A 225,154-nucleotide genomic window follows, 5' to 3' on the forward strand; every position below is an offset into this window, starting at 1 on the left:
AAAACTTAACAGTGATAAGTTGCACAACCGATTTTAATATATTTAAAAATCTTTCTGAACATATCTAACATAGAAAAACAATTCTAGAACAATTGTAGAACCTCTTGAAATTTCAATAAGTTACATTTGCTACTTGGGCGTAGTACTAACTAATGATTTTTTACGCTATGAAGCGGCTGTTGAAGTCTGTTGAAACAGAAATGCAAAATTCCACAAAAGGATTGTAATACCAAGACTTTGATTTCGTTGTGTGTTAACACAATTTGAAACCCATAATGCTTCTTTCATATTTTACAATCTGTCCCAGATAACTTCGTTTCTACCAAAATTCATATTTGGATTTGAATATTACAATCAGTTTCTGAGTATTTCGACAATAATCAGTGTGCATAGGTACCGATAATTTCGGTAATTTTCCCATCCAAAAACGACGGCAATCTCAGTAATTCATCATTCACACGGAACCAAAAATCTCGGCAAATGCAAATTATCTGTCAGATTTCAAGTGCCGAGAATTTCAGTTGCTACAAACTTTGCCTTTTGCTGTTCAGTTTCTGCTTTGAAAAACTCATCGACTTAACACCAAATTGGTAATAGATGGCAAATAGATGGAAAGAAAATAAGCTATGGCGTACTTTTATATTCAATTTCGTGCTCTAAGTATGTTCATAAAACGTAAATGCATATTAAAAAACGTGCATAATCCACCTAGTGGGGCAATGATGCCTTTCTCATATTACTTATATTTTTAAATAATCACTAGAAGATTCTGTCAAGTTTTTTTTTAGAAACTTGAATAAAATCAAAAACTTTCTTTGGGTATAAACTCCCATAAGCTTTTCAATTTGTAAACAGTTATGTTAAGTTAATATAGAATTAAATGTGGCAATTCTGCACGTTATACAAAATTGAACAAAGCACGCTGTGTGCTAGGCGGGTGCGTTTTCTTCTTCTTCCGTACCAGCACGTACCGATGCTTACCGACTTTGCATCATTTTGTATGACAGTTTGAAAGTTTTGATACTTATTGCCCAATAATTTCCGAAAAAAATGAGCGCTAATTTTCTCACATTTTACCTTGTAATTCCGGAACCGGAAGTCGCATCGGGATAAAATTCAATAGCGATCTATGGTACCGTAAGACCTTTCACTTGAATCTGAGTTTGTGAAAATCGGTTCAGCCATCTCTGAGAGAATCGAGTGACATTATTTGTCACATACACACACAGACATTTGCTCAATTCGTCGAGCTGAGTCGAATGGTATGTGACATTCGGCCCTCCGGGCCTCGGTTCAAAAGTCGATTTTCACAGTGATTGTATAACTTTTCTATAAGAGAAAGCAAAACGTGCTTAATCCACCTAACAGTAAGATGATACCTTTTTTATCAATCCGCCTGTGTTTCTTGCGTGAATACTTCTCGATGTTTTTAGATTTCATGAAATTATTTTCATGACCATGTGATTTTGGAGCTGCAAAACGAATCGAAGATAGAAATTGTATGAAACCTAAAAATTATTCCTTCAAATCTAAACGTGTGACAATCGGTTACGCATTCCATGAGATGTAGAAGTTTCGGTTCCTCTTCAAAGTTTGCGTCATTATTTATGGTACTTCCAGAGACGGTATTTAGAGACCAACATAACACAAAATGGTACGTATGTCCATGAATTAGTATGACGAATAAATTGAAATAGTTTTGAGCCCAACTTTGAAGATTTTTTGGATTCGCTTCTATGACGATTTGAATTTTAAAAACTCATTACCCTGTAATTTCAAAATTGGAAGTCGGAATCGAATAAAAATCACCAATTTTGTGTTGGTCCATAAGTTTATTTTAATTTGAATTTTTAATTATTTATATTCGTTTTGGCCTTCTTTTAGCTTCTCCATTCCCGATACTTTTAAAAACGGAATTCGGAAATCGATGTAGACGAAGTCAGTTAGATTCACCTAATGGATTGTAAAACATTTTATTAGATTTCAATTTCTTTTTTTTTTGAAAATCAGTGTAGCCATCTTAGAGAAAAAGTAGTGCGTTCCAAATAAAATAAAATAAAACTGAAATAAACTTGGTCATCTGTAAACCCGATAAATTTATGTAAAATTTTCACTCTTATCACCCTGTATCTCCTGGGTGATACGGAAGTCGGGTCTGATTAAAAAAAACCAAGCAATGGGGGACATTAAGGCCTTTCATTTGAACATTAGATGGATGAAATCGGTTCTGCCATATACGAGCAAAATGAGTGATATTACTTTAATTTCATTGCATATATTATCCTGTAGTTTCAGAACCAGAAGTACAAATGAATTTTAGAAACCTAATATGGAAACATAGGACTGTTCATATGAGTATAGGTTTGTAGAAATCAGTTAAACCATCTGCGAGAAAAATTAACGAAATTATTTTTCACAAACAAAGGTGGTACAAAGGTGTAAGAAGTTGTGTTCTTCCAGCATTTATCGTTGCAAGCAGTATACTGCCCATACTTGTATATCAGTCCCATATGGAAAATTGGCATCGGTATAATTTTTTTTAGTTATTGTGTTTGAATTTAAAAATACTGTCATCTATCTAATACACATTTAATGTTCGAGCGATTATGTTGCCAAAAAACGAAGCATGGTAAAATCGAAACGTCATGAAAAAGTGTGTTGTTCATTATCTTTTAGGTGCTAAGAAACAATTGCATAAAACAGTATTGAAAATAGGGCTTTAACTTTGCTCCGAAACATCGCGTAGAACTTCTAATACTGGAATAAGGCGAAACGTCACTTACACAAAAATATCGATATCATCATTAAAAATGGACGGATTTCATAATCTAGGCAAAGTTTGAATAGCTATTACCGTGTGAAATTTAAGTCTGAAAATATCCAAGAGTAAAAATTTTTTAAAAAAATCATACATTATGTGCTATCTCCCAAAACATTAAATAAGGTGAGCCTTATTGTCAAACTCCACACTGTTCGTCATTAGAAACGTTTCATTTTTCACTTATAAATGATCCCACAGCAAGTTGATGACAATAGAGGAACACTTGAATTGATCGAGACGCAGGGAGAGAAAAAGAAATGCGTCAGGATATGATTATCCCCAGGCGGTCAAACTTGTTGCAGATGCAGATACCAGAACGGCAACCGATTCCCAGAAAACCTTTCCCATGTTTCGTTTGATCGCGGATTACTCATTCGAAATCATCACCCCGTACGAAAACGGCTGACATTTCAATACAATACAATACACATGCCAAGCGAACGACCTGCCAATAATACATATCTCGAAAGAAAGAGGAAATTCGAACGACGCCTCTGGTGACGTAAGCTAGAATGTCATAAGTTGCTACGACGTAGCTAGCTCAGGTAGCTGAACAAAATCACAGTCGGTGAAATTGGGCCCCGAGCGATGACGATGTTTCATGCTACGTTGACATTTTTGCACAACTGAGAATATCGGTCCGGTTCTGTAGTAAACAACCTGATCGCGCACTTGCCGCCCGTCGTTTTGGAGTCAAATATCGGCGTCAATAGTGCCTGAGTCAGTGCGACCAAGCGGTGCCCAACAAAAAAAATAACTTTCCTTATTCACAATGAAGATATGTTAGTATTTGTTACATTGTAACGATGATCATCGTCGAACATAAAAAAACATCGCCACGCGTTGGCGCAGCTGAGAGGCTCCGGCGAGATTCGAACTCACGATCTCCTGTTTACTAGACAGGCGCTTTAACCAACTAAGCCACGGCGCCGCCGTGAAATGCTGCGATGCGTGAGATTATTATCACTCACTTCGATGAAGTGTCCTCGGGACTATCTCGCTTCATCTTTGCGACGCTGTGAGACGTTCCGTCATTGCCGAAGGGAGGACAAACCACACGAAATAAAAGTTTATTCTTTCGTTGCTACTGTCTTTGCGCTCGGCCCGTTTGCGGTTCACTTCGCTGTCTCTCGGACACGGTTTTACTTCACCTCAGCTGGGAGAATGTGTGTAGAATCCGACAGCTCAACAGCGAGCAGTAGGGGGAACACAAAAAAAACCTCCGATAAACGAGAGAGCAAAACGGTGGAAAATAAATTAAAATGTTGCGCCGTGTCTGGCAGCCGATGAATTGATACGGATCGAGAAATGAAAAACAAAAGAAAAAACAAATAATAATATCATCGTGTGTGCAACTCGAGACGATTCTGTATTCTGTCACATACTTACGCGGAGGCCATGCCATGCTACCAGAGGCAGACGGTAGTGATGTGTGATATTTCGTATTAATCGATTATTAGGCTATCGAATAATAAAAGCGGAGTCGATTAGTGTAATCGATTATTCTTAAGCACTAATCGATCAATGCAATTAAACGACCAAATAAATAAAGCGTGCAAAAATATGAGAAAATGTGGTTTAAATGTCTTAAAAATTGTCAGTTCCTCGGAATATTCAATAAAATCGAAAACTGGATTTTCAGACTGAATTCTAACCATATGCATTATATCACTGCACACAGGGCCGGTGAAACATGTTAAACTCAGGTGGGTAATTTTTCATACTGCGAAGAACGACCCACTATTTCAAAGTATTTCTCTATTCTAATGGAAATGATATTTATCCCTAAAAAGTGCAGTTGTTTTTCAAAATAAAATATTGATTCTATAAAACTTTTCATGAAACGCGTAAATTAGAAGTTTGAAGAGTTTTCGGTACTAAGTTTTAAAACAAAATTTCGCATCTAAGGTTTAACCTGGTTTCAAAATCACTGCCAATATTTGTTTTCAATTCAAAGTACCAACCTTCGAAGAACATTTAACATCAATAGCACCACGAACACTGAATATATCGACATATAAGTGACGTTACTAATTCATTTATGAAAAATGGAAATAAATTTTTAAAGGGAAAAAACGCGCAAGCCCAGCTATAGCTTGAAAAGTGTTTCCCCCACTAGGATCCATTAAAAATGAAGGTTTGTGGTATTCAGATTTTGAACGTGGCTAAATGAAGCAGTCAACCTTGAAAAATTAAGCAAGTTTTGATAATCGTGATGTATGAACGCAAAAGCAAAGTTCGTGAGATTAGATATGCTGAGATCGCTAGCACATGAACTGGAAGTTCTTTTACAATCTTGTACGAGCATAAAAATCGTCACCAAACGGATCTCGAACACGGCCGCTCATAATCAACAAAAGTCTGCCGTAATAAAATGGAATGCGTTGGTATGGAACAATGGACGAAACATGGATCCACTATTTTTATCCGGAGTCATACCAACATTCAGACTGGGAAAGCCATCTGAAAACGTAACAGGTAGCTGGAACAATCATGACATAAGTTTTTCAGATGTTCGAGGTATAATTAACATCGACTATCTTGAACAGGAGAGTACCATCAAAATTCACCGTTAACCAAGACAATGCACCGTGCCATAAGTCAATGAAAACAATGAAAAAATTAAACGAATTGGGCTGCGATCTGTTTTCTCATCCACCTTGTTCACAATTACCTTGTCCTTTGCGGATCAGAAAAAGACACGCCGGGGAAAAATATTTGGCTCGAATAAGACAGTCATCGCCGCAAAGGAAGCCGATGTTTAGACCAGTGACAAACCATTCTATAAGGATGGTATTGAAAAATTATGAAAAGTGCTAGAACGATTGTTTGTCATTTGAAGATGATAATGTTGATGAATAAAAAATATGCCTGCACACGAAATTATGTTTTTCTGGTTAGTTCCTGGACTGTTTGAACGACGTGTTAGCAACTTTTACTTCTTTTCTGAACCACACAGAGTTCAACTTTATTCGATACAGAATCTTGGTTTGTATGAGTGATTTTCTTAAAAACGAACACACTCTTTGAAACGCAGAAATTTAATGGAAACCGTGAACTTGTATGTATTTGTTAGAAGAAACCATGACCAAGATTTTCTTTACAAACTGAAGTTTCGATCACCAATTATCTGAAATATGATTTTATAGATATAGATTCATCTACTTCAATGAAAGTGTAGAAATATTTTTAATGCAGTTCATGTAATGATATGGAAAACTGATTAAAAATGATTCAGATATAGATGTTCAAAACCTGAGCACTGTTTGTACTGTTCTTAGTATTTTGAATTTGCAAACCGGTATAGAAAGCAAAAACGTAGTCATCCGCTCGATTCTTTCGATCCCCGTCCCTGTCTACCATCTTTATTGGAACTAACAAGATCCTTTTTATTGTCACTAACATTTTCGCTCTCCTTTCCCCCGTCTTTTCACCATCTCGATGGCAACTAATTAGATCTCTGTCGTATTTAGACATGCTGTTCCCACATCCCCTTTTTACCTCGTTTGCCACAATATTTACTTCTCTTTCATTCTCTTCAGTAACATCACCATCATCGACAACGGAGAACCGCTCCAGTCGATGACCAGGCTGCGGGCCACCCGCCGAGTCTTCGTAGCCTGATGATTTTTCCCACGGACCCACACGGACTGAATGATGCGGCCAACATAGATATTTACCAACGCCATCTGGAAGACTCTCATGCTATATTCAATTCACCGGCCACTGCTGATCGCCACCAGAAAGTTGAATTTTCGAGAATCCGCGACCCCGATACGACATTACCTAATGATACTATTCTAGTTCGCAGTTAGTCGTTAATTAAGATTAGAATATACCCTTGGCATCTTAGAGCTTAAACAGTGTGCCTTAAAATTATATTGTATTATTGAATATAAAAAACGTAGTCCTACGTCAAAAGATTTTGAGTGATTTTCTTCATGTGAAGGTGAGATGTGACAAGGTTCATTTCATCATGCAGAAATCTTTTAGTAACTCAACTTTCACTTTTTACAAGAGGAGTCGACCTTAAGCATCTGCCGGAAAATTCCGATAAATGTCTTCTACTATGTACTATTCCGGCAAAGCTACCAAAAGTTGTTACTTTCTACTTGTTACTGCATTCTTCTTTTGCCGGTTCGGAATGTAAAGAGTAAAAGACCTTTATCGGCATTTTCCGGTATCTCAGAGACCCGAGTGATTCGCATTGATGAGAGGCTTAAGCTCGGCTCATTTGCTGGAAGGGAAAAGTTAGGTTACTAAAAGATATCTGCCTGCTCAAATGACCCTTGTCACGTCTCACATTTCTGCCGTATATCTTCACATCCTTGATCTACCTTAAGAACTAGCATTCTATAATTTTGATTTTATTTACTATTCCGAATTACAATAAAACTATTCTTATTATTTTGAATAATGCTAATATTTCCATTGTTTTTTGTTCGAAATTTCAGGTGGGTAATTATCCACCTTTGGAATTTTCGGGTGGGTAGTGCTACCCACCGTACCCACCTCTTCTACCGGCCCTGACTGCACATTTACAACTCTATTTATACATTGTTAATGTATAATTACACTAATCCTACATACTTTAAAGCAATGTGCGTTAAATTTGCATTCAAAACGTATGTGAGCATTATTTTACAACAACCTTCCGCCGTGCTATATATCGACATTCAATGCCATATTTTGGAGCAGCAAAACTTTAATAATAACTATAAGAGTAATAATCCTATAAGATTCTAATAATCGCCTTCTTTAGCTTTATAATAGCATTGTAAAAACATGTGTTACTCTGCTGCATTTTACGCTACTTTTGAAAGCTGAATTAATGTAAAGTTTGAGTTTGAGAACTGAATATATTTCCTTAATTTATGTTTGGAATTCTGATTTAGGATTTCACTTCAATAATTCTATTTTCAGAATTTATATTCAGAATTCAAAATATTATTTGAAACTTAATATTTACTTCATTTACAGATCATTGCAAACAGTAATCAACTAAAAAAATTATCTTCTCTCACATTAAGAACAAAACAAACCAATGACGGTGATCCATTTTTATTCCACACTACAGTAACATGTATCAAAAGTATTGGCAATACACCATATATTCACAATAGTACTGTCTCGTGTCTAGTTCCGCATTGAAATGTACTTCTTTTTGCGTTTAGCATTGTGTCACCTAAACCAAACCAAATATGGGACCTATACTTGATCAAAATCGCGCTTCTAAAGTTAGTTATGTGAATTGATCATTGAAACGACATTGACTTTTTTTCTACTAATCCGTCTGCTAGTGATATATTTTTATGTTGTTTACACTCTTCTCTAACCACTTGTGCAGTTGTTTATTCGTTTTCATTAGTTTGTTTCGAAATGCGTGGACTTTCAGCAGAACAACGTCGAAAAATTGTGTACAAATGGTGCACAGAACGCGGACTGTCACTGAGAAAGATAGGAGAAATGGAAGGAGTAAGTGAAAAAACCGTGCGAAACGCAATTGGGAAGCTCGGTGAGGATAACACCTTTGAGGATAAACCGAAAACGGGTCGAAAAAAGGTCCTGCTAACCCTCAGTTGGATAAACGTATACTGAAGGCGTTCGAGAAAAAGAAAGAGGTTTCAGTTCGGGATGTGACCAAAAAAGTGGACACTTCGAAGTCAAATGTTCTTCATGTTAAAGAACGTTTGAATCTTCGAACCTATAAGAAGCAGAATCAACCAAAACGTAGTCCGAAACAAGTAGCATCAGGCCGAGGGTTCGAAAGCTGTACAATACGATTCTTGCTGGAAATTTGAACTAGATAATCATGGACGACAAAACCTACGTGAAACTCGATTACAAATCGTTGCCGGGACCACAATATTATACGGTGCGAGAAGGGCAAGTATTAAACCAGCCCGAGAAATCGATTGAAGTCGAAAAATTTGGTAAGAAAGCTATAGTCTGGCAAGCAATTTGTAGCTGCGGTAAGATTTCGAAACCCTTCATCGCCACTGTTTCAATGAACAGCGAAATATACCTCAAGGAATGTTTACAAAATCGACTTCCACCCATGATTCGAAGCCACAAAGATCCTGTTGTCTTCTGGCAGATCTTGCTTCTTGCCACTACTCGAAATCAAGGGTAGAATGGTATACTACCAATTTTGTCACTTTCGTCCCAAAAAACATGAATCCACCAAATTGCCCACAACTTCGACCAATTGAGGAATTTTGAGCATTAATGAAGGCACATCTTAGGAAACATGTCTCGGCAGCCGAAACCATTCAACAGTTCGAAAAAGATTGGAAAAAAGTGTAAAAACTGGTCGCCAAGAAGTCTGTTTAATCAACATAATTGAAACTCATTGCATTTACCTATAAATAGTGACGTTTAGTGGCGATCAAAAATAAGACGGATGGGTAATACCAGAGAAGAAATCGGATTGACGTGAATACGAATAAAATTTGCCCGCTCTACTAATCTCATATTTTTCGGATTTTGAAACGGTGTCCTTATAAATAAAACATAAAATAATTAAAATATCAGCCTTCTATACACTTTCACTTTGTAGCAACCACAAAACTGACTCCTTTAATATTTCATTTGCGATTTTATTGTTTTTTAGTTTTGAAGGATTAATTCGCTGATTCTTTTATGAGCTCTTCGCTCAACACCCGATTTGCAAGGAGTCTGCAGAATAGTAACACATGGATCAATAAGTCCCGAGACTAACAATGGAAACAACATTTTTTTTGCCATATTTTTTTATTCATCAACATAATCACCTTTTAGGGTGATACAATGGTTCCAACGTTTTTCCAATTTTTCAATACCATGTTTATAAAAAAATTTATCTTTCGCTTCAAAATAAGCTTCAGTTTCAGCGATGACCTCCTCATTTGAGCCAAATCTTTTTCCCTGGAGCATTTTTTTAAGATCAGCAAAGAGCCAGTAGTCACTGGGGGCTAAATCTGGCGAGTATGGGGGGTAGCTTCACTTTACGATCTTTCATTATAATTTTTGTCACTTCACTCACATTTTCCGGTGTAACGGCTTCCACAGGTCTACCCGAGCGTTCCGCGTCATTTGTGTCGGTACGACCACGTTTAAACTCGGCGAACCACCGACAAATCGTTGCTTTTGATGGACAAGAGTCCGGATAACATTTTTCAATCCATTGTTTAGCTTGCACGGTGTTTTTACCCATTAAAAAACAATGTTTTATCAAAACACGAAACTCGGTTTTTTCCATTTTTTAAACAAACTACAAAACGACTTTACTCCAACCTCGATAACTCAGCTGTTTCTGGTCGGATCGACTTAAAATTTTGACCCGTTTCAAGCAAAGGTTAGTACTCTAGAAAGACGTGGTTACTGGTTTACTACGAGCGCCATCTCTGCTTTAGTCTCGGAACATCTTGATCCATGTGTTATTATGAAAAATTTCCTCGTGTATGAAGCTTATCGGCAAAATTCGGATTCACCAATTAGGCGTCATCGAAAAACTACGGCACGCTTTAAGAGAAAGGAATTTAAAATATTGTGATAAATTGAGACAAGGGGAGAGTTTTTCTAAAATATAACGTCACTCAAGTTTAAGTCGATGCCTTTCATGCAGCCCACCTGAATTCGATTCCCAACCCCGACCATAGGGTCAGAAAGTTTTTTTTTGTAGCCCGCAGAGGCGAATGACCTTCAGGTCAAGATCTCTATAATCAAAACAAAAATAAATTATCCAATGTTTTCTTTTATCGAAATCTAAACCAAACTGAAAGTCTTAATCATTCAAGATTCCGATGAATTGCTAGTTTGCCCGATATTTGCAGAAAACATCCGTGCTGGATAAGACAAAGATTTTTATAGAAAAACTTTTTTTCTTAAAAGTGTCTACCTGGCAATGTATGAACGATTGAAAAGGAACACTTTCATCTAACTTGAAACAAAATTTTATCAAAATAAAAAATGGAGTTTTTCTGTAAATCGATTTCATATTTTTAAAGTCAATTTTTTAAGTGAAGAATTTGATAAAGAATTTTTTCAATATTTTTATTCGAAAATTTAATTGATTCTGTGAAGATCATTATTTTTCGAAGAAGATGGTCAAAAAGTTTGGCCCTTTTCAAAAGACAGTCTAGATCAATTTTGAAAAATGAAAAACAAAATATGTAAAATTATATTTTGGAAGAAAGTGTACATGTCCAGAAAGTTTCAATCAAATCTGCGAGCGGGCTGTCAACTGCGAAAACGATCTAGCGAGAAATTCGTCTGAAATGAATTTTAAATAAAGAACCATAGAAAAAAGATGTTTAGAATGAAATAATTCTAGCTGTCAAAATGGACTTGAAAAAGCTTATGAACTCAAAAGGGTTTCACTGTCTTTGCTAATCAAATTCTTAAGTAATCCAAATCATTTCTTATGTATATTTCGTACTTCTAAAAATTTATCATATGAGCACTGATATGTCCTCTCATCCAAGTAGAGAATGTTATAGCACTACGTATAATTTCTGATTTAAGTCCGCCGTGTTGTCGATTTCTGATTTGAGACCACATCATTCTCACAAAGAAAACATTTCTCAACATTATTATCTTTTTGCAATCGCGTTGAACTGCTTACTAGCAATGGTGATGTTTTGTTTGTTGTATTTTTTTCACATACCTGTAACTCGCGCACAATCTTCACGATATCGCAATCTTCTCGCATTTGAATTTGATGAATTTTAAAATAACAGAATGATAAGTAGAAAGAAAAGAAATGTGAGTTTCGAAATAATAAATATTCATTATTACGCGACGTATGAATTGCAAAAGTGGGCAGAAAAGAGAATGCCTCCAACAAAGAACCATCATGGCGAAGCTTAACCGCGAGGAATCGAAACGTCAGGAAGATGCCGATTTCTGCTCCCACGCTATTCTGCTAATCCCAAGACCGAACGACCGATCAAAACACAATCAAATTATTGCGTTACTGCAACGCCGGTGAAAGGGTTTACAGCCTAATGGAGAGAACCTTTCATTCAAGTCTTCCTGTTTATGTGATGCAAAATTACAAGTTGCTGTAGGTGAAAGAGAATGTAAATAAAAAAACGAATCGCTGCATATGTACGCGATTGTTCACTGAGTCGACAATTGACGCAACAGGAAATGATATCGGTGAGAGGGAAAGGTCCAAAGTACTCTCACTTTTACTTCGGTGCTTTCACGGTTACAGCATATACATATCTGCGAGCACCAATCCCGCAGGGGAAGTGCTGCCAGTCATTTCTCGCGTAGTAAAATTACCTCATCGGGTTAAGATACTTCCGTGTAAAAACATTCGCGAGAGAGACAGAGGTCTCCAGTGAGTAACGGGTCGCGGACCGAGACGGAATTAAATGAACAACCATCTGTTGAATGAGTTACACCGGGAGGTTTCGTTTCTGCTTCGTTCTATGCTCACATAGAAAAAGCTTGCGTTTCATTTTTGCATTTTCGTTTTTTCCCACTCTTACTCACAACAGTTTGCTACTATCTTTTTTCAAACCATCGACTTGTTTTACGGTGGACTCTTTTCGTCACAAGTCACCCTCATTCTCACTTTTTAACCGATGCTCACAATAGCACTCAGACGTCGGCGTCATGATTCTCATTTTCATGGCTAGTGGTGAGTGCTGCTAAAGTCACAACGAGTTCCTTGAGTCAGAATATTCGAATTCATTCGATATTTGGTAAGCTCACGTGCTGATCGGTTATAATAGGCAGGAAAAGAATTGATGATCTATCAGCGTTGCCAGTATTTTAATTAGGATAACGTATAAGTGATTTTAATAAGAGCACGTTTTATCATATTGATTTTTATGCTGTTGATACCACCGCATATATTAGGCATTCAGACGTATCTAAATACCAGAGCGATTTCAGAAATGATGAAACTTTGCGCACGTTGTTAGATACATTAATTTTGCACCGGTGCAGAGACCAATTCGACTAGGGATTGATTTTTAAAACAGGCGTATGTAGGGGAAGATGGGGTAGAACGTACCCTCGAGGCATGATGCACCTTTTGCTTTGCTCAAAAGGTACCAATTTTTTACACTGAAATTTTAATCAAACTGAAAGTCCACCATAACAACAGATTATTATAACAATTTTTGGTAGCGATGGTTCAATCACATATCGAAAAATTAAAAAAAAAAAAACGATTATGTCTCTGTTATAAGTAATTTTTGATGTTCGTTCCATAGTAATTTTCTAGAGTGAGGAAGACGATTTTAATTATGTAACCAGTAAACTTCGGGTTTCTAAAATTAGTTCTAATACAGACGATGTGTTTGCAATTTTATAGAAAAATCGTCAAATATATCGTCTTATATTTTTGGAGGCAAAACGACCCGAATTGTGTGAGGCAAAATGCTCAACAATTCGCTTCCAAAATTTATCCAAGTTATCAATTTAATGAATAATAGTGAACAATCTTCCACCTGGCAAATATTTTGTCAAAGAAAAGTCTAAAGCTTTCTTTAAATAAGAAGAAGCTTTATGAGGGTGCATATTGCCCCGTGGTTGTCATAAGCTTTAATCCGTTGTTTTGATGGATGTTTACCCGATGTTTAAGATCGTCCTGCCTCTATGTTCAGATAATCGTCACTTCGCATAATTTAAAATGTATATTTTTCATGTTTTCCGCGATCGGGCGTCATGCCACGCATATACTTCAATAGACAATTTTTAAGGGTTTTGGAAAATAAGATATTTCATGTATTTTTCAATGCATTCAGCAAGTATTTGTACGTAATTTTGAGAAGTAATGATTAGAGAAGATAGTCATGCATGAAACTCTTTCGTGTTATTCTCTATAGTTAAGATACAGCTACATTTTCTTAGGGGGTACGTTTTACCCCATCTACCCCTATTTTTGTATGCACTTTCTTCAAATCGTGATAACTCGGAAACTGTAAATTGTAGAAACATTGAGTCCAAAAAGAAAATGTAGGAAATTGATTGGGCATTCTTGCAAAAATATACACTGTGAATAAAATTGCATACTATTTCAAAACGTAGAATACCAACCGAAAAACTAAAATCAAAACATGAAACGTCTCTTTTTGCCTTTCTCAAATAGAAAGGTTATGCAATCACTGTGAAAACCGACTTTTGAACCAAGGCCCGGAGGGCCGAGTGTCATATACCATTCGACTCAGTTCGTCGAGTACGCAAAATGGCTGTGTGTATGTGCGTATGTGTGTATGTAACGTTTTTGTGCACTAACTTTTCTCGGAGATGGCTGAACCGATTTTCACAAACTTAGATACAAATGAAAAGTCTTGTGGTCTCATACAAATTTTCTGAATATAACATGGATCCGACTTTCGGTTCCGGAGTTATGGGATAAAATGTGCAAAAAAATGAAAATATGTTTTCTAACTTTTCGATTTTCACAAATCGACTTCCGGATCTGGAAATATAGGGTAAAGTATGTAAAACATTTCATACCATCACTGAAAAGAGCGAAAAACCGTAAAAAGTTTTCTAAATCGACCTCAAATCTTCTCCAATTGATAGTTTTTATCAGTAGACGGTCAAACAAACCGATTTCGGTTATCCTTTTAAGAATCGAAGAAAGTTATTTTGAAGAATGCACAGTATTATATATGATAGTATGATTGATATGAGAAAGGCATCATTACACCACTAGGTGGATTAAAACAGGTTTTATATTTTTAAAAATATTTATTTTGAGCCTCAAGAGGCGGGTTGGGTCTAACACTTTTGAAAAATCATTTACTTTTTTCTTTATATTTTCCTATATTAAAACATTTATAGAATATTCTGTAAAATTTTCAAACCTATCGGAACAAAACTCTGGAAGTTATGGAAAGTTATCTTTGATTATCAAGAGTTCTGCTTCGATTAACTTGAAAATTCATCAAAATATTCTTGAAATGTTTTATTATGACAAAATACAAAGAAAACAATACGCGCTCCACAGAAAAATGAATTGATTCCTTTGATTTTATAGACAAAAAAGACAATTAAACGCTACGATCCTACTGACACCATGAATCCTTCCCGGTCGGGGCTTGAACAAATGACAACTGGTTTGTAAGACCAGTGCCACATGCATTGAACCGCCAACCCAAAAACATCCACCAAAAATTTAAAAAATCAAACAGAAACGTTTGGGTTAGAAAAAAAATCTACTAAAACAATACTGCTTTGATTTGTTGACTTCTGATTAGTCTTCGCTGAGATACAGTGGACACCGCAAATCATGATATCTAAAAAGTGTCCTTAAAAATCGTCCTTCACCGGCTTATGTTCAATATTTTGCCATGAAAAACTTACGGAATGTTGTTCGAATGATGCTTTATATTATGCAAATCAAACCAAACCAAACAAATTTTGTTGAACGATAGCTCTAAAAAAATTTCGAAAAAATAGTATTTATTTTTAACCGTATCTTGTACAAGAGTGGGTAGAACCTAATCGTGAATAGGTTGTATTTAAGACAGCAACAATCTAAAATATGTTCAGGAATTTAGGATATAATTTTTACTAGTATGAGATATCAAATAATAACTCAAATTGAATTTTCTAAAATGTTTGGTATGAACGAGCATTATGGTGAAATCCACTATCAAAATAAGGCGCGCAATATTAAAAACACATGAAATGAACGAATTAGTATACGTCTAACCATATACGTCAAACCCATATACGGCATTCGGCAGGTCTCTTTCGGTCTTTAATTGCTTCACATTAGTAGCACAACGGACTTCTTTTGCGAGATCTAATCGGCATTCATGAGATTGCGATATTCCGCGAAAAATTCTCTGCACAACATCAAATTGAAATAAGTCGATTCTAGAATTTCTGGAATTGCTCTGTGGTGAATTGAAAAAAAAACTATTTTTATAACAACGCTTGATTATGTCATAGAATGCTTTCAGAATCCTAATTAGTTTATTTGAGTTCATTTTGTACCCACTCTTTGGCATGATCATTGGGATTCTTTAAACTCGATATCGGAATATGTCTTTGACAAATCTTTTTTGAGTGATTTGGTTATGGTTATGGAAAGTTGCGTACGAAAGTAATAATTGATGTTGCATGATTACGCACAGTTTAGAATTATCAGGAAATTTGAAAAATGAAACTGAATCCCTTAGTTGGCTTTTTCAACCGTTAAAAAAATAACTGCGACTCATGTATTGTTGTTTCAATTTATAATTAGGTTTATTTGTAACTAATAAATGACGGATCAATCAATATATATTCTGAAACAGTTCATCGGGTCAAGAACCGTGACTCAAAATGCTGTTTGCGAAAATTTTTTATGTTACCTTTTTTATGTAACTCTTTTGATGAACCAAATCCCAAATATCGTAATCTTATTTTACGAACCAAATCCCAAATAACATAAATTTTTTGCTTAAAATGAAAATGATTTCCAGCGCATTTCTATTCAATGAAAAATATTACAATACAAGTACTTCTGGAACGGGTGCGGGAGTAGAATCCGGAAAATTATGTTTGAGCTATTTTGGAATATTCAAAATGGAGACTTCCGGTTTATTGATGTTCCTTGGAAATTCTTACAATAGGGGTATTTTTGGAAAAGGATTGATTAGTAGATATCATAACACGATGTTCGAGGTGGTTCTGAATTCCAATATGACATAGCCATCTGTTCCAGCTCTTTATATCCAGAATTTCGTTTTATTTATGGCACTGTTTTATGTTTCAAATTTGAAATTTGCATTGCCTGACAATTTGCACTCACCCTTTGTCTAGTTTAAAATGTCTTGGAAATTTGAAACTGATTTGATTGATATTTTAGTATTTTTCACCAATTTTGACTACAATTTAGATCTGCCGCAGATATTCTACTACTGTTTCAAAAACGTAAAAACGAAATTAACCGGAACCTGTCATTTTGGTTTTAGGGACGACCTCAACCATCGTTTTCCTACATCTACTCATCAAACTCGTTCCGAAAATCCCTATATAATAATGACATTCAAGAACTATAAATAAACCGGACGCCGCCATATTGGAATTCAGAACCCCTTCAATCATCGATATTTGACATCTACTCATCAAACCTGTTCGAAAATATCCATATTGTAAGGGTTTTAAGGAATATTTATAGACCGGAAGCCGACATCTTTGAATTCAGAACCACCTTATACATCGTTTTCCGACATCTACTCATCAAACCCGTTCGGAAAATACAAAAATTCAACAAAGAGGTCGAGATCTCAAAGATGGCTGGACCGATTTTGATCGAACTAGTCGCAAATAAAAGGTCTCCCCGTCACCCAGAATGCTATTGAATGGTTTTGAGATCGGATGTTTACTTTTTATACAAAGTTTTATGTCGAAATTTTCAGTTTTTTGACAATATCTGTCACAACTAACCTTGAAAACAGATTATGTTTTCAGACTTAGATTCCGCACGGTAATAGCTATCCAACAAGCCATAGATTGTCAAAATCCGACTTTTCGCCTTATTCCAGTAGTAGGAGTTTTTCGCGTTTGATGATAAAGCGCTGTTTCGGAGCCAAATTAAACATGATTTTTATACTGTAACATACAATTGTTTCTAAGTACCAAAAAGACTGTGCACAGCAACTTTTTTCATGGAATTTTGCCTCGGACCGATTTTAGCACGGTTCGTTTTTGGTAATACAATCGTTCGATTATGACATGTAAACTAGATGACGGCAGCATTTTCAGGTTGAACGTAATATCATAATTATTTTGATTTAAACTACTTACTGTAATAAATGTTAGAAGTTATGTTCCATATTTACCCATATAGCATTCGAATCAGTTCGTCGAGGTCAGCAAATGCGTGTGTGACAAAAAATTTCACTCAATTTTCTCGGAGATGGCTAAACCGTTTTCTGCAAGCTCAGATTCATATGAAAAGTAGTATACTCCTAAATAAGGTTCCTGAATTACGTTTGAATCCGATTACTGATTGCGGAACCACAGGATGATATGTGAAACGAAATTAGAAGAATGCAACTCATTTTTCTCGTAGATGGCTGATCCGATCTACCGATCTCACTTTTTAGTCAGATCCGATTTCCGGTTTAGGAGATACAGGGTGATAAGTATAAAAATGTCCATTTAACATAAATTAATCAGGTTTATCGGATTGGCAGATTTGGATAGTCGGTTACCAAATGAATTTATTTCAGTTTAAGCGTTATTCAGTTTTCGATTCGGAAGATACCGAAAAATTTAATTCGCACTACAATTTCTCAAAAATATCTGCACACTTCTCAGGTGAATTTAACTGATTTCGGCTACACCGATTTTAGAATCGGTTACAGTATCGAATCGTTTCTCAAAGCTCAATCATATTCTTAAAAAAAACCCAAATCGAACTTCAAAAACAAAAATTCAAATTAAAGGACTTGGTTAATTTTCTCTGGAAGTACCATCAACAATGACGAAAAACTGTAAAGTGGAACTTACTTCGACATCTCATGGAATGTTCAATCGATTGTCACACGTTAAGATTGAAATTCGATACGATTTGCAGTTTCGACATTACAGGGTAATGAGTGATTAAAATCTCAATTTGCCGCTTAAAACGACGATAATTAAAATAATGTCATAAGAACTAAGATGCCAAAGAATACCCATGCAAAAAACACATGGGGATTGATAAAAAAGGTACCATATCACTGCTCTGTGGATTAATCACGATTTTTACTTAATGATTCGATATACGAATCACGGCGAATCTGCGTGACACCATTTCCTGAAAATATCGGCGGCGCGATTCGGCGTAATCAGTTGAATCGGGATAAACATATTATTAATTTTACTATTGATTCACACGAGACATTTTTTCTATATTATTATTTCTCGACCTACAATCAACGATCCTAATATTTATGGATATTAAAGCCAACGTAGTGAATAGAGATGGTAAACGGTTTCGAATGCAGTGAATTAGAGGAGAAATTGAGATTAATATGAGTGTGATTATTTGGAGATCAGTAATAAATAGTATTGACTGTTTCAATGAATTTTTATGAAAACTAAACAATTTTCCACATTGATAATATTATTTTTTCGGCTGATGTAATGTGATAACCGGCGCGCTGATCATCTTTTTCTTAAATTGGCGGCGTGTCGAAATTATCGGCGGCGGCCCACAGGTCTACGCCGGACCAAAATGTATTAGAGTGAGAGTATTTCCTCCGTTACCCTATTTCAAGCGGTAGACTTGGATTTTTTTTGATTGCAAAGTAAAAAGATATGAATTTAAAATACTTAGGTCTGAAACAACCTGCCTTTTGAAGGTTATATTGTCTGAGTGTACAGTAAAACAGAATTTAACCCAAAACTAAATCGCTACACCTAGAATCTATCGGCGATTTCGGCAACACTACCTGGTCAATTAACATATTAATAAATTCAGTCAAGCCGTGGGGAACTCACTATCTTCACTCGCAAGACGCGCAGTAGTTCTCGCGATCCCACCCACCACCACAGCGTGCTGTGCAATTTAATGCTTGCGCGTGAACACATTCTTCATCAGTCGCTGTGGTTACCGAGGAAACAGCGAGCGAATGAAAGCTCATAAAATGAACAGCCAGAGAGAGAGAGAAAGAGAACGGGAGAGAAAATGCGAAAGAGGAAGCAAACAACCAAACAAAATTTGCTCGCGAAAGCCGAAAGCTGTTGTTGCTACTCACTAAACCGTACTACTGCTGACTTGCTTCCATGCATGCGCATGTATGTATAGAAGAGAAGGTAAAGCAAGCAGCAAAAAACACAACAGCAGTAATAAAAAAAAAAATAAAACTACGGCCAACAACAAAATCATCAACAGCGCAGCTTTTGTAATTTCCATTCGCTCTCGCTTCTCTTTCTGTTTCTGTTTCGCTTCGCTTTGCGCGTTCGTCCGTCGGGTTTTGGATTGGATTGGATTGGACCGACCGAACGCGCATCGACCGACCGATGACTGGCTTCTCTACCTCAACTACGGAAATTCAGCAAAAGCAAAAGTAGTCGAGAGTAGACAGCCGTTAGGTGATCACACACGGCGCGCGGGCTCTGAACAGTGCTGGGTACTGGTACCTTAACCAAACAGCTAAAACGACGACGACGACGACGTTCTTGGTTGAAAATTTTTTGTCTCTCATTTGCGCTTGCTGGCGGCCGTGCGGGTACTTCCCCCCATTTCCCGAGAACCGTTGATTCTAAACGAGTGAAAGTGTCCGACCATCTCGCATAGGGTCCATTTCTCCGGACGCGGGATCCACTTCGACGATCTGATTCCGGTAGTTGTGATAATTCTGAATGACAAGTGACATGATACTTAGCCGATACTGCTTTCTAACTTGGAAGTGAAGTGTTATTGTTCGGAGGCTAGTGATCTAAGTAGGCGAAAGATTCCTACTCCCATTCGCAAACAGGTGTCACAACTCTGTGTGGAAAAGGAGAAGTTTTCTGCATTGGGATTACTGCTGTTTCTGTGCAATAGTAGGAGCTGTGCGTGCGTGCAACCGTCCTGAATGCAGAATGACGTTTCGAAACGAGCGTAGTCTTCCCGAAGGTGTAGCTACCGTCGAAGCGAACGGGTGACGGCTCGAACGGTGCGAGATATTACGATAGCAAAAAAAAAAGTGTAGGAATATTTAATGGAAAACGTATTGCGGAAAAAAAGTGTTCAGTGGAAAAGAAATACAATTCAACTAGTTGAGCTTGTTTGGTACTGGTTTTTGGTGGTGAAGAAATCTGTGAATCTGTGCGGAAGTAAGCGGAACCGTAAACAGAACCAGTAGCAGTGATCGTGGAAATCGGTAGGTGTGTGGTAGCTGGATTCTTTTGGGGTCTTCAGAACCAGTTGTGCGTCAAACAGTTACGATTTGCGTGTCTGGGAACCAGTTTCAACTAAAAGGAAAAGTGAAGTCATTTCAGGAAATATTTGGTGTGTGTTTGTTGCACATTTAAGGTGGAAAAGTATGCTATGATACGCGAAAGAAGCGGAAAGTGGAATTTTGGTTACGGAATTGAAAGAGGATGCGACATGAAACGACCGTGCGGGTGTGCGGGTTTGTTGGAGGAAGAAGTGCACGGTAAAGAGAGTGTTGAAGCATAACTACACGACGGACCGGACGGAGAAGCCCACAGAAGAAGAGCCCAAAAGGAAAAACCAAAAAAAAAAGTTTTGTATTCCTACTTACGGCACATAAAAGTGCTCGGTCGGATCACGGGTTTTCGTTGAAGCAACTACGGAGATTCGCGAACGATCGCCATAACACCGGCTGGTTGGCTGGCTGGCACTGGTGAACGTCAGGAACGTCGTCCCATCGAATGCCACGGCGAACTCGGACTCCAGCAAGCATAAACTTTTACTTTCGTTTGGCGTTCCAAGTTGCGATCGCGCTCGGTACTCGGAGGAGGTTGCCTACGGATCGCCCGCCCGTTTCGTGTACGCGCGTGGCTGGCTCAGAAATCGATGGTGTAACCTTCGAGCCGCCGCCGCATTATTATTTTTATTACGAAATGTTATATAATATCGTTTACCACGTTTGTTCGGTTTGGTTGACCGAGCGCTTTTCCCGCGTTGATGCCAGCCGGTGAATGGCATGGAAAATGATTCGTTTTCTTTTTCTTCTCGTCGAAAGTGAATGGAACCGTTTTGCACTTCCACGGGCACCGGAAGTGACTGTAGTAGGCTGGGGATTGTTGGTGTATTCTACCTACTTCCGGAAACAGGTCTACGCTAGGTGAGATACTCCGGCGAGAAATGTTTCGTGTGTGATTAGAGAATTCTAGAATGGCATAATCTACATAATCACAATAATGTTCGGAAACTTCCGAACAACACTTCACAAAACGTCAGAATATCGCTTCTGATTCCTCTTGTTCTTCCCAGTACGGCAAGAAGCACAGGTGATAATTTCTGCACCTTCTCCGTCGCATGTCGGTAGACCGTGAAATTCTCCGAGCTGTGCACTTCTGCCTCCAGCAGCATCAGTAAAAGCGCGCGTGCAGTCTAGGCAGTTCCGAATTCCGAGCCCCCCCCCCCCTTCAACGTCCGTCCTACCCCGCACATGAACACACACACGGACATTGAAAATATTAATTCCAAACCCCATTCACCACAGAACTGCTGCTGCTGCTGCTGCTGCTGACGATCGACATCATCGTGTCCTCGAAGAACGCTACTGCCTCACAATCTCCCGAAGGGGATCTCCGTTTGATCTTCGTCGATCCGTCGTCGATCCTAGAAAAGGTAAGTTTTGGTATGACACAAAAACATCGAACACGACCAATCGCAGTTACACTACCGTCATCGACGCGATACGCGGAACAACGATACAGAAGTGAAGGGAAACTGAGGACCGAGGTTCGATGGGTTGATTTTGAAACCCTCGGGCACAGTGTCATTGGCTTATTGAAAGTGCAAACGAGCAGTTTTGTATTTAATATTTCTGTTTGGTACCATAGCACAATGGCAACAGACTGCTTTTTTTTGCAATCTGTATGTGTGTTTGTGTTGTTCGATGGTGCCTCTACCGATGCCCCAGTCGATTGACAGAGTAGTTCGCCTGATGTTGTACTGTGCAGAAATGTTGAAACATTTTTCATCAGACCTGAAAGTAGACCCCCGTAAGTAAGTTGACTTACTGACGAGGTTGATTGCATTCTGAATGATGAGAATTTGCAATCTTCTTGGGGTTTGTTACTAGTAGCATCAACATTGAGTAAAGTTGAGAAAAAACAACGTTTATAAAACCCTTTTCCATTGGAGAAACCTGGAACTGATCCAGGAAAGTTTCTTGAGACAAACAATGCCCATGAAACTGCGTTGCGTTCGCACTGAAAAATCCGAGTCCGAGTGAGCGTATCCGATATTAGAATCAGGTTCGAAACTGACACGAATCTCAGTTCAATGGAGTTACAACTACGATCAAAACTAGCTTCAATAAAAATAGTTTGACAGCAGTTAGGGTGAACACTGGGTTAGGTTAGGCATCAAGCGAAAAACGGCTTCAAATAAATCGGACGTCTCGCAAGGTAGTAATTTAGGATCCTTGATATTCGTATTGTTCTTCAACGAAGTTGCTCTGCGGGATGTAAATTAGCCTAGGCAATGTTGGTATCCGATTGTTCGTAGGTTGGTACACGAATAACGAGAACTCTACATTAAGGTAGCCAAATGCCAAGTAAATACATTGCCTCCTGTGATTTTATCTCCTGTCATGTTCGACGGTAACATTGATGGCACAATCTTCTCAAGAACGGATAAATTCTGTGATCTTGGAGATCGTCGGTCCTAAATCATCTCTTAGATTGTCACCGAATTCAATAATTTGCTTTCCTTCGAAGGCTTTGTTTTGCTCACTCGCTTAAAAGCGTCTGGAGTCTTCATTACACGAATTTAGAAATTAGATTCAACAAATGAGCGAAACAAGTCATGATTTCGGAAAAGAAGTGCATTTTCATGTTATGATATTATGATAATACACCATGATTAAATACTCTCGGGTAATGAGCAATTTGAACTTTCTTAAAATATGGAAAGATTTCAAATGTGAATGAAATGTAATGGTATGACCAACGAATTTCTGTGTAACAAGTGTTTCAAAAGTCATTTCTGTGAATAGCCAAAAAGTGAATTTTCTGATTCCTTATTAATAATTACAAAAAATAGCGTTTTGCAGAACGACACCCAAAATAACGTGTTCCTTAAACAGTTTTGTGTTCATTGCTCTGGGTTTGGATTTACTCAAAGTGCGTAAGTGTCTGACGCAAACGCCATTGTAACAAATTTCATATTTTTGCTATGGTCGGTATGAGTTCTCTGTTTTTTTTTTCATTTTTTTCATCGTTGAAAAGTCGTTTTGTTTGAGTCAAAGCGATATTCTAAATGGATTACATTTATTACTATGAAACGTTAGCTCTCGGATTGTTCTTCTAACAGAACTAAGAATACATACATAAGTCATTTAGGGGTTAACCGAGTTTAGCATTAAGCAGTTCAATTTGAACTGCTCTGCACTGATGAGTCAAAGACGAAACGTAAAAAAGTACGGGTGTGTAATGTCAGAGACATGACTGGATGTCGTGAATACGAATAAAACTGACACTCTTTCTTTATACTTCCGAATATCAATTAATTGATCGATTGTGTGAATTGTGCAAGCTTTCCTCTTTTTCACTACTAGAACTTGAAACGATACTCCTAAACTAAAGTACAGATTAGTTACATTAAAAATTCTGACAAACATTTAAATATTACAAAATAACCAGTATAGTTCTTTATGATAAAATAATGGTGGTTCTGAAAGGAACCTTTCATTAATGGCTTCTAAGTCGGTGCTAAGCATTTTATATAACAAATCAGCTTCAAGTGGTTGAAAAATGGGCCGTATACAGTATAGTGAAGAAAATTTCCCATAATTCTTTGGGTATACACTTATTGTTCTAAATAGAAATATACAGAATTTTGATGTCAATTGTTTCGTTTCGGATTTAAATATTTCAGTGAAAAAAATTATCAAAATGCCGTACGAGATAAATTTGTGGTATTCAGGAGGGCCAAATTGTATAATTCTCTAAGATATTAAACACTGTTGCGAATTTTGCACTACGAAAATTGCACAAAGCTAATCAAATTATCCTGAAAACTGGGGCTCTGTGACCTGAGCGTTTGAGGCTTTACACCACGCAAAAGGTTTACTTTCATTGCCGACTGCTCCTCCTGACGACCGAAGTCCAAATGAGAGGACAACCTGACTGATGTTGGTGGGAGAACCTCACCTCGACATCCAGTTTTGTCTGTAGCAATAACAGAAATGAACAGTTTTTATTCAAAGATTACCTTTTCTATTTGTTCAGTAGATTCTGATATGTGCCTGACTACCTCAAAACCGTCGTCCGGATGCGAAAAAGGCAAGCAAGCGTGATGAATTTTTCTCATTATTTCCAAAAGTTTTAGAAAACGTTGTTTTTCAATTATTTTTAGGGATTTTTCACGCTGTTGAAAATTTAATCACGAACTCCTGATCATATTACCGATAGCTTGTAGAAAAAAAATATGTTGTTGAGTTAAGTACATCAAAAGATATTCGTGGTAAAGTTCTGCCCATTCTTGTACAGGGTAACTTTTGAAATGGCGCCCCATAGTAAAGTAAGTCGTATTCAGGACAAAAGAACCGATTTGAAGAATTCTGGAGTTAGGAACTGGACCTGAGCTCAACAACTATATATAGAACTTGGAACAGACTCAGAATTCAGTTGGATTTTAGTAGACTACAATTTCGAAACTGAAATCAGTTCCGGATTCCATTTTCAGAATCCACTTCATCACGCAGGCTCTGAATTCTAAACCCATATTCCGGAACTAAGCGCTGAAGCTTGAAGACGATTTCTCGCCACGACTACAAAAAGGGTTGCATAGAGTACAGTAAAATGTCGCATAATTATTTGAGAGTATTATTATGATTCTAAAAAGAATCAAACAGAAGAATTCTGGAATAAAGAACTGGGCCTGAGTTCAAGAACTAAGTTTAGAATTAAGAGGAAACTCAGAGTTCAGTTGAAATTCTAGAACTACAGTTTCGAAACTGAAATCAGTTCCGGATCCAGAATCCAGTTTCAGAATGCGAATGAGAGTTGCTACCTGAGCGTTTGAAGTTTTAATCACGCAGAAGGTGCACTCTCCGTCGCTGCTGGTTGATGATATCGCCCCTCATTCTTACGATGTCTGCTTCCATCCAACACACATGAATAAATGATCGATTTTCGACCACGGTTCCCCTTTTATACGCCTTCAGATGAAGCTATGTGCCTGACTACCTCAAAATCGTCGTCCTTGCGCGAAAAAGCCTAGCAAAAGTACAGAGTTTTCCGCGTTGTTTTCAGAGTTTTAGAATTGTTCAGTTGTTTGTGGTTATCTCACACTGTTCAAAATAATATCCTAAATTCCTGATCATATTTTTGATGAAATGGCGAAAGAATTATGTTGCTACCCTTAATACAAGTCGAGATATTCACGATTAAGTTCTGACCATTCTTCTATATGGCAAATTTTGAAAAGGCACCCCATAGTAAAGTAAGTCGTATTCACGACAAAAATATCATTCAGATGTATTTACACAAAACATTCCTTCAATGTTTCCGAACTAAAAGGCCTAGTCGTGATTAGCCCATTCTTGATCTTCCATGGTGTCGCTTCTCAGTCAGTCTGCGACTAAAATATTAATAACAATTTATCAAATGAACTTGTAATGGTTGTATTCCGTTGTCTGCTTTTCGTCGTTCCATTAATCTATTACACAATCTGTCACATTGTCACTTGATTCACGAGGTTAAAAGTGAAAGAAAATTTGGAGTTACGAGTTTTGAATAAAATACGCTCCGCAAGTAACGCGTTTTCAGACCACGATATAATTTCTTGGAATAGGATTTATCGCGCCATGATTTGAATTATTTAGATAATAAAATCATGAATAATTATCATGACTTCATAAAAGTCTTAAAATGATTTGTTTCATGATCGATTAATCAGATTTCATTTCGTGTGGGGTCGCATTAAGAAATCAAATTAAATTGACTGTTTCGTACAAGCATTTGTACCAAAAAAAACCTTCCATTTTGTACTCCATACTGTGCCCCCTGATGTTCGCCCTGAAGCAACGTGAAGTGTTAAAATTAAACGGGTATAGAATCGTTTTGTTCGCATGACATTAAGAAATCTACCATGCTAATTGTTGGAAATCGGAACGTTACAGTGCCGAAGTAAAACTTAACAATTAAACTAGTGACGATGGCATTGATACTCTCTTTTGTTACAGTGACAGACGAAAATGCGATTATTTACGAATAAGGTAGTTAAAAAACGACAACAAGGCTGTTGGATGGGATTCTTTCGTTGAAAATACGTTGCTTATTTAGCTATCAAAATGGTAACTATAATTATTACGGCCCCGATAGCGATAGTAGAGAAGGCTGCTTTTTCGTTTTACAACAATGGCCGTTGTCCTAAGTTTATACGTGAAACCGTGTAATGTACACAGTTCGAATAAATCTTGTGATTTCACAGCTCATAAGAGGCACATAAATGGAGCGTCTTATTTCACACAAATTTATTTTCATGAACATGCAAAATTGTGTGATTTGAAAATTACATGGCTTGAAATCGAAAGAAATAAAAACCAAAAGATCAACAGCAACTGCGCCCGATTTGAACTGAGAAACATTAGATCACAAAGCACGTCAGTTAATCGACTGAGCCACAGAAGCACATACCTGTTTGATGAATAACTGATGTAATTTTCAACGTAAAAAAAGTTTTCCATATGTATGTATATTATTGGATATGTATAATATAATGGAAAACTATGGAACAAAAATTATTAGTATTTGCAGGAAAAAGATGTTCTAGGTTGCATAAATTTCCAAGATGGCGACTTCCGGTTAAACGATATTCGTGACAAACCATCAGAATATGGGTATTTTTGGAACGGGTTTGATGAGTACATGTCAGCAAACGATAGTTGAGGTGGTTCTGAATTCCAAGATGGCGACTTCCGGTTTATTAATATTCCTTGAAAACCCTTATACTCATCAAACCCGTTCCAAAAATACCTATATTATAAGTGTTTTCACGAAATATAAATAAACCGGAAGTCGCCATCTTGGAATTTCGAACCACCTCAACTATCGTTTGCTGACATGTTCTCATCAAACCCGTTCCAAAAATACCCATATTATAAGGGTTTTCAAGAAATATCAATAAACCGGAAGTCGCCATCTTGGAATTCAGAACCACCTCAACTATCGTTTGCTGACATGTACTCATCATACCCGTTTCGAAAATACCCATATTGTAGTAATTTCCATGGAATATAAATGAGCGGGAAATAATTAGCATTGTATGCAAAAACCTCTTTTTACGAAGTAGGTTCGTAAAAAAAGTTCACGTTATTTGGGATTTTGTTCGTAAAAAGAGTTACGTAAAAAGAGGTAACGTAAAAAAAGTTTACGTAAACGGAGGTTTGGGTGTACATATAAACCCATACAGCGTACGAATGGAATGTTGCATCATTTGACAAGTTAAGTAGTACCGGATTGTATCGTGCATTATGTGCTCTTTCTTTCATTAACACTTGAAGTCATTTTTGGTTTCCAGTAAAAATCGTTTACTGAGAAGTGTCGATGTTCAACCGAAACATCACAAATCGGCTAACAATTATTTTTACCCGGTGGTTGGAGCAATTAGATACTGTGATTTGTCATTTTTTAGCCACTCTTTCTAGCCAATTTTTTCTCACATATTTTCATTATATTGAAGTAAGAAGGTTATTTTGGTTTCATCTTGTCGTAGGGGAACGAGTGATGTCGGCATTGGTACAAACTTTTGTTCACAGTGAGAGACGAAAATGCTTCGTCTCTCTTCGTTTGTTTCAGATGCGATCATTTACGAATGAGGCAGTGAAAGAAAACGACTATGAGGCTGTTGGATGGGATTCTTTTGTTGAAAATACGTGACAATTATATTCTTCTCTGGTCTACGGGCTTATGAGTGAAGTATTTCGAGTATCGTTACCGTTGATTCAATATGAACAGTACCCACGGAAAATTGCACACATTTGAAACAGTAAAACATTAAGGGCAGTACCGTAAACTGGTAGGTTTTTTGCTATTTTCCCGTTTCAAATTAAATTTTCTTAAAAACGATGAATATATAAAAACCCACCTGACAATGTCTTCGAAATTCAGTTGAGAATATTCTGTGGAATTTTCAGAAAGATTCATTGAGTTTAGCAATCGTATTTTATTTTTTCTGACTGAAGAACTGCTGAGAATTGGAACGCTCGAAAATGCATACCTCTACTTGTTCATCGAATATTTCGGCTTTGAAGGCTTGTATCATAAATCTACCGTGACAAAGTCTAGATAATTCAGTTTAGATGCGATTAGGACATAAAAACAGTTTCAATGCATGCGCCATTTTTATCGCTTTGGTTTCCTGATAGTATTCTGGAAAAGGAGAAAGAAATAAAATTGGCTCAACAAGGCTGCCAAACACACAGACGTTTCATTGTGTATAAACTCATTTTTTGTTTCATTCAATCTTTGTGAAAGTTGAATATTTTTTCATTGTGTTTTGTAATCCATGTAATGTCCAATCCATACAATAGATTTATGTGATAAAACTTCTCAGTTTGCTCATATACGAGAGAGTACAAGAGAAATACGATGCGCAAAGGGAATTGAGCGAGCCACGTGGTCGATTTAAAACTCAACACGCGACCCTCTGTCCTCAGACCTTAATTGTACACGTACATACATTACGTTTCCTACAGTCATTACTTTACTGAGAATTTGTTTCCGAAATACCAATTCTCTCTTGTTAACTCAAGGAATTTGAGAAAATTGTGAAATTCCTAGATCCCATTCTAAAAAGTGTTTAAACCAAAAAGGCGGGAGGATAATGTCAGAGATATAACTGGATGACGTGAATACGAAGGGAAAGAGTGCTTTCCCACACTTTCAAATATCGAAAATCACACATACTAGTTGATTGATTGTGTGAATTTTGCAAAACTTTCAATGCGTCACTTGCATCATTGTAGCGGTACAATTATAAGGTGGAACACCCGAGAGCAAAAAAATTACGAGGTTGTTTAGACCAATTAAATCCAAAATGCAATGTTCAAATTAATTCATTAACTGAAAAATCCTCGACAAATCGTTTTCAACCATCTAGGAATCCTAAGTTGAGAATTATTATGAATTTGATTCCAAAAACTTACTTGTCGTTTGCTGACTCTTTTACTTAGGTTGCGTAATAAACTTTGCACATGGCTTTGCGGTTTAAGTGGATTTGCTAATTGGCAAGAGCAGTTCAATGTGAACCACCATGCACTGATGCTGTGAAGGCGGAAAGGGCTGAAATACTGTGAAGAATAGTGTATAATCTTTATAAGAATTGTGTATATGTTTCAGAATCATGCTCTGAAAATTATTCTATTTAGAATGATTGAATTTTTTTTTGAGTTTTTCATTGTCTTCTATGAAATTTTCCAGACTACCATGGTTGAAGGTGGAAAAACGCTTCGGCACAATCGTCTGAACGATCCACTTAAGTGGAGTAAACTTTTCGACTGCTTAGCAGTTCAAGTTGCACTGCTAAGTGAGAATAGCTGTTCAATTTGAACTGCTAGTTCAGCACCGATGATTAGAAGAATTAGGAGTATTCTACAGAAAATGGCTGCACTGCAAACAAAATCACTAAACAAATCAATGATATGAAAATCATTCTTTAATAAAGAAAATTAGTAATTTTTTTGGAGTTTATTGCTGACGGTAATAATTTTTTTCCGAATACCATTGTTAGAGATGGAAAAAATACTGATAAATCGGACGCTTCGGTGTGCAATCGTCTGAATGTTTTACCTAAACAGTAGAGTAAACCTTGGGACTGTTCAGTGGTTCAAACAGAACTGCTAAAAAGGCAAGAGTAGTTCAATTTAAACTGCTAGGCACGGATGTTTCGAAGACGATCGGTGTTGAAAAACTGTGCAAAACGGCAGGGTTGTTACGGTCGGGCGGATTTCGCAGTTTTCGCGGTTTCGCGACTTTCGCGGATTTAGCGCGGTTTCTGCTCAGATTTTGATGCGATGGCGCGGATTTCAAGGAACAACATTTCACATTTGTGAATCATTTGTTCGAAGAAAAAAACAGTTCTTTATAAATTTTTGAAGCTTGTGAGTTTTAAGAAACCCAACAAAATTGAAGATGAGCGAACGTTTCAGCAATTGGTCGAGCTGGCCGAATTGGTAAATTTTCACCTCGATAAAATTGAAATTTACGGGAAGGCGGTTCTAGAAAATGTTTTCTTCAGAGGACAAAATTTTGAAATTATAGTTCTGAATTTTACAACTCTGACTACATGTCTGAGAGTCAGCATGGATTCAAGCCAAATCGTTCAACTTCCACAAATTAAGTAACCTACACTTCGTTCATCATACCTTCTTCATAAGTATGACTACAAGTAGATTCTACATACCCTGATTTCGCTGCTGCGTTCGACAAAATCATTCATCACATAACGATCTCCAAGTTAAGTAGACTGGGATTTAACGGATCATTTTTGAATTGGCTTCGACCATATATAACTAGTCATGAAATGATAGTGGAATTATAAGACTGTAGAACCTCATCATTTGCTGTTACCTCTGGAGTTCCTCATGGAAGTCACCTTGGACCGTTTATAATTTTATTGTATGTCAACGATCTAAATTTTTCGATCAAGTGTATGAAACTATCGTTCGTTCTTGATTTTAAATAATTTCATACAATCACATCTGCAGCTGACTCAGAGCTTCTACAATAACAGTTTAACTAATTGGTGTAACATCAACAAAATGGAAACAATCTAAATGCCACTAAATTCTCTGTCATTTTATTTTGTCGCAAAAAGTCTGTATTCAAGTTCGACTATAATATTTCACAAACTGTTCTCGAACGCACATAGTCTGTTAAGGACCTGGGTGTTCTTCTGGATTCCAAGTTAAATTTTAAGGAGCGCATAGAATTTACTGTCACCAAATCCTCTAAACTATTCGGATTTATTTTCCGCGTTACTAAAATATTCTCTGTTGTACATGCTTGAAAGCTCCGTAGTTTACTTTAGTTCGCTCAACTCTTAAATATGCTGCTATTATCTGCTCACCTTATTACCAAAAGGATATCCAACACATTGAAGCGACTCAAAATCGTTCCTCATGTTGTTGTCTCATCAGATTTAGTTACTATAGAAGAACTAGATTTAATGGAATGTATCATTTGGATGATTGAAATCTGTTAATGCAAAAGATGAGGAGGTTTTATGCCTGCTGGAGAGCAACGCTGAACAATCATAGCAAAGTGACGTGTTGTATGCGGACTTATTTATTGTGTTTATATGAGAAAATTATGCAGATTTTTAAATTATATGTAAGTGGATTTTAAAGTTCTGCGAAAAGACTCAACTGCATTAAAAATAGTAGTGTAATACTTCGCACGAATATCGCGCGTATTAGCCTTCCACTTTGCGCGGATTTCGCGCGTTTTAGCTTTCAACTTCACGCGAATTTCGCGCGTTTTGGCTTTGAAATTTTTCGTAACAACCCTGAAACGGCTGCTCCGTAATTAAATTCTAATAACGTATCATGTTTCTTGTACTAATTAAAAAAAACAATCCATGAGCACCGAATACATTTTCTAAGACATAATTCCTCATGAAAATGGAATGCAAATTAATATATAAAACATTCACACAATTAATTACTATAATTAGTGCTAGTGCTGTTAGTCGAACAGAACAGGTATTCAGTATTTCGATTAGCCTCAAGCCGTTCACAAATATTGTTTGTTCGTTTGTTTGGATATCAGTTAAGATTTACCGACGGCATGAGAAATTCGTTCTGTGAGTTGGTGCCCGAATTATCATCGCAATCAATGTGAAACATTACAGCAATCGTAAAATTTTGACGTGAACTAACAACTTCACAATTTCACTGTTTTAGTGAATGCGTCTAGGAAATGGCGCTAAAATTTGTATTGCGAAAAATTGAGGCCTAGTCGATAGACAGACACCAGCAAATTCCTTCATTGCTTCAGAACAACTGCTTTAAATCGTGCCATGATTTTCACGTGAGTTGAATCTTCATAATCTTCCGAAGAATTCCGATCATCATTGGACTCTCGAGATGATTAAATAAATTTAATTAAATTTTTCGAGAATTTCCCGAAAATTTTAATTTTTTCTCAAAAAAAAAACGAGAAAGGGAATTGAAATATTTTCGCAAATCTTTATTTCTGCTGTTTCTCTCTAATAAAAGCTAAACTAAGTTCACAACGACTCAAACGAGTTAAAAGAACAAAATGAAGATTTCGTCAAATACAACGCGAATTTATTTGTTCTTACGTTTCGTCTTCGACTCACCAGCACGCACAGCAGTTTATGTCAACCTAAACCACTGAGCAAATGAAAAGATTATGTTATGTTTATGTTTTCCGAGTTATGTTCTACGTTCAGGGTTATTGATTCGGCATAACAATTATCTCTAATAGAAACTGTCTCATCATTGTCTCAAAATTTTGATTAGACATTTCAGGAATAGGGAACAGCCCTACTGGAGCTGCAATTTTGTAATTTCTGTTTCCTCGGGCATGAAACCTCCTCATTTATACCAACAAAGCCAATTGGTACATTGAAGGCTTATAACATAATCACAATAAAAAATCCGAGAAATTACTTCTTTTGTTTACAGGATACAAGAATCCCGTGCAAATCACTTGTTACCTATGACAATCAGTTGGCCACATGTCAATATTGCCAAAAAGCTGTTCACTACGGTAAGCCATGTGATAAACTGGACAAGGATTCAACTACACCAAATGACAACGGTGCTTCCTTCATACCAACCCCAAGCAACCCCAGTACACCTGTGACAGTCACAGTTTGTTTTTGTTTCTCTCTACAACCAGTTAGATAAACAAAAAGCATCCAAACCAGTTTAGCATGTATTGAAGTCAAGTCTGTCGAGTTTAGTAATTGTAATTCGATGGTCTATTCAATCGAATGCCACCAGGATACCTGTGTGGATGAAGTCAACCTGCAGACGCGATAAATAGATGTATATCGAACGACGAAGGAGGGAGGGGAGGGGAGGGGTGTCAGCTATTTTTGGTGCATTGGATTTATGTTTCGTCTTCGACTCGTCAGTGCATGACAGTTTCTGTGCAACGGTGAAATTTCAGCGGAATAAATCCAAAAGCCGCAAAAAAATTTTTGATCTTAGAACTGCATGAAACGTCCAGATCTGGTGTAAACTAAAAAAATTGTTTAAATCGACCTTAGGACCTCGAAATTGAAATTTCGGAAATAGAAAAAAAAATTTATGCGGAATGTCTTCGAAATGCATGAAACGTTTTTTTGCCTTTCTCTATAGAAAGGTATTAGAATTGCTGGAAAAACCGACTTTCGAACGGAGCCTTGGAGACCCATAGTGTTATATACCATTCGACTCAGTTCGACGAGATCGGAAAATGTGTGTGTGTGTGCACTTTTCGAAGATATTTGAACGCGCTTAATTTCTTCAGAGATGGCTGAACCGATTTTAACAAACTTGGGCTCGTTTAAAAGCTACTGTCAGGCCGTTGATCAAGATCAAAGATCAAATGGCTGTGACTTTTGGTTCCGAAGATATGATTGTATAAGTGACGTAACCGACAAAAAGCGTTGTATTTTTACGCGCTCAATTTTCTCAGAGATGACTGAACCGATTTTAACAAACTTATGCTCGTTTAAAAGCTATAATCGAGCCATTGATCAAGTTCAAAGATCAAATGGCTGTGACTTTTGGTTCCGGAGATATGATTGTATAAGTGACGTAGCCGACAAAAAGCGTTATATTTTTACGCGCTCAATTTTCTCAAAGATGGCTGAACCGATTTTAACAAACTTAGGCTCGTTTGAAAGCTACTGTCGGGCCATTGATCTAGTTCAAAGATTAAATAGCTGTGACTTTTGGTTCCGGAGATATGATTGTATAAGTGACGTAATCGACAAAACACGTTGATTTTAACCGCTCTTATGTATATAAGTGTGCCAATGTTTTGGAATCACCTTTATTTTCATAAAGCGCCAGTGCTCAAAAGTTTAAGCACCTCGAAAAATGTCCTCAGGCAAAATTTGAGCTGAATCGGACATGCGTAAGGGGTGCTGCCCGGCGGTTAAGGTTTTAAAATTTTCGATCTTGAAAAAGCACCAAATGAAATGTTTCAAAATCGAAATTTTTTTTTGATGCCGAAACTCTTAAAACTGCATGAAACGTCGAGATTTTGTGTCATCTCAGAAAATTTTTTTTGAAAAAATCAACTTTCTGTAATTTTTTTGCTATAGTCCCAAAAAGTCGATTTTTCAACAATTTTTTTTTTCGAGATGACACTAAATCTCGACGTTTCATGCAATTCTAAGCCTTTTGGCATCAGAGATTTGCATTCTTTGGCACATTAGTTCCACTTAATAAACTGCGTTTTTCGGCCATAGTGGTTTTAGGGTGGTCCTAAAACAAACTATAGAGAAATACATCCTTCCACAATAATTTAGAATAATCAATTTAAGGCAACTTTGTCGAAGATATTGGTTGTGTATCTTTAACCGTTTTTATATTAGAACTGTTAACATATCCTTAGTTAGGGTGCTTCTTAAAAAAACAGTTTTTATTCAGTAACTCTTTCATTTGAATTTTCTCAATAAAGTAATGTTCTAAGAAATTCAGGAGCCTACAAAGACGCAACTTTTAGTGGAAGAAGATTTTTTTTATACTACCTGGCTCAATAGTTATGTAAGATTTTAACAATAAAATACGCCTTTTTTAAATAACGGTTTCTAAAAATGGGGCAATAAGAAAAAAAATTTTTTATTGCATTTGATAGTTTGTACTTTTTTATATAATATTAGAAAAAATTGGATAACAGTTATTTTTCTATCTCATTTAAATCAAAATTTCTTACAAGTATTTTTGTACGTTGTCATATAACATCTAGTTTAGTAATATACTAAGGAGTGTTAGAAAAAGGAATTGAGAGTGTATTTTCATAACAAATATTTAAAATCTATTCTTTGGACATTTATGTTACGTATAGTAAGATGTACCTTTTAAACTTTTTATCTTTCTCATAAAGAAAGGTTTTACAATCACTGTGAAAACTGATTTCTGAACAGAGGTCCTTAAAGCCGAATATCATATACCAATCAAATGTGTTTGTATTTGTCACATTTTTGCGCACGAATTTTTTTTCGGAGATGGTTTAACTGATGTTTACAAACACAGTTTTAATGGGGATCTCAGAGAAATCTCCTAATTTTCATTTCATTTATATGCAAGTACATGGTGAAAAGCGTCAACAAATCAATTTCCTAGTGTTTCTTATAAGTGGCCATGCAAAGGAAGGGGATTTTCCTAAACTACTTAGTAAAATTAATTGGAACAATAAGTATATTAACAAGTATCATATTACAACATTAGATGCCGGGTATTTGCGGGAAGGAAAACTTTGTTAGTATTTTGGTTTGTTTTGTTTTTCAGAGAAATGATGGGATCGGAAGTCATTAGAAGCCTTAAGAAAAGATCTTCTAAATTGACCTGTCTGTTGAATTTTCTTGTCTTTTTTTTCTAAATCTTCGAATGCATTTCTTTCTCGTTTCTGCTGCTTCTTCTGAGAACATTCCAATTGGAAGAATTGCATATTGTACAATAACCACTCCATGCACGAGTAATTTGTGTACAGTTGGTGACAAAGCGTTCCAACCATACATATTCTGAAAGACACCACATCGATCTGCATATGCTGTTAATTATGTTAGTGATAGTATAACATAAAATCTTTCCAATAAATCTTGATCCAGTCCTGTAATTTTAGCAACTATCTCTCTTCTTTCAAAAAAAAACCGCCTCGCAACATTACTGCTGTTTCCTCCCCCTGGCCGAGGTTCGCTGATGCGTAGACCCAATTGCTCTTGATTATTTTTCTTTGAAATTTTCTACGTTGGTTTCTCCAAGCACAAACGATAAGAAATCTGAAGAAGCAACTCCATAGTACGAATATACGCATGAAGCGGAGAGAGTCCGAATTGGTACTGAATTGCCAAAACTGATGAAACTGACATGAAGACAAAACGCAAAACTAACCTGACGCCACACTTGCTCAGTTCAATTAATCGTGTAGTTTTTTATTCAGAGTAAGGTTCATCTGAACTATTCGGAAAACTGAACGTGTATGGGCCGCTTTAGGTTTCACACGAACCTAACATAATCACACACACTACGTTGAATGAACATAATTTGAAAGATAACGGTGTTATTGTAAATTTAAGCATCGGTATATGTTAAACAAAAACTTGATTCATCATGAAGTTGTGATGTGATCTTGTAAAACTTACTTCGTTTTTTTTTCACCGCAGTCAATCTCAAACGAATGAACACGCTTTAACAATTCAGTAGTCCTGTCACGTGTTTTTCTCGCGCAAAATGGAACTTTTAACGACTTTTTCGTAGTTGAGCCCATGGTATGAAAGCAGGGTTGATAACCTTGTTCAAATTCATTTTTTTTACGTTTCGTCTTAGACTCGTCAGTGCAGAGCAGTTCAAATTGAACTGCTTAATGCAAACTTAAACACCTTGAACCGCTAAGCAGACATAAAGTTAATGCTCTTTGCAAAACACTTATTAATTGGCACCGAATGACAATTTTTTTATTGAAGGAAAAATTGTTTTTTTTTTCGTGAATTGATTCTAAATTTTTAATGTCAATTCGATAAGGAAGTTTCTCAGTATTTTTATTGGAAAATTTGACTGATTTTGTTACAATCACAGGTATAATACTTTTTTGTGGGCTTATTAGTCATTTTCGTTAATTATTCGAAAAAAAAACGTTTGAAAAAGTTTAACTGTTTTTAAATGACAGTCTAGATAAATTTTGAAAAAAAAACGAAGTATGCAATGTGACATTTTAGGACAAAGTCTACATATCCAGAAAGCTTCATTCAAATCTGAGAAAATTCTGCTAACTGCGTATATGATTTAGTGCTGAATTCGTCATATTTAAGTCAATTTTCAAGTAATTATTTACACTTTTCCATGCGTATGGAAATCCTTCTCTTGCTACCGAAACTATGATCAGCAATTTATGATGAAATTTTCAGAAGTATAAAATAACCACAAATATATCTAAATTATAAGTTTTCTAAATGTCATCCAGTTATGTCTCTGAGATCACCCTCCCACTCTTTAGATTCCAAAGTGGCGTATTCACCCGAGTTTCGATTCCGTTAACACAATATACGAGCTTGTGAGATTTCCTCTACTCTTCTAAGCAAAGTTTTGTTTCTGTTGATTGACGTACTCTTCTCGGAGCAGTACCGGGTTCATAGTATTATTTTTAGTACATTGATTTCTACAACAGAACCGAGCAAATTACAGACATTGTCCAACCAATCGCAACCAATCAAAAGAATCACCCTGTTTTTCCCAACCAAGAAAAAAAAACGTTGATTCTGAGTCACATTACCATCGAAGAAAGACAACAATTTCCCCGTTGACAGCGTTGCGCCTTGCCTTGAGCCTCGAAATGAGGTCACCTTTTCGGATTCCGTCAGTTCAGTCGAAATTAGCACGTCTGCGGTGCCATCGGGAACATGTGCATGTGCATGCTTTGTTCTTAGCACAAAATGCACCCATCAATTCCGATTAAAGTTGCTAATCAAATACTTGGTGCCGCAGGATCGCGCTGCTACTCGAAAGTTCGCTGCACCACCGGACCTCAGCGGAATGTGATAATTACTTGTTGGTTAAATCTTCATTTTAGTACTAAAAATATGTAAAGGGATCAACAACAAGCTAACATAAATTACCAATCCGAAATTTCGAAACCTTATCGGATTAAGTTTTGCGAACCCAAACCTCCCCCCCCAAAGTGCTCCAAGGTAACGCGAATCCTTGAGTTTTTTTTTTCGGAAATCTCAGCCCCAACCCCAAATCGAACTCAAAACCGAAGCCGATGTGCTTTCGAAAGCGTGACCAACCGTGAACCGGCAGGCAGCGCCATTCCTCGCGTTTCGCAAGCCATTTCCGCTTCCTTCGGCATCGGTGCTCTAGACACGGCCGCCTGTGCCACCACGCTGTGTGTCACAGTTCGATTGATTTCTAGTTCAAGGAGTTGTTATTTCACCGATCGGTAACATGTCTTAGCCAAGCTGGGTTAAGGCGTTTGCGAAGAGGCGTGAAGAAAAAGAATTAAGAAAAAAAACTACCAGATTTTATTGCATTTCCCCTCCGGTTATTGGTCCTTTCTCTCCCACCCTGGTTCCGAAAGCGTAGATCCGATAAGACCGATGGAACGAACGACGGACGGTGGAAAGGGACGGCCAGTGCAAATATGGGTGTCACACACTGCATGCACTGCATTCCCGTTGGTAAGTCGAGCGCGGAGGGAATGTCGGACGAAGGAAGCCCTCATTAGGCAGAACAGAAAGAGAGAGTGTTTTCGGTTGCACTTTTCCCCTATTCGGTTGCAATTTGTTGTTGTTTTGTTTTCTTGCGCGTCTTGTTTGCTCGCTGCTTCTACGATTGCCAGCAGAGCCGTTAGCCTGAACCAAGTGTCCTTGTCCAATAGGTTTATTTACTCGGGTTCGGGTTCTTGCTGGAGCAGGAGAAGGAGGAGCAAGGACGGATCAGTACGGAAGGAAAGTGATGATAACTAGTGACTAGAAAGTGAGTGACTGAGATGGAAAGAGAAAGAAGGTCCATTAGACCGGAAGGAGAATGAGTGGACGGGGATTGTGGCTGCTGCTGTTAGTGTGAAACAATATTCTGGATGAAGGGTGTTATTTTTCGGGATGACGCAATCCCGGTGGGATATGCTAAGATGAGAAAAGGATGCGAAAAATAATGCTATAGGGCAAGGGTGCATTTTGCTCGAGGTAAATTTGAATATTGCGTGTTAAATTTCGTGGCAACGCACGATTCACGAGGGTGTGCCAAGTTGATTGCTTTCAAACGAGCACAGGGAGCATGCTTCCTCGATTATGGCCCTGTGTGTGTCATCTAACTGCTGAAGTTTCTTACCAAAAAGAAAATTCAAATATTGAACCATTTGTGACAAAATAATTTAACAAATTTACGTTATGAGTGCAGAGTTCATTTTTTAACTAGGAGCAGCTGAAACTGCTCAGAGAATCGCCAGAGAAGATCTGAAAACGATCCGTTTCTGTATTTCGGGACACACGAAACAAATTCGAAAAGTTTATCAAAGCATCAAATTATAACAAGGTGATATGCAAAATGCTAATTTCTGAATTGCAATAAATGCTGCAAACGATGTCCATGGAATCAAGTTGAAAATTTAAAATCACTTCAACAATCAGATGTCAAGGCGAAATACTTGAACTAGTTGAAGAATTTTCAATAATTTCAAATGAATTATTACCTACAAATCATTTTGCACCCTCTCATTCTGCTACTAACGCAGAAGGCGATAGCACCCAGTCGACGCCGTTCTACTGGAGGGCATGAGATTGGAACTTGTGAGCGCTTAGTTATCTCACCATTTGACTCAAACTCAAACTCACCTTTATACTTAAACTCAGACCCAGGATCCACAGATAGACAATAACAGGTCCGAGGCAAAGCAAAAGAACGAGGAAAAAAACGCGTTACTGCGGAAATCCGTTAAAAAAACTTCAGAGTAACTGATCCTCTTTTATGTATCTAGTCCTAAATCTTTAATAGCTTTAATTTCTTGAAAGCAGGAGTACATATCATTTGATAATTTAATTTTCGAATTTTAATAGAAAGTGATTAGGATTTTTACCTTTTACCTTTTTTGCGATATCGAGAATGCGTATTTATATCAGGTGTACAACTTTGCTTCCGCCGTTTTCCGATAGGTGGCTGTACCGGCTGGGGCTGGTCAAAATACATAGATGATAATGCCTTTAAAGTGAGTGTGTACCAGGGCCGGTGAAACATGTTATGCCAAGGTGGGTAATTTTTCGTACCGGGGAGAACGATATTATTGAAATAATATTTATCCCTTAAAAGTGTAAGGTCGATTTCTAATAATGTTTTGTTTAGACATAACTTTACGCGTAAATCGCGTAAATTAGAAGTTTGAAGCGTTTTCCGTACTTTGTTTTGAAACAAAATTGCGTATTTAAGGGCTAATACGACATAAAACTATTGTGGGGTTGTTCGAACTGTTGACGTAGGACTACCCAGCTAGTTTCAAAATCACTACCAGTATTTGTTTTGAATATTAAGGCAGAAGTCTTTGTATTCCGCAAAAACTCATTTGTGTCTGCGAATTTTCGAAAATTATTCTTTGAGAATTTTCGATCAAAATGTGTCTCGCGAGAATCGAACGGCGCACAAAACATGTCTACAAACAACCGCTGATATTTATAACACTATCTATCTATGTTCAAAAAGTCCCGGGACTGAGCCAGAGATGACGTTTGTAATGTCAAACTAGCCTCATTTTTCGAAAGTACCAACCTTCAGATGACATATGTCAAATTTGCTCGTCAATTGCACCTACCGACATATGAGCGACGTTACATATTCATGTTTGAAAAAAAAATTGTAATAACGAATATAGTGTGTTGATAAAACATTGCTATCTAAAATGAGAAAACCGTGCCAGCTCAGAAATGGTTTGAGAAATGTTACCATGATCGACTAAAAATAAAGATTTGTGGTATTCTGATTTGGAACATGGCGAAATAAACCATTCATCTGGAAAAAATTTAGCAAGTTTTGAAAATCGTCATAAATCATCGCAAAATCAAAGTTTGTGAGATAAGATGTGCTGAGATAAATAGACTCACGCGAAAATCTGGGTATGACAATGGTCTTTTCCAAATTGGTGCCTCGTTCGCTCACAATCGAATAAAAGCAACAACGCATCGAGGATCCAGAGAGCTGATCGGCACTGTTTAGTCGCAATGAAAAAGAATCTCGTGCGTTGGTATGAAACATTGGACGAAACATGGATCCATCATTTTTGGAGTCATATCAGCATTCAGAAAAAGGCAGCCGAAAATGTATCATGTAGCTAGAACAATCATGATGTCAGTTTTTAGATGCTCGAGGTATAATTAACATCGATTATCTGGAAAAGGAAAGCACCATCAAAATATTTTGAAGCCATGGGCAAATCATTCTATAAGTATGGTATCGAAAAAATACAAGATCAATTCAATTGCATTTTGCTCAAAAAATGATGTTTATCTGGACTGTTTTTATCGATGCGGCAGTATCGAACCACACAGAGTGTAAGTCGTTTCGATACTGAATCTGAAAATGCAAATTGAATTGAAGTTTTATTAACCAATTACCTAAAATATATGGATTTATCTACTCGAATCGATGCGTAGTAATATTTCCAAGTAAAATATATTGCAAATCAGTTAAGTAATGGTTGAGATGTAGATATTCGAAGCCTGACCACTGGTTGTACGGTTTTATTTCCTATATTTTGAATTTCCACTCCGGTATCGAAAACAAAAGTGTGGGCCTACGTCAAAAGATGTTGAGTGATTTTATTTATGCCAAGATATAGAACGAAAAGGTGAGACGTTACAAGGTTCACTTTAGCAAGCAGAAATATTTTAGTAACTTAACTTTCGCTGGTAGAATGTGAAAGTTAAGTTACTAAAAGATTTCTGCTTGCTAAAATGAACCTTGTAACCTTGGGTAATGGTTTTTTTAATATTTCAACCTTGGGTAATGATTTTTTTAATATTTCACGAGAATGTATCCTAATTCAATCTTTATTGTTATTGATTACAATGGCACTGGAACTATCCTGAGTGAGTGGTAATAATTGACTAACGTGAGGCTATACGAGGTCTGCTCAAAAAGTTCCCGGAATTTTTTAATTGCGCGCGTCTGGAGAGTCCGGTGGTCAAAAATATTTTTTATTGTGTTGGTACATATGTCCCTAATGTATCGTGAAATTTTCAGCTGTATTCATTGTTTACATTCTGTCTTGTAGCGGCTAGTGTAGATTTTTGTTAGTTTAAACAATGGAAGAATTGAAGAATTTGTATTAAATTTTGCGTGAAAAATGAAATAAAGTGTAACCAAGGGTGCGAAATGTTACAGAGAGCCTACGGTGAGTCTGCTATGAAAAAAACAAGTGTTTACGAGTGGTATAAGCGTTTCCAAGATGGCCGCGAAGACGTTGAAGACGACGAACGCTCCGGTCGACCCAGCACGTCAATAATCGATGAAAATGTGGGAAAAGTGGAAAAAATGATTATGGATGATCGCCGAATCACTATTAGAGAAGTTGCTGATGAAGTTGGCATATCAGTTGGCTCATGCCATCATATTTTTTCAAATGTTTTGGGCATGAAACGAGTGGCAGCAAAATTCGTTCCAAAACTGCTGAATTTTGATCAAAAAAACAAACGCATTACCATCGCTCAGGAGCTGTTAAACGACGTCAACGACGATCCAAATTTACTTGAAAGGGTCATAACTGGTGATGAAACATGGGTGTACGGTTATGATGTCGAAACAAAAGCACAATCGTCCAGGTGGAAGCACCCAACGTCACCAAGACAAAAATCGCCGAGCTCAAAAAACACGTCTACACCAGCCGCTACAAGACAGAATGTAAACAATGAATACAGCTGAAAATTTCACCATACATTAGGGACATATGTACCAACACAATAAAAAAAATTTTGACCACCGGACTCTCCAGACGTGCGCAATTAAAAAATTCCGGGAACTTTTTGAACAGACCTCGTATGTAAACATGCTGACAATTTGTATGCCCGAGTTTAGTACCAAGCATAGGATCTTCTTCAAAAAAGCGTTTGTAAACAAGAAAACATTCAAATATTTTCGGTATCTTTATCAGTACCAAATAGTAATTCATTCAATCAGAATTTTATTATCGATTGAAAAATTGTTGAAATAAGAAATTACTGGGTATTCACTAGACAACAAAAATGTACCAAGTAAATACATTTTCCATAAACGTATATATTTTTGAATTGATATGTTCTAAATCGTTCTAAACATTAACAGATTTGGACATTACCAGCTTTATAAACGTCAGTCGTCTTAGAAAATGAACGATATCTTATAATACCCGTTTTATTGTACTCAAGTCGTTGTTATTTAACACAAAACACAATGCATAATTTCGTGTCATTTTTTTAAAAAATACTGTCTCAGAAAGTATGGACGCACTTTGATTTCGCTGTAAATAATTCAAGTGTTAGATATTCAAATTTTATTCGATATACTGATAATATTAGACTACAACAACAGAATATTATTCTCAACATTTGCTACTTAGCCATTGTAGACTAGCTGGCGCACCTTCTTTCGAACGTTCCTCAATAAATTCCGTACAGACTACTTGGTGACAAGTTTTGACACTTTTTTCCAATCTTATTCGAACTGTTGAATGGTTTCGGCTGCCGAGACATGTTTCCTAAGATGTGCCTTCGTTAATGCCCAAAATTCCTCAATTGGTCGAAGTTGTGGGCAATTTGATGGATTCATGTCTTTTGGGACGAAAGTGACATTTTTTGTAGTATACCATCCTACCGTTGATTTCGAGTAGTGGCAAGAAGCAAGATCTGGCCAGAAGACATCAGGATCCTTGTGGCTTCGAATCATGGGTAGAAGTCGATTTTAAAAACATTCTTTGATGTATATTTCGCTGTTCATTGAAGCAGTGGTGGTGAAGGGTTTCGAAATCTTACCGCAGCTACAAATTGCTTGCCAGACTATAGCTTTTCTACCAAATTTTTCGACTTCAATCGATATCTCGGACTGGTTTAACACTTGCCCTTCTCGCACCGTATAATATTGTGGTCCCGGCAAGGATTTGTAATCGAGTTTCACGTAGGTTTCGTCGTCCATGATTATGCAGTTCAAATTTCCAGCATCAATCGTATTGTACAGCTTTCGAAACCTCGGCCTGATCGATGCTTCTTGTTTCGGACTACGTTTTGGTTGATTCTGCTTCTTATAGGTTCGAAGATTCAAACGTTCTTTAGCACGAAGAACATTTGACTTCGAAGTGCCCACTTTTTTTGCCACATCCCGAACTGAAACCTCCTTCTTTTGCTCGAACGCCTTCAGTATACCTTTATCCAACTGAGGGTTAGCAGGACCTTTTTATCGACCCGTTTTCGGATTACCCTCAAAGGTGTTGTCCTCACCGAACTCCCTGATTGCATTTCGCACATTTGCATTTTCGTGAATTTTCATCTTCTTACTTTCGGTTTCTTTCTCACAATTCTCACGGAAATTGAATAATCGCATCATTTTTGCAACTGATAGATTGGATTGGAATTGATTTTTGCAATTATATATTACCCAATGATATAAACTTGTCATGAATTCATTTTACTCAGAGCTTTTCTCGGAAATATTTTATAAGTATTGAAGTCCACTATTTACGTCTTATTGTCCACCTGTTAACGATTTTGAGTTTATTAATACCCACTGAAAATTAGCTAATGCCCACCAGTGGGCTGGGCATTTGCATTTTTTGAGTAGAAATAATTTTCACGCAAAATTAAAAATAGTCCGATCACAAAATATCTGAATTTTTGTTTTACCAGCGCACAGTGATGCCAAGGTGGCAGAAATCCAAAAAAAAAATTATTGTTTTCCTACACTGTATTAATTTTTTTGAATTCTCAGATAAGTGAAGGATTACAGTTTAAAGTATAAAAATTTTTGAATAAGAAATAATCTATCCATATCCTGTCAAAGATAGGGTATTGTAAACTTTCTTTTCATCCTGCCATACAAAATATATGGCGCAATGACGATGTTTTGCGATTAGAGTTCTATATAGGTAGGAAAGGGCTGCCACTGTTCAATAGTATTTGATTTTATAGCATTTTTTCTCTACTTTTCAGAAACCACAATCCGATTCTGCACACTTCTGCACCTTGAAGGTTATTTTCAATAGTTTGCGGGGTCGACAATAAAAGTCACAGATACAAGGGCTTTTGTAACTGAAGTCGGTGTCAGGTTAATTTAAATTAACGGCTTTATGATAAGTGAAATCAGAACAATTATTTATAACATACATAACATAAAACACCTATATAAATGTCGGTATATGAATCTACATATAATATATCAGGCGTTGGAATAAATTATTAAAGTTTCATGATTTTTAGTAAGAGTATCATTGCAGTACCTTTTTTCAAAGCATAGTCCATCGTTTTTCAAAGTATAGTCCATCGTTATATACCACCACTAAGACTCGGATACCACGTTTGAAAAATTCCTTTTCCTCAGATTCGACAAACGAATCGATCCAATTTTCGGTGGTGCCGTAGTTTTTGACACTGACCTGACAAGTTATGCGCCATGGATTGGAGCAAATGGCAACCGTATGGAACAATGTTTGATAAAAAATGGCGGCTGGGGCAGAACTTTTCATTGCAGCGATTATAAAAAAAAGCTTTTACAACTTTCATGCATGCAGTCTTGATTTGTCATGAAGAATAAATACTATGCCATGAAGATCTTCATATTGCGTCCGCTTTTCATGCAATGCTCTGTCCAAACGCATTTGAGTAGCTCATAATAAATAGCGCCCAGTTGATCCCACCACATGCACTCTTTTCTGTTCTCTGGAACTTTCTTGTAGTCCATATAAAAATTCCCAAATTTGAACCACGAAAGCCACTTTATTTTTTTCGTCATTTATCATTTTACATAATTTAATAATACTTCAACATAATAAAAATCCCCTATTATTAGTAAAGCGGTAGTATTCAATTAAATTTTATTTTGTTCTTGTGTTTGTGTTCTTTCATATAGTCGAAAAACTTAAAAAATGCAAAATGCAGAGCATCTTCCAAAAATTAGAATTTTTGTTAAAAACAAAAAAAACACTATTTTGATTGTTACTCTCCCATCTTCAATCATAGTGCAATAAAGTACATCAGTTGTATGTTACAGCATATCAGAAAATAAAAATATTAAGATAAGCCCTTCTGGAGAAAATTGATGTTTTCAAGATATAAGGAAGTTTTTTTCTCTGTGTATAAATTTTCCACACAGGTTTAATCATTATTTGAAACATTAGTTAAAGCTCCTAATCAATTACGAAATAAATAAAAATACAGAAGTTAATTTATTAAAAAAAGTCGTCATTTTACAGTCCATAGCAAACGGTGCATCATGTCACTTTTAGATGGATCGAATATTTTTTCATACGTTATCAAGATGGAAATATATTCAAAGATCTCAAATTATTAATAAAAAATCATCCAGCTGACGTATTTAAGGTTTTTGCCAACTTTTGTATGGAGAGGCATCACTGTGCGGCGGTTCATTGTTTCAGCCAATGATTAATGACGACTGCACGGAATGTCTCACTACCCGAAGCTCACCACACTGCTAGGGCAAAACAAACCACTGAATTTCATACGTCAAACGGGTCCGATCCCACGCAAATCAAAGTATGCGATGAAGTGTTGGCTGGTGGCGTACCGAGTGTACGATCCCCAGAGCCAAGAGTGTGGTTGAAGTTGGTGGGTCAAGAAGTTTGTGAAAAGAAGCCAAGAGAGTGAGAGCAACCGCAACAACAACAACAACAACAAAATAATGAAAACTTGTCTTTCGTTATGATGAGAAAAACTATTGCGCCACCTTTCGTGGGTTCTGTTTCGCATTAATACGGACTTTTTTTTCATTCGTGCTCTCCCTCTCTGACTCGTGCTCGCTCGTGTTGTCTTTCTCTTGGAGTAGAAGTTTTTTTTAACTCATTTAAATTTTTCTTACGAATATTGCAGTAACCTAATCCAAGTTTAGTCATGGTACCAGCACAGCTGTTGATTGCAATACACATTTCTATCCAGTGAACGTTCAAGCTTCTCACGATCCTACGCTTTCGTCGTCCAGTTAGATTGCAAGATGAACGGTTGGTGAATGAAAAGTAGGGAAGGGGGGCTAATTTATATTGCTTTTTTTTTCTTAATCCAAACAAATTTATGGCGGCCTTTTTCTCTAACGACAATGCTGTCTGTCGCAATCGGAAGCTGTCTAAGAAGGACAATCCACCGAACCTTAGAAAACCAATCAAACTCGAAACTAAATCAACTAAACAATCCGAACCTTCGCACCCACTTGGGTCATCATTCGCCTGTCACGTAGGATTGAAAATTAGTGCCGCTCTATTCGAAAGATTCCGTATTCCTTCGGTTCCAACCGCCGCTCTGTGTGATCCGATCGATCGTCGACCAGGGTTGCCACATTTAAATCTGCATTTTTCAAAAGAAAAATCTGTAAATCTGTATCGGGAGCTCAAAAACCTGTATTGAAAATCTGTATATAGAAGTGATAAGAAATCGAAGCATAACGGAATGAAAAAGTCTTTAGAGTCCAAATTTAAAGAAACCAAAATTTTTCTTAGTCTGAATTTTATGATTTTGTAGTTGAAAAAACGCTGGAAGTTGTTTTTGCGTTGGAGCCTCTCGAAATAATGATTTGACGAAAAACTTTTGAAATCCAATCTGAAAGTGAAACTTAATCTGATTGATCAATTGGCAATCTTTCTTCTTTACTACCTTACGTTATGGCCGAGGCAATCATCTTTTCATCTTATCAGAAGCAATTTTTGAAAGCATAAGCAATTACGCTACACTAGTTGTAAATAAAAGTACGCATAAACAAATCTTTATTAACAGATAGAACATCTGTGTTTACTGTCCTTAACATTGTCCTTAACATACTCTTTTATATTTAGTTTTATCCTCTTTGTAGAATTAACACACAATCATGATAATGTTTTCACTTTAAAAAAATAATCAATACCATTATTTAATATATTTTAACTTGATATTTATTGAATTTTTAATCCACACTATCAAAAATCTGTACAAATCTGTATTGTTTGTCAAAAATCTGTAATCTGCATATACAGAATCTTGCTCACAAATGTATCTGAAAAATCTGTAAAATGCAGATTAATCTGTATATGTGGCAACGCTGTCGTCGACCACCGTCATCTCGTAGCTCGTGATGCTCCCGCATTCAATCAGCTCCAGCGTAATAATTCGTCCGGCTCCTCCTCCACCTCTGCTTCCTCTTCTTCTCCTGCTGTAACGATGCTGCTGTCTGTCTATTAACCATAGAGCCATAGATGATGTAATATGAGCCGCCTCCGAGTGAAAGGGACGCCCGCAAATGTCCTCCTCACTTTTACCCACGCCACGATCCGCCGATAGTTGCGCTCTCACGTTTCGGAGCAACATGTTTTGTTGCAAAACTTGCACTCTCGATCTTAACCACCGTCAACATTTTTCCTACTGGCGGCTACGTTCTCTTTGGTATTGGTGCCAGCGGCTTACCATTGAGTGGCTCAATAACTGGTTAAGTCACATTTTGTGTACCTTTCTTCTTTTGCATTTTCCCGAGCGTTCGACTTCGGTCTTTTCACTACGAACATGGCAACTGTGAAGTACTGCATAAAGTACGCAACACCTGGTTTTGCTTGTGCTCTCTCTCTCTTTCTCTCCGCTTCGATGACTTGGCTAACTTCGTACTGCAATCGTCATCAATTCGTTGAAGCACACGTTACGGAACGACGTGGAGAATGAAAGCAGAAATTGCGCATGGAAGAAGAGTGAAAGAGCACCAGTATAAACGAAGAGAGTGTTTTGGTCTGCAAAAGAGAGAAATGGCCTCTATTATTCGGTGCTAGTAAACCATGCGTGACCGGTTTACTAAATTCACCAACATGAACTGAACTGAACTGGAGCGTCATTTACGTCGATGATGGTAGCCACTACTTCTTTCACCTCAAGGTATTTTTTGGATCAAGAATAAACAGCTCACAATTCGATGTCAACATTTCATAAGGGCACAGAAACCAATGAGAGTTTCTCTTTGGTGAATATCTCCTTAATTTTCACGTGTACCTACAAAGTATTCGTGTAGAATGAAATACAATATCCCCATGTCGTTTGTATAATAACGCAGATATAGTCGAAAGAGAAAGTAAACAAAGAGAATCTGTCAATTGTTTTTAGGCCCTTTTGAAATGTTGACGTCGAATTCATCATTCGACTAAATCACATGTAATTGATGGTCTATATACAATGTTGAGGGGAAAAAGAGAGCTGAATTTATGAATATTTTATTTGAAAAACCGGGAGACAATTCGTTTGTACACCCAAACCTTCGTTTACGAACATTTTTTTTTTATGTTACCTCTTTTTACGAACCAAATCCCAAATAACGTAAAGTTTTATACGAATCTGCTTCGTACAAAAAAAGGTTTTTGTATAAAACGAAAACGATTTCCGGCCGTAATTGATATTTTATGGAAACCACTACAATGTGGGAATTTTTGAAACGGGTTTGAAGAGTAGATTCGATGTTTGGTGTCATTCCAATATCCATGGTTAATTATATATTTTGAAAGCCCTTACAATATGCGGGTAATTTCGGAACGGATTCAATGAAAAGGTGCCGGAAAACAATGTTTAGAGTCGTTGCAAAATGGCGACTTCCGGTTTATTGATATTCCTTTAAATCCTTCACAACATGGGTATTTTCGGAAAGGAAAGGATTTAATGAAAATCTTCCGTTTTTTATATTCATAGAAAACCCTCAATATATGGGTATTTTCGGAACGATTCGGATATTTTTGGTACGGATATGATGAATAGATATCAGAAAACGATATTTGAGTTCCTTCCAAAATTCCAATTTGGATACTTTCGGTACATCGAAATTTCTTGAGAACTCTTAAAATATGAGTATTCTCGGAAAGGATTTCATGCAAATATTCCGTTTTTTATATTCATAGAAAACCCTCAAAATATGAGTATTATCGGAACGATTTGGGTATTTTTGGAACGGATATGATGAATAGATGTCAGAAAACCATATTTGAGTTCCTTCCAAAATTCAATTTGGCTACTTTCGGTAAATCGAAATTTCTTGCAAACCCTTAAAATATGAGTATTCTCGGAACGGATTTGATTAGTAGGAGCCGTAAATGACTCTTCACATCTGCTCCGAATATACCCATATTATGGGGGTATAAACATTCATTACACAAAGCATTTTGACGAAGCAAATCTCAAATAACGTAAACTTGTTTTACCAGCCGAAGGCGAAACGCGAAGAAAATTTTTTTCAACAAAACTCTCACAATAACAGCCTTCATACAAAATTAGCGTTCAGGTTAACCATCTCTCTATCACTATCAGTGTTATTAGCAGAACAACCGGTTGTTCCAAATTGTATTGCTACTGATCGAATTTCGTATTGTTTCTCTAGGCAGCCGGTTGCCTAGAGTTTCAACAACAAAACTGAAAACTCTTCAAAACTGAACTCCTAACACATATGGAATTCAATCAGCAAGTGCACACAAAAAATCATAGCAAAAAACCGTTTTCGTAATAAACTATGATATGCGTCTGGTCTCGTCGTCATTAGTTGAAATAAAGAAAGAAAAAACAACTCTGTTATGACCTGCTGATAGCAAAAGATACGATTTTTGATAGTTTTATATGGGTTTTCATGAAACGTACCTGGAAACAGTACCGACAGTCAGTTCTTTCAGTGTTCAATCAAACATTCGGTAGCAGTTTATGTCCGGTGATACTACTCATACGTGGTGATTTGGATATCTATGTTAGAGCTTTTGCTAAAACAAAGTCTTTGCATTACATTCTTTTTGTGGAATTTGACCTTTCTGTTTCAACAGACTTCGTAGCTTATTGCATGGCTAGCACTACGATTCTACTGACAACTATGAATCCTTCCAGATCGGGACTCGAACAACTGGCTTGTGAGACCAGCGCCGTATGCATTGAACCGCCACCCCGTTTAGCTTTTGCTGTGGAAGGTGAATGCAAAATATATGCTCAAAACTAATCAACGAAACTTTCTCATATAGAAAGATTATGCAATCACTGTGAAACTCGACTTTTGAACTGAGTGTCATTTACCATTCAACTCAGTTAGTCTGTGTGTGTATGAGTGTATGTTTTTGCACTTACTTCTCTCGGAGATGGCTGAAAGAATTCTCACAAGCTTAGATTCAAATGAAAGGTCTTGTGGTCCCATACAAAATTCCTGAATGTTATTTGGATCCGATTTCCGGTTCCGGAGTTACGATTTTCACAAACGTAGATTCAAATGAAAGTTCTTAAGGTCCTGTACAAAATTCGTGAGTTTTGTTTGGATCTGACCTAAAATTCCGGAGTTACGGGATAAAATGTTCTAAATATTGAAAATATGTGTTCTGACCTTTCTCAGACATGACGTGACCGATTTTTACAAACTTAAATTCAAATGAATCGTCTAATAGTCCTTTACAAAACTTCTGAATTTCACTGGGATCCGACTTCCGGTTCTTGAATTATAGAGAGATTAATATAAAAATTGCAATTTCAAATTACTTACTCACTTTTCTCAGAGATGGCATGACCGATTTTTACAAACATAGATTCAAACGAATGGTCTTGTGATTTATTTATTGGTCTTCTTGATTTACAAAACTTCTGAATTTCATTTGGATCCGACTTACGGTTCCGGAGCTATAGGGTAAAGTGTGTGAAAAATTTTATTCTATCACTTAAAGGAGCGAAATAAATAACGTAAACAATATTATAAATCGGCCTCGAAACTACTTTAATCGGTAGTAATTATCAATAAACAAACCGATTCCGATTATTCTTTCAAGAATCGAAGAAAAATATTTTGAAGAATACACACTTCGAAAAAACCTTGTTATTTTACATCTTATATGCACATAAATGGAGCGTCACAGTCCACGCAAGTTTACCTGCGTTCAAAAACATGTAACGTTTTGTGATTGAAAAGTTGCTTAACATGAAGTCTTTGAAATTAAAAAAAACTGATGGCGACGGCGGCGACTTGAACCAAGAATCATTAGATCACAAAGTACGTCCGTTAATCGATTGAGCCACAGAAGCAGATTTTTGCTTGGCTGGTAAATGGTTAATATAAATTCATACAGTCGCACTTGCAAATTACAGTGGAAACCAGTTAATTAGCATTCATACTAATTTAACATTGAGTCTTCACGAATGGAATGTTTTGTCATTTGACAAATTAGTTCTTCATAAATTGCAGGCAGGCGATACCCAAGTTGGGCGTTTGAGCGAGAAGTTCAGTCAAAATTTTGAGACAACTTATTGTCCCACACAGGTTCTATGCTGAACAATTCATTGCCAACTCCCCATGTTTCATTCAACAATTTTTAAGGGATTAACATCAGCTGTAAACCTAACAAAAAGCCTCGGAGCTTTTCTGGTTGTTATGATATAATGAAAAATAATGATAATTTGGAAGCTTCTTTAGGATTTTTAAAAAAACTTCAGAATAAGAATGTCAATTTTTTGACAAAATAACATCGAGAAGATGTTTAATAAAAATAAAAGAATTCTTCGTAGTCTTCTTCGAGAGCAGCATTTGGTTTCTGAGGGTTTGCAACGAAGGTTTGTTTTCCGAATCTATTTGCTGGATGCAACTACACTTTTAAAATCGTGGAACTGAGTTTTGAAACCAAATCCAAAACTAACATTGCATTCTGAATCTGAATTCTGGAATGCAATATAACTGAATTGTGGAACTGAATTCTGGTCTGAAACTAAATTTCAGTTCCAGATTTCAGATTCATGTCCAGAATTCATTTCCGAAGTTAAGTTCCAAAGTCCAGGTCAAGATCTTGATCTTAATTTCCGCAACTAAATTCTGGCCCTAAACTCGAGACGAGGAACTGAATTTTAGATCTGGATTCTGATAATAAGAAAACATATGGCCTTGGATTCTGAAACTGAATCGCAGCACTGGACTCTATAATCGGATTCTGACCCTGGATTAATGGTCTGAACTGTAGGTACATGAAAATTGTGATGCCAAAAGTCATAGAATTGCATGAAACGTCGAGATTTAGTGTCATCTCGAAAAAAAATTTCAAAAAAGTTTTTTTTTAAATAACACTAAATCTCGACGTTTCATGCAATTTTAAGATTTTTGGCATAAAAAAATTTTTCGATTTCGGAGTTTGTTAAAATCGGTTCAACCATTTCTGAGAAAATTGTGCGCGTATAAATACAACGCGTTTTGTCGGTTACGTCACTTATACAATCATATCTCCGGAACCAAAAGTCACAGCCATTTGAGCCATTAAGCGCGTGAAAATAAAACGCGTTTTGTCGGTTACGTCACTTATACAATCATATCTCCTGAACCAAAAGTCACAGCCATTTGATCTTTGAACTTGATCAATGGCCCGACAGTAGCTTTCAAACTAGCATAAGATTGTTAAAATCAGCTCAGCCATTTCTGATAAAATTGAGCGCGTAAAAATACAATGCGTTTTGTCGGTTACGTCACTTATACCATTACATTTCCGGAACCAAAAGTCACAGCCATTTGATTTTTGAACTTGATCAATGGCTCGACAGTAGCTTCCAAACGAGCATAAGTTTGTTAAGATCGGTTCAGCCACCTCTGAGAAAATTGAGCGCGTAAAAATACAACGCGTTTTGTCGGTTACGTCACTTATACCATTTTATTTCCGGAACCAAAAGTCACAGCCATTTGGTCTTCGAACTTGATCAATGGTCCGATAGTAGCTTTCAAACGAGCATAAGTTTGTTAAAGTCAGTTCAGCCACCTCTGAGAAAATTGAGCGCGTAAAAATACAACGCGTTTTGTCGGTTACGTCACTTATACAATCATATTTCCGGAACGAAAAGTCACAGCTATTTATCTTTGAACTTGACTAATGGCCCGACAGTAGCTTTCAAACGAGCATAAGTTTGTTAAAGTCAGTTCAGCCATCTCTGAGAAAATTGAGCGCGTAAAAATACAACGCGTTTTGTCGGTTACGTCACTTATAAAATCATATCTCCGGAACCAAAAGTCACAGCCATTTGATCTCTGAACTTGATCAATGGCCCGACAGTAGCTTTCAAACGAGCCTAAGATTGTTAAAATCGGTTCAGCCATCTCTGAGAAAATTGAGCGCGTAAAAATATAACGCGTACTGTCGGTTACGTCACTTATACAATCATATCTCCGGAACCAACAGTCACAGCCATTTGATCTTTGAACTTGATCAATGTTCCATTAGTAGCTTTCAAACGAGCATAAGTTTGTTAAAGTCAGTTCAGCCATCTCTGAGAAAATTGAGCGCGTAAAAATACAACGCGTTTTGTCGGTTACGTCACTTATAAAATCATATCTCCGGAACCAAAAGTCACAGCCATTTGATCTCTGAACTTGATCAATGGCCCGACAGTAGCTTTCAAACGAGCCTAAGATTGTTAAAATCGGTTCAGCCATATCTGAGAAAATTGAGCGCGTAAAAATATAACGCGTACTGTCGGTTACGTCACTTATACAATCATATCTCCGGAACCAACAGTCACAGCCATTTGATCTTTGAACTTGATCAATGTTCCATTAGTAGCTTTCAAACGAGCATAAGTTTGTTAAAGTCAGTTCAGCCATCTCTGAGAAAATCGAGCGCGTAAAAATACAACGCGTTTTGTCGGTTACGTCACTTATACAAACATATTTCCGGAACCAAAAGTCACAGCTATTTATCTGTGAACTTGATTAATGGCCCGACAGTAGCTTTCAAACGAGCCTAAGATTGTTAAAGACGGTTCAGTCATCTCTGAGAAAATTGAGCGCGTAAAAATACAACGCGTTTTGTCGGTTACGTCACTTATACAATAATATCTCCGGAACCAAAAGTCACAGCCATTTGATCTTCGAACTTGATCAATAGCCCGACAGTACCTTTCAAACGAGCATAGGTTTGTTAAAATCGGTTTAGCCATCTCTGAGAAAATTGAGCGCGTAAAAATATCTCTCTCACACACATACATTTTCCGATCTCGTCGAACTGAGTCGAATGGTATATAACACTATGGGGTCTCCGAGGCTCCGTTCAAAAGTCGGTTTTTCCAGCAATTCTAATACCTTTCTATAGAGAAAGGCAAAACAGGTAAATGCGGATTTTGCGAATATAACCAAGCTAGATGAACCATTCAGTTTGAATCCGATTGGCTAAACGCCTGCATTCCGAAAGTCCACCGACCAAACGGCAGTTCAAAGGCCATGCATGCGATCCAATTTCACACCTCGGCTGATTCCGTCGCACAGTCCAGCTACGTTTGTAAATGCCACGTGTTGCGTTGTGCAGATATTGCGCATAAATCATCTCGCGTACGTCGACGTCGTCCAGCCGCGTTTGTTCCTCCGTGTCCTGGCGGTTGGATACTCTCGCGCACATACGGTAGATGTATATGGATGACGATATGCCAGAGTACTCTCACTCTCGCTCAGTACCAAGTTTTCAACAACCGGCGCCGACGGTGATTCACATCACATTTTTTTGTTCACTCTAGCCACGACACCGGGAGTACCCCAGGCCCAGAAACTATGCCACCCCAAAACGAATGGAAAGATCAGTTCATCTCTTTCCGCAATCCACGGACACGAACAGACTGCTCGATTTACAACATACAAACGTTTATTACGCTGAATGAAAAAATAATAACATGGAGCAGCAGTCAGGAAAAAAAAGCCAACAGCATAATGGGCGTCCCTCCCGATCTCGTCGGCCCCGTCCAAGCGCCTACCCCCGCGGTGCGATGCGGTACTTACTATAGTTTTATGATTTTTCCTCGGCCTGCGTTCGTTCAATCTCTCACATTGTTCCAGCATCTAGGTCTACCTACGACGAACACCCTTTTCAAGAAGCGGTGGTCAACCAGCAGACGCGGTGGTTGATTAGCGAAGCTCTTCCCGCTAACCAGCCTCCCACCCCCCGTCCGGTGAAGAGTTACGCTCCAACGACTTGGAAGTGAACGAAAGCGAAATGAGCGAAACAAGATTATGCAACAAGCATAAATTTCATACCACCACACAACTACCACCAACATCACCATCATCGTCATCATCATCATCGTTCCTCATCGAAACTAACTCCCAGTAGATCTACTTCACGGTTCGACTTCATAATAAATGCCATTTACGCGAGACCAACTACCGGCCATCGGCCAGAAAGCAGTAGCGAGATAGAAGAGTAGTCGACGTTGAATAGTTTGGAGCACCTCTCCGACTTCCTCCTTTCACCATCATCTCATCTGCTGGTGTACTACCGAGGGGGCTAGCTGTGGTGCGCGCGTACGATCCACGGTCGCAGTAACGCGATGGATTACGATCGAATACCGGGCGAATCTCCACCGATCGCAGTACACTTTTCGCACCCGACCACTTCTGGATCAATGCGAGCAACAGAGCGGGCGGGTGGGAAATTTTGTGGGGTGTGCTAGTGGTGCGTTGTGTTTGTAAATACTGCAGCCATCCAACCAATCGACACGACACTCGGCGGCAGATGACGACGGCGCTTCTGAATGACGGACAAACGCAGTTGACTCTATCGGTGGCAGATCGCTTAGGTTTAAGTGGCTGGAGAAGAAGCTTCTACACCGCACACGGTCGCATCTGGTCTTCGGTAATTGCCTCATTAAGTAGTCGTAGTAGTAGTAGTAGTAGTAGTAGTAGTAGTAGTAGCAGGACTAATATGTGAATGGGGGGCATGGGGTTCACCTCATTCTTCAAGTGATCGCAACTCGGGTCGCGCTCCATTTCACACGGTTGACGACGCGTTTGTTTTCGATTTCGTTCGACAGGGCCTATTTTTTATTGTTAAAATACAAAGATGAGGAACGTTCCATTTGAGCCAACATGTTCAAAGAAGCATTTACGTAGACTAACGTGTTGGTATCTTGCACATCAATTAAAATATATAAATAAAAAAAAAACGCGAGAAATAAAACGTCTCGAAAGTAAAATGTATAGTAATCGAAACAGAAAACCATAACTTTCCGTTCTAATGTCATGAAATTTTCGGCATTCAAGTGAAGTTAACTTTGCGTAGATTTAGCGATTCAAGTTCAACTGTGTACTGGCAGTTCAATTTGAATTGATTATGCTCTGATGAATCGAAATTGACGAAACGGAAAGAAAGTTGTGTGCAAATATGCCGAGATAGAAAGATTCTTTTTTATTCATTTCGAAAACCTGGCTGACGTAAAATGTTAGGAAACTAATATATGAAGGATGCGCCGGTTTCGCGCGTTTTCTGTTCAGGTTTTGGTGAGGTAGTGCGGATTCCAAGACTTGTTAAAATCGGCTAAGGCATCTCTGTGAAAATTAAGCGGTAAACAAAACAATACGTTTTGTCGCTTACGTCACTTATATCATTATATCTCTTGAACCTTGATCAATGGTACAATAGTAGCTTTTAAATGAACCTAACCTTGCTGCGGAATTGACTCAACCATCTCCGAGGAAATTGTGCAGTAAAAAAATAACGCGTTTTGTCACTTACGTCACTTATATCATTAAAGACTGTCCCAGAAAGTATGGACGCAATTTGATTTTGCTGTAAATAATTCACAAGTGTTAGATATTCAAATTTTATTCGATATACAAATAATATTAGACTACAACAACAGAATATAATTCTCAACATTTGCTACTTAGCCATTGTAGACTAGCTGGTGCACCTTCTTGCGAACGTTCCTCATTAAATTCCGTACAGGCTGCTTGGCGACAAGTTTTGACACTTTTTTTCAATCTTTTTCGAACTGTTGAATCGTTTCGGCTGCCGAGACATTTTTTCTTAAGATGTGCCTTCGTTAATGCCCAAAATTCCTCAATTGGTCGAAGTTGTGGGCAATTTGGTGGATTCATGTCTTTTGGGACGAAATTGACATTTTTGGTAGTATACCATTCTACCATTGATTTCGAGTAGTGGCAAGAAGCAAGATCTGGCCAGAAGACAACAGGATCCTTGTGGCTTCGAATCATGGGTTGAAGTCGTTTTTGTAAACATTCCTTGACGTATATTTCGCTGTTCATTGAAGTAGCTTTCGTACCAAAATTTTCGATTTCAATCGATGTCTCGGACTGGTTTAACACTTGCCCTTCTCGCACCGTGGTTTGTGGTCCCGGCGAGGATATGTAATCGAGTTTCACGTAGGTTTCGTCGTCCATGATTGTGCAATTCAAATTTCCAGCAAGAATCGTATTGTACAGCTTTCGAACCCTCGGCCTGATCGATGCTTCTTGTTTCGGACTACGTTCTAGTTGTTTCTGATTCTTATAGGTTCGAAGATTCAAACGTTCTTTAGCACGAAGAACATTTAACTTCGAAGGGCCCACTTTTATGGCCACACCCCGAACTGAAACCTCCTTCTTTTGCTCGAACGCCTTCAGTATACATTTATCCAACTTTTTTTCGACCCGTTTTCGGTTTATCTTCAAAGGTGTTATCCTCACCGAACTTCCTGATTGCATTTCGCACGGCTTTTCCACTTACTCCTTCCATTTTTGCTATCTTTCTCAGTGTCAGTTCGCGTTCTGTGCACCATTTGTACACAATTTTTAGACGTTGTTCTACTGAAAGTCCACGCATTTCGAAAAAACTAGTGAAAACGAATAAACAACTGCACAAGTGGTTAGAGAAGAGTGTAAACAACAGGACGCAGCCATAAAAATTGACAGATTCTGAACCATTGCGAAATGGCAGCGGTTTTTGGTTGCGTCCATGCTTTCTGGAACAGTTTTAGTAGCTTTCAAATGAACCTAAGCTTGCTGGAATTGACTCAACCACCTCCGAGGAAATTGTGCAGTAAAAAAATAACGCTTATTGTCACTTACGTCAATTATATCATTATATCTCCGGAACCGGCCATGTGAACTTGAGCCACAATTCAATGATAGCTTTTGAGTCAGCCTAGACGTGTTAAAATAGGCTCAGTTATCTCTGAGAAAATTGAACGATACAAAATAAAGGGCTCTGTGGATTACGTCACTTACACCATTATATCTCCGGAACCGGAAGAGCCCGCCGTGTGATCTTCGAACTTGATCCACCATTCAATTGTAGCTTTTAAACCAGCGTAGACGTGTTAAAATCGGCTCAGTTATCTCTGAGAAAATTGAGCAGTAAAAAAATAATACGTTTTGTCGCTTACGTCTCTTATGCCATTATATCTCCGGAACCGGAAGAGCCCGCCATGTGATCTTCGAATTTGATCCACAATTCATTAGTAGCTTTTAAACCAGTCTAGAAATGTTAAAATCGGTGAAATTATTTCTTAGAAAATTGAGCAGTAAAAGAAATAACGTTTATTGTCGCTTATGTCATTTATATCATTATATCTCTTGAATCAGAGGTGACAGTCTTGATCAATGGTACGATAGTAGCTTTAAAATGGACCAAGGCTTGTTGGAATTGATTCAACCATCTCCGAGGAAATTGAGCGGTGATCAAATAACGCGTTTTGTCGCCTACGTTTTATATCCCATTATATCTCCGGAACTGGAAAAACAGCCATTTGAGCTTTAAACTTGATCAATGGTGTTACAATAGTAGTTTTCAAATGAACTGAAGCCTGTTAAAATCGGCTGTCATCTCTGGGAAAATTGAGCGGTAAAAAATAACGCGTTATGTCGCTTACGTCACTTATCCCATTATATTTGAGCTGATCGTTCCAAAGTGATAATTGATAGTGATAGTGATAGCTATTCCTAAACATTTTGAATATTACTAAACAATGTTTCTATGAGAAATAATCTTTTATAAAAAATCATATAGTCACATTTGTTTGAAAATAGGCTTCTTTATAATTTTCTTCTCACTTTCAATCCATTCGAAAACAAACAAATAAGAAAAAGACTAACTTTCCAGCAAAAAGTCGGTCATGCAGAACAATAAAATCTGAATTTGAACGGTTAAAAAAAATTTCTTGTTTGAGCAGATCTTCATTTTGTCGAGTTTTCTGTTTCAGATAGGCTTGAAAGCTGTGCAATAATTTCCGATCGATTTTTTCTTAAATGAGAAATAAATTCAATAAAAATACAACTAAACAATAAAAAAAACATTTTTTCTAACCGATACCGTTTTCGATGTACAATGATTTCAATTGTCATACGTTTGCGAAGAACTTGGAAGTAAATTATCCGGAAGGAAAAGATTTTTTTTACTTCTCAATTTTCCGAATTGGTTCAAATTGTGAACAGGGTATCCTGCAAATGTTCTCTTCAGTCTTCCGACCACAGTTCAAGGTCCTTCCAGGGGCAACAATGTAAATTTCGAACATTTGCGTAGCATTTAAATGTTTCGTGTAAAGCTTTTAGCAATCTCACCCCCCTGGAAGAAGCATTTTCAACCGTCCACCCAGTTCGTTAACAGTGTGCTAAACAAATTCGTTTCTGTTTCCCAACCAGGCAAATCGTGTTTGATCAATTGTGATGTTTATGATTTTTTCAGGTGGGTTGCGCCAAAAAGAGATTTTAAGCTAATAGAACGCTATTTTAGCTTGAAAAACGTCTCCTAAAGACTGTCCCAGAAAGTACAGAGGCACTTTGATTTCGCTGTAAATAATTCACAAGTGTTAGATATTCAAATTTTATTCGATATACTGATAATATTAGACTACAACAACAGAATATTATTCTCAACATTTGCTACTTAGCCATTGTAGACTAGCTGGCGCACCTTCTTGCGAACATTCTTCATTAAATTCCGTACAGACTTCTTGGCGACAAGTTTTGACACTTTTTTCTAATTTTTTTCGAACTGTTGAATCGTTTCGGCTGCCGAGACATGTTTCCTAAGCCTTCGTTAAGGCCAAAAAATTCCTCAATTGGTCGAAGCTGTGGGCAATTTGGTGGATTCATGTCTTTTGGAACGAAAGTGACATTTTTGGTAGTATACCATTCTACCGTTGATTTCGAGTAGTGGCAAGAAGCAAGATCTGGTCAGAAGACAACAGGATCCTTGTGGCTTCGAATCATGGGTAGAAGACGTTTTTGTAAACATTCCTTGATGTATATTTCGCTGTTCATTGAAGCAGTGGTAATGAAGGGTTCCGAAACCATACCGCAGCTACAAATTACTTGCCAGACCATAGCTTTCTTACCAAATTTTTCGACTTCAATCGATGTCTCGGACTAGTTTAACACTTGCTCTTCTCGCACCGTATAATATTGTGGTAGCGGGGATTTGTAATCGAGTTTCACGTAGGTTTCGTCGTCCATGCAGCTCAAATTTCCAGCAAGAATCGTATTGTACAGCTTTCGAACCCTCGGTCTGATCGATGCTTCTTGTTTCGGACTACGATTTGGTTGTTTCTGCTTCTTATAGGTTCGAAGATTCAAACGTTCTTTAGCATGAAGAACATTTGACTTCGAAGTGCCCACTTTTGTGACCCCATCCCGAACTGAAACCTTCTTCTTTTACTCGAACGCCTTCAGTATACGTTTATCCAACTGAGGGTTAGCAGGACTATTTTTTCTACCCGTTTTCGATTTATCTTCAAAGGTATCATCCGCACCGAACTTCCTGATTGCATTTCGCACGGCTTTTTCACTTACTTGCTGCATTATTTCTGAATATACCTGGGATATTTGGTCAATACTCTTTTGTCGAACTAACATTGATTTATCTTTTTTCCTTGATGAAACAAAATTGTGTACAAGCCTAGCAATGGCTTCAAAAGTATTATCCGAATTTTGCTCCATCAAAAAGAACCATTCGTTATTGGTTGGCTAAATTAAAATGAGAGTTCGCGGTAAAAATTCCAGACAACGTGAAAAAAGTTCACAAATGTATCAAATCGAAAATTGAAATTGTGTTCGCTAGGCAGTGTGTTGTTTACAATTATGCATGAACATTTGACCATGAGAAAGCTCTATTCAAAGTGGGAGCCGCGTTTACTCGAAGTCAAAAGAAAAAAAAAACAACGTGTTGAAAATCCCGATCAGTGTTTAACCGTATTTACAAAGTAATGAATCAGATTCTTTCCGTCTATATGTGACAATGGATGAAACATGGATCCATCACTTCATTGGTGGAATGGAATTGAAACGATCATCATTTGAGTGGACTGGATCCGATGAACCACATCCGATGCATCCACATGGTAGAATCTCCATCGGCTATCTTGAGAAAGAAACAACAATCAATAGCGAATACTACATAGCGTTTTTGGATCGACGATAAGAAATTTAACTATTTTCAGGCAAAAACCAAATCCTTCTTCAACCACGGCATTGACAAGTTAGAGAAGCATTGGAATGATTGTACTGCTCTTTAAGGAGATTACGTTGGTGAATAAAATAAATAGTTGAGTTAACCTTTGCCTAGCTGTTTCAATTGCTGCTAGTTTATGAAGGAAAAAGATGCTCATGCAATAGTTAATTTAAATCCTGATACCAACTGAATTTAAAGAAACATATTTTACTCTATGTTATAAAAAATGTAATTTCTGGGTATTTTCGAAAAATTATACAATTTCTTTAGCAAACCACTGATAAATGTGTCATCTCGTTATACTCATAGATAGATTTGAGATCAACACTTTTCTATGTCCCAGCCACGTTTAAAATTACGAAAGTCTGATATTTCAAAGTGCGGGAAAATTACATCGTGCTTAATTTTCGGCTCCACTCGATAACCTACGTAATTTGGAATTCTCATGAATCGATCATTTTCCCGGCATTTTTTGGATTACAAATCACATGGCGCTCAATAGAGCAGTAAGCCGCTCCACCATCAGCAGAGCCAGCAGCAGCAAAACAAAAAACGAGAACTACTTTCACTTGGCCTAATTTCGATCATGTAATCACTTTCCATTTCAGCGTTTACGCTTCGCACCAGCGACTAGCGAGCGTGCGCTGACACGTGAAGTACGGAGCGAGCAGCTGATGTAAGCGGACTCCTCGCACACACGAAACCGACCAGCGCGGCCGACCGCTGAGTTGGTCCGCTCAACTCCGAACTTTTGCCTTTCGTTGTGGCCGCTGCTACTGCCGATTGCCAATTTACTCAACATTGTCGGGTCTACCGACGCTAGAGCATCGGTCATAAAACTGTCACTTTCGAGCCAACAGCAGCCAGCCTACTTTCCAAAAACCAAACGTCAACCTTTAGGAAGCCTTAATGGTCGGTCGTCGGGTGCGTTTCAACATCTCTCCGGTTTTGTGCAGTGAATCCCGTATTTGGTTTGCACGGAGAGGAAATTCTGCTCGTCGATCACCGGCCCTGCTCTTGCCCCGCCGTCACTGCACGCAGATGAGTCGGTCGTCTTACCACACTTTCGAACGACGAACGGAGGCAATTGCATAACCTAGACGGACCAAAACTGGAAAGCGAAACGGAAGGGAAAATCAACTCGTAGATCGCGGCCACTTAAACTATGACCCAACCGGTACTCGTCGCAGGCAAGCTATGTGTGCTGGCCGCGTGTCGTAGCGCAATGCCGCCAACCGCCAAGCGGAAATGTTATTCAATATCAATATCAAAAACTAATAATAAACTGTTTCACCTAAAGTCGTACGAGGCGGACCAAGGTGTTCAACGGGAGCGCGGGTAACGGAGGGTGTGCAGCATACGAACAGGCAGAGAACGTGATCGGCGACCGAACCACTCTCTAATTTGTGATCCAATGTGTGATGGCGGCAGCGACCTTGAAAGCTCAAAGTCGCAACAGTCAGCGACAATAGCGTCAAAACCAGTGTATAGAGGATCGATACAGGCGAGAAACATCGGAGACCAATCGAGACCGATGGTGACGAGTGTTACGTATAGTTACTAGTTTTATAGTAGGTTTGACAACTACTACCACCACCACCAGCAGTAGCAGCACCATCATCGTTGTCATGGAACCCGACACGCACTGTATTCGAATGGAATGACGGACCGACGACTACTGCGGTTAATGCGGGAGTATTTGTGTGAGATCTATGCTTTATGTAGAATTTCCTTCCTAAGATGGCCACACACCATTCGATAGTACTGTCATCTATCGCGGCAATAGATCAAGTGATGGTCGTCAACTTCCAACTGACAGCAGTGCTGCAAGCTGTGGAATGCTGGTTAGCAAAAGATGATATCTATATATTTGGTGCTGTTCAAATATCGAATTAGCATGTATTGTATTATTCGATAGTTGATATAAATTGAAAATTTTAGAAATTATCAAGCAAGATACTATGGAGGCAATTAAAAAACCTTTTTTAATCCACCTAGTGGTGTGAAGATGCCTTTCTCTTTTTCATTTTCTCCTGTATATTACAGCCGAAATTCCCCGAAATACTACAATTTGAAAAAGTTTAGAAAATAGTTTTGAAGATTCCTGTTGCATAATACTGCTACATATAATATATTACATTTGAATTTAAGTTAGTGAAAATCTATTCAGTCATGTGTGAGAAAGTGAAGTGAGCTACATTTTATTACATTCAATTACTATTGTTGGTACTTCCGCAACCAAAAGCTGGATATCGGCATAGTGATATTCGGTTCAATCAACCATACACTAATATGACCTACAAATTTATTTACGATTTACGACTTGAATAAAATTCAGCAGATCTTTTATGGGATTATCAATGGTTGGTTTATTTGGTTACAAACTCTCATGGTCGGCAAACTAGAGAAATTAACTAGCGAGTATGAAGAGGTAGCTATGAAAAACAAAATTCTTAAAACTGCCATTTTTACACTAAGCACCCTGCCTCCGGAAGCAGGGGTTTAAGCCGAATGAAAATGGGAAGTTTGTGGAAAACGGTTCAGCCATCTCCGAGAAAAGTGAGTGATATTTTATTTACATTTTTAATGCATTATTTTCACATTTTTGGTGCATTTCACCCTGTAATTTCGGAACCAGAAGTTGGATCCAAATGCAATTGTGGAACTTTGTATGGAATGCGAGGACCTTTCATTTGAATCTAAGTTTGTGAAAATCGGTACTGCCATCTGCGAGAAAAGTGAGTGACATTATCTTCACAAATTTGGTGAATATCACCCTGTAGTTCCGGAACCGGAAGTCAGATCCAAACAAAACTCAGGAGCTTTTTATGGGGAAATGAGACCTTTCATTTGAATCTAAGATTGTGAAAATCGGTTTGGCCATCTCCGAGCCATCATTTTTAATACATTATTTCCACATTTTTGGTGCATGTAACCCTGTGATTTCGGAAGCGGTAGTTGGATCCAAATGAAATTGTGGAACTTTGTATGGAATCATGAGATCTTTCATTTGAATCTAAGTTTGTGAAAATCGGTTCTGCCATCTCCGAGAAAAGTGAGTGACAATATTTGTCACATACATACATACATACATGCATACACACACAGACATTTGCTCAGTTCGTCGAGCTGAGTCGAATAGTATATAACATTAAGCCCTCCGGGTCTTGGTTCAAAAGTCGGTTTTTGCAGTGATCGTATAGCCTTTCTATATGAGAAAGGCAAAATGATACAATCGGCAACACTTCTGTGACACAGATGTTTTATGTCAAGATCCTTTGACAAAACAGAGATTTGATTATAATTTATTGTGTTCGGACTTGTTTTTGAAGAATTTAAACAGTTTTCAACTATTTATATTCTTATATTCAAGTATACTGAACAATTTGTAAAAAAACACAAAAATGGATAGAAGTTTAATAGCTTGCATTGGAATCAAGTAGAAATATTGCTTCGAAGTTCTTTCTAAAGCATCTATGTAAAGTTGGATCAAATCAAATTAATGAAGCTTGTTTAAACTAACGAAACTGTTAGTAGATTTTTAAATTTGATTTATGATGATTTCTAACTAGAATATTATTGCTTTGAACGAATTCTTCCCTTCAACATCAACAATTCTCTGTTTGATTTGAATCAAAAATTCTGTCTAGTCAAATGAAAAAAATATTTTTTTTTTGCTGATTTTCGTGTTGAAATAAACTAATTATTTATTACATGTCAACCACAGTTAAGTTGATGTTATCGGTAAAGTCTATGTTGATTCAATCCTGTCATACCTTTATATCAAGACAAAAATTTGTTTTATGATCTTTTTTGTGTTATGATACAACAAAGTTTACTATTTGAATTTATTTCCTATAAACAAGAGCAGTTTTTTTTCCGCGCAAATGAACAACTTTTTTTTCTTGCGAATAAAGTTTGTGCGCGTTTTGAATGTAAAATTTGATATACTTCTTTCATTCCATAGGGGGATTTAAACAATTCAAGCGTATGTATTGATAATTTGTAAGATTCTTGAAAATTGCATAACATTAAATAACACATTTTTTTTGCAAAACAATCATTTGATGCAGATATCTTAACCGGACTAATGAAGCACCAAAACATTAGATACTAATCAAAATTCCCGGGCTTCAATGTGAATAATTTTTAAGAATTTGAATACGAGCATAAATCGAAATAAAATCATTTCATTCTTAAAACCACACCAAAATATGTGCTTATAACAAATAAAAGCGTTAGTAGAAATAGCTAAATTTAAATTCATTTTTTTTTTCAACTTAAAAGTTTGTAAATTCAAAGCACTAAAAAGAACTAACTTAAACTGGAGTTCATTAATTTAAAACTGTTTTTTTTTAAATTGAATGTACTGTGAAATTGTTTGACACGAAATTGACAGGAACGCACAAGTAGAATACTTCTGTATAAAATGTTCTAAACGACGAATGTAACAATGAGAGATTCTCTTTGTTTACTTTCTTTTTCGATTATTACGGTATTCTTAGCAATTCTTCTCTCCAATTATTTACCGATAAAAATAACCAAAGCTATCATCTTTTAATCTGCACTGAAGAAATTACCGAAAAATGCAGGAATATTTTGTAATAATCGAAAGAGAAAGTAAACAAAGAGAATCTCTCATTGTTACATTCATCGTTTTGAACATTTTATACAGATTTGTTATTTCTATCAAAATATTGATTGAAGCAAACTAATCCACTGAGAAAAATCAATCAGTTTGTAGTTTTGTAGTTTCAAGTAGCAATATTTGCAATATCAACCCAGATTTTCTTAGTTCACTATTTCTATTAAAAAAATCGTTGTATAAAACCCAAATTTAGTTATTTTTATACAATATTTTTCTCTGCGTGAAGTACTGAATCATCCTTCGTGATCGAGATTTTTTGATCTCGCACGTACTTATTTAGGACTAAAAAGACGAACGCAAGCGCACTTCGAATGCACGTTTGGTTGGATCCATTATTATATACCATAGAAAAGGATGATTACCCGACAATGGATTTAAGTCGGCTGATTCGTCTTAAATTATCACGTTACGAGAATCGTTGTGCCCTCATGAACCAACCGACTCTGCGAACACCGTTTACTGTTTAAGATGTTGAGTACTCTAAATTTTGTATTGCTGGAACCAGAATCTCAGGTTGCGTTCTGTTTTAGAATTTATGGCCGCTACTTCCGGGACCGAAAACCGGAAACCGATAAATTCAAGTTTGTTTAAAAACCAACTAGCAAGACAATTTGAAATTGAAATTGACGAACTGACAATTTTCAACCAAATAGAAAAGATTTCTCTGCTTTCGTTTCATCGTTACTCCTAATGACGATTTGAATTCTTTTCTCCCTGTATTTCCGGACCTAGAAGTTGGATCTCGAATAAATTAAATGTCATACGGGATAATAACACCTTCCATTTAAATATAAGTTCCTGATATAGGCTATCCCGGGTAGGTGTAAATAGCAAACAAAGGTCAAAATAATAATAAATTTTACCATCATATCTTGGCTTGATGTTTCTGTGTTGTCAGAGCGATACTTGATATTTTCGTGATATTTCATCAAGGGATCAAGACATTGTACAATATCTGTTCAACATCAAAATTAGTTATAATATCTTATTTCGTTATTGATGAGCTATTTCAATTTCATCAAGTAAATTGATCCAAAAGTTTTATCTTCAAATAAAATACCATTGAATAAACTGCATCAGAATCAGATAAGAGAAATACTTAAGATATTACTCTATTCTAAATGCTAGATTATAAAATAATTAACAAATTCATCTTCCATAAATATTTTGTTCTTGGTTTGATATTACAATGACAGAATTTTTTCTTTTGTTGCTATTTTCTCATGCAAGCTTTGATATGATTTTTGATATTTTACTTCTTATTTCAAACAAAATAATGTTAATTTATACCATTGAGATGTTTGATTTTAATGACAGAATTTTGTATTGGTTTGCAAATCACTTCTACCCGGGTAAGCAATATCTGCTGAAAAATCGGTGTGAGTTCCATTTCGATGTTTTTGATCACTTTTCCGGTACTTCAGTAACTGGTGAAGTCAACTGGCCCCATCCGGAAAGAAATCCTGGGTACGAGCTTGCCAGAAACAGATCATAATTTGAACGTTAGAATGAATATTTTCATTTCACGGATTCTTTTGAAGTTGGATTTAGCAAAGAACTGACTACAAAAGTGTTGTTTCTTGAGTATATTTCGAATATGTAAGTTGATTGGCCCATATGCATCTACCTGACTACATTGACTACATATCATAAATAGATCTGTTGGGAAATCAAAAATGTAATATAGATATACGATATGCTTAATCCATTCCAAACTTTGCTTCACGAAGAGATCATTGCTTCACGAAGAGATCAGTTCTCAATTAAGTTGTTTATACCAAGGCCTGACAACTTCATTCCGATACATCCTTCTCGTCATCTTCGCCCTGTTGAATAAATACCAACTACCTGTTTACGTATCGGCTGCAGTGTTGCCATATGTACAGATTTTTAATAACTTTTCATACTGATTTGGAACAAACGTGAAAAATGTTTAAATGAATGCATGTTTGTCTATTAATTATTAACGTTTAAAGTCAATTCATTGAGCATACTTCTGCTGCATACTTTTTTTACGTTGTTTTTTATCCTTCCCTGCCTTCAAACGAAAAGCTGCACAGTTGAAAAAATCTTGTGATTTTACATGTTATAAGATGCACATAAATGAAGCGTCGTAGTTTCTCACAAATCTATATTCAAGGACATGTAAAATTGTGTGATTTGAAAATTACATGGCTTGAAATCGAATAAAATAAAAAAACAAAATATCGATAGCAACAGCGTGACTTGAACCATGAACCATTAGCTCACTAAGCACGTCAGTTATTCGATGGAACCACAGAAGCCCATATCTGCTTGATGAAGTATTGATACATATTAATCCATACAGCGGCACTTGATAGCCGAGTGCGAATTACACTTTTATCTATGGAAGAAATAGTTACTTTAAAAAAAATAGTTATTATATTTTATAAATATTCCTACAGTTTGACTTATGCCACAAATTCTCATTCCTGCTTTGATGACAAAACACGAAATATCTCTTTCATGTTGAATGTGAAATCGAACCCCATTGTTGACGAGCTTTAATTCAATTCAAGATTTGTGAAAATCGGTTAAAGCATCGCAGAGAAATCGAAGTGAGTTCCATTTTTGGAGTTTTTCTTCACCACTTTCGGTGCTTCCGGAACAGGAAAAGGGGGACCAGTAGTGGCGGATTAAGTTTTTATACCCATAAACTTATAAGCTCTACAAGCTAGAAGAATTCATCAGACAGTTTTATGGAATTTGTACCTGTTTTTGACCATCGTTCGTGAAAAAATACTAATGAAATTGGTAATTCTCCACTTATCAAGCATTAGTTCCGGAAATTGGATCCGGATAAAATGTTCTACAATTTTTTTGGAAACCATAATACCTTTCTTTTGAATCTTAATTTGTGAAAATCGGTTGAGCCGTTTTAGAGAAAATTGAAACTTTTTCTCTAATTTTCACATATTACCATGTAAATCCGGAACCGAAAGTCGGATCCAAATGAAATTCGATAACAGGCTATGGCACCATTAGATCTTTCATTTGAATCTAAGTTTGTGAAAATCGGTTCAGCCATCTCCGAGAAAAGTGAGTGCATATTTTTGTTACATACATACACACACGCACACACACACAGCTGAGTCGAATGGTTAAAAATCGGTTTTCACCCTCCGGGTCTCGGTTAAATAGTCGGTTTTCACAGTCATTGCATAGCCTTTCTATATGAGAAAGGCAAAAAGATGGAAAGAGTAAAAATAACGTCACGACAACGGACTGGCTCTCACAATTTACAGATGGCAACCCGACTGAAAATTCGTGAGAATTCATGACATCTCAGCTCTCGGGAGTTACTATGACTGGGAATCAAGGAAACATTACCAAAATGTTCCGAGACGTAGCATACTCTGTATCAAAAATTGGACCGATTTTTCTCAAGTGTCACGCTCCCTAGTTGTTTGGAGTTTTTACTATGTATAACTTGCACGGAATAAGTGCTTTTGGCCCATTGCAACATTTGAGTTTCACTGAAACTTCCTTTTTATCAAATCCGTATTGCTTTTTTTTTAACTCCTTGCAACAAAATTTCGCACAAGCTTCGTAGTCACTTTTCAAACCGTAGAACACCAATTTTTCTTGAACTGCATCTTTTCCGTAATGATCAGATCTCACTAGAAGAAAAAAACAGAAAAATTGTCTTCCTTGAGAAAAACCAACTAACACATTAATGTCCTGGTTTATGGTTTCGTTCGTGATCTTCCATCCACAGAAACAAATGGATTTCTGTTTTCGAAATTCAATAGCGTCATGTGCTCTCAATAGCTTAATACGTCATCGTTCCCAGTCTCTTTGCCACATTTCGGACGGAGACGGTTCATCATTTTATCTCCGGATTTCGGATTTCTTCTTGATCTAGTTTTTCTGGCCGGCGAGAAGCGTTCTCCGCACACTTTTATAAAGTTGATGACATTTCATTGCAACATAAATATTCAAAAGTTTCTCCAACTTGATGTGCGAGTAGTTCGGGTTTTCGAGACACGCGAGCAAAATTTTGACTTCGATGCCATATTCATAAATGGTAAACAAATTACGAAATCATCATTATCATATTATGAACGATAATTTCTCCCCGGTTTTAACCTGTCTATTAGACAGAAGGCATGACACATACTTATTTTGAAAGCAATAAGGCATTGTTTTAAATTGCAGTAAGATTTTTACAAACGCTCGACTTTCTTGACAAATTTCTGTTTCAACTATTGGAAGTTTTCTTTGTAAAAATGTAACAGTGGATCTGTAAGTAAGTTATCAGTGTTTAATCGCAGAATCGAATGTTCGTTATGCCAAAATAGTTACATAAAGACTGTCCCAGAAAGTATGGACGCACTTTGATTTCGTTGTAAATAATTCACAAGTGGTAGATATTCAAATTTTTTTTCGATATACTGATTATATTAGACTAAAACAACAGAAAATTATTCTCAACATTTGCTACTTAGCCATTGTAGACTAGCTGGCGCACCTTCTTGCGAACGTTCCTCATTAAATTCCGTACAGACTTCTTGGCGACAAGTTTTGACACTTTTTTCCAATCTTTTTCGAACTGTTGAATGGTTTCGGATGCCGAGACATGTTTCCTAAGATGTGCCTTCGTTAATGCCCAAAATTCCTCAATTGGTCGAAGTTGTGGGCAATTTGGTGGATTCATGTCTTTTGAGACGAAAGTGACAGTTTTGGTAGTATACCATTCTACCGTTGATTTCGAGTAGTGACAAGAAGCAAGATCTGGCCAGAAGAGAACAGGATCCTTATGGCTTCGAATCATGGGTAGAAGTCGTTTTTGTAAACATTCCTTGACGTATATTTCGCTGTTCATTGAAGCAGTGGTGATGAAGGGTTTCGAAATCTTACCGCAGCTACAAATTGCTTGCCAGACCATAGCTTTCTTACCAAATTTTTCGACAGCTACAAATTGCTTACCAGACCATAGCTTTTTTACCAAATTTTTCGCTTTCAATCGATGTCTCGGACTGGTTTAACACTTGCCCTTCTCGCACCGTATAATATTGTGGTCCCGGCAAGGATTTGTAATCGAGTTTCACGTAGATTTCGTCGTCCATGATTATGCAGTTCAAATTTCCAGCAAGAATCGTATTGTACAGCTTTCGAAACCTCGGCCTGATCGATGCTTCTTGTTTCGGACTACGTTTTGGTTGTTTCTGCTTCTTATAGGTTCGAAGATTCAAACGTGCTTTAGCACGAAGAACATTTGACTTCGAAGTGCCCACTTTTTTGTCACATCCCGAACTGAAACCTCCTTCTTTTGCTTGAACGCTTTCAGTATACGTGTATCCAACTGAGAGTTAGCAGGACCTTTTTTCGACCCGTTTTCGGTTTATCCTCAAAGGTGTTATCCTCACCGAACTTCCTGATTGCATTTCGCACGGCTTTTTACTTACTCCTTCCATTTTTGCTATCTTTCTCAGTGACAGTCCGCGATCTGTGCACCATTTGTACACAATTTTCGACGTTGTTCTGCTGAAAGTCCACGCATTTCGAAACAAACTAATGAAAACGAATAAACAACTGCACAAGTGGTTAGAGAAGAGTGTAAACAACAGGACGCAGGCATAAAAATGGACAGATTCTGAACCATTGCGGTTTTTGGTTGCGTCCATACTTTCTGGGACAGTCTTTATATTTATTTGAATATATTTGACCCATTGTACATTTCTTGCACCTAGTAATTTCATTTTCCAGAACACTCAAAGTTATCGTATGTTCGAGCCCTGATTTGGAATAGTTCAAGTGTGGCAGAAGGCTCGTACCAATGCTCTGCTAAAACTCCTAACCCCTTTTCTCTTATATCTCGCCTTTTGATACAGCTGCTCTGTAATGCTTGGTGTCACCAACTAGTTATAGGGTTAGTGGTTTAATCTTACTTTCTTGTTTTAATTGTTAGTTTTAAACCAAAGTGTATCTGTTGATTTCATCTCCATCAATAAATAAATGTTTGAACACTCAAAGTTGATCACCTTTTATGCCCAAGAACGAATCTAGCCAACAGTTGATTCATTTGACTGAAACTAAGCGTACACTCGCAAAAGCGCTCTGGATCAATCAAATCAAGTGATAGTCGGATGGAACCAAATCTGGGCTAGATGCAGGGTGAGCAGGAGTCTCGCTTCCACCGTTATCCGAATAGTTTTCATTTAAATCTCGCTTCAAATGAATTAGTTGGGCTGATACTTTGATAGTTTAATTACCATGACAAGTTCGTAGCACCTGTCTGCCCTCGCCTGTATAACTATGACAAGTATAACTATGAAAAATTTAAAATTACAATGAAAGCTCAGCTGTCGGTAGCAGGAATTCTTCCGGTAAATTTTCTACTTTAAATAAACGAACTAATTACGTTTCGGAAATTTACTGTAGTAACATTGAAAAATGTCACCAAACCCACCACGTTTGACATAACCCTGGAAGTGTCAGTGTTAGACAGGCAGGAGGAGCATTTCTCATTCCCAAACACGGCAAACTTGACGCCCGCCAGCGCAGTATCAGTAAACGATTAATTAACGCCACCGGTAGCTACGGTTGCACCGGCAGTCGTATAGCTGGCAACAGGTTGACCCTCTCCTTGACGGCACTTTCAAGTTCACCCCAATCAGTGGAGCTTATTTCCTCAACCAATTATCGGCTTGTATGGCACCACCTTTCGAGCTCGCAACCGGCTCCACCATCATCTCGTCGTGACACTTGTTGTGTTGCCTAATCGTGCGTTCCACGATAAAAAAAAACACACGCACCCGCGGAATTATGCTCTACTAATGAGGGCTGCTCAATTAGGTTAGGTGAACGGCAATCGGGGAGAGTTACTATGGTACACCCGTACAGTAGCATTCCGTTGTTCTGCGATGGTAGTAGTGGGGTACCACCGGCCCTATAGAGAGCGACTTTGACAATCCGTGAAAACGAAGCATGCGGAGACGGGTCTAGCTAATTGTTGTGTTGATTTCGTCGCCTGCTGGTCCACCTTGATGCGATACCAGCCTAGCTTCTAATGGCTGATACATATGATGGATCTAGCGCAGGGGGCCGTTCGTAAACTACGTAACCTGGAAATTGGTACTTTTTAGCAACAAATTTCAATCCCCGTGATATCTGTCCTCTAACTTTGAATGCAGACTTCTCATTTCTACTCAATTCAGTAATTCCAATGCCGAATTAAATTTAATCCTGTACATCATTCATACAAGTCTGACTTCACAATCCTAAAATATTATTAAGCGTAATCTATTCCTCAATCTAGACAAATCGAAATTTGATTCTAGATTAAAATTCTCGAAAAAAAAGTAATAAAACTACGTAGACCGCCCGATTGATTCGTACACAAACGTGACCGGTGACTGTGACTTCCTCCAATTAATCCGTGGTTTACGGGTGCCCCCCCAAAAATTGCTTCGTTTCCACAATCATTTGTACCGTGTGGGGCGTACAATTCAAGTCTCGAAACCTTCTTCGCAGAGCCAGCCTAAATAAGCACGCTGTCATCTGGTGGTGGTTGGTTATCGTTGGAGAAACAATAAATACTGAAGCTTATCTAAGAGTAAGTCCAATCGGAGATGGATTTCGAATGTTGATTTTTTTTCGTGAAACTCACTTCACATTTCAACAAGGTCTGGTTATCGTCGGCTTGATTCGGGTTTTCGGGGAATTAGATAAGAAGATGAACAAACATAGTGCACACAGTGCGGATGACCCAGTTTACTTTAACAACTCTGAAGCATCGTTGTGTGACGCTTTTTGATCATTGGACTATATGAGTAGTTGTCCTAAGTTTTTGGCTGATGCATCATATTTGTTCTTCCTTATTTACACTGTATAGTAAAATTAGATCCATTTTGTTTTGAAAATCCAAAATTACCTGTATTAAATATGTGCTAAAGAAACTTAGTTCTATTGCTACGCGTAGCCAAACGGAATTGCCGAATACTTCTGTACGAAGAAAAAGTCGAAAATCTCAAAACTTACTTCGTTTGGCAGGTTATTCACAGCTGTGGTAAGAAAAGTCGAAGGAATATTAAACCAAAAAAATATGTTTTGAAAAGTGTTTAAAAAAATATCGTACGTCTAAATTCTAGTCTCACAAATTTTCACCACTTTTTGGCTAGAATCAGTATTGTGCCATTGAACTAAATAAACTTCATATTGGCGTGAAGAAAATTACATATTACGTAATCTTCGTCTGGCATCGCTCTAAAGTTAAAAAAAAAGTACCACACCGACCGTTCCAAGTGAACATGTACATTAGGGTGCCAAATAAATGGCCATATCTTTGTTTTGCAAATAATTTAACACCTCTAAAAAATTCTTATGTATAATTTGAGCCATCTCGAACATGGGTAAATTTTGGAGTAGATGGAGGTTTGGGATTCTTTGAGAAATCTCGGAAATCATTTTTTGTCACACCTGATGGAACGGAAGATTTGGTGTTATCTTGCAAAAATTTGCAAGAATTGAAAAATTGAGGAATTTTAAATGGACATAATTTTATTTAAAGAAATTCGTTCCGAATCATTTTCTAGAAAACTTAACTTAAGCTTGAGGTTGACTGTTTATGCCCTCGTCCGTTGTCACAGCAGCGCTATTATAGGTGGATACATCGAACATATGTCAATGTTGTTATTTGTCCAGGCACTGGGTTCGTTGTTAGCTGGAGTTAGTTGATGAGAGTGTTTGATTATTGTTGTTGAGCTGAGTCTCAGAAACATACCGGTTATGTGAGGTGAATTAAATAGCTTTATGGCAATTATGATTTTCGTATGTGACTGGCGTATAACATAGACGGGTTCTGGCCGAAGACCACATAAGAAGGTGCAGTTTTCTTTAAACGTGTGTGTGTGTGTGTGTTACAAACGTGATGGGGAATATATTCTTCCGTGCTTACTTACTGGAGTTCGAAATACCAAATGTACATCATGATTTGAGTTGTTTTAAAAATCATTTGAATATTATTGGGGACAACTATTCCCCAATTGCTTTACAAGCTGTTACTTCATGTTCCAGTCTCATCTCAATTCTAATTTTTTTCTCAGTGTCAGAGAGTTAATTTTATTAAAAGAAATTTTTTCCAATATACAACCAGATTACTGCGTTTCATACCTTATAAAACTCCCCTTTCTTCTTGTAAACTAAAACTCTTGATAAAAAAAACACATTTAACTGTTGGCGTAGCCCGCTGAAGTCGGAAGAAACTCAAAACTCCAAATTCGGATGGTAAATTGATTGCGTACAAATTCTTACGACGTCAAAATACGACCGAATGTAGTGTGCTGGACATGTAACACGAATGCCGAAATCAAGATCAAACGTAACCACGCTCAGCGGATAATGTATAAGAGTGGTAATAATCGATTTTCTTAATGCCTTGGTAAATGTTAATATTTACTGATTCGTCAAAAGTCGTCTGACGGAATGGGTCTGTTTTTCCTATGAAGCCGTTGAGTCTTACCATTAAAAAGCGAGTCTCCGTTACAACAAAGTATTTTAGTATAGCTTGCGGTTTAAACGTACCTTACTGAGAAAATCCACTATAGAGAATTGTGGACAAGGTCGTTATATCTCCGGAACCAGAACTAACTGCCAATCAGTCTTCGAACTGGATTCAAACGAGCCTGAGTTCGTTAAAATTGGTTCAGCCAGCTCCGAGACAATTGTGCGGACGGTCTCCGATTGAAAGTTGTTTTTTTCTCAGTAATTATGTTACCTTTCTTTAGAGAAGGGCAAAATATATTTATAATAGTATGACACATTTACCTTAGGAAACCTTATCTCCGGCACCGTCGATTCAGGTTTTTATCTTATCTCCGCTAGAGCTACGAGTTGAAAAGAAGCAAAAAATCGGACATATCATATAACTTTTAGCATAAGTTTAAACTGGTTAAAAGCTAAATCTTTATTTTATTTCGAAAATATACATGGACTGTCCTTTGAAAAGGGCTAAAATGATTCTTACTGATCTTTCCAATCGACATAATATAAAAAATGACAAATCCGACAAGAAAAATGTTCACATGGAATCGGTCAATTTTTTGTATAAAAATATAAATAACTTTGGTTTCAATTCCGTGATGCCTTTTTTATATTAGTTAGATAATTCTTTAAAGTGCTGCAGTATTCTTCTAATGACATGACTCTTCAAGGGCAAACAAAAAAGTTTGTTCTTGCATCAGCTAACACATCATTCAATAAGTCATGTAACTGACACACAGATGGTGCTATCATTGTTAAATCCATATTACGTTTATGAAGTAGCCACTTTCAAAAGAGTATGTGTAAAATGTCATAACATTTTGAATTGTTAGAAAAATGTGACAGCCATTTAAGTGAAAAGGCTTTTGTCACTTTCAAGACAATTTCGTATGTTAATTTATCATTACTTCTCGATAAAAAAAATCCTGTACAAACTCAGCAATGGCTTCAAAAGTGTTATCCGGGCTCTGCCCTATTGAAAAGAACCATTCGCTATTGGTTTACTGAATTTAATCGTGGTCGTGCAAACGTCGACGATGGTGGTTTCGCCAGAAAACACCAATAAAGTCTCCACGAATTGTTTATATCTAATCGTAAATTTGAATTACATCAGATAGATTGGATCTTTTCAAAGCGGGTGCCGCGTTTACTCATAGTCGAACGAAAACAACAACGTATTGAGGACTCAGAGTAGTGTATGGCCATATTTACAAGTAATAAATCAAATTTTTTCGCGTCGACAATGGTCGCGTCTGACAATGGATGAAACATGGATCTACTACTTCACTACAAAAGGTTCAACAGTCAGTCGGAAAGGTTGTGGCTCCAGTACTTCGGGATGCACACGGTATATCCTTCGTCAAATATCTAGAGAAAGGAAAACAATCAATAATACATAGCGTTTTAACATCGTTTGAATGTAACAATTAAGGAAAAACTACTGTCGAAGAAAATAACACTATTTCATCGAGGCAATGCATCGACTCGCAAGTCGATGGCAACGATGATTAAATTAAAAATTCGTTGATTCAAAACACAAAAATGCTCACCGGTTAGAATCTCAACTCAAATGAAGAAGCCTATTTCGAGGTTAAATTAAAATCTTTCTACAAGCACGACAATGAGTTCAATTTAGGCAAGCGTTGGAATGATTGCATTGCTCTTGAAGGAAATCACACTGATGAGTAAAATCAATCTTCCATATATGCTAAAAACTGAGTCATATCCAAAATTATGACTCTCAATATACGTTTATATTTCAATTTATGTTGAGCTGTTAATGCCACCTCACGGTTTATCAAAAGCCGCTAAGTAGACATAAATTAAATGCTGTTTGCAGAAAACTTTTCTGACGCCACGGACGAAAAAAACTTATCTGGCCGTCATCAGATAGTAATCATTTAGAGGTTTTTAATAAACTGCATATTCACTTGCATCAACTATCGAATGAGCAGTTCGCTTTCACATCTCATCCAAGTCAGTCGATAAAACAAAACCGCTTACGTTCGGGACAGAAGAAACCAAGTACAGTATTGTGTAGTGAACAATAGAACGACCTCAAAATGAGTGAACCAAACGAACAAAAGCTACTGCCGACACGAAAGAATACAATTGTTGTATACTTCAGGCAGTGAAAAATTCGACCTTCGATACGAGAACTTGAATGTTTGCTTAAGGAGCAAATGCATCTTGACATTAAACGTGTGCATTTACTTCAATGCAATAAGACAAATAATGTTATTTACGTCCAGTTTTATAAAGAGTTGGATGCAATTCAATTCGCAAAAGACAATAACAATGTACACTATGTGGAGCACGAGAACATTAAGTACAACATTCCAGTATATATGGAATATAGTGCTATAGAAGTGCGTGTGCATGATCTTCCCTCAAGCGTCACCGATTCATATATTCGCAAAACTATGTCCCAATACGAAGAGATTCTCTCTATTGAAAAAGAAAAGTGGAAGATTTTTTCCCCGGTATTCTAAATGGCGTACGTTTATTACGCATACACTTGAAGAAGGCTATACCTTCTTATGTGATTTTCGGTCAAGATACAAGAATTTCGTGCAAATCACTTGTTACCTATGACAATCAGATGGCCACATGTCAATATTGCCAAAAAGCCGTTCTCTACGGTAAGCCATGTGATAAACAGGACAAGGAGACAACTACACCAAAGGACAACGGTGCTTCCTTCACACCAACCCCAAGCGGGGCTATCACGTTTGGCATAAAGCCGTTTGGCATAATACCGTTTGACATAACGACATTTCGCATAATGGTCATTTGGCCTAACAGTCATTTGGCATAACAGATGAACATGCTGCTTAATATAAATTGTTCTAATTTACTGCAATTTTTAAAAATCTAATGCGGCTACGCCTCATCGTTTTTAATGACCTGCTGTCTTAACTAAGGGATAGCTCCTAGCTTCGGGTAATCCGGACAAACGCCCGCAATTAGACAGAGGTGATTTCTGCGGGGGCGCTAGTACACCTGTGATAGCCACCAACAACAATGAATTCCATCAGCCACCAACAACAATCGAATTCCATCTCGAAAAAATGTCTCGTATTTTGAGGTTATCCAATTTTGAAGCCAATTTTCGATTTCAGCGAAAGAAATATAGCGATTACCGGCCAGATTGTGCTGTATCCATCGGAACAACCCGTAATCAGAAGGAGCAATGTCAGGAAAATACGGCGGGTACGGAAAAATGTCCCACTTGAGCGTTTCCATATTTTTTTACGACTTTTACGACATGAGGCCAGGCAGGAGAATAACATTATCATGTCTTTGTTTGTATTCCGGTCATTCTCTTCGTAATGCACAGCTAAAACGCATCAATTGTAGCCAATACCAATGGTTATGGTTAGTTCATAGTACACAACACCCCATTGGTCCCACCAGATGGACCACCCTTTTGACCACACCAGATGCAGGTTTTGGTGTTTAGGTCGCCAGTAACAATTCCATGTAAAAAACCCTTCTTTGTTGCCTTTAAATCAGCTGCTCGCAAGTGAAAAATCCCCTTTTAGTGTTTCTCGATTTTAGATCATAAGGCACCCAACTGCCTTGCTTTTGAAGCATTCCCATAGAAATTAATTGTACAAAAACTAATTTTTGAGTCAGTTTCAGTGATTCTGCAATTTACCTCCAACTGGTTGTTCTAGAATTTTTTTGTTGTTGTCTAAAGCAATGCCTGTCAAAACCATTCCCTACATCATGTTAGTTGGAGCATTACCACCACACGAAAAGACCGAAATCAGCATTTTGACGAAAAAATTAATTGATTCTCTGATTTCAGTTAGTTAATTGTTGAGACAACTAAAAAAATCTTACTTTTGCTAATTCAAATTTTTTAATTCTCATTCCCTTACTAATAATAAAATATTTGTTGAAATGGCTTTTTTTTAGTTGAATTCACCAGTTAAACGTGCTGTCATTTCTTAGCTAAGGCACACTGCATTTCCATTCAACTAATTTTTTAGTTGAACTAGAGAAATAAAACGTTGTTTTCAACCAACATAAATGGTTGAATTGTCTTCTGCTATTTGCAGCTATATGGCGCACTGTCACCCAAAAAAACGTTAACACCGTAATGACTACTAGTCACTAGATGGCACACTACCACCGAAAAAAATTTCAGTCGCGGTTGTATTTTCTATATTGGCAGGTATAAATACGATGTTGTATTGGAGAAAAGGATATAAACGAAACATAAACTTCTTTTTGAAAATTTTTCTTCTAAATCGATGTTTTCTTCATTAGACTGTTCCGCGCAAAAACATTATTATGCACAATCGCTTCAAATGCGCACAAATTCTGAATAAATACATATTCCACTAAGAGTTTACGTCATTTTTACATCGGTTTAGAAATTTTTATATGGATATATCGTAACACATGCGAAAAACATCAAAACAATTTGCAAACAGTTTCAACAAGACTGTCCTTTTAAGCTTTTTAATGGATTGTTTTGCTTTGACACTTTTCATGAGTTTTTGGCTAAAAAACTTGTGAATAAAACCAATTTCTTTGTGCTGTCCTTCAGCAATGATGGTGATAGATAAATAGAAACAAATTTTCTGATTTTAATAACAAAATTAGTAGTCAATGAGAATTTCATGTTGGATTGAAATATTGCTGGTTTGTGTCCAGAATATTCGCCAGATAAACATATTCTCTAAAAAAAAGAGTTTTTTTGAGCAAAATAAATTCTCAGTTTTAATAAATTTCATAGTTATTTTGGAAATTTTGGTGTTATAATCAACTAATTCAACAACAGTAATACGAATTAGGCGCAGAGCTAATTTCGGTCGTTCCGTGCATAAACGTCCACAAGTATTTGATACGCTTCAGTTGAACTGTTTTTTCAATTAAAACAAAAATCTAAAATTTCCCGTAAATGCTGCTTAGTCAACACAAAATTGCTCATAATTAAGTCTTTGGCGACATCTAGTGAATGAGGCTCATATATCTGGTAGATTGCAATATTTGGGTAAATTAGCTCTAAAGATTAAACGTAGACTGATTTGATTTCTCTGTAAGATATGATCATGACATTATTAGTAGTGTAGCTAACAGAAACCATCCCTACCGAAACTAATCACGAAACAGAGGCATCAAAACCGAATATACTTGACCCTGAGTAAGGCTCTCGAAGCACAATGCATTGTCGATCGTCAACGGCCGCAAGTTGTGAAACAACCCATTGGGGCTTACAACAACCAAACTATAACTGATAAAGCCAATCCAACAACTCTTCTTTTTCTGTCTCATTCACTCGCTCGTTGGTATACTATTTCGATTCCCTCGAAACGGATTACTTTCCACTTACTGTAGCATATTTTTGAAGGTTTGGTGTTTTGCATCACTGTTCGGCTTCTTCTTATCAATCGGTGACAGACAGACTGCTGAAGGTGCGGCCCTGAACGGTGAGGGTTTTCTTCCTATCAGGGTTGGCTTTTGTGTTTTTGTGTGGCTTTTTTCGGTTTTCGAAATTTCAAGTTTATCATCCGACGAATGCGATCATGCGAAGGTTAGCCAGATAATGGCGCACCGTTCCCACGTGGGCTTGCTTGGTTACGAACTTGATGTAATGTTACTATCGGATTCAATTATGATTGATTAATTGGTGTTTTTTTCTCCCTCTCTCTTTTCCAGGTAACTATCGAACGCAATAGTCGTCCTTGAAATAGAAGTAATACGTAATCAGCTCTACCAGCATAGACTCTACCAATCATCTCTAATCTAGCAGTTAAACACTGCATAAAGAAAGCAAGTATTGACGATAACATTGGGTTTTACCATTTCCAAACAAATTCTACACGTTTAGATTACCAAATCTCATCCGATATCAAAACAATGCCAACTTGCAGAAAGTACCGAAAAAATAATACAAAACCTCGCAACGATAACGTAAATTTCTACGTTGTTTACCGCGTGCTTTGTAGCCGACATCACCACCACCACCTGGCTGGGCGAGGGGTGGTATCAATTGAAAGAAAGGCGCCTTCCGGTGCTATAGCCTCTTAGGTTCACCAAACTGTGCAATACAGCTTTACGCTTGTCTTATCGCGCCCGCCCAAGATTGTCGAAATTTCTTCACTAATTTCACCCCGCCTGCGACCCAACGATGATGATTTCGAAAAATGATTGCCCAACCCTGTCCACCTGGCCAGAGGGTCGCCTAGTAGAAATAGTAGTAAAGATAACGCAGTTCTTCATGTGTTCGCGGATGGCGCGAGTGTGTTGTGGGGGAGGGCAGAAACGCCACCGTTCCGACACGTGATTGCATCGCGGATAGACTGCGATTGAGACCATAGACGATATGTGGTACGGTTCATTTATTTTTGCCTCCATTTTTTTTTTATCAGCTGGACACGCGCCTAGGATTGCAGACAAAAACAACCGAATTCAGGAGTAAAGCGAAGTTTCGAACAAAATTTATCATGGCTAACACGATTGATATGACGAAATACTGATTGTTAGAGGCAGCGCAATTTTTTTTCTTCTGCAAACAAACAACGTGTTGGTCTCGATATCAACAACAAAATAACAATACACTGGTGACGTTTCTAGATTGACCAGGACCGACCGAATCCGAAGAGGCGGGGTAGCATTGAGGCTTGCTCGAAAGCGGAATCAATCCCACAGCTTCGAAATTGTGCAATCCTCCATCAGAAAAGGGCACTTGCGACCTACCAATCAGCAGTTATTACTAAACCATGCCGCTTTTCTACCCACGTATCTCCGTCTCCGTCTCTCATCGGGACGCTCGTAGCGGTAACGTAGCGGCGAAGCAACGAAGCAAACACACAAACACTCAGTCGATTGCGCAGTGTCAATTGTGTTTCGAACTTTCATGGTCAAACCGCTTTCTATGAAGTGTGCTGTTGTTGCTGCTGCCCTAAAGTACACCACGGGTTTGCCTAGGCCACGGTGACACATATTACGTGAAGCGCCGCTGGCAAGACTACTACGGCACTTGTATGTGCTGTTGTAATAGCTCTATCTTCGGCAGTCGGCTACTATCTAATGGGACGTCCGGAAGGTGAGGTGAAAAGGGAAGAAAAGCTGCGGAGAGCTGCAAGGCCATCGTCGCCAGCAAGGGAACGATAGTGCGTGGTGGATTTCACACTTTACAACACACAGCACACACGATCCGGTGACATGGGACGTGGGACGTTGGTTTGCCGAGACGCAAAGGGAGTGCAGCAAAGGTGGTGGGCCGAATTTTGAAAACAAACAAATTTTTACTACTATCTTTTCGCTTTTCAAGGCGTTCGAAGGAGATAGCACACAACGGTAAGCTCCATGTGGTGCCATTTTGTGATCGCGATCACGCCGACAACTGAAAACGCTGGCAAAAGTATCGAAATCCGTCTACCAGAGAAAAGATCGTTTCCCTACCATCGAGAAATAGAAGAAGGAAAAGCCTACTGCTATTTTCTCATTGGCGCCTGAGTTCCGACAAAGGCGACTTAGGTTGCTGTCAGAGTGAAAGCGAAGCGTCTATTGGTACGCGTGCGAGCTAGTTGCATTTGATCTAAGACAAGACCTGACAACTGGCGGTTTTTGATTTGAAATAAACATGAAAAATGTTTTGGTGAATGCATTTTTTTTATTATATATTAATGCTTAAAAACAATTATTTGAGCTTTGATGACAAAACACGAAATATTTCATGCTGGGCGCAAAATCGAATCCTTTGTTAACGTATTACCGGATTTTTGGAAACCGGAGAAAGTCAAGTTAGGATAGAAATGCTTAGTGCGACCATATTGTGGAACACAGCAGTTCATTCTTCTCGTAAAACTAAACACACTTTCGAGTTTACACTAATTTAACAAATCTTTTTTGGTTACACATTAATTCACTAAAGAGAGAAACGGTTTCATTCTGATTTTAATTACACAGTGCTGCCACTATAAACATTTATTACAAATGAGATTGAAAAAAAGTGAAACGTTCTCTGAAAATTTTCATTTTCATTGGTGAGCTAAAATTATACATCTTAATAAACTTGTTTTCTGATTTTCTTCATACTTGGCATCATTGCTCGCGTACCCTGCAAAAGTTTTTTCTTTTCACAATGTGCGGGTAGGAACATCAAAATCAGCCAATCAGAAACCGGTCCATTTTGGAACAAAAGCAGCTCAATAACTAGACCGATTTTCGAAAAACTAAAAACACTACTTGTAAGTTTTGGCAATTAAATTTATTACAACTAAGTATTCTTAGAATTTTAAAATTTTGTCTTGCCGAGGCGTAATTGGTTTTTGAAATGTATAAACGGTTACTGTTCCGTTCCTCGGGTATGGTTTTAGAACTTAAAAAGTAGTGTTTCTAACAGAATTTCACAAAGAATCTGAAAATGCAACTCAAAATTATAAAACTTTAGCCAAAACAACCTAAATTTTAGAAAAAAATGCATAAACTTTCCCGCTTCTTTTTTTATTACTTGCGCACTGCTGTACTTCGCATTGAGATGGTGTGAGAAATGCTCGGTGGGCACAGTGGCATTATATCGTGAGCGAAAATTACATAGGGTAAGGGCTCCCTACTTCATCTGAGCTCCTATTTCCATCTCATCCCTTCACCTCATTACTTTGAACATGAATAATATCTTACAACGTTCCTGAACCAAACTGTGAAAATGTTTAAAAATGAATATTTGAGCTATTGTCACACTTTTCCATTGGAAGAAATGGTTTGAAATTCTTCGGTGATAGTTTTTTTTCGATTTAATACACATTTTCGTCTCAATATTTACAGTTCGTCATGTTTCGGAATATTTACTAAACGATTCGTTTCAAAACTTGATCACTGTTTCGCTCAATTACACTACTATTGTATGCTGGATGACTTCATAATTAATAATGTTCACTTGCCACTTGTTCAATTACGATTAAAAACTTCAAAAACTACCAGACAAGCAATAAAAATCTTCAAAAATATGAGATAAAAGTTTTTCACTTAGTTCAATTGATTGCGCTTTGTTTTCATCTCACTTGCTTTCGCAGATTTTCCAGGTTTTCTCATAATGTTACAAAACAAAATTGTTTTTCTTTTTCAAATTATCATCAAGTTTTTTTTTTGTATCCGTGACATTAGTTTAATTATATTATTGATATTTATATTTCAATAAAACTATTTCGGCTTCGAATATTACCAAACGAGGGTGTTAAATACTAATGAAATAACCATTGTGGCAAATCTAGTAGCACTGGTTTCTTTCCGCTATATGTCAACATAACGCTGTTAAGTGTGTGTGTTTCATCGACTATGCACAGAGATGCCAGATATTCTCATAGAAAATATGTATTGCTTTACAGAAAAAGTCTATATCTGCTCTACCTGTTTTCACTAATAAAGTGATGTTAAAAGATAATTCCTCATATCTGCGAAGATTTCCATTTTAACATGCGATTTGTCTGTTGATTAATAAACTTTCAAAGAATTACTTGAACTTACACTAGATTTACGGAAATCTGCTTAACGTCTGTACTCTGATTTAAATCAGTATGCGAACACAAAGATCTATACAATACAGAAAAATCTGTATAAATGGCATCTCTGGTTCTGCCTTTTGTTTTTAGAAGGGATGGTTCTGAGCGCTCTGAATTTTGCTGCGAAGTCTGTTTAAAAAAAAGGTTGAGTTCCACAAAATTTTCGTTTTTCCAAATCATCCATGTAAAGTTGGATTTAATTTTTTTTTGTAATTTTATAACTTTTCTAGGTTCGTGGTTGAACATATAAATCAATTGCTGTTAGTACTGAAAAGTTTTTGCTGTATATTCGTGCGTGCTTTCGATGCTTAAAAAAATGCGGAAACGATTTTCTCAGTCATCATCTGAGTTGACTGCAATCGAAGCGTCCAAAAAGCACAACAGTCAACTGAGAAGGTTAATGCTTCAATATTTTGGGATGACCATGGTACAATATTCTAATCGACAATCTTGAGAAAGGAAAAACATTCCATAGCGATTACGACATTGCGTTGGCAGATTGTTTGAATGCAAAAATCAAGAAAAAACAACCTCATATGTCGAAGAAAAAATCACTGTTTCGATGGGATCACGCGATACGAAGTACTATTGATATTTACTTCCTACCCCAATAAGGTAAATACCAAATGGATCCTTCTCGCAGTCTAAACTATATTTACATACGTCCTAGTTAGGCACGGGCGCAAGGTATATGTGAACGGTTATGAACTTCACGCGCGTCCTAAACTTAGCCTTTAAGCTGAAGAAAAATAGATCCATTGATCAAACTTTCCCCGAATAATGGATTTTAGCCTGATTTTTAGAAAGGAGAAATATAATAAGACATTGTAAATAAAAAGAAACCTGCAATATCTCTAAGAAACGAACAACACACACTTGCCACAGCTGCACTATCACTCAAAATAACTGTTTCGAACAGTTACTTTACTATAAGTTGTTTGATACACATTGAAATTAGACTTTTTCGAGAGCAACACTTAGGCACCGCATTGTCCTCCCAGTGATACCAACTCACCTCTTCCTCTATCGCTCGTTGACCGATATTTGCACAAAGTATCAGTAATGGACAAGAAAAAGTTTAAGTTAGAAAAATGATTCCCTGAAAGAGCTCATCTTACAATATATAAAAGGTTGGCAAGGAACATAATTATCTGTGTTGGGACGAAATTTCATTTCAAATGCTGGCAACGTTTGTTCGAGTTGGCGCGCGAAATTCGTTATATTGAAAGTGAAGAGATTTCATAATATAATTTTTGCCTTTCTCTATAGAAAAGTATTAGAATTGCTGAAAAAACAAACTTTCGATCGGAGCCTCGGAGACCCATAGTGTGTGTGCACTTTTCGAAGATATTTTTACCGCACAATTTTCTCAGAGATGACTGGACCGATTTTAACAAACTTACGCTCGTTTGAAAGCTACTGTCGGGCCATTAATCAAGTTCGAACATCAAAAGGCCGTGACTTCTGGTTCCGGAGATATAATGGAATAAGTGACGTAACCGACAAAATGTGTTGTTTTTTTACCGCCCATGTTTTTTGGAGATGGCTTAACCGATTTTAACAAGTCTAGGCCCGTTTGAAAGCTATTGTTAGGCCATTGATCAAGTTCGAAGATCAAATGGCTGTGACTACTGGTTCCGGAGATATAATGGAATAAGTGACGTAACCGACAAAACGCGTTGTCTGATCACCGCGCAATTTTCTCGGATATGACTGAACCGATTTTAACAAACGTAGGCTCGTTTGAAAGCTTCTATTGAGCCATTGATCAAGTTCGAATATCAAATGTCTGTGACGTTTGGTTCCGGAGATATAATGGTATAAGTGACGTAACCGACAAAACACGTTGGTTTTTACCGCTCCAATGTATATAAGGGTGCCAATATTATGGGATCACCTCTAATTTCGTAAAGCGCGGGTGTTCAGAAGTTTGAGCATCTCGGAAAAAGTCCTCATGCAAAATTTGAGCAAAATCGGACAATTTTCGATCTTGAAAAAGCACCATAGGAGGGAGTACATGAAATTTCCGAAATCGAACATTTTTTTAGATGCCATAAATCTTAAAATTGCATGAAACGTCGAGATTAAGTGTTATCTTTTGATATTTTTTCTAAGTCCCAGAAAGTTGATCAACAAAAAAAAATTTTTTTTTCGAGGTGACACTAAATTTCGACGTTTCATGCAATTCTAAGACTTTTGGCATCAATTTTTCTTTTCGATTTCGGAATTTTACCACCCCCTCCCCCTATGCTGATTTTTCAAGATCCATGAAAATACCACTAAGTGGACTTTTTTTAGATTAGCATCACTCTTCTCATACAAATAGGCAACGCAATTGTCAAGCGCTTGGTTGGAAAAATGATGCTTACTATGTGATATAAACACTGAAGAATGCTTTTGTGAACTACTCGATTCAATCTGAATTAATTGGTGTCAAAAATGAGCCCAAATTAGTGTCACAAATTATTTAATAAAAAGATAAAAAATGATTTTATGAGACTGTTTTGAAGAAAGAGAAAGGTATTATCACACCACTAGGTGGATTAAGAAGGGTTCATTTTATAGTTTCGGGAGCGGTTTGTATACGCGCCTGCTGTAGGTACTTTTTATGGATAAATGTGATACATTAAAGAAACAGTGGAAACCGAAATTCGATTGAATCCAGTTCTTCAGCAGACATTTCAAGTTCGTCTCGTCGTCGGTTATCGACTGATGGTGGCATTGACTGTTGGGGAGATCTGCTAATTAAATTTGCGGAACAATTCACAATTCGGCATACAACTTAAAAAAAACTGACTTTTTGTAAAATTTGTTATCGTTTATGATTTTGTTGCATTTTTATTCCTGGATTGAAGACGACATGCGTTCTTCTAAGTAAATAAAAATGACATTGATAAACAATCAGAATAATGACAGACTCAAAGAGCCACTTGATGATTCATCGCAAAAATGTTGTCAATGTATCTTTATAGTAATGATCTCAAACGGGGTAAATGAAATAAAAATGTACTTTTTAATAATGCATTACTTAAGCCAACTTTTGCAATAACAAGCATCACAGTGCGATGCAGAGATATAGTCCATAACTTGCGCATTATGTGATCGTAGGCCATGATCTCTATTCTGCCAACTAATTGCAGTAAACAACCGAACCACCCACCGTGATATTCCAATCAAGGACAGTTTTGGAAAGGCGGCAATAAGCTAGCGTTCTTAGTTTTATGAATTGAACGTGTGCGTTCGAAAATTGCAACGCTTCGTGTGTTTTAGCCATGCTCACTACTTGGATCACCCGCATCCTAGCATATCGATCATATCTCGACCCCAGTGTGTGTTTTCTGTTCCTAGTGCCAATCAAAGTTGTTCATCAGCGATCAAGCCTCGATCGTGCCCGAGTGCAGCGTTCGAAAAAAAGGATTGTTGCGCACCGTGGCATTTGCTGCATTCATCGATTCTCTGGTAATGTGATGTGAAACCTCGAAAGGCACACATTTTCCGTTGATAGTTTGTCAAGATATCAGCACTAATGACGGACGCCGAACTAGAATGTGGCTTATTGTTCAACAGATCATAGCGTTTCCTAGCAACGTCAGTAAACTTTCAACTAGATTCAACTGTGGCTTCCAAGTCTCATCATCAATTTCGACACTTTTGATTGCGACAATCGCTATAATCACATCCCACATCCATGCAAGCAAAGGGCACAAACCGTCATCGAACTGAGTGTGGGAGTTGAGCAAAGCAAACGCCATTACCCATTGGATTAGAGAGGTCCTCCTCTGACGGAGTTCGGTCTCAGTCGACATGGATTTCTACGTGATTTGCCAACTGCTACCAACAAAGTCCCTGCTAACGAATGCTGCCACAGTTAGATCTGACATCAGGATCAGATTGGTGGTAATCAACCGTGGCGGAAAAGTATTGCCCTCGACTTGCAACCAATCACGACTACGTCGATGGTGATTAGGTACGAAAGGGAGAGTCTCCGACTAGAATAAAACAAATCTCACGCATTCGCTTTGCTAATAGCTACGGGCACTGCTAGATAACATTGAGAGGCATTTCTGTATGTATATATCGATGACACGGGGTTGCGATTTCCGACATTATCTGTCGGAGCACCTGCGAGGAGATAATTGCCGCTCAGCGGACGCATGAGGTTAGGCACGGTTTCGACGATATGGCGATTGTTTTGGTTATTACCGGCAGAACGTTTTTACCGAGAATAGAAAATGATTTGTCATGTATGAAACGGTGCAGTTTGTGAGGCACGACAATCGGAAAACAGTAATGGAAAAGGAATGCAATTGTCGGTTTTCAATATTTAGTACACGTTGCCTAGCGTAGGGCTGTTTTTTTCTAGTGCATTTGGCAACAAATTGCAGATTTTTAACTGATTCCGAACACCGGATTTCATGGCAGCCATTTGAAACCTTTCTTTGTTTTGCTCTTTTCGAACGATTTCAACTTTTTTAATCTAAAATGTCTACAACTATCGTTTTCCGACAACCAAAAATTTTTACCTTTGATTCAAAAACCCAAAAAACACTTGTAAGACTTCTTACAACACACAGTTGGATGATGTATTCGCAAAGTGATGCCATACGAACGGGATTATCTTGGATACAGCAATTGACTCCGTGATATCATTCGCAAACGCAAACGTTTATTAATCTCATATGATTACAATCTATCTGCGAATAGTTCTGCGATTATAATCTTTCGTTAAAGTCTTAGAGGTTATTTCAGATGTCAATTTTAAGAGCTCAATTTAAAAAATCACACAAAATGTACTATTTTTGAGTTCTCGAATATTCTTGGCTCCATCTTTCGTGTCTTGCTCTACGCTAGAATATACTTTAGGACAGGCCTGAGGTGACCAAGTCGACATCAATCGCATCAAAGTCATCCAACAGAAATTTGTTTGCATTACGTTTGCAATCTTGCTTGTCATCAAGATCGTTTGAAAGCTACTATTGGGTTGTTCGAAGATCAAATGACCGCCACTTCTGGTAGATATAATGGTATAAATGACGTAACCTACAAAACGCGTTGTTTTTTAATCGTTGATTTTTTCTCGGAGATGGCTGAGTCGATTTTAACATATCCAGGCTCGTTTGAAAGTTACCAAAGACTGTCCCAGAAAGTATGGACGCACTTTGATTTCGCTGTAAATAATTCACAAGTGTTAGATATTCAAATTTTATTCGATATACTGATAATATTAGACAACAACAACAGAATATTATTCTCAACATATGCTACTTAGCCATTGTAGACTAGCTGGCGCACCTTCTTGCGAATATTCCTCATTAAATTCCGTACAGACTTTTGGCGACAAGTTTTGACACTTTTTTCCAATCTTTTTCGAACTGTGGAATGGTTTCGGCTGCCGAGACATGTTTCCTAAGATGTGTCTTCGTTAATGCCCAAAATTCCTCAATTGGTCGAAGTTGTGGGCAATTTGGTGGATTCATGTCTTTTGAGACGAAAGTGACATTTGTGGTAGTATACCATTCTACCGTTGATTTCGAGTAGTGGCAAGAAGCAAGATCTGGCCAGAAGACAACAGGATCCTTGCGGCTTCGAATCATGAGTAGAAATCGTTTTTGTAAACATTCCTTGATGTATATTTCGCTGTTCATTGAAGCAGTGGTGATGAAGGGTTTCGAAATCTTACCGCAGCTACAAATTGCTTGCCAGACCATAGCTTTCTTACCAAATTTTTCGACTTCCATCGATGTCTCGGACTGGTTTAACACTTGCCCTTCTCGCACCGTATAATATTGTGGTCCCGGCAAGGATTTGTAATCGAGTTTCACGTAGGTTTCGTCGTTCATGATTATGCAGTTCAAATTTCCAGCAAGAATCGTGTTGTACAGCTTTCGAACCCTCGGCCTAATCGGTGCTTCTTGTTTCGGACTATATTTTGGTTGTTTCTGCCTCTTATAGGTTCGAAGATTCAAACGTTCTTTAGCACGAAAAACATTTGACTTCGAAGTGCCCACTGTTTTGGCCACATCCCGAACTGAAACCTCCTTCTTTTGCTCGAACGCCTTCAGTATACGTTTATTCAACTGAGGGTTAGCAGGACTTTTTTTTACCCGTTTTCGGTTTATCCTCAAAGGTGTTATCCTCACCGAACTTCCTGATTGCATTTCGCACGACTTTTTCACTTACTCCTTTCATTTTTGCTATCTTTCTCAGTGACAGTCCGCGTTCTGTGCCCCATTTGTACACAATATTTCGGGGTTGTTCTGCTGAAAGTCCACGCATTTCGAAACAAACTAATGAAAACGAATAAACAACTGCACAAGTGGTTAGAGAAGAGTGTAAACAACAGGACGCAGCCATAAAAATTGACAGATTCTGAACCATTTTTTTTATTTGAAAGATATTTTATACAGGCCTATTTGCGTACAAGCTTTACGTGGCCGATTTAGCTGAGTTTTTAGATATTTTTTTTTGTATTGGATCTCTTTTTCTAGGGGGAGAGGAGCTTTCATTTTCCTCCTGCGAGGATTGAGGGGCAGTTTGTTCGTGGTTCGTCTCGTCATCCATTGCCGTGGTATTGTTGTTGATTTCGTTGCTAGTTGCTGTAGATGCGCCTCGTTGTACATTGTTTGCAGTTGCTGGTTGGTTGGATGGTAAACTGTTAACTGCAGCTGGTGTACTTTGTTCTATAGGGGTTACGTTGGATGGTTTCGTTGAAGGGGATACTTCCCTGTTGTTGGTGACTGTCACAGGTGTACTGGTTTTGCTTGGGGTTGATGTGAAGGAAGAACCGTTGTCCGTTGGTATAGTTGTCTCCTTGTCCGCTTTATCACATGGCTTACCGTAGTGAACAGCTTTTTGGCAATATTGACATGTGGCCATCTGATTGTCATAGGTAACAAATGATTTGCACGGTATTCTTGTATTCTGGCCGAATGTCACATAAGAAGGTATAGGCCTCCTCAAGCGCATGCGTAACAAACGTACGCCATTTAGAATACCGGGGAAAAAATTCTTCCACTTTTCTTTTTCGATAGAGAGAATCTCTCCGTATTGGGACATATAGGGATCGATGACGCTTGAGAGAAGATCATGCACACGCACTTCTATAGCACTATCTTCCATATATACTGGAATGTTGTACTTAATGTTCTCGTGCTCCACATAGTACATTGTCTTTTGCGGATTGAATTGCATCTAACTCTTTATAAAACTGGATGTAAACAACATAATTCGTAAATGCACACGTTTAATGTCAAGATGCATTTGCTCCTTAAGCAATCCTTCAAGTTCTCGTATCGAAGGTCGAATTTTGCACTGTCTGAAGTCAACAACAATTGTATTCTTTCGTGTCGGCGGTAGCTTTTGTTCGTTTGGTTCACTCATTTTCGAGGTCTATTGTTCCCTACACAATACTGTACTTGGTTTCTTCTGTCCCGAACGTAAGCGGTTTTGTTTTATCGACTGGCTTGGATGAGATGAGAAAGCGAACTGATCGGCCAATCGTTCTTTGTTTTTACATTCAGCTCCAAACATTGCCAAAGTTTAATGGGCAAAAAAATATGATTTTTCGAAAGTGTGGGACCTACTCGCCGTCCCCTAGAAAAATAAGTTGTTTCCTTCGATTTCATACACAGTAAACTGTTCATCAATTGTTTTCTAATTTTTTACACACTTCCTACATGTAAACAACAACATTTGCCATTCAGTTAGTACAAGAATTACAGCAAATAATCAAACTAGAAAAAAAAGTTATAACGAAATCAAATCTGAAGTTATTTCATTACACTCTTGCTTTGCGAAATTTGTGAAGGAGCATTCCGGTTAGTATTGTGAAGTAAAACGCCTCAGATGAAGCGTAAGTTCGATTGAGGTGTGTCTGGTTGAGAAACAGTACCGATTTCATTCGGTGCATTGTCAAACTTTCCAGATAGGTGATGTCTAAAAGTGCTTGAGTGGCAATTCGATAGCTTGAAGGTTTTTGAATGCAAGAAAATGTTCACAAATTTTCAAATGAACGAATTTTAAAAATTGGCTTCTAACGATCCGAAAGCATCGATGGCACCTCGGGTGAGCCTCGAAAGAGGCAAACTGCTTCACCACCTTAGACTGGTGCTCGCAATTCCCTGACCCCCCCAACCCTATCTGGATCATGATTTGAAAACAAACCTGCAGGAGAGCCTCGGAAAATCAGGAATATTTAGCGTTCTCTTCCATCAATCTACGATGAAAGTTTTGTCGAAATCATTAATTATTCGTCCTCAATCAACCGATAACTTATCAATACTGATAACATTCTTTCCCGATTGATGTGAGTTTTACATCTCATGCAAGTAGCACTTAAATCATTTAACAACCCAAACCCTTCAGAGAAATTAGCTCATAAATCCTAGAATATCTACGTCACTCAGAGAAACACCGACTCGAGGTTTCCCATTCCTTAGTCTACCGCCACAATTTACCACGATTCCCTAGAATCCTCCTACCAGTGAAAAGTAGATTGGCAATGATTCGAAGGGAGTGCCGCATGGTTGGCCGCGTAAAAATTGAACGGAGGCGAGACGTACTTCACTATTATAACTAAAGTGACGACGACGACGACGCTCTCTCGATCTAAAAGATTTAGGTCGAAACCGAGTCCACTACTTTTCAAACAGCCTGTTGTCTGTAAGTTGCCGTTTACTTACTTCTATCTCCCATAGATTGTAGCTGCTGAGAATAGCTGCTCCAACCAAAAAAAAAACACACACACACACGATATCGGAACGCCGTTTTCAAGAGGGTGCTCTTCCTGCTGCTTTTCTTCAAAACTCCCACACTTCCCAGTGTTATTTGCTAGGTCGGTTTCACACCCACTCCGATTCGCTGACTGTCTTGCATAAACTATCTTTTTCATTCTTAGTGTTTCTTGCCCCTCCCCTATCGATTTCCCCATCACTTTGAACGCGAATGTCAGTCAGTCAGTCAGTCGTCGTCATCCAGCAAAAACCGTCATAAATTGTACGATTTCTGATGGGACCGTTTTGGCGTTTTTTTTTCACTATGGCGATTCACTGATTCTTTTGTTGTTGTTGTTGTTGTTTGGAAAGCATCCGTACTTTAGTAAAATCAATAGACACTACTTGTCGACTAATAACATCAATCCTTTGCCGTTCACACTTCTGTTGCGAAAGTTTCTGACGCGCGATGCACTCGTTCGACTTTTGCAAACGACTACTACAATCGCACCGCTCGGCAATCAATTAGAGGAAAATGTCTCAGCCAATTGAGTAATTCTTTCTGCTACTGCCACGAAAAGTGACTGGTCGATGAGGCTCCGGCGGGCCGAATGAGCTGATGAGACGGGGGTAGGTAAGGTGGAAAAATATTTTCCCGCGCTTTCGGTTTTTAAACGCCACTTCACCGGAATACCACCGCGTTGCAGTCGGTGTTGCCGCATCTGTGAATGCAGTCAACAGTCCGTTGTTGTGCCAAATGAGGTAATATTTTGCGCCAAGTCGTGATTGGTTCGACTGCCTGCCTACCTGGCCTGCCCGATGATAGAGCTTCAGGACCGTATCCACCTTCTCACGTTTGGCGTATTGTTTACCAATTTCCCCAACGTCTACTGCCAGTGCCTGCAGTAGGCGTGTGGTTTCTTGCTTGTTTTGTTGAATAACTTTGTGAAATAACGTTGAAAATTAGTGCAGTTTATCTGCACTCTTGGATCTTGTCGGTGTTATCAAATTCGTGAAATGATCTGATTGGTAATTTTAAAATCATAACAGACGGATCTGCTTGAGTTATTTTCATTGCAAAAACTGAATCCCATTATAAAATACGCGCACACACACACTCCGACGGTCTTAGATTTGCTTCATACGTCAGGGGATAGATTCAATATTTCCTAAACCCCTTCACCAAGAACGGCAGTACTTTTATTTGATTTCAGTTTCATCTAACGCTCCATAAACAAGCTGACAACCGATCCACTGGAGCTCTCCCCCACAGTTTAGCCCACTTTTTACGAATCATTGCACAAACAAAACTGCCCTGCCGACACGGTCGGGGAAAACAAAGAAAGAAACACTCCACAGTTTGCCACAGTGAGTGCATCAGAGACGGAACGAACGAGGAGCCCCGGAGAGTGCAAACCAGTAAAGGAAAACAAAGGCCTTAATTATTACAAAATTCACACCAAGCGCTGACATAATCGCTACTGCTGCTGCTGCTGCTGCTGCTGGGGTTAATCTTTCATTCCTCCCGTCGTCACCCAGTCCATTTATTTCCCGATCTCCAGCTCCAACAGCAGCCGCAGCAGCAGCAGCAGCAGCATCAGTACTGAATGATGCAGCATCACATTATGGAACTCTCGCACGTTTCGTTTTGGCAAAGGCGGAAAAAAGTAAAGCCACGTTTGTTTGTCGAAGCGATTGGCTGGCCACCGATGTTGCACTACTGCACCGGTGCACCCGTCAGTTGCGAGAGGTAAGTGCAACGCGATACAATTCCGTCCCTGGAACAAATATACCGCACCGCATCTGCCCTGCGCGCGTTCTTCGGTCACAAGTGGGGTCCAGTTGCCTCGCTGCCTGTAGAGAAACGGTGGCGAAGCTAGCGAGTGTGCCTGGGAAACTTTAAAAAAATATCAGCGCAAAGATTTTCTTCCGTAGAGTAAGGGAGGCCTTTAAGATGATTGATTCCTTCGTGAATTGCACTCGACCGTGCATCCGGTGGGAAACAGTGGTGATCTACGAGCAGCAAATTACTAAGTTGTCAATTTTACTATGCCGCGTAATGTTGTTTTGCTGTTTGGTATTGAATTGTTAGTGCGTATCGAATCGTGTCATGTTTTGAACAAAGTTCCTGTGATGCAAAATGTTTCTGGAGATTTATCGTTCCCTCCTTGTAGGAGGTTAGTATGAAAGTTTTCTGTTTGCCTCGTTCTATATTTGCTCCAGTATTCAAGTGTTGGGTCCAAAACTCGTTTCCAGTTTTCTTCCAATGTAAACTTTTCCGTTATCTGTTCGGGATTATGTACACCACGTTTGTCTGTTTCCCTGATGGAACTGGCTTCTAAATTGTATCCTTTGGTTTAAATGCAGGGTTGGGGAGTGTATTTTTTTTTAATTCTTCCCAATTTTTCGCGAAATTCAGGAATGTACGGGACTGCAACATACGACGACACTAGGTTTTTTTTCTCCTGGAGACGAATAAAATGTTTATGAACACGCTCCTTCAGGATTTTACTTACAAACCTTTATTTTGCTCGATCTATGAGTGCGATCGGTGTGTTGCATTTGAAAATAAGGATTTTCGGAACTATTTTTAGTTTTTGAAATCGATTAGTTTTCTAATTCTTGAAAAATATTTGAACTTTATATTTCAGTAGGTATATGAACATTTAAGGGTTTTGTTGGTTTGTGCAAAAAGTACATATTTTGTTTCTATTTCTTCGCGTTTCGCCTTCGGCTCGTCAGCGCTTAAAGCAGTTCAAACTTAACTACCATCTCGTGCCAGTTCAATTTAAGCCGCTAAGCAGACGCAAAGTTTTCACTATTTATGCAACCCTCAAATAGCACAAGTGCTATATTATTTCTGACGTCTCAGGCGTAAACGAGTTATGGCTTATTACTGGCCGTCGCAGAATGTGAACATTTAGGGGTTTTGTTGGTTTGTGCAAAAAGCAAAAAGAAATAGAAACAAAATATGTGTACTTTTTAAATGGTCGTAACTTCGTTTATCTTCTCTTCTGTTGAATACGAAGCCGTTCCTAAGTTTACAGGATCGGAATAACGGTTTCTTTTATTCAAATTGATTTCGCAAATTTCCAATGGCTGCCTCGTGACTGAATCGTCATTGCATTTGCATATGCAATAGGAGTTTTCAACTCGAATGTTAAATCGTTTTAGAACACCAGCAGAAAAATTCTTTTTTACTTCTCACCGCTAGTCTAATACCATAACAAAGTCGTAGTGAATCGATGTTACGCATCATGTCAGATCAATGTTTTATTAGAAATATAGCAATAGAATGATAAATTGCTGGACGTTAAAATATTCAAATGACAGTGGCATTCAATATACTATTCTTTAACTTGATAATGAACAATGAATTCATTTAAATATACTCATACACACAAATTTTGAATTCTACAAGTGATCTAATCCCACATATGATGCAATTCATTAAGACTGAATTTGTCAAATGACGGAAAATTTGTAATGACTTAATGCAGGATAAGCCTTAATTTTACTGCTTCCGAATGTTATTTCTATTCGGCTAGCAAGTGCAACTGCTTGAATTTATGTGTAAGAAAAGCTGATGCGTGCTTCCATGGCTCAGTCGATTAATGGACGTACTTTGCGATCCAATGATTCTCGAATCAAGTCGCCGCTCTCACTGTCAGTATTTTTCTTTTATTTCAATGAATTTCATGCACCTACACGTTCTTGAACGTATATTTACGTGAAATACGACGCTCTACTTATGTACATCTTATAAGATGTAAAATCACAAGGTTTTGTCGGGAATACGATTTACTTTACTATGGGGCGCCTTTTCAAAATTTACCCCGCACAAGAATGGGTAGAACTTAATCGTGAATATCTCTTGTTGTATTGAACCTAATAACATAAATTTTTCTACAAGCTATTAGAAATATGATCAGGAATTTGTGATTAAATTTTCAACAGTGTGAGATAACCATAAATAACTCAAAAACAATTTTTTTTAACTTTTGTAAACATTGAGGAAAACTCATTACGTTTGCTTGCCTTTTTCGCACAGGGACGACAGTTTTGAGGTAGTCTCAGGCGAAATGAGTAGTACTCAGCAGTCAAAACTTTTGTGCCTTCTCTTTGGTATAAAGCCTCAAACGGTTAGCTTGCGCTATCATTCGCTTGAAAAGCCTGTATTTTGGAACTGATTTTTGGATCCAAATCCACCTGAATGTTTAATTTAATCATCCACTTAAAGAATTTTGCATTCTTTATTCCGTTCGACTAGTATGATTCGATCTACTCTCGTTCAGGAACACTTGAAATTTCGAACTTCAAAGCTGTCAACACTACTTATACATTCTATATTATTTGTATTATTCAATTCTTAGTAAACGAAACCGTCACACTTGTATAAAAAAATTAGAACGATTCTAAACCGAACAGAAGTAATACGCACGTGAGTCGATCGAGTAATGTTCGAAAATTGAATAACTCGAACGAATGATATTCGAGTTCATATCCAACTCTAACGGAATGCAGAATGGAAATTGCACATTCGATCGGAATATTTCGTATCGATCGACGTACAGAATAGGGGTGAATATTTGTTTTAGAATGCAGTTTTGGAATTCAGTTTCAGAATTATTTCCATAAGGGTTCAAAAGTTGAAACTATAGATTCTGGAGCTAGATTTTTGGAACTGGTTTGTTGACTAGAACTAACTGTTGACTTTGGAACTAAATTTTGTACCCTCATGTAAGTTCAGAACTCAAATCCAGAATTCTCAATCTGGAAGTAAAATTCAATATTCCGAAACAAAATAATGATATGAGTTCTAAATCTGAATCTTGGAACCAGAATTTTGAAACTGACTTTAAAACCAGAATTTAATGCCTGATTGCAGTCATTACCCTTATTTAGATTAAGCATGCTGGAATTGAATTCAGGAACTTGGCTTCTGGAACAAGATTTTGGAACTGGATTCAGAACTTCAAGTCAGGTTCGGAATTCAAGTTTAGTATTCAGTTCTAGAATGGAATTTGGATCCTGAATTATGAAAATGAGTTCAGTGTCAGAATTCTAAAACTAAAATATTGAACTGAATTATTGATCTGAATTCCGAACCAGAATATTGCAACTGAATTCGGAGCTAGTCCCATGTTTCGAATTCAGTTCCAGTCCTACTTCAGCAAAGATGCTCCGTTATAATTTTAGAAGCGAAGCAATAAAAGTTGTGCAATTCAAACAATCAATTAAATAATATGAACGAATATTGATATTTGGAGGTGTGAAAGAAGCATGTTTGTTTTGTCCGTATTCACGTCCTCCAGTAATGTCTCTGACATTACCCTCCCACCTTTTTTCGAATCGCGAAGAGAGACCAGAGAATCAATGTGCGATGAGTGCAATACTTCTGTTACAGTCAAGCGAAAATAAGAAGTCAATCTACCAGTGCTCGTATTATCATTTGAGCCAATGTATGGAACAGGAACAACAGATTTCATAAAAAATGGTTTCAAGGTATTAGTATACAGACTCCCCTCGGTAGATTCGTAGCAATGGAATAAGGTTTAAGTCATAGAACGAATCTTAAGTTAAACTCAAAAACAGTTCTGACTGTCTGCTTTTGAATGTTCGGTAATTGCGCTAAAACATCCAACTTTTTTTTACACATTGCATGTGACCGAATTGACCTGGTAGCTTGTGGGTAATATAAATTGTTACTAATATTCACTACCTGCTACTCCGGCTATTGAAAAGATAAGCCCGAGTTTCTTATTGGAAAAATTAACACAATGTTTAAGAGGAATATATTTACCACATGCACTTATGGTTATGAGACTCTGCATCTGCACTCATGGCAATGAAGTCCCGCATTGATTTTAGTTTCATCCTGATCTGTCAAATTTTGATGTTCTTCACAAACATCAAAAAGTCTCATTCCAATCGTATTTTACAGTAGTATCTAATTAGCACTCATAATACGCGCCTTAATAAATTTATTCATGTGAAAGATGAATTCTTTATTTTTACGTTAAAACTTGCACAGTACAGTCCATTCGTCGATTTGTTCCACAATTTGCTGATTTGTTGACTGGTATACGATATTAGATTTTTTTTCTCCTACCGACAATGGTTTATGTCAAACCACAAGTTATGTCATTTGTACAATTATTTTGATACACCTTTAAGCACGTGGTTCGAAATGACGAATCACATCGATCAAGTACGCATGTGAAATCTCCACAGAAAACAACGCGTTGCGCGCCAAAAGATGTTCTAATGATCCAGTATTTTTTTCTTCGACTGCCAAACACTTATGCAATTCGTAGTGTGCCGAACACCTAACGTTGATCTAGCAAGCATAACAGATCGACTGAAAAGTTCGTATCGTTTCTATGAGAGGGCGCCACTAGAATTAAATCCATACCATTTTCAGTTAGTACCAACCTTCAAAAGATACGTGTATAAATTTGATAGCTGTCTGATTATTAGTTTGTGAGATATTGCATTTTGAGTGAAGCTACTTTTGTTATTGTGAAAAAAATGGAAAAAAGGAATGAGCACCGAAGACGATGAACGCAGTGGACGTCCAAAAGAGGCTGTTACCGATGAAAACGTGAAAAAAATCCACAAAATGATTTCCAATGACCGTAAAGTAAAGTTGATCGAGATAGCTGACACCCTAAAGATATCAAAGGAACGTGTTGGACATATTATTCACGAATATTTTGATATGAGAAAGCTTTGTGCAAAATGGGTGCCGCGTGAGCTCACAATCGATCAAAAACAACAACGAATTGATGATTCTGAGCAGTGTTTGGAGCTGTTATATCGAAATAAAACCGATTTTTTTCGTCGATATATAACAATGGACGAAACATGGCTCCATCACTTCACTCCGGAGTCCAATCGACAGTCAGCTAAGTGGACTGCACGCGATGAACCGAACCCAAAGCGTGGAAAGACTCAACAATCGGCCGGTAAGGTTATGGCGTCTGTATTTTGGGATTCGCATGGTATAATTTTCATCGACTACCTTGAAAAGGGAAAAACCATCAACAGTTACTATTATATAGCGTTATTAGAGCGTTTGAAGGACGAAATTTCAAAAAACGGCCTCATTTGAAGAAGAAAAAAGTTTTATTTCATCAAGACAATGCACCGTGTCACAAGTCGATGAAAACCATGCTGAAATTGAACGAATTGGGCTTCGAATTGCTCCCTCATCCACCGTATTCTCCAGATTTGGCCCCCAGTGACTTTTTCCTGTTCTCAGACCTCAAGAGAATGCTCGCTGGTAAAGAAATTTAGAAGCAATGAAGAGGTAATCGCTGAAACTGAGGCCTATTTTGAGGCAAAGGACAAATCGTACTACAAAAATGGTATCGAAAAGTTGGAAGATCGCTATAATCGCTGTATCGCCTCTGATGGCAATTATGTTGAATAATAAAAACGAATTTTGGTTAAAAAATGTGTGTTTCTATTAAACGATAGGAACTTTTCAGCCGAACTGCTAGGTGACTTTTTCAGCGGAAAATTCCATTGTCCATACAAAACAACTTTATGGATTATCCCACTTTTCCGGCAAATTTTTCTAATTTTTTTAATGTACGAACCCGGTGGGGGTATAAACTAATCAAACAAAAAAAAATCATGTAAATCCGTCCATCCGTTCTTAAGTGATGCGATTACAAAGAATGACCTCTGCATTTATATATATATATATATATATATATATATATATATATATATATATATATATATATATATATATATATATATATATATATATATATATATATATATATATATATATATATATATATATATATATATATATATATATATATATATATATATAGATAGATAGATAGATAGATAGATAGACTAGCTGACCCATCGAACTTCATCTCGCACAAAAATTATTTGTTGGAATTAATGTTTTCGGCTACCAGAATTGTCAAACGACTAAGTGATTAACGTTTCTCTAAATTATTTTTCTGATTACTTAACCTACAATCAACGGAATTCAATACACATTTGCTTTAACCCAGAAAAGAAATATTCTCAAAAATCAGTGTGAAATGTTAAATACTTCTATTAAGCAAAAATTGAGCAAGTTTACAGATTATCATCTCATCCTTTGAATCAAAATACTGAACAGAGATTCCTCTCTAATGACTTCGACATAAAAGATATAAGGTGCCCCGTTTCCTTTCCCAGATGCGATTCTTGGTTTCGGTAATCGATAAAAAAGCTCACTAACCATAATTTTGTATTGATAACACAATGTTGAAAAGTTTCTCTTCTAGAGTTGTTCATTCGGTAGAGTAGGATATATTTACAATTTATATTAAGCCCAAGAAACTAAAAGTTCGTAAAAAGAGACTTGGTTTAAGCTCCTGAACAATCAGTTTTTAAGGAATTATTCATACTTGAATGTTTACCCGATGTAACAGAACAAACTTTGTAGTGCGAAAGTTTTCTCAGAACTCGTTTTGTACGTTCAAGTTGCCAAAAAGTTCCACGTGTACTTTAGAGCTCTAATAAAGTGGATATTTTTCAGGTACTGTGGAACTTTTGGTTGCTTGCAGAGACGACGCTTATATTTTAATTTGATATTAATCTTACCAATTTGAACATTCTTCACAGAATATGAAATATAAAAATGGCAGTCCTAATCCATTATGGTAATCATCTTGAACATTGATCTAATTGCCACTTATTATGTGCGTTTAGTGTAATCTGAATCATAAGAAAGCATAATGCAAGGAAAATCTCTTAGTTTGACCTTAGTGCTTCTACAGAACAATTTTTTCATTGATTTATTCAAAAATATTCTGATTAGTTAAACTCGCGTCCGCGATGTCCAATACTATTCATCTGACTCCAATGAACACAATTCATCAACTGGTAAACGATATCAGAACTTTTTCTCTTCCATTCACGAATGACGAATCACTACTCGTTGCGCGCCGAACGATTTTTTCAATCATCTAGTATTCCTTTCTTAGGCGGTCAAAAACTTATGCAACTCGTTGCCCGCCAAACATCAATCGTAGATCTAGCAATCATTGACGACATTTTCAACGGAAAATTCCATTGGATTTTCTCACTTTCCCGGTGAATTTTCTTAATTTTTTTATGTACGGTGGGGATAGAAACTGATAAAAAAAATAATAATCATGTAAATCCGTCCATCCGTTCTTACGTGATGCGATTACAAAGAATGATCTTTGCATTTATATATATATATATATATATATATATATATATATATATATATATATATATATATATATATATATACATATATATATATATATATATATATATATATATATATATATATATATATATATATATATATATATATATATATATATATATATATATATATATATATATATATATATATAGATAGAGATAGATAGATTCATCTGTTTCTGTACCTGTAAGGGTGAGTCGCCTAACACAAACGGTTTTGTATCTGCAAAAAGCGGAATGATAAACTGTGCTCTTGGTTGTGCCATCGACGCAGATATTGGGCCGCATGAAAAAAATGTAGTAAAGTCTGTTGTTTGTAGTATCTTTTCAAAAACATATTCATACGGCCCATTGTGTCCAGAAGTGCTCCGTATTAGGAAGCTCAGAATGGAAACGGATATGTTCAAGTGTGTCATTTATGAAGAATAAGTGTCTGATTGGTGCCGGAGCATTACTGACAAGTGAATTGATATGATGTCTCAAAGTTAGAAATCAATTGTAAACGGAATAATACATTAACATAGTAGGGTTATTTTAAGTAAATTAGGTGAGTAAGTGAAATAAAATTTCACTCTAAAATTTGAGTAATAATTACTCAACTTTTGGCTCATGTACAAATAAAGGAGTGAATTTTACCCAAACACCGTTTCCAGTGGAAGGAATCTAATTTGAGTAACCAAGAAGTTTCGCCAAGTGAGAGTAGGTCCACTTTCCTGTAGATGAGTGAGAACTTACTCTTTTTTTAGTAACTATTTTAAGCGTGTAGGCGCAGCAATAAAAGGAACACTGAGTCCAGATATTATATGACTCAAGCTTAAGTACCGCCAGCACATTTCCACTACAAAATTGCTCAGCCCTCACCGACTACGACACCGGCTAGAAAGCGTGCGCTCCACTGAGAGTGAAATGAAAAATTAAACATCTTTTTCATGCCCTCCCACACGTATTCTGTCAACATGGTCAACAGATAAGGGTAGGTTCCATACCGAGGCCGAGATTTGGCTCCATTCCTCGTCGCCAACTCCAGAGAGAGTAAACATCATCATCATCATCAACAACTACCGGGTGTGTGAGTATGTGAATGTGTGTGTGTATCTGTGGCTTTGCACCTTACCCTCGACAGATATTGCGAAATTGTGACATTCGGTAACCGACGACCAGCAGGATGGATTCGAAAATAAAGCAAGCGTCGTCTTATTATTAATTAGAATTAAAAACATAAATTGTCCACGCAAAACCCCAACCCGTCATGTCGGTAGTAGTTCGTGCAGTAGCACCAGCAGCAGTAGCAACACCACGATAATTCTCAGCCCAAACCCAGACAGGAGAAAACGATGTGATTTGGCATGATTTATCCGTCTCAACCCCGCGGACCGCGAAACTGAGGGTGAACCAGCAGGACAGATTATAACGGCAAACGTAAATGATTTAATTATAAATTATTATTTCTGATGATTTTCACACGGGGAATGTGCAATACGCTTGTTCGTCAAACTGGCCACCGACAACGTCTGGTTAGTGGCTTTCCACTGTTGCATTTCGCTTCTGGCTGTCGCCCTGGTCTGTCTCCCCCTTACTCGTTCCAACCGATGCTGACGTACTGCTTTGTGAATTATTATTTGAGTAATTACACTGAACATATTTAACCTGAATAATGTTTTCTTTTCCTGGTTCCCTCTCACTTCAAAGGCCGCCACAGTGCGGCGGAGAAAATGCATCGCACCCGAGATCGTCACGTAATGCATATTGTTTTTCTACAGCTTTCGGCAAATGCCGAACTGTCATCGTTCGGTTGAAAAATTGTAGAAAATATTATAGAATCGACCGTGGGATTCCACACAGCAAGTAAATAGAAAAGAAGAAAAAAACACCTCAGCCGCTTTACGTCGGTCGGACAGCTGGGCGACGTTTGATTTGAATACACAAATGGTAATGGTGCGTGACATGCGAGCTGATGTCCTTACATTTCAGCTAATTGGTTGATTGCGGTAGCAACATCAGTCAACACTCCAAGGCACCTGATTGATTGCGAAGAACTATTGCTTCCCGCGAAACTCACGCATGCCTTGATTACACACGCGCATGCGTTCTATCAGAACAAAAAAAACCGTCCGACCGTGATGTTCCGGAAGAGAAAAGTTGATCAGCAGGAAAGGATCCTGCGTGCTGGCACGTGCCTGCACCGTTAGACGCTTATCAATGACTTGTGCAAACAGTAGACGAACACTTTTTTTCCGCTTATTTTGCGCCTAGGTTTTGTGAGTTTTGTCGCTTCGCACACACTTCGGCACTTTTCTAGATAAGAGAAAGGTGAGATTTTACGCCAATGCAGACCAATTAGGGGTTTTTTTAGATTTCATTCGGATCGGCACGATTGTCGATGGCGAGGTACGTCGGAGTTTGTTGAACTGTAAAGAATTCCCTGCACAACAAACGATATAGTTAATTTGAAGATTGCGAGTCAAATAAGATTTTTATCCGTTCAATTGGCCAATGAAAAATTGATTCAGCTGTAACTTCATCGTTTTACCTTACGTTTCGTCTTCGACTCGTCAATGCATGACAGTTCATGTTCAACGGTCTTTATGACGCCTAGCAGTATTCAACATAAGCCGTTAGGCAGACCTTCAACTCCAACGCTAGTTGAGTAGCCACTTTTTAGAAATCGTCCTCACTGAACGTGAACTGATTTCAACTTACCGGCCTGTGATTCTGGTTGTGTTCATTCAGGGGTTAGCCTATGTTGGCGCCTTTGGCATATAACCGAATATTTGTTTCTTTGTTTTTAAGCTACCAATCGCATCGACGACATCAAGCTTTTCAACAAGTTTAAACCAAAATTAGTAATTTCAGAGACATAACTGCAGGACGTGAATACGAAATAAACTGTCACGCTTTTTTCACACTCACCGAACATCGATACTCGTTCTCATTAGTTGAATGATTGTATGCAACGTAAAAGCTTCCATTTTTTTTCGCTTACAGATTTGTAACGGTACCCATCAGAGTTACCATATTCACAGATTTTTCTGTAAAACAACAGATATTTTTGTCTATTTTGCCACACAGAACACAGATTTTATCAAAATTCACAGATTTCTACAGATTTTTATGAATATGTCATAAATAACAGATTTTCAAAATGGCGACAAGGTTTGACACTTTTTTCCAATCTTTTTCGAACTGTTGAATGGTTTCGGCCGAAACATGTTTCCTAAGATGTGCCTTCGTTAATGCCCAAAATTCCTCAATTGGTCGAAGTTGTGGGCAATTTGGTGGATTCATGTCTTTTGGGACGAAAGTGACATTTTTGGTAGTACACCAATCTACCGTTGATTTCGAGTAGTGGCAGGAAGCAAGATCAGGCCAGGAGACAACAGGATCCTTGTGGCTTCGAATCATAGGTAGAAGTCGTTTTTGTAAACATTCCTTGATGTATATTTCGCTGTTCATTGAAGCAGTGGTGATGAAGGGTTTCGAAATCTTACCGCAGCTACCAATTGCTTGCCAGTCCATAGCTTTCTTACCAAATTTTTCGACTTCAATCGATGTATCGGACTAGTTTCACACTTGCCCTTCTCGCACCGTATAAAATTGTGGTCCCGGCAAGGATATGTAATCGAGTTTCACGTAGGTTCCGTCGTCCATAATTATGCAGTTCGAATTTCCAGCAAGAATCGTATTGTACAGCTTTCGAACCCTCGGCCTGATCGATGCTTCTTGTTTCGGACTACGTTTTGGTTGTTTGTGCTTTTTATAGGTTCAAAGATTCAAACGTTCTTTAGCACAAAGAACATTTGACTTCGAAGTGTCCACTTTTTTGGCCACATCCCGAACTGAAACCTCCTTCTTTTGCTCGAACGCCTTCAGTATACGTTTATCCAACTGAGGGTTAGCAGGACCTTTTTTTCGACCCGTTTTCGGTTTATCCTCAAAGGTGTTATCCTCACCGAACTTCGTGATTGCGTTTTGCACGGATTTTTCACTTACTCCTTCCATTTTTGCTATCTTTCTCAGTGACAGTCCGCGTTCTGTGCACCATTTGCACACAATTTTTCGACGTTGTTCTGCTGAAAGTCCACGCATTACGAAGCAAACTAATGAAAACGAATAAACAACTGCACAAGTGGTTAGAGAAGAGTGTAAACAACAGGACGCAGCCATAAAAATTGACAGATTCTGAACCATTGCGAAATGGCAGCTGTTTTTGGTTGCGTCCATTCTTTCTGGGACAGTCTTTATGTCACTTATACCATTATATTTCCATTATTTTTCATTTACACGGATCTCTCGGCAGCCTTCGATAAAATAACGCCATTGCTAAACTAGACAAACTCGGTTTTGGCTCGAACGTACTCCGCTGGATTGAGTCATACCTAAGCGACCGACGTCTTGCCGTAAGAATCGCTGATTGTGTATCTGATGAGTTTTGTGCTTCTTCCGGAATTCCACAAGACAGTCATCTAGGACCACTGATATTATTGCTCTACTTTAACGATGTGAATTTTGTCCTAGAAGGGCCGCGGCTTTCTTTTGCTGATGATATGAAAATGTATAATATAATCCGTAAAATAGATGATGCCGTATTCCTGCAACGCCAACTGTTAATTTTTGCTGACTGGTTTGAGATCAATCGATTTATTCTAAATCCCCAGAAATGTTCGATCATAACATTCACACGAACGAAAAATCCTGTTCGATTTGACTACTGCATTGGTGACACTTCAATTGAAAGGACGACATGTGTGAAAGATCTTGGCATTTTCCTCGATGAGCAACTGACATTTAAGCAACATGTTAGCTACATAGTTGCAAAAGCTCCCCGATACCTGGGATTTCATCGCACTAATTATGAAACTAACGGTGCTATTACAGGACTGCAGCGGATCTTCAACAGAGTTTCATCGGGATTTAACTTCCATTTGCCACGCCGTGCCATGCGATCTAATTTATTAAATATACTAGGAAATAATCATTTGGACTAAATTATGTCTGTTGATCAGTGTAGATATCTTTGAGAAATCGTAGTGCGAATTAAATTTTTGGGTACCTTCCGAATCGAAAACTGAACAAACTGAAATAAGTTTATTTGGTTAACGACTATCCAAATCTACAAACCCGATAAACCTGCTAAATTTTAGTGAAACGAACATTTTTATACTAATCACCATGTATCCCCTAAACTGGAAGTTGGATCCGACTAAAAAGCGAGATGTTTTATAAGATCTTAAGACTTTTAATTTTAATCTTTTATGGTTCTTAGATTTCATTTGAATCTTAGATCAGCTTAGCCATCTACGAGGAAAATGAGTAACACTATTTTAATTTCGTTTCACATATCATCCAAAACCAGAAATCGGATCCAAACGTAATTCAGGAACCTTGTTTGGGAGCATACGTCTTTTCATATGAATCTGAGTTTGTAGAAAACGGTTGAGTCATCTCCGAGAAAATTGAGTGAAATTATTTGTCACACACGCATTTGCTGGTCTCTGAGTCGAATGGTATATGGGAGTAATGTTCTTCCAGCATTTATTACTGTAAATAGTTTAAATCCAAATAATTATGATATTACTTTCAACTTGAAAATTCTGCCATCATCTGGTTTACATGTCATACTCGAACGATTATGTTGCCAAAAACGAACCGTGCTAAATTCGGTCCGAGGCAAAGTGCCGTGAAAAAAGATGCTGTACAGTCTTTTTGGTACATAGAAACAATTGTATGTAACAGTATAAAAAATCGTGTTCCGATTGGTATATGACATTCAGACCTCGGAAATTTTTTCTAAAGTTCGAGCGAGTTCTATACCTATAGAACTACCTATATATATATATATATATATATATATATATATATATATATATATATATATATATATATATATATATATATATATATATATATATATATATATATATATATATATATATATATATATATATATATATATATATATATATATATATATATATATATATATATATATATATATATATATATATATATATATATATATATATATATATATATATATATATATATATATATATATATATATATATATATATATATATATATATATATATATATATATATATATATATATATATATATATATATATATATATATATATATATATATATATATATATATATATATATATATATATATATATATATATATATATATATATATATATATATATATATATATATATATATATATATATATATATATATATATATATATATATATTTATTTATATATATATATACATATATATATATATATATATATATATATATATATATATATATATAAGGTAAAAATTCAAGGTTAGAGAAGTTCGAATTTTCGTAATGAGACAAAACAGATTTGAAATTAGAAAACAAACATTTAAGCGTTCAGGTTTTTCATAGCTTTTCTCAATTTTCAGAAGCCCTTACCAAACTTCAAATGAATGCATGATGAAACTACATTTCAATCGCCGACTGGCCTATTCTCCATTGTCGTAGTGGCGCGGAGAGTTACAACAAAATGCTAGCTGTACTGACGCGAAGATTAACTTGCTATTGCTAACAAATAAGCGCGCGAAACTCGTTTGCGTCGCGAGATTACATAACATGGCTCTCTTTTTCTCTCTTCCTCGAGTGTGCTAGTCCGACGACGAGGGCACCCCGTTCATGATCCAATTGTTAATTCTTCTGAGCCACGTTACCAGCAGCAGCTCCATGCGCCAACAGAACGAATAGTGGTCACACGCGGAGCACTGCACTGCGCTCTAGCGGAGACTGCTGCTACTTTGACTGGCGATGCTGCGCGGCGAATCTCTGCATGCGATTCATTCACTCACCTTCCCACCCGCTCGAGAGAGACAGAGAGAGAGAGAGAGAGAGAGATATTGTCATCTCGTGGAACACAATAAGACAAAAGATTTTACTATTAGTATTATTGTGATTTTTATTATTATTATTATTGGTGTTTAGAAGCTCTGGTCGGAGGTTAGCAACTTGAGAGATCACATTCACTTTTCTGCTATTGGATGAGACACGGGAGAAGGAGATTGGATGGATGGCATCGCCGAGAACAACGGTTGGGAGATGGGAACTATCACCACACCTTGTTACGGTCCAATAGGCACGAATAATCGAAATTTTCCGCCTAACTATAAGTGGAAAACGGGGGAGGTGAAGTGGATCACGGCGCGGGAAGGTCGATGCAATCGTTTTGTTGGAATGTGAGATTAGTTTTATTTTCCTAGGTTCGGAATTGGCACTACACCTATGTTGCGAATGGATGTTTGCGTAATTCAGGTGGGATTGATGTTATTATGTTATATTAGTTTCCCCCACCGGAGAGAAGAGGTGATCGTGATTGCCTTTTTCAAATATAATTCTTTCGTTTGACATGATTCGTTGAATTTCGCTTGCAGAAAATAGATTCGATCGAGGAGCTAGTAGATTCAATATTATCTTCGTCAGCTACAATGTTACAACTTGATTTTAACTTGGACTGAAATGCACGTTCACAGAGTAATCGAGTTAATCTTCACGTATACTATTGGTGGAGGTAAATAGATTTAGTAGTCACCTACTAAATAAACATACACTACTCATGTACTAATGAGTCGAAGACGAAACGTTTAAATTTTAAAATAGTTATGTGCACTGAGCACAATCCGTTTCGTTTTTTCGGCAGCTCAGTAAAAATATTAGCGTGTTAAGTTGATCCGTTAGGTGGCATTAGCAGTTCAACATAGACTGTTAATGCCCTGATGAGTCAAAGACGAAACGTAAAACGTAAAATACTTACCTAGTGGTGTTACTTCCGGAACCGGAAGTACGATCCGTAACAAACTCTGGAATTCCGTATGAAACCGTAAGACTTTATTTGAATCCATGTTTTTGAAAATCGGATGAAAGTGAGAGAGATCATTTTTACAGTGTTTGACCACTATTTCCGGTACTTCTGGAACCGAAATAGCCGAAGTTGATTCGTTTTACTAGCAACAAATTTGGCCAACAAATTGGAACAGCCATGAGTCTAATTAAAATGTTTTTTTCCCTGTATTAAATCATCGCTCTTAACAATGACCTGACATTCCCGATCCGGAAGTCGGATCAGAGAACAACCAGTAATTCCATACAGGACAGTAAGACCTTCCATTTGAACCTAAGGTTGTGAAAATCGGACAAGCCATCTCTGGGAAAAGTGAGGAAAAGTAAGCAACTTGTTTGAACGGTGCAAATATACAAAAACAAAAGGATTTAATTTTCAAAATAAACACAAAAAACTTAAGAAAATTGATGAAATCATTATTGGAATGGATAGAACGGTCAATATAATTTAATGTTCGAAGATGACTTCATGCAAATGTTAACCGCGGCTCCGCTTTAGATGGCCTATGCGAAAGGTCCAATTTTGGCACATTTTCTTCAACATATCGACCGGTATTTCACGAATAATGCCACCGGCCCATAATCCACATCAATCAGTGGCTTTTTTTGGGATGCATCGGTAGCTCTTGCAATGCTTCTGGCTGGTCTTTACTCCAGATTCGGCCATTTTACTTAGTTGACGTATCCGTTTAATCCGAAATGAGTTTCGTCGTTGAACACAATATTTTGATTAAAACGTGGATCTTCCTGCAACTTTATCAGCGCCCTTTCATGATTCAATTACAGACCAAACTATGATACACGATTAAATTATAGAGCAAACAGTACAAGTTTGACAATGACACAAGACACGTTGTCATATGTTCGAGTCCCGACCTGGAAAGATTCATAGTGTCAGTAGGATCGTTTTGGTTGGGTTCGCAATGGTTCAGAATCTGTCAATTTTTATGGCTGCGCCCTGTTGTTTACACTCTTCTCTAACCACTTGTGCAGTTGTTTATTCGTTTTCATTAGTTTGTTTCGAAATGCGTAGACTTTCAGCAGAACAACGTCGAAAAATTGTGTACAAATAGGGCACAGAACGCGGACTGTCACTGAGAAAGATAGCGAAAATGGAAGGAGTAAGTGAAAAAGTCGTGCGAAATGCAATCAAGAAGTTCGGTGAGGATAACACCTTTGAGGATAAACCGAAAACGGGTCGAAAAAAAGATCCTGCTAACCCTCAGTTGGATAAACGTTTACTGAAGGCGTTCGAGCAAAAGAAGGAGGTTTCAGTTCGGGATGTGGCCAAAAAAGTGGGCACTTCGAAGTCAAATGTTCTTCGTGCTAAAGAACGTTTGAATCTACGAACCTATAAGAAGCAGAAACAACCAAAACGTAGTCCGAAACAAGAAGCATCGATCAGGTCGAGGGTTCGAAAGCTGTACAATACGATTCTTGCTGGAAATTTGAACTGCATAATCATGGACGACGAAACCTACGTGAAACTCGATTGCATATCCTTGCCGGGACCACAATATTATACGGTGCGAGAAGGGTAAGTGTCGAACCAGTCCGATACATCGATTGAAGTCGAAAAATTTGGTAAGAAAGCTATGGTCTGGCAAGCAATTTGTAGCTGCGGTAAGATTTCGAAACCCTTCATCACCACTGCTTCAATGAACAGCGAAATATACATCAAGGAATGTTTACAAAAACGATTTCTACTCATGATTCGAAGCCGCAAGGATCCTGTTGTCTTCTGGTCAGATCTTGCTTCTTGCCTCTACTCGAAATCAACGGTAGAATGGTATACTACCAAAAATGTCACTTTCGTCCCAAAAGACATGAATCCACCAAATTGCCCACAACTTCGACCAATTGAGGAATTTTGGGCATTAACGGAGGCACATCTTAGGAGACATGTCTCGGCAGCAGAAACCATTCAACAGTTCGAAAAAGATTTGAAAATAGTGTTGAAACTTGTCGCCACGGAATTTAATGAGGAACGTTCGCAAGAAGGCGCTAGCTAGTCTACAATGGCTAAGTATATCATACGCTAAGAATCGGCTGCGAATTCTGTTGAAACAGAAAGGCCAAATTTCTCAAAAGAAATGTATTGCCAAGGCTTTGCTTTTACAAGACACGATTCACGCGTGATCTTTCCGAAACAGTGTTGCCAAAAAGATATCAGCAAAAAAAAATCACCCTTTTTTTCGAGAGCGGCTGCTTCTAGGAGAATGGTCGTTATGAGCAAATTTATTTCATTCAATCTGTAGAGTGAGGTTGTAGTGTCCAAATGACTATTTTCTATCAAAAAATTGGAGTTTTGTGAATATTGGTAAATTGTTTTAACTGTAACTTTGTCATTTTCCAATTTACATTAAGGGGTTACACCACTGTAGAAAAAAAGTACGGGTGTGTAATGTCAGAGACATAACTGGATGTCGTGAATACGAATATGACACGCTTTATTTATGCTTCCGAATTCGAATTGGTAGTTGATCGATTGTTTGAATTGTGCAACTTTCCCCTCTTTCATTACTAAACTATTTATGAAAGCGTTCGTGATGAAAAGTGACGAGTTGAGTTAGTTGAGCACGCAGACTCTGAATTCTAAACCCATATTCCAGAACTAAGCTCTAAAACTTGAAGACGATTTTTCGTCATGACTACCAGAATGGGTTGTATAGAGTACAGTAAAGTAAATTTCCGCATAATTCTTTAGGAGTATTATCATGGTTCTAAAAAGAACCGAATAGAAGAAGTCTGGAATAAAGAACTGGATCCTGAGTTCAAGAACTAAATTTAGAACCAATAACAGACTCAGAATCCAGTTTCAATTCTAGAACTGCAATTTCGAAACTCAAATTAGTTCCGGAATACAGTTCCAGAATCCAGCTTCAGCACGCAGGCTCTGATTTCCAAACCTCGTTACGACTACCGAAAAGCAAATGATAGTTGCGACCACAGCGTTTGAGGTTTTAACCACGCAGAAGGTGCACTTTCCGTCGCTGCTGGTTGAAGGTTTAACTCCCACGACGTCTGCTACCATCGAACGCACGAAAAGAAATGATCGATTTTCACCACGGTTCCCCTTTTATACGCATTCAGTTGAAGATATGTGCCTGACTACCTCAAAATCGTCGTCCTTGTGCGAAAAACCGAAGCGAAAGTAAAGAGTTTTCCGCATTATTTAAAAATTTTGAGAAAACTTAATTTTTGAGTTGTTTATGGTTATCTCTCACTGTTCAAAATATTATCCTAAATTCCTGATAATATTTTTGATGAAATAGTGAAAGAATTATGTTGCTACCATTAATACAAGTCGAGATAATCACGATTAAGTTCTGCCCATTCTTCCATATGGCTAATTTTGAAAAGGCACCCCATAGTAAAGTAAGTCGTATTCACGACAAAAAGAGAAGAACTTTTTTGGGGATTTATTTTGGGATCCAAAAAATGGAGTAATCCGAATTTTGTATAAAACACTTTTTAATATGTATTTAAGTACAAAAAAATGATGAGTTTAAAAATTGAACAGCAAAATGGCGGCTTGGCGGCATTTCCGCGAAAGTGCTGCATTTTGACGGCCGGAAACATAAGTCAAGTAAATCTTGACCAATTGATTCAAAAATTTTACAGAATATTCTCGATAGTTATCTCCACAGAGGTACGCGTGGGTGGTTTTAGGAAAATTTCGATGGAAAATTTGAAGAACTTGCCAAAACCCATAACATACAGACCTTAGAAAAACAATTTTACAACGATGTGGATTTGCATCAGTTCTTTGAAAAATTGATCTTATTCCGTGGAATGCTTCACGAAACTAACATTATTTCGTTTATAAATTGAATTAACATTGTTGTAAAATAAGTCGCGAGGCGAATGTCATATACCATTCGATTCAGTTCATCGAGTACGCATAATGTATGTGTGTATGTAACGTTATTTTGCACTAACTTTTCTCCGAGATGGCTGAACCGATTTTCACAAACTAAGATTCAAATTAAAGGGTTTGTTTTTGATCCGACTTACGGTCCCGAGAATATGGGATAAAATGTGCAACAAATTGTTAAAATAAGGGCACCAACTAATCTCGGAGATGGATGGCGATTTTCACAAACTTAGATTCAAATGAAATGTTTTGTTTGGATCTGACTTTCGGTTCCGGAGTTAATGGGGTGTTAATGTGCAAAAACATGAAAATGTGCCTGCTAATTTTTCTCAGAGATGGCGTGGTCGATTTTCACAAACTTAGATTACTATTAATGGTCTCAAAGTCCTCTACAAAACTTCCATTTCAGGTTCAACAAAACTTCAATTTCAGCTGAATCCGATTTCTGGTTCCGTAATTATAGGCAGTGGCGTCTCGTGACAAAATTTTCGAGCTGTGCACTGATTATGTGGTATGAAATCAGATGTAACAGTTCAGTTAGTTAAAACTAAAGATTGAGTAATGTATATTCGCTTGGGTTTTTCAATACAATAAAGTAACGATATACCCAGTTCTCACAGAGCCAAACGTGACTAAGAGAATAATAAATCTCAGAGCTGAGCTAAGTAATTCCTTTTCTTTTTGAATCTGTGCAGTAATTCATGTGCACGGAAAAGCCACTAACACAACGACAAGAGATACTTAAAACTTTGAGTTGGATTTATATGAGATGTGTGTAAATACATGAAATTTTGGTGCACAAGGCAAAGTGCTCGGGTTCAAAGCGCCATGTATTAGCTACGGTAATGCGTTATGAAAAGATTATTTAACTTTAATTGATCAGCAACCGCAAGCAGCTTAGGATGAATTTTTGCATACTGTGCTGTAAACAGAATCGCTCAATGTTTTATAGTCGGTGCCTAAAATCTAAAAAAATGGAAGACAGGTGGGGATGCAGTTAATTCGCTCAATTTTACCGGTTGTGCAGTGCCCGAGATGCACATAAGGACAAGACGCCACTGATTATAGGGTTTTTAGTGTAAAACCTCCAATTTCATACTACTAACTCGCTTTTCTCAGAGATGGCGTGACCGATTTGCACAAACTTAAATTGAAATGAACAAACTTATAGCCCCATACAAAACTTCTAAATTTTATCCAGATCCAACAACCGTTTCCGGAATTATAGGGTAAAGTGTGTTACAAATATTATACCATCACTTAAAGGGGCGAAACAAAATTCGTAAAAAATATTCTGAACCGACCACAAAACTACTCCACTACTCCAACTTCGTTTTGGCTAATGGCACGTCCTTCGTTTTAATTTTCCTTTAACTCGTTGACCGTTGGATATCAAGGTGTTCATCTCATCCGACCCTTTGACCGGGGGCGTTTCTTCTTTTTTTTTGTCCACTTCGTAGAAGTTCCGCAATGAAATACTCTTCCACGGATTTCCAGATACATGATCATAGCAAGCGCAAGAGATTTCCACTGTTTTTCTGACGCCTCTCGGGTTATCATTTTGACCGGTAAACCGTTCAAGAACTCATCAGATACCTGTAGCATTCCGCTCATTCCACGTGCCAGTTTGCCGGCCCCAAAACTGATTAGCAGACACTGGTTTGCATAAACAACCACAACACGCACGTGTGCATTCACCACCTAGCCCAACTTTCGGAAGTTACAGAAATCAACGCCGCAGAAGTGTGCCAATTCGTCGGTTCTGGACATTACAGTGCGTACCGTTGATCGAGGTTCTTTATCTGAACCCGGCTGTAGGTACGAAGCACACACCGCACCACTCGAAAGACACGTGTGCCGTTCGAGTTATCCGAGAGCCTTTTGTGGCCGTTTGATGATAAGACATGCGTGAATGCGTGTAAAAATTGCGACATTTGCAGCCATGAGTTGATTTCCTGCTTGTCGCGGCACCACCCGCCCTTCAGCACCTTCGTTTGGGTGCGGCATCCGTGGGCAGTAGTAACCTAACGAGCCCACGAGCAATGAGAACGATGGAGACTACTACGACCACCGGCGGCGCATTTGAATATCTTCGCAACTGTTGCAACTCATTGTTTGCCTACCGAGATAAAATCCGTTCCAAATTGCGTAAGACGCTCAACTGTTTGCTTTGGGAATGAGATGCAACAAACAATTGGTGGTGGTTTACATTTCGGTACCAGCTATTGCACATGTTGAGAAAACATTTGTATCTCGAGTGAAAGTGATATTTACATGTCGGGGCCCCGCGGAAGGCGGCTGTGAGAACAAGTGTTATTGGGTTGTTGTGAAGAGTTACTGTCATTTATTACGGTGCCGCAATCAACCATTTTTTCTAATTTGTTCAGCTTATCATTTCATTTACGCTTATACGAAAAGAATTTCATGATATACTTCTATCGATACTACCACGATATAACACTACTAAAAAATTCCTACGTGATGTCGGTGTATGTAGAATACAGAACCGCCATTCAACGACGATCTTAGATCTACCAATGATCTAATTCTCAGAGAACAAACCGGCGAACTTCTCAAAGAGCAAAAATTAGATGTTCGGAAAGCCATTGAGAAGGTTCCCCTTTCTCCCTGAAAAGGATTACCATTCCCAATAATTGGCTTTTGGGAGATCCAAATTTATTAAAATGTGCAACAAGAAACAAGAAAAAAAACATCGGCCTTTGCGGAATCGTCTTCGCTGTGCCCTCATCAACCTACCGACTCTCCAAAAAAGACGAGTATTTCTTCTACTCCAATAAAGCTATGTCCATTTAGAATCCGGAATCACTTAAGTTTGTTGCAGCGGCGCGGAATGTGACCACTGCAAGAATTCTTCCACAGCGGTTTGTTTACCTAGGCGCCCACTTTCTGCGGCATAAATTTCACGGTGTTTCGTGAAGTGAGTCCAAAGTTATTCCAGATGGAAGCCGAGAGGAGAGACAAAATTCTGCACACCCGCTTTGATAATCCAACGTGGTCCGCAATAAAAATCGCAAAAAAAATGTAAAATTGTCAAATCTACCGTGTATGATGTGTGCTTAAACGTTTCAGGGATCAAAATAGTGTGGATCGAGTGCCTCAATGTAAGCGTCGTAGTGGGATATATGACCACAATTCGTTTGCGAGCAGGATATCGGTCTTATCGAGCCAACAAACAGAACGTTGAAGCAATTTTTCGTCACCAAAACTCGAGCTCGGAAATTGTACTAGCAGGTTTTGATGAAGTACCAAGGATTCCTCCTCGTCGAAGATGAAACCTACGTCAAAATGGATTTCGGACAGCTTCCTGGCCAAAACATCTACATGGCGACGGCACGAGGAGATGTTCAGTAGCCGTTTGATCCGAGCGGCGTGCGGGGGAGGATTGGATAGGCGTTTCTTTTATAGTAAAAAAATGAAGGCTTTTGTTTCACACTTCACATATATAACAGTTCGAACACACACACATAGAAACACACATTTTGTTGCCAAAATTCGTTTTTATTATTCAACATAATTGCCATCAGAGGCGATACAGCGATTATAGCGATCTTCCAACTTTTCGATACCATTTTTGTAGTACGATTTGTCCTTTGCCTCAAAATAGGCCTCAGTTTCAGCGATTACCTCTTCATTGCTTCTAAATTTTTTACCAGCGGGCATTCTCTTGAGGTCTGAGAACAGGAAAGAGTCACTGGGGGCCAAATCTGGAGAATACAGTGGATGAGGGAGCAATTCGAAGCCCAATTCGTTCAATTTCAGCATGGTTTTTCGTTGTTGTTTTTGATCGATTGTGAGCTCACGCGGCACCCATTTTGCACAAAGCTTTCTCATATCCAAATATTCGTGAACAATATGTCCAACACGTTCCTTTGATATCTTTAGAGTGTCAGCTATCTCGATCAACTTCACTTTACGGTCATTGAAAATCATTTTGTGGATTTTTTTCACGTTTTCATCGGTAACAGCCTCTTTTGGACGTCCACTGCGTTTATCGTCTTCGGTGCTCATATGACCAGTACGAAATTTTGCAAACCACTTACGAATTGTTGCTTCGCCCGGTGCAGAGTCTGGATAACACTCATCAAGCCATTTTTTGGTATCGGCGGCACCTTTTTTCATCAAAAAGTAGTGTTTCATCAACACACGAAACTCCTTTTTTCCATTTTTTTCACAATAACAAGAGTAGCTTCACTCAAAATGCAATATCTCATCAAGCCATTTTTTGGTATCGGCGGCACCTTTTTTCATCAAAAAGTAGTGTTTCATCAACACACGAAACTCCTTTTTTCCATTTTTTTCACAATAACAAGAGTAGCTTCACTCAAAATGCAATATCTCACAAACTAATAATCAGACAGCTGTCAAATTTATACACGTATCTTTTGAAGGTTGGTACTAACTGAAAATGGTATGGATTTAATTCTAGTGGCGCCCTCTCATAGAAACGATACGAACTTTTCAGTCGATCTGTTATTTCTACTTATCACCACCGTGTACAATTGATTTCTTTTTCTTCTTGTGACAATTTTCGTATATAGGAAGGGCTTCTGCTATGCACTAAACTGCAAGGGTTCGGGATTCGAGGTTATCCTTTAATCAACCTTTCTCAAAACTGCACGGAAAGACCGTAATCAGCATTTTGGCGAAAAAATTAGTTTATTTCCTGGTTTTAGTTAGTTATTTTTTGAGACAACTAAAAAAATCTTACTTTTGCTTATTTAGATTTTTTAATTCTCATTCCCTTAATAATAATGAAATATTTGTTGAAATAATCTATTTTTTTAGTTGAATTCACCAATTAAACGTGCTGTCATGTCTTAGCTAAGGCACACTTCATTTCCATTCAACTATTTTTGTAGTTGAATTAGAGAAATAAAACGTTGTTTTCAACCAATATAGTAAATGGTTGAATTGGCTTCTGTAATTTGCAGCTATATGGCGCACTGTCACCGAAAAAACGTTAATACCGTAATGACTACTAGCCACTAGACGGCACACTACTACCGAAAAAAATTTCAGTCGCGGTTGTTTTTTCTATATTGGAAGGTATAAATACGATGTTGTATTGGAGAAGAAGACATAAACGAAACATAAACTTCTTTTTGAAAATTTTTCTTCTAAATCGCTGTTTTCATCATTCGATTTCGCGAAATCGACTCTCTCACTGAAAACTTTGAGTGCCTCGCTTCAAATGCGCACAAATTCTGAATAAATACACTTTCCACTAAGAGTTTAAGTGATTTTTAAATATCGGTTTAAAAATTTATATATGGATATATCGTAACAAATGCGAAAAACATCACAACAATTTGCAAGCAGTTTCAACAAGACTGTCCTTTTTAGCTTTTCAATGGATTGTTTTGCTTTGACACTTCTCATGAGTTTTTGGCTAATAAACTTGTTAATAAAACCAATTTCATTTTTGTTTTCTTTCTGCTGTCCTTCAGTAATGATGGTGATAGATGAATATAAACAAATTTTCTGATTTTAGTAACAAAATTAGAGAATTTCATGTTGGATTGAAATATTGCTGGTTTTTGTCCAGGATATTCGCCAACTAAACTCATTCTCTAAAAATAAGATTTTTTTTTCAGCAAAGTAAATTCTCAATTTTAACTAATTTTATAGTTATTTTAGAAATTTTGTTGTTGAAATCAACTAATTCGAAAACAGTAATACGAATTAGGCGCAGAGCTAATTTCGGTCGTTCCGTGTCGCAATGATCTTCCCGGAACGTTAAAATTAATTCTTTCCAGTAGCATTGGGCAATCGATGTTATCATTTAGTAGGTCGAACACGAAGACTTGTTGAAGGAGTACTCGTCTGTTTTGTAAAGTAGCTCAGTTGATGAGAGCACAGAGATATCCAAGGTAGTCTTCGAAGTGCGAATCGTACGAAGCACTTCTGCACCCTTCCGATCCGATGTGAACACTGTGATACGGAGCCCAATTTGTAACTCCATGTTCCAGAGTACTGCGTACTAGTGCGATGTAAACTGTCTTAAGGAAATATACGTCGTTGAAGTTTTGGGTGTTCCGTTTGATTAGTCCCAAAGCTGCATAGACCTTCGCAGTAACGAATGAAAACTGTTCGATAAAACGAAGCTTGCTATCGAGAATGTCGCCAAAGTCTTTAATAGACGAAATTCGCTCAACTGAAGCCATAATTACTGAGTTTTCGAATATAATTGTCATACCGTTTCTGTCACACCAATCCAGGGTTCGGTCAATATCCATTTGTAGATCAAAGAAATTCATAAGGGTTGTAATGATGCGATAAACTCTGAGATCGTCAGCATACATTACTTTAAATGACGACAATTCACTGCGAAGGTCGTTCACGAATAACACGAAAAGAAGTGGTCCGAAATGGCTCCCTTGGGGCACACCCGAAGTAACATGAAATGTATCCGAGAGTACAGATCCGATTCGCACGGAGGCACTTCCAGTTTTGTGAACCGGATGTTATGCAAGCTTCTTTCCACTTTGCTGTAGAATAGTGCTTAGCAAGCGAGCGATTGAAAAGCAGAGATGCAGGTAAAGCCAAAGCAGAAGAAGATTGCTTCACGAACGACGGAGGTACGGAGGTCTGAAAGAGCGTAGTTCAACATTTTTTATAGGCGATATTTACTTTCGTAAAAAAAAACACATTGAAATATGAAAATGTTCACACCTCTATGTGGGCATCATGCTCAATTAGTTTTGACACTTCTGGGTGCACGCTAAACGCAAACTATTAAACATAACTGAACTAATAGCCTTTTCCGTCACGAGATGGTGTTACTGTGATGTCTTTTTCGATTTGTATTGAATTTGTTAAAGTGAGCCATATTGATATATAATATATTTGGGCCATCTCTAATTTCGTGAAGCGGTAGTGCTCAAAAGTGAAAGCGAAAAAATCCGTATGCAAAATTTGATCCAGATCCCGACGTCTTATGCCAATTCAAAGACATGTGGCATCAGAAACAGTTTTCAAAGTTCCAGAGACGATTTTTTTCAAAAAATTTTTTTTTGAGATGACAATAGATCTCGAAGTTTCATGCAATTCTTTTACATTTGACATAAAAATATTTTTTTCGATTTCGGAATACTCAAACCACTCTTAATTGAAATTTTAGATCTGGATTTATAAAAAAAAACATTTTTTGGAAATCATAGATCCCGTAGTTTCAAATTCTAAGACATTCGGCATAAAAAAAAGTTCGTTTCGGAATCTATAAAATTTTCTATGTTCCAGAGTCGATTTAAATTTCGTTTCACTGTGGCATTTATTGACATTAAATAAATTTCAGAATACGAAAAAGGAGAAAATACGATTGACTTTTATGTTTCACTTTCAGAATGCTTGCACTAGTTTTGACACAATGTGACTGATTTATATTAAAATGGCGATAAATCACAAAAAAAACTACAAGGATCAGCCCCATGGGGTTGTTCGAGCTATTGATGTGGAACACGTTTGTTACGCGGCTTTTTTCACGAGGATTTCCGAAGCTACGCTGTTTTATATGCGGATTCCAGAAGTTACGCGGTGCGTATCTCTCGCGTAACAAAAGATCTGAGCGTATTAAGAACCAACATCGAACATGCGAACCCGGACTCTGTTTGCCTTGATTTGTGTTTGTCTTGTATCCGACAAAATTACCGAAATTACATCATTAGCCCAAATATATGCAATTATACCTACGTGCATAAGAGCGTAACGGATTCCGATATTTAAGCTTCTTTTCGCCAAGCTTGTATTCAAGTTTCGCATGCATGCAGTTATTTTTATAGCGTTCAGTTCTCTACCATTATTTTAGTAATGGTAGAGAACTGAACGATTTCTGTAATCGAGTTCATCTTATTTAAGTTAGAAATCATTTCAAGTACTTAAAATTTACCCTGAGATTCTTGCAAAGCGAAATAACAAATCATTTCATCCAAACTCGCATGACACAAGATCAAAGCAAACCAATTAAAGATCCAAATCGTTTTATGGCACTTTTTTTTCTTGCTGTCTAGCAACAACCTACCTCTAGCATGCTACGTATAAGATTGAAACGTTAGCTATAATTTCGCTTCTATTTATAGATTCGTGTGCTTCCAACAGCTTCGCTTTTGCATCGATTGACCAATCAGAGCGATGCTTTCCCTTTGATATATCGCTTACTCCTTCAACCGTCGTCTATGGCAGGGAAATCCGGTATGCCGGAGATTTTTAGCAGACAAAATATGACACTGGTAGCTATTAATAAAAATTCCAATCATACATAATTGAACATACGTGTCTTGATACATTCAAATCGAACTTAGAACTATTTCCAATCAAATGGCGAAATAATATTAATAATTGATGCAAAATTGACTGAGCTGTAAGTGTTTAAAACCTGACCACATTTCTACGTGTATTTTTCCTTGACTTGATTTGCACCCCTATTCTAGACAACAAAGATGTGATCCACATCAGAAACAATTTTTTTTAGCTTTAATTCTTATTTTTATTTATGCATTTAATAGATAGGAATAGATTTAACGCAGGTTTACACTGGTGCTTTATTTTGCTTTATAAATCTTATGAAGAACTGCCCGCGTGGCTGCAATATGATCTTGTAATGATTTTCAAAAGTTTTGGGCAGTTTACAGTTTCAATACGAGATTTATGATGTAACACTCAAGAAAGCTACAAGTATTTACCAACATTGAAAATGTTACTTACATAAAAATGAAATAATGTGAGTTCGTCTTCATGTTGTTTGGTGAAAAAATTGACGGGGGGCGACTATTTTTGAGTTCGCCTCGGACGACAGAAATGCTCACTACGCCTCTGGTAGCTAACATAGAGATACGCTGGAATCTAACCTTCGCTGCACCGTATGCACTCCCCACCCGATTTCTACAATCCTCTGGAAGGAATATATCATCAGTCTCATCCACCGGGCATGCAGCCGGCAAACAGCGATCACTCCGTATGACAGCACGACGCCGACGGTCGTCCATGATTTCCCGCTCGTCGCAAACAGCATCTCGAAGTCAAACGGTACGCGGGGTAAATCATTCGACATTCGCCATAAAACATTCGCCATTCGACGAAATTAATGTTGCCTGACACATCTGTTCTGCTTCCACGTTGATTGTTTTTTTTTTTGCTCTCACAAAAACACCGGCAAGTGGGAGAAGGTATCGAGGGTTACCAGAGATCCATCCAAGGACAACACTGTCGGTTGCCCTTCTGTCCCTCCCTGCGACCGACCGCGAGCACCCACTCACCAACTGTTAGGACGCCTGAAGCACCACCACCGCGGAGGGATCTCCAAAACGATCGTAATGATAGTAATTGCGCCGAGCTGCGGCTGCTGCCGTTGTTGGCTTTGGATTCCGTCGTCATTCGTATTCCATAGCAGTGAACGAGGAAAAAAATGAACGATACGAGAAACAACGAAAATCGTGCCGCTTGTTTTGATTGTAAGGAAATTGAATCTTGATGAAATAATTACCGCTGTGTGTCAGAGTTGTGGCGCTGTATCTCTTCTGTATCACATTCTATCCCTTAGTCAGTCGCTTGCCTCAGTTTTCAGATGTCAGATTGATTGCGGTGGGAAACTTAGTATCCTCAGATAGTAAGTCCATAGGGATTGATAGTGTTCCAAGATTCGTAGAATCTTGGAATTAGAAAAGTCTCGTCATATGTCATACACGAGCAGTGTTTCGAAACGGATGACCTTTTCTAGAATCAAATTTGTTGTCCCACGAAATCATGAATGTGGTTCATGATAAAAGCCACGAAAATCATTGGTAATAGCTTTCATTCCATCAATATCGAATGCGTTGTTTATCCGAGGACTATTTCGAAACGAATAAAATCGAAATCTAGTATCCTTTTACTGTATTTTTTTCTTCGACTCAAATTCTACATACCAAACGAAAGCAACAATTTGCATCATCAGTTAACAATTTTAACTTATGCCTCGACGAACTGAGCAAATGTCTGTGTGTGTGACAAATATTGTCACTTTTCACTTTTCTCTGAGATGGCTTCACAAACTTAGATTCAAATGAAAGGCCTTCAGATTGCCATAAGAATATTCCAATTTATTTGGATCAAACCCCTGGTTCCGGAGGTAGGCTGCTTAGTGTAAAAATGTCAATTTCAAGAATATTTTTTTCATAAGCTACCTCTTTATATTGGCTAGTGAATTTCTCTAGTTTGCAGATCATGATAGTTTGTAACCAAACAAAGGATTGATAGTCCCATAAATGATTTACTGAACTTTATCCAAGTCCGACACATTTTTTTGCCAAAATTCAAACCGTCGTAGAGAATTATTGAAAAAAATTAAGGTCACATTAGTTAATGGATGTATGAACTATGCCGATATTCAGTTTTCCAGAAGTACCGACAATAGTAATCAAATGTGATAAAATAGAGCTCACTTTATTTGCTAACATATAAGGCTTGCTTCAGATAGAATTGGAACAAAGACAATTGCCTGTATTTCAGTTATTTATTATTGAATTCAAGATCTTTTTTTATACAATTCTTGAATATTTCCTTTTAGGCGGCGCACACCTTCTTCGTCCATCGTTTTAGCTATCTTATTCCACCAGGTCGTCATCTGATTGATGTCTTTGACAACCTTTCCCTTTGCCTTGAGTCTCCTCTTCATGATTGCCCAGTCAATAGGGCGGAACTGGGGGCAGTTGGGTGGCTTAAGGTTTTTCGGAACAAACTGGACCCTTTTCTCTGCATACCATTCTTGAACGACTTTGCTGTAATGACAGCTTGCCAAATCTGGCCAAAACATTACGGGATGGTCGTGGGATCGAATGAACGGCAAAATTCGTTTTTGGAGACACTATTTTTGGTATAGTTCCGATGTCATTGTCTTATTTGTAACGAAAACTTTCGTTTTTTTGCCACGGCTGCAAATGCACTGCCAAATCATAAGTTTTCTTGCAAATTTGTCGGCAAAAACAAATTTAAATTTGGCTGGAACATCCCCCCGAGCCGTTTCCAAGTAAAATTGTTTACCTGGGATTTGCCCGAAGTCAGCCTTGACTTAGGTTTCATCGTCCATCAGAAGACACCCGTCGAATTTGGTCAGCACCTGGTCATATAGTTTCCGAGCACGAATTTTGACCACACCATTCTGTTTTATAGTCCGATTTGGCTCAATACGACTTGATTCCTTCACGGAAAGAAATCCGTTACTGCTGTTATGATTAAATAATCATGACATTAATCATTCTAACTTGCCATGAAACCATGAGCAATAAGTCTTTTCCCATGAAAATTAATCATAATCCGAAAATGCGTTACTTGAGAAATGCATCAGTATCTTTCAGAGCTCGTAACTCCGATTTTCTTCCCGGATATCACTTTGAACCCTCTTCCTCAAGAGATGTGATAGATTGCTTAATAGAGTAATGGTAAGGCAAGAAGCAGACAGTGAGAATCAAGAGCTACTGAAGATATTTATTTCATACTGAGGTATATTCCTTTCATAATTGTGTTGTTCCATCCAACAACTGATAGAGACTTGACAACATAAAGATTTTAAATAAATATTTTAAATAAGACGATTTGGCAAACGATTTTTTGAAAAAAAAAAATAAAGAAAAATCGTTCCGCGGTATCTGCAAGAATTCGACATAGAGTTTGTTTTAAGAGGTTTGATTCACACGTGTTTTTGCATGCAGTTTGTTAAAGTGTTTTCTGAAACACAAAATCAAAACTGAACGCAAGTAAACACGTTATTTTAGGCGTCGTCGTTTTTCAGAAAACATATTTTAATTTGTAATGATTCAGATTAACAGACATTCGTCGTGCTTTTCACTGTTTTGCAATTCAAATGTATATCATTTGAGACATTAGTTAAAATCGCGTAAAAAATACGTTCATCGCATCATTTGATTTAATTCATATTCGAAACCTTCATATTTTAAAACATAACGCCTGAATTTATGTTGCAATGACTACCATCGTAGCAGAAACACGCCTGAAGTTATACCCAAGAACGTCAAGTGCGTTACGCTTAAATTTCATCGAAATCAGCTCTAATGGATCATGATCCCAGAACTTTTAATCATGGTGTATTATCATAACATGAAAATATACGATTTTCCCCAAATCATGACTCATTTTGCTTATATCTAGAATCGTAATTTTGCCCGAGTTCCCGGAGTCGAGTTCTCCTCACGGTACTACGGGCAGTACCGAATTTTCTGGCCAAATCACGGTCCGACAGATTAGGATTCCTCTTAATCGTCTTCAAAATCTTACCACGCAGTTTCCGGTCGACAGTTCCAATCCAACGATTGGCTTGAGGCTTCCGAATCGTCGTCAATGTTTCCTTATACCGATTGATAACGCGCCATACGGTATTTCTGGACAATTTCAGCTGTTTAGTAAGCCTAGATGCAGACCACAATGGATTTTCCAAATAACTGTACACAATTTTTCCCCTTCTTTCGGCTTCCATGTTGATTGTTCACAGTCGATTTGCGGAATGTCCAAAATCATACGTGAAGCTGACAAAATTCCCGACAAGTGGGCGCCAAAAACTACCAAATCCGTCCACCAGGAGCGCCACAATATGAGCAAAAGTTTGTTCCAATTCTAAATGAAGCAAGCTTTAATTGAATAGATTTTCACTAACTTAAATTCAAATGTAGTATATCAATGTAGTAATATTATGCAACAGAAATCTTCAAAACTATTTTCTAAACTTTTTTTAAAATTTTAGTATTTAGAGGAATTTTTGCTGTAATATATAAGAGCAAATTAAAATGCCCATACCCATTGCTTACTTGTCTATTTATAGCTCTTCCAGGTATCTCCAGGTTCTGAGTAGTCCAAGACCTTCAGTAAAAACAGGTCTTAAGATCTTCACGAGCAATCAGCAGCCTATGAATAAATATTCTAAGCTGTTCATAGTCGTGGAGCTATATAGTGCCTACTTGACTATTTTGATCTGGTCCAGGACAGTTCGCAGTCATCCAAGCACATCAGTGACAACAGGTCTTAAGATCTTCACGAGTAATCTGTTTCACGAGTTTATGAATAACTTTTCAATGCTGTTCATAGTCATTGAGTTACATATTGCTTACTTGTCTATTCTGACATGTTTCAGGAATATCTTCAGTCATCCAAGGACTTCAGTGATTCGCGAGTATGGAGTATGAAGATTAAGTTTTTCAATGCACTTTGTTATTCTGATAGATCTTACAATCTGAACCGCAGATAGTTTTTGGATGGCATAGATCATTCACAATAGGCCTATTTTTTGCATGTATGGTATCACGGGCATGGGCCGAGGACGTTCATTAACGCAGGCTGGTACATTTTTTTGGGTGACCCAGAGAATATACGATAAACTTCTTAATTCTAAATGGAATCACGAATATAGACCGTGATCAATAAGTTCGTTATCGCAGTTTGCTATGTTGGTATATCTTAAGGCCGGATCTCTAGATAGTTTTTGGATGATCTAGAATATTAACAATAAGTAAATAATTTAAATGTGGTATCAAGAACATGAACAGAGTACAAGGATTTTGATAGTTCACTTGATTCCGCTGGTAGATTTTAAGACTTATACTCCAAGTAGTTTTTGAAAGAACAATCACTATCTCATAACTGATCACAATGATTCAATTGATTGAATGTGATACCACGAGTATGGACCACAAAAAAAGAAACTCACTAACAGAGATGGCATTTCACCAGAGTTATACACGCTAGAGTCAGATTTTTGCCACACCGAGGATGCAAAAAACGAAGCACCGCACAAAGAGGAAAGCGCACTTCTTCTCAGTGTCGAATAGACAGCATTTGAGTGTGTGCTTGTGGTTAAAGCAGCTGGCGCGAGTGAAACACATTTTCTTCGCATGAATCGCTCACACGCGCTCTCGTCTAAATACACCCAAGTGACCACTGGCGCGTGATGGTGAGCAAACACTTCTGTGACCTTCAATTAATAGAGAGTAGATCTGGCCTTGCTATGAAAAATTTGCAAGGAAAACCGAAAATTTTACGATAAATTGTTTTATTTTGCTGATTTTGCGTGTCCACGCTTCATCTACGAAAACCATACAGCAGAGTGCTCACCGGCGTGTACACCTCTGTGAAAGTATCTGCATCCACCTCAGAGAATTTATTAGCTAATGCTCTAGCACTTTGGTGCGATTCAGTGGAAGAGGTAAAAGGAAATAAACAAACGCACTCATGATGCGTGTACACTTTACACAACAGTGGTGTATAAATGTGAAAGAGAAGAGCTCTCGTTGAAGTTGTCAGTGTGAGGGGAGAAATTTTGCTTGCTCTTCGTCACACAGAGGAGATAGACATCTCTGCTCACTAATGTCATCGGTTTCGTTGGTAGACCTCAAGACCTATATTCCAAATAACCAAACAATTCCGTAATGTACATTTTATAAAATTCAATTCACTGAAGCATGTTGGATTGTTTTGTATACGTATAAATGAAAATTTCTATCATTATGCAAAAACTTTTTTTACGCGATCATCGCGTAAAAAAAGTTTTCGTAAACTAAGTTCACGTACATTAAATTGAGGTTTCAGTGTACAAATCAATCCGACATGCTTCAGGGACTTGAATTATGTGAAAGATACATTATTGATTGGTTTAGTTTCGAAGAATCTTAATAATGGGGATGAGCATCCAAGAATTCTCTGGAAAACAGATATTTTATATAATCACTTGACTTAAGGTGACCTTCGTATGACTATTGAGTGCGGTATGTACTCGTGGTACTACATACAGAAAATTGACCTACTGTGATAAGATCTGTAGCAGAACTTTGTCATCCAAAACCACCTCGGAACAGGCCTTAAGGTTCAGCGTCTTAAAACATATTCTGTTTTCAAGGTCAACTGTGACAGACATTGCCAAAATAAAAACATAAAACTTCGTATAACTCAAAAAACAAACATCCGATCTCAAAACCATTCAATAGCGTTCAGGACGACGGGGAGACCTGTCATTTGTGACTGGTTTGACTAAAATCGGTCCAGTTATACACACCCGGACATTTGCACAGTTCGTCGAGGTGAATCGATTGGTATATGGCACTCGACCCTCCGGGCCTCGGAAAATTTGTCTAAAGTTTGAGCGAATTCTACACCTATTGTTTATATTTATAATAAAAGGTATAAAGCTTATTTTGTACCCCTAAATTTATGCTAGGGGCACATACCCTGTACGACTAACAAGTCAAAACTGATGTCGCCCGAGACGTCAGTTTAGACATTACATTTCGGTGGAATAGAAAAAAAGTGTTTTGCAATAAGCATTAACTTTTCGTACGCCTAGTGGTTTATGTTGAGTTAAAGACTGTCCCAGAAAGTATGGACGCACTTTGATTTCGCTGTAAATAATTCACAAGTGTTAGATATTCAAATTTCATTCGATATACTGATAATATTAGACTACAACAACAGAATATTATTCTCAACATTTGCTACTTAGCCATTGTAGACTAGCTGGCGCACCTTCTTGCGAACGTTCCTCATTAAATTTCGTACAGACTTCTTGGCGGCAAGTTTTGACCATTTTTTTCAATCTTTTTCGAACTGTTTTATGGTTTCGGCTGCCGAGACATGTTTCCTAAGATGTGACTTCGTTAATGCCCAATATTCCTCAATTGGTCGAAGTTGTGGGCAATTTGGTGGATTCATGTCTTTTGGGACGAAAGTGAAATTTTTGGTAGTATACCATTCTACCGTTGATTTCGAGTAGTGGCAAGAAGCAAGATCTCGCCAGAAGACAACAGGATCCTTGTGGCTTCGAATCATGGGTAGAAGTCGTTTTTGTAAACATTCCGTGATGTATATTTCGCTGTTCATTGAAGCAGTGATGATGAAGGGTTTCAAAATCTTACCGCAGCTACAAATTACTTGCCAGACCATAGCTTTCTTACCAAATTTTTCGACTTCAATCGATGTCTCGGACTGGTTTAACACTTGTCCTTCTCGCACCGTATAATATTGTGGTCCCGGCAAGGATTTGTAATCGAGTTTTACGTAGGTTTCGTCGTACATGATTATGCAGTTCAATTTTCCAGCAAGAATCGTATTGTACAGCTTTCGAACCCTCGGCCTGATCGATGCTTCTTGTTTCGGACTACGTTTTGGTTGTTTCTGCTTCTTATAGGTTCGAAGATTCAAACGTTCTTTAGCACGAAAAACATTTGACTTCGAAGTGCCCTCTTTTTTGGCCACATCCCGAACTGAGACCTCCTTCTTTTGCTCGAACGCCTTCAGTATACGTTTATCCAACTGAGGGTTAGCAGGACCTTTTTTTTTGACCCGTTTTCGGTTTATCCTCACCGATCTTCCAGATTGCATTTCGCACGACTTTTTCACTTACTCCTTCCATTTTTGCTATCTTTCTCAGTGACAGCCCGAGTTCTGTGCACCATTTGTACATAATTTTTCGACGTTATTTTGCTGAAAGTTCACTCATTTCGAAACAAACTAATGAATACGAATAAACAACTGCACAAGTGGTTAGAGAAGAGTGTAAACAACAGGACGCAGCCTAAAAATTGACAGATTCTGAACCATTGCGAAATAGCAGCGGTTTTTGGTTGCGTCCATACTTTCTGGGTCAGTCTTTAAGCACAAGAGAGATATTTACGATTAAGTTCTACCCAGTTTCCTTCAGGGTAAATTTTGGAAAGACTCCCCATAGTAAAGTAAGTAATGTCAATTCTGAGGGACGGGGTATAGCGTGGTGGGTAAGTCGATGTCCTTCATGCAGCCCGCCTGGGCTTGATTTGCAACCCCACTCATAAGGCCAGAATGTTATTCAAGCTCGAAGAGACGAATGATATTAAGGTTAAAACCTCTATAATTGAAACAAAAAAAATTCATACTGTGCACATCGCAAGTAATATTTACAACTTTACACATTCATCGACTCATCTCTGTCCGTCACCCGCTGGGAAATGACAGTTCGGATTCATTTTTCATCTCTCATTCTGGATGATTATTTTGAATCCTACCGAAATGAGTGATAATATTTAATGTTTAATGGTTGGGTCATTTTTGATATACAGAAATTCTGCCTTTCACACAATTGGGATAAATTGCATAAATTTACGACACATTTTTGCTATTGATTTCACACATTGTTCATGTATTCTGATATATTTTTAAGTGCAAAATTTACGCGTCTGTGTGAAGAGCTGGATAAATTTGACATAGAATTCAGTTATTCTTGTAAAATTCAGTGTCATATGTCGATATTCGTCATCTGGAAATTTAATAATTTTTTGCAGTGTAAAGTACAGAAATGCTCGAGCGAATCTTATTCTATCTTGAAGTTATTCCAGGTGACTTGATCGGTATTAAAGTCCAATAAGCACAATTCTGATTGAATATGCGCTGTGGCACACGTTGCAACACGATATCATCACTTCATAGCATTTGTTCCCTTTCAAAGCCAGGATCTACCTGCAAACTTTCAACTGCAACGTGATCGGCTAGATCATATGCACGATTGTAGAAACAAACCATACCCGGGGAAATGTTGTTTCGAGCAGCCTCCTCACCATTTTCATCTCCCATCCTCGCACCATCGATTGGTAGCGAACAGAACACATTATCATGAGAAAAATATTCATTCCAAACATCAGAAATTCTACGGCAGCCGTTCAGTGCCGATTGATAATTACAATTAATCTGTGTCTCTTGCGTTTTTCCTCTCTAATTACAGTGTCCCTGTGCATCACATCCACGTTGGCCATTTCCTAGGACCCGTCGATTCAGCGCCCTATCCGGACATCCATCGCTGGCAACCCTGCACTGTTGCGGCATTTCGTAGGAACATTCCCCAAGCAAACATCTTGCCGGTGGTGGTGGCCAACACAGCCAGAACACAAGAAGTACCGCCAAACCTTCCCCATTCAAATCCACGACTGGCAGCTACACTAACTACAAACTAGAAAACACAGATCTCACCCCCCACCCCTGGCGTCAGCGTCAGCATCTTCCGCCTCCGTCGTTCGAGCAATCATTTTCCGTGCTCGATTTCTTGGACACTTGGCAGTTGGCAGTTGAGGGCAGTACGCAAACCGCGACCGTGTAAATGCTTGGAGGTAGGTAATTAATCATATTCTTTGTCGCGATTTGGTTGGAATGTAACCCAAATGATGGGGAGGGAGCCCCCGCATTTGCATCTCGATCGCTGTTGCATTATTAATGTTTGGAGTCCGATCCGGGATAAGGTTCCCGAGGGGAACTGAGTTGTCAATTTGAATATTTCATTTTTGTATTATTATTATTCTGCACTAATAAGACAGTGTAAAGAACGGAAGGAACCAGCAGGGCCGCTACTGACTCGGTGAGAAAACACCAAGACCGGAATGCGGTAATCGGCAGTAAGAGGTGATGACGTAATTCTCCATTTATGAGAACCTCGTACTTTCGAATCGTGATGTTTTGATTACTCTGTTCGTGATTGGGGAGAGGAAATGAAGGCTTCCATTTAATGGCTGTACTTAGTAGCAGCGAAGGACCGCTTCAATAAAGATGCAACTGGATTTATGTTTTCACCCAAGCTGCACACGACTGAGCAATCGCTTTGGAATGCGTCATTAGTTTACTTGTTTTCTTCATCTGAAAATGTTTTTAATCAAATGAAAAAAAATAAGAAGTCAAAATGGCAATTGTAATAATTCTGAAGGATCTTAAATTTTAGAGAGTTCAGTTCATTCAGGTTAAAAAGTTGTAAACATAAATTAATTTCAAACCAATTTTTTATTCTGTTCGTTTAGGTAAAAAGACTGAATTTTTTTCCCAGAACAGAAGTTATAAAACTAGTTTTGTCATTCTCTGGTAATTTGAAGTAAGTTTCTAGCACACTGTTCTTTTTTTTTATTCAATAATATAATATAATATTAAGGCACACTGCTTAAGCTCTAAGATGCCAAGGGTATTTACTAATCTTAATTATCGTCTAACTTAAAACTAGAGTAGTATCATTATGTAATATAGTATCTGGCGATCGGTAGTGGCCGGTGAATTGAATTTAGGATGAGATGATTACAGATGGCGATGGTAATTTTCTATGTTGGCCGCATTCTTCGGTCCGTGAGGGTCCGCGGGAAACACCCCCAGGCTACGAAGGCCCGGCGGGTGGCCCGCATGCTGGTCATTGACTGGAGCGGTCTTCCGTTGATGGTGATGTTACGGAAGAGAATGAAAAAAAGAAGTAAATATTGTGGGAAACGGGGTAAAAAAAGGGGTGTGGGAACAAAATGTTTGAAAACGACAGAGATCTAATTAGTTGCCATCGAGATGGTGAAAAAACAGGGAAAGGGGAACGAAAAAGTTAGTGACAAAAAAAAAAGATCTTGTTACTTCCACTAGCACACTGTTTGTTGTTAGGCAACCAGTTGCCTGATGTAATATACAATCTCATACCACTTGTGTTATACCACCGGATGATATAAACCAAATCCACACCACTTGTGTTCAGTAGAAGTTCAATGTACTCTTTCAATTTTGTGAATAATAAATCAGAATATCGAGAGAGGCCATCACTTAACCCAATAGAAACGTATCGGATGGCAGAAGTGGAAATGCCAATGTCCTACTGTTAACAATGCGCGGATGATTTTCAACCTCACATTTAGAGAATAATATCCAATATGTCGGTTTTAGTCACGATTGATTCATAAAAGCTAGTGAGCGAAAGAAAATTCTCCAAATGGGACGGACATAGCGTGATGGGTTAGTTTTGCAATGACTGAGCGGAAATATATATTGGAGAAGCCAAGTGAAAGAAAAACTAACAGAAAAGATGAATTTTTTGGAAAAAGATACGCTCAGAGACAGGACTCGAACCTGCGTTCTTATGCATTCCGTGCATACGCGCTACCATTTCGCCACTCTGATCTTGTTTTAGCCACTGCAAAACTCGAAACAGACACAGTAGCAACGTACATCGAACATGGTCTACATCCTGGCCGTCTCACCCGACCGATATCTCACATCCAAACATCTTCTCTGTTCATCAAACACTAGTCCTCTCGCTTTATACCTATTTCTCCGATCAAGCATTGAGTAGGAGAGTGTATTTATAATCGCTTGTCACCTTCTTAATGGTGCCAGTCGCTGGCTGGACATCGTCAGCGACAGACCCCTATATGAAGGTTGTATTGATTGTCTGCCCTTTCCTACCAGAAGCAGATTGTTACGGAAAATCAAACCGCAATTGTTTTTAACGATTTATTAATTTTTAGTTTGACGTAAAGCCGCCATGACTATGTTCAGTTTTTGCAATGACTGAGCGGAAATATATATTGGAGAAGCCAAGTGAAAGAAAAACTAACAGAAAAGATGAATTTTTTAGAAAAAGATACGCTCAGAGACAGGACTCGAACCTGCGTTCTTATGCATTCCGTGCATACGCGCTACCATTTCGCCACTCTGATCTTGTTTTAGCCACTGCAAAACTCGAAACAGACACAGTAGCAACGTACATCGAACATGGTCTACATCCTGGCCGTCTCACCCGACCGATATCTCACATCCAAACATCTTCTCTGTTCATCAAACACTAGTCCTCTCGCTTTATACCTATTTCTCCGATCAAGCATTGAGTAGGAGAGTGTATTTATAATCGCTTGTCACCTTCTTAATGGTGCCAGTCGCTGGCTGGACATCGTCAGCGACAGACCCCTATATGAAGGTTGTATTGATTGTCTGCCCTTTCCTACCAGAAGCAGATTGTTACGGAAAATCAAACCGCAATTGTTTTTAACGATTTATTAATTTTCAGTTTGACGTAAAGCCGCCATGACTATGTTCAGTTTTTGCAATGACTGAGCGGAAATATATATTGGAGAAGCCAAGTGAAAGAAAAACTAACACCACTAGATGGCTTAGAACGGGTTTTTCGAACTCAAGCCAAAAATCGAATCGTTAAAGATACATGCGAAAATCTCGTTCTGTTTAATCCGTTTTTTTTTCGGTGCAAGAACACACAGTTTACAAACAACTAAAAAAATAGCAAGAACAGTACATCGCTTTTTTTAAATTCAAGCATTTTGATAACCTAAAACAATTTTTTTTCTCCAATATATTTTTATTTATTTATTGTGAGAACACATGTTTTTTATCAAGCGAATAATGTTGAAAACTCATAATTGTAAAGACTGTCCCAGAAAGTATGGACGCACTTTGATTTCGCTGTAAATAATTCACAAGTGTTAGATATTCAAATTTTATTCGATATACTGATAATATTAGACTACAACAACAGAATATTATTCTCAACATTTGCTACTTAGCCATTGTAGACTAGCTGGCGCACCTTCTTGCAAACGTTCCTCATTAAATTCCGTACAGACTTCTTGGCGATAAGTTTTGACACTTTTTTCCAATCTTTTTCAAATTGTTGAATGGTTTCGGCTGCCGAGACATGTTTCCTAAGATGTGCCTTCGTTAATGCCCAAAATTCCTCAATTGGTCGAAGTTGTGGGCAATTTGGTGGATTCATGTCTTTTGGGACTAAAGTGACATTTTTGGTAGTATACCATTCTACCGTTGATTTCGGGTAGTGGTAAGAAGCCAGATCTGGCCAGAAGACAACAGGATCCTTGTGGCTTCGAATCATGGGTAGAAGTCGTTTTTGTAAACATTCCTTGATGTATATTTCGCTGTTCATTGAAGCAGTGGTGATGAAGGGTTTCAAAATCTTACCGCAGCTACAAATTGCTTGCCAGACCATAGCTTTCATACCAAAAATTTTCGACTTCAATCGATGTCTCGGACTGGTTTAACACTTGCCCTTCTCGCACCGTATAATATTGTGGTCCCGGCAAGGATTTGTAATCGAGTTTCACGTAGGTTTCGTCGTCCATGATTATGCAGTTCAAATTTCCAGCAAGAATCGTATTGTACAGCTTTCGAACCCTCGGCCTGATTGATGCTTCTTGTTTCGGACTACGTTTTGGTTGTTTGTGCTTTTTATAGGTTCGAAGATTCAAACGTTCTTTAGCACGAAGAACATTTGACTTCGAAGTGCCCACTTTTTTGGTCACATCCCGAACTGAAACCTCCTTCTTTTGCTCGAACGCCTTCAGTATACGTTTATCCAACTGAGGATTAGCAGGACCTTTTTTTCGACCCGTTTTCGGTTTATCCTCAAAGGTGTTATCCTCACCGAACTTTCTGATTGCATTTCGCACGGCTTTTTCACTTACTCCTTCCATTTTTTCTATGTTTCTCAGTGACAGCCCGAGTTCTGTGCACCATTTGTACCCAATTTTTCGACGTTATTTTGCTGAAAGTCCACACATTTCGAAACGAACTAATGAAAACGAATAAACAACTGCACAAGTGGTTAGAGAAGAGTGTAAACAACAGGACGCAGCCATTAAAATTGACAGATTTTGAATCATTGCGAAATGGCAGCGGTTTTTGGTGGCGTTTCTGGGACATTCTTTACCTTGAATATGGGTATTTTCGGAACGGATATAACAAAAATTTGAGTTCCTTCCGAAATTCAATACGGCGACTCTCGGTTTATCGAAATTCCTTGAAAACTCTTACAATATGGGTATGCTCGGAACGGATTTGATTAGCAGAAGCCGGAAAATTATGTTTGGGGTCGTTTCGAAATTCAAGGTGACATCGATATTTTTTGAAAACTCTTATAATTGGGATACTTTTAGACCGGATTCAATGATTAGATGCTGGCGGCTTCCGGTATATCGACATTTCTTGAAAATCCTTACTTACATTGTATAAGTTTTCAAAGATTATCAGTAAACCGGAAGTTGTCATCTTAGATTTCAGATCGACCTCAAATGGCGTTTCTCGATACCTACACATCAAATCCGTTTCGAAAACATCCATAATGAAAGGGTTTTCAAGAAATATTAATAAACCGGAAGTCGCCATCTTGGAATTCAGAACCACCTCAAACATTGTTTTCCGACATCTACTCATCAAACCTGTTTCGAAAATATCCATATTGTAAGGGTTTTCATGGAATTTCAATGAACCGGAAGTCGCCATCTTAGGTTTTGAAATGACCCCCAGTATCATTTTCTCTTCACATCCGTTCCGAATATAGCCATGTGATTGAGGGTTTCCTTATTCATTACACAATACTTTTTTCTCGAAGTAAATTCCAAATAACGTAAACTTTTTTTACGAACTAAATCCCAGAAAACGTTAAGGTTTTTCACGAATCAAAACCCAAAAAACGTATCAGGTGTACAACTTTGCATCAGCCGTTTTTTCCAAAATTAAAAGCTTTATTACGAAAAAGTGCTTACAGGTGTATTATTCAAAGTATTGTCCGTCTAGCTAGCGACAAATTTCTTCCATCTTTCCGGCAATTTTCGGAGCCCGGCTCGAAAAAAGGAGTCCTCTTTTGACGCTATTCATGAAGCAATCCATTTTTCCAACTCTTCGAAGGATTGAAAATGTTGATCTGCCAGGCTGTGTGCCATCGAACGGAATAGGTGGAAGTCACAAGGGGCGACATCTGGGAAATACGGAGGGTGGGGCAAGACTTCCCATTTCAGCGTTTTCAGGTACTTTTTGACCACTTTCGCGACGTGAGGCCGAGCATTGTCTTGTTGGAGGAGGTTTCAACTCGTACGGCACCCAGTTTCCTTCTTTCTGAATCATGCCCAGAGCCTTGATACGTTACGGTGTATAAGTGATGTAAACGAGAAAACTCATTACCGCTCAATATTATCGGATATGGATGGACTAATTACTAAATAGAATGACCTTAGATCAAGTTCGAATATATTATTTATGATTACTTAGATTTGAGAAAAATTGCCGAATATGTGATGGAAGCGCTGAAGCATACTTTTGTGAACTACTAGATTCAATTATATTAAATATTAAAATTGATATTAAAAATAAACGCAATTTCGTGTCAGAAATGATCCTTATAATACACAAGATCGCAAGATCAGTGCCTATTATCTACTGCTCGTATATTCTAGCCGAACCTAAAATTTTTCTCTGAGTATGTTCTGGTATACCTTTCCTGACCACTTGATACACCGCAGGAGTTTTCACAAGAATCACATCTGTCTCGGTATGTTCGTTCCAACCGGTTCACCCAAAGCAAAAATCACAGTTTCAGAAGCTACAACCAATCAAGATTGATCCGACATGTCCCATCAACACCAATGACAGATCCAAACACAAATCAACTCAACATTGTTCCGAGCCAAGCGTATCCGTATCGTCCCGCGCGATACCCAAGGGTTTGGTACATCCGGGTGATATTGCAAACACGTGTACTTTAATGTTGTTGCTGCCCCTTTTTCCCATTCCACACTTTCACGGGGGGGGGGATGAAACGAGCCACCTGCCGCCGCCGCCCGGAGAAGGGGGTTGTGGCTCCCACAGCCGCGGTTCATTACAATCTCGGAAAGTCGGTTTCTCCGTCGAGAGTGGAAATGATTACATTCAGCATCAGCAGCCAAGATCAAGGTCAATCGTGTAATAACAACCGGAGGAGAAGTGTGTTATATAACAATAAATAAGCGACAACGATGCCCGAGGCTGGATGACGACAGATCAGCTACGGGAAGCGGGAAAACGTGAACTTATCTTGATTCGTAAGCATTTCGCGAAACATCGCAAAGTGGGAAGAGTTTCGGCTCGTCGCGCAACGCCCCGGATAAGTGAAAGGAAATTGACGCCATTGGGTTCGTCAGGGGGTAATAGATTCTAGGTAATAGGTGGTGCGGTGGTGTGGAAAGAAGCTGCTGACGGCAACAATTTCGAAAGTACACACTACCAGGCTGGGTACGGGTTTGCTTTGAATTCGTTATTTCATTTACGTCGTGTATTTCCTCAATTTCCCAGCCCCGCGTTTGCCGGGTACACTCATCTTGGAGAGGGGGGCCCGAATGGTTCGGTTGGTGGTTGGTGTGCGGACCGGCACCGAGATTCGTTTTAGCTCGGTGGGGGGAAAAGATGAAAAAGTAAGATATAGAATTACTCATTTCCATTCACTTCCATGTACCAGAGAGTGCGAGATTTGCCCAGGCTTGGGATCGTGGTGGCGGTGTTTCAGCGGAAACGGGGGACTTCGTAATGCGGCTTGTTTTGTGCCTTTTTGCATCTAATTACTCATTCTAGCCGAGTGAATGGATTAACTTGGCTGTTTTTGTACATGGGTGTGTGTGAGGGGGGGCGGGATTGTGTTCGTTTGCAACTGCTCCAGCAAGAAGTTAGAGGTGGCAGCAGAAACAACAAGTGCATTTAGAGTGATTTGTTATGAAAAACGATTACACCCAGGAAAAGTGGCTCGAGCGAGGAGGAATAGACTCGATAGAAATCTTGACGCCACTCTCATAGCGACAACTTGTGCGCGGACCTGTTGCTGATGATTAGTACAGACTTGATTAATGAATACAATCAGTTTTGCATTTTAATTGATGTTTTAGGCAGGTGGGAGTCGAGTGGAAGGTTTTCGAGACTAGATTTGGATAGCGCGAAATCCAAACGGCCGGACTTTTCACATGCACTTTGTACACAGCAGCTTGTTTTTTTCCCAGTTTGCCGAGCATGATTAGCAGGCGGAGCACGGGTTTGGATCATAAATCATGGGGTTCAAACTGGAATTGATTTCATACGTAGAAAAATGACCACTTCACTTGATTTTAACTGGCCGACTAATAGAACTAATTCGATTGCAACACTGCATATTTTTTAACGGTCCAACTGCAATAGTGCTGGATAACTGTTGAACCCACTTCAAACGAAGAGTTGAATAATTTAATTGCAATTGGCAATTTCAACGAATTTCTAGTATAACTTTGTGTGCACAATTAGATAATAAGGAGGTATATGGAATATGGAATTTATGTTAGGGGAAATACGCATTCTGCTGTCTGAGTTGAATAAAATAAAATGTCTCATACACTGGACTAAAGTGTCTTGTGATCGTACGATTCCTAATCCATTTAATTTCGTTTTCAAATCATTGTAGAACACTGTACGTATTTGTGTGGTAACAAATTTATGGATGATTTATTTAAACTATCATTTATTGATTCTGTCGAAATATTATTATATGAACATTGTGACAAGTAATACTACTGAAGCGCAACAACTATTTTTTTGAGCTCAGATTCGATGTACCGACACTCGAAAATGTGCTCCAATGACATCGAAGTTGACCTGATTTAAATTGCAACCAACCTAACATCAGTTTATACAGTTTGACAGGATTTTCATTAAGGTACGATTACATTAGCCAGTTTATCTGCACAAACTTGTGCAGTTTGACTGTATCATAGTGTAATCGGTTCGCAGTTGTCTGCAGGCAGTCAAAATCGGCTTGACTGTCCATCTGTATGCAGTCATAGTGTGCAGATTATCTGTGACAATGTAATCACAGTGTGATCATAGTCGACAGACAAACAGTTGATGACTGTACAGACAAATTTGACTGTTTCTGAAACTGTTGTGCAGAAGTTGTCTGCCACAGATTCTATGACAACCAAAAACTTGTTTATTTCGTCCAAACACAAAGCAAAACGTTCCAGCACCAGTGTGAGAAGTGAGTACACGTGGTTTTTATAATGTGTAGAAACCAGATAGTAATAAAAAACCTGTTTTAATCCACCTACTGGTGTATTGATGACTTTCTCGTATTACTCATATTCTCACATTCTAATATATGTGGTATGCTTCGAGATAATTTTTATTGCTAAAAAATCAATTAGCACAACCAACAACCAACAAAATGAAACTGTTTTGCTATTGCAGGTACTTCTGCAACCGGTGTAAATGAAGTCGGTTCGTATGACCGTCTGTTAACATGACTTACAAACTGTATTGATTTTAGTACATTCTATAAGATTTTATATTATTCGGCCATCGTACTTTAAACGACGGTTTAAATTTTAAATACTTATTATTTTAGAAATGGCAAAAATGAAATTTTGAACACTTGCATCCGCGCAAAGCTCAGAAGCTCAGGAGTTTTTGCCTTTTATTTGAACATAAATTTGTGAATATCGCTCAAGCGACCTCTACGAAAAGTGAGTGTGTTCCATTTTTGAGTATATGACCACTATTTCAGGAACAGGAAGCCGGGAATCAGGATAGCCCAAGGTTCTTTGGATATGATGCTGCGGCTCTTTAGTTCTATACACAAATATTGTTTAGTTTACAAAAAAAGTACTTAAAATCGATCGAAATCGATTAAACAGTATTAGACTCTCTCAACCACGTGTACTAACTTCTCACCGAACCAAAGATAAATAATAAAGACATGTACGTGCTTATAAATATTTTAAAAAAATGTGGTTCGAATCCGGTACCTTCTGAAATGACCGCACTCTCCGCTGGGTGGAGCGCGAGATTAATTGCATTGTTATCATTTCAACCAAAGTGTGCCATAAAATCTCAATATATACAAATGAGCTACCGAATCGAAAGGGTTCTCACGGTTTGACATTTGCATTATGAATGTATGATGGGAACTCAGCAGTGCAACCAATTTCTCACCATTGGTGCCAGTTTCACGGAGGACCGTAGATGTGTGCCAAAAGAAGAACGTGACTGTCATGTCTGCAAATTCGTTTGTGACCGAACCGCGTTGTCAATGTCGTCATTTTCGGTCAAAATAATGAAGCTTATCGCATATTTCGTAGAATTCTAAATAGAAATTACTACTGAATTTTCCGAGCTCCCCCTTCACGATTGAGTGCAATGGATCTCCAGAAGCATAGTACTGGAACGTTTTGCTTTGTACTTGGATGAAATAATTCTCGATTAATTTTTCAAAAGGGCGTATAAGCAAGTGACAGTTTCTCTTTGTTTACTTTCTCTTCTATTAATTACCAAGCGGTTTCCACGTTTATCACTCAACTCTTTGCATGAGATGATACCCGATACTTGCGAGTTTTAAACAGAATAGTGATATCAAAGAAAATCTTTTTAATCACATCACAATAATCGAAAGAGAGAGTGATTAAAGAGAAACTGTCTCTTGCTTATACGCTCTAAGGAAAAATCAACCGAGAATTATGAAAAAATAAATAATGAAATAATAAAAAAAATATTAACTACTCCAAATTAAAAAATGCTGAACGGTAACAGATAATGTACTTATTTGAAATTGTGTTCTAGAGTTTGTAAATATTTACCGAATTTCCAATAGCTTACCGTTCGTTCATTAGTTCGATAATTGAATTGATTACAAAGCGTTTGGTAATAAAATTGTGGATCTGTCAAAATCTGAACTCTGCCCCAAAGCGAATTCATACCATATTTGAAAGAGCTTGGACTGGAGACAACCTTCCCAAATTTCAACTCTTTAATTGTCATATTTACGGAGGTAGGATGATTCTATCGATTTCCATTGCATTTGATTTTTGAATCTACCACTCCATTTACAATTTATTGAAAATGTATTTGTTGCGTGAAAAATACTTAACAATTGCGAAACATATTTTTTCACGCTTTTGATCTCGGTGCCACTCTGGATTTTTTAGTAATAGCAGACATACCCTTATGATGTGAGCGTTAAGACACAAACGTGTAGATAATGAACATATGATGTGAAAGAATCTCAATATTTGTTGTTGTGATGACATCTGCTAAACATATCAAATATATATCATAGTCTCAAAACTAACAACGTCGTATATTTTCACCATTTAAAAATTGTCGAATTTTGTATTAGAAAGAGATGATTTGGGCAAAGCATTAGAATTATGTTTGCATTTGAAGAAAAATACTGCAGAGTCAAATAAAAATCAGTTTCAAAGTTCAGGAAGGAAACAATCAAAGCACTTTACTGGGAGCTTCTCCCTCATCGTCGTATTCATTCATTTCCAAATACTATTTATATCAAATGACACTAAATCAGTGAAAACCCAGATACAGATAGGAAATAAGAAACAGAACAACCAAAGTAATGTAACAAAGATGAAATATTTTATTATAGAATCACTTGAAATGTAAATCATTCAGAGATAAACAAAGGAGGGATAACAAATATGAATTTAAATGAAATGACTACCATTTGTTTTTATCGAATAGCCACGCATTGACTTTGCACCATTTCAATTCCTACGAAGAAGTCGAAAATGGGATGTCTGATTCTAGAGGTATCCACAAATTGCCAGAAAGATGGTCACTATTTCGACTAATTTTTTTTTTTAATTTTCTCATTCAAAATAAACGTTTCATTTTAACAAAAACACACTCACTTCATACTTGATTAATAAATAATTTTTAGCTACTAGCTAATTTATACCTATTTTTGCTATTAATAAAAAAGGTAAAAAAAAACCGGAGCACATATATATTCCTTTTTTAATTGCTTCCAAACACAACACACCAAGTAGCAACGCAACGAACTTCCGTTTGTGAGACCAGATCGATATTTTATCATAATGCAATATTTCGTGAAAAGTTCTCTGCCCCACAAACTTTCTTCCAATGTGATTACTTTGTGCAGAAAAACTGCAATAAACAACCCACTCCCTATATATAAGTCTGTAACCAGTTTTATTTGTCTGATCAATGTAATCACAATACAGACATGCTCAAAAAGTCTGTCACAGTCAAACATAACAACTGTCAAAGTATTGACTGTCGGCAGTCAAACTTGACTGTTGCAGTCATTTAACTGTGAATAGTGTGATCACATTGCCAGACCAAATATAAACTGCCGGAACATTGCTTGTATGTGGCAGATAAACTGTGACAGATAAACTGGCTAGTCTGATCATAGCTTTAGAATTACTGCTTTAAAACTCTGTTCAAAATTTTGAAAATGGCAAGAGCACAGGAAATATCGAAAGAAAATTTTGAATAAAACCAATAAGTAACGCAACGAGAAATATCCCTAACGGTGGATATATTTGAACTCATTTCATAAATGGTATTCTCAAAACCGGTAAAAACCCGCAAGGTTTTTCTTCTGCTTTCCAGTGTTGGCAGCAGTTGAACAAGTCGACAACGTTTCTCGTAGGAAGGAAGATGAACTGGATCGGACCAAGGTAACAGACGTAAAGTGTAGCGTAGAAAACACCTTTTCCACGCTTTCAATTCCCTTGAAATGTGCTCTCAAGTGAAACGGTGACCAGAGCTGAAAGAATCAAATCCAACAGCCTCATATTCGTTTTTTCACTCTCTCAGTCGTAAATGACCGCAACCAAAACAAACGAAACCGGGCGAGGCATGTTCGTCTCTCATTGCAAAAAAGAGAGTATCAATGCCACCGTCGCTCGTTCCTCTATGACAAGACGAACCAAAACTAACGTATGCAGGGAGAATTAGTAGAATTTCAAGTCTCATTCTTTCACCGATATATTGTAAAGAGTGTCTAAAATATGATAAATCGAGCAAATTACCAACAGTTGAAGAACATTGTGAATCATTTTCTGTCATTATCGATTCTTAAAGTTTTGGTTGAATATCGACACTGTACAGCATGCGATTTTCACTGAAAACCGAAAGTGACGGAAAGGGCAAATGAAAGAAAGAACACCATTTTGAAACTACTGCTCCGCTTATTTCGTTGACTGGACATGCATATCGTTCTAATAATTTGCAAGCGAAGCTGGGAGTAAGTTAATGAAAATGACTTTTATTAGCTCTGACGGTGATCATACTGGATACTGCGGACTACTGACCAATAGGGCAGACCGTGGCTAGTTGACCGAAGAGCCAGGTTGATCCAGTGGCTTTTCGGAAAAGGCTTTTATGCTGTATGCTGTATTATGTTTTTGGTGGAGTATTAGGTCACCCATGTACCGACGTAATTTCAGGTATTTTTGTGTTATCGTTTGTGCCGGAGAAGGTTTGTTTTTTTCTCAGCACTGGTGAATAAATTGCAGTTTTTGTAAAGTAATACGATTAACGCGGATCAATTTACATTTTAATTACCAAAATGGTATAACCTTTCATTAAAGGTTAAAAATTATCGATAAAAAAGATTATCCCAATCAGAACTTATACTATCTAGAGTTTTTAACAGGGTTTGTCGTAGACCAAAGATTGATTTAAGGGGGTAGTAAAGTATAATTAGAAACAAAATTTGATTTTTTTTTGTAATTTTTACGGAAAAACGACTTAAGCAAATTTATTCAAACTTTTTTTACATTTTAAAGCATCATATTGAGTTAAATTTTTGCATATAAATATTGAAAAATAAGGCGGTACCAGAGCATTCCCCAAAACCTCTTTTGAGAATCACGTTGCGCGCGCGAACACGATAACTCGGCGTAGAATTATCTGAAATCAAAAATGTTTGCAAATTTACTTAAAGTACGGGTTATTTCACCCCCCCCCCCCTCCGTCGTTCTCAAGTTATTATTTTGATTTTTTAACAGTTCGTGGCATGTTTAAGCAAAAAAACACGATCTTACGCTAAATTTTTCGCAAATTTTGAGGTGAAAAACTACCACAATATGAAATTGGTAAAATTTCAAAAACGTAGAGGCACTTTCTATCAAGAAAGTATGTTCCAAGTTCGAAAAGAATCGGTTCAGTAGATTTTGCAGGATCGTGTTCACGGACTTCGAAAAATTTGGCATTCACTTTTTCTCTTATTTCTAGTAACTTACACTGATTTTTGACGTAATATTAGTTTAACATCTACAAGAAAATGTATAAAAAATGTTTTCCGAAACTGTTTATCCCTTACACTCCCCACCCCCTCTTTAAGAAGCAAGTACTTTTTAATTTCCTCAAATCGTTGTAACTCGAAAAACTATTGTTATTGATAGAAAAAAAGGTGTTGCAGAAGATGCTCCAAGAAATCGATTGAGCACTTCAAAAACATATACACTGAAAAAAAACCTTTTTTTAACAATATGAAAATTAATCGAAAATCAAATTAAAAACCTATTCTTAATACAATTAATTAATTCCAGCTCAATCCATGGAGACTACTATAAAATGGGTATGTTTGGAAGGGTTTAAAGAGTGGATTCCGGAAAATGAGGTTTGAGGTATTTTTGAAATTCAAGATGGCGAATGTCGTTTTATTGATATTCATTGAAAACTGGAAAACAATTTGAGTATTTTCGGAACGGATCTGAAGAATGGAGGCTGGAAAACAATGTTTAAGGTCGTTCCAAAATCCAAGATTACGACTTTCGGTTTAATGATATTCCATCAAAACACTTACCATATCGATATTTTCGAAGCGTAACTACGTTGGGTCGTTTAGGAATTCAAGATGGCGACTTCCGGTTCATTGATATAAAGACTATCCCAGAAAGTATGAACGCACTTTGATTTCGCTGTAAATAATTCACAAGTGTTAGATATTCAAATTTTATTTGATATACTGATAATATTAGACTACAACAAGAGAATATTATTCTCAACATTTGCTACTTAGCCATTGTACACCTCCTTCACACCCCTTTTGCAAACGTTTCTCATTAAATTCCGTACAGACTTCTTGGTGACAAGTTTTGACACTTTTTTCCAATCTTTTTCGAATTGTTGAATGGTTTCGGCTGCCGAGACATGTTTCCTGAGATGTGCCTTCGTTAATGCCCAAAATTCCTCAATTTGTCGAAGTTGTGGGCAATTTGGTGGATTCATGGCTTCTGGGACGAAAGTGACATATTTCGAGTAGTGGTAAGAAGCAGGATCTGGCCAGAAGACAACAGGATCCTTGTGGCTTCGAATCATGGGTAGAAGTCGTTTTTGTAAACATTCCTTGATGTATATTTCGCTATTCATTGGAGCAGTGGTTTCGAAATCTCACCGCAGCTACAAATTGCTTGCCAGACCTTAGCTTTCTTACAAAATTTTTCGACTTCAATCGATGTCTCGGACTGGTTTAACAATTGCCCTTTTCGCACCGTATAATATTGTGGTCCCGGCAAGGATTTGTAATCGAGTTTCACGTAGGTTTCGTCGTCCATGATTATGCAGTTCAAATTTCCAGCAAGAATCGTATTGTACAGCTTTCGAACTCTCGGCCTGATTGTATACGTTTATCCAACTGAGGGTTAGCAGGACCTTTTTTCGACCCGTTTTCGGTTTATCCTCGAAGGTGTTATCCTCACCGAACTTCCTGATTGCATTTCGCACGGCTTTTTCACTTACTCCTTCCATTTTTGCTATCTTTCTCAGTGACAGTCCGCGTTCAAATATTTATCTACATCCGCATTAAAACGGTTTCCAATCAATCTTACTTCATGACTGATTGAATTACAGTTGTTTCTCATTTTCACTTGCCGTTTTCATACGACTAGCTAGTATAACTGCACGAATTTATGGTATGTACAATTTTCCGTTTTACAACCTGTATTTCAACGAATTTCATGTCATGAAAGTTTCCACTCACACAATATTACATGTTGCACGTAAATTAATGTGAAATTCAAGATGTAAAATCACAAGGTTTTTTCAAAATGTGTATTGGTTTCTCCTACTTTTCCTTTAAAGATTTTTGATTTGAGTATTTTGAGTGATGCAATGGATTGTAACATTTAGAGTTCATGACCTGGATTAACTTCAGCCAGGCTTGCTCCCTCCTTAATACAATGTATTACTTAAATTCTGGTGATCTAGCTCATCACACAGGTGCCTTTTCGCTGTGTTCCGTTCTCATTACTGAACAATTATCACTTCCATTTCAATGCAGACACGAAATTACTCTCGAATAGCAGACAGAAAAAAGTCAGCCAGTCAGTTTGCAGTCCAAATCCCGACCAAATAAAAGTCGTTGATTGACTGACTGGCTACTGACTGACTGACTGACTGACTGCAGGTTGGACAGACATCGGCATCGGCATCTGACTATGGCGCGAAAAAAAAGCTCACTCAGTCTCGACCGCATACACCGGGACCCGGAGACAACGGGAACGGTTAAAAAAATCCAGACTCGAAAACAATGCCGTCACGCAATGGATTCCGTCAGTCGCGTCGTGTTTTGGCATCAGTGGAATAAAAAAAAATGTTGAAGTGGAACTTTTCAAACTAGTAGCTACTTTGCACCCCAATCAATACGGATCTGTAAAAGGGGATTTTGGGAGGAGTGAAAATTTTATATATAACACATCGAACAATCATCCAGTTGTTAGTCCGTTTTCATTAGGTTCTTTCAATCGAATCAATTGTTCAGTTCAGTAGTTGAGGCATTTGGGGATGCTTGACGTGGATTTTTACCCGATTGTCAGCGAAAGCTATTTTTTCACCTTCATTCATGAATAAACATTATCCGTAATTATGATGTTAGAAATTTACTGACAGATATTCAATATGAATATGAATGATTATCAATTTCTAAAATGAACAATTACGCATATAATGACATCAAAATCAAACATGAAATCTTTCATTTAGTGCAGTATGTTTAAACTCCTGAATTACCTTTCACCATTTAGCAGTGTATCAGGCGAACATGTACAGATGGCGCAGTAATCGATACTAGAATAAAGTAATTAATAATATGAGGTAAAATTAGATGGAAACCAATTTTACATCCATTACGCACCAGATGGCGTGTTTGGTTGTATTGATAGCCTTTTGAGACACCTTATCTACCAAGAGTCAGACAGAGCGTAGCTGTTATACCGTTGTAGTGCAGGAAAGATGACGGGGTTTACCGCCGAAAACCGGTTTGCAAATTTACACAAGTTTTTAAAGAAAAATGTTCCATTTCAAAACATATGTTCTCGGTTGTTTAATTCGATATGGTTCGGATAAAAATAGCACTAAAGGCGGTTTGCAGACGGGAGTTGTATTTTCGTAAGCAATACGTCACCATAAAAAACAGATATCCAGACTGGAATAAAATTTCTCGAAAACCTGTGTAAACTTCAAATTTGCTATACGTTCGAAAGAAAGAGCTCACTACAGCCACCTACTGTACTGAAGCGATAACTATAGTTATACGTTATAGTTGAACGAGAAAAAGTTTAAATTGGCATCAAATTGTTATTTAAGAATCAAATGTTGTATCTTCCTCAAGTTTAACCCATACAGAATCAAACAAAACATCGTGTCTTTCATTCATTTCGTTCCTGCCATTAAGTTCAGCATGGTCCTTTCCTAGGTATGTTCATCCGCCGTAGAACGCCAGTTTGCCTTAATATGCATCTCGATGGCAACTGACTGTCGTGTTGCCTTGAGGTTCTTCTTAAAGATGGTCCAAAATTTTTCCGCTTAGCGCAACTGTCGCGTGGAGGAAGTGTTCATGTTTTGGGGCATCACCTGGACAATGCTCGCAACAATGACATTTCACTACATAGCCTGTGTTCAGTGATGGTAAGAGGCCAAATCCCGCCAAAACAGGTAACAGACGTTTTTTATAGGTATTCATGGACATAAACTCTCTGGTAAGGAGTGTATCGAAAAGTAGTTAGCAACATTGATTATTGAATAAAAAAGCGAAAAAAACATATTTTGACATCGGTTTTCGATATGTTGTAGAAAAATTACATTTTTATGCATTTCACTGATTATATTGAAGAAAATCCTAGTTTCTGTGAAACGCTCGCACTTTGGACTTGACATTCTTCATTAAATTCTGCACAGTTACTTTTGTGACTTTCCTGGTGGCAGCTGTCCAGTTTTCTTCTGAACTTCTGGATGTTTTGAGACACTGTACCTTCCTTCCGAAAGTGCCGCTTGACAATTGCCCAATACCTTTCAATTGGCCGAAGATCCAGTTCGGTGGGTTGATGTCCTTTTCCACGAATTGTACATTATTTTTTGACAACCACTGTAGAACGGAGTTGGCGTAGTGGGCTGATGCCAAATCCGGCCAGAAGCAAGGAGGAGCCTTATGCTTTCTGTACAGTGGCAGCATTCTCTTCTTCAAACATTCTCCCTCGTACACCTTGGCGTTAATTGTGCCCTTCGTGAAGAAAATCGACGACCGCAAACCACAGGTACGAATTGCTTGCCAGACCAATACCTTCTGCCCAAACTTTTCCATCGCCACCGTGGTGTCAGCGTCGTCCAGGTCCTGGTACACCGATTTCGTATAGCGCTCGAGAGTCTTCCTTGGCGTAGGTTTTGTCGTCGATCAGGATGCATCCGTCTTTATTCTGTAGAATCCGGTTATACAGTTTTCGCGCTCTTGTTTTGGCCTGAGCTTGCTGTACCAGGGACTTTTTCGGCACCATCTGTTTCTTGTACGTTTTCAGGGAGTTCCGAACTTTGATCCGTTGAATCATCCCGATGCTGGTGTTGAACTGCTTGGCCAAATTCCGCGTCGACGCCGATGGGTTTTTCCTGATGTACTCAACCACTTTTAAGTCCCGGCTGGGCTGGCTGGGGCCCGTTTTCCTACCTACTCAGCTAACGTGTCAAGTTGTTCCCCAGTTGCCCTGCAGTAACATTGATGCCAAAGTCGAATACTTGCTTATGTCAATTTCAACTAATCATGAGCAGGACCAAAACTGGCCCTAAAAGCCCCAAGCCATAGTTTTGCTCGGGGCGACAGAAATCAGAATAAATTCTACAAAAAAGAAATGTGCAAAATTGTGTGATCAACAAAGAAAAACAAAATCATGATTATAGCTTACAATCGTCTGGACAGGGAGAAGTATAGCAAGCCGTGGCAATATATATGTGTAGCAGACAAAAAACTTCTTTCTTCCTGTTCCTCTCTCTCCAGCATCGTTTGCTGAATGTGAAAGGAAAACATTAGAATGAGTTAGAAAGTAAGAAAGAAAGAAAAATGAACGCAGCAAATGCTTGCGTGCTTTGCACTGGGTTCAGTTGGGAAGGAAATACCGCATGGTTCGAACAGAAGAAAGAACGAATGAGAAACGCAAGACAGAAAGAAAGGGAACAGACTGTCGGCCGAACAGGTAGCTCGCTTGTCTTGTAACTTGTTCATTTGACGTTCCGAGGAGAACATCGCGGCTGTTTTGCCGGTTTCCAGCGTTGTCTCGGAATAATTTTCGCGAAACATTCGTAGAACCGGTTTCGCATGAAAGTAAAAGTAGAGAAGAAATAAAGATCATGACTAACTAGTTTTTTTTCTTCTGGTGCCGGTTCGGCAGATTTTTCGAATGTTCTTATTCCGTTTGCCGTCTGATGAGAGCTGGGAACGAACGAGTACGTCTTCGTTCGGATGTTGCTGTTTTCTGCTCGAAGGCTTGATATTCAAATTTTTTGACTAATGGTAAACCAATTCCTGGAAAACAGGTCGCCGAAGCGTAAAGCCGTGTGGTTCTGAGTAATGATGTAGCCCCACATGACAGGAATGCGACGGAGAGAAAAAAGAAACGACGATATCGGATGACAGTTGAAGGGGCCAACTTCGATCACTATTTGTGGCAAGGGGCCTACTTCGCGTTATCGGTACAAGATAACCTTCCTGGTTTAAACCAAGAGCATACAACAAAATCCCTCCCGAACTGCCAAATCATGGCAACATCGTATGATTAATTACAGCATTATTGCCCTAATTTCAAACTCGGTATCCACAGCCTACTATGCGCCGCTCAATGGACAACAGCACAATGGCCACTGTCCTTCACATAGTTTTCTGCTTTTCTTTTGCTGTATTGTTTCTATTATTCATGATCGTTTTTAGGTAACGTGATACCGATTGCCCTTTTGGGTATCAAGTTTCGTGCCGCACGGCGACGAAAGAGTTGACACCGATGAAGGTGAAAGACGCGACTAAATTGATACACGAAATGACAAAACGAAATAATTATGTAATATGGTTACGGCAGACTTGAATGCGTAAACCAAAGCGAGCGGTCGCATACCATGTTGTTCTTGTTATTTTTGTTGCTTGTTTTTTTTTTTGCTTTGTTGACGGGCTGTGATTGTCATTCCGTGCTGCGAGAAACTAGTCTGCGATTGACCCTGAAATTTTCGTTCAGCTCGCTTTGGAGGTTCCCATTGATACGTTCCGTGTGCTAGCGAACGAACGGCCGCAAGGAAGGACAGTCGGCAGTTCGCGGCTCGTTCATTCGCGGCTGATAGACAATTATGGACACACCGGTGATATGGGAAATGTGTGTGATCGGATTTCCAAGCGAAGTTGTGATTGGGACACCTTGCACCATCGATTTGTGTTGCAATGTCCAATCGATTAGATCTATGCGCATTACTAAATCCTCGATCTTTTGAGGTTCCATTTTCAAAACCGAAACGCAGCCATTAAAATGGAGCGAAATCCATACTGAATTGATCGTTTTAATGTCATGTTCTCATGAACGTTTTAGCATCAACTGATCTTTCGATTCTCTTTTCGTTATTAGTGTAAACAATCTTCAAGAAAGTGAAGTAAAATAAAACAAAAATCTGCCTTACTGGTACAGGTCGTGTAGCGATACCACGTGACTTTATTCGGATCTAATAATGGACTTTGAACAGGAACTAACTGGTAATGTAGCTCAGCCTTGTATCAAAATCACAATCAAATTGTGATGGCAACATCAAAAAGAAAAATAACAAAAGAATGATCGAGTATGATCTTGATAGAGAAAGACGGAAGTAATAAAGGCATAAACGAGCTAACACACAACAGATGAATGAAACTCTTAGCGCCGCTCGCACACTGAGGAATCGAGATCCTTATTCGCTCGACAACGCAGTCGGTGTTGAACAGTCGTTCGCACCGCACGCGTATAGCTCTTGGCTCCTGGAATTTTTTTCTGGCTACCTAGAGTTTCATTGATTCAAGGCTTCAGTCTTTTTCAAGACTACCTGAATCACTAACTAAGTGACTAAGTGATACAAAGAGTGATATTAGAGTGACTAAGTGATACAAAGAGTGATATTAGAGTGACTAAGAAATTAATCAGCCTTTTTTAAGGCTAGCTAGGAGTCTAATCGAAGACTAATTTAGCCTAGTTAATTTAATTTAAAATTTCATTTATTTCAAAAATGCCTGCGTCCAACCGGAAAGGCAACAAGCCTAAGGCTAAAAATAATTCAATACGGAATAAATCACAATCCGTTATTCAACATTTTTCTAATAACATTCACGATCTTATAGAATCTGAATGTAAAAATAAAAGACAACGGACGGATTTCCCTTCCATTGATCCTATGCCGTCTAACAATATTTACGAGATTCTTCCTGAATCCGATTGTAGCGACATAGAAGAAAATTCTTCAAAAATTCCCAAAATGGACGCTTGTCGTTCTGGGAAGAAACATCAATCTATGCCACCAGTGACGGTGATGATTTCCGACTTCAAAGCATTCCGTACTGAGCTTTCTACTTTTCTCCCGGAAGTAAAAGTCTCATTTCAAATCGGACGAAGAGGAGAATGTCGAGTCTTGGTGGATGGATTGGAAGATTACGAACGTCTTATTCGATATTTGTCCGAGAAACTTCATAAATTTTATTCATATGATATAAAATCAGACAGACCCTTCAAGGCTGTCTTGAAAGGATTATCAAATGATCAAAGTATTGATGAAATTAAAAATGAACTAAAAGAATTGCTTGGTTTTGCCCCTTCCCAAGTAATACTTATGAAAAAAAGAGCGAATGGTACTTCTAAACCACGCTCTGGAATTTCCCATGAACTTTACCTAATACACTTCAATCGAAGTGATGTAAACAATTTGAAAACTTTAGAAAAAGTACGTTTCATTTCCCACATTAAAATTCATTGGGAACATTATAAACGGCATAATCGTATTGCAAACTTAACGCAATGTCGTCGTTGCCAAGGCTTCGGTCATGGAACCAAAAATTGTCATATGGATATACGGTGTTTGAATTGTGGTAAATCGCATTCGAAAGACGTTTGTCCAATGAATGAAACCACTGATAAATTTTCATGTTCAAATTGCAATGGAAATCATAAATCCAATTATTTGAAATGTCCTGTCAGGGAAAAAATTTTAAACGCTCGTTCGCTTCGACAACAAGTCAAATCAACGACCTTAAATTTACAGAACATACCTGAAAATACAGGTACGCCTGCCAATTCATCTTCTAACGAAAACAATTTATTGACAGGTAGATCGACCTCGCCATCATCTTCTTCTAATGTCAGTTATGCTGGTATATTAGGTAGAAATCTATCACCTATTTCTTCTAATGTAAATAATCAAAACACAGGACCGCCTTGCAGTTCTTCTTCTAACGAAAACAATTTATTAATAGGTAGACCGGCCAAATCATCTTCTTCTAATGGCAGTCTACCTACAAATATTCCATCAATGCCATTCGCTTCTTTAAATGAAGTCGATTTAGGCGATATAACTGAAAATAAAATGATCTACCTACAAGATCAACTTTTTCAAATGATCATCCAAATGAATTCGACTTCATCACTTTTTGAAGCATTTCAAATCGGATGGAAATTTGCAAATAATATTATAATGAATTTAAAATTTAACAGTGATGTTAAATAATTATTTGAATATTTTAAATTGGAATGCTCGATCTTTGAAATCGAGTGAAGATGAATTTTATAATTTTCTCAAAGTTCACAAAATCCATATTGCCATTGTGACAGAAACTTTTCTTAAACCAAATGTCAAATTGAAAAGTAATCCACATTATGTGGTTCATCGATTTGACAGGTTTATTGGAATGGGTGGTGGAGTTGCCATTTTTGTCCATCGGCAAATTAAACATCGAATTTTACCTTCTTTCAATACTAAAGTTATTGAAAGCTTGGGAATCGAAGTTGAAACCATTCATGGAATTTATTTCATCGCTGGAGCATATTTGCCATTCCAATGCACCGGCGAACAAATAAATTTCTTTAAAGGCGATTTGCAAAAACTTACAAGATATCGATCGAAATTTTTCGTAATAGGGGACTTAAATGCTAAGCATGTCCAGTGGAATTGTAGGCAAAATAACAGTAATGGTAAAATACTTCATAATCAACTCTCAGCTGGTTACTTCACAGTTCTTCATCCCAGTAATCCTACTTGTTTCTCTTCCGTGAAAAACCCGTCTATAATTGATCTGGTTCTAACAGATCAAAGTCACATTTGTAGTGAACCGATTACTCATGCTGACTTTGACTCAGATCATCTTCCTGTAACATTCAGACTTTCCAACGAAGCTATAATTAATCCAATTAGTTCTATTTTCAACTATCATAGAGCTAATTGGTTGGATTACAGATCTCACATTGAAAATCATGTGGATCATGAAACTATTTTAGAAAATTCTGCGGACATTGACACAGCAATTGATAATTTGAATCATTATATTATCGAAGCTAGAAATCTTTCAGTTCCCAAAGCTCAAACTAAATTAAATTCTCCTATCATCGATGACAATCTTCAACTGCTCATTCGGTTGAAGAATGTTCGTCGACGACAATATCAACGTTCTCGTGATCCTGCTATGAAAAACATAGTTAAGGATTTACAAAAAGAAATTAAACATAGATTTACTCTTTTGCGAAATGAAAATTTCGCTAAAGAAGTTGAACAAATTAAACCATATTCTAAACCTTTCTGGAAACTTTCTAAGGTTCTTAAGAAACCTCAGAAACCAATTCCTGCTCTCAAGGAAGGAAATCAAATACTTCTTACAAATGGTGAAAAAGCTCAAAAACTTGCTCAGCAGTTCGAGAGTGTCCACAATTTTAATTTAAACGTTGTGAGTCCTATTGAAAATGAAGTCTCACTGAAATATGATCATATTTCAACCCAAGTGTTATCACACGATGACATTATTGAGACGAATTTTGATGAAATTAAATCAATTATTAGGAAACTCAAAAACATGAAGGCTCCTGGTAATGATGGAATTTTTAATATTCTTATTAAAAATCTTCCCGATGTTGCCTTGAGACTCCTGGTTAAAATTTTCAACAAGTGTTTTTCATTAGCTTACTTCCCAAAAAGATGGAAAAACGCTAAAGTAATTCCTATCCTAAAACCTGATAAAAACCCAGCAGAAACATCAAGTTATCGCCCAATTAGCTTACTTTCTTCTATCAGTAAACTTTTTGAAAAAATTATCTTGTTGAGAATGATGACTCATATAAATGAGAATTCAATTTTTTTACCAGAGCAGTTTGGATTTCGTCATGAACATTCAACTACTCATCAACTTGTCAGAGTAACGAACATGATAAAATCAAATAAATCTTCTGGGTTATCCACTGGAGTTGCTCTTCTAGACATAGAAAAAGCATTCGACAGTGTTTGGCACAAAGGTTTAATAGCAAAAATGTCTAATTTCCAGTTTCCTATTTATTTGATCAAAATGATTCAAAATTATTTAACTGATCGTACTCTTCAGGTTAGCTATCAGAATTGTAAATCTGAATTGCTACCCGTACGAGCCGGTGTTCCGCAGGGTTCGAGTGTAGCTCCAATCTTGTATAATATTTTCACTTCTGATCTTCCAAATCTACCCGTTGGTTGTCAGAAATCGCTATTCTGTGACGACACAAGTCTATTAGCCACAGGTAGAAATCTAAGAGTGATCTGCAGTCGCCTACAAAGAAGTTTAAATATTTTCAGTGATTATCTGTCAAAATGGAAAATTAAACCAAATGCAGCAAAAACGCAATTAATTATCTTTCCTCACAAGCCAAGAGCTTCTTTTCTTAAACCAAACAATAGTCACATTCTCAAATTGAATGGCTTGGAATTGACATGGTCTGATCAAGCTAAATACTTAGGTTTAACGTATGACAAAAATCTCACTTTCAAGGATCACATTGAAGGAATCCAGGCAAAGTGTAATAAATATATTAAATGTTTGTATTCTCTTATAAACAGAAATTCTAAGCTCTGTCTAAAAAACAAATTGTTAATTTATAAACAAATTTTCAGACCAGCCATGCTTTATGCGGTACCAATTTGGTCAAGCTGTTGTTCCACCAGGAAGAAAACGCTTCAAAGGATTCAGAATAAAATTCTGAAAATGATTCTGAAGCGTCCTCCCTGGTTTAGTACAAATGAGTTACACAGACTCACAAATATAGAACCATTAGATGTAATGTCACATAATATTATAAGCAAATTCCGACAAAAATCGATGCAATCTTCAATTGAATCGATTCGATCTCTGTATTAGTTAGTAAGTTAGTATATAAGTTCCTTTTCCCCATTACACAATACAAGTAGGTTTAGAATTTTCCCTACACAAAAATCTCAGAATTGCGGAAGCAAATAATGTCCTCATGGTAATAACCAAATCATATATATAATAGGGCTGAAAAGTCACCACTTGTGGCTGAACACCCAATTTAAATCTTAATAATTTAATTTTAACTCATATTCCAATTAATAGTTATTTAAAAAAAAAAAAAAAAAAAAAAAATTCGCTCGACAACGCAAATGAAACAGTAACATTAGTTGCAGTTATATGTTATTTCTTCCGTTTTTTTCGAATTAGCTAATCATTTTCGACACGAGTGAAAAACATATAAAGTGCTCGCAAACGGTTCGAAAGAACTAGTTCATATAAAAGAATGAGAGAACAGGAGATATTGTCCAAAGAATGATAGTTCTCCACGCGATTTATTGACAATTGAATTGGTCTACTTTCACTGAAATAGGTAATCGAAATATTTGTAAAAGTTCACAAAAAGATAAATAAAAACAATAAAGATTTTGCAGACTTTATCGAAAACCTAAGTTCTTTGAATTTCGTGTCTAAACATCTCGAGAACTTATCTAGACTCTAGGGGTTTGGGTCCTAGCAACCGGTTTGTATTAAGCACGCATGACTGTTTTTATTTTTGCCTTTCTCATATAGAAAGGTTCTGCAACCACTGTAAAAAACCGACTTTTGAACCGAGGCCCGCAGAGCCGAGTGTCATATACCATTCGACTCAGTTCGTCGAGTACACAAAATGTCTGTATGTGTATGTGTGTGTATGTAACATTTATTTGCACTCACTTTTCTCAGAGATGGCTGAACCGATTTTTATGAACTTAGATTCAAATAATAGGTCTTGCAACCCCACACCAAGTTCCTGAATTTTATTCGAATCCGACTTCCGGTTCCAGAATTACAGAGTGATATGTTAAAAAAAATCTGAAAATAATGGCACTAACCTTTCTCAGAGACATCTAGGTACAATTATCCCATTGAAAGTTCCTGAATTTTATTCTGATTCGACTTCCGGTTCCTGAATCCCAGGGTAATCAGTGAAAAAAAATTATTTCAAAATACTTGCTCGCTGATGGCGAGATCGATCTCAACAAACTTAGGTGAAAGATCTCATGGTCCCATACAAAAGTTCCAAATTTCATCAAGATCCGACTTCCGGTTCCAGAATTATAGGGTAAAGTGTGGTAAAAATTTTGATACCGTCACTTAAAGCGGCAAAGCAAAACATGTAAAAAAATCTTAACTGGCTTCGGAACTATTCCAATTCAATAGACAATCAAACAAACTGATTCTGCCTATGCTGGCTCTCGGAAATAAAACGTAAAATAATCTCTAAACTTGCCTCAAAGCTCTTCCAATCGGTAGTCATTATCAGTAGACGACCAAACAAATTAATTTCAGCTTTCCTGGTTCCCGATTTTCGATTAACGACCTGAGATTGTAGCCTTAGACTCAAAACTGGATCCCTGTCACTTTCCTCGAACCAACTTCGATTATACTATATCCGGGAATTTATATATGAGAGATATGAGAAAGGCATCATTACACCACTAGATGGATTAAAACAGGTTTGTTTTATTATTATTATTCATCCATTTCAAGTAAAATATCATTAGTTCTTTGTAAAATGCTTTGGAACTTTCTACACAGTTGACAATTATTTCAACGAGCGAAATTCAGAACAAATCGGTTACCTCTCGATTTGGTGAACGGCGCACAAAGTTCATCTGCCACTTGCTTGTGTGACCTTCCCTACAGCGCTAACGTTTCGCACCAAGTAGTGTCAATACTTGTTCTGATTGAAAATCGATTTTATAAAATCAAGTTATGAGTATATGAGGAAATCCAAATACCTCTTTACTCGATTCTATGTGAAGAAATTGAACATAGTTAGGAGCTAAATGATTTGATTTTGATGAATTTTCCGCACTTGTTTGAGCGAAAGTCCCACTGCGAACGATGCGCATAATAGATCAAATGTTCAAAAGAGCGGTTCTAACTGCTACAACAATAACAACATATAGAAGTTTTAGGTTGATTACTTCATTTCGGATTATCATTTTTAATTTTTCGGGCTGATTAAATGTATTTTTTCTGATATTCCCAAGCAAATGACCAGCACCTGAATGATGTAATCGCGGGATTCATTTCATTCAGAAACGAAGTAGTGCAATGCTGGCTTTATTTGCACTGGTTTGGGGCGAGTTTCGCAGAGCGAAAACGGCACAGAGCTAATTAAATTTTTCTCGATTTGCACTAAACTGATGATTTTTACCTACGATTTGCAAAGAAGTAATCTTAAGAACGGCTAATTTTGTGTAATGTTCCCCGTCGTTGTCAACTTTTCCTTTTCTTTTCCTCCAATGCAAACGACCAGCAGCTGGATGACGCAATCGCTCTTGTTTGAAGCGAAGCTCACACTGCGAATGTCCAAAACCAGATATGCTCACAGAAGAACTAGTTGTTGTTTTTCTGCGTTTAGGTTTTAGGAACGGAACCTCATATTCGCCATTGACTGAAGCACCAGTTGAATAATTCCATTGTCTTGACGTAGATGTTGTCCAAATAGTGTTCTGCCTCACCTTAGTACAAGTGTAAAAACGTTTACGAAAAAAAGGCCCTGGTGTACTCTTTTGAGCAGTTAAAATATACTAAATTCGAGCTGCAAGACGATGTCTGTCATTTTAATTGTTATAACAAAATTGTTTCGCTTCGTATTCGCCTACGTTTAGGTTTAGTTTCGACAATTTGTCAGCCCCGTTAAGAGTAGTGGTGTTTATTCGTCATTTTAGGCAAAATTGAACAATAGAAAATCACATTTTCGTACCCGGGTTGAGACGCAAAAAGACAAAACCCGCTGCGCCATGTTGTTAATTGCGGATGAATATTTTGTACCCACACAAATTTCCTTGTATCGTATTTTCATCGTCGCGAGTCGTGGAAAAACGGGCGAAGCGAATGATGCACCAAAAGTGGGAGTGCCTTCGGTTGAATCGCAAATCTGTTCAGATTTCGTTCGAAAGGTTCGTTGCGGGGGCGTCAAGCTCACAGCGAACACGCGTGTGATTGCGCTTTAGAAAAAAATCATCCATCCTTATATAAGTGTACTGCTTGGAATAAATAGAAGTAGTTCCGCAATTACCATATTCTATTGAACTGGAAATAGTTGGAAGCCGTTCATATCGGTACAAGGTAGAGCCAGTTGTCGTTATTCGAATTGCAACACAAATTACACATTTGTAGGTTACATCACGTACCCCGAGAGAAACGTGAGCTTGTTAAAATAATTGTATCAGAGATCTGGTACGGTTTCATTTTAACTTTTTATCTAAAATTTTCTACTAACAATCGATTAGAAAACTATCGGCAATTTGATCATATTACAAGTAAATACTGAATGTTACCAAATTGTGAGAACTTTGCTAAGATCATCTAGTTTCTTTGGAAAATAATAGAAATTATAACGTCTTTTGTTTTTGCTCAGCCATATTGTTTTCTATTCCCACAATATTTCTCTGATCGTTGATCGCCACATTTCACATATCGTTGCCGCCAGATTATCTACGATCTTGTATATACTTACATTAATTTACATACTCACGAAACCTTGGGTTGCCGAGGGGCTCGCGAACTCCTAGCAACGGTGGCATTTGTTGGCATACCTTCTTATCGATACACGAACCATTACGATTGATTTCAGTGTAGCACAGATTGTCGCAGGGCCGCATGGTGGTAGGCTGTTCGGTAGGCAATATTTTTTTTTCTTCATTTCAGGTTCTCTCCTCATCAAACAACCCCTTCATTTCAGTATCGCTCCGGGTAGAATAGAACCGCTGCAAACAGCTGCTGTAGCACACTGATATGGGTTCTAAGCAACAATCAGTTGGATTGTTTGCCCTTTCTTTTTCCCACACTTACTGCCGAATGAACGGGCCTGAGCCGGACATGAACCGGCATCGCGCGATGAATTGGCACTGGCGACGATTAGATGCAAATATTGTTTTAAAAAAATGGTAATAACTCCTCCCGGAAGAAGAGACTTGGGTGAAACTTCTTGCTAGGTGATACCGGTTCATTTAATTCTGATAAGGAAAATTTCAGACCACCAGCAATAGAGCATTTGACCTTGATCATTGACTCATTTTCAACTTTCAAACTAGCTTACGTTAGTCGGAGTCGGTTGAGTTTTCTCTAATATAGAACTGGCTGGAATTGAAGGAAGATCCACTTTTCTATCGAAAAATTGCGTTAAGCGACGAAGCTCATTTCTGGTTTAATGGATACGTCAAAAAGTAAAATTGCCGCATCTGGAGTGAACACCAGCCGGAAGCATCCCAAAAAAGTCACTATTTGGTGTGGATTATGAACCGGTGGCATTATTTGGGATCTTGCGTATTGGGCTGTCAGAAGCAGAGATGATTGAATTATATTGATCATTTTTTCGATTCCAATAAAGATTTCAAAAATTTTGCAAATTTTTTTTTCAAAATCAACTCTTTAACCTCTTAAAAATCACCCCTTAGTTTAGATGTCTAATCCCTGTGACTGGACACATTTTGCTTTATTTTGTTTTTTTTTGACTTCACTATGGGGCGCCTATTCAAAATGTACCCTCTGAGAGAGTGATAAGTTTTTGATCGTGAATATCTGTTGTATCTAACGAATCAACATGATTTTTGCTACATCCCATCCAATTTTATGATAAAACTTTTCAGTTGTGTGACATAATCTCAAATAATTGAAAATTAAACTTTTCTGAAATGTTTGATATAAACGAGTATCAAAGAGGATAATTCATAAGGCGCGTTTGCCTTTCTCGCATTTTTAAAGCTTAATATCGTAGTGAGTTCCACAATTTAGTCCTTCTGAAAGGCAGGAATGAATCCCGAAATGAAATAATCGACATTAAAATCCTATTGCTATTTTTATAGCCGTTAGGACCGCCTATTAGTGAAAAGGCTACAAACGAAATCACATAAAAAGAAACCTCTTAACAAAAATTGGATCTGTTTGGATTCTATCGCCACTGCGAGCAGATGTATTGTGTGTCATTTGCAAAGCTAGTTTCGCTTCCGACAAGAACGATTACGTCACAGCTGCTAGTCGTTTGCATTGGTGAAAAAACAACGAAAAGGGGACAACGATAGAAAGCCTCACACAAAATCAGCCGTTCTAATGACTCTAAAAGTTTTCTAAAGAACTATTAGGATTTCTTCTTCGCAAATCGAAGGTGAATATCCTCAGTTTAGTGCAAATCTAGAACAGTTTGATTAGATTTGTGCAATTTTCGCTGTGTGAAATTCACAGTAATCGAGATCAGGTTAAACTTTCTGAACATTTAGGGGTTTTTTGTTTGTACGTAAAGTACATATTTAGTTTCGATTTCCTCGCGTTTCGCCTTCGGCTCATCAGTGCTTAAAGCAGTTCAAATTGAACCGCCATCTCCGCCTAACAGTTCCATTTGAACCGCTAAGCAGACGCAAAGTCCACACTATTTTTGTGACCCTTTAAGGATATGACACTAGGTGCCATATCCTATCTGACGCCTCGAATGAAAACGAGTGACGATCGACTACTGCCCGATCAGATGCACATGACTAACACAAGTATATCAACAGTTGATATGTATAACAATGTGTGTTATTTTGAGATATTTAACATATGAAAACTGTTGAAAGCTAAAACTTTTAATAACAATATAAAAACAAAATCGGTTATGTATTTTATTTTCATTTGCAAGACTCATGACAACGTTCATCATTAGAAAAATGAGTTCTTCCGTTGTTTTATATCGAACAATAATGATCAGAATTTCAAAAAACTAAAAGAAGAAATCAGATCACTAAATAAATTATTCATATAATATATAAATCATTCAACAATTTTGGATTGAAACGATGCTAACAGTTAGCTACTAAAGTTACAACTATTGTTATAAATTCCTGCTTTCGGACTTCTGTAGTTATATCAAATTCAATGATAATTGTGATACAAACGTTTCAAATTCTGTTACGATTTTGTTCCCGCTAGAGTCTTTTTTGTTATGATTTTTGTTATTTTAACAGCTTACCAGCCTTAAATATTTCAAAATTTGTTGCAAAATATTTCTGAAATAAATTACTCCAGTTGTTATATTTCTGTTATTCCCATCTGATCGGGATCTTCCCCCGCGTGACTCAGGTTGGCAATCCACTCCATCATCCAGTCATTCACTTGTAAGATACCCTGATGCACTTCATGCCCCTCCCTATTGGCGATATAATTGAGCATAATACAATATAATTTAATATAATATAATACAACTAGCGGACCCCTGCACACTTCGTAGCGCAATAATATTAAATTAGATGTAGAAAATCAAAACTACTCATCTATTTTAATGATTATTGAAGAAAAATATCATTATAATGCTCTATGATAGTGGCCCCAGCCTTTTTATATCGCGGACAACAGGACAAAATATATAAAACCGATGGTTTACCGAAACGCAAACAGGCAGCGTACAGTTTACCATCCGAAAAAAAACTCTAAATTAACGCTACAGTCTCATAACGATTAATGACGGTAACAGAAAAGTTAAACGGATGAGAAAATGATGTTGAAATTGAAATGACATAGCAGTGGGCATCATTGGAATGCGTGAAATGAAAACTTTTTCTTCTTATAATTTGCCATTCAAAATTGTTTTCTCGACAACATTTGCGATTAACTTTTGAACTTTTAACTTTTTTCTGTACTTGTTCCTCTATTATCTGCACTTTATTTTGTACTTTGTGTGCTTGTTTCTGTAATTTGTGTGTTTGTTTCTGTACTTTCTGTGCTTGTTTCAAAATTTGTTCCTGTACTTGCTGTACCTGCTCCAGTATTTTCTGTATTTGGTCCTGTAACTTCTGTACTTATATCTGTACCATCTGCACATTCTTTACCTTTTTCCGCACTCAATTGTGCCAGTACTTCCTATACTTGTTTCCCTCATTTCTGTAATTGATTTTGTACTTTCTGCACTTGTTCCTATACCTTCTTAATTTTTTCCTGAACTTAGCTTCTGTACTTGTTCCTTTTATTTCTGTACCTGTAGCTGTCCCTGTGAATTTCTCACAGCTCAAAAATTTTCTTTTTATGGAAATTATTTCGAATACTCTTAAATTAGAATAATCGAAAGACCCTCATGATTGCTCACGATCAGTGAAGTAGAAGGTAGAATGTTCTGTAAAAATGAATCATCTGACAATTGTTTTTGATTCGATCTCAACATTTTTCCCCAATTCAGGTGCACACGTACACTTCGCACATTAAAGCAGTTTTTTCCTGCTCTTAAAAGTCCCGAATGATTCAAGCAAAATACAACCAAAATCAGTTTGATGGTTTATGAGCAAGAGAGTGAATCATTCGAATAGGTAAAACATGTCAATGAGTTCCCAAATTTCGGTTCAATCGATGTAATTTAAAAACAAAAGCAAACGGAATGGCTCGAGTACATTGGACGAAACTGTTCATAGTTACTCAAATGCAAATAATTTAAATACTCTGGGTTGATATAATTCGAATCGCGTTTGGGCCAATAGGCTTTAACTTATATGCAATTTCGCACCCTCTCATTCTGCTACTAACGCAGATGGCGATAGCACCCAGTCGACACCGTTCTATTGACCAAATGTCATCATAGACACACGGCGAGGCATGAGATAGGAACTTGTGAGGACTTAGTTATCTCACCATTGGACGACCGGGAATGTTATTACGTAGTAATCATTGAAAATGACATTAATAATTGTCGTGTAAGGGCCGCTTATACATACATTTTTTGAGAAATTCCACACCGATTTGTCACCAGAAGGCGCTTTTGGTGTCACTGACAGTTGTTTCACACTGCTATTACAGTCGCGGGTTTCCATACTTTTATGATAAAAGTCAACAATGGATTTAATGTGAAAACTAGATTGACAATTAGCGCATGGCATGCTAAGAACCAAAGCGCTCAAAAATGGCGCAGTAAATATAAAATTTCTAAAGCGCTTGTATAACTTCTCTATGGTGATGAATCGAAGTAGCAGCGCATTCGTGCGCGTCAAACTTACACATAAACATGCTACGATACTTTTCAGCGCTGTTGTGGTCTGCTGTTTGCGATGAATAATTTCGACATGCACTGGAATTTGTTCCTTAGAGTATCAAGAACTTTCGAGAGAGGGTAACGTTTCCGCTTCATCACCGCGCGATTTCACTGGAATTGAGATGAAACACTTCAGCAAAAGTAGTGGAATGTGACGACCGTCTCTTCTACTCCCACGGTTGATGTTTAATGAACCACTTTCAATATTGAAACGAAATTGTGACATCATTTTTTCCCGGAAGTACAGTCTGATCTCGGTAGTATGAACGCACGTAAGCCGGATCCGGACGATTCGGTGGGAGCTGAATGAACTTGAACCTGAGTTGTGGCAGATGAATCAGACTGCCTTTCCTGAAGGTCGCATTAGTGGATATCCAACCATTTTTCCACCACCATTATTGGATGATCACAGCGGATTAGACAGTAAATCTTCAGCACACTCCAACTCAATTTACAAACCGTCGCCGGAAAGTTTCCCTTTCATATGGAAATTACGCGCGCTGTTCGGTTGTGTGGTGAAAATAATAATAATAGTAATAGCGAGCCCTAATAGCACTGGAAATAAACCAAGTAGAAAAGGGCGAAATATGTGAAGTCGTTCACGAATATCCGCAGGAAACGGTGCGCGTTAAAACAAACTGGGAGAAATGAGTTGTCGTTATGTTCAAGGTCAGCGGAGACTGTTTTATTTATTTTCCTGTTAATTCGCACGTTCTGAACTTGTTCGTCTTCATCGTTGAGTTCTTCTACCCACACTAGTGCAGATGGTCTTACGCGTATAAGCTAATCGATGTTTTTTTTTATGCTAGGGGTTTCATCCGAGAAGGAGAAATTTTAAAAAAACGAGCATCCAAAACTGAATGGAAACTATTTCTAGACTTTTTTACAACCGAAGTATGATTGTCGAATACGGTTTCAGCACTTACAAAACCTTTGGCCTTGAAAAGTCTTGTTTATTCAACCCTTCCGCGATATTAAAACATTCTGAAGTCCCATGAGAGACAGAATGGTCAAAAAATTATGAATAATTTTAATACTCGGATATTGTAGCCGGTAGCAGATTAGATCACCCGTCGAATAGTGGGACGGATTTAGAACAAGTTGGACACAAAACCGAAAACGCATTGCATAGAATTTAATTAATTTGATTTGTCATTTCAATTTCACATCAAGCCAGCACGCATTTGGGTTTTGAGTGATTGATAATAATTTGATTTCTTTTCAATTGAAATTACACATGAACACTTCCGAAATATTTACTAAACGATTAAATAGGAAATTTCTAATTCAGCTGAACTAAATTAGGTAGGGAAGCCAACCTGATGCTTGTCGTTTCAGTGGTGTGCATTCGGGGATAGATAGGCTAAAATACACCCCCGGAGGAAAAAAGTCATTTATTGCTTTGATCAGAAGCTACTACCCCAGAAATTTTAATGAAATTGATAGTCCATCATGACTAGAGATTACTTTACAGTTTTAGAAGCAAATCAACAAAGCGTTTTATTTGTGATAACGGCCAATAAGCCACCTTTCAACATTCACTTTTAAACAAATTGCAGGCCAGCTATGAAAAATAGAATATTAATAAAGGGTGATTTTTTGCTGGTATCTTTTTGGCAACACTGGTTTTTGGCAGATAATTGTCCAGCTTGTTCAGTGTGGTCTATAATTTAATCATGAATCGTCGTTCGGTCTTTAATTCAATCATGGATGGGCGCTGGCAAAGTCGGATGAAGATCGACTTTTGTATCGAAAAATTGCAACCCAAAAAAGTCACTGTTTGGTGTGGATTATGGGCCGGTGGCATTTTTCATGAAATACCGGACGATATGAATATAGATTTCATCAATTTTCTCGAATGTTTTGAGTTCGAGTTTTGAATCAAATCCTATACCTGTTTAAAAATCACCCTTTATATACTCTCACCGAGTCTTTCGGTACTCTTACTAACGGTTCCCGAAAAAATAGAAATTTCGATTTGAAACACCCTCCAACTTTATGGTGCGCGTTTTCGTCGTGAAAAAACAAATGCGTAATATTGCGAACTCTTTGAATTTTAAGACTTTTGCGCTAAAAATTTCGACAGGAACTTTTTGTCTAATATTTTTACATCTGCCACATGCCGCTCACATCAAGGATGCCAGGTTACATTTTTTTTTCTGCAACTGCAGTGATAAAAATTGACACGCTGGGCTAAAGTATTTTACACAGCATTTCGCCGCATTTGATATGATAATTCCATTTCAAGTGATAATCACTTCAAATTTTATGTTCTTGACACTTAGTATTGCCGTAATTGTTCAGAAGCATGCGAATAAAATCATGAATTTTATTTATAGACAAGCATGGCTTTTATCGTATCAAAGAACGCTCACTAGCAACTCTTCACACGATTCAATCAGTGCCATCAAAGAGAGACGGATATTATCGCAACAACAAAAACCCGGCATGGCTCATTCAACATAGAATCGACACCAGTGTGAGAGCGAATTTCTCTCAATGACATGTGGGAATCCTCTCTGAAGCAACAAACGGTCGCTTATTCTCGTTTCGCGATCCGATTCTATACAGGCATTTGATAATTGCGATAGAATCATTTTGCTATTGCCGCTTATTCTTACTATGTGCATATAACCTTTGTATAAGTTGTGTTTATGAAAATGTCTGTGAATGCTCCACACAAGGGCTTTTAAAATATTGCAACCTAGTATGAGAATCATCAAGTTGAATCAAGTCAACTTGCGATTCTCTCTTGGGAAATTCCACACAGCACCAATCATTATCAGACTGTAAATTTCTTTAAGGGCCATGAAATACTAAGAGTATGAAGTGGAGCGAAGAAATGTAGAAAAATTCTCTCGCGGTGCATGCATTGAGAGACTCGAGTTCTTGTAGCATCTTCTACCGGATTGAAAATATTGTATACAATATAGATAGCAATATAGCAGCTTCTGTCAAATTTTCGGCAATCACCAACACTGTTTATAGAAACACTTCAGAAAAAAACAGTTAGCAGTGTGGACAATTTGTGTGTATATACTGCCGGAAACGGACTGTTCAAATATTTATTTTCGCAGGTGTCTAACTAAGTATAAAAAGCGTAATATTTCATAGTGCTCTCTTCTGCGCTCCCGTTACTATTGTTATTTTGTCTAGTTTGGTATTTTTGCAAATATAGGGCAACTGGTTGCTTACAGATTGAGTTCCAATTCGTGGCTATGACTTTCAGTTTTGTTTTGTTTTAGATAAATAGAAAAGGGATAAAAACATCTGTTTTCATGAGAAATAGTTTTTGATAGAAAGACTTCGTTTCCTTAAAAGGTTTCAAAATAAAAAAATATGAACATAAAATTTAAAAATCGGCTTTTTTTTCAGTGTGCGACCTGGTTTGGAGTTTTTGTTCGAAACTGATTAATTCGTTTTGTAATTTTTCGATTAAAACACTTTGATGATGATGATGGTCCCACCTCATACCCCTACAAAGGTGTGAGCTGAACGAGTTATCTAAGTGATAATTAATATTATTACATGCTTCAACCAGTAATCAAAAATTGAAACGAGCTGGTTAACTTAGCAGGCATAGATATTCCTTCGATAGAGCAGCTGAACAAAAAGAAATTACTATACTACATTATATATTACAATTACTATCCAGGGTTGATCAAGAAAATTTCCAACCCGGGAAGATCCTTGGTCTCAAACAATAACATCTCTTAATTCAGCCTTATTCCATTTCTAGATTGTCATTGACTGCTTTACGCGCACGGGCTCAAACTTTTGTAGACAACGCATTTACTTTTTATCTATATCAACTCTAAAATATTAATAACAAAAAATCCATCATCATCATACAGATCATAATAACTTCTAACATCTACAAAAAATAGTGATAAGTCAAAATACATTCTTCTTCATTTTACATAATTTTAAAGAAATCAAATTATAATATATATTTTAAAATCGGTTCATAAGACAGATTTTACATGTGAAATACATAATTGTTTGAACTCATTTAGAGTTGTAGCACGTTTAATTTGTCTGATAATGATAAAAATTAGTAAAACAAAGCTGGGTTATTTTTTATTAGTTTGAGGAAGAGGCTTTGTCTGCCTCTTTGTTTCGATATCCGTTACTTTGCGAAAATTAAAATGTATCGTTTTCATGTACCCAAACATCTGTTTACGTACACTTATTTTACGTTACCTCCTTTTACGTAACTATTTTTACGAACCAAAACCCAAATAGCGTGCACTTTTTTCATAAACTTATTTCGTAAAAAAGGTTTTTGTATAACATGAAAACGATTTCCGGGTAATTGATGATATTCCATGGAAACTACTACAATAAGGGTATTTTTGTAACGAGTTTGAAGAGCGACCTCCGGCTTATTGATTGCTACACTATGGGTATTTTCGGAACGGATTTGATTTGATATTCCCTTACAATGGGTGCTCTCGGAACGGATTGGGTGTGCAGATACCAATCAGATGCATTAAAATAATGCTGGAGGTTTTTCCGAAATCCAAGATAACGACTTCCGGTTTATCGATATTTAAGCTCATTTTTATATTCAAAAATTTCAACTTCTGGTCTGTCGATATTCGTTGAAAACTCTCATAATATGGATATTTTCGGAACGGATGCATGAAAATAATGTTTGAGGTTGTTCCTAAATCCGAGATTACGACTTCCGATTTATCGATATTTCTTGAAACCCCTTTCTTGTGAGGTTTTTCAAGGAATACCGTAAGTCACAATCTTGGATTTTGAAACAATCGCAAATATCGATTTTTCTGGCACTTATTCATCAAATCCGTTTCTAAAATATCCATGTGATTAGATTTACAAACATTCACTGAACACACTTCGTTTTACGAAGTAGATTTCAAATAACGTACATTTGTTTTTGAACGATTTGTGCTTTAAAGACTGTCTCAGAATGTATGGACGCAACCAAAAATCGCCGCCATTTCGCATTGGTTCAGAATATGTCAATTTACACCTTCTCTAACCACTTGTGCAGTTGTTTATTCGTTTTCATTAGTTTGTTTCGAAATGCGTGGACTTTCAGCAGAACAACGTCGAAAAATTGTGTACAAATGGTGCACAGAACGCGGACTGTCACTGAGAAAGATAGTTAAATTGGAAGGAGTAAGAGAAAATGCCGTGCGAAATGCAATCAGGAAGTTCGGTGAGGAAAACACCTTTGAGGATAAACCGAAAACGGGTTGAAAAGATGGTCTTGCTAACCCTCAGTTGGATAAACGTATACTGAAGGCGTTCGAGCAAAAGAAGGAGGTTTCAGTTCGGGATGTGACCAAAAAAGTGGGCACTTCGAAGTCAAATGTTCTTCGGGCAAAACAACGTTTGAATCTTCGAACCTATAAGAAGCAGAAACAACCAAAACATAGTCCGAAACAAGAAGCACCGATCAGGCCGAGGGTTCGAAAGCTGTACAATACGATTCTTGCTGGAAATTTGAACTGCATAATCATGGACGAAGAAACCTACGTGAAACTCGATTACAAATCCTTGCCGGGACCACAATATTATACGGTGCGAGAAGGGTAAGTGTTAAACCAGTCCGAGACATCGATTGAAGTCGAAAAATTTTGTAAGAAAGCTATGGTCTGGCAAGCAATTTGTAGCTGCAGTAAAATTTCGAAACCCTTCATCACCACTGCTTCACTGAACAGCGAAATATACATCAAGGAATGTTTACAAAAACGACTTCTACCCATGAAGCCACAAGGATCTGCATGCAGGGTAGTTTAACTGGTCAAACAATTTTTACGGTTAGGAGTTAGCTACGGGTTCGAGTCCCGTCTCTGCGGTAACATTTCCGCAGTTTTCATCACATGTCAATTATCATTAGATACTGATCATATGTAAAGTTACTGTTTCGAAGTAAATTCCAAATAACGTAAACTTTTTTACGAACTAACTCGATTTACGAACCCCCGTTTAGTTTGAAAATGGAGGTTTCGGTGTATATTTCGATGGGAAATTTTTTAGGGTGCTGAAAAATGAGATGTTGTATGTATTGTTCAGTTCATACAACAAGTATTTGTTTGTAATAATAAGAAAAAAACAATGATTGAAAATAGTCATGCACAAAACTTTCCCGTTTTATTTTTTACAGTGAAGTGGTTCGGGGGTTCATTTTATCCCCTCTTCCCCTTTTCCGATAATTACCATAAGCGAGAAACACAGTGCTGATGAGAATGGAACTCTATTCGGTACTCACCTATTGCGATGAAAATTCATAATGTGCAAATGTGCTGTCAACCACCCGCAGCGGTCGATGCAGAGAGGGGTGTCTAATTTCTCGACCTTCCCCTTATTACGGAAACACTGGTAGTTAATTGCTGAATATTACTGAGGACGTTTCCTCATTTCCTATAGTCAATTTGACAGGAAAAAAATTACTTCGGAATATCGGCGATGAGCAACGGCCAGAATACACACTACGGAAAAATTATGTAAATTTACGTCGCTATAGATGCACACAAAAGAAGCATCGCGATAGTAAAACTTTGTCCTTTTGTGGAATTTGACATTCTGTTTCAACAGACTCCGTAGCCGATTCAGAGTTTGCAGAATCATTACAATCATCTGAATCCTTTCAGGTTGGGAAGAATCCTTCCAGGTTGGGATTTGAACATACAACAACTAACTTGTAAGACCAAATTCGGCAGCTGGAAGATTCATATGGGTGGTCTATAATATAACTGAAACTGAAACAAACGTATCTTCAGCAAGCTGTTTTAGTTTTATTTATTCGAACAGTTCTACTGTCAAATTTAAAACTGGTATACGCTGCCGTTCTATTTTTTCTATATTTGAAACACAGATAAAACGCTGCTGGGGCTGCCAGTTTATATTGTTATTATTTCTAGATTTAAAATTTAAACCTGACATAAATTATCCATCTAGAACTACACTCTCATTGAACTCATAACTCAAAATTGAGTGACACACCCCTCAAATTCATTAAAATGTGCACGTACTCTGAACTTGAGTTACCAACTATCTACTCATTTTTTAGTAATGGACGACGCTGTCAAAATTTGAATATATTTTACTCAAAATAAGGAATAAATATTTTTTTCACAATTTAAGTGAATTTAACTCAAAATTTGAGTTTTTTTGCACTCAAAATAAATAAAATTTTTTTCGTTAATGTTTATATAAAATGATTCCCTAATTAAAATCATTCTTCTCTCTTTTAAATAGGAAGAGCAAAAAAGTGATTGAAAACCGTTCAATTTGACCGCACTGGAGTCAAAATTGAACGATTTTGATATCCTTATGTAGGATCTCTCACTTAGCATAATTGAAACCACAAAATTACTATTCAACACAACTATGATTCTGACCATGATTTCAGAAACCGGATCTAAAAACGGTAATGAAAAGCGACGTATTCTTGCATTCTTAAATTCGATAAGAATATTCCGAAAATGAAAACGCAATGAACTGCCAGAGGTATTTTTTTTCACTCAAATGTTTAAAAACTCAACGCTTACTCTAATGTATGAATAAATGCGAGAGAACTCATGGCCTTAGTAAATTTTACTCAAATCCATACTCAAATTTTGACATATTGTTCCAGTTTATGAATTTGAGTAAACGCAACTCAAACCATGAGTTATGCTCAAAGAGCGTGTAGAACACTCCTGAACTTGCCCTATGAACAATCTTAACATGCACTTCTTACTTTTCTAATTTACCATACAAATGTTGAAAATGGAGCTCAAATCATTTATCGAGATGAAAACGGTTTCCTAAAAAAAAAATTCGAAACGAATGAAAATCCCAAAAACGACAGAAAATTAGTGCAGAATAGAAGGCTCAATCTCCGGCTCAGGAAGCACACACAAAAAGTCCTAAGCATGACGTTTCACGCTCCGATCCTTTCAATCAGCCGTCTAGCTTCGGTTGCGCGTTCGGGTTCGCCGTTGACGCGCGGAACATGTGCGCGACGCGACGTAACCCGACTTTCACGTTGTTCCCCTACCGATCAAATTTCTACGCAGAAAAAAATCCATCACGGGAAACGCCGGGGGTATGCCGCGTGGTGCTCTACAACCCACTTCCCATCTTCCCCACCGGTTTCGTGCCGGTTGCTTCGTTGCCGTCGTCGTCGTCGTCGTCGGTCACACATTGCAAAATTTTCAAGGCCATGCACTCCTTTTTTACGTGCCATTCACTTTTCGCGCTTCAGCCATCCGGCGGTGTTTCGTCTGCCTGCATTTTCGGTTCGTGTATGTGTCTGTACAATGCCAAGACTCTCTTCGGCATTTTTAGTTTCTTCTTATCCAGTTTTCTTCCTGTTCTTCCTCCTCCATCATCATCTTTCTTTATTCCATTTCTTCCACTTTCTGTCTGGCGCAGCTTGTGCAGATCTGTTCGCGAAACCGATCCATCCCGAAGTATAATATAGTCTCCGGAAGGGGGAAGAACGGTGCCGCAGTCTGCCGAACCCCGCGCGACGTTTTTTCGCTGCCTCTCTCTCTCTTGCCGACAATTCGCGGTCTCTGTGGAACCTGAAAGGATTTCGGAGCGGAATATGTGAGCATTTTGCAAATAAAAATAAAACATACAAAAAAAATCCAACTAACCAACAGACGGAAACCGGTTTGTTCGCTGCTGCGCGCGCGTTTAGATTCTTTTTTTTTTTTGGTTAGTGTTTTGAAGAATCGGTTGTTGAAGGAGGTAAAAGTGCCCTCTTTGTTGGCACAGTGGAGCGAGTTTTTTTTTGTTCGTGTGGAAATGGATAGGAAGAATTTAGAGGGTTCTCTGAGGCTCTGTGTGAACGAATGGTTTTGGAATGCAAAAATTACACGAATAAAAGCAAATTTTTAATAAATGCAAATCGATTTTATTTTAATCATAGGTCCTTATTGAAACAGCTATTCCAGCATTTTCGAGTTTTTAGAAATTATCCTTTCTTTCCCGATCTTGCAATAGTAGAATCTGTCTCAATTATCATTAAAAAAATTAATAGGTTCCAAAATTTGGATACTTCGTTTTAATATTTTTACACATGGACTGAAAAGTTCCGGGTCTGACAATGAGAACACGATATTTTTGGTTCAAAATTAACTTTATTCATCAACGTAATCTCCATCGAGAACTACGCAATTATTCCTGCGCCGCTCTAAACTTTTCAATACCACTTTTGTAGAACGATTTATCTTTAGTTTCAAAATAGGCCTCAGTTTCAGCGATAGCCTCTTTCTTCGTGCGAAATTTCTTACCGGTGAGTAGTTGCTGGGAGCCAAATCTGGCAAATACGGTGGATGTGGGAGCAATTTGAAGTTCAATTCATGTCAGTTTTACCATTGTTTTGATTGACTTGTGACACGGTGCGTTGTTTTGAGGAAACAAAAATTTGCATATGCGGTCGTTTCTTTGTCATTTCAGCCTTCAAACGCTCCAATAACACTAGGGTAAGGGCTCCCTATTTCATCTCATTTGTAAGGACGTTACCTTAAAAACCTGATTTAGCCACTAAAATCACAACGATTTTTTCATATTTCTGCTTAATTCGCTTTGCTCCACATTGAGAATTGATTCACATTTCTTGGAAATTAAAATAATATTTAAAAATCAGCTTAAAACACTTCTGATATGTTCACTACTGTGCGCCTAATTTCATCTTAAAGGTTTTATATTCATCCTATCATTGGTCCTTTGTTCATCCCATAAATTAGCAATGGCGACAGCACTCACAACCAAAATATTGTTCTATTACACTCTCAGGTTCAAAATGTCAGAATTTTCCTTAAGAAGGGCCTAATGCCAACTATGAGACAACACACGATATTTTAGAAACAGTTTGGAATCATTTCGACGTTTAAATTTTTTTTGGATCGTTTTCGTTACCTTTCGTTTTAAATTTAAAATTTTACTGTGCAGTTAATTTGGAGAACTTAAAAAAACAAAAAAAAGAATTATTACTTTTTAGGCATAAGCCCATCTAAAAACAAAATGCAGAACCAGAGATGCTATTTATACAGATTTATCTGAATTGTATTCGCATACTGATTTAAATCAGATTACAGATTTTATACAGATTTTTCTTTCTGAATATCTGTTAGTATTTGATTGCTGTACTTCTTTAAAAGTTTATTAATCAAAGGACAAATCACATGTTAAAATGGTAATCTTTTGTGCAAATATTTGATGATGAACACTGATAAACATTTATAATAAAATTTCAAACCAATTTGAACTGATTCATTTTATTAGTGAAAACAGATAGAGCAGATACATATTTTCTATGAAAATATCTGGCATCTATGTGCACAGTCGATGAAGCACACACACTTAACAGCGTTATGTTGACATATAGCGGAAAGAAACCAGTGCTACTAGATTTGCCACAATGTTTATTTCATTAGTGTTTAACATGCTCTTTCTGGTAATATTCGAAACCGAAACAGTTTTATTGAACTATAAATTTCAACAATATAATTAAACTAATGTACGGATACCAAAAAAATACCTGTAGATGATAATTTGAAGAAGGAAATCAATTTTTTTGTAACATTATGAGAAAACTTTGCGAAACCAAATGAGATGAAAACAAAGCGCAATCAAGTGAATTTTTGATGTTTTTAATCGTTAATTAAACAAGTGGCAAGTGAACATTACTAATTATGAGGTCATCCAATAGTAGTGTAATTGTGCGAAATAGTGATCATGTTTTGAGACAAATCGATTAGTAGATATTCAGAAACATGACGAACTGTAAATCTCGAGACGAAAATGTGTCCTAAATTGAAAAGTGAGTTTATTTTATATGAAAAAACGATCACCGAAGAATTTAAAACCATTTCTTCCAATGAGAAAGTGTGACAATAGCTTGAATAATCATTTTAAAACATTCTACAGTTTGGTTCAGGTACGTTGTAAGATATTATCCATATTCAAAGTAATGAGGTGAAGGGATGGGATGGAAATAGGAGCTCAGATGAAATAGGGAGCCGTTACCCTATATAATATTCACTGTTAATGGTATTTCCTTTCTCGCGATAGTCGATAAATATTGCACCACGCACGTCTCAAAATATAGAAACCATAACCTTTCCAGACGATTGTTGTGCTTTCGGGCGCTTTGGAAGTGATAAATCCATGTTTCATCCATTGTTACATATCGACACAAAAATCCGGTTTTTAAATCCGGTTCAAACATGGCTAAACATTGCTCAGAATCATCAAAACGTTCTCGTTTTTGATCACCAGTGAGCAAACACTGCGACCCATTTTGAACAGAGCTTTCTCATAGTCAAATGCTCATGCAATAAAAAGTCAACACGTTCTTTTGATATCTTTACGATGTCAGCTAACTCACGCAACTTCACTTTTCATTAGAAACGATTAGGAACGATTAGAAACGATTTTGTGTTTTTTATGTTTTCTTGTGTTACCGCCTCGGTGTCTCTACGACCACATTTAAAGTCAGCAAACCAACGTTTTATTATTGGTTCTGATTAGGCGAAGACTCCATAACACTTTTCAAGCCATTGCTTCACATGAAAGGTATTTTTTCCCATCAAGAAGCAGTGTAAAATTAAAACACGAAATTGTTTTTGATCCATTGTTCTGAAAACATCAAAAGTAGCGTCACTTATAACTCACAAACTAATGTATAGAATATAATGAAATTTTTACAACTGTCTTTTAAAGGTGACTGCAATAAAACTAGCGCAAATCTATGTGTTAGGCCCGGAACTTTTCAGTCCATGTGTTATCGAACAAGCCATACTTTGTTGAAACCCGTCCATTTTTAACGGAGATATTGACGTTTTGGTAAAAGACTTGAATGACAGTGTTCAGCATCCTTTTTCATGATTTTGTGCAGTGAGATGAAATCTTTTTGCCGTTCTTTTATACTACTGTGGGCAAAAAGTAGTAAGACCTTTGAATTATATTTCGCGCGGAAACCTTGTTCGTCGTAATTTTTTTTTCTAGGTTGGTATGACTGTCAGTGACATCTGTGCCAATTATCACGCCAAAATTCAATTCGTGTTTAGCATACGTCTGTCTTTCTGAAGTATTAAAAGTGTAATCGGCGAATTTTAAAATGAATGAAATCATTCAACAAAGAAGATCTATAATGTTTTATGTGGGGTTTCAAATGTCTTGTGCCGAAACGTTCAAAATGTTGCAAAAGGCCTTCGATGATAATTGTATGTCGCGAGCAAGTGTTTTTGAGCGGCACAAGTTGCTCAAAGCGGGTCAAGAACGTGTTGACGACGAACCACGTCCAGGACGGTACTTTCTTTGATTATCGAGGTATGGTGCACTCCAAATTTTTTCCGACTGGCCAAACTGTCAACAAGACAGTTTCGTACTATTCGTAAAAAGAATCTTGGTTTTTGCACCCCGAAAACGCACCGTCACATACTGCATTGATTCTTCGTGATTTTTTCGCCAAAAATTCAACCAATATCGTTCCGCAACCACCGTATTCGCCTGATTTAGCTCCGTGTGTCAGCTGGCTATTCAGCTAACTCAAACGACCGCTCCAGGGAAACGGTTTTGAGTCAATTGAAGACATTAAACGTGAATCGCTACGCACATTGAAGTCTATTCCGGGAATTGACTTTATCGACTGGTGGGGTTTGGAGAGTAGGAGGGGAGAATCGATTGGGCACTCTAAAAAAAAAATATACATTGAAAAAATTAAATAAAAAAATCAGGGTTTAATTTTTTTTGATAATTTTTATTTTAAAGCTGTTAATAAAACCTACAGATTGATGGCTATCCCAGAAGTTACAGCTAAAACAGTTGACGGGTGCATGCTAATGATCAAGTTCTTCTCGTTGTAACTCGGAAACCGTTAATCGTACAAAAATGACGTCCAGGAAGAAGTTGTAGGGAATCAATAGGGCACTCTACAAAAATATACACTGAAAAAAAGATTTTTTTTCTCAATAATTTCAAAATGAACCAAAAAGCAATTTTTGTACAATTAACGGTTTCCGAGCTACAACGATTAGAAAAAAGGCAATTTTCGTGATATGATAAAATATATACACCCTTTTTAAAAATCAGTCTTCAGTCAGATTGACCTTTAGAGGGGTGGACTCCATTTAACTGTTAGTTTATTGTAAGACAGAGAGAGATGTAGAAGGGGTGAAGATAGAAGAAGCTTAGACTTGAGTTGAATCACTGTGTCTGGTCTGCTGCGGACGGTCCTGGTTGCTGGTTCGCGGTATCCATTGTAGTGTGGCCACGGACGACGCCCCCGAGGAGGGTCCCTCTGGCGGCCGGCCCACGGCTGAGATGACGACAGTTATCGGTGTCCGGGGCAGTGTTGGCAGGGTGTAGATACCTTTCTCATATTTTCAAAAATATCACTAGAAGATTCTGTAAAGAAATTTGATTTTCAAACTTTTCCAAATGTAAACAGTTATGTCAAGTTAATAAGAACTTTTCTTAATTTCGCATCGTCTCACTAAATGATGATTTGAAATTTTTGACACTTTACCCTATAGTTCCGGAGCCGCAAGTCGAACCCGAATGAAATTCAATAACGTACATACATACACAGACCAATTACATTATAATAAACGCTACCTTTAAACAAAAGTAGCTGTCATTTTTCGATTCAATTGAATGACATTTTCATTTCGCCCGCTTTAATTTATCATTTTCATATGCAGATTTTCAATTAAAAATTTTGATCTCCCGATACAGATTTACAGATTTTTCTCCTGAAAAATATAGATTTAAATGAGGGCAACACTGCACCCTATACGAAATTGAACAAAGCACATTGTGTGCTTTGGTCGAAAGGCGGTGGTGTTTTTTTCTGTTCCGTACTAGCACGTAGCGGTTTTGCATCGTTATTTTGTATGACGGTTGAAAGTTTTAACATTCATCGCCATATAGTGTCGAAACCGGACGTCGGATCTGGATGAAATTGAACCAAATCTTTTAAGAAGATGATAACTACAATTTGAATCATGATTTGTGAAAATCGGATTAATCGTTGCTGAGTAATCGAAGTTTTGTTCCGTTTTTTAAACTTTTGTTCGCTATTATCGGTGCTTTTGGAGGTCGCGAATCCAACTTCCGAATAAGAGTGATGAGTTTATGGAAGGTGATGATACCCAAAAAAAATCTAAAATGAGCTCAAAACTATTCAAATTTATTCGTTATAATAATTCACCGTTATACAAACCGTTTTGGGTTATGTTGGTTGGTCCCTGAATACCGGTTCTGGAAGCACCGTAAATCATGACCAAAAACTCTAAAGTGGAACTCACTTTGACATCTCAAGAGGAATGCTCAATCGATTGTCACACGTTTAGATTCAAAAGCACAATTTTATGGTTTCGGAGAATGTTGTTTTTTTTTTCGATCCAACTTGCAGTTCCGAAATTACAGGATTCATACTAAAGCTTGCTTCAGACAGAATTGGAACATAGACAATTGCCTGTATTTCAGTTTTTTTATTATTGCATTCAAGATCATTTTTTTTATACAAATGTAGCGTTTTCTTCATACTTTTAAGAAAAAATACGGATAAAATTATTCGTCACGGTTTCGAAGGAATTCTCGAACTTTTCCTGTAACACGGCACATTAGGCGGCGCACACCTTCTTCATCCATCGTTTTAGCTATCTTATTCCACCAGGTCGTCATCTGATTGATGTCTTTGACAACCTTTCCCTTTGCCTTGAGTCTCTTCTTCATGATTGCCCAGTATTGCTCAATAGGGCGAAACTGGGGCAGTTGGGTGGGTTACGGTGTTTCGGAACAAACTGGACCCCTTTCTCTACATACCACTCTTGACCGACTTTGCTGTAATGACAGCTTGCCAAATCTGGCCAAAACGTTACGGGACGGTCGTGGGATCGAATGAACGGCAGAATTCGTTTTTGGAGACACTCTTTTTGGTATAGTTCCGATGTCATTGTTTTATTTGTAACGAAAACTTTCGTTTTTTTTTGCCACAGCTGCAAATGCCCTGCCAAATCATAAATTTTCTTGCAAATTTGTCGACAAAAACAAATTAAAATTTGGCTGGAACATCCCCCGAGCCGTTGCCAAGTAAAATTTTTGACCTGGGATTTGCCCGAAGTCAGCCTTGACATAGGTTTCATCGCCCGTCAGAAGACACCCGTCGAACTTGGTCAGCACCTGGTCATATAGTTTCCGAGCACGAATTTTGACTACTCTATTCTGATTTATGGTCCGATTTGGCTGTTTGCTGGCTCGATACGACTTGATTCCTTCCCGGAGTCGAGTTCTCCTCACAGTACTATGGACAGCACCGAATTTTCTGGCCAAATCACGGTCCGACAGATAAGGATTCCTCTTAATCGTCTTCAAAATCTTACCACGCAGTTTCCGGTCAACAGTTCCACTCCGACGATTGGCTTGAGGCTTCCGAATCGTCGTCAATGTTTCCTTATACCGATTGATAACACGCCATACGGTATTTCTGGGCAATTTCAGCTGTTTAGCTAGCCTAGATACAGACCACAATGGATTTTCCAAATGACTGTGCACATTTTTTCTCTTCTTCCGGCTTCCATTTTGATTGTTTACAAAGTACAGTCGATTTGCGGAATGTCAAAAATCATACGTGAGGCTGACAAAATTCCCGACATGTGGACGCCAAGAACTTCCAAATCCGTCCACCAGGAGCGCCACAATATGAGCAAAAGTATGTTCCAATTCTAAATGAAGCAGTTTATAACGACGGTTATATTTCAATTTAAGTAAGTATTTTTGTGAATCTTTGTTTACGTAGTTATATTCTAAGCAGACTCTGTTCATTTTCGAACAATCCATAAATTGAAAATCTGTCATTAAAAAGCTGCACTGTGCCGCTGACGATATCCACGTCGAATTATGTAACCTCTCTCTGTAAAACTTATATAGCAGATTCCAATCTTGGTTGGTCAGTTAGTGTATTCCGTTTTCTTTAGGAATTAAAAACAAGTTGTCGACGCAAAAAACCATGATATTATTGATTCCCATTAATGTAGTCCCGCCGAAGAACGCTATTGCGCTTCGTGTTCGTCGAATTCACACGTATTATTTCTCACCGCAAATTCCTTTCTTCTAGTTCACCCTCGCGCCTTACTGACTGACTCTATTCACCTTCACTTTCCGATCGCCCCTCCCCACCCCATTCATCCGATCATCAATTGTGTAGTCACCGCCATTACTGCTTGACGAACATTAAATCACACATGTGTAGAAAGAGATCGCTTGGCTTACCTGACCTTGGACTTGACTCAGCTCTTCTTAGCTACGTTTATTTTTTTTTTTGTCGTGTGTCTCCGCAGCCCATTGGTATGGGTAAGTATGTGCGTATATCGCGCGGGCTGTGAGTCATTTTCCTTTCCGCACTGAAAACGTACCTTGCCACATGTAGGACGTGAGGATCATGGAACCGCGCCGCGGGTTGTGCAATCTGAGCGTTCCGATCTGTTGATATGTAGCTGCGACCAAAAGAGCAGCTAGTCCGACCATTACCACACATTGATGACTTTCGCTAGATCAGGCTAGTTGGTGGTTCGCCCGTTTTTGCCCATTCAACTATTGTCGATCAATTTGGCAACCTGTTTCAGTGGAGACGCACGGCCGTCAGTTCGCTGTCGAAGAAACTAAATCTCTAATGCGTCCGCGTCCACGAAATGAAACGGAATCAGCTTTCCGAATTTCAATCAAGTTCTTTCTACGGTGCGACGGGCACTGAAAACATGACCGAAAGCAGGGCTTGCATATTGAAGCAACGAATATGAACGAAAGGGTTTCACTATCTGTGCTATTCACACACATTCGTATGTCAGGTAGAATTCACAGCGCAACCCAAGCCAGGAGAGCTGCTTCGTTCGTTCATTAGTTCATGAATATGCCCGCTTGCTGAGACCTATGCTTCATGAGGTTAGCATTTGATGAATGGTTCTCATATTGTAGATGCCTATGAGGAAACTAGTTTCATAACTTTTAGTTCCGATGAATATTAATTTAAAGAACATTGCTTTTAGTGTTTCTAGGATATGTACACAGTGTAAACTGCCAAGAAAAAAATGGATCGTTTTGAAATGGGCTCAAATGCAAAATTGCTGCTATAAAATGTTTAAAGTCTGTTTGAAATGTGATCAAATTTGGTCTTGGAATGCGAACATTATGTTAAAAATGATTTCTGTAAACCTACTTTTTAAAAATAAACCGTAAACATTGCCTATATGACGTTGCTTCGCGTCTTGTAGCACACCGTGAGGCATGGTCTTCTTTCTCGTACAATACTAACGAGAGTGAACCCTTCATTTCATTACATTGTCATGGATTGCTTAGTTCATGTGTTAACTGAGAATGAGAGCACAGACAATTTACTTGGCAAGGGGAATTGGTCTGCTCAGTAGCATATACTCTCACGCATCCAGTTTCTCTCTAATATAGGTCTCTCATTCAGCTATGTCAAGCAAAGTGTTCACAGCAGATATTTTTTGTTGCTTCGTTCGTTTGAGGATTCACAATACAAGCCCTGCCGAAAGCCTTCCGCAAGGACATCTTGCTAGAGCGATCTCCGAAGCGACAAACCGAATGAAAAAAAGAATCGAATAAATGGCTTCTGAGTAGACGGCAACCGACGCCAGTAAAATCCGACCGCTGGATGAATCGTTAATCAGATTTCACCCGGCGCCAGGCGAGGACGTGAGGATTGATTTTTGATTTTGGTCGAAACCTTGGACCAAGTCACCAGTTGCTGTGTTGCGCTGTTGGAATCACTGATGATTGTGTCTGCCACAGAACCGACCAACCAACCAATCAACTGGCAGCACAGCAGGCCAAGAAATGTCAATTATCACGTACCACGGTTGGCCGTTCGCCTTCTGTGAGCATGTGCGCCAGAGAGGACAAGAGATTTGTCGAGGACAGGTGGCCTAGCGAGTGAAGCTTTCGCTCTGTCGCACGTCACGCGCGTCGGACGTTCTAGAAATACCACCCACTTTCTGGCGTGCTTTGGATACCCTTCGATTCGCCGACCGATGACGAACGATTTCAACAGCTTCAAAAGCGGGGAACCTCTGCATTGGTCAAGGTTTCTGTGAAATTTTCGCCGTCATCGTCAAACAAAAATTAAGGAAGATAATGCGAAAAGTGCGTTACGATAAATTTACATAGCATTCGTAAATCCTAGTGTTTTAGTACGGTGCCAATATTTGCCAGTTAAGTTGATATTGATCTTACCGATTTGAGCATTCTTCTCAGCAAGAATGGCTTTTATCTTATCAAAGAACGCTCTCTAGCAATTCTTCACACGATTCAATCAGTACCATCAAAGAGAGAAGAATATCATCTCAGCAACAAAGCACCGGCATGATTCATTTAACATAGAATTAACACCAGTGCGAAAAAGATCTTCTCTCGATGAACAGTCTGAGCATCACTGGTTAGCACGTTGGGGTAGGGATTCGCACTGAAGCAATTTTCGTTTTGCTTCTTCGAAGATTCAAACGTTCTTTAGCACGAAGAACATTTGACTTCGAAGTTACCACTTTTCTGGCCGCATCCCGAACTGAAACCTTCTTCTTTTGCTCGAACGCCTTCAGTATACGTTTATCCAACTGAGGGTTAGCAGGACCTTTTTTCGACCCGTTTTCGGTTTATTCTCAAAGGTGTTATCCTCACCGAATTTCCTGATTGCATTTCGCACGGCTATTTCTCTTACTCCTTCCATTTTTGCTATCTTTCTCAGTGACAATCCGCGTTCTGTGCACCATTTGTACACAATTTTTCGACGTTTTTTTTGTTTCGATTATAGAGGTTTTAACCTTAAGGTAATTCGCCTCTTCGGGCCAGAAAAACTTTCTGACTCTATGTGCGGGGTTGGGAATCGAACCCAGGTGGGCTGCGTGAAAGGCATCGAATTATCCATTACGCTACACCCGTCCCCTATTTTTCGACGTTGTTATTGCTGAAAGTCCACGCATTTCGAAACAAACTAATGAAAATTAATAATCAACTGCACAAGTGGTTAGAGAAGAGTGTAAACAATAGAACGCAGCCATAAAAATTGACAGATTCTGAACCATTGCGAAATGGCAGCGGTTTCTGGTTGCGTCCATACTTTCTGGGACAGTCTTTATCAGATGCACATAAATGGAGCGTCATATTTCACAAAAATTTATATTCAAGAACATGTAAAATTGAGTGATTTTAAAATTACATGGCTTTAAAAGGAAAAAAAAATCAAAAGATCGACAGCAACAACGCGACTTGAACCGAAAAACATTAGATCACAAAGCATATCAGTTAGTCGACTGAGCCACATAAGCACTTATCTGCTTGGCTGGTAAATCGTGCACATAAACTCATACAGTCTCACTTGCTAGCCGAGTGCAAATTACACTAAAATTTCTGTACGAATGGAATATTGCGTCATTTGAGAAGTTAAGTAGTTATGAATTGTATCGTTTGTAGAATTATGTCACCTGTAAAATTCATAATTTTTTTCTGTGTGATTACGGCTTTTATTAAATGTATCGTCTATTTATTCATTACAATTTCCAACCCAGAATTGCACACTAGGGTTACCAATAAGAGAAATTTTAACTATTTATTTTTAACGTTAACTACTGTTAACAGTTTTTTAACATTAAACTTTTTTTTTTAACATTAACTACTGTTTAGGGTAAAGTATTATTAAGTGCCACTATTGGCCAAAACGTCACTCTTCCCTTTTTTAAACAATCGAGACATTTCTAAACAAAAGTTTAATCGCTAACACTATCTTTTCGTAAGATCTTTCTGCTATGCAATTTTGGCAGTTACCGTTTACTGGAGAATATTAAACAAAAAAAAATTAAAATATCATTTGGCAGCTTCTCAACGTAAGTTTTTGCTTCGACTAAATAGGCATTTTATTCGCCATTTAATTGATGTACTAATTATCGCAAAATCGTCACTTTACGGACATTTTAAGAGGCATAATGCATCACTTCTCCGTCTGTCTGTTTATCTGGATATTGAATTATCCGCAGAGAAAACAGTGCTGGACATATTGACCCTAAGAAAATGTTCTACACGGATAGGTCACGAATTGACGCGGCTGTTGTGTTTGGTAAGTTCAACTGTAATGCTTCGGTCTCATCTAGATTTCAAGAGCATCTGTTTATATAGCAGAGTTAGCAGCAACTTATTATAGCTTGAGCGTTATCGTCACAAACCATTATTTCTTCCTCGCGGATAGTCTGAACACAATTGAAGCTATTCGCTCAGACATAGTTGACAAGAATAAGCCGATTTTTCGGTTCTTGAATGACATAATTATTATCAAATCTCTGGATAGTCCCAGTTCATCGCTTCATTGTTTTTATTTATTTCTTTATTGTCTTCGACTAGAGGTGACCTATCGCACAGACTTTTACTTTATTGCTACACACTTATGTTAACTTAAAAATATTATTTTCGATTTGAATGTGTCTTTGCTCATATTAAAATCAAATAAATGATACACGGTATTGAAACGATGACAACAGACATCCATTGGGTTGTTTTGGCCATACTGTGTGCGATGAAGTGAGCGACGAAGAAAATGCGTTCTTCGCAATGATCTTCCCGGAACGTAAAAATTAATTCTTTCCAGTAGTATGGGGCAATCAATGTTGTCATTCAGTAGGTCGAACACGAAGAGTTGTTGAAGGAGTATTCGTCTGTTTTGTAAAGTAGATAGGTTGATGAGAGCACAGAAATTCTCGTAACGAGGTAGTTGAGGACGATTTATCCAAGGTAGTCTTCGGAGTGCGAAACGGACGAAGCACTTCTGCACCCTTTCGATCCGATCGATGTGAACACCGTGATACGGAGCCCAAATTGTAACTCCATACTTCAGAATACTGCGTACTAGTGCGATGTAAACTGTCTTGAGGCAGTACACGTCGTTGAAGTTTTGAGTGTTTCGTTTGATTAGTCCCAAAACTGCATAGGCCTTCGCAGTAACGAATGAAAACTGTTCGATGAAACGAAGCTCGTTCAACTGAAGCCATCATCATGGAGTATTCGAAAATAATTAGAGACTGTGCCCGTGAGAAAGTGATCACATTACATTTCTTAACGTTTACTGTCATGCCGTTTCTGTCACACCAATCAAGGATTCGGTCAATATCCATTTGTAGAGCACAGCAATCCACAAGGCTTGTAATGATGCGATAAATTTTGAGGTCGTCAGCATACGTTACTTTAAATGACGACAATTCACTGTAAAGATCGTTCACGAATAACACGAAAAGAAGTGGTCCGAGATGTGGCTCCCTTGCGGTACACCCGAAGTAACGTGAAATGAATCCGAGAGTGCAGATCCGATTCGTACGGAAGCATTACGATCCGTGAGATATGATAGAATCCAATTGGTTAACCAAACAGGGAATCCACTACGCCTCAATTTTTCCACAGCGAACTGATGAGGAACACGGTCGAATGCTTTTGAAAAATCAAAATACACCGCATCGATTTGTTGACGTTTTTCAAGTTTGTCTATCAATAAAGAAACGTAGCTCATTAAATTGGTGGTAGTAGACCGCTTTTTGACAAACCCATGCTGATCAGTGGAGATAATGTGCTTTACTGCTGGGTAAAGAACATCCAACACCATGCGTTCGAATACTTTTGGTAAACAGCTTAGGATAGAAATTCCTCTGTAATTGGTGACATCGTGCACGTTTCCAGTTTTGTGAACAGGAACAATTACAGCTTCTTTCCACTTCGCTGGAAAATAGTGCTCGGCAAGCGAGCGGTTGAAAAGCAGAGATGCAGGTAAAGCCAAAGCAGAAGAACATTCCTTCACGAGCGTCGGAGGTAACCCGTCAGATCCTGGCCCTTTCGATCCATCGACTTGTCGTAGATTGTTATACACCTCGCGTTCAGTAAAAGCAGTAGCAGGTATACTCAAAGAATACGTCGGCAAACTACTCAGGTACGATTCTGACAAAGGCGGTGAGTTAGCACTTAGCACGCTTTGAAAGAATGACGAGAATAGGTTGGCTGAATCCGAAACTGTCGACGAAGATTGGTGACGATAGTGGACACTGACAGGAATTCCACGGGAAGAAGTTTTATTCCGCAGATGAGACCAAAATTGTTTCGGGTCAGCCTTCAAATTGATCTCCATCCGTGAAACGTATAACCGAAAACACGATGCGTTCAATAATTCAAATTGGTGTTCCAAATCACGAACGAGCAATTTATCATCTAGATTTTTTGTCCGGAAAAATCGTTTGCGAGCTTTCCTTGGACGATTCCTGAGGTTACGCAGCTCTCCATTCCACCAAGGTTGTTTGTTATTAGATTGATATCTGCGTTTTCTTCTAGGCACGAGATATCGAAAAATTGCTTCTAATTCATAATAGAATTTCTCTATTGCTTCATCCAAAGTGCCATGCGCCAGTATCTTCACCCAGTTAATTCGTATAATTTCAGCACTTAATTCACGAAAATTGCACCGATTGAAATCGTAGAAAATTTCTGCATCGTCAATCATGTTCACGCATTGAGGAACTTCAATTTTTAAAATGAAAGGAAAAAGGGTGGTGATCTAGTTTCATTAGTGGCGATGGTGGTGCTAGAATTTCGCAATCATTGGCGCAACTAACAAATGCTAAGTCTAGCAGTTTTCCATGCAGGTTCGTTAAAAAGTTAATTTGTTGTAAACCGGAGGCAATCATAGTTTCCACTAATAAATGTTCATGCTCTGAAGACGCGTTGTTCGGCAGTAGACACCCAACTTCCTCATCCAAGCTCCAGCGTAACAACGATAAATTATAGTCGCCTAAGACTACAACCCTATCACGGTTTCCAAATTTATTGTAAAGCTCATTCACACAAAAGGCATGTTGCTCATATAGAGAAAGATCAGTATTCGGCGGTAAATAAATAGCACAAATGACAAAACCAGTGCTCTCGCATGTGAGACGGACTGCTATCTGCTCAAGACGGTTAGCTCCATGAACGTGCACTGTGCTACTCTCAATGCTCTTTTTTATTCCAATCAAAACGCCGCCACCACGCAGATACTTGATATTCGAGGCAATAATAGAGCTGATAATATAGCCATGTGTGGTGCTCTTGAGAGTGAAATGCAAACAACACCAAAGGCTATGCAATCACTATGAAAACCGACTTTTGGGCAGTTGTATTCGACTCAGTTCGTTGAGTACGCAAAACGTATCTGTGTATGTAACACACTGACTGGTTGGACTGATTTGCTCAAACAGGGTAAAATGTGTATAAACCATTTTTCTTCAACTCAGATTTATATTAAAGGGCTCATAGTCCCATAGGTTCCTATTGAATTTGATCTGGATTCGACTTCCGGTTCCGGAGTTACTGGATAAAATATGAAAAATGAACTAAAAGTGTACCCCATTTTCTCAGAGACCGATCATCCAATTTTTACAAACTTAGATTCAAATGAAAGTTGACAAGCCCACATAACCCTACTGAATTGCGTCGCTCCCAAAGTGCACGTGCGGGCTAGTTACATTTAATCAAATCAAACCTGTCAGAGTGAATGCGATGTCATTTTGCCTTGATAATCCTGGAACAGACCCTGAGTTGTTTCATTAAACAGAAAGATTTGAGTTGGATTCGAACAATGGAGATATGAACAAAAATCGATATACGAATTAGGTTCAAACTCTGATTCAAATTCCAGTTCAACGGCGTTGAAACTAGGTTCGAAATTCAAAACGAACGGTTTGAAACAAATGGTTTCGAACAAACGGTTTGACATCAGTTAGATTCGAAACTGAGTTACGATTGATATCAAGTGAAAACGACTTAAGATTCAAAAGCCTACTTTGCTCTCAATAGGTAAAACAATAATTTTGTTTACAAACTTGTCAATTTCATAGAATAAGTAATACCGTATGATTTTTCCAAACTGCGTAAAAACTGAACTAACCATTTCTATATCTTCTTATTCTTCCAGTTACGATGCTGATGCTGCATTATAACAAACACGGCGAGTGCATACTCCAGGAAATCGGTGCAGCGTTCCGGGGCGAGCATGCAACAGACCTGCTGCTCATCTGCGATGGCAAGCAGACCGTCCGTGCACACAAACTTGTGCTGGCCGCCGCCAGTCCACTGATTCGGTACGTACATAGACGAACAAAACAAAAAAAAAGCTGGGAGTCATCGTCCACGACACTAACAGCAAATCGATTTCTTTCAGAATGATTCTAGAGGACACGCCAGTCCTCGATGGCATTACGACGGTGTACTTTCCGGGGGTGCAGGTGTGCTACTTCCGGCTTCTACTGGACTTCCTGTACTCCGGCCAGGTGTACGTGCGGTCCGTCGACGAATATCATCACCTGCAGGATCTCCTAGCACTGCTGCAGATCAAGGCCAGTATATGGAAGAATAGTGATGGTTCCAACGATAACGGTGGGTAATTCCGAACTGTTGCTATTCGATCATTCGATAACATTTCCACTGTCTTTGAAACAGAATCCCGCAAAGGTGAACCTCACGTGGACATCAACCGGAACGAGGGCATCGCATCCAGTCATCATTCGAGGCGACGGTCGCGAAGTCAGGGTTCACTATCCGGCAATAGCACTCCCAAAATCAGTGTTAAAAGTGAACGAAATTTCGGTAGCTCCGAAGATGGTGATCGTGATGAGAACGAGTTTATGGATGAGGTGGACGAGGCAATCATCAAGAGTAACAACAACCTGCAGCACCATCAGATTAGTAGACATGACGCAGACGAAGACGCTGGCGGTGGGAGTGGGAATGATGGTAGTGAAGCGGGAACCGGAGATCGACAGGATGGACGGGCAGGCTCAGCCACCGGTGAAAGTGGAGATCGACCGACACCGACAAATTTAAGTGGTAGCATCAGTGGCTGCGCTGGAAGCGGCCGACTGAGTGGGAGTGGCGATCCGGATCCGGAAGATGACGAGGACTACGAGCTGGACGTTGAAGATCGTGAAGGTGACGACAGTACAGAACAGCGAGACCGGCTAAACGATACCATCGCAAATCGAAGAAGCTCTTCCGATCCGGTGAATTTATCTATTGTCAAAACCCAGGATGCTGATTCGGATGACGCCAACATCGACGTGGAAACGATAGGAAACGCACCGACTAAGGTAAATGACTGCGCGATAATCTGAGCGGTGCTATCATACTAACCACTTATCACGCTTGCAGAGTCTTTTGCCGCCCCGATTTCTGGACCCGTTCCGGACCAAACGAAAAGCGTACTACATGCACCCGGACGCGGAGTTACCGGACGTCGAGACGCCCGATGCGGAGACACCCGACAACTACGTGGTGACGCGACGACCGACCACCACGTGGCGAAAACGACGTCCGGGTTTCCACAATTCACCTGCCCAGAATCCACCCTTCGTACCGAGCTATCTGGGACTGGATGATCTCCGGAACCGGAAGTGTTTCCTACCCGCTCCGCCCACGTACCTGTCCGGTAAGTATGAATATGCGCGGAACGGGTTGTAGGTTTTTTTTTGTTTGACTCAATATGTCAATTATGTCACATAAAATAGGTTTGATTGGCACATTTAGCTTCATAGATATTTACTTCGCTTTTACACCAGATCGATGGGTACTTAAAAGAATTGTTCCCGCTCTAGTAACAGAAACAGTTTTCCACGGTGTTCACCACCAAGAAATTTTTAAAAAATAAGAAGTAGTCACTGGCAGCAAGGGCAGAACTAGAGATTACCAAACAGTTCGTTCCAAGGAACCGTTCAGTACATACTCGAGAGATCGAATTCTCTTGGACCGTTCTTTAATAGTCTTCAACAATATTCTTAAAAAACTGCGAACGATTGAAAATGTGCAGTTGCTTAAAATACTCTTTTTTTTTTGAGAACGGTAGTTCTTCAGTTCAAAGTCATGGACCTTTTTTGTTTTTTTTTTTTGCTCGCTCAATCTTTTTCAAGATCGGTAAACTCCGAAGAGAACAGTGTCTCGGTTAGTCTTTCAACAAGCATACTAACTATGGAAAGTACGAAAGAACGGCTCTTGAGAACTAGTTCTTTTGCAGAGTTCTAGCATCACTGAACGGTGAAATTAACTGTTTTGTCAATCTCTAGTTCTTACTGCTGAATACTAAATCCAGATTAAAAATATGGTTTCGAGCGGATGTGCAATATCAGGATTGAATTCTATTGATACTATTTTTAAATTTTCTGATTGATGAGAATGATTAGAAGTATAAGGCAGAGCCGTAGTGAACATTTCTGGCGCCCGAGGCGAACTCAAAAATAATCACCCCCTCCAATTTTTTAACAAACATCACAAAGACGAACACACATTATTTCATTTTCCGGTAAGGTTAGCTCAAGTAACATTTTTAAGTTTAGTAAATACTTGTAGCTCTTTTGAGTGTTACGTCAGAAATCTCTAATGGAAAGCTGAATTCTGAAAATGAATTATGAACCTGAGCCCTAATATTGAACTCTCGACTCACTCCTGCATTCGGGGTTTTGATTCTGGACCAGAATTTTAGATTCTGCACTAGAATTATAGAATTTGATTCTATATCTGAATTATAAATTTGTATGCTGAAGCTGTATTCTGGTTCTGGGAATGAATTCTGGACCTTAGACCTGAGCTTTTATTCAGGACCTGGATTATGCATCCGATTTCTGGACTTGAATTATAGACCTGAATTAGGAGTCTGGGTTCTGGACCAGAATTCTAGGACTGTATTCTGTATCTAAATTCTGGACATGAATTTTAGTTCTGCATTCTGGAGTCGGATTCTGTAAATCAATTCTGGATCAGGAACTGAATTTTAGACCTGGATTCTGTTTCTAGCGTCTGGGAATGTATTCTGGAATTGGATTCAGAGCTTTCATTCAGGAGTTGGATTCTGCATCTGATTTCTAGACCTGTAAATCAGACCTGAGTTCTGGAAAGGTGTTATAGAACTGGATTCTGGACATGAACTAAGGAGCTGAATTTTGGACACAAATCTTAGATTCTGCACCAGTACTTGTATTCTGGAAATGTATTTTGAACATGAATTCTGGAACTAGATCTCGGACATGAATTATGAAATTGGTCTCTGCACTTGAATTTTGGAAATGAATTCTGGATCTCAATTCTGAACATTAACTCTGGATCTGAATTTTGGGTCTGAATTCTACACGTACACTTTGGACCTGCTTTCTGGGCCTATATTCTTAACTAAACTTCGGAGTAGAACTCTGGATCCTGAATCTTGATGCTGCACACATAAATTTTATTACCGAATCTCGGCAAAAGAATGCCGAGATTTGAACAGCTGAGTGCTCGGTAATCATCTCAGCAAAATGTATAATTACTGAGAATCTCGCCAATCCTACATTGTCGGACTACCCAGTAGAAATTTCGCTTTTATTTCGGCAAAAGCGATCATGATTTGCCGAGTCATAAGTAATTGAACGAAGAAAGAATTGCTCTTCTTTATTGTATAAAATAATGTCGTTCCTCAATTGTTGTTGTCGAAGTTGTGGGCAATTTGATGGATTCATGTCTTTTGGGACGAAAGTGACATTTTTGGTAGTATACCATTCTACCGTTGATTTCGAGTAGTGGCAAGAAGCAAGATCTAGCCAGAAGACAACAGGATCCTTGTAGCTTCGAATCATGGGTAGAAGTCGTTTGTGTAAACATTCCTTGATGTATATTTCGCTGTTCATTGAAGTAGTGGTGATGAAGGGTTTCAAAATCTTACCGCAGCTACAAATTGCTTGCCAGACCATAGCTTTCTTACCAAAATTTTCGACTTCCATCGATGTCTCGGAATGGTTTAACACTTCCCTTCTCGCACATTCGTCGTCCATGATTATGCAGTTCAAATTTCCAGCATGAATCGTATTGTACAGCTTTCGACCTCTATTATGGTTGTTTCTGCCTCTTATAGGTTCGAAGATTCAAACGTTCTTTAGCACGAAGAACATTTGACTTCGAAGTGCCCACTTTTTGGCCACATCCCGAATTGAAACCTTTTTTTTTGCTCGAACGCTTATCCAACTGAGGGTTAGCAGGACCTTTTTTTCGACCCGTTTTAGGTTTATCCTCAAAGGTGTTATCCTCACCGAACTTCCTGATTGCATTTCGCACGGATTTTTAACTTACTCCTTACATTTTTGCTATCTTTCTGTGCACCATTTGTACACAATTTTTCGACGTTGTTCTGCTGAAAGTCCACGCATTTCGAAACAAACTAATGAAAACGAATAAACAACTGCACAAGTGGTTAGAGAAGTCTTCTCTCTACTTCATACTCTGAGTATTTCACGCCCTTAAAAAAATTTACAGTCTGATAATGATCGTGGCTGTGTGGAATTTCCCAAGAGAGAATCGCAAGTTAACAATTATCGCAGAAAATCGAATCGATGATTCAACTTGATGATTCTCATACTAGGTTGCAATATTTCAAAACATTTACAGACATTTTCATAGACACAACTTATACAAAGGTTATATGCACATAGTTAGAATTAGCGGCAATAGTAAAATGATTCTATCGCAATAATCAACTACATGTATAGAATCGGATCGCGAAACGAGAATAAGCGACCGTTTGTTGCTTCAGAAAGGATTCCTACAGCAGCGTGTTAACCTTTGATTGTCAGAAATGTCATCGAGAGAAATTCGCTCTCACACTGGTGTCGATTCTATGTTAAATGAGCCATGCCGGGTTTTTGTTTTGTTGCGATGATATCCGTCTCTCTTTGATGGCACTGATTCAATCGTGTGAATAGTTACCAGTGAGCGTTCTTTGATACGATAAAAGCCATCCTTGGTTTAAAATATTGAAAAATTTAATGATCTGTAGTAAGAATTTTTTGAAAAAAGTGGTAAAAATTACACATTTCGTTCAAGTTGAAAATTCGTGAATCTCATATGTCAATAAATTCAAAATCGGGAAAAGGGATACAATATGAGTTTGATTTCAAATCCCCCGAATTCCGGTATTTTTCTTTGTCTAGCCACGCAGACTACGTCAACTAATTAATTTTCTTTTCACGATATTTCAGACATCCGTCCATGTTCCCCCGGGTCCCAGCGACCGACCGATATGCCAAACCCGAGCAACTATGCCAGCAATAACAATAATAGCACCAGCAACAACAACAATAACAACCGAATACGTCCACCGAGCACCGACAACAAGCTTGCCGTGGCACCCTTCGTGTACCCGTGGCCAACGGCTGCACTGGCCGGATTGCCCGGTGGACCCGGTGAACTGCTCGGAATCTCGTACGTTCACGGTGGTCCCAATGCGGAAACCAGTCCGGCTGAACTGATCCAACAGATACAGAAATTTGAGAACAGCCAGGCCGAACTGAATGCCCGATCCGGAAGCAGTGGTTGCGGTGGTGGAGGAAACGGCGTTGGTGGGGGACCGGGAGGTGCCGCCAGTGCTGGCAGTATGGGGGGTAATACCACTGTGCGGGAGTATCGTTGCGAGTACTGCGGGAAGACGTTCGGGATGAGTTGGAACCTGAAGACACATTTGCGAGTTCACACCGGAGAGAAACCGTTCGCCTGCCGGTTATGTGTGGCAATGTTCAAGCAGAAAGCTCATCTGCTGAAACATCTCTGCTCGGTGCATCGGAACATTATAAATGCACCGGAAGCGGGTGGCCGGTATACCTGCTGTTTTTGCACCCTATACTTCGAAACTCTCCAGGAACTGGTGCGGCATCTGTCCGGACACCATAACAATCTGCTGCTGAGCAAGAACCTCCACGAATGATACCAGCTGCTGAATTTGGATTACTATTACTGCTATCGGTTGGAAATGTTCACCACCCGTTTGTAAGATAGAAGTATGTCACTCCGCTAAGGAAACCGTCTAAAATTGTGATAGAATTCTGACATACGGACAGCAAACTTTGCTGGAACGCTATTCGTATGAACCACACAATGAACTGTGTAATATCCAAGTAAGCTTCGAATTTATAATGCAACAAAAGTACTGCGACATAACCTATAAAAGACGCCATCACTGTTGGTTTTTTTCTGTTGGATACTCGAGTATACGCCTACTAAATAGACCCCCGAACCAACACAAATGAAGAGGACGACTTTTCCAAAAAGACATGTTCTTTGAGGAATGACTCAAAGAGAGATTATTTTCCCGTGTGTGGTGTCATTTCCAAATTAATTGCGAGTAGCGTTCTTTTGTTATTACTTTAGTTTTCATACATTTATTATTGATTTGCTGTTCAACAGCAGAGCGCACTATTTGTTGAAATAAATCACCTTCACGCACACTTAAGGAGCAATACGTAGGGTTAAGTCTTCTATTGAGGAACAGCGCTGTAACTTATTCGTTATATAACATAGATTGAACACATAGAAACCTCACAACAAACGCAGATTACCAATAATAACAGAAACAAGTCACCCCCGAAACCCTCCAGAAGAAAACAACGCAGCTAGAAAGAACGCACACTTAATTTAAGCATTCGTTTGTTCTTATTAATTTATTACATTTCACGCCACAAACACTTACACAAACACACTTCTGACGACAGAAACCATAGGACACTTACTTTGAGTGATGCACTCCATTGAACCTATCAAGGGTGCGCGATTTCCATTGAAAAGAAACTCGATGTAATTACGATTCCACATACTCCCAATGTAGTTCATCGTTCTTGCTACCAACTGCTAGCAATACACAACAAAACGACCTAAGTAGAAGTTTTCGCGATCGGATCCCCCCAACTAGTAGACAAAATCGGTTAAAGGCCGCCTAATTTGGTGGCACACTAATTTAGTAATACATAAATATTGGACGATTGGACCGAGTAATTTGGCATGGCGTCCTAAGTTTGGCATGGAATTTTTCTATTAAGTCCGATTAAGATTGTCCGTCACCTTCCGTCGCAGTCAATCTCCGTCACCGTCGCCATCAACATTAATTACATGCATTCTTATGGAGACATTCACACGTCACCGTCACGGAACGTCTTAACGGACGGAGCGTGTGAACGTTCCGGTAAAGAAAGTATTGAACTAATTTTGACGGAAGCTGACGTTCCGGTGACGGTGACGGAAGGCGACGGATCGTCTGAATCGTACATTATTGTATTCGTTTTTCTCACATTTGCTTTGTCCGCTAGAAACCGCATGGACTGTTTTAGAGTACAAGCGAGTGGCTGAACCGGGTTTACAACAAATCGAAAGGATCATTTTCGAGAGAAAAGTAATAGTAATCTGTTCCGCCCAGCCCCAGTTTGGAAAACGGAGTTTGCGTCTCACAAGGCATTCCAGCGGTCAACCGAATTTTCAATATACTTGCCATAAGCCTCGGCCGGGATGGCCTTCAGTTCCGTCAGCGAATTACTGTTTATGTCTTCGATCGAGCCATGGCGCGTTCTCCGGAGTGGAAATTTTGGTTTTAGAAATAGGAAAAAGTCACAGGGGGCAAATCTGGCGAATATGGTGGCTGAACGATGATTTTCGTACGAGCTCGGCATCGACACGTATCATATCCAAAACATTAACCAAAAAACATACCGATTTTCAAGAACAACTTCCTTCACTTTTTCGTTGTTCGATCGTCTGATGCGGGTGCGACCAATTAATGTTGTTTCAAATAAAGAGATTGCTTTTTGGTCAATTGGTTTCTCGCCAAAACATATATTTTTCGTTAAAGGCCAACGTTTCGAAGGTTATACCTTCATCTTCAGGGACGACTACAAATATTTTTCGTCAAGTGTGGTGTAACATTTATAATAGTTGGTTGTGCGCGCGGGTGGTTTTAGGAAATTTTCAATGGAAATTTTGAAAAATACATACAGATCTTTGAAAAGCTTTTATCTATCATATTGATTTTCCATGAAAAGCTGTAACAGTAACAAAATATCTCTTGTAACAAAAGTTCATGTAAACAATCGAATTGGTTCAAGATAATAGATGAAAGGTAAACCAGTCATGATAGCTGAAATATCAATTGCAGAATAAACATAAATTTTTTGTTTCCTCCCTCAGTTTACATTTCTTATGCTTTGGATGCACATCTCATTACATTTCAAACAGTTGAAAATGATCGATTTAAACTTGCTGGTGATAATTTATAATTGATAATTCTAATCGGAGAAAATTTCTGATTTTGAACTGATGTTTATGCCTATTCATTCGAACTTACCCACTACCAACAGCGTAGACAATGAAGCAGCTAGACTTATATTATTCGATTGAAAATGAAATTTTGCCTGCCTCTCGGATCGGACCTGGGCTTAAATGCACTTCAACACCTTGAGCCGCAGCTGAAGATTTCTGGTTTCAGTTTGTTTTTCACAGGTCCGCTGATTCCATTCCACACTCAGGCTTCCCCTGTAGGTTTTGAGCATTTGACAAGCTGTTGTTTTCGGTCTAAAGACACCGCTTGAAATAATATTTTTTCTTCTTTCAAATTCCATTTGGTGCCATTTCTGAACGCGACCGACTACTTTGATCAAACTGGCATCAGTTGTTGTCAGCCCCCTGCTATGACGTCATGAAACTATGTCCAACATCATTCTGCAAAAACCAAAACAATGAAGAAGAATGGCTAACAAAAATTGGATATTACAAACTACTTGTTTATTCAGTACCCTTCACCGCACTTCCCCGCAAATTATCGATCAGAATATCATCATTACGATAAGGAAATTGAGATTTTACTCGATTTGAAATGCTCGAATGTTTGTTTATCATACTCTAAGCGCTCTGATTGCCCACCAAATGTCCCAGATGTTGGCTACGATAGCACTTGCTGGAGCGCCCTATCCTTTCCACCGGGCTGGTTGTTGTCTATTGAAGTTCAAAGAAATCACTGTCAACGATTTCCAGCGCTAGAGTCGTGCAGGCAGCTCGCAAGGGTCGTATCAATTTAGTTATGGTCAGATTTTAACAATGATTAGTTGTATATCTGGCCTGAGTCGACCTTTCTTCTTCTTCTTCTTCCTTTCTGGTTGGCGTCACCTCACTTGAGATGACGCCGAATTGATGACACAGCAACTAAGGCTATATTGCCAGTTAATTTTCGTTTATAGTCCAGTGGACTTTCTTTTCACTTGACTACAAGCGAAAATCTCGCTGTGTGGCTGCGTCGAATCGTCAAAGTACGGCTGAAAATCCTTTCTTTCTTGCGAAATACTCGAATTTTCCCCGGACTAACACGATGCAACGTGCTCACCCGTTGAGAGTTTCACCGGATGTGGAGTCGACCTTTAAGCAGTCTTAAGTGCGACTAAAATAGTGACATCCCCGATAAAATGCTGCCATGTCGTGCCAACAAAGACGTCATATTAACAAGATATCCGGCTCTCACATTTCCCGAACAAATCATTGGCAACATCCTTTTTTGCGAGCATGGCGCCAAAGGCGGCAAGTCCGCGTCGAATCTCGTACATAGAAGTAGGAGAGAGAAATGTCAAATTCGTGCGCGTCAAAATAGCAGCACTGCGCACCCGTTCAATTGACATGATATGTTCAATGTGATGCCATACGATGGCGTTTCGCTCCAAACTGACAGGGTCTGGTAGAAACAAGTGTTTGAGCGGTGTTATTTTCTTTGCGTTTGATTTCTTCTCTCATATTTTAATTTAAAATGAGGAGAATTAATACGCCCCCAAACAAGCCAAAGCAAAATTTCTTCCACGCACAGCCATTGATGGAAAACTTGACAATTCATGACTTATTTCGGAGTGCTTTTGCTAGAGTAACTGTAAAAAATGTCTCGGAAATAAGCAAAATTCGGTAAACAGAGCTGCACAAAAAAAAACAGTAACAGGAAACCTCTGGCACATTTTAGGGGCAATTTACAATCTTAGAAAAACGTTTGTTTGGAACATGTTTAAAAAAAAACTGATGTTTTTTTTTTGTGAAAATTTATCAAGTAATAGCGGAGGAAACTGGTGTAACGTTTTTTAGCAACAGCTGTTTTCCTGAGATTGTGAGTACAATCTTAACTCTCAGATTTAGTAGGTTTTCGAAATCAAAGCACTTGTTTTCATATTGACGAAGTGAGTAGTCACCGCGAGTAAATAACAACAACAAAAGCTTATTTATTGGGCTATGTTTTGTAAACGTTTGACGTTCTACCTAACAGTTCGGCTGAAAAGTTCGTATCGTTTAATAGAAAAACGTGTTTATTATTCAACATAATTGCCATCAGAGGCGATACAGCGATTATAGCGATCTTCCAACTTTTCGATACCATTTTTGTAGTACGATTTGTCCTTTGCCTCAAAATAGGCCTCAGTTTCAGCGATTACCTCTTCATTGCTTCTAAATTTTCTACCAGCGAGCATTCTCTTGAGGTCTGAGAACAGGAAAAAGTCGCTGGGGGCCAAATCTGGAGAATACGGTGGATGAGGGAGCAATTCGAAGCCCAATTCGTTCAATTTCAGCATGGTTTTCATCGACTTGTGACACGGTGCATTGTCTTGATTGTGAGCTCACGCGGCACCCATTTTGCACAAAGCTTTCTCATATCCAAATATTCGTGAATAATATGCCCAACACGTTCCTTTGATATCTTTAGGGTGTCAGCTATCAATTTGTCATTTTGTGGATTTTTTCACGTTTTCATCGGTAACAGCCTCTTTTGGACGTCCACTGCGTTCATCGTCTTCGGTGCTCATATGACCAGTACGAAATTTTGCAAACCACTTACGAATTGTTGCTTCGCCCGGTGCAGAGTCTGGATAACACTCATCAAGCCATTTTTTGGTATCGGCGGCACTTTTTTTCATCAAAAAGTAGTGTTTCATCAACACACGAAATTCCTTTTTTTCCATTTTTTCCACAATAACAAAAGTAGCTTCACTCAAAATGCAATATCTCACAAACTAATAATCAGACAGCTGTCAAATTTATACACGTATCTTTTGAAGGTTGGTACTAACTGAAAATGGTATGGATTTAATTCTAGTGGCGCCCTCTCATAGAAACGATACGAACTTTTCAGCCGATCTGTTATTTGATAAAAAAATCGAATTCGGTTGTCAAGTCTATTGTCCAATTCAAACAATGGGCCGAATCAAGCCATGCCAAATAACATATGACACAAGTTGGAACGCGCTATTTTTCGAATGGTCGAAAAGTGCACAAAATATTGAAAAAAATATAACTATATACTCAAGAGAAAATAATGTATTTAACTTAAGACCGTTTATAGCAAATAGACACACTCACACTAATGACGCGTACCGCACTATGAAGTAGACAGCAAAGCAAACGTTTCATCATAAGGACTAATCCTCACAAACGTGTGAAGAACCGTGCAACTAACGAATAAATGAAACCATTTGAATGAGCGAGCGATACTTTAAAATATATAGTAAACCAATGGTACAAATTACAATTGTAGTGAAGCACAAAATAAAAAGAAAGAAAACCACTAACGACATATTGAAACTATAAATATTGAACACATTACTAATGAGTGAAGTTAGGAGAACCAGAGAAACATACAATCTCACAATCATTCCGTTCGCAGATAGATAAATGGTCACTGTAATCAGTGACAAAATTAAAGGGAAAAGTGAAAAGCGCGCGTCAATCGTTAATTTAAAAAAAACACACACACACAATACATCAAAACGCTCCCCTCCATCAGCCCGTTGTTTGTTCCCGTTAGTTCATTGCAGCGGCACTGCTTCTTCTACCAAACCGCTACCAGGTAGTCCTTGTTACGAATAGTATTATTGCATTGACGTGTAAGCCAAATCGAAATCGATCCGCATCCTTCGAAACATAAGACAATAATCACAACGCACTGCTTCAAATTGATTGCTCCCAACCAAAACGCGCACGCAGTTTGTTTAGTATTACCGAAAACGCTCGAAACACTGATTTTCAATCAATTTTCTCCATGGTTACGAAAGCGCGCGCGGCTGCTTTGACGGATTGATTTATATAGTAAGAAAACAAAACGAAAAAGACACGTGGAGCGAAGCGCTCCCCCAGAACCAGTAGGAAATATTATTTACTGTTTAGTTCTTCCAAGCAAAGAAAGAAAAGAAAATGAAAAACGATACCGTATATGCAATTATTGTACAGCTTTCCCGTAGAGTTTAGCCAAGTATCTAGTTGTAAATTTTGGTCATCTTAACTAGTGTTATTTACCTTTGTTCATAGTTTAAATATTTTCTTAGGTGATACTTTTGTTCATACTATAAAGATATCTATTTTCTCTGTACATATAGTGATTTAATATTTAATAAATTAAAAATTATATAACGTGAATTCGTAGTTGTTCAAGCTTTTTGAAGGAAATAATAATTCTCAGTCTGTTCGCCACAGATCATACGCGAGAAACTAGCAATGTTCCACTTTTCCACCAATCATGTTTAAATTTAGTGTGTAGATTTTCCAAAACTGTAACAAATTCAAGCATACTTAATAAGGCACAAAAATCCCTTCTTAAACGTGTAGTGTATTATACTAATGTATTTGAGGTAGCCGTAAAGATTTACAAACCGTTAGCTGCAAGCTTGATGGAAGTAAGACAAAAAAATCTAGTTGTAAACAAGCTCGAAAGTTTAAGTATCCCCGAAAAAAGACAACTTGACCACCAAAAAAATGAAACATTCGTTACTATACCTAATAGGAAGATATCCGATCCACTTTACGAAGAGCAAGTTCTTGTTTTATCTTCATTTTACTTGTTCAGTTCGATCAGTAGTAGAATCAGAACCGCTAGTTTGTAAATAATTAATGCGTTGTGAAGCAGTAAGACAAAAGCACAAAAGATATCAAAGATTCCATCTGGAACCGAATCAAACACAAAACTTTCATCTCGTATTCTATACCCGTTCCAAGAACCAAACACAATCTGATTCCATTTCGATCCCACAATGGAAGGTCTCACCACGGACTGTGTTACATTTAACGCAGTTCTGCTAATACTATGTAACCGTGTAAATGTTAATCCAACTCTTTACGCATGTACATAATTGAAATCAACCCTTCCCAGCCTCCCACGGCATGTTTTCCACCGAAGAAAATAGTCTTTTTCTGATCTGTGTAATTTTATATGTATGTACGTATTGTAATATTATTATGTTGCTTAATTCATCCATGCGCACGCTCCTTTCTCCTTCTGCCGAGGATGTAAACCGTTTTTGTTTGCATCCGTCTCTGTCGAATGTGCCGAAGAGTAAAATCAATCAGGCCAAGAAAACATTGGAAAATTAGTCCGGAAAGTAGAAAAGAATAAGCCAATTAAAAGAGGAAGAAAAAAAAAAGATCCCAAACAAAGGGAAAATATTATATCGATTGTGTACTACTTTATTAGATACTACTAGTAATCTTGTCTTCAGACATTGTATGCAGAAGCGAAAAACAGCTAGAGGGCAAAAAATGATAAAATATACAAACTATTTGCTGATATGACAGTAAGATACAGAGGAATTGTTGAGAGCGAGATGTGATGATGGAGAAATTAGTGACAAAAGCCAATAAAATTGATAATTTAAATGAAGTTTTTTGCTATTCTCGATGACATTCCGTAGTCCGAACTTTCGTGGGCGGAGGATCGCGACTTCCCCAGTTTTACCCCTTATCTTACCGAAAAAACCTGTTCTTAATCCATCTTGTGGTGTGGTGCCATTCGCTTGTCATCTTGTCTTATTAAATTTTTTTTTGCCATTTTCAGTTGGTTAACTTCTGACACTAGTTTAAGCTCATTTTTGACACAAATTTATTCAGATTGATTTGGTTATTTCTCAAAAGCATGCTTCAGCACGTGTCACATATTCGGTAATAGTTTTCAGACCAAGCGTATCAGTAATATAGTATTGGAACGAGATCATAGGTCACTATCTGAAGTAATTATGCTGATAGAAAAACAATTATTTTGACGAGAACGTCACTTGTACGATTATATCTCCGAAACTGAAAATGTCAGCCATATGATCTTCCGAATCGATCATCTGCCTATTTTCAGTCTCAAACGAGCCTAAAATGATTGATTTCGGTTAATTCATATACGAGGAAATTGAGCGCTAAGGACATATTCAGTAGTGTTCTAGTTCTAGATGCATAATTTATGTCAGTTACAAAATTTAAATCTGGATTTTATAACATGGAAAACTGGCAGTCCCAGCAGTGTTTTACTCGTGTTTCAAATATACAAAAAATAGAACGGCATCGTAGACCTAAGAGCAAATTCAGCAGCTAGAAGTTCTATAGGGAAGATCTAAAGGGTGATTTTTTAAGAGCTTGAGAACTTTTTTAAACAATAAAACGCATAAAATTTGCAAAATCTCATCGGTTCTTTATTTTAAACCGATTTTTTTCCGAATTTCTTCGGAAATGTTGTCTTCCAAAGCTGGAATAGTTACTGGCTTATTTCTGTAGACTTTAGACTTGACGTAGCCCCACAAAAAATAGTCTAAAGGCGTCAAATCGCATGATCTTGGTGGCCAACTTACCGGTCCATTTCTTGAGATGAATTGTTCTCCGAAGTTTTCCCTCAAAATGGCCATAGAATCGCGAGCTGTGTGGCATGTAGCGCCATCTTGTTGAAACCACATGTCAACCAAGTTCAGTTCTTCCATTTTTGGCAACAAAAAGTTTGTTAGCATCGAACGATAGCGATCGCCATTCACTGTAACGTTGCGTCCAACAGCATCTTTGAAAAAATACGGTCCAATGATTCCACCAGCGTACAAACCACACCAAACAGTGCATTTTTCGGGATGCATGGGCAGTTCTTGAACGGCTTCTGGTTGCTCTTCACTCCAAATGCGGCAATTTTGCTTATTTACGTAGCCATTCAACCAGAAATGAGCCTCATCGCTGAACAAAATTTGTCGATAAAAAAGCGGATTTTCCGAATGGACCACCTAAGACGCAGCCGCGGTCAACATTTAAATGAAATTATCTTCAAAAAGTAAATGTCATGTACCAATCTAACGTTTAAAATAAAGAACCGATGAGATTTTGCAAATTTTATGCGTTTTATTGTTTAAAAAAGTTCTCAAGCTCTTAAAAAATCACCCTGTATAATAGAGCAGAAACTGGAACAAACGTATCCCCAGCGAGCCGTTCTAGTTTTATTTATTCGACCAGTTCTTCTGTCAAATTTAAAACTGGTCTACACGCTTAGAAAAAGTTACTCAAAGTTTGAGTACTAGTTACTCATTTTCAAATGATACATGGAAACGTCAAAAATTGAGTAGTTATCATCAATGATATTGAGTAACTTCTACTCTAAATTTGAGTTTAACGCAAGAACTCGTTTTTTTGTCACTATTCGCAAGATCAGTCTAAAAGTTGTAATAACCATTTGTAGCAACAGGTTGTATTTTTTGTTATTGAGATCGCGTGTTTCGAGGGTGAGTCGCTTAACACAAACGGTGTTGTGTCTGCAAAAATCGGAATGATAAACTCCGTGTTTTGCTTTAGAATGGAAACGAATATGCTCAAATGTCATTTATGAGGAATAAGTGTATGATTGGTGCCTGAGCATAACTGACATGTATGTTAATTTGCGATTGACACACAACTCAAAGCGACCACCACTTGATATAGTATTGAGTTCAATTACTTAATATTTTAATACAATACACTCAGAAAAGGAGCAATTTTTTTGCAAATTTGGTATATGTGAAATAAAATTTCACTTAAAATTTGAGTGATAGTTACTCTATTTTTGGTACACGTACAAATTAAGTATTACTCAGTAAATGAGTAGATTTTACCCAAATATCGTTTCCAGTGGAAGAACTCAAATTTGAGTAACTTTGGAGTTACTCTAAATTAGAGTTGTTCCACTTTTTCTGTAGATGAGTGAGATCTTACTCATTTTTGAGTAACTATTTTTAAGCGTGTACGATGCCGATTTGAAACACGAGTGAAACACTTCTGGGGCTGCCAGTTTTCCTTGTTATAAAATCCAGATTTAAATTTGGTAACTGACATAAATTATGTATCTAGAACTAGAACACTACTGAATATGCCCTAAGAGCAAATTTTGGAGCTGCAAGATTCATATCGGTGGTCTATATTATAACTGAAACTGAAACAAACGTATCCCCAGCAAGCCGTTTTAGTTTTATTTATTCGATCAGTTCTACTGTCAAATTTAAAACTGGTCTACGCTGCCGTTCTCTTTTTTCTATATTTGAAACACTGATAAAACGCTGCTGGGGCTGCCAGTTTTTGTAATAATTTCTAGATTTAAATTTTAAAACTGACATAAATTATGAATCTAGAACTAGAATACTCCTGAATATGCCCTAAGCCAACTAGTTTGTTTTGTGAACCAAGACAAAATGATTCCTTTGTATGAGGGGGGGTGGGGGGGGGGGACTAGAGGTATTGCTATTTGTTAAGACGGCGAGGAACTGTAGAAGGCAGTAGAGGTATGACAATTAAACAATCGACAGATACGAACCAAGCAGTATAGTAAAATAACTACAGAAAACATACGACAGTGGCAAGAATAAAACTACCCCATACTACAGTTCAGAATCATTGTTGATTGTTAGCTTTATTTTACTCTTATATATATATATATATTCATATTACTTTCAATGAATCACAATTAACGATCTTATCTTAGGTTTCTGTTGCCTTTGTTTTACGATATAATGTTAGGTTTCATTTTCACATGTCACATGTACACCTGCCCGCTTCGACACTCAACTACTTCTCAAAACATAACCAACTCATTTTACAGTAACAGCTTCGCGTCGATGTGGAGTCCAACGATTTGACGATGGAACTTCTTCTAGTTCACTGTATTTCCAACATCTAAGTATCGTTTCTTGTCTGTATGTTAAACACTGATTTATAATTTGTTTTGCTTTCTTGGTTTTGATTATGTCATACACATTTGTCCGTATTTTTCCTACGCCTCGGTTTACTTTGCCGTTCTCTTTCGGGTTTAAAGTTCCATTATTCTTTAACACTACGTATTGTCCTTTAGGATATTTTCAATTTATTTTAATATTGTATAATTGCTACGTCCCTCAACTTTCATTTCAAACCCATTTTAGCTTGATTTACGCAGCTAGTAGGTTCAAACCAACAAACAGGTCGTGATGCTCGAAGCAATAGCAACAACAACAACAAAAAACTCAAACCAAAAAGCTAATGATCCTTTTCTAGCACTCGCCAAACATTTTCTACCTTCCCTACGAAACCTGCCACTACCGGCCATTTCCCCTGACTACTTTTGGGGAATTGCGTTCTAGCGTTGACAGTTATAATTAGTTGTAGAGCTTTCCTTTGGATGTTAGCATTCCGAAGAATGTCCTACGTCATAAGATCACACATTGTCATCCGACTGATATCTGAGTAGTTTCGGGTCAGTTCAAGTCAGCTACAATCCGCTATACTTTACCAACCTGCACCGATAAATGACACAGAACGACTTGGCTTCGATTATTCAATATTAAAATAAGCTTGAAACTGCCGAATTTTATGTCACATTGCAAGATTATCAATAATGTTCTGTTGCTTTCGAATCGCTGTTGAACAATTGTTGTTTCTTAACTTCTAAGTAAAACTAATAGAGAGTTTCGCTGTGATTTTTTGTGTTTGGGTGTTTCTGTCTGGATTTGAAATAGGTTTATTTTGACTGGTAAATTGGCCGTGTTTTCGCTTGTTTGTTTGTTTGTTTGTTTGTATGTTTTTGTCCCTTTGTTACTTTTAGCTTGAAATCGAATACAACATCAATATATTTTTTTTTGCCTACTGCCTTTGTGTATGATGATTAGTGTTTTTTTTGCGGATCATACCTCTGATGTGTTCGCTAAAAAGTTTACATCTGCTATTGAGTGATTGATACTTATATTTCTTACTTTTTTCAATTCTTTAAAACGGCGTAGTGAATTCGAAATTGTGTGATTAACGAAACGATAAGCCTCATTGATTCCGAAAGTATTTAAAAACTTGAATATCAATAGCAAGGAAAAAATAATTTTGTTAGACAAGAAGATTTCGATTTTGTATAGGTATTTTATTATGAGAAAGAAAACAACACTTAAACAGACAAGTTAACTGGAAATACACTTTTACGATGATTGTTTTACAACTAGTTATACGGGGTAAATATATGTATATTTGTGTATATACGTTGCGATCTGTTGTATAGACTATGATTTCGGTGTGCTTTGCTGAATGTTGAGTTTGGTTTGAACAATGTATATAGATGAAGTTCTTTGATTCTCAAAACATCTAATAACTATAATAGTATTTAAATCTGTCACAAGAACTGTTAAAAGGCTTGTTTTACTCTATATTTAAGGGCAATGAAGATTGCTAATGGACTTTCCCAAGGAATGAGTTTGCTTTTCTGTTTGCTAGAAAATAACTAAAGATGCTACAGCTAAAACAACGCTGCTAGCGAAGTTTTTATGCCATGTTTGACTTACAGCAAGCATTAACAGTTTCGATTTCCAGATTGCGCTATGTTGAACGAACAATCGGCAGGTAATTAGTTTTCAATATTAGATCTTACAATTATTCACTTCAAATTATTACGGCATTTTTTGCCAAAAGCCAGTGTTACTATATTCACAGTTAAGCGAAGACAATCTAGAATCTCGGTTTAGCGTTCAATGGTGACATTCTTCAGATGCCATCTGTCAAAATTACATTATGCTCGGCTCATTGGTGTGTTAGTCACTGTGTGTCCTACTGGAAGCATTACTATGCAACCGTTAGAATAATTATCTTTCTCTTGTCATTAAAACAGTCTCATCATAATGTTTTTTTTTATAATGATAATTTCCTACACGAATTTTGGCCGATTTTCGACACAAATTGATTTGGATAATTCGGTTTGTTTACATATGTGACATTCAGCACAAAAGTCGCATATTCGAGAGCATTCAGCATTAGTACATTAGAACTTTATCATTGGTTAGTTTCTGAAATGTGTGCGGATAGATGAAAATGCGTCACGTCATTTCTCGGTTAAATTTCTCGAACAGGAAGGGTCGCATCAGTTCGATCATCAGCCCAATTCTCGGACCGATTAAGCCGTCATCGTACAATTCAAAAAAAGCTTTACGTTTACGTTATGTAACGCTAGCGCAAAGAAGTGAAAAGATCAAAGCATTACCCCGTCGACTTTTCCCCGACATACAAACTTACTTTGGCTATACAGACTTTGATATTAGGTTCCGGTAACAGCGGTACAAAATTCCAAAACGAAACTCACATCGATTTCTCAGAGATGACTTGAGGTTTGGGAACAGATAAAAGTTCGAGGAGACCAAACCAGGTGAACAATGGTAAGTAATTGGAACCTTAAACCGTTTATTATAACCATGTGCTTCATTTAAGGCCCTTTTACAGCGATTTCGGTCTTGAATCGCTTCATTAATACACGCTAATACTTACATTGAGGTAGTCCTCCGAAAGTATACTATGACCATACCAGAAAACCGGTATCATGATCTTTCCGACCCCCTTCCAGGTACTCATGCTGCTTCGACGCACAACTTCAGTCCATTGGCGGGTAATCATTTTGTTCTCTGGCGTAAAATAAGGGATCCAGCCAAACATGTACTTGAAGTGCACTTGCGTTCGTCTTTTTAGTCCTAAATGAGTATGTGCTCTTTCCGGTCATCCAGGGGTAGAATCATGTAAGGTGATAAGTGACTATCACCTTCTGTTGATAAAGAGGTGATCACCAGATTGTTTGGAATCACCGAAGGTGATCACTTTTACTATCACCATCACTGGTGATTGAGCCAACTTCACTCCATTTATCACCTGTCAAGAAACGTCAATTTTTCAGGAGTAAAATATGAATGTGGCGCATACCGTTGATATTAGGAGGAGTAACATATGAAAGTAGCGTATACCCATATAATATTTTAAAATCTAAATTTTTATTCCTATTTTTAGTATGGCAAACTGCGCACAAACAAATAAAAAGTTCACTTGTTGGTTTAATTTAGTGCCGATTTTTATTTTTCAATGGAAATCAATGTCACAGTCAGTTCTTTGGGATAAATTTGCTAGCTTTGAAATGACAGGAATTGTTAGATCTTCTTGATGTTTCACAACGGATGGGATTCCTCTCGAATGAGAAATATCCGTTAAATAATTTTGTGACTAGGTTTCATTCACTTTACGATTATGGCATTTCACAGAGCTTCCGAATGCTAGTTCCATTTTGGAAATTTTACCCACCGGTGCTACGAATATCCTCTATGATTAGCAACTAATTGTTTAAAAATATTGCCTTATTTAGTTCAACTCTCAAGAAAAAAATTAAGAGCGCAGTTTCATCTTTTTTACTCGTTCAGTTTAACGAGACTGGTATGTCGCTCACTAAGTTACGACAATCTGATTCTACTGAAAATGTTAGCATAGATTTCCTTCAAATAATAATTACAACATAAATGAATTGATTTAATTGATGAATACTACCGTTCATTCTATGAATTCTTTAAACAATACAAACTAAGTTACTTTTTATTTTGGTATTTGATTTTGACACAAAATCTGTACGAATTTTTTTTAAAAAATTCACCTAACGGACAATAATTTATAAAGCCACTTCTCAAAAAATCAAATCACTACTAAAAACGATAACTAAATTGCTATCACCTCCATTTTGACATGAAGGTGATTAAATCGTGGTTACTCTCACCTTACGTAATGCCAACATTTGATAGTGATTTGAGCCTTTCAGCAGTGGTGACAGAACTTGGTGATTATTACATGATTCCAGATTTTCAAAAGTGATAATCACCTTACATGATTCCACCCCAGTACTATTTAGTGTCTTTTTATTGTTGTCGTTTATTTTGCCCCGCATTTAACCTCCATTTCACTTAGTTTTTGTTTTTCTTTCTGATTTCGGGAGGGCTTGGGCCTTGTATATAAGCCACGTATTTTCAGTTATATATGATTGAAATTTTGATTAATAGAGAACAGTGTCCTATTTTGTCAGCTTAATATCTGAGGCTGGCTTACTGGATTTCCGGATCGGAGACGATAGTTTTGAAGGAGTAAGCAATCTATCAGCTGGGAAACTTCTATCTGAACGCTCAATTGATGCAAAAGCGATGCTATAGGGAAGCACGTGAAATTATAGCCAACGTTTCAGTATCACGTGTAACATGTCAGAGGAAGGTAGCTGCTGGACAACAAGGCACAAAGAGTTATAAAAACGATTTGACGCTTTTATTGGCTTGCTTTGATCTTGTGTCATGAGAGTTTGGATGAAATGCTTTGTTATGTCATTTTCACCTGAGAAATCTGCAAGTATCCCAAGGTTAATTTTAAGTGCTTAAGATAAATTTCTAATTTAAATAAGATGAACTCGAATAATTATCGAAATCGCAGAAAGGCAGTAATGGTAGAGAACTTAACGCTATAAAAATAACTGATGTAATTTAGTCGGATACAAGACATACACGAATCAAGGCAAACAGAGGCTAGGTTCGCGTATTCGATGTAGGTTCCTAAGACACCGAGGTCTTTTTTTATGCAGGGATACGTATCCGCATCAAAAACCGCGTAGCTTCGGAAGTCGTCGTAAGAAAGCCTCGTAACAAACGCACATAAAAAACCGCGTGTAATAGTTCTATCGAATTAGACTCTCGTGCAATCGCACATTTAAACACGGACAAAATTCCGATTCTAGAAATGAGCAAAACGAGTCATGATTTGGATAAAATAATATATTTTCATGTTATGATAATACACCATGATTAAAAATTTTCGGATCATGATCCATTCGGACTTATTTCGCTGAAAGGCTATAGCAGGATAACCATATGAAATCTGCCCCCAAAGGGAATTCATATTGTTATACCACATTCGAAAGGTCATAGACTGGAAACAATTTTCTCAAAGTTTCAACCCTTTAACTGCCATATTGACGGAGCTAGGGTGGTTCTATTGATTTTTATTTTATTTGATTTTTGAAGAAACTGCTTCTCCGAAAAATTTGAAAAAAATCAGGCATGTTTAAGGCATTATGGGGATGCTTCACAATTTTTTTCAAAATTTTTGAAGATGTATTTCTTTTATTAAAAAATACTAGAAAATTTTGAAACATATTTTTTCCCTCTTCCAATTTTTGCACCACCCTGGATTTTTTAGTGATAAATAAAGAATTTTTGGACATGTTAAAATGGTATGTTTTCATATTTTTTAAAAATGTGGACGACCAAAATATTTAATTTTTTCTAAAAAATCAACAACAGTCGACCATGCGTTCCCATCATATTCTGAGAAAAGGAAACGCATGGTGCTTTATCTTAGCAGTTTCTAGTAGTAGTCGACCATGCGTTCCCATAAAGTTCTCTTAAAAGGGAAACGCATGGTGCTTTGTTCTAGTAGTTTATGATGCAACTCAAGCGCAGGGCTTAGAAATCAAAGTAACGAAAAGAAGGAAATGAGTATCAACCTTTGCATAATACATACACGATCATACTTCGGGTACAACCTAGAAAGCTACAAAGCAAGAACTTACTGGTATGTGGTTTATATATGAATGGTAGTAATATATGAACGTTGCGAGTATCACACATATGCAGTTCGGTTACGGCAGTCAAGAACTAGAGCGAGTGACTGTATATAATTCGATGATTCGATAGTGTTTCATGAAAAGGTCAAATCGATTTGCACTGTTGGGTCTCGTACAACGCGGTTTTCTTTTTGCCAGCTCTGTACATTTCACTAAATACATAGCGAGTTGAAACAGCAGTGAATATAATTTTTTCTTTTTTATATTGGTGTCAAACAAAAGTAGCCACTGATGAAGGTTGGAATTGATTTCTTAGAATTGTTTTTCCATAAATACGTTTATTTCTTAAGGCAATTTACATAAGTTGTTCTTCGCCGTAGCATCACTTTTACATAGAATTCTTATCATAATATAATACTAATATAGTCACATCAATTTGAGTTTAATAAAGCATATGAACGATGAACTGCTACAAATTTTAAAATAAGCTGAAATTTTTATACATTTTGTGGTTGATTTCATAACCCACTTGGAGATTTTTTTATCGGCACATCATTTTTAATAAAATTTTGCTATTGGATGAACTAATGGACGCAGTAGGAGTCAGAACTAAGACTCAAAAGGGTCAATTATTAAATTGAAACTTCAATTGTCTTTATGAAATGATTAAGAAGTTTCATGTAAGAAAGGTCACTAAAAAATTTCTGTAAATTATTGACTGTATTTTTCATTTAAATAGGAAATGGGATAAAAATGTTATAAAAATACATTGCTGTTTCAATGCACACATTTTCTTTCTGATTCTTTTCGTTCATTCTATAGAATTATCATCGTCATTTGGTAGCTGTTCTGATTTAAGCATTTCTGACAATATTTTCGCCGGTCTCACAATTCTGGATAAAAACCGAGCATAAGGAAAGGTAGTGAATAATGGCGGCCTCGTGTGAACAGCAACCAACAGTTCTATTGCCAAAAACGCATTCACAGCAACGGCGCTGGATTCCCAAATATCCAGTCGAATTTGTAGTGTACTCGATATAGTACTTGTAAGCTTTTAAAAATGAGACTTATTACCGGCCTGAATAGCTTGTTTGTGATCTGTGTGTCTCAATTGGGTCATCTCGTGATAAAGCTTTAAATCCGAAATTACTTGGCAGAACATCCTTTTCAAAAGCTTCTATTCCAGAGCTACGATATTCCGATACTTGTTGCTCTCGTTCTCGGATTGATAATATTATCTTGTTAGAACTTCCCGTTCGCAATTTGAACAAAATTATTAAACCTGTAAAAACCTGGAAGCGTTCCTCTGAGAATGAAAATCACTTACTGAGTTAATTATGTATTCTCAGATATTTTCTGGAAAATATGGAGCTTTCTACACAATATACCCAAAAATTAAAGAGATCGATTCAGCGAATCAAGTTTTTTAATAGACATGGTCGATAAATGCTTGATTTGAAATTATGCAAAAGTTATAACTCAAAAATGAAAAATAACGCATCACTATTTTTTATATCTGTTGTTGTTTTAAATTTTCGAATAAATAAAAAAAATATACAGCGCTCTCAGTCTACAAACCATGAAAACCATCATAAAGATATTCGATTGAAGTTTTCAAACACAAAACTCCAACTTTATCTTTATTATACATTTTTCCAGAAAACTGTACACATCCCTCGATAACATATCTTTATGATAACTTTTGACACTGTAATGAAATTTTCATTCTTTCTTTCATTATTCTTTCTTTACATCCATCAGCAACACGTAAAAAACTGACACTCGCTCTAGTTCTTGACTGCCGTAACCGAACTGCATATGTGTGATACTCGCAACGTTCATATATTACTACCATTCATATATAAACCACATACCAGTAAGTTCTCGCTTTGTAGCTTTCTAGGTTGTACCCGAAGTATGATCGTGTATGTATTATGCAAAGGTTGATACTCATTTCCTTCTTTTCGTTACTTTGATTTCTAAGCTCTGCGCTTGAGTTGCATCATAAACTACTAGAACAAAGCACCATGCGTTTCCGTTTTAAGAGAACTTTATGGGAACGCATGGTCGACTACTACTAGAAACTGCTAAGATAAAGCACCATGCGTTTCCTTTTCTCAGAATATGATGGGAACGCATGGTCGACTGTTGTTGATTTTTTAGAAAAAATTAAATATTTTGGTCGTCCACATTTTTAAAAAATATGAAAACATACCATTTTAACATGTCCAAAAATTCTTTATTTATCACTAAAAAATCCAGGGTGGTGCAAAAATTGGAAGAGGGAAAAAATATGTTTCAAAATTTTCTAGTATTTTTTAATAAAAGAAATACATCTTCAAAAATTTTGAAAAAAATTGTGAAGCATCCCCATAATGCCTTAAACATGCCTGATTTTTTTCAAATTTTTCGGAGAAGCAGTTTCTTCAAAAATCAAATAAAATAAAAATCAATAGAACCACCCTAGCTCCGTCAATATGGCAGTTAAAGGGTTGAAACTTTGAGAAAATTGTTTCCAGTCTATGACCTTTCGAATGTGGTATAACAATATGAATTCCCTTTGGGGGCAGATTTCATATGGTTATCCTGCTATAGCCTTTAAACGTAACGCACTTGACGTTGTTGGGTATAACTTCAGGCGGCTTTCTGCTACGATGGTAATTTGTGCAACATAAATTCAGGCGTTATGTGTGATTTTTGCAACATAAATTCAGTGAAAAGCACGACGAATTTCTTTTAAAATTAAAATATTCTGATTTTGAAAAACGACGACGTTTGATTTTGTGTTTTAGAATTAAAACACTCAAACAAACTGCATGAAAAAACACGTGTGAATCAAACCTCTTAAAATCGAAACTCTATGTCGAATTCTTGCAAAAAAAATCGTCTTATTTATAATATTTAGGTGAATCAATACAGCTTGTGTTGTTATATCTATGAAACAAATTAATCAAAGTGGTGGAACTGAATAGTTTTCTGATTTTCATTAGATGGTGTTCCAAATTCACAATCGAATTAAACGCTAGCTCTCGGAATATTATTCTAGTAACAACGGTCACATCAAATATGTAAGAATACATTCGAACAAAATGTAACATTGATGTTTGTCAAACAGGGTTTGGATGAATGAAGCAGTGAAGATGAGTATACATGCTTCACGGTGTATGATATTCATGAATATACCTGCTTTATGAACCATGTCGCTTTTGAGGAAGCGTGAGCCTTGTTGCTTTATTGAAGTGGCTGTCCATGCACGAGAATAGAAGAGAGCGAACAATATTCACCCCTACTACTGTTTCTCCTTCTCTCGGTAAGAGAGAAGCTCTAGCCCCATAATTCACTGCAAGCAAATTAGCTCCACGGTGCAAGATAGTGATGAAGATTGAATATTCAGTTTTCGCTAGCAGACTGATGACTTAACTGTCGCATGTTTCTTCGAGGTCCGAACGCGATTCACATTCGTTTATACAGAATTGCACCTACAGGTGTGCACTGCCACCGCTCGAGCGTTTATTAGAGTAAAGGTTTTGCTGTAATGGTAACATGTGTTTCTTACAGCTCTCGAAGCTTATAGCAATACACAATGAAAATTCAATGAAAAAATGTTCAATGCGGAATACTGATTAAAAGACTTATTTTTCATCCTACTGGTTGATTACCTATCATGCACTACTACGATTAAACCCAATTAAACACTATTCAGCAGGAATTTGATTTACACAAGTAACAAGAGTTCATGAGCTAGTTTCTCTCTAACAGCCAGCAAACGAAGCGTTTGTTTGTTTGTAGTATTTGGTGAGATCACCAGATCGCCATTGCGAATTGCTTCGCTCCTGTTACTTCTGTTTATAATATTCAAGTATAACTAAGAATTCTTACCCTCTACTAACTTGACACGAGTTGAATAAGTGATATGCAACAGTTTTCGTGGCATAAAGTCATCATTAACAGCCGTTCGCGTCGGAGAGCCAGTCATCAGCCTGTTAGCGAAAACTGAGTATATAATCTTCATCACTTACTAGCCCCGTGAAGATCGTTAGCTTGCAATTAAGTGTTTGTGAGAAGAACGACGTTCAGGACCACGAGAGAGCAAACTATATTCACGGCTACTGTGCTTCATGAAGACTCTAATACCAGCACACTATACCATCTGTGCATATGTGGAATATATTTGCTTCCACTAGCGTTTTGTTTGTGTGGTTCTTTTTGGCTGGAAAGGCGTCCTCTTTGTGAGCGGTGGAATTGTTCGCTCACAATGCAATGGAAACTATATATTCATTCACCGGTGAATGAATATTCCAAACCCTGTTGTCAAATGAAAAGGGTAACCGTGCTTAGTCTCTTATGATGTCAATTTTCGGTTCATTATCTTTATTTTTATGTTATGTTTGATTCTCTATCAGCCGGTGGATAAAACAACACGATTATCAAATGAACATGCTTCAGGATCAAGTAAACCTTTTCAGTAGGTCTTGCTTTTCAATGGCTGCTTTTTGATTTACCGTTAATCTATTGATCTATCACATCACTTGAGGCAGAGGGTTCAAAGTGATATACAGGTAGAAAATTAGAGTTACGAGCTTTGAAAGAAATGCATTCTTCAAGTAACGCATTTTTGAACCAGGATTAATTTTCATGGGAGACGAGTTATTGCTCATAATTTCATGATAAATTGAAATGATTGTTTTCATTATTTTCTAATCATGACAGCAGTAACGAATTTCTTTCCGTGAAAGCATGGCGATTGTTTTATCAATTAACCTACCCTGCATATGAAAACATATGAAGAAATAGCCCAATTGATTAGAAGAACTAAGCAACCAACCTAAGTAACCAACTATAGATCCAGGAAAAGAATCTTATACATGTAAACAGGACGCATTTGTTTTGTTTTTTAATTGAAATCGGATGCAACATATAAATAAAAAAAGTTTTAAATCAAAAGTTCAGATTGCAAATTTGGAACTAATCCGGTCAGAAATTGACAGATGACCCGTTTTTATTACCACATGCTAATGCTGGGTCATGTTTACTTTTTGCGAAATAATAGCATAACTTCCGCAGTTTTTGTGCGATTTTAATGTTCTAATTATGAATCAATTTGTTCATCAATAAATACACTCTGATTATTACAAAAAAAAACGTATTAGGTCTTTTCCAGTTTTACTCGTTGAAAACTCATATCTAGATGGATTAAACAATAGACACAAATACATTTCAAATAAAGACCTGACAATGCCTTTTCAAAACCGTGTTAGATTTCAAAACCCGTTAAATTTTTTTCCATTTGTTAAAGAAAAACGTGATTAATCCACCTAGCAGTGAGATGATACCTTTTTTTATCAATACGCATGTGTTTTTGCATGGATATTCTTAGGTGTTTTAGTTCTCATGACATTATTTTAATTATCGTCGTTTTAAACGGCAAATTGAGATTTTAATCACTCATTACCCTGTAATGCCGAAACTGCAAAACATATCGAATTTCATTCTTAGCGTGCGACAATCGATTGAACATTCCATGAGATGTCGAAGTAAGTTCCACTTTAGAGTTTTTCGTTATTATTTATGGTACTTCCAGAGCCGTTATTCAGGAATTAGCATAGCCCAAAATAATTCGAATGGCCATAAATTATTACGCCAAACAATTTACATGAAATTTATAAACTCATCATCTGTAATTCCAGAATCGGATAAAATTCACCAATTTTGTATGGGACCTTAAGTCCTGTAATATTTGTTTTTGAAGTTCGATTTGGTCTTTTTTGAGAAAATGATTGACCTTTGAGAATCGATTCGATACTGGAACCGGAATTCTAAAATCGGTGTAGCCGAAATCAGTTAAATTCACCTGAGCAGTGTGTAGACATCTTTGAGAAATTGTAGTGCGAATTAAAATTTGGGGATACATTCCGAATCCAAAAACGAATACCGCTCAAACTGAAATAAATTTATTTGGTAATCGACTATCCAAATCTGCAAACCCGATAAACCTGATTAATTTATGTGAAATCGACATTTTTATACTAATCACCCTGCATTTTCTAAGCCAGAAGTCGGATCTGACTAAAAAGTAAGAGGTTTTATAGGATTTTAAGACCTCTCATTTGAATCATAGATGACTCTTAGATTTCATTTGAATCTTAGATCGGTTCAGCCATCTACGAGAAAAATTAATTGCATTATTTTAATTTCGTTTCACATATCATCCTGTGGTTCCGCAATCAGAAGTGGGATCCAAACGTAATTCAGGAACCTTGTTTGGGAGTATACGACTTTTCATATGAATCTGAGTTTGTAGAAAACGGTTTAACCATCTCCGAGAAAATTGAGTGAAATTATTTGTCACACACGCATTTGCTGATCTCGACGAACTGAGTCGTATGGTTTATGGATGTCATGTTCTTCCAGCATTTATTGCTGTAAATAGTTTAAATCAATATAATTATGGAATTACTTCCAACTCGATAATGGTATCATCTGGTTTACATATGCCATATTCGAAAGATTATGTTGCCAAAAATGAACCGTGCTAAAATTGGTCCGAGGCAAATTGTCATAAAAAAGGATGCTGTACACAGTCTTTTTGGTACTTAGAAACAATTATATGTAACAGTACAAAAAATCGTGTTTCATGTTGCTCCCAAGCATTGCTTTTTCATACAGCGCTCAAAATTCCTTCTACTGGAATAAGGCTTACACAAAAATATCGATATCTCCGTTAAAAATGGACGGATTTTAACAATCTATGGCTTGTTGGATAGGTATTACCGAGCGAAATCTAAGTCTGGAAACATATTCTGTTTTCAAGGTCAAATGTGACAGATACTGTCAAAAAACTGAAAATTTTGACATAAAACTTCGTATAACTCAAAAAGTAAACATCCGATCTCAAAACCATTCAATAGCGTTCTGGGTGACGGGGAGACCTTTCATTTGCGACTAGTTTGATCAAAATCGGTCCAGCCATCTCTGAGATCTCGACCTCTTAGTTGACAACACACATACAGACACACACACATACACACACACACACAGACATTTGCTCAGTTCGTCGAGCTGAATCGATTGGTGTATGACATTCGGCCCTCCGGGCCTCGGAAAATTTTTCGAAAGTTTGAGCGAATTCTATACCTATTTTTTATATATATAAAAAAAGGTAAAACATAAAAATGCGGATTATTTTCAAATAAATAATAACTACTGGAGGGTGCAAAAGATACAACAAAAATATTTTTGTTCATTACTCATTTCTGTACAGAACTATCAATGCCAGATAAAAATATGCGAATCTAATGAGGATAAGCCTTAACACAATATAGATTATAGAGGTTCAAGATCCTGCTTTCGAATATCATATTTTAGTTCAGCTTTAGTAAAATTGGAAGAACAGCTCCATAAAATCCAGAACAAGGTTAGAAAGTTCGAGCCGTATCTCTGAGTTAAGGTGAGGTACTGATCGATAGTTAAGCGTGTCTCGTTGATACGATATGAATCTTTTAAAGTAATCGGTCGTGCTGCGGCCCGGCAGATTTCTCGTAAGTCCGGCAGCCCGGCAACTACTTCTAGGCCCGACACTGCCGCACGGAACCACCCGCGATCCCATTTCAACCAGAATATTAGTTGATTTTCTGAATTCGATTGGTTAAAATTTGGTACAACTAATCGATTGTTGTTTTAACTAAACTGTCATTTTTGTTTTTCGATTAGCAGAAACGATGGTTGAAACAACTAATTCAACTGTTTGAAAAAAAATACTGTCAATTAGTGAGGACACATACCTTTCAATTTCAACAAATATTTCAGTTGAAATAACAGGTGTTGTTATTGAAACAAAGTTCTGTTTGTTGAAAAATGAATCGGTTTTATTTGTTTGTTTGTTTTGAGATCAGTAAAGATCTAAATTCTAAAAAAATACTTCTGATTCGATCGAAAATGATTGATGTAGAAAAACGTTTTTAATCAGCAAAAGTGCCCGGAGGGGCGAGTAAATTAGCGAAATTATTAAATTTACCTAAAATGATGCCTTCAAACGGTTGAATTAAAGTTATGCACTGATAATTTTAGTCAATTTATATGAGCTTGGGTGCATCAACCGCTGGGAATTGGAATTTTGCGACGGCAATTCAAACGCGCCATTCAATCGCAGCGCGTTCTGTGTGTTTGAAACCCTTCGCTCCTGTTACTTTTATAAATTAAATTCATGTCAAAAAGCGTTTTTTTGCTAATGCATGAACATCATCATCGGTATCAAACAGCTGGAAGTAAAACAGTCTGCTGGAAGTAAATAATGATCGAATTTGAAGTATAAAATTTTTGCGCATACCTGAAAGACTACGAGATGGATCGTTCATAAACATTTTCTAATTTGTCACCAAATCTTTTTCATTGCAAACAAGGTTAACTTTATCACAACACCGCTGTTAGATAAACACTTGTGATCATAAAATTCTCAAATCGAATGAACACAATTTCACCAAACGCTTTAACCATCGATGTTGTTTTCATTGACATTTTGAAGCGATGCGAACAGATTTCAACTAAAAAAGTTGTTGATTTTGCATTGCGATTATTGTTTTGCTTTCAACTGTCTCCGGCATTTGACAGCATTCAAAACAACATATTTTTCAACTACTTAAATATATGCAAATCAAAACCCATTTTGGTTGAAACAAAAAGAAATTAGTTAAATCAACTATCGCTAAAATCAAAAACTGCGATATCACAATTTTATGATCGAAGGGTTCTCCGTGCGGGCGAGGCCCGTGCAGGTGGTAGCTGTAGATCGAAGCAATCCGATTCGATCGACACACAGAATAGGCCATTCGACCGAAATAAAGAATAGAAGGCATTCAAGCGCCTGTTCGTGGTGAAACTTGACAATGATCAGTTAGTCGATGATAATGATTATGTCAAATTAGAGTTCTTTTTCGAAGCGATGATCAGACGAGAAATATTAATGACTATTTTGTCAATGAGGATGCTGAATCGTGAGATTTTGGCGAAATGAACCTGGGTCTCAGCCAGGAAACATTACAAGAAAATGAGATTTTACGGTGTTCAGAAAGTTGTTTTCGCATAACTGTGAATATATGAGTAATAGTTCCCTGCAAATGTATCAAAGCAAAATAACATGATTTACGTACTTCTGTTACAGTCATTTTTAACAAAAATTACCATTGATGATGCCGAAACTCAAACGGTTAATCATTTTCAACACCCCCTCATTTCAGTCGATTTTTACCGTGCCGTATACTGCCTCGTTTGACTATTCATCGCCTATTCGTTAGAACTGATATAGCATCAGATTTAATTGCACTATTTCAATCTGAACCTCATACCCGGTGTATGTTGTCATTTTTCTTAATAGAACTTAATTGAGCGAGTTTGAAAAAAAAAACATTGTACACGTTTCAATTTTCATTGGAGTTGAAAACGCATCTTCATTCTGTATCCTATCATTGGTTGAGTAATTCTTTTCGTAACTTGATGAAAAACTGGTAATCATTATGACTTTGCTTTTAATTGAAATTAACACTATGGCAAATTTGTTGATTTTCTATTACATGAATAACTCAAATTAAATAAAAATGAATTCATTTGTCCAACTATCTTCTATACATCTATCACCATAGTTGTATTGTTTTCAGAATTAATTATTCAACTTTCTGTGTTAAACGAAAAAACATAACAAACAATCCCAAGTAGCAAACGTAACTTATTGAAATTTCGAGATGTTGTACAAATGTTTTAGAATTGTTCAGAGAGATTTTTAAATATATCAAAATCGATTGTGCAACTTATCACTGTTAAGTTTCACAATACTACCGAAAAAATCACTGTAGAACAACTTTGAGTACATCTACAACAATTGTGCAGCAAAACACCAACTTGTTCATGTTTCACCAGCAATTAGAGAAGTTCTGCAAAAATTTTCACATCGTCATTTAAAAACGGGTGTAACTATAACAATTGTGCAACTTATCCTTATAGTTTCCAAACAACTGTCATAATTGTATCGGACACAATATATGTCGAAATTGCTATATATCTCTTGTGGAAGAAAAATTAGCGAAATGATGCTCTCCGCAAAGCAAACAATGATAAGCCGAATTGAGACACTTGCTGTAAAATATGTTTCTGCTGAGTTTTGGCTGCCTCGTGAATTTTTAGGTTAGTGTGTGCAGTATTTCTCAGTTTTAGAGAAACAATGATATAAAATTCAAAATTTGCAGAAAAGTTGTGCTAGATTTATCTGTTTGAAATCAACGCCAAACTGGCAGACATATCATAACAGTATCAGAAATACAGCATTACATACGCAACGAAAACAAAAATCAATCAGATCATTTGTATTTGCAGACCTGACAACACATTTAAAGGACATTGAACGAAAAGTTAAGTTCATCATAGTTACTCTTATAGTTATAGTATGCTTGAGCAACAGGTTTTTGCAACTTCAGCACATGGGCTTACCAAAATAATATCTACAGTGCGTATCAGAAAAGTCGGGCCCGCTTAGATGAATGACTACCCTGTATTGTTATTTAATTCAACTAGAAAATTTAAACTGAAGCGTAAAGCATTTCTTTCCGAAATGTTAACATGCTAAAGTTTCCTGTCGTTTAGATAAAAGAAATCATTGGCCCTTATCACCGAGTGAAGTGAATTTAGGTCCTTATTACGAAAGTCGCTTTAGAAACAAAAGTAAATACTTGTATGAACTTGATGTCATTATTACCATCACGCCACCAACATTTTGTTGAAAAAATAGTTTTTTCCACTATGCGTGATACTGGAAATAGGTAAAATAAAGTGAAGTGACGAGTAAGTGAAGTGAATGTGAAAGTGGAAGTGAGAACGGTAACAATTTTTTTATTCAATTCACTCTTACCATCGATGCCATATTGGAAAACATTCAAGAATTCATTTCGAGATTTTCCAGGTTCAATAAAACATTAGTTTAATCAAAATCGTCTGAAAATTTTAAGAATGTTTGAATATACGTATTTTAAACACTATTCCGATAATTCTTATTAAAAATAGTAGACTGTTATTTTCACAGAAATTGGTGCACAATCATAAAAACACATAAATCCAAAGGCGCTTGAAAATTTCGGGCGTACGAATACATGTTTCACCATAATAATACAGATCGTAGTCGATTTTTCATTTACAAAAACACAAAAGATCAATCGTATTCTGCAATATGATTTTTCATGTGCATATTATTTTGCAAGATCCATGTTTGTGTTAAGAGCAGTTGTATTGAAAATCAATTGTAAAACTTATTCATTAGAAATTATGTTTGTTACGTTTTTGTAAAGGTCATTCCATTTCGTGTAACCATTACATAATAGTTTTCACAAGTTTCACTTTCTTTTTCGCTGATATTAATACTGCTTTTATGATAGGATCGACGCATAAGTTTTTGTATAAGTCGCACAATCGTTTGGAATAAATATTCCTAATAACGTAAGAACTTAAAGATATGTTGCACAACACAGAAAAATTGCACCTTTCCCATAACATAATAGTTACTAGAATAGTAATATAAACTAACTTGATAAATCGCACAATCAGTAGAAAAATACAGGAAAGCAACTTAACATGCTACTTGGAATATTTTCGTCT

General features: G+C 37.6%; 1 protein-coding gene and 1 non-coding gene across 2 annotated transcripts; one reads left to right on the top strand and one right to left on the bottom strand.

The window, feature by feature from the left end:
* Positions 1 to 3,678: 3,678 nt before the first annotated feature.
* Trnat-agu (transfer RNA threonine (anticodon AGU)) lies at positions 3,679 to 3,752 on the bottom strand. Its single transcript has one exon. It is a non-coding gene; the product is annotated as a tRNA-Thr (tRNA).
* A 16,083-nt stretch (positions 3,753 to 19,835) lies between these two features.
* Positions 19,836 to 200,009, top strand: LOC131439350 (transcription factor Ken 2). Its single transcript, XM_058610257.1, has 8 exons — positions 19,836 to 20,619; positions 21,931 to 22,058; positions 133,656 to 134,037; positions 191,030 to 191,195; positions 191,276 to 191,490; positions 191,554 to 192,200; positions 192,262 to 192,538; positions 196,107 to 200,009. The coding sequence occupies exons 3-8, from the start codon at positions 134,028 to 134,030 to the stop codon at positions 196,826 to 196,828; spliced, it is 2,037 nt and encodes a 678-aa protein (XP_058466240.1). The 5' UTR covers positions 19,836 to 20,619; positions 21,931 to 22,058; positions 133,656 to 134,027; the 3' UTR covers positions 196,829 to 200,009.
* Positions 200,010 to 225,154: the final 25,145 nt, after the last annotated feature.

The sequence above is a fragment of the Malaya genurostris genome, chromosome 3 (assembly GCF_030247185.1).
Source record: "Malaya genurostris strain Urasoe2022 chromosome 3, Malgen_1.1, whole genome shotgun sequence".
In the NCBI taxonomy this organism is placed as follows: Eukaryota; Metazoa; Arthropoda; class Insecta; order Diptera; family Culicidae; genus Malaya; species Malaya genurostris.

Excerpts from the sequence above, each read along its gene's own strand:
- LOC131439350 (XM_058610257.1), top strand. Across the intron at positions 191,196-191,275 it reads GCCGCCAGTCCACTGATTCG|AATGATTCTAGAGGACACGC; the intron begins GTACGTACATAG and ends GATTTCTTTCAG. Across the intron at positions 192,201-192,261 it reads TAGGAAACGCACCGACTAAG|AGTCTTTTGCCGCCCCGATT; the intron begins GTAAATGACTGC and ends TCACGCTTGCAG.